This window comes from Mustela lutreola, chromosome 1 (assembly GCF_030435805.1).
Source record: "Mustela lutreola isolate mMusLut2 chromosome 1, mMusLut2.pri, whole genome shotgun sequence".
Taxonomy (NCBI): Eukaryota; Metazoa; Chordata; class Mammalia; order Carnivora; family Mustelidae; genus Mustela; species Mustela lutreola.
Window position 1 is genome coordinate 262712085 of NC_081290.1, and position 288358 is coordinate 263000442.

General features: G+C 45.2%; 3 protein-coding genes and 1 non-coding gene across 9 annotated transcripts in view; 2 read left to right on the forward strand and 2 right to left on the reverse strand.

The window, feature by feature from the left end:
- Positions 1 to 9524: 9524 nt before the first annotated feature.
- PAMR1 (peptidase domain containing associated with muscle regeneration 1) lies at positions 9525 to 160036 on the reverse strand. Of its 5 annotated transcripts, XM_059139837.1 has the most exons (13): positions 158157 to 158262; positions 155126 to 155259; positions 124552 to 124611; positions 62477 to 62653; positions 57099 to 57227; positions 44454 to 44568; positions 39931 to 40148; positions 37396 to 37503; positions 19080 to 19292; positions 17277 to 17343; positions 13066 to 13298; positions 11825 to 12117; positions 9525 to 10363 (listed from the first exon to the last, which is right to left on the reverse strand). In XM_059139837.1, the coding sequence occupies exons 4-13, from the start codon at positions 62604 to 62606 to the stop codon at positions 9827 to 9829; spliced, it is 2043 nt and encodes a 680-aa protein (XP_058995820.1). In that variant the 5' UTR covers positions 62607 to 62653; positions 124552 to 124611; positions 155126 to 155259; positions 158157 to 158262; the 3' UTR covers positions 9525 to 9826. The 5 variants fall into 5 exon arrangements, with proteins under 5 accessions (XP_058995820.1, XP_058995842.1, XP_058995809.1 ...); XM_059139859.1 differs by lacking the exons at positions 124552 to 124611; positions 155126 to 155259 and adding an exon at positions 159935 to 160036 and having other exon boundaries at positions 158157 to 158260; XM_059139826.1 differs by lacking the exon at positions 155126 to 155259 and having other exon boundaries at positions 158157 to 158260.
- Positions 159398 to 161912, forward strand: FJX1 (four-jointed box kinase 1). The gene has a single exon (XM_059139874.1). The coding sequence runs from the start codon at positions 159693 to 159695 to the stop codon at positions 160992 to 160994; it is 1302 nt and encodes a 433-aa protein (XP_058995857.1). The 5' UTR covers positions 159398 to 159692; the 3' UTR covers positions 160995 to 161912.
- A 40865-nt stretch (positions 161913 to 202777) lies between these two features.
- The window catches only part of TRIM44 (tripartite motif containing 44), a 104679-nt gene continuing 19098 nt past the window's right edge, over positions 202778 to 288358 (forward strand). The window contains exons 1-5 of one of the 2 annotated variants that reach the window (XM_059139883.1): positions 202778 to 203933; positions 224120 to 224197; positions 226205 to 226270; positions 246570 to 246809; positions 259852 to 259871. In XM_059139883.1, coding sequence (XP_058995866.1) covers positions 203265 to 203933; positions 224120 to 224197; positions 226205 to 226270; positions 246570 to 246809; positions 259852 to 259871 — 1073 coding nt within the window. In that variant the 5' untranslated portion in view covers positions 202778 to 203264. The remainder of the gene's footprint in view (positions 203934 to 224119; positions 224198 to 226204; positions 226271 to 246569; positions 246810 to 259851; positions 259872 to 288358) is intronic. The other variant, XM_059139892.1, reaches the window with a different exon arrangement.
- TRNAG-GCC (transfer RNA glycine (anticodon GCC)) lies at positions 225357 to 225427 on the reverse strand. The gene has a single exon. It is a non-coding gene; the product is annotated as a tRNA-Gly (tRNA).

Sequence of the window (288358 nt, forward strand, 5' to 3'; positions counted from 1 at the left end):
TCCCGTCTTGGTTCTCTTTCATATTGCTTGAGATTGGTTACTGCATCTCAGTGTAGGGTGAGGGGTAGGGGATGCTCTTAATAGAGAAAAAAAAGAAAAAAAAGTCCTACACCATTTTCCCATAAAAGGCTCTAAATAAGCCCATTCCCTCTCATGATGACAACAGAGGAGAAATGTTCCAATGTTCAAAGTTTATCAGAAGAAAGTGACCTAGAGAGAAAAATAGCAGCCAAGTAACCCAGGGGGGGTTGCCCCCTCCAAAAGGGATGGCCATTTAGTAATGCCTGAGAAATCTAAATTCGACTTTTGTTCCCTGAATGCAATGACCATTTCATCAGACATGCTCTTAAAGATTATTGATGTTCCCTAGAACTCAGGAATGAAAAAACCACCCATCACCATCTCCTTAGCTGAGCCGTCCACTGCTAGGGCTCTTTGCAACGTCACAACCACCCAGCGAACCAATTTGCCTTCTTGGGTACTACGCAGTTGTTCTGGTAAAGCACGTGTGGGTGCTGCGTTGAGCAGGCCCGGGTTAAAGCCCAGCTCCTCCCCACATGGCACCAAGTGGGCCACCTCAGCCTTTGGAGACTGAACTCCCTCATCTGTAGAATAGAAGCCATTTTTGCAGCAGCAATGACTGTATCTATAAAGCAGATGTCACACACTGAAGGAACACACTGTCTGCCCCATGCTTTCCTCAATTTCCTAAGCTGCACATCTGGATCTGTCCTTTAAAACTCTGGCCTAATAATTGGGGCGGCTGGATGGCAGTCAGTTAAGCCTCTGACGTCAGCTCAGGTCATGATCTCAGGGTGCTGGGGTGGAGCTCCGTGTCATGTAGGACTCTGGGCTCCGGGCTCTGTGGGAAGTTTGCTTGTCCCGCTCCCTCTCCTTCTGCCCCTCCCCTGCCCCCCACTCTCTCTCAAATAAATCTTTTTCAAAAATAAATAAAAAATAAAGCTTTGGCCTGTTAATTAAGACTACAAGACTAGACACCTTTAGGTTAAGGACTGTTTTTTTTTTTTTAAGATTTTATTTATTTATTTTAAAGAGAGAGAGAATGTAGCAGAGAAGGGGCAGAGGGAACGGGTGAGAATCCTAAGCAGGCTTTATGTTCAGGACAGAGCCCAACACCAGGCTTAGTCTCATGACCCCGAGACCACAACTTGAGCCGAAACCAAGACTCAGAAAATCAAGAATCAGACTGAGCCACCCAGGTGCCCCAAAGGTTAGGTTAAGTTTAAAAAAAAAAATATAATATATATATATACACACATATATATATGTATATATATATATATATAATATACATAACACAGAGGGTATACCAGGGGCCCTTTCATCCAGATAATTAATGTGGGTATGCTGACTTTTCAAATTTGTGAGCTATTTTTAGGATGAATGAAAATTATCATATAATATTCCTATTTTAGAGGAATGATAGTATTCTCAACAGCATTAGAGAGACTAGAGAAGCCTGACATGAAATTGAACATGAAAAGATGTTGGAAAGAGAAGGGGGCTTAGAGAGGTAACCAACGGGTTAGGAGGAGAACTTTCCCTTGGCAGAGAATGCCCTAGATCCGTGTATTAAGAATGCTGAGGAGGGGGCACCTGAGTGGCTCAGTCCGTTACGTGTTTCAGTCTTCATGGGTCGGTGTAGGCCACCATCTCAGGGTCATGAAATTGAGCCCGGTGTCAGGCTTTGCACTGAACTTGGAACCTGTTTAAGATACTTACTCTCCTCCTTCTGCCCCTCCCCCACTTGCTGTCTCTCTCTCTCTCTCTCTCTCTCTCTCTAAAAGAAAATGCTGAGAAGGTCACAGCAGAAGCTAGAGTGTAGCCTTCAGAATTAGATTGACCTGGAAACCACTTGTCTGTGTTTGGAGCAGTGAGCTTGAAGTTGAATTCATCATTTCTCTTGCTATCTTGAATGACGTTGAGTAAATCACTTGATCCTCCAGAAATGGGGTGGAGATGAACCCTCCCCCCACCACCCGGCTTGGAGGAGAACCCAGGGAGGTAACTTTCCAGAAAGCACCCCGCACTGTTCCTGGCACACGGCAATAGGTACTGTCCGCTGCTCTCCTCACTCAAAGGTGGTTGATAGCGGCGACCCTATCCAGGGACACAGCACAGAGACAGATGAGCCTGCCTGTGGCTATGTTTGTCCCACTGTGGTCATTGAGGAGAGAAGAAAGGAAATCACTCATCTCCCCGGTGTTGGAGCAGTACGAACACACGTTGAGTTCATTCACTCTTTTCTCATTAACACACATTAGCCCAAGAGGAGGGAGTTCTATTTTTACTCGCTCTTTACGCTGATGAGAAAGAGATGTTACTTCATAGAAATCTCAATTCAGACTGAGAATTTGGTCTAAATATAATCCATTCTTGAGGCAGAAACCATCTCATTAAGTAGAGAGCTCGGGAAGACGGAAACGATTGTTAGCTACACTTATTTCCTGATGGATTCTCATGGGAGGAGCGTGACTTCATTCTGTGTTCACGGTAGGGATGAAAGGGGAAAGGAGACAATGGAGAGGAATGAACTGTGAGTTCTTGGTATATCATTGCGGTACTTCAGCATCTCCTGTACAACATGGCTGGAGGTTAAATGTCAGTGTTGGCGCAAATTCTTTACGCCCACCGTGAAAACCATAAAAATCTAAATTAGAGTGCCTGTCTCATTTTTAGTAGCTTTCTCCTATATACAGTGGAAGTACCTTCTGAGCATGATTCCTGTGTTTTCATTTCCACCCCCCAGTTGCTTCTAATCATGGCTAAGAATGCCAGTTACGCATCTTTCCTTTTGTTCCTTGCTGGGATATTTTACAGTATTCCGTAGTGACATCTTTCTGCTGCGCAAAGGGTGGAGAGAAAACTGCTTATTTTCGGGTGATTTCTCCGCTTGACACCAGCTCACCGTGGTGAAATGCACAATGGTTTGGCTAAAGGGCTCAATCAAGGACCCAAGTCCGGCTCCCGTGACCTCAGAAAATCCAGTGATGGGATTCGTTCTATTTTCTCTATTCACATCTATATGAAATTGCATGATTATTCTGAGAGAGGCTTTGTAACAAATCCCAAAAGTATCTTTCTTATAAAGCTATTTTCCTTACTAATAGAATGAGAGACAGCAACTAGGAAATTACTTCTAAATTGAGATTATAGATTCAGAGATCTTTTTTTTTAAATCGAAGTCTGAATTATGCCTTTGCATAAGATGGGTACATTAGAAGCCGCCCAATTCACTTGGAGGTTTCATTTCTTAGCACGTGGAGTTGTTTTCTGCGTAACACACACTGTTCTTTGCAAACGCGGAGTAATGATGTCCTTTCTTTCTTTTTGATCTGGAATTACCTTTTCCTAGAAACCATAAATTCAGGAACAGAACACTGTGGGGTTTTTTTCCTCTGAGATTTCAATTTCTAATATTATTCTTCACCTAAGAAAGTCATTCCCTAATTTTATCTACTACTTTTTTTTTCTTTGTTGACAACACTCTCCCTCAGACCCAGTCCACAAGCATCTGCATAAACACTCAGCGAATCGGAATACAAATGGGAAGTGAGCCCTAAAAAACTCAGCCATTGAGACCGTCTTCTTAAAATGTGGGGCCTCCTCGCCACATCCGGGCAGAGCCTGCCAGGGAGAGCAAGCTCTCCTGCCAAGAAAAGCAAAGAGAAACCACAAATTGCTACCAAACCACTCCAAAATGTTCTCGTCTTTCCAACAGCCCTGAAAAGATAAACTTCCCCAAGCCCTAGGGATCCAAACTATTTCACTCAAAATTTTCACAGGATGCTAAAGAAGGAGAAAAATACAAGGCAGGCGGGAGAGAAATCCCAAATCGAAGTGTCTCCCTTCTTTGTGTCCTGCATCGGCCGTCAGCCGTCTGTGATCTCCCCTCCATTTACGATCATTCTCTATTAGAACAATATGTGATTGTGTCAGAGCAGTGACACTCAAGGTCTTCCTGTCCAGGTTAGAAGTGCAGTGGAAAAACCCCAAGTCAAAGCCAAAGGCTACACTTGACGGGTTGATGACCTCACTAATAATTGCTAGTGCACATGTAGGAATTCACAGGGTTTGACACACATGGGGCATCCTGGCCGTGCCCACTCGCCTCGTCCCCCAAGTCCTCCAGGTGGCCAGGGACCAGGGGACTCCACCTCCAGCTTCACACTGTACCATCCCCCTCCTCAGGCTTTCTGATCTGCAGCCTTCCTGGTTTCTAGAATTGCCTCAAACCTGCCAGGAAGCCTGCTTCACAACACCTCTGCACATGCTCTTCTCCCTATCTGAAATGCTCTTCTCTATGCCCGCCCCCAACTGGTAGTTAACCCAGGGAGGCAAGTTTTGACCCCACCCTCCAGATTAGATCAGCACTCCCCTTGCCGTATGGTCTTACGACACCCCGTATTCTCCTTCCTAGTCCTTACCATGATTTCTCATTTCTGGGGTCACACGACTGAGGGCAAACACTGAGCCTGTTTTGTCTGCCTTTAGCATCTCAGTCCTTCACCCATAGTAAGGGCTCTACTAATTTTTGCGTTTGAACGAATGACAGGCAGGTGGAAAATCAATGAACTCCCAATTTTTTATTGAATTCAGGTTGGAAGAGATTTTATCGACTAAAATTCTGAGATAGGATGTAAATGGGGAAGGCCCATGAAGTTTAGAGTAGGTGATGAATTTGACAACCTGAAAATTCTGAAATCCCAAAGAACCTTAAAGATTCCTACCCATCCAGTGGAGCCCGCTCCCTTTTAATAAATCCAGCCCCCTCTGTCCCACTCTGTCCCAACACACACACATACTCACATGCAGATGGGAAAAGTAAAAAAAAAAAAACAAAAAACACCATAAGCTCCAGCATTTTGTCTCGGAAATGTATCCAGATACCTCCCACTTACACAGTCCCATCCGCCCTTGTTCTCAATCTTTTCGGTTCCTCTAACCCACGACCCGGTTTATCTTTGCCTACCCTTTCCTGTGATCAACCCCACTCCAAAGATTATCCAACTTATCTCCACATGCTGGGATTCTAAGACTTCTCTTCTCCTCTCGAACCCTTGTACTTTTTTTTTTTTTTTTTTTTTCCGGACGGGTTCCTAGATCTCCAATCTCCTGCTCGTGAAGAACACCATAACGACGACCGTAACATCGGCCAAGGTCGACAGAGTGCAATGGGTCGGACACTATCTTACATGCTGCATTCACGGACGCATCATCCTCACATCTTGTCGCTCCCCTTTACAGACGAGGCAACTGCAGGAGACAGATGGAGCATCACGCTCAAGGTCATAGCGTGCAACTTGTCAGAACTGGAATTAGACCTCAGGCTGCGTCTTCTAACTGCTGCCTCTGTCCGTACATCCAGCCAGATGGGACTTTCTAGGATTCCACTTCTACCCTTTCCCTCCTGGAGATAGGACCGTGAGCTTGATATTTGCCAATGGGCAATAAGAAGCCCAATTATTAAACATTAGCATTTGAGATCCACAACCAATGGACTTCACCTTGACTGCCCTTGCCTTGGCTGGCCAACCTCACCCTTCTTTGTAATAAAGGGCTCGTGTTGGGAAATAATTGGCCCTTCTCCAGGCCATCCCTCTCCATGCTTAAACTTATGTACTTGCCAAGTTCTTTCTGTACTTAGAACATCCTACTTCCTTCCCATCCACCACTCCAAAGACTCAGCTGAGGGACTGAGAACCCTGTGAAAGACAGGGTAACTGGAAATGCTGGCCAGCGTGGATTGCCCCTTGGTCTCAGTCCCCGTGGGAGTTTATGTGAGAGGATACAGTGTGCACCGACCAGTCATTTCACTTGATGTGTAAGCCTGGCTGCTCCTAAGGAAGGTAAGAGTCTTGCCCAAGTCATACAGGCTTTACTTCCATTTGATGTATCATATAAATGTCATCATATGATATACAAAATTTAAGATCTATAGGATTTAGGCAAGACTCCTTCTTTTATACGTAGAAGTATATATGTGAGTATATACCTTTTTTTTTTTTCAACGATCTCCAGCAGAAGATCGCCAGCAGCACACCAACAGTTAGCAAGTCAGACTTAACTACTTTTTGACATATAAGAGAATGTAGATATCACGGGGATCTCTGGGGTGTATCACCAGAATAGTGTCAGAAGGAATGTGTAGGATTTGAGCTTCTCTTAGGTGATTTGGGGAATGTTTCAAGGAAGTAGGGTTTTGTTCTCAATTGGGTCCTATCAGTAAGCGGACACAATTCTGGAATGGCTACAACAATAAACCTTATCCAAAAGGAAGGAAGACCAGATCAAGGCTAAAACTGTAATTGGCAGAAGCAGTGGTCATACATATTAACTGAAGGGAATACTTGGTATTTCGGGAGTTGGTATGGTGACCTTCCTTTTGTCTGTCCGTAGACAAGATGATGTGGTCTTGTTGGTGTCTTGATCATCACAATCACAGATGATCTTGACGGCTATTAACATTTTGTGAAATCAGTGACCTTCAACAGAAGAGCACCACAGCCTAGCTGCAAGTACCAGGCCAGCTCCTCAAGGCCTTGCCAATAGAACATTCCATGTTGGAGGCTGCGTGTGCGTAAAAGACAATAGAACAACTGTAAAAGGAATTAGAACCAAACTATTCTGGATGAATCAGGAGTCCTTTCAGGCTCCCCCCAGATGCATTCTGAGTTGACAGACATTTGCCTGGCAGGCATATTCCACGACTTGCGATGGCTTTTGTTCTAGGTCAACTTAGGGGAAGCTGGAACTCTGCAGAATTCCCTTCCTTGTGTGATTGCAGCGAGGGCTGGAACCAGAGAAACTTACGTGATATTTGAAGAGGGGAGTGGAGCAGCTACCTCCCACGCTCTGAAAGGTGGTAGCATTGGAGTAACTGGGACAGTTTGTATACATTGTCACTGATCCCCCAGCTTGCCTTGCTGGGGAGGGACAGCACCCAGGCCCGCAGCTCCTCTAGCACGTGCTGGAAATCCTCTTCCGTCTTCTCCAAGTGTCCTGAAGCAGGTGTGTGTACAGCTACGTGCAAGGGGTGCCAGCTTCTCTTGAAGGTCGTTGAGATGGGGGACAGCAAGGGGACACATGGTCTCAGCTTGTCCTTGCTTTGTCAACTTCCCATCCATAGCTTTCTGGCACTATTGACTTAGTTTCAACACCACATGCAAAGGCAACAGCCTCCCACAGACTTGCTCACCACCGCCCACAGCTGTATATGGTTGGGAATTGATGGTCCAGGTAGGGGATCCAGGAATCATAGGCACCAGCTCTAAGCCACATGCCCTGCTCAGCGCTTTATGTGACACCTCACTGGATCATCCCAGTTATCACAAAAAACAGGTTTTATTATGTCAGCCTAACAGTTGGTGAAAATGAGGTAGTGATGTTAGGTCACTCACCCAAGGTCATTCAGAAAGGGAATTGAAAAGCAGAAATTTAGGAGCGCCTGGGTGGCTCAGTGGGTTAAGCATCTGCCTTTGGCTCAGGTCATTATCTGAGATTCCTAGGATCGAGTCCTGCATAGGGCTCCCAGCTCAGCAGGGAGTCTGCTTCTCCCTCTGCCTCTGCCCATCCCCCTGCTTGTTAGGACTCCCAGCTCAGCAGGGAGTCTGCTTCTCCCTCTGCCTCTGCCCATCCCCCTGCTTGTTCTCTCTCTCTCTCTTTCTCAAAATAAATAAAATCCTTAAAAAAAAATAAAAAATCTTAATTCAGATCTTTTTGCTCCAACTTCTGCTATGCTTCTCAAGATCCAAGTTTTCTAGGCTTAGAGAAAAGAAGGAAAAAACCTTTGAGCAATCTAGTCAAACCCAGTATTTGTTGAACCCAATACTCCAGCCCCAGTTAGGGTCTCAGATGACTAAAACCCCATACCAACCTCAGCTCCCTAATTCCTGGTCCACTGAATCTGGGAGAAAATAAATACTGCCTGTTCTAACCCACGAGCATTAGATGTTTGTTACTCAGAAGTCAGTAACTAGTACATTGCTCTAAGATTAAGCCATGAGACAGGAGGTGGGTACAGACTATGGAAAGCCCCAAGAAAGCCTGATAGAAACATAAAGTACCAGAAACTGTCTCCTGCCTCTGGGGACTAAGTAAAGACACAGAGATGGCAAGGCAGGTTGGAAGACAAATGTGTCCTAACCTCCTGTGTTGGGGTTAAAGACCAAGATGTCAAAATGTTTTCTAAGATGCTGAGAAGCAGTAGCATTCCTGCTTGGCCGTATAGGAGGTGAATGTCTTCCAGGGTTCCTTGTCCCAGCCCTGGGCTCTCAGCCCTCATGAAGGGCAGATAAGACCGAGATGTTCCCGCAAAGCCCCAGAGGAAGGACAGGGAGGTCACCGAGAGTCTGGCTGGGTGGCTGCCAGAGAAGGCTCTCACTGGGGCAGTGAGATGCAAACCAGGGTCCAAGGGAGTCACCCCCACTTCTCAGGAGTGCCAGTGTCAGCCAGGGGTGAGGAGGAGCCACACCAGAGGGAGGACTGCTGGGCTCCAGGGAAGCGGAGAAAACACAGTGCAAGTGTCAGTGGTTGCAGCCACAGTGCCCATGGTCAGTGTCAGCAGAATGGCCAGGAATCGGAAAGACCCACCACACACGCCCAAGAAGCCAGCAGGCCCTTGGGAATCCTATTGTGTTCCCGTGCTTGAAGTCCCCCAGCCTCCCCAGCACCATCTGGGGGGCAGGAGACCGGCCAAGAGAGCAGAGAAGAAAGGATAAAAGAGTGAGTTTCCCCCCCTGCCCCCCTGACCCCCAAAGTGAATGTTCCTGAACAGATCGCTTCGGGGTCTGGATTTGAATTCATTTTTTTCCCTCCACCATCCAGGGGGAGCCAGATGGGGCTGGAAAGGAAAATCCCATCAGTTACAGAAACCAGGGAAGCTTCCATTTCTTGGCATATCTCAATCTAGTGTGAGTAAGGAGGAGATGACGATTCAGAGGCCGTGAAGACATGTCATCAAGATAGAGGTTCAAAGCTGAGTTTTGTGCTAGATTGAGAACATGAGAACCGGAGGGGACACTGGCAATCATCGAATCCTTGGTATTTTCCTCTGTTTGTGCCTCATCTGATGGTCTCCCTTGTCATTCCTCCTCCAGCCCATAACCCAGCACAATCAGGGGCTGGTATTAAAAAGACGACATCAGTTTTGCCATACTCACTGTTTGGAAACGACAACTTGATCTATTCTAAAGGGCTGTCACCAAGCCACTGCCCTGAGAAGCAGCATGTACGAATCAGAACAACAGCCCGTTTGTTCTGTAGGTCAGAAGCCAACCCTCATTTTATTAAAATATATACAGGGGATTAACAGAACGACCACGCTTTACTGCAGCAATGTACACAGAAGCCAAGGCCGCACCCGAGCTCTGGTGTCCTGGGCGGTCCCACAGGCGGCTCCTTGGAATGTGATCAGTCTTGGAAGAGACCTCCTGAATCTCAGACTTCTTGGCCACGCCTCTCGACCAGAGCTGGCCATGACCTTGACACCACGGAAGGGAAGGCGGGCAAGGCCACGGGGCTGGTGGAGTGGGGACCACTGCTTTGCTATTTGCATAGTCTCTTTGGAGGAAACTCAGTGCTTGCTAGCAGCCCTGCTGTCTTCCGAATGGTCTCAGCAACCAAGGTCGCAGTGGTCTCCCAGAAGGTGAGCTCTGCTCCCTCTCCACTGAGTTTCAATCCTGAAGTCAGAAGCCCTGGCTCAGCCAAGTTCACGGGCAGAGTCAAGCTTCAGGCCCACATGGCCTCGTGCCACACACGTCTGGATGGGACAGACGCTCGAACAGTGTCTCCCCGGGCCCGAGGCTCACTTCATGTTTCTCTCGATCCAGTCTTTAAAAGGCAGGACCTTGCTGAAGGCCGTGTACAGGCTGTGGCCGCAGTCCCTGTCATAGCTCCAGCTGACTAGCCCCACCAGATGCCAGCGTGGCTCGGGGGACACCCGTCCGGGGAAGGCCACGGCGGCGATGCCTCCCGTCTCTGCTGTGCAGATATCAGAGGGGGCGGCGGGATCCCGGGTGGCACAGAACATGTTGTCCGTGACACTCACAGGGATGCCGTGTTCCTCGTGCTGCTCCTCACACAGCAGAGGGTCCACGACCCTGACGCCCCCTGAGCGCAGCGTGTCGTTCTTGAATCCGGGGCTTCTTGCGTCGGCTAGCACATTCCAGCCGGCCACGGTGATGCGGGTCTCCTGGAAGGAGGCACTTAGGTCCCGTGGTGCCGCCAGGCAAATGGGCTGGACGCGGGTGCTGACACGAGCCTTGTCCAGGAGCTTCAGGATGGCGATGTCCGTATCCAGCAAGATGGGGTCGTAGTTGGGATGCAGAATGACTGCGGAAATCTACAAATGCAAGAGATGGACGACAGTGGTGAGCCCTCCACCACACAGGGAATAAGAGGCAAGCCCCGGGGCTAAATTACCAGGACAAAGTGTCTTGGAGACAGCTACAAAGATTTGGAGAGACTTTGCTTCAGGCTTTATTTGGGGGGTTGTGGAGTGAAATGCCCACTGCCGCCTGGCAGGTGGTGTTAACTAAGTGGGGTGACAGACAGGGCTGCCGAGAACAGGGGTGCCTACCCCATCCGAAGTGGGTAGTGGCCACTGGGCTCCACTGGCCACTGCCAAGCCAAGAAGTGGCCAACTTTCTGACTTTCTCAAAAAAGAGATTCCAGGGGCGCCTGGGTGGCTCAGTGGGTTAAGCCGCTGCCTTCGGCTCAGGTCATGATCTCAGAGTCCTAGGATCGAGTCCCACATCAGGCTCTCTGCTCAGCAGGAAGCCTGCTTCCCTCTCTCTCTCTCTGCCAGCCTCTCTACCTACCTGTGATCTCTCTCTGTCAAATAAATAAATAAAATCTTTAAAAAAAAAAAAAAAGAGAGAGATTCCAGATCTTCATCTGAACCTTCTGATTTTTAAATGTTGGCAAATAACTGGATAAAAAAAAAAAAATGTGTGCTAGCATTATGCAAACACAAGCCCCCAAAAGACTACCAGATTGCAACCTCTGGCTCCAGGTAAACAAAGCTACACCCAGAATGTTCCACAAGACTTTTCCACAGTCTTTGCTGATTGTCCCAACCCTTGCTGATCATTGTCTTTGATGGGGGCCTCTAGGAGCTCACATGTATGATATAGTCTAACATTTTTATGTGCAGGTTCTATTACTTCAAGTATATTTGGGTACATTTCCTCGGGGCTTCTTTTGTGTCAAACTAATCACAATATGCTGGTCTGTCTCTTCACTGGCCTGTGGACTCTTCAGGGCAAAGACCGTGCCTTTTTCCATGCCTTACTCAGTTTTGTATCCATTCCTGTGATTGGCATTCTGTGGGAGCTCAACAATGAGCAGAGAGATGGACAGATGGGTGGACAGAGAGAGAGCAGGGTGGGTAGGTGGACGGAAGAGAGAGGTGGAGGGAGATAGGCAGAGAAGACAGAGTAATATTAAAGATTACTTAGCAGTATCTTGGGTAAAGCCTTTCTAAGTCCTCGAAGCCTACCTTGTACAATGCCCTAAACAGAATAGGAGATTAACTTTTGATGACCACAGTGATATATGATAAAATCTTATTTTGAAAACGAAAAGAAAAAAAGACTCTGTAGTCTTTCTAGATGTGCCTTTCTAGTATGTATGTGAAATACTGGGTGCCTGCTCCCTGCCAGGCTCTGGGCTGGGTGCTAATGTGCTAAGGCGTCAGGATGGATGCAGCCACTGCCCCCACCCCCACCACTGATACCCCTACCCCTACCCCCCGGAGTTTGCTGAGCCAACACCTGGTTTCCAGGTTATAGCCCTCTCTTACCCGTAAGTTCTGGATGGTCTTCTCATCTCGGTCATCATCCCGGTAGAATTTCCCTAGGACAACTTTGAGGTCTGCTGTCTTGATCATGGAGACCTTCCCCAGGTCGGTTACGCAGTGGGCAGCCACCACCACGGTGCGCTCATTCACCAGGGCGCCGCTGCAGACCAGGAACCACGTGTCCTTGTGCAGGCTGCCACCGTGTACCCCGCTGGCCCTCCTGTAGATGGCCGCCTGCCACGGCCAGCGCAGTCCTGGGCTCTTGGAAGCAGTGACGTTCTCTGTTTTCCCACAGACTGTGAAGAAACACCAGCTCAGTAAGATAAACTCAGACCTTTCCATGCAAAGGGGAATGTGTTGCGCAACCCAGAGAACACAGATCTGGAAAGGTGGGTCCATGGGTGTCGTGACCACTGTGTAGTCATCAGCCACCTTGACATGGTTGGCTATAAAGTCTGAAGTTAAGATGGAAGGCTTGGGATCCTAGGCTCTTCCTATCAATAGGACCTTGGGCAAATTGCCAGATCTCTTAAAGCCTCAGTCTTCTTGCCTGCAAAATGGATCTAATCACCGCATATGTCTCATAGGGTTTTTGTGGAGACTGGATGAGGATCTATGCAAACAGACTCAAAATATGATGCCTATCATGATAAACTTGACCACAAAGAATTAAGCCATACTGCTGTCTTTTGACAAAGCGGGTAGGGAAGGTAGAACTTGGTATGTGCAAGACCCTTTTCCAGAGTCCTCCACGTATTACTTTAGTCATTATCACCATAATCATATGGATACTCAACACCGCATCGCCTAATCAATAACTGCCTACTGAGTACCATGGGATGCTAAGCATGAACACAGGCTCGGACAGGGTATCCAAGACCGTCTAAGTAGAAGTCTTCTGATGTCATTCACCCTTCCCCCACTTGGGGCTTCATTATGGTTCTCTCTCTCTGCCACTCCCCTGCATGGGGGCTCTCTCTCTCTCTCAAATAAATACCTAAAATCTTTTAAAAAAATAAATAAAAAATAACGATCCACAAGGAAGTATGGCCCCTCCAAAAAAATTCATCAAAGACCTAAAGAGTCAGTTTCTCCACAATTAGAAGTCTGTGCCAAGGGAAGGAAGGTCCAGCTGTGGACTATCAGACATAACCAAGCTACGGAATTAGCTGGAGGCCCACTGGCCGAGGAAGCTTAGGACAGACAGCGCCCCGGCCCCTGTCCCGGGAGGAGCCCTGACTCACTGGGGACACAGGATGGGGCTCGCCCACTCCACTTCCCGGTCTTCAGGCACGTCCTGCGGCTGCTGCCCAGGCGGCGGTAGAAAGGCGAGATGCACTCGTACTGGAGCTGGGTGTGCAGATGCTGGAACCCGGGTGGCAGGTCTCCAAAGGGAAGGGCGGGCTTCTTGGTGGGGGCACCCTGCAGTTTCTGCTTGCTGAAGGATGCTGAGTAGAGCTGGTGTAAGGGCGTCTGCCTACATGGGGACCCAGGGCCCAGAGAGAGGGCAAGAGTCAGTCACCATGGCCCTGTTGTGTACGTGCCAAGCCCTGGCAGACATCTAATCATGGCAGAAAAAAATATGGCTATCTCTCCTCTGTGGATCTCTGTACCTCCTGCCCCTACCCCCCACTCCCCGTCCTGGTCATCTCTCTCTCTCTCTCTCTCGCTCTCTCTTAGGCGCATGCGCACACACACTTCCCCTCTACCACCGAGTAAATTCTCTCGCACCCCTCCACCTTCATTCCGTGCCTCTATTTCCATTTCTGGCACGCCTCCAGCTGTCTAGGATTTTAACCAGGGAATACTATCCGGCATAAGGGCTGCTGTTCCAGGGTAGGCGATACAGGCGTACAGAGAAAAATTAACTGTGATTTAAACAGGAAAGGAAATTCATCTGAAGCCGGGAGTCTTTTTTTCTCCAGACATTATCATAATGGAGCAATATCACGAATTGACTTGAACTAAACTGTGTGGATACAGTAGCTTGATTTAGCAATCAGTGTCTGTAATTAGTACACCTCGGAGAGTAGGGCTTTCTCAGAGCATGCTGATTGGCAGAAATTCAGAGCATTGTGTGTAAATGTGAAAAGGCCTTTCAAATGAGCCCTGAAAGCTGAAGCCCCCAGAGACCCCTCCGGGATTCTTGGGGGAGACATACACCCCTTGGACAGCCTGCGTTCATTTTATATCAGCGCCTAACGACTACTAACTGAGAAGTTAGAATTCCTCTAGGAAACAGTGTGTTGATCTCTGTGTAATGAATGGGGAAAGGAAGCCCGGAGGGGGAAGCGGGACTAGAGATGGGCAACAGGAAGCTAAGATGGTCCTCAAGGCAGCACTTAACAATTAGGATTCACAACCTGGTGTCTCTACTGTGCCGTCTGATGCCATCGTAAGAAATCTATTTGATGAGTCTGTTCAGTGCTTCCCTCAGAACAAACGTTCCATCCACTTTGATTTCATTCAATGAATCTTTAGCTTGTTTATAACAAGGTCTGCGGTTCAAGGAGCTTCCGAACTGGCAAACCAGCTAGCTCATCTTTTGGTCCATCTGTTGAAAGATGACACGGCCTTTTGTGGTGCTTGGGTGACCAGGCTGCTAGAGATAGGTATATCCATATTCCAGCAGCCTGTCTTCCAGAAAGATCCTTAAAACCAAGTTATAGGCTTGCTTTTTCATCCACGTGAGCCACCTGGCATCTTATCACCTAGCCTCCCATTACAATTGCTTTAAAAATGCCCCTTTGGAGAATAGTGTGGAGATTCCTCAAGAAATTAAAAATAGAGCTTCCCTATGACCCTGCAATTGCACTACTGGGTATCTACCCCAAAGATACAGATGTAGTGAAAAGAAGGGCCATCTGTGCCCCAATGTTTATAGCAGCAATGGCCATGGTCGCCAAACTGTGGAAAGAACCAAGATGCCCTTCAACGGACGAATGGATAAGGAAGATGTAGTCCATATACACTATGGAGTATTATGCCTCCATCGGAAAGGATGAATACCCAACTTTTGTATCAACATGGATGGGACTGGAAGAGATTATGCTGAGTGAAATCAGTCAAGCAGAGAGAGTCAATTATCATATGGTTTCACTTATTTGTGGAGCATAACAAATAGCCTGGAGGACAAGGGGAAATGGAGAGGAAAAGGGAGTTGAGGGAAATTGGAAGGGGAGGTGAACCATGAGAGACTATGGACTCTGAAAAACAGTCTGAGGGTTTTGAAGGGGCGGGGGGTGGGAGGCTGGGGGAACCAGATGGTGGGTATTAGAGAGGGCACGGATTGCATGGAGCACTGGGTGTGGTGCAAAAAACAATGAATACTGTTACTGTTACTAAATTTATTTTTTAAATAAATTTAAAAAAATTTTTTTTAATGCAAAGTGCAGTAATCTTTTAGTAGTTCAGGGGCTCCTCTACAAGATGTGTTGTTGGAAAGAACAGGTTCATCCCACTTAGTGAGGAGTCCAGCTCCAGGTAAATTATAAAGATCAGGAAAAGATGGAATTTGTATTCCACTGTCACTGTTCCCAAGGAAATGCCCTGCCTGAAATGGGAAGAACAGAGATAGAAGGAAATATCCAAGGGAAAGGTAAGAGATTGATGAATATCCTGCTTTAGGAGTATTTCAGGTCACTTGGCTGGGGTCGGTTCTAATCACTGGGATTCATTGTGACCATTCCTGAAAGCAAAAGCTGCTACTCACAGCTGTTCACTTGTGCGAGTGTTCTGCTGAAGCCTTTCCATTGGGTTGGGCAGCAGCTTAGTGCCTAAGACCCTGAACACTATGAAGATCCGGATTCGCATCCTGGATCTACAGTCCGCAATGTGATTTGGGTGAGTTAATGAATTTCTCCAAGCCTCACTTTACCCATCTGTACTAAAATTGGTAAGAAACCCTACCAGGAAATGGCAATAATAGTAATACCTACCTCAGAGGTTGCAGGAAAGATTAAACGAACAAACAGTTACAAAGCACTCAGAGGAGGAACGGGGCATGTAGCGAACACGCGGTAAGTGTTAGCTCGCTCCGCCTGCCGCATCTAATCCCTACAGCAATCCCCAGAGATGGGCGTTATCGGGATTGCCCTGAGTTTTCAAAAGAGGAGACTAAAGGCTTAGCAAGATCAGGAACTTGCCAAAGAATACAAAATACAGAGAGCCCAAACCTGGTCTCGAGCCATTATTTGTCAAATCCATTCATTCGTTCATTCATTCATTCACTGTTTGGGGTGGTTGTGTTTAGGCGGGGGGGGGGGGGGGGGTGACTCCACTGCAGCAAGCATTGCTCTTGGCCCCAGAACTTAAACATGAACAAAACAGAAAAATGAACAAAACAGAAAACGTTCCTGCACTTATAACTTTTACACATTTATTTTGGTGAGGTTAGGTAGAGATAGAAATTGAACAACAACAAAAACCCGTAGGTAAGAAGACAGGTAGGGCTGAGAGCGAATCTGAGACCTAAGGCTCACCAAATACGAGAGCCCAGAAGACAGCTCTGCAGTCAGCATCAGGTAGGATTACTTTCCTTCCTTTTATTGATCAGTTCTCTGAGGTTGATGATGACTTTGTTTTTTATATGAAGTGTAAAAGGAGAAAACATTAACCGGTACTACAACATTTGGGGGTGGTTCTTGTTTTCCAAAGGACGGTCAGAAAAGGTCTCTCTGCCAGGTAGACACCAAGCAGGGAGCAGACAGAGCGAGGCTTTAAACCTCCTGGACATGCAGCAGAAGTGGGGTCTGGACAGAAGAGCCAAGGCTCTGAAGCAGCGTTGTTGGGGGAAGGGGAGGGACAAGTTGGGCTGCCTGCGGGGACAGAGTAGAGGGTGAGGAAGAGAGTAGTAGGAGATGAGGTGAGAATAGTTTCTTCTACAAAATGAGGAGAGAAGACATAGAACTGGGCCAATTCTCTGCCCCCACAGTGGTCCCCACCTCTGTCTTCCCAGGAGGAAGTCTGGGCAGGCATATCTGAGGGCTCTCCTCCCTCATCAGGGGTGGTCATTTGTCTCTGGTTCCTGGGGACCAGCGACCTGCCTCATCTGGTTGATTACCACCAACATCTTCCTGAGCCATAGCTGATTGCACGGGGCAGGAAGGCCATCTCCCTAGAAGCTGCCCTAGTCAACACAGAGCAATTTCGGGAAGACTCAAGTGTTAAAACCCAGTTCCTCAAGGATCATCAAGTCTCAAGTCCCACCAGCCACCTACTTTCCCACGATCCTATGAACCGTGTCCATGTTCCAGCAGTTGCTACCTCTTGGCCAAAGGCAGCTGGCTCATCAGCCTCCCTCTAACAGGCCCTATTCTTTCATGAGCAGGCAGCACTGAGTGTCCCTAAGAAACCCCGGACTGTCTTTGGCCAAACACAAGTGGGGGAAGAGGGGTGGGAGGCGACACACTCGAGGCGTTTGCCTGGAGCCAGAGCCCAGGTGTTTCGACCTCACCTTGATTGAACCTGCATGGGAAGAACTCTGCGTCTCACCAGGTCTGAGATCTTTGGTTCTCGGCAGGCTAGAATGAAGGAGACAAGAGGGCATCAGCTTTTGCCATATTAACTGCTCACGTTTATTCGGTTCAGATTCATCCCTGACCGCCCTTTCTGGACACCCCCAGAGGTCTCAGAGGGGAGGTATGCCAGTGGGTGTGGAAAGCTCCCTAGCAAAAGAGCTCACTGCCTTTCATCGAAATGGACAACCCCCTCTGAACAACGCCCATGGGGGACGCACTTCTGAAAAGCCACTCCACCCGGGTGAGGTGAAACCTTGGCTGTCATTAGATTGGGACTATCTGTTCCCACAAATGGCATCGGTGAACTTGATGGAAGGTGGAGTCACGATCGAAAATGAAGGTTCTAAAATAGAGCCCAACACAGGGAACTACAAGGCTCTCATTGAAGACCAGATGGCAGCGTCATCTTGGGTAGTCTTGGGTAGCTGATTCCTCTAGTTCCTTCCTCTGAAATCGAGGCTCCTAATGATCACTTGAGGGCACCTCAAAGCCCAGGCTTAATTTTGCTGAAGTGTCTCTTTCTTCACTTTCCCAATCAAGCGGCCAACATTCATCTAATTAGCAAACTAGAGAACTTTGGTTGTTATTAATTTGTAAGAGAAGAGTTGACAAAAATCTCCAAGGACATATGAAACACCGTTTCCATACTTAATGAAATCAAGAATCGGAGTCTGTGTTGGTGAGGAGGAAGGTCGCTTCTGGCTAAAGTCTAAAGTGATTTATTCCTTTCACAAACCTTCCTCTTTCATTTCTTTTCCCATGACTTGGGTTGTTGACAAACACCCAGAAGGGGAAAGTGGAGGATTAAGGCAATTATCTGGGTAATCTAGGCCAAGGACATGCTTTTCTTCCTAGGAAACAGCCAGATAATTGTGACCTGCCCCCAAAATACAGGGGCTGTTGACCCAGTTCAGAAAGAAACTATGCATCCCCACCACCAAAGGGGTAAGTTTGAAGGTTCTCTATACAACGTTCCATGTTTTCTGGTCCCAAACCAACCTTTTCAATCTACTTCCCAGAATCTCTGTTGGCCCTACTTTGAGTTTACCATGGTCCTTTCACTTCTGCCTCTACCTTTTGTTTTCCTTTGTCTTCTGTGACAGGAACATAGTCCCAGCTGCTCTGCACCTCTTGTGAACGCTTCCCCGCCTCCCAGATTGGCTTGGCCCCCACAGGCCGCATACAACTGTCGCTATTTCAAGCAACAGTGATCGTCCCTTTCTCTCAACACACACTGCTCATTCATTTCCTCTAACTCTGCCTTGAATGCTGGAGGTCTTGCCATCTTAGTAAGATGTTTTTCTTTATGTTAACATCTTAAACCTCCCGCCACACAGGCTAGCAGGGATATTGTGCCTGTTTTGTTCTTTTATTTCCTGTGCCAACTTCCTATTTCATAGAGAGTAGATAAATGTAGCTATATTGGACCCCACTGATGGCCTCGATTTTGACCTTGGGTTTACATAGATAAAACCCAGCCCTGTCATCTTTTCTAAACTGCTCTGATAATTTTCTAACTCTTCTTGATCACAGCGAGAAGCTGTGACTAGGAGAAGTAGGTCTTCCGGAGGTCCAAAAGAGAAGCATATGTTTTCAGGGATGGCTTTCCACCTAGAGTCATAGACGGTGCCAGTGAGAACCTAAGAGGGAATGGTATCTTTTTCAGGGGCTCACACACAGGTAGGGAGCTTCCAAGAGGTCCAACAACTCCATCTATGTCACACATACTCATTCATTACCTTTTATGCAGATGGGCTGTTTCCCCGACCACTCTCCATCCTGCTGGCAAGTTCTCTTCTCATTGCCGCTAAGAACGTATGAGTTATTACAAAAGAAGGACACAACTGTGCCAACTTTGGCATAGCGCCCGTTGATAAGCCCAGGGCCTCCTGTTACCTTCTGGTACCCATTAACTGGACCCCCGGGGTCTGAGCAGTTACTTTCTTCAAGGACTAAAAGAAAAAATAAAAGGGAGAGAAATAAAGAACTATTAAAAGTGTGAAGCATTCCATTTTAGAACCGGATCTTTTCATGTTTCACTGAATTAAAAATGCAGCAATGTGGAGCCTGCCAGCGATGGTGCCCAGAGGAATCAGCAAGAAAAAACTCGTAACAGAAAATGTATGTGTTAGACATGTCCTCCCCTTGTTTTAACGATCTATTCTTAAATCAAGAAGTATTTCATTCCCCATATAAATAAATTCGACACAACTAGCTCTCCTGTGGTCTTGTTCATTTCTTTCTGGAGCTGTGGGAGCTGGGCAGGCCTGGACAGCAGAAACATCGCACCTAGATTTCACAATCAGTACACAGGGATGATTATTTTCCAGTGTCATTGTATTATCTCCTTCATTCCCTAAAGCTAGGACAATTAAACTAGAGTCCTCAGTTTCCTATTTGTGTTGTACCCAGAAAACAGAATTTACTAGAGACAAGCCTGCATAGATGAAATGAATTTAGATTTTATGTTTCATCTTCAGGGACACAAGTGTGCTGTAAGGTATAGTTCTAAAATACCAGATGATAGAGGGGCGCCCGTGTGGCTCAGTCGTTAGGTGTCTGCCTTCGGCTCAGGTCATGATCCCAGGTCCTGGGATCGGGCCCTGCCATCACGCTCCCTGATCTGCAGGAAGCCTGATTCTCCCCCTCCCTCTGCCACTCCCCTGCTTGTGTTCCCTCTCTCACTGTGTCTCTCTGTCAAATAAATAAGTAAAATCTTAAAAAAAAAAAAAACCCAGATGATAGAAATTCAGAGATATGAAGAAGTTCCCCTGATCTCCAAGTACACACACTTTCCCTCTAAATGTTTAACAATATTCATTACAAAGACATTTATTTTTTTAAAAGAAAAAAAGACTTATTTGAGAGAGAGAGACATTAGAGTGCAGGGATGGGCAGGAGAGGGAGAAGTTCAAGCAGATGCTGTGCTGAGCAGGGAGCCTGATCCGGGGCTCAATCCCATCACCCTGAGATCATGACCTGAGCTGAAATCAAGATTCAGACGCTTAACCAACTGAGCCACCCAGGTGCCCCCCAAAGGCATTTCTATTCTCTAACTCAGGTTGGACAGTCACACAAAGTAGAAGAGGCAACACCTGCTATTCTGAGCACTGAACAGGATACTAGACAAATCCTGGAAAGATTCCCTCAGATAGGGTGCCTGGGTGGCTCAGTGGGTTAAGCCTCTGCCTTCAGCTCAGGTCAGATCCCAGGGTCCTGGGATCGAGCCTCACAACCAGCTCTCTGCTCAGTAGGGAGCCTGCTTCCCCCCGGCCCCTCTGCTTGCCTCACTACCTACTTGTGATCTCTCTCTCTCTGTCAAATAAATAAAATCTTTATAAAAAAGATTCCATCGGATAACATATTTTTCTCAAATGGATTATGGCACAATGGTGACTATTACACTCTAAGGACACAGAGTAGGACCCCTGAGGAATTCAGTCATTAATTACTGCATTTGGGTACCACTTGCTGTCAGTCTCCCTGGTCTCTTTTTAATCATTTCTTCTAAGATACAGTCTCATCCCTGTGAAACAGTCCCCAGGCAATGTGATTGTGCTTCTGACATGCTTTTCTTCCCATAAATGCCCGGTTACCTTTTAAGCAACGTGTGTGCTTGCCTCCAGGCAAGAAAAGAATTTCCATCCATATAACATTTCTAAAATATCTGAGAACTAAAAATTAGTAAATTTCCCCATGGGCAACTTGGCAAGGCTGCTGATATTAACCAAATTACTGGTTTGTCTACTCTATGATTGCCCACAGACCATGTGGCCCATGATTTCAATGATATCCTATGTGCTTTGGGGCTACTTAATATGAGCAGTTTCCATGCTGGGAGAAAACTCCAGAATCCCATTTTAATTGTAAAAAATGGACTTCACTGAGGGAGTCTTCCAAAATACCAACATGGCCGAGGGAGGGCACTGCACTTTTTGAAATTTCAAGTGTACTGAGAAAGCCCAGTGCTTGTATTTCCAGAAACACTCCTATGATGTGGGGGTGGGGGGAGAGGCAGAGAAAGGAGAAAGCATTCCATACTAGATTTTACAAACAGTGATGGGACTACCTTCTTTTTTGAAAACAGGTTTTATTTATTCATTTTAGAGAGAGAGAACAAGCGTAGGAGTGGGAAGAGGAGCAGAGGGACAGAGAGAATCTCAAGCAGACTTCGTGCTAAGCATGGAGCCCTACACATCAGGCTCAATCTCACGACCCTGAGATCACGGCCTGTGGCAAAACCAAGAATCAGTCGCTTAACCGACAGAGCCACCCAGGAGCCCCTGGACTACCTTCTTAGGCAGAGGCTCACTGAATACTAAACACGGAGCCCAGAAACAAGCAGCAGGAGCCCACAGCTGCAACCACCTCAGAAGCATGTTGTGTCATACCTGCAAGTTTTAGAAAATGGAATTCACTGCCAACATCAAAACCAGGAGATGGCTCATAAAAATCTGTATTACTGGCTTCTGAAAAAATTCAGATCTGGCAACCCTGGGTCTGTATGGCCACATGGCAATAATCAGCCGCCATTGAGAAGTGGCTGTCTGCTGGCCCAGGGGCTGCTGGCTTCCCTTGGCCACAGCCCCTGCCTGCTGCCTGGCCCAGGCAGTGCTAGACTCTGTGGTCAGTTAACCTCACAAAGAGCTATACTCTGTGCAATGCCAGCGAGTTCCTCCTCCATTTTGAGTTTTATTTGCCAGAGCTCATGGCTAAGAAAAATTCTGGTGATACTCAAGGCCAGTCCTGAAATACTGAAAGAGAATGAACTACACTCCAGCCACACTGGCCTCAGCAGAAGGTAAGCAATCCCTTCTATTGTGAGCCTGAGAGGTGGGCTTTCCTTCTTTTGGAAGTAAGGACTCTGTGGTCCTCTAGGCTCCTGCCCCATGTTTCCTAAGTGCAGAATTCCTGAGGATCCTGTTGCTAACTGCGTTTAATATGGGTTTAGCCAGCAGGAACACTGGAGAGTTTGCAAGCCTTTTGGAGGTAACAAAGCCTTAGGATAATTCAGGTTATCTTGTCTTTCTCCCTGATGAGGTTTTAAAAGGAAACTTAAAGAGAAACTGAGTCAGGATGTGTAAAAAAGTCTGCCTAAGGCTGGGGAATTCTGCCCTGTTTCTAGAATTCTTAGATGCCTACTCTTTTTTAATGAGACATGTCTGAAATCAGGTCACGTGTACATTTCACGCAGCACGTCTTTACTTCCAACTCTCAGAGAAGCTATGATTAAACCAACAGTGCACCCTAAACTTAATGAGATCTTAGAATGGAGAACTCTTATTTCATTTTGAGTTATTGCTTCCTAGTGCCAAATGATGCTTCCGAGTTGGGGTCCAATGGAACATAAGGCTATGTGGCTGGGGCACCTGGCCGGCTCAGTCACAGGGGCATGGGATTCTGAGCTCAGGATTCTAAATTCTAGCCTCACATTAAGTGTAGAGATTACTTCGAAACAAAATATTAAAAAAAAAAAAACCCTATATGGCTAAAATTTAAGAGAAACACAGAAAGACATTTAGAAAGGATTCAGATGCTATCGTTGTCAGGCACTACTTGAAAATAAATATGCTGAGCATGCTCAAGGAAATAAAACAAAAAACTGAGAACTTCAGAACACTGGAAACCTTAGAAACTAACCAAAGGAGCAATCTAGAATTGCAATGTGACAATGGCAGAAATGTAAAGCTCCGTGGGTAAGTAGAACAGCACATCAGATACAGCTCATGCATATTAATAGATGGAAACATAACTTACAAGAAAAAATTCAGAATGAAGCCCAAGAGTTAAAAAAATGGAAAATGTACAGGAAAATGTAAAGAAACAGTGAGAAAGTTAATAAAAGCATGTACCTGACATTCCAGGAAAAAGGAATGGGGTAAAACCAGCAGAAAAAGTCTCTCCAACTGATAAAAGACATCTGTCTACAGATCCCAAGACAGGGAAATGTGAAGAAAACCACACAGAGACCTATTGCCCAAAACTGCTAAAAGCCAAAATCAGAGAAAAAAATTTTAAGCTGCCAAAGCTGGGAGAAAAATGGACGGCGAGAAACATACTTTGAGATAATTATAGTCATTATCTCTGGCTTGTAACATCAAAATGATTTTTGCCTCTTTATACTTTTTTCCCCCTGTTTGATAATCAGAACATGTAACCATAAAATTTTGTTGTTTATTGTTTTTGTGGTTGTTCATTATTTTCATTTTTTAAAGTAGCAGTCAAAATGGTTTGGGTTCCCCTGCTCAGCCCATAAACCTAGCCTTCAGTCTGCTATGCACGGTTTTTGACATTCCCATGCCCTCCACACTGTGGGCATCTCATTATCATCATCATAGAGTAATCCAACTTCTCTCCAGCTCTGATGGGAATGAGCTCTTTCACTAGACTCTGGGGGACAAAGAAGGGCTGCCAGAATCAGAAGACACAGGTTCAAATAATTATCTGGTTCCCAGTGTCCAGAGTAAGCACACAGTAGGTCATGGAAGGGGTAAAGGGTAAAATGCATTCATTCTTCCACTTAATGAACCAGAGCGTGGGAAACTTACATAATTCTCCAAACCTTGTTTTTCTGGTCTGTAAAACAGGATAATAACACTTAGCAGGCTGGGCTGGTTTTGAGGAATAATTTGCATAACACGGAGTCTCCTTTTCCCCTGTTTGCCTTTCTTTACAAAGCACCCAACTTCTTTTAAAAATCAATTCCTCGGGGCACCTGGGTGGCTCAGAGGGCTGAGCCTCTCCCTTTGGCTGGGGTCGTGATCTCAGGGATCTGGGATGGAGCCCCAAGTAGGGCTCTCTGCTCAGTGGGGAGCCTGCTTCCCTCTCTCTCTGCCTGCCTCTCTGCCTACTTGTGCTCCCTCTCTCTGCCAAATAAATAAAATCTTTAAAAAAAAAAAAATCGATTCCTTGGGGTGCCTGGGTGGCTCAGTGTTAGGTGTCTGACTCTTTATTTCAGCTCAGGTCATGATCTCCAGGTCCTGGGATCGAGCCCTGTGCCAGGTTCCTCACTGAGCCGACTTGAGGATCCTTTCTTTCTCCCTCTGCCCGCCTCCCTACCCCAGCTCATGTGCTCTCTCTCTCTAAAATAAAAATAAATAAACCTTTAAAAAAAATCAATTCCCCAAATTCATACACCTTAAAGAAAAACCCACAAGGAAATCTAAAGTCCTATTATTGAGTCTATTTGGATATAAAACAAATAATGAATTCTGGAACACTGAAAAGATATTAAAAAAAGAAAAGAAGAAGAAGAAGAAGGGAGTTCTCACCAGAAACTAACCACGCTGGCACCCTGATCTCAGACTTTCAGCCTCCAGAACTGTGAGAAAATAAATTTCTATAGTTTAGAAATTAATCAATCAATTAATTAAATAAATCAAATATTCCACTCTATTTTCTGGCCTCTTGGTAATATCTATGCATGATGGGCTTCCAGACCTGGACTCAGGGTGTTGACTTAGACTTCTGAGTTTCAGCCACAGTCTCTGAACACTCATCTCTCTTAATCCTGCAAAATGAAGCCTTAAAATTGTATTCTTGTATCAAACCTCCACCAGGCATCATTTCTCTTCCCTCTCATTTATTTCTCGTACTTGCCAAAGCTGTGCACTCTCCGAGGATGTTTTTAAACAGTATTCTAAGACTTCCTCTGCACATCTCTTCCTCTCCCATTTATTTTATTTTATTTTATTTGACAGAGATCACAGTCAGGCAGAGAGAGAATGGGGGAAGCAGGCGCCCCACCAAGCAGAGAGCCCAATGTGGGGCTCCATCCCAGGACCCTGAGATCATGACCTGAGCCAAAGACAGAGGCTTAACCCACTGAGTCACCCAGGCGCCGCATCTCTCCCAGTTTAGATGCTGACCTGCTGGGTCCTCAGACCACCTGCATCTCATCAAAGCCTGCTCCCCAGGGTTAGATTTCAAAAACTCTCTATTCCCCCTGTGGGTTCTCTTTTTAGAATCCTTTGTGTCTCCCCATTAAACAGATCCTTGATTCCTTTCTATCTGATTTTTCAAGGGCTTCATACTTCCTTTCTCCCCAGCAGGATAGACGTTTTCACACAAAGCCAAGTGGGTATGTTAAGGAGCTACACCCCTGGCCTGAAGGAGAACCCAGCTGCTGCTTTGCTAAGTAAAATATTCCAGGGTTAATAATAATAGCACATTGCCCTGGTCCTTTCAGGACCCAGCCCGGGGATATCGGGGCTTCGCACGCCTTTACACGCCCTCTCATGAACAGAAACAGTACTTGGGGGGTGCATTCTTGTTTCCAATAAACACTTAAAAACACGACTCTCTAGCTGTCTTTTTTTCTCAAGGTGACGAGATGAGGTGATTCGCTGTGATGCCACTTTACTGAAAGATATCTGGGAGCTTCGAGACGGCCCTGTAGTGAAAGCTATTGGTGTCCCATCCATATCCTTTCCCCAGGTCAGCTTCTACACATGAACCTGGCACCTGCCACCTTCGAAGACTGCCCTTGGGCATGGGCACCACCTTGCCTATATGAAGAGCTGAAAGATGCCAAGATGTCCATCCCCTCAGACCCACCCCAGGGTTGCCCATAGATGACAACAGAAAGGTGTATAAATAGCTCAACTCCTGCTCCTCAAGGCATCATTTACCCTCCCCAGCACCCTGCCCCGGATTGGACTGAGTCTGGGAGTTGAGTCGAAATCACTCTTGCTTGGTTTCCTCCTCTTTCCCATCTTGCTTCCCCAACTCCCTCACTGGTTGATCTTGAACCTCCTTTCAGAAACCATCTGGGCCCAAAATCTTGGCTCAGTGACTGGCCTGGGGAACAAACTAAGCAAGGACAGTGCTATTTTCTTAGCCCTGGGCTTCAGGGGCCCTTGGGCCTCCCCATGGTGGCACTCCTGGTGGGGGTGGGGCAGGGTGACAAGACACCAGAGGAGCGGTCTTCTCAGTCCCGGGCATGAAGCTCTGCATGCCTTTTGGCTCCTGGCAGATCCTGACAAGGATGATTGCTGGGGCATCTAAAGAGATCCGATCTCATCAAAAGAGCCTGCAGCCTCCACAGTGCTCTGGCTGCTGGCCAGCCCCACCCCAACCCACCCCAGCAGGGATCAGGCGCTCTGTGACACCAAGCTTCTCCAGGCTAACCAGCGTGTACCCAGAATCCACCAGGTGAAGATTTGGTGCTGTCTGGGTAAAACCAGCAACGGTTTTACAACCCGAAGGTACAAAGGAGGCCCCAACAACAACAGACCGTACTTCTCACAAGTCCGAATTATGGATCTTAGACTTGGATTGAAACTGACATAAAGCAAGAAAAGTTACATCTTTCTCTCCCCTGACAGGTACACTAAGATGCCTACTGGATAGAAGGTATGCGAGCTGAGCAGGTCCAGAAGGTCTATAGGGAATGGGTATGATGATGATGGAGACATCTGAGAGTATGTCAAGATAATGTGGAGATATTTCTAGGAAATGCGGTTCTTCGGTACACACAAATAACTCCACTATTTTGTGCTCTCTGATCAGTCAATTATACCGGCTATGACAAAGGAAGTCCACGCTCTTTATCCTAATTTAGGAAGTGGACCACCTTCCCATCCACTTCATTATCGCAGTTGATCAAGGGCATGACTACGAAAGAAGAGACCATTAGTGAAGGCCCAAAAATATTTCCACAGGTTGGGACCACACACTTTCTAATCCGTGTCTGAAAAATGCTAGGCGACAGAGTTTGCTCAACTCCTTCAGAAGATTCCAAGTCTTTCAGGAAATATTATGGGCTGGCTTCACAAACACCACTGGAGTCTCCACTCACTTCTGCCACTCCATCCAATAAAGAGCTGGGCTGGTTCTTATGCACACACACTTGTGTGTGTGTGTGTGTGTGTGTGTGTGTGTGTGTGTGTATGAGAGACAGAGAAAGAGAGAGAGAGAGAGAGACTGAGAGAGAGAGAGCACGCGCGCTCGTTAAAGAAAGAGCAAGATTTCGATTCTCAGGTCTAACACTGGATCTTCTAAAATCAACAATACAATCCTATTTTGAGTGTCCTTCAGACAATGCAGTCCAAATATATGTTATTCAGCCCTGATCCAAGGCTTACCTAATACTGTAAAGAAACAACCAAATGCTGATCTAGCTGACCTGAGTACTAGCCCTCTATGAAGTCAGCCCCTCAAAGAGATATTTCCGGGAGGTACTTCAAGCTGAGTTCCCCCCAGAAGCAGGCTGTGAGACAGAGAATGCAAGTAGCTTGTTTAGGTGGGAATCCCAGGAAGAATAAATAGTAGTGAGACAGGGAAGTTCACATTATCAAGAAAGTTACCACGGGGGGCCACGGAGGGTCAATGCCATTGGGAGACATAGTGGAATCTGCCTCTGACTTATCCTACCCAAGGATCAAGGGGTAGGAGCTATTACCTACCAAATGTGATCAATCATTTGTGGAAGGATGATGGGATTGACATTAGTTCCTCAGCACCTCCTGTCTGCCCACATACATGAGCCAGTGGGCTTTGGGAGCCCAAGAAAACCCTGAAGCAGAGTATAGGAGTATGGGGTTGGAAGCCAGCAGGGCAGCATACATGTTAATGGTACAAGTGTAATAAAGCCCAGCTACCTTCATTTTTTCAGGAGCAGCAGAAGGTAGAAGGATCTAGCCTTTAGAAATATTTAGTATAAAAAGAAGTCACATTTGTTATTTACAAGACAGAAGTGGAAAACATTTCCCCAGCACCCATGCGTCTTCAGATAAGGAGAGAGGAAGGACTAGGGGTTGTAATAAAATGGGTCATATTTGCATCTCCTGCTGAACTTGGGTTCACTTTCACTTAATATACAATGAGAGCCATACCACCTAAGGCATTTCTCTGTTTGCCTTTGCTGCCAGAAAATTCAGAATCAGAGACAGCCAAGGCCGATCATTTCACTGGATGAAAACGTGGAAGCGCCATTTCACACCCTTGTGTGAATATTCTTTTTCTCGTTCTTGCCCTGCTTCTAAATCGTTTTGATTCCTTGTAATTACTATTACTCATACTCTGCTTGTCTTCAGAAATGGTTTAATGTCATTTACAGAACTGCACATCAAAAAGTGTACATTTCTTTTCTGGATATGCATAGGAATGAAATACTTGTGAAAGCCAGACAGCCCCCTGATTAAAAAAAAAAAAAAAAAACTAAACCAGGGTGCTCCTTTTTCTTTTTAATAAGAACTGAAAGATTATCTGAGAATTCTGGCAAAGGAAACAGATCCAAAGTCAACACAATTTGTGACCCCTTACCTAGCTGGTCTTGGGGGCTGGGTGATGGGGACATGTTGGTCTCAATTCTTAGCACACTCTTGGTACACACCCGATCTCACAGGTCTCCAAAATCGAGGAAACAGTTTGTGACAGAATTTTCATTTTATTTGGAAAAGGCATTAACTTTCTGACTGGGCTTTGTTCATTCTAGAAACCTGAATGAACATGAGAGCAACACCCAGAGACAAGCCCTGGATGGGCCCCCTCTCTTCCTCACTTTTCCTGTTCAGCTTATATTTGAGTGTAGTGCCTTTGGGCTAAACCCATTATCTTTCACCTCCACAAAGGTTCCCCCCCCCCCCCACCAGGCATAAAGACACCAACAGGAGTCCCCACCACAAACCCTTTTTATCTCTTTCCAGCCAATGGAACGCTGTCCCCCGATGCTACCCAGCCCCCTGTGGGTGCGAATGAGACCGTATCCATGCGAAATTAGCTTGGATGGCACACACTGCTCTTTCTTCATCCAGCAGCAGTTTGGAGGCTAAGGCTCATAATTAGCTATTTGATCTTAATCAGTATTGTCCTTGGCCCCTGGTACACTGTGTCTTTCGGATACCACTTTTCCGGTGTTTGGATGGCCTACTTACTAAGACAGCAGACACTGCCTGTGTCTAAGAGACAGGTCAACTTTGAAAAATGTTCAGAAAGTACTGGCCATTTTACTTGGGTTCAAAATCAACCTGACATCCTCGTCTCGTGGAGTAAGTGAGTAACCTATGTATTCGGGTAGAAACTTAGCTACCCTCCCCCTAGAGGACCTAGAGCACCAGGCGGTGACAGTCTTCCCCTAATCTCGGTTTTCTGAGTCAGCTATTGGGGATGGGGTGGGAGGTGGATAATAATGCTAAACTACTGGGGGAAACATCCCCCTGCAGCGTTTATAGTCAGCTTTTCAAAATAGAAGAACTACGCAGCATGGAAATCATGGAAATCGCTTGAACGAGGCAATCGTGTTCTGTTTAGCCTTGTGGATGGAGACAATGGGCTGCTGAGCCCATCTGAGTCCCAAGAGACTTTGCCCTCTTAGTCATGCTCAGCGCCACCATCACCACCACCAAGGCTTTCCTAGAGGAAGGTGTGGCCAAGAACCACGTGGTACGGGACCTCTCCCCAGCCCTTGAGAAAGGCTGATATTGGAGTTGTTTTATGTTTCTGCCAAATAGAAGGAAGAAAATATGCTGCATAGCCCTGCCTTATTTCCCCAGGGCCTCGTGCCTACCAGACACTCCACACTGTTGGGCTAGATGGATCTGTCAAGTGGCGAGGGTCACAGTACCTACCCCGCGGGGACGCTGAAACGATGAAATGAGACAAGGTCACAGAAAGCACACAGCCTGGCCTACACTGGGAACAGAGACAGTAGAAACTACTGTTGTTTTCAGTACCTGGATGCCAGCGGACGTGTCTTCTGTTTTGTAGAGAGGAAGGTTTCCTCTTCTGAAGCAGGGTGACAGAAGGAGGTGGACACCCCAGGAGGCAGAAGCTTTTAGAGAAAAGTGGGGGGCCTTCTAGCTTCGATCAAGGGGCTAGTGTCCGTCTCACGGTCCGTGAAGGCAGGGATGTTTGTCCCCAGCAGAAGTTCGTTCTGCTTTGCTGTCATGTTCTCCCACTCTCTGCACCCTCCAGCCTCTTCCCTCGGTGGCAGCCAGCCCACCCTTGCTCTAATGGATTACCTCTTCACCTAGAACCAAAATAAAATCTGCCTCAGGCGTTAGGTCCTGCCTCGGTGACCTCAGCTGCCAAAGCAAAAGCCAAGAGGGCCCTGTCAGGGGCAGGCGCGTGGAAGGAAATTCTTAGTAAAACGATGTGGGTCCGGTCCTTGCCAGTCTGAGGGCTGCTCCGTCCCGAGCTCGTGGAGAAGTCAGGCTGGAAAGTTCACAGTGCAGCATCCCAGGTCCTCTTATTATCTGCTGGGGTGGTGTCCATAATGAAAAGGATTGCTGACTCATCCAATGCACCCGTCCTATACCAAGCACCAAGCATCCCAGAATGGGGTATAGCAATGCTTTGTTAAGAGGATTGAGGCCCGTGGAGCCCATCAGGGTTAATGCTAAAATGTGACACCATCGAGGCAGACTCAGACTCACCCAGCAAGGAATGGCCCAAACCACAAGGCAACGCGTCCTCTGAATTATAAAACAAACAAATGCCTTGATAACTGTATAAAGGCAGCCTCTGCTATATTCAGTAATAGCTCTTGCTTTTCAGATCTTAACCTAAATGAGATGGCATCCCTCTAAATACACCACAAAGGATGTCAGAGATTCATTTCCGTGCTAGGGAGGGAAGTAGAGGGGAGGCTTAGGTGTAAGGAGGTGTATGAGAAGGTAGCTGTCCATTAGCTCATGGTCTTCTTGGGGCTCCTCCAATTTCTGAAGCCTCCGGCCTATCAAGTACTTGATAACAGCTATGGATTCTCCAGGACTCTTCTATGGGATTATCTCTCTACCTCTCATGCTTTCCCATGCCCGTCTGCTCATTCTCTTTGGTGCCATGTCCCTCTAATCAAACATCTCAGCGATAGTCTGGAGCACCAGTTTCCTACACGACCACCAGGAGACAGACATATAGCCCATCCCATGTTAAATGAGGGACTTCTGAAAAACCCCGTGAGAAAAAGGGAGGCTGACCAGATAACATGATGCTTGGGCAACCCACCACGGAGTGTCCAAATCCAGTCCCTCGCGGGCATTACTCCCTCATCATTTCTTAACGCCCCGTCTCTGGGCTGCCCTGGTTACAAAGACTCCCCTAACATCATGCCCAGTGGGGGTGTCTTCTCCTGGGATCTACGATTCCTCATGATAATGACATTGGCAGTGTCTACTTGCCTGTTAAAACCAGATCCTTCCTGCCTGTACCCAAGTGCCATGATAAGCAAGACTTTGTATCTAGCCATGACCTGCAAAATGCGTTCACGGAGGAAACTGAGAAAGTTGAGGGGAGAATTTTCCTAAACCCTGGAACCCCAAGAAAAGTGTGTCATAATCATCTAGTCTGTAGAAACTGGTGTTGTTCCCCAACCCCTTATCTGGAGAATCCCCTACTTCCTTCCAAACTTTCAATGGCCATAATAGGGGAGGCGAAAGAGGATAGTATGCGAAGTGAAATACGACCAAGAAAGACCAATACCACAAAGTTTCATTCAGATGTGGAATCTGAAAAGCAAGACAAATGACTAACAAAAAACAAAGGGCACCTGTGTGGTTCAGTGGGTTAAAGCCTCTGCCTTCCACTCAGGTCATGACCCCAGAGTCCTGGGATTGAGCCCCACATCGGGCTCTCTGCTCAGCAGGGAGCCTGCTTCCCCCTCTCTGCCTGCCTCTCTGCCTACTTGTGATCTCTGTCTGTCAAATAAATAAAATCTTAAAAAAAAAAAAAAAAAAGGCAGAAATGGACCTATAAACATAGAGAACAAAGGGGTGGTGGCCAGAAGGAAGGAGGTGGGGGATGGGCTAAAGGACGAAGGAGCTTGGGAGACCCAGGCTCCCAGGTAGGAAATGGGTAAATCACAGGAATGAAAGGCACAGAATACAGCCAGTGATACCGGCACAGAGGGCAGAGAGTGGCACACAGTGGCAGGGAGCCTAGCATAACCTAGAGAGAAACTGAGTCACTACGTCCTACACCTGAACTGAAACTAATGAAACATTGTGCGTCAACTATACTCCAAAAAGAAAAATAATGGCTCCCGGGACTCAACTCAGTGCCTTACATGTAAGGATTATTTCATTCCGTTCCCCACACACGCTCTGAGAAATATGTGGTATTATCTTTCTGAACTTTATAAGTGGGGAAACTGAGGCCCGCGGGAGGGAAACGGGCTGCTCAGGTCATCTGGCTGGTAAATGTAGGCTGAGAGTCAAACCCAGGTCTCTCTGCCCAGAGAGCCCTAGCTCTTCACCCCAGGATGTACTATCCCACTACGGACAAAGAGGCTCCTGTCTTCCGTAAATTAAGGCTGAGACTAGACCTTGGAACGATGTGAAAGCCAGGTCACAGTTCATGTTTACAACGCCGCTCCTGAGAGCTCTTAGGACAATCCGCACGCATCCCGCCGCAGCCCGTCATCTCCCGTCTGCAACAGGAAAGGTGATCTTGACCCACTGGCGGCCTCGGCACATTCCCACTGCGCCAGGGTTACGGTTCCCATGAAAACCCCGAAGTTCCTAATCACTTATTCTGATGAGAAATGCGGTTGCCCCTTTGAAGCTAAAGTATAAAGTGAACCCCTCATCTGGGGCTCTTTCTTCCCAGTCCTTGGGACAGGCTAGTGGGAAACCTGACGCTCCAAACCCCAAACGAATCCGGATTCCCCAGTGTTCTTTAATTGGTGGAAGCCGATTTGTTTTGTTCAAGGCGCGTCAGAGCCTGCAGTGTGAGCTTTGTGCCCCAAGATTTAGCCCGTTTCATCGTCCTTCATTAGGATGCAAGGGAAAGCCCAGGCATTGATAACTGGGCCAGGGGAACAAAGGCAACATGGAAACTGGAGCGGGGCAATGAATCCCTCGCTTTCCACTGGTACAAAACAAGATTCCCACCATTTACTCAAGAACTTATTTTGTCCTTGTGTTCTATACAAAGAAACAGGAAACTTCAGAGAGGAGGAGAAAAAAAAAAAACTTGGGGGGGAACCCGTGGTTCCTTACACGGTGGCCCAGGGAGGTTGGGGTCACCGAGGGTGCTGGCAGGAGGCTAGCTTGGTCCCAGAGCTGAGGAGGGGCCAACTCCCTGTTTTTTGCTCTCAGAGGAGGTCACCTGAGAGCAGAGGAAGTTTGCTCCCCCTTGGGAAACACCAAGAGGAGAGATCTGGGGTGGCAGCAATATGGACCGCACTGGGAACAGTCAGCCTCTTGATGACCAAGTGAACCAGACCTGTGCAGGTCGCTTCTTCTTCCTCCTTTACTACTCTAGGGAGTCCGGGCACCAGACCTTCCCTCAGACCCATTCACCTTCCTTTGAAAATAAGTCCATTCTCAACTTGACAAGAAGAGACCCTCGTCTCTCAAATGTGAGCTCTGATTCTTATTTTGAGGACCAGTGATTGTAACGGCTCATCTTGTAAACTAGTGAAGCCTTTTGGGGGACCATTTCAGCTGTTCTTCTTCAGAGTTTAAATCTATGGACCCTTTGAACTAACAGTTCAACATCCAGGAATTTCTTTTACAAAAATACCTCTAACACATGAATCAAGAAATCAGTGTTAAGATACTCATTGCTCCTTTCTTTAGAGTAATAAATTAAGTATAGGACCAAGTCCATCTTAAGGGATTAGATGAGTGTATATGATGGTATACACATCCCTACAAGGGAATACTCAGAAAATCACTTGTTTTTAATGAAGTAGGCCAACATGGACTGGCCTGGGGAAAATGTCCATGAGGCGGGGACCGAAAACAACAAGTTGAAAAATTGCCTGTATACTTTAATCCACTTTTGTCTGAAACTTGGTTTCTCAAATTGGGCATGGCTGACACTTGGGCCAGATCACTCTCTGGTCTGGGTCTGCATGGGGGGTCTCCACCCTCTCGATGCCAGAGGTAGCCTCCCCTCCCTGCAATGAGGACAATCAACAATGTTTCTAGATGTTGCCAAAGGCCCCTGAAGGCCAGAATAGGAGCTAAAATCCCAACAGAGAATCAGTGATTTAAGATACTGATTTATCAACAACTTGGATTTGCACATCATAGAAAAAAGTCCAACAGGACCACAATAACAGTGATTCCATTGGGAACCAGGATGGGTCAGGGGAAATAATGTGGTTTTTTAATTTGATACACTGCTGGACTGTTTGATTATTTTTACACAAATATCTTTCTTCTGTAAGTAAGCAGAAAATCGATTTCTATTCCAGTCCCACTCACATTCTTAAATATATACCAAGAAAATAGTGAGAATAGCTTACATCAAGAGACAGAGAATTGCGATTCTCTCTGGAAATGAGTGACAGGCAGAGCTTACCTGGTGAGGAAAAGTCCTTTAAGAGGACTAGATAATGGGACACACTGACATGCCCAGAGCTTGTCAATTGTTCAGCTGGTGAGAACCGTGTCTGGGAAGCAGTGAACAGTATGGGAACTATGAAATTCTAGCCTTGAGTTTTGAAGCGGATGGGGACCAGTGACTTGTGTTCTCTGTTTTATCTGCTAAATCCTTTATCTGCTAAAAGGAACATCCATCCACCTTCCCGCAAGACTTCGGAAGGGCAGACCGTTAAGGCAGCATCTATGAAGCGGTTCCCCGCATCAGATCTCCTACCGCTTCAATAAAAGATGGAATTCTCATTCATATTTGATTTGGTGCTTTTAAAGCGATTTTGTAAAACAAATGCCGGGTTCAATTTGGGCTTTTCAAAGTTTAGAGAATCCCAGAATACTCGAGTTTCTTGTTCATTTTGAAGCAATTTCCTCCAGGGATCTTCTTCCAGTTCAGTGGTATACTCATAAAGAAAACAACAAAGTAAATATCACCCCCCCTTTTGTTTTTCTAGCTAATAGGTTACTCTAGAAAACTACTAAGGTTTTGGTTTACAGTTTACAAGGTAAACTGCCACAGCCAATTTTCGTGATGCTTCTTCCCTCATTGAGTTAGCTGGAACTCATTCTGAATTTCCTAAAAGGAAAAACAAATCTAAATCTTACAAAAAATAATAAAACATTTGGTCTCCCACATGAATGCCAGCAAATGATCAGATATCCACCACCAATACCCTCACCTAGTTACAACTACAAAATACTAAGGGAATTTTGTTTTTTGAGTGACAGTTTAAAAAGTGGCTAGAGGGAATTCTCTTGTCCATCTAGGCTGGTGTTCTGAGACCAAAAGTGATTTGAGACAGTTCATAACTCAGGTTATGATTCAGTTCATAATGACACATTTTACAGTCTTTTTCATTACATGTGTTTGCTTTGTTTTCCTTTGTTCTCTGGATGGAATAACAATGCTAAGAAGTCAGTTTGACTTGTAAGCAACTCCTTAATATTTTAAATTGATCAAACTTTTGATCAATTTCTCTCCCCGCCACCACCAATGTTTGACTTGTAAGCAACTCCTTAATATTTTAAATTGATCAAACTTTTGATCAATTTCTCTCCCTGCCACCACCACCCCCCATTCCTTACCCCTGCCCTGATCTGACCCAACTCCTTAAAGCATTTTGGCTTATTTGGTAATATTTCACTTGTCTCCAATTTCACCTTGTTTTTCAAAGCTCTAGTTATTGTGCAATCAGTTAGTTCATCAAGAAATTAAGCCTCTCCCTTCTCCCCTTTTTTTCTGCCTCTGAATTTTAAAGGGTAAAGCCCAGGATTTGCCATTGTCAAGATTCCAGATTTGCTCTATACACACATTTTTAAAACAAAGAGAAAGCAGCATTTCTCTTCTCTGCCTTGCATACAACACCGCAGATTCAAACAAGGCAGGAACCATGAAGCAGAACATCTTTTTCTAAGCACCGCGCATAGCCACACCAGGTCAGCTGCACCAAGCTGAAGCAAGGGATGCTTTCGGAAGAATGCAGTGACACACCCGGGGACACACTGGTGACACCATGGCTTCCGTCTGCCTTGTTTACAAGGAAAACTCATGAAATTGACTGAAAAATAAGCGAGACGTATAGAATGCTACCAGACCAGGGTCTCTTACAGGATGACCCTGAAGTACCTACGTATGATAGTTATGATAGTAGCAGACCCTGCTGGTGATCTGCCCTCAGATGCCGCTTGCCTTCCCCATCCTCCAGTCCACACTGTTTTGCTTCCAGTGGCCTTCACCTGAGATCTCTTTGATTATTCAAGGATTTACTGGAACCACTCTGCCCACATGCATAGAAAGTCAGGCATGTTCTCCTACGCACCCAGGGCAGCTCTTGGCCAATGGCTGGTCTCAGGGGGGCTATGAAAGCCCAGCTGCCTTGCTATAAAGCCAGGACCCACTCGGAGATGTAATTTACAAGCCAGATTCCACTGAGGCTGGATTTTGCCTGAAATAACACCTTTGCTTGGCTTCCCTCCCTTCCCAGCCCAGCTTCCCCACTCCCTTGCCAGCTTCTCTGGAACCGAGTCCTAATATACCACCTGTACCTACACTCATCACCCAGGATCTGCTGGGGGAAAACCCTACCTAGGCTCTTATCTGTCCTCTTTTGCCTTGCCCCCAAATTTTCAACCTTCTCATTCTTCTGCCCATCTCCCTCTGCACTGAGAGCTGTAGTTCATGACATCTGTGTGAGGTCTCAAATCTCTGTTAGAACATGTGTCACATCCAAGGCTTGGTTACCAGAGACCCCTGAGAAATGACTTCCGGTTAGTGCTGAGGTCCTCTATGCCAATGGTTTCAGACCACGCAACAACATCTCAGAGTCTATGAATGCTACCCTGGGGCAGACCTCCAAATTTCAGATCTTACCATGGACAGGGAGTTCAGATGAGAGCCCCAGGAGCCTCTGTGATGGTGGCTTTCTCCTGTTGGCCCTTCGTCCATGTTTTTGAGCTCTGAATATGATCTGAGGCCATCAAAGTCATATCTTTTTGAGGGGTATAAGCAGCAGGGGAGGTCTGGAAATGTCAATGGGAAGACCTGGGTGGTTGCAGACACCCTGAGTCGAAAGGCTGCCCAACCCTGAGAAACCCTCGATGGGATTGTCCACATTATGTGCCACTCTGGACAGACCAACCTAATCACCAACAACAGGCTTCGCAAGTTCCCAGAGCCCTCTCCACACCAGCCCCACGAACACCCTAACTCTCACTCCGGAAGCATACTCACGATTTTCACAGCGCTGCCCGGTGTAGCCTGCCAGGCAGGCACACTTGTAAGATCCGGTTTTGTCAAGGAGGCAAGTGCCATCGTGGAAACAGGGAGAAGAGGAACATGCTGTAAGAGAAAAGGCAATTTCCCTCAGGGTCACTGAGCGGTGAGGTCAACGTCTTCAAGCCCGGAGCCTTGACCAGAGTCTTTCGCTTGTCTATTCAAGTCTTCCTCTTACAATACTTTTTTTTTTACTGGATTCCTGTTAGCATTGTTTAAGAATGCCTGAAACAGGTACGTATCTCGTTATTTGATATTTTTGAAGGCCCCAGAAGTATGGTCCTATAGTCCAAAAAGCCTAACACCAACACAAATAGGTACACCATGTGATTAGGGCAGAGGTACGCCTTGAACCCTCCCATAAGGACTCCAAGAGAGGGAGGCAGCCTCGGGGAATTTTCGATCATCTTTTTTCAAGAAAGCATCCTGGGCAAGGAGGGAAAGGAACTGGAAGAGCTTCAAGACACTGTTGAAAACGTACCTGAGAATTTCCTAGCATGCATTCTGTACACATTAGTCCTGCAAAATGTTGATGTGTTCAGCTGAGAAAGGGCTGTGGACTCAACTATGGTGGGGAAGCACTACTGGCATTAAATTATAATTAACCGGATTTCTTTACTGCAGAACTTCTCAGACTGTTCCAAGTCCTAATGTGCACTGCACATAACGCCTGACCTTTCCCAAACTCATCTGACTGCGTCTTTACAGAAGACTATTTTTCTACAGAGAACACTTTGGGAAACAGAGGTCTGTGTGCTAACCCACTCTAACCCTACATTCACTTATCCTGACATGGAAATACACTGCCGGGCCCAGTTCCACAAGCCCGTACAGAGGGCGCCCCCCACCCCTCCCCGTGTGAGGCACCAGAGTCGGACATTCTGTTTACCAAACTAGAGCTTTCTGACAAAAAATACACAATGACCATCACCTGATGCATAATAGATTTAGTGTCAGGAAAGAGGAAAAAGTGTTCTAAGATGCTCCAGCTGGGACAAAATCAAAACCCACTGGAACAAGAGAAAAGGGTTAGCAGAGGAAAACGCATGGGACACACACCCTGAGGGCTGGGATTGGCTGGCAAGTGTGGAGGAGTTCACCTTAGCCTGAGGTAAAAACCCAAGTATAAGCACACGAACAGGGTGTCTGAGGAACCGGAAGTGCTACCTTCTACTTGACAACACAGACCAGCATTTCCCAAAGTTCTCCAGTGGAGGCTGAGGAATCCCCTTCCAAGGAGGAAGAGACCCTCCTGACCCTCCCCCAGTCCCAGGGTCACAGGCTGGTGAGCCACTGCTGCTTCTCCTGGCTTCCCTGACAGCCAGCCTTGCTGACTGCCACCAGGATCCCCATGCCTCAAGTGTGCCCTTACCCAGCTGTGGCTGGCCCTGTATTCCCAAGGGCAAAGACCAGCCACAGGCTGACCCAACTCCCCATACCACAGCATCACAGCCACCAGAACCCCCAGGCTGGCACAGCTCCACAGGGGACATCCTCGGAAGACAGTGGGCCCACAGATGAGCAGCAATGGCTGAGTGCTCACGGGAGACAGTCTAAGGGAAGGGCAGGTGGGGCAGGGTTGGGGGGAGCATCTGCTGAAAGGACAAGGCTGCGGAAGGCTGACCCCAACCACACCCACCATCCCAGGGCTGCCACCAACTTTCCTGAGGCTTTGGTACCCTACCTTCCCTAGGGAGCCATAGTGATCAAAATGCCACTACAATGGCTAACCAGGTATTTTTAGAAAAAACAGAACTTGAAGCCCAAGCTCAGTCTGGAAAGCCAGATCCAGTCCGATCTCAGAACAGGGAGAGCTGAGGGTCCTTCCCTAGGACTGCACATTTTGCTAATTTGGGTCCGATCCTACTTCCTGATATGAACAGGGCAGGAGTTCAAGTCAGGCCTAGAGCTACTCACAAAGTGAGTGCCATTTACCACCGAGAGAAACACTTTTAATGCCTGTTTTGCAAATAATGGGGAGGTCCAGGGCACCCCAGTGGTTGGGCAGCTACGGAGCGTGTCCTATATATCAGACATTGTGCCAAGCTCTTCATCTCCTTCGTCTCCCAGAAACTCCTTACTGGATCAGGGTCTATGCTTTCTGCCTTACTCACCAATTGGGAAACCAAGGCCTGGAGAAGTTGAAGAATTACCCCAGGTCACACAGCTTCATCTGCCAGAGCTCCAAAGCTAATGCCCTTAACCATGAAAGGCCCCCGAGGCTGAGCCAACTTCTTGGTGACCTTGGACACACGGCCTGGCCTCCCTCTGCTCCAGCATGTGTACATCCATAGTAACTAGCTAAGCCTCTGGCTGAACATTTCTAAAATACACCTGCCTCTCCTTCTTCCTTTTCAACATGTCGGTTGCTTCCAAGAACCCAGCACAAAGGGCTTTAATCAGGCTGAGCAGGGAGGAGGCGTGGAACACAGAAAGGAAACATCTGCCGGGAGCACAGCCTTACAATGCTGCATCTGTCTCCATGGCCCCTACCTGTGATCTCCTCAAAGATGGCATGGAAGCCATCAAAATTCTTGGAGCCATCTGAATGGAAGAGGATGTGGAGTGAGGAGTCCGTGCTGCGGATGGGCGCTGGCCGCTCATTGCCACAGAAGCGCTTGATGATCTGGCTGCTGCTGCTGTCGCCGTCGCGGACCTCCACGTAGTCATACTGGCACATGTAGTCAAACTCCAAGCTCAGCATGACGAACCTGTGGGCAGAGAGGGAACAACAGGAAACAGGTGTGCTCCAGCCCCGCCTGCGGTCCCTGAGCAAGCCCAAGGTCAGATGATGAACAGGTCTTAGAGGAGCGGTGCCACTGGCCTCATTGGACAGAATAAGGGGCCTGGACAATGTGAGGTCAGGTGAATTCCTTTTAGCAGAGGGACATTGGTGTGTGTGTGTGCTTGTCTGGGCCAAGGGAGTCCCTATTCCATCCAGAACATCTCTCTCTGCACATGCTGGCCTCTCTTCCAGGGTCACTTTTCTCCCAGGGTTCAAGGCTGGTTCCTTCCTATCCTCAGGCCTCCCCTGAAATAGTCTCTCCTCAAAGAGGTTTCCTTGACAACACTTTCTAAAGGAGATCCCCTGTTTTCTTCATAATGGGTATATAAATTTTAATTTACTTTATGTGCTCGATTTTGTCTGTGTGTGTGTGTGTGTCCTCAGGCACACACAGACATGCCTATCTCTTCCACTAGGCTGTAAATTTCGTGAGTGTAGGGGAAAACAGCTGGCTTCTTCCACCATTGTTTGCACACTGCCCAACACAGTGTCTGGCATATAGAAATGCCAACCAAATATTGGTGAATAGTTGGTTGGATGGATACAGTGGTCTAATTTTACAACTGGAGGATGGAAAAAGGACATATTGTCTTGCAAAACTCAAAAGAAGGACAGAGGTGCCTGGGTGGCTCAGTGGGTTGGGCCTCTGCCTTTGGCTCGGATCATGATCCCGGGATCCTGGGATTGAGTCCCACATTGGGCTCTCTGCTCAGCAAGGAGCCTGCTTCCCCCTCTCTCTCTGCCTGGCTCTCTGCCTACTTGTGATCTCTCTCTGTCAAATAAATAAATAAAATCTTTAAAAAAAAAAAAAAAGAAGAAGAAGAAGAACAAAATCTCTACACATTCCTCTATTTGATGGAAGGATGAGAAGGCAGTGATCTTCTGGGTAACAATAATTCTTGCCCCAAAAGTAAAAAAGGTGGCACTATATCAGAATTTCAGAACTGGGGGAGATCTGGGTAAATCTATAATTGCCTTAGAGGGTCTTGGGTTTGGAAATACTTAAATACATCAGATCCAAAGAACAGAGGATGACCCCAAGCATACAATTCCAAGAGACAGGATAGGAGGCAGCCACATCCCAGACAATGAGAGGAAAAGCCACTTTTCAGATTATTCCAAAGGGAATGCTTTGGTGTCAAGGTCACAGAATGTACATCTATATATTCTCCCTCATGTTTTGAAGAAGAATTAAGAATAGACAGAAGAGCTCAGAACGCTGCCTGAGATGCTGGGACAAGGACCTATTTCTACAACTTTGGGTAAAAAGTTCAAGTGCCAGGATTAAAGAACACTGGACCACAGTGACAATCAATATATTTTGAATACATTTAAAGGTCTTCCTAAAAAGACACCCTTTAACTAGTATTTATTTTACAAAACTTTTATCACAAAACCTTTTGTAAGGGACGATGTGGCCCATTAATCATGCCTCGTGCAAAGTAGTCTAATATCTACGGACCTGACTTCTCACCCAGCTGCCATGACTAGCTTGCGGTGGGCCTTGGCAGATCCACCCTTTCTCTGGACGTTGGTGTCTGTCTGAAAAGGGAAGGCACAGGGACAAGGCCACCACACAACAGAGATCACAGCTTATGTTCGAAACCAAACCATGGGATATTGCAAGTTGTATCTGTACATTCATTTGTCCAAGTACTTAATATCCATCTGTGGTGGGCGCTGTTCTAGGTGCTGAAAGCACAGCAGGGACCCAAGGAGACCCACCCAACTAGTGCCAGCCCCAACAGAGAGTAGTTCTGATCTGCGGGACGAACAATAAGCAAGGAAACCGGAAAACAAGGTAATTTCATAGAGTAGTAAGTGCTGTGAAGAAAAGGAGCCAGGTAAGAGCATAAAATGTGACTAGGGAGGGTAAGCTTTTCATACAATGTAGTCAAGGCAATACCTCTCTGTGAACTTGATATCTGGGCAGACACTTACATGATGAAATAGACCCAGCCATATGAAAGTCATGAGGAAGAGAGGTCCAGGCAGGGGACTTTGTAAGTGCAAAGGCCCTGAGGCAGTAATGAGTTTGACATATTTGAGGACCTGAAAGAAGGTCAGGAATGCTGCAAAATAGAGTGTAAAGGGGAGAGTGGTATGAACTGAGGTCAGCAAGGCAAGCAGGAGCCAGATCCTGCATGGGGAGGGCTTTAGATTTTATTCCAAGCCTGATAGGAATGAGTAGGGGGGTTTCGACAACAGAATCATGATTGGATTTAGGATTTTATAGGATCATTCTTGTCAAGGAGAAGACAGCAGAGCTGGCAAGTATGGAAGCATGGAAGCCAGTCAGGAAGATATGAGAGAATCAAGGTGAGAGAGGATGGTGGTAAAAGGAGGATAGCGGCATCAGAGTCCAAAGTAGATGGATGTGAGATGATTTTACATGTAAGAAGATAGATTTTGTGATAGATAGAAAGATAGAAGTGGGGGGCACCAGGAAGAACCTCTCAGCTTTTGCTCTGACCATTGTAAATGTGCATGTGTTTCTGTTATTATTATTATTACCATTGGCCAAAAGGTCCAGGTTTGATGAAGGAGAAGAAATCTGTATATTGCCAAGCCTCCCTAGGGGCCTCTCCTAGGCATGTGACGTGCTTGTCCAATCCCACCACCAGTTTGGATTTTTGTTTGGGAGAGATTTCCTTTGCACTTTGGATCTTGGAGGGGCTCCTCAGAGACCCCCTAAGGGGACCAGCGGCCTGGTTCCTAAGGTGCTAAACTAATATGTGGCATTTAACACCTGCTCTTATCATCCTTGGCAGAGCCCACCTGAAGCCTCTTAACACAACGGTGTGACCCCTCGGGTGTTCCTTATGCCAACCTCGTTCTAGAAAAGTTCAATTACTGAGCCTCACTCCCAACTCCAGATCCTCAAGAAATGGGGTGGTCAACCACTGAGGGCCAGCTCTGGTGAGGGGAATTGAGAAGGGGACCTGTTCCAAGGCAGAGTGCCATGCGCTGCCCCTCCTGGAGGACAGAGAGCCATTGGAGGAGCCAGCTGGAATGTGGAAAACTCCATTGATCCATCCAGAAAATACTTATTGAAAACATGTGCCCTTGGATTTTAGGGATTTCCATCACTGCCAATTTCATTACTGGGTAGAAAGGAAAGAAGTAAGTGGACAATGTCCCTAGAAATCCCAGAGGGGAATGGGCCACTCTGTTACCCTGGAGAGGAAAAGGAGAGATATTTTTCAGGAAAGAGGAGATACACTGGCGGCAGGGAGAAGTTCTTTCAACATATATTCACACAACAAGTATGTCTCAGGCTCCTGGGGCGTGTATAGCCCCATCAAACATGGCTGTTCCTGGCCCTAGGAGGCAGCAGTGAACAGTTCTCATAGAAGAAGCCTCTCTTGTGTTGTTTATCTTATGTTATAATGAAACTGGGTCTGTTCTTTGTACTATGGCATAAATTAAATATTTGTGAGGACGCCAAAGCTCCATAAGAAGAAATGGCTTATCTCTTACACAAACATGAAAATTGGGTTTATTCGTTAGGAGGTGGTGGTTGTTTCCTGAGACTACCAGTGAAAGGAGCTGATGAATGTAAACCTCAATCTGGAGTATAAATTCCTTGAAGATTAGATCTGTGCCTTTTATTTCTTCCCTTTCTGCCAGTACTGGGTGACTAGAAAGACTTGGTAGAGATTTGTGGGTTGGGTAGATAGCTATTAGTATTTTTGCTTTGTTGGTATTATGCTTGGGTCAAAATTCCCTAAATCCACAATCCGCCCCCCCCCCCCACGCCACCACCATGGTAGGGCAGTGAATGACAAACATATAACTGGCTATGGTTTTGACCAGACCTCATCCCATGGAATTGCCAAGAGGTTAAAAAAAAAGAAAAAAAAAATGGCTCTAGTGTACATTTCCAGCTTTTTTTTTTTTTAAGATATATCCATTTATTTGAGAGAGACAGAGCAAGTGAGTGCAAGTAGGGAAGGTACACAGAGAAAGGGAGAGAGAGAAACTAAGCAGACTCTGTGCCAAGTGGGGAGCCCAACTTAGGGCTCAATCTCACGGTCCCAATTTCAGACCTGAGCCAAAACCAAGAGTCAGACACTTTAACCAACTGTGCCACCCAGGTACCCAACATTACTTGCTTTTAAGAATAAAATACAGATGGTTAACCTGTGGTCCCTGGGATCTAGGGTGCTCAGTCCTCTTACCGTGTTTCCTTATAACCCCAAACTCCCTAATTCTGACTGCAGCCCCTTACCTGAGCTGGATGATGAACCCAGGCTTGGCATGGATGGTCCATTCACAATGAGCATTTAGGGGGTAGCTCTCCAACAAAATCTGACCCTTTGAGGCTCGCAGAACCTGGCCACATCCTGGGAAGAGAAGATTGGGGCATGGAAATTGGATTCAACAGAAAAGAGAGGGTAGAAGATCTCAAAGATCCTTTGAGCTCCCTCCCACACACACCTGAGAACAGAGTGGAGAAGGAAATTACTTTCTCAAGCACCTGGCAATGCATTAGGCAATTTGCCTAGGTTAATTCATTTGATCCACCCAAGTGCTTGAAAAAGGAAGTAATATTATTCCAGTTTTCCAGCTGGGAAAATGCATAACAAGAGAGTTAAAGAAATAGCTTGTCTCGCCAATAAAGACAGGAGAGCAGAGATTCAAACCTGTGTCTGACTGTAAAGTCCAAGCCACTCTACCATCCTGCTTCTCCAAGAGTGCCGGAGACCTACCTGTGGGCTCTGCCCTAAGACGCTTTGAAAGTAGCTACTGTGGTCTTTGTCTGAAGCCTCAAACTACGTAAGAGCCTTGGCCTGTGTCCCCTCAACATCCTCTACCCCACAGATATGACCCCAAAGCAACTCCTTCCTGATCCTTTCCATCCAGTTAGAAAAAGTATGTGTCAGTCTGTTCTATAGGCAATTATGTAAATAATGTGTCCCTAACTCATGAGACCAGAAGAGAAACGTGATCTTCAACCATTTGAATTGGATTACTGGTTTTATTTGTTTGTTTGCTTGCTTTCTAGCTCACATTCTTTTGAAAGCTGCCAATTAAAAAAAAAAAAAATGCATCCAAGGAGTTCTCCTGCTTGAGCTGTGGGGGTCCAAAGCCCTCTACCCTCACTATCACCTTGGTTTCCCTGAGTTACCTCCAAAGAATCATCAAGAAATCCCTGGGCTGCTGAGTCATCATTAACTTACATCATATCCTCCAGTGTTAAGCACAGGTGCGTGATATGCACCCTAGTTTTACAGAAGAATTTGGGGGAAATGTCTCAAATTGGTTTTATAGAAAAAAAAATTATCTGGGCCATATAAATAGATGATATCTCTTACCAGAAACATCAAACTATAATCCATGGGCTGAATGTGGCTCACTGCCTATTTTTGTACATAAAGTTTTATTGGCACAGAACCATACCCATTTTTAATGCCTTGTCTATGGTTGGTCTACAGCTATGGAGAGTGGCACAGTTGAATGGTTCTGGCCATTCACGGAAAAAGTTTGCCTAACCCTGCTCTGTACCGAAATCCAGTTTGACCTCATAAAGTTAAGCTATGCAGTGAGAGTCCATAACCCCCCCCCAAAATATAAATTCTCATTGTTTAAAAGAAAAATACTAACATCAGGGGCCACTGCTCTATAGCAGGATGACAGTGGTGATCTTCATACAATGTTAGGAAAAGAGCTCAAACTCCTCTTTTGGCAATCTTTGAGATCTGATGCTTGTTACTTTTGTGGAAATTACTGCTGGGTTGGTTGTACAAGTCCTGTCTTCATTCGGATTTTTATTGGGAGCCGTCCTGGTCCGCCAATGGGAAGCACCGTCTACCACTATCCCCTGGGACTGCTTGTCTCGCCTGGCCTCCACCATCTCTTTCTGCAATCCATGTCCCCAGTATTTGATTCTCCACACAGAAGCCAAAGACACCTCTTAAATAAACAAACGAGAAAGCATTACTCTCTCGATTCAACCCTCCAAAGGCTTCCCACTATGCAAATACCTTCCTATGATGCTCATGGCCTGGCCTCTGCCCAGCTAAACTGGCCTCCTTTCTGTTCCCAACTCTGGGCCTTGTCCTTGAGATTCCCTTGGCCTGGAAGGTTTGTCTTCTTCCACATGTCCTTTCTTTGGGAATTAAGTTCAACTACACCTTCTTCAAAGAGGCCTCCCTTGACCACCCAGCTACAGTGGACCTTCATGTCTCTACAGTAGCTGTCCTTACTCTATTTTTCTTTTTCTCCGTAACACATATGACTAACTGAAATTATCTAGCTCATTTGCTTACTCTCAGTAGTGGAGCTGGGACCTCTTCTAGATTGTGCACCTAGAATGGACCCTGGCTTGTAGCATGTGCTCAATAAAGAGCTATCGAATGAATGACAGTGTTATCACAGGCCAGGCACTGGCTGAAAGATTTACCAACATCCTCTCATTTAATGCTCATAAGAAACCTAGGAGAACAATGTTCATCTCCCCCATTTCCCAGACATGCAACACTAAGGATGTAAGAAGTTAGTGACTTCCTCAAGTGGAAGGAAGTGGCTGGAAGGTCGAGAGACTGTAAGTGACTGTTTCAGCTGTAAAGCGCTGGGTGAGAACAGAGACTGCAGAGCCCCACAGCCGGTGGTTTGAGACTCAGCTTTATCTTCACTGGCTGCGTCGCTTTAGGCAAGTTACTTCCTCTCTGGGAACCACAGGAAACCCGAGTCAAATGGGAATAAAGCTGGCACCTACTTCATATGATTTTGTGAGGCTTGAATCAGATCACGGGTGGAAAGCTCTCAGAAGAGACATTAGTAAATGTTAAACTCTTGGTGGTTGGTGGCAGAGCAGGGATTTGAACCTGGATCTTTCTAGTACCAATGCTGGGTCATGGCTGGTACACTCAGCTGTCTTGGGGGCTTCCTGACCCAGCCCCGTCCCATAGCACTTTGAAGCAGCAGGATTCTTCCACCCCACCGGAAAAATACATTGTCTCTCCCCCTGTACCCCACTCCCGGTCCCAGTTTCTGAAGTGCACGTTCCTTCTTCCTGCATACCTCACACGCCATCGCCCCCATCCGCCCATCTGCTGGCTACGGAAGTGATCTTTGGGTGTGAGAGACAAAAAAAGAAATCTTCCTGCTCAGCCTCCACCCTTTGGGGACTGGCAGCTTCCCAGCCTGCAAGGTGTTAAATCCCAGCTCCCACTGCCAACCTCCTGCAGAGACCCCAAGTTAGAACCAGCAGGAAATGCTGTCAGTCCGCTTTCCAGCAAATGGAAACTGGTTTCAGACAGGGGAAGCTGGGCCTCTCCTCGTGTCCGGGGGGAGCTTCTGCCCACCCCTGTCAGGTCTTTCTGGCAGGAGCATCGGGCTTTAGCCAGACCCAGGATCTCATGCAGCTTCTGGAGAGGTGACGGCCACCATTCCTATCCAGGCACTGGCTCCTGGCCATGTGAGATGCTAGACCATTGTTCCTGCAGGCCCTGGACTGTCCTTCAGAAGTAGTCAGGGTTCCAAAGCACATGCCACAGCTCCGTTTTTCATGATGTTTTCCTTCTCACTCCAGGGGGAAGGGAGGAACTGGCCCCAAGATGGTGGACAAGTTCCAACCAACCGGACACAAAGAGGCCACTTCTCAGAAATGTGCTTGGGGGAAGGGTGTGAGGCACCGGGAAGAAGAGGAAGGAGCCCTACTCCCTTCCCACATCAAGGGGCTCCTTCAGCTCCCTGTCCACTCTCGCCTCTTCTCGGGGAGTTGGCGGGTCGGGGTGCAGGGCAGACTAAGTGCACCTCTCTGTCTAGGGCAGAACAGTGAACACAGCTGAGTGTCCCCGCCAAGGAAGTACTGGTGGCCAACCAAGCAGGTGGTCCCGAGTCTGAAAGACCAGAGCAGGCAATGGGCCCAGAAACGTGCTCAGATTCCCTGACAATGTCTTGCTGCAGGGGAAGTGGGGTGTGTGTGTATATGTGTGTGGGGGGGTGGGTTGCCAGCAAGGCCAGACTCTCCCCTGGGCTCTCAGATCCTGGACTCCTCTCCAGCCCCACCACCCCCCAACCCTTCTCTGGTGTTATAAGCCAACACAGAAAAGACAGCTAGACAGACCCTGCATCTGCAGAACTGAAGGGAAATCTCCATTAATTTCTAAACTGGCAAGAGAGCTGGAAGGTTCTCAACAAAAATGAACACCCAGGCATTCAGACAAAAGTCTCGGTATCTCCAGAGTGGGGTTGGGGAGGGAGAAGCAAGAGACACAGTGCACTTTGGAGACATGGTTGGAGTTTGGTTTGGTTTTAATCTTTCGTCTTGGGGGTGTCAGTGGGGAGAAGGAGAAAGAAAGCAAGCATTCAGACACAGAGAGACATCTGCATTTCCCTTCCTCCTTCAGAGATGACTCAGAGGCAGGACTCACAATGATTAAGGGGCATTTCCTGAAGCCAGGCTGGGTCAGCACTGCTGGTCAGTCTTTTACTAGCTGTGTGACCCCAGGCAAGTTCTCCAGATTCTCTAGACCCAGGCTTCCTGGTTGGAAATGAGAATAGAGAATAATACTAGTACCTTCTACCATGTTGTTGTTTTCTTATTTTTGTAAGGATTAAATGAGATAGATATTTATGTAATGCCATTAGCACAGTACCAGATACATAAAATGCTCAATAAATGGCACTACATGTAAACTAATAGTGTTATTTCTCTTGAGTTTTGTCTGGATCTGAGGCACTATTTTGGCACAAGACTCACGGGGGACATCCCACGTCCTGACCAGGGCTCCAGGGCTCCTAGGAGTCTCTTCACAGCCCTGGCTACATCCCTAAACAGGAGCCTGCACATGGATGGCAAAACAAAGGCCTGGATGAAGACACGGGGATGACCCACGTCCCAGGCCGGGAGCTGGAAGGGAGCTTACACCTTCCACGTGACTTGGTTCATTCCACCATGCAGGGACTCAAGTGAGGACCTCAAGTGCCTCCCACATGGAGACACAATTTAAGACAGAGGATGAGAGACGGGGCTCTGGGGCCCGGCTTCTGAAGTGCCATCTGACTTCCTCTGCTACGTACAAGCTGTATGACAACAGGGAAGTTACTTAACCCTTCTGTGCCTCAGTGTCCTCACCTATAAAACGATTCTGATGAGGATCAATGACTTAATACATGAAGGCACTTAGAATGCCTGTTTCATAGTAAGCGCTAAGAGATGGCTTTTATCAGGGGCTCAGGTCTTAACCTGTGACAGTCCGATGTCCATGAATAATTCCATGGCTCACCCTATGATATGGCTTATAATCCCAATTAACTGGGTACTTCACAGTGATGGTTTAGTTCATTGTTTGCCTCCCCCATGATGTGAGAGCAGGGACCCTATCTGTCTTGTTCGGACCTTTATGGGACAGAGCAGGTGTTTAGATAATTGTTAACGGAATGACTATGCCAGATAAAATCACCTATCTCCCTGCCCAATCAAACAAACCATTCTTCAAGCCCCATCCTCTTTGCCTCAAGTGGTCTGTCCACTCAGCTGTCATCGGAATCTTCACAAAAAATAGCAGAGAGATAATGGAGCTAATCCAACTCAAAAGAGAGGATCTGGGTTGGGGTAGCACAGAAAATTCTGATTTCTGCATAAAGAAAGGATTTCAGTCCTTTTTTTCTGAGCTTCAGTTTGGTTGATTCTATTAAATCTGTGTTTAAGGCCCTTGATCCTTTCTTCCATTGTAACTAGTAGGCTGTGAATCTTCTCCAATGAATATTTTATGATTTCAGATTGCATAGTTTTCAGTTCTGGAATTTCCATTTGGTTCTTTTTAACACTTCCCAAATCTACCCTGAAATGTCTCATCTATCTTCCTCTCTACCTTTTCCTATAGAACATATAGTATATTTATTTTAAAGTTATTTTATTTTTTATTTTATTTTTTAAGGTAAGCTCTGTGGGGCTCAAACTCATGATCCGAAGATCAAGAGACATATGCTTTACCAACTGAGCCAGCCAGGTGTCCCTATTTTTTTTTAATTCCTTGTAGAAGAATTCCAATATTTGATCATGCATGGTCTCTTTTTTGACTGATTCTTTTTCTCTTGACTGAAGGTTATATTCTCTACTTCTTCACAACAGAAAATGTATTTTTTTCTTTTGATTGGTAATATCCTTTCCCGTATTTGGCAGGGATGATGATCATTTTAGATCCAATCAGAAATTAAGCTAGTATGAAATTAGACCAAAGCTGATTCTTCTAGAGGGGTCTCGAAATTCAAGCACCAGAAACCCAACAAAATCCATCTTTGAGTTTCAACATTCTCCGCAATCCACACCCCACTTCCTACACCTCCATAATGGTAAGACTGGGAAATTGTGAGTATTGGAGGCTTTGAAATCACCAAGTTTTTGAACCTGCAAAATGACATCATCCCAAGATCTGCTTTACCCTTGTCTCTGCTTGCTCAGCACGACTTCACTGAAGAGAATACTTGGCAGAGAGGACTGTCTTTACTCTTGGGTCTCCTTTAGATGGAAGTTCAGCCAACCACCCACAGGTTCATCGCACGTCTGACTGACCCCTCCTCTTTCTCTAGCTGGCCCCGCCTCCTTCCTGGCTGATCCCGCCCTTCACCTGCCCTGCCCTCAGCTTCACAGCTGGCCCCACCGCTGTGAAGCATCCAGGGTCACCTGCTTACACAAGGAGACCCTGTGTACTCCTCTGGAGTTTAGATTTTTCTAGACCTCGTGTTCACAGATACTTGCTGGTTTAAAGAAGACTGAATTTTCTTTGGTTTACCAAGTGATTTCTTGCTGTTTGAGCAGCAAGGAAGGTCTTTTTCCTGTTCTCCCACGCCTCAGCCAGAAACTGAGCAATGATTGAGATCTTTGACAACATAAAATCTTCTATAAAGGCTAAGACATGAATTCCCTGCAGTCAGAGCGTCAGCTATATGTTTCCTATATATATATATATATATATATATATATATATATATATATAAAATATAACAAATATTATATATATAGTATGTAGATATACATAATATACATAATTTTCATATAATTTTATATTAAATGTAAAGTGTTATTTACCATATAATCCTTGTTTTGGGAAGATTACCTCCCCATGGCCAACATATATTGTCTTTTCCCTAGGGAATTCTACTTTGTTATTTTTCCTCTCTGGCCCTGCAGTGGTTTTCTTCTCCGACAAGAAAAAGAAGAGCTCACTTCATGGCTCTGGGTTAGTAGTAATAAGAACAGCAGCCACCATTTAGTGAGCATTTACTATGAACCAGGCTCCATATTAAGGGATTTACAGACAGTACTTCATTGAGACCTCACAAACGTCCACAGAGGACCACCATTATTATCCCATTTTGTAAATGAGGAAACCGAGATTTACAAAGATTGAGTAACTTTGCTCACCGTTACAGAGGGAGTAAGAGAGTCAAATCCAGATCCTACTGGTTCCAAACCCCATGGTTAACCACCACATAGTACAGTTCCCAATTTGGATCCAAACGGGCCTTGTTCCTTTCCTGGAAGTGTGAGGATACATAAGTCCAGGACAAGATAAACCAGTTTTCAGTGACTCCTCCCCAATGATTCTATGGTTCCGTAGGAAGGCAGCTCCATATATCAGTAATACACAGCTTTGTGGGCTTTTCACTCACTCGCTCTCTTTAAAATTTGCTCTTGATCATTCCCCATTATGGCTCAAGGACCAGCCTACACAAATCATCTCCCTCTCTGATATTCTAGCCCCACATCTTTAGGCATGCCTCATGGCCAGCCCCTCTGCTCTATCCAAACTATGGCTAAGAACATAAAATGCATTAAGGGTCTATAATCTTTCCTCATAAATATTCTGTCATCTGGGTTAACAGGCTAACCTTCCGTCCCTTAAATTCTCCATATCCTGAAACTCTGGGTCACTGCAGTGTGAGCTAGAAGTGAGTTATCCTGGGTAGCTCTTAGGCCCTCTCATTGCTCGTCTCATTCAGAGGCTGAAACACTCGGCCCGAGGCCCACACTGAATAAGCTCCACTCTGAAGCTCAATGGACTGGTTCCCCTTAAGACGTTAATTTTCCATTTATGAAGCTTTGGGAAGAAGCCTTGATTTTGACTTTAAATATCAGTGCCTTTCATAACCAGCGTCTAGATCTCACTTCTTAAATACCATTCTGCATAAAAGGAACCAGGATTCATAGTGAAATGGCAGGTTCTATGACCCAGACATAAACCATCAACGTGAACTTGAAACATCTGTGGGGAGAGGCGAGCAGAGGGAAAGCAAGCAATTGCCTAAAGAACAACGCTGTGGAGCTGGCTTGAAGGATCTTCACTGGCCAATTCTGGGACCATTCGAGCATCAAAAAGAAAAATGATGATCACATTACAAAATGTGGGAAAAAATGTAAATTCATGAGTTCATAACGCCATAAAAGAGAGAAAAAGTCAGATGTGAGAAAGTGATTATTGGTGGATCCAGGTGAAGGGTATATGAATGTGCTACTTTTTCAACTCTTTGTAAATATAAAATTTGTCAAAATAAAAAGTTGGGGGAAGGAAGAAAGAATCAGCTCCTTTCTGTAGCCAGAATATTCTGAGTTTACTAAACCAATCTTTCCTGGGCAAGAGGACATTAGTAAAGTCCTCTCCTGGGCTCAGGGACCTCAGGCCCTTCTCCTCTTCTCTTTGTTAATAGGACCTGTCAACAGTTATAAGTGACTCTCTCACATAAATGGGTTCTAAGACTGTCATAAGTTAGGCTAATGCTAATTATCACAAAGATTATCAAGGACAGCAAGCAGATAAAGGTGCTCTAACACTGGCTCAGTACTACATGTTCTATAATTAAATATAAAATAGTCTGATCCTGGGGTGCCTGGGTGGCTCAGTGGGTTAAAGCCTCTGCCTTCAGCTCAGGTCATGATCTCAGAGTCTTGGGATTGAGCACCACATCGGGCTCCCTGATCAGCGGGGAGCCTGCTTCCCCCTCTCTCTCTGCCTGCCTCTCTGCCTACTTGTGATCTCTCTCTGTCAAATAAATAAATAAATAAAATCTTAAAAAAAAAATAGTCTGATCCTTTCTGGTGTTTGCTTGTCACTTCTTCCCAGGGTCTATATGGCACTTCAGAAAAGATGCCAGGGCTCTACAGAGGCTGTAGAGGCTGCTCAGCAGGAAGCTGTCCTTCAGGATTAAAGAGCCTGAAAGGATTACTTGGGTGCCATCTACTGGGTAAATGCTTGCACTGCGCCAGCCAGCAACAAGCCTCCCCAGGTTCAGCTCCCTCCTAGTAGAAGCCGGCAGTACATGCCCAGCCCCAGGCAGGCATTCAGCAATTGGTTGAAATGAATTACTTCCTCCTTTGAATTCCCATCACATTTATTTAATGCCAATATGAGGTGCTGGTGATAAGAACCTAATACCATCATATTGATGTCTTCGAACGGTCAAGCCCTGTTTCCATAAAGGACTGTGAACTCGGTGAGGGCTCACGGTTCTCTCTGGTGGCCAGCCCATAAGAAACGCATCATAAATGCTTATGGCTGGGATCAAATAACACCCAGTGTGTGCAAAGAGGCTTTCAGAACAAGCATAATGAAATTTAACAAGCGTACTGGAACCGTTGCAGAATGAGACAGGAATCTGACCATTATCCCGTTTGTCTCATAGCACTGACCACATTCCAGTTCTTATTTATTTTTATTTATTTTTTATTTTTTGGTCTCTCCTCTCTAAATCACAAGCTCCAGAGCAGCAGGAACCATGTCCGCCTTGCCCTTCACTGTACACCCAGCACCTAGGAGCATCCGTTCAGGCAATGTGCTTTGAATGGATGGATAGAAAAAGGAATCATGCTCTCTCTCCTCTTTCCTAGTTGCCTGAGCCAGTTTTGCTAGCCTCAAGAAAGCCCTGAATTTACATAGGGACACCATCACTATCCAACCAGTCAGACTCCATATGCAGCCAACTTTTACACGGAGGCCAAACCCAAGACTCAACCAATGGGTGTTATTGGGACAGGCTCCTGCTATCCTCCGTCTTGTTACTGCTTGCTTTAGCAGTCTTCTATAGGCAAATCTCCTTCCCCTTCTCTGCCATGTCCCCTAAACAAACTCATTTATTTATACAGAGCAACTGGAGTACTGTTTAGAAAATATTTGTACCCCTCTTCCTTGGGATGGTGTCTACTTCTCTACCTGACTGATCTGGGGCTTGGCCATGTGACTTCTTTCTGGAAAGTTCATGGGTATGATGCAAGTAGAGGCCCTGAATGTACCTGTGTGTTTGGCTTGGTCCCTAGAGTTTTGGCAACCCACCCTGAGAAGAACATGTCCCAAGTAGCTGCTGCTCTTTTGGGCTGAGCCCAGAAGCTGGAGTGTAACCCAGGCCCACCCAGCAGAAATCGGCTGGACCCCAGCCAAGCCACGGACCCGTAAAAAAGGAAAATAAACATTTGTCCTTTTGAGATGGGTTTGTTACACGGAAGAAAAGCGACTAATATAAATGAACACATTATCACCACTACTCCCAAAAGCTTCCACTTGGAAATTCTGTTCTATGACCTCAACACCCCTCCTGCCTCCGTGTTCGACTCCTTTATTACCACTGTGCCTGCTTTTCCAACCCACTGACACCACTCATCCTATCCCTTCTCTAGGCTCTTTCTGGTTTCATGTCTGTCCCAATCGGGACAACCACGTTTCAGCCAACTCCCAGAGGCACTGCATGACTGGTTTTGTTCACCTCTGCTCCCATGCTGCTAGAAAGCCTTGTCTGGACGGCATTACCTCTGCGGAAATCCAGCCTCCACGGGGGGGGGGGGGGGGGGGGGGGGTCCTCAGTCTTGCTTGGACAAGCTTTAATTTATCATGAGCCGGTGCCTCTCCTGAGTCCTCCTGTGGCTGTCCCAAACCTGTGATACTCTCAAGCTGCAGCCATATATCCGCTTCACCCTCAGCGAAGATTTTGCTTCCCACTTTTCGATGAAAACAGAGCTGTGGGAGGGCCCCCGCCAGTGGAGGCAGGATGCTATTGTGGTTAAGAACAAGGGGTCTCGAATCACACAGACTTCGGCATCTTCCTGTCTTACCCACTGATGAGCAAAGGCATAGCTCCACCATCAGCCCCTTCTGAATCCTCTCCTGTCCCTGACTCCCTGGGATTAGCTGTTTCTTACCTATGTTCTCAGAGCCCTCGGCCATACCCTAGTCCACAGGTTTCCTTGGCTTCCCAGTGTACTTAGAATAACATCTCAGCTCTTTACCGACTCGCCCTTCCTCTAAGGTCATGGTTGAGCTGAAGTGAGCAGATGGCTCCTCCCATCACATACCCCCCCCCCCATTTACTCATACCAGAAAAGAGCGACTTCTCACATCCAAAGGGGAGAAAACCCCGAAATTCTCCGATACCGCAAAGGTCAGTGTGAAATCTAAAACCGCGCATTGTATCTCTAATTATGTCTTTCTTAAACTTCCATTGAAAGTAGTTTTATTTCTGGACCACCCACCAGCTTGGCAATTAAGGAGCATACAGAACAATAATGACATATTTACTGCATTTGTTGAGGCTTTATGATGTGTCAGACAAAGCATTAAGCACTTCCCATGAATTATGTCACCAAATTCTTGAAACAACCCTAGGAGGTAGCATTACACCCACTGTCAAGAAAAGGAAACGAAGCTGAGCAAGGTTAAATGACTTGGCCAAGGCCACAACGCTAGTGACTGGCAAAATCAGTAAACCAGGTCTGCATCATTCTGGACTCTAGATCGTTATGTTAGGCCACCTTCCGAGAACAGCTGCCAAAGGAAGACCAGGGTTACATGCGGAAGCTAACCTATGTATAAGATCACCTACCAACTATTAAATTAAGTTTCCCAGAACCCACTGAAAATGATATGGAAGTTTTAGGCCTGCCACCCAGACCAGCACTTCCGAAAATTATCTGTACTCGATAATGTGGCTCCCCGGTTCATCCGAAAATAACCTTTATGCCCCTTCTCCTCCAGGTAGAGCTCAGGTCCTTGGTTGCCGACCACACAGCTCAACCTTCGCCTGAGACACTCGATGCTCATGGTATTTTGCTGCAGGTTGGATCAGGCAAAGAATACCAGTAGCATTCCATCCTCCATCTCCACCAACTGGGAATATCATGCATAAGAGGAAAATTGCTCAGGCTGTCAGCTCACCCCGGCTGCTTTGATTCAAATAGGGAGCATGTAACATAGGCTTTAACAAAACAACAGTTTGTACGTTGTTGCTCCAGCCCTAGACTCTCAAAGGGATAGTCACCTGCCCAGCACTGCGGAGGGGAGTTTGAAACTGAGAGGTTAGATTTCCACTCCATTTTCAAAGGATTATTGAAACTCAGTGGGGAACCCTAATAAAGATTAAGTAATTCTTAGAGACGAAGTCGAACCCAGAAAGAATCCCTTTCCTGGGATAAGTGGCACGCTGACAATTTGATGTGGGTTCCGGGATTTGAAGTCAGGAGTCCAGAAATTCACCAAGAGAAAAGCATATTGAAAACACACCACAGGACTTAGCATATTTGAAGCCTTATTCACTGCTTGCTGACCACTGCTAACACAGAGCTGCTTCTGGAATGGACACGAGGCCTGCTGTGTGCCGAATGTCTTGGCTGCATTTAGGAGAAAGGAGAAGATTTAAGAGCAGACATAAACCTCCTGCCGCCAATTCCGAACAGATGTCCGCAATCCACACCCAGCAGATGGAAACACATCTTTGTTTTTTATAGTCTTACCTAGAAAGCCCTCTGGCCACAGCTTTTCAGAACTCAGATTGCAACCAGCTAAACCTCAGTCTGTTGCAAGCTGAGCCTTGAAAGCAGCCTGCACCAGGGCGGGATGGCGGTGGCGGTGTGGGGGGGGGGGCTGCCTCGGGGTCTACTCACGCATGCAGTCTCCTCCGTACCAGCCCGCACGGCACTCGGCACAGTAGATCCCCTTCACGTAGAAGTCGTCCAGCGTGCCGCCCCATGAGCCGTTCCGGCAGGTCTTGCAGTTTTCAAAGATGGTGCAACCTGGAACATGTGTGAGCACAGGGGGTCGGATTACGCACTGGCAGGTTCTGATGGGCGGCGTGCGAGAGCAGCTGGACTTTCTCAGGGCCTCGCCTGGAAAGGCGCCAGAGCCCTTGGGGGGGAAAAATGCTCATTCCTAGGAAAATGCCAGAGTCACCAGAATTTGCAGCGAGAAGTCTAGGAGGGTGGTCCTAACCGTGTTCCAAGTCGGTGGTGGACACGCCACATGCTTCTCGTGGACTATTGAGAAAATTCAGGCAAGCAAATAGAATGAAATTAAGAACACCTAAAGGGCCATCGCCTGGGAACAACTTCTAGTAACACACTCTCTCTGTGTATATAGAAAAGCAATTAAAAAAAAAAAGAAACTAGGCTTACACTATATACCATGCATTCTGTTTTCATTGCTCATTTTTTCAGGTCTTAATAGAGAGTATCTCCCTGTTCCATTAAATATTCTTCTATGTCCTATCCTTCTATAACCAAAGTATGCCACTGGGAACAACTCTGACATCTAATAATGGGCTCTCCCTGGAAGGTGCCGAGCTGTCCCCAAGCAGGTCACACCAGACAGGGTTGAGAGGTTCCCCGGTAAGGGTCATTTTTATAACATGGTCTCTTAGAGAGGGGGAGGGGCAACTGTGATGACAGAGATAATCCAATCCCACTTATCAAAATGGAGAGCTACGTTCAGGGTCTGCCATGGTCCAGCTGTGTTTCCTTGAGCAAACTGCTTAAGTCTCTGTGCCCCAATGTCATCATCTGTAAAACAAGGGTTAAAAACTGTAGCTGCCTCTTAAGGTTGATTTAAAAATTAAATTAACACATATAAAGGGCCTGGCACATAGTACATACACCCCAGATGTGAACTGTGATCATCGCCTGCACTCCCATACCTCCACTCGTTTTATCCCCACCGTTGCATACGTCGTGCGCAATCTTAACTGCCTGTTATCTGTTTTCCTATGACAGTCCGAAGTCAGGAACTGCATCTCGTTCAATAGCATATCCCCAGCATTTAACATAATATCTGCAACATAGCCAGTGTTCAGTAAATACAGTTTGAGTGAATGAATGAGACAGACATGTGGCTGGATGGATGAGCTGCGAATCCGGGCTCCTCAGCTGTTCGAGATAACCGGTGTTTCCCCGAGCTGAGAGCACATGTCTTTGATTTGGTCTGAAATGAGGTTTTCCTTGACCCGTAGTGCAGACATGCAGCGTATGTCTGTGTGGTTTCTGGAGGACAGAGGCTCATGGTCCTCGCCTTGCACACCACCCAACGTGGCTTCCCCATCCCAGGGCTTCTTCCCCACCAAAGAGCTGCTAATATGATTCACCCAGTTCTAGTAGCTCATGTGGCCCACAGCTGGGTCCCAGCGGAGTCACTACTCTTCCCAAGGCCATCTTCCCCCATGTGTCCCTTGCCCCTCTTGGGTTCCCTACCCGCTGCACCATTGAGGAGGCAAACAGACTCAGAGTCTGCCCCCACTGGCCCTGCCAACCTTCACTCTCAGCACGGTAACTTCAAGGCTTTTAGAGACCTCAAGCCAGAAAAACCAGCCCGGTGATGAAGGTGAGCAAGGCTATCACAAAAAGACACTCGGGAGCTCACAACTTTGCCACAAAAGCCAGAGGCTCGAGCTCAGAGCTACATAGTCTGGAACCACATGAACATATACAGCAGACTTGGTCCAGAGAGGGCCCCAGGTCTGCTGGAGACCATTGGACATCACTACAGACATCCCTGTGACTGTGAGCATGGATGCTGATCTGCCTGTAACCACCGCCACCAGAAAAGAAACAGTTGTCTACCATGATGAGATAAACAACAGAAATTCTAAAACCATGCCGCAATCCCATTTCTCACCCTTGACGTTGGCGAAAATTCACGATTTCCGTTGCAAGGCTTTGGGAAAACAGTACCCTCACATGTGGCTGCTGTGAATGCCAAGTGCAAGGCGGACAAGGCAAAGGTTGACAATACGACATACGTCCCTCTCTCTGACTCAGCAGTCTCTCTCCCAGGGACCTACCCCAAAGAACACTGCAAAAATACTAAATGATATATGCATGAGACTACTCACTGTAGTGTTATTTATAATAGCAAAAGCTTGGAAACAACCCAAATACTCATAAACTACACCAACATACACAATGCAGTTATAGGCAACTGTAAAAATAAAAGAAAAAAATGGCTTTATACTGTCAGTGAGTGATATCCAGCAGATACTGTCAAGAGAAAAAAGCAAGGTAGTTAGCAGCATTTCTCGTAGGCTATCTTTTGTGCAAGAAGGGGAAAGATATATATATATGTATACACAAACATATATTTGCTTATGTTGTCAAATATAGAAAACAGATGGAAATAATAAACCTTTCTATGTATCAAGTAGGTGGTATAACACCACAGACAAAAGGACAATATCAGTTGGCTTCAAAACATAGAATTTTGACTATACATATTGAGTGGGATATATTCTAAGGTCAATAAAAGCCAAAACCATCAGTGGTCTTATTAGTATTAATGGTGCTACTGCAAACAAAATCAGTGCCATTGCTATTTTGTGCAGTTATATTATGCTATAAAACCAAGCAACAAGTGATTAGGTTAATATTATTAGGAAACAGGCTGTCCACATGACAGAAAAGATATACAAAGTCAACAAAGTTAATTAAACAACCTTGGAATATTACATTTGAACTCAAGTATCAGCATTGACTCATTTTTTTCTTTTTTAAAAAATGCCATTTCTTAGCCCCACCCACTGGAAATAAGTAAATAATAGTCCTAGTGAAACAGTGACAGTCCAGTAACAAGGAACACGTTAGGAGCCTAGAGTGTGGCCTCAGACCAGAATTCCTTGGAGAAATGGCCAATTCCAGATCTGGGGTAGAAAAGACATGAGAAGATTCTGAAACATCTTGTCATGTAGGAAATCAGGTAAGTTTTCAAACTCTGGGGTGGTCTTATCTGAAGAACTCAGGACGCAAGAGGCTCCCCAGGGTCCTGACGTGGGGGGGATGCACGCATGAAAATGAATCATGATTGCAGTGGATTAAACCACATCAGTAAAAGTACCTGAGTTCATAATCACCCACACATACACTTTCTGATCGCCAATAGGGACTGCTAGGATCTCAACTCACTGTTTTGAAAATCAGAAAAAGAAAAGAAGCTTCTAGGTAGCCTTCCCTTTCAGGGTAACTAGCTCTCCTCTACTTAGATCCAAAGATGGTTCCCAGCACTGCTCAAGGGCGTGACGTCAGGCGCCTCCGGAATGACATAACAGGAAGCTGTCGTGTGCGGTTGAGGCAGGTAGTGACTGCTGTCTGTACAATACAGTAAGAAGGACAAACACCACCTCTGGAGCTCTCTCTCCAGTGAGAGAGTGAGCCCACTCTCACCTCAAAGGTGACTTCTAGACTCCTGAAAATATTGAAAATTATTCAAAGACTTCCACACACCTGCCAAGACAAGGACCCCTAGTTGGGAGATCCTGGTTGAGCTCTCAAAACAACCTTAGAAAATTTGGAGGGATTCCTCCACTATGTCCCTACAAAGCACACTCACCGTCATCAGGGAACTCGGGCAGTGGATTTCTTTTCTAAATCAAAATGTACAAAGGCTATACTGAGGTCACTCCCAATTTTCAAATTCAGCATTGCTCTCATCTAAGAAGGAAGATGGTTTAAAAGTATTATTAGTTTACTTGAGTCCCATTTGCTTTCTACTTCTATAGCTTCCCACAGAAGAAAGTTCCTGGCAGTTATGTGCGTCATGCTGTGTGTTTGCAAAAGAAGGGGAAAGGGAGAAATGAGAGAAATTCCCACAAATACACTTTTGACAGCCTTTCAGTCTTCAGCCTAAGGAAAGTATGTTGGAAACTCTCTCTGTCCTCCTTTTGATCTGCCTAAAAGGTAAATGTAAGACTCCCCTGAGAAAAGTCAGATATGTCAAGCAGCATATAGGAAAGCACCTAGAAATTGTTCCATGACTTGCTAATCATGCTGGAAACACCTTTAGTCTGAGGCTCAGTGTCCACACGAGCCTCCATGCAGACAGGTGGAAAGAACAGTTGCTGTCCCCTGGTTGGTGGAGATATGGTGGCTTGGAAGAAGGCAAGAGAACGCAGGCTGTGACCTGGGAAGGTCCCGTCTCACCTTCAGATGCTCTCCTATTACTGGGACCACCTCCTAAATGTCCAGCTCAGAGCCCGAGCCTCATGCTTGACTTCTGCTCTTCCCTTCCCCGAGCAGCCAATCTCAAATTGTCAATTCCACTCTTTTGCGTATCTCTGAAATCCTTCCACCGCTCTCCATGCACAGGGCTTCTACATTCATTAAGGTCCCTGTTATTCCACCCCAGCTCCTGCCCTGGCCTTCCTCCAATCCTTTCTCTATACTGCAGCCACAGAGAAAATCAGCTTTCATGTCTTCACTCAAAGATCTCTGATGTAGCTAAAATAGCTTCAGGATATAACCTGAAGTCATAGCGCAACATGCAAACCTTTCAGGGTCTAGCCCTGTTCTCTTCTTGAGATTGTTCTCTTATAATGTTTTCTCTTTGTCTATCACTCTTCATATTTTTCATCACACACACACACACACACACACACACACACACACACACACACACACACTCATACACATACCTTCAGCCAGACCAAGGAACTTGCAATTCCCAAAACCCCAAGCTTTGTCTCACCACAGGGCCTTAGCACATGCTCTCCTCTATGGCTTGATCTCTCTATCAGATCCCCTCCACCCTCTTCAGTTTGTTGTTTCCATCCTCAGCACACATATCACCTCCTCCAGGAAGTCTCCGACACCCCCAATATTCCCATAGTACCTTGTGCTTCTCTCTCACAGCTCACCACACTGTACCACAGATGCCTGCTTACTTCTCCATCTCCCCCACCAGGCTGCAAGCTCCGGGAATGCAGGGAATGTGTCTTTTTTTTTTTTAATCATTGTATTCCCAGCATCTGATATGGTCCACAGGAGCTGCTGAGTCTTTTGTCAAATGAATGAATGAGTGGATGAATTCACAGATTTATTATGTTAACAGTAAAAAGGGTCCTAATTCTTCTACTCCCTTTGCCTGAACAGTCAGGATTATGCCACTTTTAGTATCATGGCATCACAGCCTCTGATATCTGCCTGCCCAAAGTTAAGTGATCGGCCTCTTCTCATTCACAACCCTCAGAAAACACAAAGGCAGCCTGAGGCCTCCACTCCACACTCACCTGGGTGAATGAGGCAGGAGTCACATTCATTCTCCTCATTCCGGCAGCAAGGGATGGTGTAACCCACTACTTCCTTCTTTCCGGGGCAGACACACTCGATCTGATCGTATTCACAACACTCCCGACACATGATATTCCACTCGGCTCCAGGGCAGGCTTCATTAATGACTGTGTACTCTGAAATGAGAAGCAGCAGTTGAGGACAGGGATTCTGGTAGGAAGGGGTTAGACCAGTAAGTACTCTGCAGCCACAAATTGGCATACAAATGCATCGCCCTGCCCAAATGATAAAGACCGTGTGAATTCTTCCTAGGCTGGTGTCTCCAAACTAGGGTGGCCTACCCTGAAGGGTGTCCAAAACCATCCCCTGGGGCATAGGTGAAATTCTGTTTAAAATAGTATTCATTTTTATTTTTTAAGTTAAAAAGAAAAAACAAGGAAAAGAGCTCATGTTTTATCTATATATAATCTAAGTGGATATGCACAAAAATAATTTATAAACAAGCATACATTTCTTGATGTCTATGCTCATTTCTATTTTTGCTAGGGTATATCAGGCTACTGCTTACAGCTGCATAGGTTGTGCACTGCACAATTCCAGGAGGAACCATTCAGCTGAACGATTGTCCAGCACAGCCCAGGTGCTGGGACCATCAAACAAGTTTGGAGAACCTTCGCTAGACTAGGTCATTCAAGTTCAAGACTAACTGCCAAATAGAGACCATGTCATTTCCTCCAAACTTGGCTCCTCAATTTCACAGTATGCCATTTTTATCGTATCTTCAAAGCTAAAACCAACAGAAAAGACAAAAAGTATCTTAATTAGTATGTTTGGGAGAATTTCAGTGCTTTACCAGGGTGAAGTCATTGGCAGAACTTCATTCAGTCCCCAAATACAACTGAGTGTTCTTTCCCATGAGAAAAAAAAAAAAAAAAGTATTCCTTTCTGGGTAGGACTTCTGTCTTTCTTTCTTTTTTAAAACATACCTTAAGTAAATGAAAAAGAAAAACCATCTGGTAAAATCTATAAGGGGAATCAGTCGGCGGCTGCCCAGGGGAACCCAATCCAAGAAACAGACTGAGCTTTGATTTGCTATTCTTTCTTCCCTACTCTCCATGTCTCAAAGTTTTGCACAAAGACGACGATTGAGGAAGAAATAGGTCAGATATTTGAGGGAGAAAGTGAATCTGGCTCCTCTGTGAAGGCTTCCCTTAAAACCCTGGGCAGGGATCCCCCAACATGATTTGCAGGCCCACATAAACCCACGCTAGCATCTGCGGTGACTTCTAACCTCTCGAATTTCTCAGTTTAGTCTTCTATTTTCCTCCCCTAAATTTGGAAGTCTGACACTGAGTTGATCATCCTTAATCTGCCAGGTAGAAACATCTAAAGAAACCATCACCATCTCCTGTCAGCCTCAGGTCATAAGAACATTCTAGCTTCATAGAAAGGAATGACTTGTGGGGCACCTGAGTGGCTCAGTGGGTTAAAAGCCGCTGCCTTTAGCTCCATTGGTGATCCCGGGGTCCTGGGATCAGGCTCTCTGCTCAGCAGGGAGCCTGCTTCCCCCACCTTCTCTCTAACTGCCTCTCTGCCTACTTGTGATCTGTCTGTCAAATAAATAAATAAAATCTTTAAAAAAGAAAGAAAGGAACCACTTGCATAATAAGGGACAGTACCTTAAATGGAAAAAATTTAGCTATATTAAAAATGCTCTCATTTCTTTTCCCACAAACTTCGGCAGACCAGCAAAGATCCTTACACTGGCATTTGGGAATGACTGGGAGTGATTACTGTGATCGTGTCACTAGCAAAGTTTTGCTTCCCCACTACTCTGTGGGCCTATCTAGGACAGACACCAAGACAGACTTAGCTGAGCTTCCCGGTTTCTGATGTTGGCCCAGTGACGCAAATGGCTTCTGAAATGTACATGAGAACTTACTGGTTAAAAGTGAAAAAGAGGAGAAAACCCAAGAGTACATCTCCATCGTATTTGGCCATCAACCCTTAGAAATGACACTTAAACATGAACAACAAAAGAAAAACAGATAAGCTGGACTGTATCACATTTTTAAAATGTTGTGCAGCAAAGGACATTGTCCAGGAAGTAAAAAGCCTAGAAAATGGGAGCAAAGTTTTGCAAATTAAATATTTGATATGGGTTTAATATCAAAAATACATAGAGAACTCCTACAACTCAACCACAAAAGGACAACCCAAGTGTTTTAAGGAGGCAAGTAGCACGAACAGATATTTCTCCAAAGAAGCTTAACAAATGGCCAATAACTCATAAGAAGATGGTTGACGTCACAAGTCACTGGGGAAATGCAGATCAAAACCATGAAAAGGTACCACCTCACAGAAGTTAGATGTCTATAGGAAAGGAAAGTAACAAGAGTTGGCCAAGATGTGGAGCCACTGGAACCCTCGTGTATTGCTGGTGAATCAGAGGTAGGCCCCCTCCATCCTTAGAGAAGGACCTGGAACAGCTGGTCCAGGTTGCCTGCCTTCGGTCCAAACCCCTCCTTTCCAGTCCCCCAGGTTGTCCAGCCCTGTGTGTTCTCCCCTCCCAAAACATGTGTGACTCATGTCTTACCCCCTCCCTCTGTCCATCTTAGGGCAAGCACTACATCCTTCTAGGTATTCTAAGAATTTAGAAACGCTAATAACTCCCAGGAGGACAATGGCAGGATAAAAATAATTTGCAACTTTTATAAGACTTCATACTTAAACATGCAAGGCCAAGTAAGGTCTGCTCTACTCCAACAGAGAGTGGAGCCCATTTCCCCCTAAGCAGCAGGCTTGTTCACTTCTGGCCTAGCTGTGGAATATTCTGGGCCTCCTTTTGACCCAGGAATGAATTCCCTAAAATGCCTTCATTGGCATTTCTTTTAACTTCAGTGAGCAAGCTCCCCTCTGCCCTCCCAAGCCCATTATATTAATTGCACAGGTAAGGTCTGGGGCATTGTCATCTTATGCAAAGAGAATGATCGCGGGAAGCCTGCTCTGTCTAGCAGTTCGGTCAACTGACTCCTTTCCAAGGATTCTGTGTGTGGCATACGGAATAATAGTCCTCCCAGAGATGCCCACATCTTAGCGCCCCGAACTATGAAAATATTGCTTAACATGGCAAAAGGGATTTGCAGACACAACCAGTTTAAGGATCTTGAGATGAGAAGAGGAGGCTGGATCGTCTAGGTGGGCCCAACATCATCGCAAGGATCCCTTGCAAGAGGGAGGCAGGATGGCCAGAATCAGAAAGGGAGATGTGACAGCAGAAGCAGAGACTGGACTGATGTGCTCTGAAGACAGAGTGAGGGACCATGAGCCAAAGAAAGCCGGCAGTTTCTAGAAGCTAGACAAGAAACAGATTCCCCCCTGGAGCCTCAGGAAGGAATGCAGGCCCACTGGCACCTTTGGGTTTTTTTAGCCTCAAAAGCCTCATTTAAAACTTCTGACTTCCAGCACGGTAGGAAATAAAGGTGTGCTGTTTTAAGTTACTAATAAGTCTGTGATAATTTGTTACAGCATCCACTGGGAACTTGTGTCTTCTCAAACAAACAAACAAAAAAATCTGACCCACAGCAAGTCATTTAACCCCTGAGTTTCCCCACTGAACACAGTCCCAAGAATACAGGTGAACTGATGAATCCATTCTTTCATCATACAAGTATTTCCCAAGAGTCCACATGGGCCAGTAGAGGCTGGGTGCTGGAATCCGATGGAGAGAAAATCAGACACCATTTCCAGACTTGTGGAAGTCACGGTTTCACAGAGGAGGCAGCTTTGGGCAAACAGACGCTGCAAACACACCATCACCAACCGTGATTAGGAAAATGTAGGATGGACGTTAGCACCAAATCTAGAGGACTCACACGGTCAGGGCGGTTAAATCAGATCACGGGTAGTTATCTGTGGAAGAGCCAGAAGAGACAATGGTTTGTTTGTTTGTTTGTTTAAGATTTCATTTATCTATTTGATAGACAGAGATCAGTAGACAGAGAGAACCAGAGAGAGAGAGAGAGGAAGGGAAGCAGGCTCCCTGCTGAGCAGAAACCCCAATGCAGGGCTAGATCCCAGGACCCTGAGATCATGACCTGAGCCGAAGGCAGAGACTGAGACAATGGTTTTAATGTTTTGGTGATTCGAGCCCGTCCCGTCTGGTCTGGCAAGCCCATCACCCTTCTTCCTCCCCAGCTTTAACAAAGAAAAGAACGTGCTCCCAAAATATATGTGTAAGAAATAAATAGATGAGTGAAATGTTCTATAAGAAATACCTAAAGTTGGCCAGCTGAAGAGATTTCAAAAGGCAGTACGCAGAGAAAAGCAACCTCCTGGACTGCTTTTTCTCCATTTATTAGAATTATCTTTGCAGAAAGAGCATACTGGTCATTTGGCTTTAGCTGTCCAGATTTCAGTGAATTTCAATATGGGGCAAAAGGCCAGTTCCAGAAACTAGCCCTGAGAGAAGCCCTAAGGACAGAAGTTACTGGATGTTGTCATGTGTGTATACTAAAGCTGTTCAGCATCTGTGTAAGAAAATGCTTTTACGTTGTTCATGCAATTCAACCTTCAACAGGACCCAGTGAGACCAGTAATATATTTTCTTTTAAGTTTAAAGGATGTAGCCCTATTACTTCACTTCACCAGTGAAGAAAACAAGGAAAAGCACTAAGGAGGAGAAGAAGTAAAGAGAAATGTCAAAACCTTTCCAGAGAATTAATTCTGGGAAGAAGAGAGGCCAGTAGGATCACCTAGGGAGGTGAACAAGGCTGTAGCTCAGGGGGAAACAGACCAGGACGAGCCCCGGCTTGACCAGCTAGAGGTGTGCACGTCCCCCCTTGCCTAGTTAGGAACAAAGCCCTGTACAAGCAACTGAGGTGTTCTGTCCCATCAGTGATTCCCAGGAAAGAAGCACATAGAAAGTGACCGTGACAAAATCGAGCTCCGAGAGCTCCGGCACCAAGCACATTTATTCACCCCCAAGCTCTTCCGTTAGATAAAATATTATTTTTTCTTTAATCAAACATGACACGTTTTAATATAAATAATTTCTTATGAAAGCTTCCAAAATAAAATCATAAATAAAGGAATACAAACTATTTGGGAATAATGTTAATATTTTGCTGTCTGTCCTTCAAACTGTCTTATTTCAATGGACATACATACCCACATGCAGATACTGACACATGTGGACAGTCTTCTTCCCCAAACTGATCACAAATCATGTTCTGTGTTAGAAACTGCTTTTTGGGGGCCCCTGGGTGGTTCAGTGGTTAAGCATCTGCCTCTGGCCCAGGTCATGATTCTAGGGTCCTGGAACTGAGCCCTGCATTGGGCTCCCTGCTCAGAGAAAGGCCTGCTTCTCCCTCTCCCACTCTTCCTGATTGTGTTCCCTCTCTGGCTGCTTCTGTCAAATAAATAAATAAAATCTTAAAAAAAAAAAAAAAAAAAAAAAAAAGAGAAAAGAAAAGAAAGAAAGAAACTGCCTTTTTTTCTCTCAGATTAGAGATGTCTTCTCTTGGCACTGAGTAGTCTTCAAAAGTGGTTTTAAGTTACTGCATAATTACCCTGTGTGTGCAGGTATCCCCTTTCCCTCTTTCTTAAATCGGGGCAAATGAAAGCAAGAGAGTTGCAAAGTTGCTTTGCAACTGGGGCGTCCTGAGCTTTGCTCTGGGGGCCCTCTCAGCGGCCATGCCGATGGGGCAGAGGCCGCCCCGGTGTCTCCTCACCAGGGGGGAGTCCATTTCCATGGGTCCACTTGCCTTCTTCCAGAACTTGCTTTGGAAAATGGAAGCCACTTCCCCCGGTCCTGCTTTGACAATGGGAATCCTGAGGCCATGACGGCCACGCTGAGGAGCTGGGGCAGGCGTGGCTTCACAGAGCGGCCATCGAATAAATGAAGGGCTGGAAGAAAGCCGCTGGCGTCATCTTCACCCATAATGTTGCGGGTTTCCTCCGCAGCCTGAGAGTCTGCCAGGAGGCCCGCCAGCCCTGATCTGTCTCTCTCCAGCTGACGGACAGGGGATCCCTCCAACAGGCGGGGAGCAACTGCGTCCCCCAGAGCGTGGTCTCCGAGGGCCAGGTGCTCAACACCAGATTTTAAGGAAATATGTTGACCCTGATGGCCATTAAGGTCCATCTGAAAAACCTCAGAGGATTCTTCTGGAAAACAAGGTCCGCCTGTTCCTCGCATGATTGAGACCTCAGTTGTTAGATTAAAGGCCCAGACAAGACCACCCCAGAAGGTGGCAAAGAAAGGTGCTTTCATTCTGTGCCCTTCCTCCTTTCTGTCCATCCAAACCTCCGGGTACCCCCAGCTAACCACATGTAAGTAACACCTCTACCGAGTCTTTACCATCCTGCATTCTAGAAACCTTCTGAGACCAGAGGGAGGAAGAAAGATGTCTGCCTCAGCGGGAGATCCGACTGGACAGCTTGGGCCCCCCACTCCCAGCCCCCCTCCTCCGGTAGGATCTGCGCTCCCCAGACTGAGGACGGTTCCACAGCCCACAACTTTCCTGACGCCCCCAGGGTCAGGCCAGCTGCTCACAGGATCAGGACCGATGACAAGCCAAGCCCAGGCAGGCAGCACTGGGAGTCACGGGACAGGGAAAGCTTGCAGACTCCGTGTGTTCTCCAGAACCTTCCTGTCGGCCAGCCTGGCTGGATTCCCCACCTCCGTGACCTTGGCTGCCCCCTCCCACAGCTCCTCTTGTTAATGAGATAATGGCAGCTGTGGAGTCAAGGTTTTCATCACCCCAGGAGTGATAAAACTTTTAATGGAGTCCATAGGAGTCTGGTTTGGGGGCATGCGTACCGTGGTGGGGGACAGGGAGGCCAAAATCAGTTTGTCACCTGATTTCCCTGCTCACCTTTATAAAGCAGGCTGCTCTCCACTGTGAACCTGCCTTCATCCCTCTAGGCACCCCGGGTCCCAGCACCTCCAGGGAATGCTTCCAAGCCCTGGGCCTATACCTGCTCGTTGAATCCTCCTGACCAGCCTTCAAAGCAAGTCTGACTTTCTTCACTTAACAGATGAGGAAACTGAGGAAGAAATAGGGTAAGTACACGGCCCCAGGTGGCGCCGTTTTCAGCTGAAAGAAAGACCAGAACCCACCTCTTTCTAGGGCCAGAGTCTCATTCCTTCCCACACGCTACCTGGATTCTAGAGGGTTCCCACCTCTGACCTCGCAGTGTCACGAATGCAGCACTGATGAGATGGACATATTTGGGAATCAGACCCCCCAGATGTTAATCCTGAGTCTGTCCCTCTTGTATGCCGGTGGACTGTCGTGGTAGACAAGGCGCCTTAGCCCGAAGCCGCAAGTGGGTAGATGTACAGTTGATGGGGCTGTTGATGTCCCTGTGACCGAAGAAGGCAATGAGCAGAAAGGGCTTTGAAAGAACAACTGCAGATTTATCAAGACATTTACCATTCTGCTCTGCAGGATACAAAGCCATCCCGTCTCAGGCTAAGGCACAGATGGCAACGGGAGCGAAGGGGGTGAGTAATAATGTCTTCTCCTGAGGCATTTTTAGGCTCATATTAAAATCATGGCATTCTGAGCTCCTCCCCTTGCTTCTAGATCTCTAACACCCCTCTTCAGACACCTATTTAAATAGGAAATGGTTTACCTCCTGCTGCTTCTCTTCTAGAAATAGAAATTCTACATCCATAGTCCAAGGGAACAAAACCTAAACTCTGGCATTTGGCAGAATCCCCAGTTGCCATTATCCTCAGCAACTGTGGTGCTGGAAATCCTTGAAGGACAGCTGCTTCTGGGTTATTTCAATTGTTGGAATATGAGCTGCCTGGATCTTATTTTTTTAGTAGAATTGGCTACTACGAAAAACATTTAATAATGCATCTAAAAGTACTTGGCAATAGAATTCAGCAAATATGACATCAACTGAAGCATTAGAATGGCTAAGTTGAAAACAATAACATTTAAGCTAGCCCCTAAAAATCCAGTGTGGATTTCCCTGGGCCCAAGAATTCTACAAACTATCCCCCCAGCCCCCGCCCCTGCCAGCCCCTCTTCCACACTTCCAAACCCTTCCTTCTGAATCAGAGCATGTCAAGGCCACACAGGAGTCTGGGTCGGCCACATCTACCTCCTTGCCAATAGCTTCCAGAGTTAGTGTACTGACTTCATATCCACGGTCACTGTGCCAGGCAGAAGGCAGATTTTCCTTCTACCAAAGCCAGCTGGCCAGCAGCACAGGTCAAGTGTGGACGGATGCTGAGTGAGGATGATGCATTTTTGATGGTATGTCCGGTTCATTAAGCCCTAAGCTGGCAGGAGCGCAGGGCAGGCTAGCCCTCCTCAGAGCTACTTGCCCCAGCTCTGCAGGCTAGAACCCGATGAGGTTGCGGCAACTTCCTGCCTGAGGATTCCACTCTGGAATCACGACAGGCGGTCAGGGGCAACATCTCCTGTTAGGGACACAAGACCTCGAAACTCCCATCCTAGTACAGACAGAACACCCAGTATTTCCTTTCAATTCCCTGTGAAACGTGAGCTGGTGTGAAGAACAGTGGAAGGCAGGGGTGGCTCTCGTTTCTGGAGCGCTCCCTGTTTGCAAGATGCTCCTCTAAGCCTTTTAAGTCTTATCTCATTTAACCCCAGCACTAAACTCGAAAGACACTATTATCCTCAGTCTACAGGGTGGAAGGGGGGAAGGTCACATGAAAGGAGTTAAGGAACTTGCTCGAGAAAAGCAGCCATAAGCGACAGAGTCAAACCCTGGCCCATACTTGAAACCCCAATCCTGTACACCCCACATATATACACAGTCACACCCATCCACATCTCTCCTCTTCTGCATGCCTGTGTATTCAAACACGGGCACATCCGTACCAAAGGTGCATTTCACAACTATGAAACGTGAGGGCTGAGTCTTCACTGAGGTCACGGCGACTCGAGTCCACTTCCGCAGGATAGCCCTTGAAGGAACAACCGGTTTTATGCCTCACCCGTTGCCCCTGTGGCTATCCAGTCTGAAACAAGTCAGGGCAGAGAGAGGAGGCAGGCTGTGCTAGGACCGAGGGAGAAGCCACGTTGCATGACAACGGGAACAATATTTAGCAAAGGCAGGGATAAAGAAGTTCCCAGAAACAGCAAACAACAGGTCGATGAGCAGCTCAAAACTAACTCCAAGTCACGTGCTGTCGCTGTGGGATACGGCCCCAGCGCGAAGAGCCCAGGCCGCTTCAGGGTGTGCAAATCAGGGTCCCAGCGACTGGGTTATACCAGAGCCGGCAAACACCAGAGTAGATAATGGGGGAACTGGGGACAAGCCTCCGGGTGTGCAGTGAGGCAGGTGGAGTGGAGAAGAGACGGTGAGGAAGGGTGGTGGGTCTCAGTGCCCCTGGGGGTGAGAAGGATGCTCAGACAGTGCCCTCTTTTGGGAAGGGGAGACCGTGTGACTGGCACCAAGGATCCCATTGAGCCGGGAAGTCAGGCCACAGCCCTGGGACTCCCCGGTTGTACTCGAATTCATCAGATTCCATTTGCCCAGTGATCCCAGACTGACCGTGTTACTGGGGCATCTCCACGGCTCTTCCGCCCTCCCAGAAGGCGGTAAGCGATGAGGGCATCAGATTTCCAGCCAGGCCCGCAGTAGAAGTCTGAAGAGAAGCCCGCGTTGCACAGATACGCATTCCTTCTTTCCCCTTCTCCTCCGTCACGGTGAGGTATTCTGCAATGTCGCATTCATTACAGGCAAGAGAGCAGAGTTTTCCAAACTACATTCCAGGGAGCCCTCATTCCCCCAGATCGTATAAGGTAGGATGTGAAAAGAGGTTCTGGGCTTAACCTTGTAAAATGCTAATCACAGCTTGCTTTATTACATGGCTTTGCAACATCTACAAATGCCTTGAGCATGGCCACTTGCCACCTCCCCCAGACTCTGTTCATCCTAACATCCTAGGTTTGGGCTCTTTATTTTTGCTCAAGATCTTCCAACATTAGAATTCCATGAAACCCACTTTGGAAAACGCCAGACTGGACCATCAGCTCCTTGAGCGGACTGCAGGTGCCTGCAGGAAACGGGCTTTGCCTTATCCACCATGGCAGCAGCCAGCACCAAGTATCAGGTCTGGGGCACAAGCAAGTCTGCTGAGTAAATGCGTGAATGTGGGCACAGGAAACGCATGCGATTTCCCAGGAAAGGTGAGTGCTGACAAAGCGTGATGTTAGAAACATCTCTTGCTGGGACACTGTGGGAGTCTCAATTTTGTGGTATGAGGAATCCATTGGGTCCATTCCTGGTGAATGTTTTGGTTTCTTGCCGTTTGTCGCTTGTTTCCACAAAGACTTGGGATGCTCATGTGTTCTCTTCCACCAATGGGCTGGACCAGGGGAGCTGGGCTTGCCTAGAAGGGAGGCTGAGCACCGTTGAAAAGCAGGCAGTCAACCACCCACTAGGAGGCAGAAAGCCAGACCAAGAAGTCCTGCAACAAAGATTCTTTACTGGCAGCCAAGCCCCCCCTTCCACTCATACCCAGGTGAGCCAAGGGCGTGTGGGAAGAGGGGAGCAGACGTGACCAGCTAGAGGTTAAGTTCAGGCTCCTTGTCCCAGGACATCTCTGGTGTGCCCCACCATCGCTGTTGATTCTGAGTTAAGATCCCAGCATCAGGGGATTCGTTGTCACCTGTAAAGGGAATCTATGAAATAAGTGGAGGGGAGACTCTGAAAAACACAGACGCTTTAGTTCCCCAGAGTCTTCAAATGATTCATTTGATCTGACGCAAACTGGGCCAACATCCCCTCCATTTAGTGGTTTTCCATTGAACCGGCTGGAAATCTTTTTTTAACCAAGCATGAATTCAGCTTATGAAGACAATTGCTGTGTCTCCCCATGAGCTAACGATGCCTGAATGTGTTCCTCACTCCTTTCTGGCGACAGCCCCGGTTTTCCAATCACCAAACCAACTGACCAGACTTCTGCTCACAGGGAAACTTGCTGCCAGACCACCAGCTCCGCCCTCTGAAGCAGCCAGGACCTCAGAGAGGATGGGGCTGAAGACGCCCGCCCTGCGGGAATTAGGACATTGGCCCAACTGCAGAGGCGGAAGAAGAGTGACAGAAATACGCATCCTCATGTGCTGCCCAGCTGACGGGGACACTTCTCTTACCTGCTTGACATTAGTGTCAAGCAGACAGTAGTTCCTCATGCAAGGTTGAAATCAATTGGTTAAAACCCATCTTTAATTTTACTGGAAGGGGACTGTGTCTCTGTCCCCTGCTAGATCCATCAACTGCGTTATGCCAAAAAAGAAGGGAAAAAAAAAAAAAGAAATGCTTTCCTTTATTCATTCCGGGCCTGCTTCTCCCATTCCACAGCCTGAGTTTACACATAGATGATCTTGACAGAACAAACCCATAAAGGAACTAAGCTACAAAGTGTCAGGGCTGGACGTGAAACATGGCTCACCCTTCATTCTGTTGTTCTGCAAACAGACACATGAGTCTAATTATCAAGGCTGACCAGGAGAAAGAGAAATTCTCACTTGCTACGCTAAATCAGAGTAAGACACGTAATCCTGGGGACAGCTATCCCAGAAAATGGTTAGAGTTTTGATCTGCCCGGTGCCTCAGTTTCCCTCAGGACATCTAGAGTGTCCAAGAGACAGCCAGACTTCCCTACTAACACCATGCTCCTTTATGACTCAGCCAGAATACAGCCAGCAGATCGACCTGAGCTGAACCTATTGCTTACCGTGGTGGTGTTACGGAGTGTTTCAAGGAGTGGATTACGGAGTCAGACTCTCTGGGTTCAAGACACGGATGTCCAGCCATGGGACCTAGGCAAGCTTACCCTCTGCCTAAGTTTTTCCACGTGCGATTAAATAAATTAAATGTAAAGCCTATAAGACAGTGCCTGCTACTTACCACAAACACCATAAATTATTTGGGTGGCGAACCTTACGGTTAGGTCCCTTATCTAGGATAGGATGGAAGGCCGTTTGGCCACCCTTCATTAAGGGTGAAGGATTTGAGGTACAAACCCTACCCACTCTGCTTCAACTCACGTATAATTGCACCCAAGAAAAAAAATGAGAGGAGAGCAGCTGAGTGGGGAGTTCTGGGAGACCCTGTGATGAAGAGGGTAGGCTATCTCCAGCCAACTCTAATTCTCTGTCTTCCTTGAGTGGTTTTGTTTACAGGTATGAGGCTTGCTTTTTCTTACGTTTTCTCTCTACCATAAACCTAATGCTTCGGCCCAGATCTTAGGATGGCTGACAAACCGAATTCCTTAAACGCAGACCAGGCTTGGAATCTGAGAGACTTTCTGCCACTGATCTGGTAGCTTTCGAAGCTACAGCTGGCCTCTGGGTCCTCTACCCCGGACAGGAACTGGAAAATGTAAACACTGCATTTCTCTCCCTTTTAAAATAAAAAGAGAGAGAAGCGGGGGGCAGGGAGCTGGGTTCTTGTGACTTTCACATATCCCACAGTGAGGGTGACAGGTCCTCCCCCACGTGGCGGAAGGGGGGCACAGGCATCCCTCATTTATCACTGAAATGACACCTCCCCCAGCCTGCACATGCCTCAAATTGAGCACAGCTTCTAGAGCTGGTCTCAGGAGAGACAGGTAGGGAATTTCTCGTGCTTGGGGATTGGCTGCCCCTAGTGAGGCAGGTGGAAATCATTTCTGACTTAAGGCCAATCATTAGATTACCCAATACCATTCTCTCGGCCATTTCTGTCTAGCCAGCATATCCCAGATGTAGGGGACTTGAAATCAAACTTCCAGCCCATGCTAGTGGTATTGCCTAAGACTTCGGGATATTTCCGAGACACTCCCATGTCCAAAGATGTTTTGTCCCTAACTTATTGACCCAGACACAATACCCAACCTCATCCTCTCTTTCCACCAAAAGCTCACGCTCAAGGACACTTGTGGGAATAAACCCCTTTACCGAAAGAGTGGGTGGTCACGGAGGTTCCACGTGTTCTACAAAACCCACACGTTAAAATATATTTACGTTCCCTCTTTTAAAAGTCCTGTCAAGCTACTCATCCTTTCTCCCGTTTCTCCCCATTCAGTGCTCAGCCCCCCACCTTCTCGCTTTCACTGGCCATTTTTACTCCACCCTCTCAAGAACGGCAGTCAAAATCTCAAATGCCAATAGGGAGTGGCTGGTAAGTGTGGGCTGAAGAGGTGGGGCATCTTGCCACAGAGAGGACCAGCCCACCTCAAAGCTTTCAGGTTCCAAACATTTTAAGCATGATGTCCCAATAAATACTTTTTCAGGCATTTTTGACCCAAAGACTGCCAGACCTTCAGCTCTATAAGTCTCCCTCTTTGCCACTGCCACCCAAGACCAAGCAATGGTGCCCCCGAAACTGGGGTTAGCCAGGACTGTCCCCTACCATGCAGTGTTGTGAAGCTGTGCCAAGTGGACCTATGCATTGGTATGATCGATCCCTCCATGAGATGCGTGAGCTTAAGTCAACCTGTTTCCAGGTGAGCTTGAGCTCAGGAACTGGACGGTCTGGGCTTACCCAGGCTCATCTGCCTGTGTATTCTTTTTTTTTTTTTCTTTTCTTTTTTTAAATCATTATTGCAGCATAATAGAAGTATGTATAATTTACCATTTTAATCACTTTCCATTCGGTAGCCCTTGTAACCAACACCAATATTCATCTCCAGAACTTTGTCATCACCTCATAGTGCAACTCTACCCCCGCTAAGCACTCAGTCCCCCAGCCCGCCTCCCCCCACCCCTGCTGGCCACAGTCTACTTTCTTGATGAATCTGACTGCTCTCAGTACCTTATATAAAATCATATAGTATTTATTTGTCCTTTGTGTCTGGCTTCTTTCACTTAGCAGAATGTCTTCAAAGTTCATCCCTGTTGTAGCCTGAACTTTTTCTTTTTACATTTTTTTAAAGATTTTATTTATCTATTTGACAGACAGAGATCACAAGGAGGAAGAGAGGCAGGCAGAGAGAGAGAGAGGAGGAAGCAGGCTCCTGGCTCAGTCCCAGGACCCTGGGATCATGACCTGAGCAGAAGGCAGAGGCTTTAACCCACTGAGCCACCCAGGCGTCCCTGTAGCCTGAACTTTATTCTTTTTTAAGGCAGATTAAGATTTCTGTATACATATATACATTTTGTTCATCCGCTGATGGACATTTTTGGGTTGTTTCCCCTTTTCGGCTATTGGGAATAATGCTGCAAAGGACACTGGTGTACGAAATACCTGTTTGAGTTCCTGCTTTCAGTTCTTTGGTGTATATACCCAGAAGTAGAATTGCTAGGTCAAATGTTTAATTTTTTGAGAAACCGTGCCTGTGTATCCTTGAATAGGTCACAGAACCACTCTAAACCCCATTTCTAAAATGAAGATAATAACAGCTCTACCTTATTCGTGTGGTCTGAGAATTCATGAATGTCTACGTACAGCATTTGGCTCAGACTGGGCCAGATATGTTCCAGCTCAGAGTCCTCTGAAATTAAGGTACTCCCATTAAATGATCTCCAAAGTCACTCCCAGCTCCAAAAATCCACGATGCCACCATCAAATTATTTTCCTGGTAGAGAAGCCAGAGCTTTCAGTGTATACATCAGGGGAACACGGTCTTCATGGTTCCCACAAAAATCCACCCTAGCCAAGATGGCCCAGTTTTCATAACTCTCTCCTTGGAATTTGCTAACACATGCCATTATCAACCAACCTCGAATTTTTTTCTTGCCACTCCACTCCTCCACCCCCCCCCTTTCTTTCCACACCCCCTTTCTCAGCTGGCTGCTCCTGCCCACTGAATATCTGGGCTTCAAATTATCTTCCCTGGTTGCCTTTAGGTTCTTTCGCCGCAAGCTAATGTCTGTTGGAAGCAACACTTGCAAAATTATCCATATTACGGTTTCATTCCCCAGAGCCACATATTTTAAATGAGTTTTTCCTCTTCAGCAGGATCCTGCTGGCAGAGCTCCTGCTATTGGTGAAGTCAGTGGAGTCGGGTTTCTCCCCCACATGCTGTTTATGCCGGGTTATCACTTGGCCTCGAGTTTGCATTCTCACCCTCCACCAGGAGTCCGGTGTCTGTGAGCAACAACCTCCCGTGCCATCCCAGCGGATGTTTACGGATGTTTACGTCTCAGCGAACCCTCTCGAGAAAAGTAAGGAGACGAAATCTGCTTTCGGGCTTTTTTAGAGCCGGCCAGATTTGGCATTCCAGCCGGGAGTGGACTCACTCACTATTTGAGGAATTGTTTTCCTTCTCCACTTCTATTCCTCCGTCTCCCCCTCCAAGGGTGAACTTACAACAACCGACCTCTCCTCACTAGATACGTGAAGTTGGGGCACCTGGGTGGCTCAGTGGGTTAAGCCTCAGCCTTGGGCTCAGGTCATGATCTCAGGGTCCTGGGATCGAGCCCCACATCAGGCTCTCTGCTCATCAGGGAGCCTGCTTCCCCCTCTCTCTCTGCCTGCCTCTCTGCCTACTTGTGATCTGTCAACTAAATAAATAAAATCTTAAAAAAAAAAAAAATAGACACGTGAATTTGCTGGAAGTTGCTCCCCAGTTCGGTCAGCAGCCTGACTGCCAAGAAACCAGTCACCCTTCCTGAAGCTTTTCCATAGCAAAAGGTACAAGAGATTCTGGGGTTAGGAGTAAAGGGTTTTTTTCCAGATCCTGGGCAGGTGAGCTTTTTTCTTTAACTTATATGGATCTGAGTCATCTCACCTGCCACCTTACAAAAAAAACAAAACTAAACTAGAAAAAAAAAAAAAAAAAAAAGGCGGGAGGGGGAAGCAGGGAAGCGTTGTTGTAGCCAGGAGAAAACTAGTCCTCAGAGCTCTGGTGCTCTGGGAAGGAACCAGCCTCCCCTGGACTTGGGCTCGGGCCACCATGCCCGGGAGGCTTGGCTCCAGAAGGTAGAGATGGGAACAGGAAGAACTTCCCTAATGCAAAGTCCTCAACCTACCCCGAGGTGAGCATCTAGGTTTATGGATTATCAAGCCCCTCATGGGCTCCTTCTTCCTTCATTATTTATTGTCTGTGGGCTGCTCTAGACACTGTGCAGGCAAAATTCAAACGCAACCCCTCCAGCTGGCGAGGGAGAAGATTCCACCTGGGGCCGGCGGGCTATAGGTACATGGAAAGTATTGACCGAAATGGGTCAATGTGTGTGTTTTGCACACACACACCCCCATTTATCTTGGCTTAAATTTAGTTCATCATGAAGGGCTGTGCCTATGGCTGAGGCCCCCATCCATAGAGCAGTCTACTGATTTTAGGTCCTTGCCACCCCCTTTGACCCGGTTTCATTCTGGGACGTGCACCAGCTACTTGCAGCCACACAGCACGTCCCTCTCTAGAACACAGGTGAACCGGCCAGAAGTCGAATAGCAAATGCTCACAGGCTCCCTGCTCCTACCAAAGCTGCTCTGTTTTGTCACACCTGCACGTGTCAGCCTGTCCTTCCCTGATGAGGTCCTACCCACCTCCTGACCCCTTGCCCCGAGGCAACCCCACAAGGACAGATGCTCTTAAGAAGTCCCTGCTTTCTTGCCTGCCAGCGAGCCTTGACAAGACCAGCCTCCCATCCCCTCCTTGAGCCAAGAGGCCCCCAAAAGCCCTGGTTGCATTTCAGCCTCACTCGCCCAGGGAGCCCATCCGACATGGGGTTTGCGGCTCAGAAAATGATAGTGAAAAACACACAAGCCAGAGCTCTTTCTAAACAAACTCTGTGTGTCCCCAGAAACGACTTGCACTTTTAACCTCAGCTTTCTCTTCTTTCTCATTCTTATGGGAAGGAAGTGCATATGTGCTAAGCCGGTCAATCTCCCATGCTGGGCTCTGTCCTGAAGGGCGTGACAAGCAGCGTTTCACCAAGCAACCTTTACCGGGAGGGACCCCCTTGCTGCCAGCCTTGTTTTTGATTGGTTTCTCTCCTCCCCGCTTCACCTCTGGGGGGGCTCCTTCCAGGGGGAAACTTCTCCCTTTTGTCAGCCAGAGTGGGTGAGTCAGACGGGATAGATTCCCAGAGGTCCGTCTGCGCTTTCTGAAGATAAAACGAAAACCAGCAAAGTAAGCTGGAGCCGGTACCCCTTCTTGAGGCAGTTCTGTCCCCCAAGTTGAGATGATAGAACGGTGTCACATTCTCTGGGAGGTCAGAGGCTCCAGCACCCTCAGCCAAGCCCCCAAGATTAGACTGGACTAGAAGAAGAGCTGGAGGTCCCCCCAACCCCCGCCCCCCGCCCAGCGCCATCCCTTGGGGCGCCCCAGGCATGCTCCCCACCGGACCCAGGAGAGAAATACCCCTGGGAGGGGGGCCCTAAACGCTACTCACGGTACCTCTAGGCAAGGATGAGATGAGAAGGAGCTGCAGAAAAGTGAGCCCCAACTGCGTCCAGCAGCCCAGCTCCATCGTTCCAGAGCCGGTGCCCCGATGAGCGACTGCTGCGGAGGGACCGGAGACCCGGAGGGACCGCGGGAGGCCGGGGGCAGGCGGCTCTTACACGGAGCTCCCCAAGCCCCAGCTGAGCGGGAGCTCGGGTTTCAGCTCGCCAGGCTCTCCCATCCTCTTCGGAGGGGAACCACCTTCAGCCAGAGCGACGTCAGCCCAAAACCTCTCCTCTCTGCCGCCTTAACCCTTGCGGGGCCCGGGAGGTGTGGCCACGCGGGGAGGCCCCCCGGGCTGCGGCTGGAAGGGACGCCCGGGGCAGGAGGCCAGCCCGCTGGGACGGGGGAGCGGACAGCACCTTGGCTGGGGGCAGAGGTAGGCGGGGCTGTGGCGCCGCTCAGGTGAGGCCGGAAACCCAGCCCCACCCCCACCCAGAGGAGTCCTGCCTGGGATGGCACTCTGAGGCTCTTAAGGTCTTGCTTGGGTGGGCGGGGCTGGAGTGGGGAGGAGGAGGGAACTAACCCTCCACTCCTTCCACCTCAAGCATCTAATCCAGGTGAGCACAATTTGGAAACCCTCCTCTTTGCATCTGTAGGCATCTTCCCTCGATGCCCATCATGGTGTGGTCAGCAGCATAAATAGATCCTGTGCACATGCCAAGCAGAGTATTAGGGATAAAAGAACACATAAGCCACTGCCTCTGTTGTGACCATCTAGGCATAGGGACAGCAAATGGAATCTTGAATAACAAGAAAGGATGCTTTACAAGATAATAGCCAATTTTTTAAAATCAGTTTCTCTGTGCCAGGCATTTAGGTATCTTACATGCATCAACTCATTTAGTCCTCATAATAAACCGCTATCATCTCCATTTTACAGATAGGGAAACGGAGTCACTGAGCTTTCAATAGTTCATCCACGGTCTCCGTGTAAGTAAGTAGTAGAGCCAGGGTTTGAATCCAGATCTAAGTTCTATCATCCTAGCCATCAGTCTCTACCACATCTTAGGATGCTGTGACTATGGCATTTAATCACAGGTACACGTTCAGTGATGGTATTTTCCACACTGAAACAGACTCAGAGATGAAGTGACTTGCTCAAGGTCCCTCAGCAGGAAGTGCCAGAGCAGAGTTCACAGCCAGGTCTAACTCAGGGAAGTGCCAGGGTTTCAGGCCATGCTTGGTCCCAGTTTGTACTGTCCAATGAAGAACAAAAGTTGGGAGAAGTGGATGATATTCAGGCCTGGGGCAGTGGGAAATTTACCTATACTGGGGAAGCTTCACCTGGAGCCTGAGAGAGGGGATCTCAATCCAGGGAAGGGTGTGAGGAGGCCTTTCTAGGAGGAAGGACTGAATTGGGCCAGTGCCACTGGGAAATGATGAGTATTTACCTGTGTATATTACAATTTTATGTGTATTCTTGTTCCCAAAGGATCCATGGCAGCGTGTACCATTAAAACGCATTTTAAACAGCTTTGAGAAGAATGTAAGTATCAGAACAAAAGCCAACGCAAGAGGATAGATAATATGTACAGTTTGGATGTGGCAGAGGGCAGGAAAAGAGGAAACAAGTGGTTACACTGGGTTTTACTCTGTCTTGGAATGAGGGGCTCTGGTAGTCTAGGAGCAGCGTGTTCTGGGCCCAAAGCAAAGATCTAGGAAGAAAAGTCACGTTGGCATCCAGACCGGGGGATGGAGGAGGCCAAGGCTGGCACCAAGAGCACCCCTGAGACCGTTGACAGCAGCCTGAGCAGTAAGCAATGGAGTGGAAGGGGAAAACAGTGGGAGAGACTTAGGGAAGGTAGAACCGCCAGGGCTCAGGACAGACTGGATAGGCAGGGGCCTGGCACAGGTGCTCCTCTCAGAAAGAAATTCCTGAATCTCAACCGTCTCAGCGAAGTGACTGTGAGCTAGAACTCGGCCATCAAGGACCGGTATTCAAAGCTGCGATTCACCACTTTCTGACTCTATGACTGTGAGATCAGAGAAGATATATGCTGGTCTCTGCCTCCAGTTCCTGGCACTGAGCTCCTGACACCCTTCTACTTCCCGGGTGATACAAGTGTCTTTGTCCTAATGAGGTGACTCCAGGTGGGCTCCTGGTTGGGGCTGGTCAATAGAAAGTCCAAGTCATTAGAAGCTTGGAATTTTTAGCCCTACCCCCGCCCCCATTCTCTTGAGAAGGGAGCAAGGCTAAAAATGGAATTAATGGTGAGTAATGTCTCCAGTGAGGAAGCCTCCCTAAAAATCCCAATAGTATAAGGTTTGGAGAGCTTCCACGTTCCATGTATCAGTGGGATGATGTAGCCCAACTCCATGGGGGTAGAAGCGTGGGACTGTCAGACCTCCCCTATGTATCTCTTCATCTGGCTCTTTATTTGTATCCTTCATCACCTCCTTTAATGAACTGGCAAGTGTAAGAGATTCCCTGAGCTCTGTGAGCCCTTCAAGCAAGTCACTGAATCCAAGGGGGAGGATGTCACGGGACCCTCTGCATTGTAACCAAGTGGGTAACTTGAGGACCTCGTACTTGAAGTTGGTATCTGAAGTGGGACAGTCTTGTAGGACGGAGCCCTTGACCTGTGGGATGTGACATCCTCTCCAGGAACTGTCAGAATTGAGTACAACTGTAGGACACCCAGCTGGCGTTAAAGACTTGCTTGGTGGTGGTGGTGGGGGGGGGTCACACATATCAGAAGTGTCCGAAGTGAGTGGGGTAGAAATAGGAGAGTATGGGATACGCCAGGAGAAAGAAGGACAGGGGCTTGGGGAGGTTTTTTGGTCTGTTTTTTGTTTTTTGTTTTGTTTTTTCCCAATACAGTGACCTAAACCAAGCTAACTAACGCTCTCAATCTCAGTTTTCTCATCTGTAAAATGGAAATAATCATCAAACTTTGAGACAGGAGAATTTAAGGAGACTATGTACCTAACAGGGCCCTCAGCACACTGCCTAACTCATACTAAATGCTCAATAAATATTATTATATGTACTATGGGCCTGAGTCTGACGCTATGGCCTGACACGGGCCTTCTTCCTCACCCTCAACTTCCCTATCCAGGTGAAAACCGATTAAAATTAGCACAAAGAATAGCCTCTAAAAGGCAGGAAAATACCAAAGGGCAACATATCTGCGGGGTGGAGGTCAGAGGTGAGAAGAGGGGAGGTTCATTTTATTGCTGGCCAAACAGCCCTAGTCCTTTGGTGATGGGCCTGGGGATGTGGTGACTTAGTTTCCAAATACTGAGGCCTTAGAGCCTCTCAGGAGTCTGTTCCTCCCATCAGCTGACATTACCACTTCCTTCTTCCCTCATCTCCATCCCCCCACCCCCCACCCCCGACCCCACCCCCCACACACACATACTCAGCCACTTATCAAAACAGATCACCCAGCAGCCTCATTCCTACAGCAACTATACCCCACCAGGCTGGGACTCTAGGTGATAAACGTAAAGAAGTCCCCAGCGCCAGGTCTTTGTTCCTCCAGGCTCAGGAACCTGGAAACAGCCTCTCACTCCTCTTTCTGGAATGCCCACAGTAGTATAATTGTTCCCTGCTCATTTGCTGTCTAATTTGGGTTTACGAATTTCCTAGGGCTACAGAGTCTCGAAAGGAATTCTCAAAAAGAAGCAGAACATATTTCTCTGGGGAACACAAAGCCCTGATCCAATATTACCTTGTTGAACTTCACAATAAACCCAGGCTCACAGAGGGAGAGGGAGGTCATGACTACAACACAGGAAAGTCGGGAGTTTGCCCGAGGCCAAACGGCCCTACACAAACTTCGATTTTCCTACACAAGTTTAGTCTCCTCTCTTCCCATTATAATCAACTCAATTTCTCATATCGATAGAGTTGAGTATTGTTCTAAATCAGAGGTTCTTAACCTGGATAGCATGGGGTCTCTCGGGAGGGAGTTTTTGGAGGGTTTTTAAACCTCCGCAAATTATACACAAAATCCTGCATGCATTGTTTTTGGAGTAAGAGGGAGCCATAGCCTTCTTCAAAGTCTCAAAAGGATCTGCAAACTCCCAACTTATTTTCAATCACTGGTGTTCATAAGTTGACATTGAGAAGTTGACAAAATATTCATTGGATTTGGGGAAAGTGGCTTTGTATGCACAGAGGTTATGTTTAGGCTACAAACTGCACAGTGGATATTTGAAGGACTGGCCCTCCCCCTGACGTTCCCCCACCATTTCTGCCTTAAACGCACTTGCTTTGGACCGCACAGGCTCCTGATGAATGGAGCTGGAGCACTTACTAACCGTGTACACCTGGGCAGGTAATCTCACCCATGATGGCCTCAGTTTCCTCATCTGTTAAGTGGGAAGAATAATGGAGCCTGCCCCCAGAGAGTTGGAGTCAAGCACTCAGAGCAGTGCCTATAACACACCAAGTACTCAGTAAATGTTGGCCATTTTTATTACCCTTTGCCCCCCCCTGCCCTTCTCTTGGACCCCCACCTCTGGCAGAAATAAATCACCAGAAAGCTGTGGGTGAAAAGGGCCAAGTGCCGTGCTGAGAAGTAGGGGATGATACCTGGAATTAAGAATTCTCTGCTTACCATCAGCACTCAGAAATCAACAGCTGGCTGTAGTAGATGAAGTCACCCATTTCACGACAAGTCACAATACCCACTCATTTTCACTCAAAAGGATGAGGCACTCCAGCAAAACCTGTCCCTTCTTCTGTCCCACCCGGGAGGCTGCTCGCCTGTGAGCACACAGGAGGAAACAGCAGGGAAGGCTGTCTTGTGCACCAACAGCGCCCCAGTCTGCCATTGGGGCAGACGGGTCGGCAAACCTGATAGAAACATCTCAGCCTAATGGGTAATTAAGTTTAGTTTTCATCAGCTGTGCAAAACACAAAAATTCAAGTCAACCAGGACCTGAAACGGAGAGGGGTAGGTCTGCAGGAAAGACAAAGGGCCCATCCCCCGGAGCCTGCTAGAACTTGTCCACCATGGAAGTCTCCAGCGCTAATGAATCCCGGCTATTCACCTACACGAGGAGCAATGACGCTCTGTCTCCAGGTCTGGCCCGGCTCCACTGTTTCCCAGAGAGAGCCAGGCTCCCTAGGGGGTCGGTTCATCTGCAGTTCTCTCTCTGGCCACATTCTTCCTGCTCTAGGTCATTCTTCATGCTCCTTGCAGAAAGCTGGGGAGCTTCCCTCCTTCAGAATCAAAGTGCTCCTGAATCACTTGGGGAAACCTCTTCTTGACTTCCATATGTGTGTTTATAAAGCAATTAAAAAAAAAAAAAAAAAACAGTTGTTGCCTATGCAACTGAACGGCAAAGCTTTATAAAGAAAACTGGCACAAATTCTGACCACAGGGGCGCTGGAGTGGCTTAGTCGGTTAAGAGGTGGACTCCTCGTTTCGGCTCAGGTCATGATCTCTGGGGTCCTGGGATCAAGCCCCGGGCATCTGGCTCTGCGCTCAGAGGGGAGTCAGCTTCCGGATTGTCTCCCCCTGCCCCTCCCACCATGTGCACTCTCTGTCTCTAAAAATAAGTAAATAAATCTTTAAAAAAAAAAAAATGCACTCTGACCACAGTCCAAGTGGCTGGCTCAAAAATTATGTAAAGTTGAGCCATTCTGAGTGAAGAAGGGAACAAAAGTAGAATAACTCTAAGGGAAGGCCACAGGGCAGGGTACCGTGACACAAAAAAGGCAGTGTAGTCACCAGACCCCGGTATGCATCAAGACTCTACTACTATTGGCTAGGGGAACTTGGGCAAGTTCTCCGGCCCCTCAGAGCCGTAGTTTTCTCTCATCTGTGAAAAAGGAGGTAATAGCTACCTTATCATTTTGGTGAGAAGATTAAAAGAGGCTGGCATACATAATGGTAGTTCGATCACTGTGGACTACTTTAACTATGTATGGACACCAAATCTTAAGAGCCTTCAAAAAATCCTCCCTTCAGATGTTCAACTGAAATTAAACAGCTACCATTTCCTTTAGGTCTCGTCAGGTTATGGTCCTAAATTAATTTGAAACAAATTCATGTCTGAAAAATAGATTGCCTTGTATTTATGCTGCTCGTTGGAGGTCCAGGGACAGCGTGTGCTCTTGTTTGAAGACAAGTTGAGAGGCCTGTCCTGAATGGACCTGGGGCAAGCGTTAAAGGAAAATTTATCCTGACAGTTGTTTAAAGACAGCGAGGAAGACTTTACTCAAGAGACCAGTGCAATGGAGCCTTGAAGTAGGGAGAGATCAGGGTTAACAACAAGGAAAAGTCTGGAAATAGAGCTACGGAACAGGGTAGGGATCCGCTGAGGGAGAATTACCAAAAGGAAACTGAGGAGGAAGAGGAAGATTCTGACAAAACGATTTGACAGGATTCTTGCTGAAAGCAGGCCAGGCTGATCAGATACTGATGATGGGAGATTCTCACTAAATTGGGATTCTTGCTCTTGAGGATAAGACTCAAGATGGGGTCTAATGGGGAAAAAAAAGGAGGGGGAGCTTAGAGAAGCCTGACTCAAGTTTGGTTAAGGAGACAGTCTTTGTCAAGGGACCCAGAGAAACCCAGGAAGGAGGGTCCCTTGCATTGAGTGTCTGGTTCAGTCTTGCTACATTTTTCACTGGGATTAGTAGAATTTGCATGTAAAGCAACTTGACTTCTTCCACCGAAGGAAGCCAAGAAGGAAGCACAAATGCTTAACCAGATAAAAATCATTTGCTCACTTACTCGGTTCAATTTACTGCACGTCTGCTACGTATCCATCCTCACTTCAGGTCCTTGAAATACAGTTCTGAATAAAACTTGTGTGGGGCCTCACCTTGTGGATGTATAGACCAGAAAGCAATGGGACACTGAGCAAATGTGAAGAGCAACATGTGTGAGGAAGGAACATTCTAGAAGCATGTAACTGGCGGGGTAGAGGGTCAGAAATGTTTCCCTAAGGGCATGACATGGAGCTTCAGACCTAAAGAAAAATGGAGGGTAGGAAGAGGAGAGGACAAGGGCTGAAGAGGAGCCCATAATACAGAGGCTAGAGATGTAGGCTGGCCTTGAAAACCATGAACTTTATTCTCAGGGTGATGGGAACCAGTTCGAGGATCAGTGACTGTGTCAGATTTGCACATCAGACTCAGCTCTCTCTGCCTACATCCTGCACCAGTGGCAGACATGAGAGGCGCTGTGGAAGTCGACCAGATAGGATCCGTGATTCTCATGTATGTGGGAATAACGGTGAGAGAGCTGTCAGAGGTGACTTCCAGCTCATGACCACGTGGATATGGGGGTGTGCTGGAGGAGCACCCCCGGTTCTTGCTCCCCAATCACTTGCTCTGGGAGAAGCCAGCTGTCGTGTTGTGCGAGCAGCCCTCCAGAGAGTCTCACGTGCGAAGGAACCGAAACTCTCAGGCAACAGTGGTGTGAATGAGCTTGGAAGCAGACTGTTCAGCCCTCCCAATGGCCGCAGCCCCAGCGGGCAACCCGATGGCAACCTCAAGACAGCCCTCCTTGCCAGAACACCCTCCCCCCAAGCTGGGCAGCTCCCAGACTCATGAGCCTCAGACACCGGAGGAGATCATAAATCGTGGAGTCTTACGCTGCTGAATTTGTTACACAGCAGTCAGTTACAAATACAAGAGGTTTCAGAATTGGGCAATCCATCTGTATCCCGGTACACCTGCTAGCCAGCGCGAGTGAGCTCCAGTGAAACATGTCCCCAGAATGAGATGATCACAGAGGTGTTTAGCTGCACAGAACAACAAACCCAATGCACACAGCTTAAACAATAGGACATTTTATGACCTTGTCTAGCAATAAGTCCCACAAGTGTGGTGGCTTCAGTGTTATTTAATTCTGTGACGCAACAACAATGTTTAATACCCAGGGCTGAATCACCAGGCGATGCATCTGGCAGGCAAGCACTTATGTAAAATCTCAGAACACATAAAAATAGCATATATTGTTTAGGAATGCAAATGCCTATCATTAACCTGTTAGAACATACAAGAGTAGTGACATACGCTACCTTCAAAAAAAGTTGAAAACGAAGGGCGTCACAAAATATTTTTTAGCAATTTTAGCTAAAAAATAAAGGAAGCCAAGGAAAAATATGAAGAAATTAAAGCACAATGTTAAAATCGGTTTATCTTTAAGGAGAATCCACAGATACCTTTTATCTTCTGAAAGTTTTTCGTATGTCTGAATTGTTGATAAGGGTATCTCTATCTTATGGTCTATGAAGGAGTAATAGGGAGATGTATGAGAGGAATCCAGGATAATATTTTCTGATGGGTAGAGAAGACAAACAATTATTCTTCAATCTAGAAAAATCTGTTGAGTGTCTCCTATGTGTTGAGCACATTCTAGGAAACAGGAATAACTTGGTGAGCAAGACTGAATGCTTCCTCTTTTCATGGGGTTTCCATACCACTGGGCAAAGACATAACCAACAAAGAGGGAAAATCAGAGGGCCAGAGTGCCATGCTAGAGATGAAATGGAGAAGTGCGGCAGAGTGACTATGGAAGGAAGTGTAGTTTGTGGAGTGCAAGCCTCCTTGAGAAGGTGACCTGTCCACTGAGCTCGACGTAAAGCGCCATGGGAGCATCTGAAGAAAGCGGGGGAAACAGCTAAGGCAAAGGCTCTGAGTGGGAATGAGCTTAGCACGCTTGAGGAGCTCAAAGAAAGCCAGGGTGGCTGGTGCACAAGGACACAACCCATACTTAGAAAGGGGGCATAGGAAAGGGGCCAGGAGAGATATTGGTGTGATCAAGTGAAGCTTGATTAACAATAGTCACATCAGCTTCTGGGCATTAAAAATCCTTTGAGAACTTAGGGAAAAGCTACGGTCCTAGGAAAATACACACATATTGATTCTTGTTTAATTTGGGGATATGAGCGGACCCTCTGAAGCCTACCCCAAAATGACCTGATTCTGGCATCTGAATTGAAGCCATGGTCTTCCCAGCCAGCCTTCGGCCCATGAGGGTATGGGATCTAGCCATTTCTACCCAATGTAGGGTTTCTCTGTAGGCAGTATTTGCCCTACCTAATGCTCCCTACCAGGCTGGCCAAAAGATCCTGAGCACTGTGCCAGGCTGAGGCTCTCATCCAGGCCCCAACCAGGTCAGTCACAGTCGCATCCTACTCAATCTTTGTTTCCCCTTGCCTTTCAGTGCCAGACCTGCAGTGTAGCCCCAAGGCTCTCCCTGCCTACTCTGAACCCCCTCCCCCATTCACAGGCCTTACCACCAACCATTTGTTTTACACTTCTAACTCTGCTTGCTTTCTGCCTCTTAGAGAACTGACCCACACAACTGGTACCAGGACTGATCAACAAGAAGAGGTGGTGAGGCAGGGTGTGGGCTCTGCATGGCTCACCACACTGGCCGGCAAGGAACGCTCCACTCCAAATGGTATTTGGGGCACGGATGATTCCTGGCATAAGGCGGCAATCCAATTGCTGAAAAGTCCACAGGGGCTTACTTCAAGGAACATCCTGGTGGGGGAGAATGCCTGGCTGGGGTGATGATTCAGGCCTTGGAACACTGTGGGGGAGTAACACATTTAAGGACAACGGAAAGAGCTGGTTACTGAGCTGAACTGAATCCCTACAGAGGGAGAAGGAGAAACAAAGAACAATTAACAGACAAAAACTACATATGAAAGACAGTGGTCCCCTTTGGTAGCTCCTGCAGGAGAGTGGACACACTCGGGTTCTAATATTTATAATCACCAAGCTTCAAAGAGTGTCGAATGCTTCGTCCATGTTGATCTACTGTGCTTTGGCAGGAAAGACATGAACTCTTAAACCTAAGACAGAGTCATCTGGAAGGATGCCCCAAAGGTGCCCCTGACTCCTCCAAGCCTACGGACATGGCTCACCTGTCCCTAATAAAAGCCAGAACTCCTTCCTGGGAGAAGATGGACCATAGGCCTCCCTACTGCAAGAGAACAGGTGTCTTCCTCAACACTTTGCCTCTAGACCTGTCCCGACTGCCAGATCAATAACTAGATTTAATTCTCAGTTTAGGAAGTGATGCGTCTGATAAAGAAAGAGAAAGGCAAACCCCAGTGGAGCTGTAAGAATGAGTTAGCATGTAGCCACAGGAGTTAGGGCGGGACCCATGGGATTGGATTTTGGGGGTGCTTGATGGAGGAGTACAGAACATATGAAAAGATATGCAAAAGTTCATTTACTTGGGGGTACTCTTCAGGGTCATGGGATTTAACGCCCTGGCGAGAACCCCTGGCTATGGGCAAACCTGCTGCTAGGTAAGTCTTAGAAAGCTGGAGAAAATATTAGCCCATGATGACCAAAGTGGTAATGCCTGACATGCCACAGGAGAATAGTGGAATTAAACAGCTCAGGGTGTGAGGCGTGTTGGGTAGGATATACTGGACGAAGAGAAAAGACACATTAGAGATTCTGGCCAATGGAAGGACTAAGGGAACACACCATTCACCAAGGCCATTAGAAATGTCCTGACAGGATGGGGGCTGGCATCACTAGACATGTAGCGGTGGCTTTCTGCCACAGTCTAGGGTTGACTCTAGGAAACAGGTCACAGAACCAGGCTTACTGAGGGCAATGGGAATGAGGATACCCCAAAGCAACAGATTCCAGGTGATGGTGTTGAATCACTGGAAAGGAGGCAGCCCCCAATTTATCATCACAGCTAACTAAACGGAAGGGGCAACCAAGGGGCTTGACCCACAAGAAGTTGTGGAGTTGCAGAATGTGGTATCCCTAGGGACAAAGCAGACAAGCAGACAAGGGTGCTACTTAATATACACAATCGGAAAAGCAAGAATGGAGGTGTGCCTGGGTGGCTCAGCGGGTTAAGCCTCTGCCTTCGGCTCAGGTCACAATCTCAGGGTCCTGGGACCGAGCCCTGCATCCGGCTTTCTGCTCAGCAGGGAGCCTGCTCCCCCACCCTCTCGCCTACCTCTCTCCCTACTTGTGATCTCTCTCTCTCTCTATCAGATAAATAAAATCTTTTAAAAAAAATTTTTTTAATCTTAAAAACAAAAAAAAGCAAGAATGGAGGGGCACCTGGGTGGCTCAGTTGGTTAAGCATTTGCCTCTTCATTACAGCTCAGGTCATGATCTCAGGGTTGTGGGATCGACCCCTGCATCAGGCTCCATGCTCGGGGTGGGGTGGGGAGGGATTCTCTCTTTCCCTCTACCTCTGCCCCTCCCTCTGTGCATTTTCTCTCCCCCACCCCTCTAATAAATAAATCTTAAAAAAAAGAAAGAAAGAAAGAAAGAAAGGAAAAGTGGATGAGCAAGAAGCTGAGGGTAGTTGCTCCAGAAGGAAGTCATGACCCTTGCTCAAGTCCTGGATCTGAGACAGTTTTCATGCCCAGAACCTATTCTGGATGGTTCCCTAAAAGGAAGTACATCAGGGGTGCTAGGTGGCTCCATTGGTTAAGCGTCTGCCTTCAGCTCAGGTGGTGATCTCAGGGTCCTGGAATGGAGCCTTGAGTCAGGCTCCCTGCTCAGTGGGGAGCCAACTTCTCCCTCTCCCTCGGCTCCTCTCTCTTGCTGTCTCTCACTACTCTCGCCCTCAAGTAAATAAATATATAAATGTTTTTTTTTAAGTGACGTACATCAGCGATACCATGGCAAGTAGATACTATAATGATCCCCTCGATCTTTCCCCAAAAAGTCATACAGTCGTTCACTCAGATGACCGTGGGCCGAGTAAAGGGAAAGACTGGTACATTTCGAGGATTACTGGACACAGTCCGAGAGGCAGCAATTCTGGGAGACCTGAAATTTCATCACTGCCCCCTGTCTGGGGCACAGGGAAGCAAGTCAGTGAAGTGAATCCTGACCAAAAGCCAGCCTACAGCGGGTCCAGTAGGTCCATGGACCCAGCCCGTGGTCCTGTTCCTGGCCTCCAAACACATCTTTGGGATTGCCATACTCAGCTATTAAACACCTACGTGGGATCACTGGCCCACCATAATAGAAAAGCCGCGTAAAAGCCTCTGAAACTGCGTTCCGCTCCCTAAGATGGTGAATCAAAACCAGTATCACATTCTGGGGGGGTGGCAGAGATTAGCGCCAGCCTTAAAGATCTTAATGACTGCAGGAGTGGCCCTCTTTCTCATATCTCCCGATCTCAATTTAATTCGCCAGTCAGGTCCCTGCAGAAGCCAGATGGATGCTGTAGAAGGACTACAGACGATCACAAACTCAGCCAAGAAGTAGTTCCAACAATGGCGGCCTTGTTAGGCTATCTTTACTAGAGCCAGTGAACACAGGCAGCCAACGAGTCCTTTTCTATCTTGATCAGAGCAGAGACATCAGCAACAATTTACATTTGCGTAAAATGGCCAATAATACGCATTTACAGTCCTGTCCTGGGCTTATGTTAATTTCCTGCTGTCACAACAGAGTCAGAAGTCTGGACCATCTGGACATCCCGTAGAACTATCACACTGATCCACTACATTAATGACAGAGCACAGAGAGGACGAGATGGCTAGTGCAATGTAAGTCACCTCGGAGGGTGAGAGAGAAGACCTATGAAGACACAGGGGTACAGCACATGGATCATGTTTTCAGCGGTCCAGAGATCAGGGACATGCTGAGAAATACTGTCCAAAGTACAAGGCAAATTGCTGCAATTTTCATCCCTTACCACCCAGAATGAGGCACGGGGGTCTGCCGGGCTTCTTTGGGTCATGTTCTGGGGGCAGCACCTTCCACATCCGACAATAGTCCTCCAGTCTGTCTACCAGGAAATCTGAAAGGTGGCCAGCTTTGCCTGGGGCCTGGAGCAAGAAGGGGAACTGAAGGCCAAGATGTAGGTAGCTCTGTCACTTGGAGTGTGTGATAGGCCAGGCCATCTGGTGTTGGAGGGTCGCCGGTGGGGGTGGGGGGTGCAGGAGGGATCTCACATCAAGCCCCAGTGGGAGAAGCACAACATAGGCCCCCGGGGGTTCTGGACCGAGGCTATTTCACCTACAGCATTTGTGTTTTGAGGCACAGATCCCAGAGTGTTGCTGAACGCTGGTGGAGAGGGGATGTTTGATTCTGGGGATCAAGTAACCGGGAGTATGGAACTGCCCGTCATAAGCTGAGTTCTGTCGGACCCTCCATGCCATCAACGTACCCAGGCCCATAGCAGCCATTTGGAGATGGAAACAGTACCTCCAGAATGGGTCCCAAGCAGGGCCAGGGACATCAGTTCATGACCAGGAATTCCAGACTGCTGGGCCACCCCCACGGTTGCCCTAGGACCAGATGGTGAGGGGCGGGGCTCCCAACTCCCAATGTCCAAGCTGGGTTTACAGATGGGACGTCTTGGGATGTGAGCACTAGCTGAAACGAAATGGTGGGTATGTCACAGCCGGCACGGAGTGGACTTGAACCACAGGCCTGAGGGAAAATCTTTCCAACAGGAGGAGCTTTGAGAGGTGCACCCACTGTCTGAGGAAGTGGCCAGACATGAGAACACATGCAGACTCGAGGACAGTGGCAAATGGCTTTGTGGGCTAATAGGGAGCCTGCCATCAAAGGACTGAGTGAGTGGACCCCAGCAGGTGTGGGACAGAGGCATCTGGGTGGGCACACGGGGACAGGCGCCAAGCCTGACCAGAAAATGTGATCACAGTGGACGAGAAAGCAGCCGCCGTGGAGAAGGCACTGAATGAATAGCCAAGTAGGCTCAAATGACTCAGCCAGCTCACATTAACCGTTCTTGTCACCTGAGTGTGACGGGCATGTGACCAGAATGACCAGGGTAGTAGAGACAGAGGTCACACGGCAGAAAGCCGGCCCGACCACTGCCGCCTCCTGGTGTCCAGCCTCTTAGCTCACAAGCCCGGTGCTGCGCACCTGCTATGGGGCTGTTCTGATCCAGCAGGCGTGGCACGGGGACCTGAGATCCTGTACGTCTGACAAGGACCCAAATCGTGCCAGCGAGCCCAAGGACGCCGGTCTGCGTACCAAGTCTGAGGAGTGGGGACCCAAAGAAGTTCCTTCCACTAAGGTTAGAGAGTAGGCTAGACCGCCAATAGAGGGACAAGCTCTGGTCAACAGACTGGCAAGGAGAGTCACAAGGTACCCCCGGGACAGCCGTTCCCCTGAGGCAGCCGCCGGGCACTGCCCACTCTCGAGAGCTGACACCATCAGCTCCGCCTGACTTGACTGAGCGGGATTTCGAACCACGCTTCCTACGAACGAAGGGGCTGTTCTTTGCCAAGCAGCTTGGAGGTGGGCAGCACAGATCCTGCTGCATCTCGAGGAGTGTAGGACTGGTAACGATGTCTTCTCTTCCCTCTGCGCTGCTGAGCCCCGAACTTTCAATCCTGGGTGTCCAGCGGCTGTAACAGAATTATAATTGGAGGAAGTATGCCACTCTCCAAGGGGGTTAGAAGCAGGGAGGGACCTGGTGGGGGCTCACCATAAACCCAAGTCCACGCGTGCCTGCCAGGGGCTCGGCACACCTGCCGTACCCGTTCTCCTTCGCAGTGGGCCTCCCGGAGCCTCAGGATAGTCAGGCTGGGCAGGGGCTGCACGGACGCCGAGCTCCTCAAGGATGTCTCCCTGCTTGGACTGGGCCCAGTTACCTGTGATTTGGCTCCAGGTCCCCCCAACAGCCCCCACCCCGCCACCCCCTATTTTTTTTTTCTTATCATATTTCATTGGACAATCTGATCTCATTTAAGGTTTGTGTTTCCAATTGCGTGTCTGGGCAGGTGACCAGTGGAATGCAGCCAGGGAAATGTAAACGGTTAATGAAATCGAACAGGGTCCACACTTTCTGTGACATGTCATGCTTCCGACAGGTCTGTCTCTCCTGGTTCCTCCACTGGGCTCTTCCTCCTGGCTATGGCCTGGGTCTGGTCTTCCCTGCCTCAGGGAAACACAGGTGTCTGCAGTCATTAGAGATTCATATCCACCTGCTGGGCCACGTGCAACAAGAAGGGGTCAGCCAGGACACGATGGGTGAGGGGCGGCTGTCTCGCTGCGAGCCCAGAGGGACCCATAAATCATGCTGGTTTCCAGAGGCCAGAAGCGGTAATGGGAATCAGGTGAGAGGCCCACCTGCTGTGGGCGGCTGGATGCTGTTGAACGATGGCCCCCCCAAGGTCTTGGAAGTGGGCGTCTGTGGTTCCTTACACCCGGGAAGAAATTTATGGCTCATGTCTGCCCTTTCTGTGTGTCCCCTTATACATGTCCCCTTGTCTGCTCCCCTCTCCCCCTTACTCTCCACCTCTCCTCTCCCTTTCTTCCCTCTGGTTGCCCCCTCTCCTCTCCTCCCCTCTCCCTCTGGATGCGTAGCAGAGGAAGGCTCGGGAATGTAAGCCTGAGGCTGCACTGGGAGGTCACTTCTCTAGGTACATGGGATTTTTCAGCACGTGGCTGATGCCTGTTAGGCCCTCTGAGACTCAGGGCATCCAGCCTCGAGGGGCATGGGAAATGGCCCGCTTTGTCACCGCCCTCCACTGGGTTCATCACTGTTTTAGCACCTGCTCACCTTTCTCCATGGACCTCCATACCTGGCCTCCCCCAGGCCTGCCATCTCGGTCCCTGCTGAAGACTTTCGCCTCCCTTCTCCGACCCCTCTCCCGTGCTGCCTCCCAGGGCCCCTTTCCTCTAAGTCAGCACAGGTCTGGAGACCACAGGAATGACCTTGAGGGAGGCCTGCGCGTGCCGTCAGGGGAGACGTCATGGGCGTGCTGCTTTCTTCTGTCCCGCCAGTCACGTGACACGGAGCCCCCAGCCCAGAGGCCTCTTGGCCTCCCGGCATCCGCCCAGCCCTCCCAGTGTCAGTGGTCTTGAGGCAGTAACAGTGGTAAACAGAAGCTCCCCACACTTCCTCAGGCAGCGAGAGACAATGAAGCTCGAACGCAGATCTCCATCGCGGCCGTCTGCCCTCGGACAACACGCCTATCTCCCAGGCTCCGCTTCCTCAGTGGTTAGCGAGGCGTGGGCAGGGATGACCTCTAGGTGTCTTTCAGCCTCTCGCTTTAGGGTTTTATTCTACCCAAATCTGAGTTTCTCAAGTCTCCCTGCTCTGGGGCTAGAAACAGGTCACCTATTCTAGCTGTTGCCCCATATCCCCAGCTCTTTGCTCCACAGGACCCTAGAAGAAGACATCAGCCCATGAGATCACAGCCTCATGCCCCAGGGTGCCCCTGGACGCAGCTCCCAGGGGTTCCCACACCAAGCGTAAGCCCAGACACACAAGGCCTCCGGTCACAGCAGCTGGGATTTTCCTTCCTCCCCCCGGCACTCCCCTATGCTGCCCACATCCAAAGCCCCCTGAGAGCACACAAGGTGGCCTCTGAGCTGCTGTTGATACTAGTTCAATGCCAAGGTCCGCACAAGGGGGCAACATGCCACTACTCCCCCAGCTGCCAGCCCTCCAAGTGCCAACTCCCTCCTGAAGGGAGTTCATGGGCCCCTCCCCCACTCAAGAGTTACACAGGGTCCCCCGGACCTCCAAAAGGCCCTGCTGGCACCCCTGAGGGTCACAGAGTCTTGATCAAACAGTTCCTCATTCTTTGCCTTGGAAGCTTCCTTTTTCCGGGACCCAGACCCATGGCGTCCTCCCATTCATCCCTTTCCCCCAGCGAGGGGTGGGAGAGCCTTGCTGCAGACACCCCCCGAGAGTCTCCCCTCCACACCCACAGACGTGTTTGAAACCTGCGTTAGGCTCCGCCGAGACATCCCCATTGCCCGCCCCCCGAGAAATGCACACGTACACGTTATCTCTGATTCTGTGATTTCCATTCACACCATCCTAGCAAATAAACCAAAGGAGTGTGAAGGTGTGTGTGTGTGAGTGTATGTGTGAGTCAGTGTGTGAGAAGGTGAGTGTGTATATGTGAACAAAAGACCGTGTTTGGGTGGGCAAGTGTGGGTGTGGGTGTGAATGAAGTGTGTGAGTGCGGGGAGAGTGTGAGTAAAAGTGAGTGTGTGGGTAGGTGTGGTTGTGTCTGTGTAATGAGTGTGAGAATAAACGTGTATCTGGGTAGAAGTGTGAGTGTAAGAGCGTGTGAGTGTGTGAGCATAAATGAGTGAGTATATTTGGGTGCGTACATGGGCATGGGTTAGGGTTAGGGTTATGTGAGTGTGTGAGTGATCAGAGTGTATATGACTGGTTGAGTGTGTGTGAGTAAAAGTGAGTGTGTGGGTATGTATGTGCGGGTGTGCGTGTGGGTATGGGTGAGTCCGTGAGGGTATATGAGCATGTCTGGGTGAGACTGAGTTTGTGAGTTTAAGTGGTCAGTGAGTGTGATTGAGTGTGTGTGGGAGTGTGCACGTTCTAAGTTAGAGAGGAAAGGACTAAAAGCTCCGCTCCAAGTGGCTCGCCCAGTGGGCCGAACCATAAGATGGGCTAAAAACAGAATTTTCCTCTCCAACCCTCCCCTGAATGTGTTCTAGAAGCAGGACTTGATCTCCAAAGAAAACCTGTGATAAAGAGTAGCACGGGGGACTTCTAAAACTCTGTACTTACTGACAAGAATCAAATTGGTGAGGGAATAAAATAGTATCCTGTAAAGAAAGGGCTGTCTTGTGGTCCACACAGGGGGCCGGGAAGCAGAAATATAGGTTAAATGCTCAGTCTGGAAAATCAGCAAGATTCTATTTTTAGAACTAATGAAAAGAGCCTTGTATGAGGACATGGTACAAAACGGCTCTTTTTCTCCTGCTAGGAAGAGGGATTAAAAAGTGGCTCTGAAGACTATGGACCCAGGATTCTGAGTGAAGAAACCTGGAATGTTGGCCTGACTCTGTACCCTGTGGTCCCTGCTGGCCACCCAGGGAGGGCCCGGCAGACCATCCGCTCCAGTAACTATCAATTAATGAATGACTTCGATTTAGGACTTAATTATTACCAGTATTATTACCAGTATAGGGCACATGACCAGAAGATCAGACCTAGTCTGGGGCATCTGGGAGGGCTTCCTGGAGGTGTGCTGGCTGAGCTGTAAAGGAGGGAGAGAAACCGCGGAAACAGAGTGGCACAGCAGGGTTCTAAGTGGAAAGGACAACGCTGGCCGGGGCAGGCTGGGCAGGGACATGGGATGTGTGAGGAGCGAGGCCACGGGGAGCTGGAGCCCAGAAAGCAAGAGGCAGTGAGGCCGGGGAGGTACACGGCTCCCTGCGGACCAAGAGAAGGACTTTGGTCCTTGTTATAGATAGTAGTCAGTGGGAGGTGGTAGCCAGGTTCCAACGTGGTGTCCACGGATCCCACCCCCCTGCAGTTGTGCCTGTGCACACACAGTCCCCTCCTTACCATGCACTTGTCTTGGGCTGTGTGGCCAACAACACACAAGAGTACTGATGTTCTATCAAGTCTGAGGTCAGATTACAAAAGACGCTGCCATCTACCTTCTCTCTTGGGTCACTCGTTCTGGGGGACACCAAGAGCCACCCTCTGGGGAACCTCACTGGGCAAGGAACTCAGAGGCCTCTGGCCAGCAGCCACTTAAGTGAGGGAGGTAGATTCCACAGGCCGGCCAAGCGTTTGGTTGATAGTAGGCCTGGTCTACACCACCACTGTGACCTCCTGGGAGGTCCTGAGCCAGAACCATACGCCCCAGCTGCTCCCAGATCCCTAATCCTCAGAAAATGTGTCATGCACAATCAACATGCTTGTTGCTTTAAGAAGCTATGTTTTGGGATCATTTGTTACACAGATAACTAATAACGATAAAATAGCAACAGATTAACTAATATGTAAGCATAGCAGTAGGGTTCGATTTACTAACTGCATGACTTTGATCGAGTCTCACTCAACCTCTCTGGGCCTAAGTTTCTTTCTCCACCTGTACGACGGGGGGAATGGCCTTGAGCAATAGAGTATTAGCACAGGGGGAAGGTGGAGGTGATCCGAGTAGGCCACAGCCCTTGTATGGGGGCAGACCAGTGGGGACGCAGAGTGATTCCGCTCAGAAGCAGGTGGGAGGGGGAAACGGTAAGAGCCCGCCATTCCCTGGGTGCCCACGCTATGCATGCATTGTTACGTCGTGCAATCCTCCTATCTAGCCTGAGCAGGGGGCTTAATTACCCCCACTTTACAGAAAAGAGAGTGAGGCACAGAGACATTAAGTCAATGGCAATTCCCATCCTTTCGTGCTTCTGAAAGGCGTGCAAAGTAGTCCGGGCCTGGAAATCGCTGCTGTAAAAGGCTGTCAAGTTTCCAATCCCACCTGCGCTAGGAGTCTCAGGGTGGAGGCCTGAGAATGCCCGTGAGATTTGGGGTCAGTGGGACAGACCAACCAGCAGCCCTGCAGCCACTCCCCACATCGTTCACTCCCCTAGAAATACAGCTGCTGAAAGTTTCCCCAGACTCCGCGGAATTCAGGGGTCTTTGTTCCCATGTCTAGAAGCACACTGACCTGCCAATTCTGGTAACGGACACGATGAAGACGCTCTTGGCTTCCACCATGGTTTTTGGCACAAGGACTACTGAAGCCTTCTCTATTTTTTAGTTTTTAAGTATCCTTTTTCAGAGGAGATAAATCAACTGTAAAAGTATGTTATGAAAACCAACTTGGCAAGCAAGGGCGGCTGGAGAGGGGCAGGGCTTGCTTTATTTTCCATTATCTCAGTGTAAAACAAATAGATTTATCCTTTTAAGATGTTCTTGTAAGGTCATCAGGATCACAGTGATTGAAACCACGGCCCTTGGCTGACTTGAGTCCAGAGCATGATCTAATCAGGCTTGGAATTCCCAAAGAAGAAAGGAAACAAAAAAGAAAAGAAAAAATAGAAGGAAAGAAAAGGAGAAAAAAAAAAAAACTGGCCTAGAAATGAAGGTTTCAAAGTTATCTCAGTACAAGGAAGTTTTCCCTTTCCGCAGAAGTCTCCTGGGACTCTTGTAAAGGCAAGCCTGGTTCTCCACATCTTCTAAAGGTTCTTTTGCTCTGCTAAGAGGGGGTGAGGTTAGGTCTGGGCAGACCTGCCCCTTTCCTTCATACCGCTCCCAATGGGCTCAGACCTTTCTCGCTCAGCGGCTTTGCTCTGGAATGCAAGCAGCTGAGTGACCCTGCACAAGGCACGAAACCCGCCCGAGCCCCTGCTTCCTTGCCAGTAGTACTGTACTCACAACTCATACAGAGACATCAGGATTATTTCTGCGAAAACTGAAGAAGTGATTGATATCATTAAGGCGATCAGCACGTTGCCGGGCACTTCCATCTGAGTCTTTCCATAGCAAAGCCATGTCGGGATCGAAGGTGTGACGCCAGAGTTGGAGAGGCCGCACTTGCTGGCATCACTGGCTAGCTATGGGTAAACTGCTAAGACCTCAAGCCAGCATCCTTGTCTGCAAAAAGGGGTGAAAATGGTGTCTATCTGCTACTTCCTACGGTTGTCATGAGGGCATAATGGGATACTACTTAGAATAGTGCCCAGGACACAGTACTTAGTAAGTAAATGGTGGGTATTGCTGCTATGACTACTATGAAAATGATCACAGCGACAATCAGAGCTCCGTTCCCTAATATTACTTCCCAACCAGTATGCAGAGTTCTTTGATCACTAAGCAAAGCAAATCACGTCTGGGGAGAAAGAACAGGAAACATAACGGTTAGCTCTGAGATAGTAGACTGAATGAAAGAACAAGGAGAACGATCAAGCTTTTAGAAGGAAGCAGGAAGCAGGACTCAGGAGAGCCCCCATGAAAGCGCTAGGAACTTATGATGGTATCCTCAAAGTGCTGCTGCCAGGGTGAGCCCCATCGTCTTAGAGTCACCCACCAAAGGAGGGATTACATTCTCACATCCCATCCAAGACCAAATCCAGCAGGGAGGGACAGCTATCTGAAGGAAAACAATGTTACCAAAAGCATGAGTGAGGTGGGGATCCCGGGCAAGTAAAAATAAATGATGCCAACTACCCCTGTGACCACTATTGCTACCAATATTAATATCTATAATAATAGTTGTAGTCGCTGCTAAAGTTATTGGTCACTCGGGTCATGGCAAAACCAATCAAAATGATGATACCAGTGCATATCCGACCCGAACTCATGCATACTGTGAATCTTGGATGAACAGACTAGGCGTTAGATTAGTACCATTTTTATTCCTTTTTGGGGTTTTGTTTGTTTGTTTGTTTGTTTTTAAAGATTTTATTTATTTATTTTAGAGAGAAAGAGAGAGAGGGCGAGCACAAGCGGGAGGATCAAACAGAGAGACAGTCTCAAGCAGACTCCATGCCGGGCGCAAAGCCCGATGCAGGGCTTGATTCCAGCACCCTGAGATCATGACCTGAGCCAAAATCAAGAGTCAAGACACTTCACTGACTGCACCACCCAGGCGCTCCTGTTCCTTTTTTGGAAAAGCTTTTTCCAAAAATATTTTTTTTATCTTTTGGAAAAATAATGATTTTCCCATGATAAAGTGAAAACGAACATTTCTTGTTTATGTGTTTACTCATTTATTTTTGAAAGTTGATAATGATGATTTATTATTACTTTAGTAATCTCTACACCCAACATGGGGCTGGAACCCACAACCCCAAGACCAAGAGCCACAAACCCTTTTGCCTAAGCTAGTCAGGTGCCCCTCCCTTCTACATATTTAAATGTCTGACACTGTGCACTTGACCTCTTTTATTCCACTAACTGTATTGCCAGGTTAGCTCAGCAGAAATAATTAACCATTGTTAAATAAAGTTTAATGGAAACAATAAAAATTAATGTTGAAGGCATAATAATTTTTTTATAATTGCTAATGATTAATACCAAGCCATGAGGGTTTTTAATTTTGCATTAAAGCTTCTTTATGTAGTGAAGTGATCATTCAGTTCTCCAGGACACACCATTAAATCCACACCTGCAATCTGGAAGGCCTGCCCCTGTGAGGCATTTGTGGTTAAATAAAAGACACAGACACTCACTGGGACGACTCCTGTTTGCTGAATTCTGTGATTTGATGCATAGGACATCCAGAGGTGGTCACGGCATTTAAAAATTCTTCGGGATAACGTACTGCTTCGTAAAATAGCTTCACTTTCAGAAGCTGAGCTGCTGTTCAAATCCATTTAGGGCTCGTATTTGAGAGCACTGTTGTTTTCTGTTCATGGAGAGCCCAGTACGCTCTGGGTTAGAGTTCCGTCACAACTGCCCCGATGTGTGGGCTTCTCCCATCAGTTGTCACTTGCCTCTCTGAGCCAGTCTCTGGGGCTCCGTTTCAGCAGCTTCAGAACACCACTGCCTATCCCCGAGGCTCAAATACTTGGATAGCAACCTATTGTTCTTCTCATTAAGAAAAGTGTGTTGTGAGCTCTTTTTCCTGGAGGGGTGAGTTTTCCTGACCTTTTTCTCCACCGCTGACATTTCTACTGTGCCCACACAGCGTACCTGTGATGCCAGAGGAAAGGGACAGGGTTCTCTGCAGAGCTATCTTGCTTGGGAGGGCTCCCTCCTCCCCTCACCCTGCTAGATGGTATGGGCCCCCTTGGTCACACCCAAAGGAAGATGGAAGTTGTGGGGGGGCGGTGCTGAGTGGCCACCCATAGGAAAAGAACACACAGGCCACCAGAAGGGACATGATCAGTGGCAGGAAAGCTATGGAAACCCTTATTTTATGAGGCATTGAAACCACGGAGAAGGAGAAGTTCCCAGAATTCTCTGTCTTCCTTGGGGATACATGCTTGGTCCTTCGGTACTGAAGTTCTTCATACTTGGTACTTGGACTTCCACTGGCCTCAAATCCTGTCTAAAACCTGAACGCACAGGGAGAGGAAAGGGGAGTTGGGGCCCCGGAGATAAACTATTCTATTTTGTCATTTTCAAGAATTTTAACCTTGCATTTTCCTCCTTCCCTTAGTACATCTCCTCTAACGAATGAGTGTCAGACATCTGATCACCTAACTCACACGGCAGTGGCTGAGGACAGAGAAAGACCTAGGGGGCAAGAACAGTGCAAAACGAGAAGGCATAATGACAAGAAAAACTACCAGTCAGTGCTCACCGTTGGGCACTAACTCTGGGCCCAGCATCGTAAATGCTTGACTTGGGCAGATTCATAACCATCTTCAGGGTAGTTTCTATTAACTTCCTTGTACAGAGGAAGAAATCGAGAAAGCTCAGAGAGGCTGTGATTTGTCCAAGGTAAGCCCAGCAAAACAGCTGCCAGAGCTGACATTCTGCCCTAGTAACTCTGAGACGTGAGGCTAAGAGAACTGTCTTCTCTGCTATTCACCTGGGCAATTTTAAAACTCCAGATGTCTGAATTCTTCCCATGATAATACAGGCAGGATCTCAGAGGTGGGAAACCAGGCCTTTTTAAAAAACAAAACAAGGGGCGCCTGGGTGGCTCAGTGGGTTAAAGCCTCTGCCTTCGGCTCAGGTCATGATCCTGGGGTCCTGGGATCGAGCCCCACATCGGGCTCTCTGCTCCGTGGGGAGCCTGCTTCTTCCTCTCTCTCTCTGCCTGCCTCTCTGCCTACTTGTGATCTCTGTCTGTCAAATAAATAAATAAAATCTTTAGGAAATAAATAAATAACAAAACAAAACAAAAGACCCCAGAAGGTCATTCTGTCTTTCAGCCACAGTTGAGAACCCCTGAGACACGGGAGGAGACCGAATCAGGTCCTCTCCCTTTCTTCAAAGTCTACTGCAAGACCTTCCAGCAGCCAGAGCTCCTTCGCTGCCCCTCCGCTGGGTCCCAGACCAGAGAAGAGGCTGCCTTGGTCCTGCTGAGCTAAGGGAAAGTGCCAGGTCAGCGCTGGAAAGGGCCTGGGCTCCCCTGCCAAGAAGCCAACAGCTTTATCTCAGTGTCAGCCCAGGAGGTCAAGGAAGATCAGAGGAGAGTCAGAAGGGAAAGGAAAGGGAGTAGGAAGAAATATGTAGGACGGGTCTGGAGGCCACAGGATGTGGGGAGGAGAGATGAGCTGCAAGGGGCAGGCCCTGGTTCCTGGAAGGGAAGGAGCCAGGAGCACCAGGAGAACGGTGATTCTCAGAGATTCAGAGGCAACGCCCTGGGGTGGAAGGCCTCTCTCTTCATGGGCAGTGAGACTTGTGCGTCTAGGTCTCCTTAAGTAATTCCACACCTGGACAGCCTTCTACAGCCCTCCCTGCACAAGGCCTCTGCTCCACCCCCATACCCTTCTCAAGAGGTCTTTCTCAACTTCAGAGCAGGTTAATCCTTATTGAAATTCCTTACAGGCCCCCTGTTGCCCCAGAAGAAATGCAAATGCGTGAATGTAGCTAAAAACAAAACAAAAACCAGAAACAAAAAACCCTCCCAGGAGTCTCTTTCCCAACCTTCCCTTCTGTCCCTCAAACACTGGCTTTGACTTGATCTGGGCCTTTGCACAGACTCTATCTTCTCCCTGCCGCCCTCTCTCCCCATTCCACCTTTTACTCATCCTTCAGGGCTCAGGTTAGATACTGCTTCCTCCAGGAAGCCCTCTCTGATTCTCCCAGTAATGTGCCTCTTTTAGCTCTTATGCTGGCTTATAAATGCTTGTTTATTAATCTGCCTCCCTTTAGCTGTAAACTCCATCAAAGCGGGAAATATTACTATAATATTCCCAGCACCTGGCGCAGGGAAAAATGTCCCCAGCGTTAGGGGGAAGGAACACCTACAAAGAATAACTTGAGAATGCAGCCACCCACCCCCCAAATAGTCATCTCCTTCACTGACAGAAAAATCCTTCTGTCCTTTAAAACAATCTTAGTCCGCCCTGCCCAGCCTTACTGAGGAATGACTGGCACATAAAATTGCGCGGTACCTAAAGTGTACAACACAATGATTGGCTACACACAGTCCCTGCCAAAGGCCTCCCCCAGAGTTCATTAACACATCTGTCACCTCACATTTTATCTTCGTGTCTGTGAGAGAGAGAACACTGAAGTTCTACTCCCTTAGCAAAGTTCAGTTACATCACACAGCCTTATTAACGACGGTTACCAGATTGTACCTCAGACCCTTGGACCTTATTCATCTCGTAACTCAAAGTTTGTCCCCTCGACCAGCTCCTCCCTAGTTCTCCCATCCTCTGGCCCCTTTCTGTGAGTTTGACAATTTTGTTTTTAAGATTCCACATACCAATGATACCATGCATTATCTGTCTTTCTGGCTTATTTTACTCTGTAAATGCCTTCCAGGTTCACCCACATTGTGGAAAATGACAGAATTTCCTTCCTTTTTAGGGTTGCATAACAAATGTTCTATTATATATCACACATCTTCTTTATCCATTCATCTGTCAGCAGACACTCAGGCTGGTTCTCAACCTTGGCCACGGTGAACGACGCTCCTACAGATATCAGAGTGCAGGCGTCTCCTTGAGGGAGTGATTTTGTAGAGCATTCTAAAGTTAGAGGTCCTGATTTGACTTGGGGACATTGAAGTACCTTCTTAGATCGTAAACGCAGTCTTCAAAGGACTAGAAAAATCACAGAAGGACAAGGAAGATGAAGAGACCTCTGGTTTCCTTGGGGGCCAGCCTCCTGATCCCAACCCCCAACAGCCTGTCTTGCTCCACTCAGCCCTGGAAGGATCTCTCCAGCCTTCTGAGCATGTACCACTCTGCAAATGCAGGAACGTTTACTACTCTGCATGCAGAAGAAGCAGTGTGCGCTGAAGCCTGAGGCCCCTTCTAACGCCCTCCAGGCACTCACAGTCCACAGCCGCCAGCCTGCTGGTGATCATGCACCAGAGGGCTTCGGGCCACTGGGAACCTTGCTTCCCCCAGGCTTCCGAATAGGGGACCGTATCCCAGCACTCATCAGAGAGGCAGCCACGGCAAAGCACAAGGGTCCCCCGAGCACCAGGGGTCAAACCTGGCAGGTTCTGCCCAGGGATTCCTGTGCTTCTTTTCCCTTCCTACAGTGGGACCCTCCTGGATCGCTCTGCTTTACATGTCATCCATCTCTGGATTTGACTCTGATTTGGACATGGGATCTGCACCTTGAGACCACACGGCCTTGGAAACGCCCCAACTCCGAAGCTCGCTCTCTCCGTCTGTCCAGGGAAACTGCACTTGCCCCACAGGACTGGCGTGAGGGAGCAGGTTCAGTGTCATGGCAAGTGCCCCGGGACACAGCGGACACTTGGGCAGTGTGCATACTGCACACAGGTGAGGGGACGGGCAGTGGCCAGAATCCAGCCCCGCTTCTACTGACCACACCAGGAACCCACAGCTCTACCTGCCCAGAGGGAGCATCTTTCAACAATTTACATGAATGGATCCAAAAATGGTCTCGGCCGGGCCTGGCACACATTAGGTCTCGGTAAACACTGGCAGAATCTTAAATTAACAGAACCTTAAACTCTCTGTGGCTATGCACACAGGGAGGAAATGAAAGCTGTTGTTACTAAAATAGTAATAATCTAAGCACACACAATACAGCAGAGTGCTAAAAATAAAAGCTTTGGAGCTCGACGACGGTTTGAGCCCCAGAGCTGGGCTAACAACGCTGAGTGACCCGCAAGCGAGAGGCATAACCTCTCTGAGCTTCAGTTTTCTCATCTGTAAAAGGGGAATCATTTGGGAAGATTAATGAGAACTACCCTAATTTCTACCTCCTGAATAACTCATGTTTCAAGTGTTCTGGGACCTGATTTTATGAGGAAGGAGACCCCTGATCACCCGAGGTAATTAAACATTCATTATTGTAATTGGTGTTATTAAAGTCCTAATGTGTTCTAGGCTCGGAGGGCTTGTAACATCTATCGAGAATTTTCTGCTTGCCAGATAATGTGCTAAACACCTCATACACATGGCTTCATCCATACCTACAACCACCCTAAAAGATGGATGCTATGATTATCTGATCAAGGGAAATTTACATACTAGTTTAGCAAGCAATGAATTAATGTCTGAGACTATCTGAGTAAACACAAAACAGGATAGATTGCGTTTCAGAAGAAAATAAGTACAAGGATATACTTTGAACGAGGTGGTGGCTAGGAATTGGGAGTTCGTTGCTGAAGGCAACCGACACCTATCTCTGTTTAGGGAATTTGGTATAAAGAGATAATGAAGTACTATATACTGGCCAAATAATTCATAGTTTACAGATAGGAATAGGGCTAGGTCTCAAAAACCACGGTAAATGAAAAAAGTAAGAAAAAGGGTGGGATTTAGAACACAGCAGCATCAGATAGTAGGTGCCAAGCTGTGGGACAGTCACTGTGGGGCTTTACTCCTCAAAGAAGGCACCTGGCCCCAGGAGCATCCACCACAGATACTGGGGGAAGCCCTGGGTTCCAGATGTGGCCACCCAGCATGCAGTGGAAGCAACAGGGGCTAAGACATGGGCCCTGCCCTCAAGGAACCCACAGCCCAGGCTGGTTTCCACGAATGAGAAAATTCTCTCGGCTGCACAGAAGCTTCTCTCCCACAACTCTCTCTGGGTTGGTAGATTGGTTTTCCTCTCCCAGATGTGCCCTCATAAAGCAGAGGCAATACAGACCTGCTCGAGTGGAGAGTGGTATCAGCCGGTGCTTAGCTAGCCATCCTGAAGAAGCTCATTAGCCAGTAGAACACCTATCTCAGTCACTCCCCTCCGGTCCTGATTGCTGAATTAGGAGGAACTGCTGGCACAAGGAAGCAGAGGCTCCAGATTCTGTATCGTCATCTTCACTACCCCCACCTGCTATATAAGGCCCTGAACAGAGAATCTTTTTTTTTTTTTTTTTGGTAATGATAAGAATATCCTAGGGCCACTGGGTGGCTCAGTGGGTTAAGCCTCTGCCCTCACCTCAGGTCATGATCCCAGGGTCCTGGGATCGAGTCCTGCATTGGGCTCTCTGCTCAAAAGGGAGCCTGTTTCCTACCCGCCACCCCCCACCACCGTCTGCCTCTCTGCCTACTTGTGATCTCTGTCAAATAAATAAATAATAATTTTTAAAAATCTTAAAATGGCCCAATTTCCAAATAAAGTCATTAAAAAAAAAATTAAAAAGAATATCCTAGATTGGCAAACATTGGGAGAACTTGAAGGGAAAATAGCCCAAGCCTGGACCAGAACACCAGCCATGACCTCCACCAGCCCTTGTCCAGCTCCAAGACCCTGTTGGCTGCTAACAGTGCCTATCCGATTGCCAGACTCCTCACATCTTAGTAAAACCTGTGGCAGAAGAATTCTCGCAGATGGCCCAGGACCGCTAGTAAACCCCAGCCACTGGGATGCCACTCCTCGTGAGACCTCAGGGAATTCTCAGCCCCTCGGAGCGAAGTCATTTGACCATCATCTGCCACCCTCCAAAGTTTGGTCGAACACAGCAAAACAAAGTACTCTGCTGTGGCAATAACTGTCCAATGTCCCTTCCCAGGGGACGTCTGGGACTCTGAGCCTGTGCCAGGCCAGTTAGGACGTATACCCGTGAGCTTAGTGTGTGGTTTCAGAAAGAATGGGGGGGGGGGGTTCCATGACACAGAGCAAAGCCAAATGTTAAGGCTAAGGGATCAGCATGGATTTATTTGAGAGGGTGAAGCAAACAGGGAGTGGCCACCAAAGAGAAATCAGACATGTGCTAGGATTGGCATATGGATGGGTTCCAGGCAGAGAAGCTGCCCCCCCCCCCGGACATTCTTATCTTCCCATGGGAGGGACAAGGGAGATGTTAAAGTTCTTGGAGCAACAGATGGCAGCATAAAGACTACCCGATTATCCCTGAACTCAGTGTCACCCTGATTGCACAGCAACAGAACCCCTCTTATCCTGCAAACTCGGGTTTTCCAGTATTGTATTTGTCACAGAAAGTCAGAGCGGGAAGAGAAAAATCACCCTCCACAGACTCCACCCATTTTTCAGATGGGAAAACAGTCCCAGGGAGAAAAAGCAACTTGCTCCAGGTCAGAGACATCATGGAAGCCTGAGGAATTTGGGGAGAAGTTGTTGTCTTCCTTTGCTTATTCCCAGGATTGCTTACCCACCCCACCCCCTCCCCCGGCAAAATAACAGATCATGGCTCTCACTGGCCTCAACATTCTCATCTAATGGAATATGAACATTGGCTGATGTCCAAGGTCATTCAGATCAGTACCTTGATTTCATGAATGGGAAGACAGAGGCTGTTCACCTCACCATCATTCTAGTTATGAGCATCTATTCATCATTTCTCCCACTAGCCAAATCCTTCCTGGGCCCCAGCACCACATGGCAGCCCCAGGACAACTCCTGTAGGTGGGTGACCATCCAGATGGCGAAGCACGACTTCCTAATGACAAAGAGGCATGGGCTTCAAGAGCATCGTGATGGCCAATGTGTGAAAGTGCTACCCTAAGATCAAGGCTGCTGAGGATAACACAAAATTCTACTTGTCTGGAAATTCTCATGTCACTTTTGGGGAGCAATTCCATCACCAGCCTTGGCTTTTGGCATCTCCCTCCCATTTTGGACATGGTTCAGAAATCCAAGCTCCCATATGTTATGTCCTTGTCTTTCTCCTCCCTCTGCACCTAATCTGTTATTAAGGTCACCCTTGACCAGAAGGTCATACCCCCACAACCTCCCATAGTGATTCCCCAACTCTGAAACCTGTTTATTTGAACTCTGCTTCAACTCTACCCTGGCCCGTGGGCTGTCAGCCAACCACCCACCAACCTGTATTGCTCCTAGCTCCAACCCTCACAGGGGCTGCCTGCACCCAATCACCCCCCGCACCCCAAATCACCACACTCAAAACCTCTGAGCCTCAGAAGGGCAGGAAAACCTCCAGAAATGTTTTAGAATTGAGACATCATCTTTTCCTCTTGTAAGAGAATTCAGAAGAAGCCCTTGTCTCTTTGAAGGAGACTTTAAATCTTGTTCTACAAGGAAAAGATATATTCAAGACTTCAACCCAAAGGAACCATGATTCTTGGCATTTAAACAGCCCTCTGCGATTTGAACATTCTTTGGCAAGGATCATACTATGCATTCTATCCAAGAGCCACTAGACTCCCTTCAATAACACAATGTGATCTGAAGACCTATATGTGCAGAGATGTCTGTCTGCTCCACCTGCTAGTGCAGAGAGTCCAACAGGCTCAGAGCTACACCTCATTTCTGGTGTCCCTTGCCATTTGATCATGCTCTGGCCAAGAGACTAGCGGGACACGTGATGTAGGTCACTCCCAAGCCTGGCATATGAAACACCCTATGAAATGTTCTGCTCTCTCTTTCCTCAGCTACCTGCTAAATGACAGACTTCGAGAATCCAGAGGAGAGCAGAGCCACAAGATAGAAGGATCCTGGGTCCATGAGTCACCTTGGAAAAGAATGGACCAGAGACCCCCCATGTCAGACTGTGCAAAAGCAAAAAATAACTTTTTGCTGAATTAAACTATAGAAACTTGGGGATAATCCATTACAGCAGCTAGACTCCTTTGACTAATTCATTACTCTGTTCTCCACAGACACCAACCTAAGTCAATTCGAGACAGAATGATTCTTTATCCTCAAGAATCTATTTATGATAAAAGCATCTTGAGAATAACAGACAGGGGAAAATATTTACAACATATTTTATACTCATCTAAATTTTAAAAAAGAAATTATCAAAGGAAATGAACATAAGTCACAGAATTACAAACGACTAGAAAATGTATGAGAAGATGTTGAACCTCATTAGTGATCTGAGAAATGCAAATGAAGGTAACAATGAGATATAATCTTTCACCGATTAGATGAGTCTGGCAATATTCAGTGCAGGGAAGGGTTTTGGGGGAAAAGGCACTCCCATATTGGCCCCCACCTATTAAAATACAGAATGGGGGGCACCTTGGTGGCTCAGTGGGTTAAAGCCTCTGTCTTCAGTTCAGGTCATGATCCCAGGGTCCTGGGGTTGAGCCCTGCATTGGGCTTTCTTCTCACCAGGGAGCCTGCTTCCGCCTTTCACTCTGCCTGCCTCTCTGCCTACTTATGATCTGTCTGTCAAATAAATAAATAAAATCTTTGGGGCACCTGGGTGGCTCGGTGGGTTGGGCCACTGCTTTCGGCTCAGGTCGTGATCTCCCGGTCCTGGGATCGAGCCCCGCGTCGGGCTCTCTGCTCGGCGGGGAGCCTGCTTCCTCCTCTCTCTCTCTCTGCCTGCCTCTCTGCCTACTTGTGACCTCTCTCTGTCAAATAAATAAATAAAATCTTTAAAAAAAAAAATAAATAAATAAATAAATAAATAAATAAAATCTTTTAAAAAAAAAAAAAGTAAAATACAGAATGGGCTTCCCGTTAAAATGTAAAATGTGTGGGCCTTCTGGATCAGCAATCACACTTCCAGGAATACTTACTTAAGGACACAAGGATATATGCCAAAGGATTATTCATTTCAACATCACTTATGATACCAAAAACCCACCTAAATAACCATCTATAGAAGAATGGTTACACAAATTATGGCAAGGTCCCACATAATAAATGTAATGTTATGTAGGTATTGAAGAAACATATAAGCTGTCATGCTAAGGAAAAAGCCCAGTTTAGGACAATAAATGAGGAGATGTGTATTTGTAACAGATTACCAGCTGGGACTTTCCGATTGTCTTTGGATTCCACTAAGGCCTAAATCTGAAAATAACTAAAGGAAAAGTCCCCACATGTTTGAAAGAGAAGTTCTAGACACATCCACTCAGGTCTTATCATGAGGTAGCCAAAGAGATCTTCCCTTTCACTCCCACTCACCCACCTCCAGGTCATACAGGAAGAGGCTGAGATGCCAGAAAGAAAATCTCTTGGAGGGAATTCACAGGAGTAGAGGACAGTCCCATTTCTCCTCCCTTCAGACTGAGGGTAGGATACAAAAGGGTGGGGTGCGAGGCTGGTATCCTTTTTACCCAAATCTGGGGGCAGCACTGCGCCAAAAGAACCCTCTGGAAGGGAATGGGGCGAGGAAGCACGTAGGCAGCACACCCCAGGGGTAGGGCCCAAGTCTGGGGAGCCATAAACTCATCAAATGGTATGAAGGAGGTTGGATTCCCTAAGGAGTGAGGGTCACGGGGTCTCCGGAGACCTAGCATTTGGGCATTTGCCCAACAGACTACAACAGTGCCCGTCAAATAAGATGGTGCCTCTCTAATTCCCTCCTCCCCACGCTGGGGGTGCCCGAAGCCACAGAGCGCAGCAGGATGTAAGAAGTGTGAAAGAACAGATCACATCAGCGCCATCCCTCCGTCCCCATCAGGTCAGCACCACGCTGGGGTCAGGTGTCATGGCAAGCGTGGTGGGGACAGAAACCAAATGAGAGGAGAGTCAAGTTTTCATTTCTACCGGCCTGGACTTTTTAACACCTGCCGGCAGCCCGAGAGCTCGAAGGTCATCTGAGAGGCCTTCAAGGGATTGAGAAGGGATCTCATTAGAGTCCACCTGAAGTAAGACATGGGGGCGGGGGGATCCTACCACCTACTGGCTGCAGCTCACCAAGCCCTACCTGCTCAGCAAGAATCCCACCCCAAAGCCCCACCTGTTAGCGACACAGAGTAGAGGTTACCCCAAGAGTGGAGGGATGATACAGAGGAGGGGAAACTTTGTCTTTCCAATTCCAACATTCTGAGTCACTCTTGTTTAAAACAGTTTCTAGAAAGGCGTACGAGGTTTTGAATGACATATAATTGCCTCCATTTGCCCAGTAAGGCACTCAGCGAATCTCTTGGACCGGGGCGCTAAAATTCGGGCGAAACACGAGCTCTACCTTGGATATTACTTATTTCCCTTCCTGATGTTGCCACAAGGCCCGGCTCCATGATTGTCCTCGCGGGGGAAAGATGTTGTTTATTATTCCAGCTGTTGCCATGGCAGGCAGTGTTTCCATGTCACCGCCTTGTGCTCCCCAGACGTGACACCACTAATACATGTTCCAGACCAGCAATCCCAGGCACTGGGGTCAGAAGGAAACAGGCTTGCGGTGCTGCAAAATCCACTGAGGAGGCCAGCCCTGCTTAGGAGTCTGCATCCCCAGGTTTTCAACCACAGCATCCACGAGCAGAGCGGGGGAGGGCAGAGCCTGTCTCTGGACCAGCAGGACGGAATCCTGCGGAATTTTAGCTGATCTCACAATCTCCCATCGTCCCCCACCCACTCCTTTGGCCCCAGACAGCAGAACAGACCCCATTTCATAAAAGCCACAGAAAAAAGAAACCAGCAACTGCAGACCAGTTCTTTGAGAGCCTGCCCCTAGCGAGACGGACCTGGGCAGCAGGACATGAAGAATCGGGACAATCCTTCAATCCTCACCAAAGACCTCTGCTGTGTGGATACCGCCAAGCCTCCCCGTCTTGGTAGAAGGTGGCTCTCTCATTTATTGTTCAAAAAGAATAATAAATAAACAGGCAGGGACGCCTGGATGGCTCAGTTAGTTAAGCAGCTGCCTTTGGCTCAGGTCATGATCCCAGCGTCCTGGGATCGAGTCCCACATCAGGCTCCTTGCTCAGCAGGGAGCCTGCTTCTCCCTCTGCCTCTGCTTGCCATTCTGTCTGCCTGTGCTCACTCTCTCCCCCTCTCTCTCTGATAAATAAATAAAATCTTAAAATAAAATAAAATAAAATAAAAAAATAAACAAGCAGCCCACATGCATACCAGGAATTCTTTGGGGCTCTATGTGTCTTCTGGCCCTTACCATGATTTTGTTTTTGTTGATTTATTTCTTTCCAGTCCATGATTCATCTCTTTTGATTCTCTTCTCCGCTCTGTCCCACTTATCACACACTGAAGACCCCATTCCTCAGCCCCTCCAAGTAGTCCTAACATTGTGTAGAAGACTTTTAGTAAAGGTTGTAAGCAACAGAATTACAGCAGAGCAAAATCCAAGAATTGGGTTGTTTTCATCTCATACACTTGTATGTACATAGAACACCCCTGGAAAGGTATGTTGCAGAGGAGACTAGAGTCAGGGGTGGTAGGGAGACTCCTGCTTATCTAACAATTTCTTATTGAGCACCTAATATGTGCCAAGCATTGTTCTAGGTACTTGGAATACATCAGTGAACGAAAAGATGGAAATCACTGTCCTTGTGGATTTTTTATTTGGTCAAGGAAGACAAAGAAAACACACACACACACCCCTTAATAATTTAGTAAAATAAAAATGATGTGTTGGGGTGCCTGGGTGGCTCAGTCAGTTAAAATGACTGTACGACTCTTGATTTTGGCTCAGGTCATGATCTCGGGGTCGTGGGATCAGGTGCCACATTGGGCTCTGCACTGAGCATGGAGCCTGCTTGGGATTCCCTCTTCCTCTCTCTCTATCCTCCCTCCCACTGGGAAAAAAAAAAAGTGTGCTGTGAAAAACAGAGCAAATGGAGCAGGTAAAGGAATTCAGAGTGCAGGGCAGGAGAGCTAGAGTTTTTATTTATTTATTTTTTTAAGATTTTACTTATATATTTGACAGAGATCACAAGTAGGCAGAGAGGCAGACAGAGAGTGGGGGGGAGCAGGCTTCCTGCCGAGCAGGAGCCCAATGTGGGGCTCGATCCCAGGACCCTGGGATCATGACCTGAACCAAAGGCAGAGGCTTTAACTCACTGAGCCACCCAGGCGTCCCTGGGAGAGCTAGAGTTTTAAACTGGTGGACAAGAAGGCCTCAGTGAGAAGGTGGCATTTAAGCAAAGGCTTGCAGGAGGTGAGAGAGTCATGAGGATCTGCAGAAGAGTGTTCCAGGCACAGGGTACAGCCACCGCAAAGGCCCTGAGGCAGGAGCGCGCCTGGTGTGTTAGAGAAATAACAAGGCCAGTGTGGCTGGAGCAGAGTGAACAAGGGGAAAAAAGGAAGGACAAGGGTCAGAAAGAAGTGCCTAAAAGGCCATGATCAGGATTTTGGGTTTTCTTTAAAGGGGGGCCTGGGAGGGGCACAGACTACAGAGAGACAAGCCACAGTGTAAAGCCCAGTTAGAAGGCAATCATGGTCAATGCTAGGTCCCACTAAGCTGGGAGCAGATTCTGGATTTTTTTTTCAGACATCCTTTATTTTTTGGAGCAGTTTTAGGTTCACAGCAAAACTGAGTGGAAAGTACAGAGAGTGTCCATCAAACCTCTGCCCCCACACACGTACAACCCACTTCCCTGTCAACATCCTGCACCCCACGGGTATGCTTGTTATAACCAATAGGCCTGCGCTTACCCATCGCCATCACTCAAAGCCCAGAGTCTGCATTAGGGGGTCCATTCTTGGTCTTGTACATTCTGTGGTGTACATTTTTCACAAATAAATAACGACACATATCCACAACTGTAGCGTCAGGCACCATAGTTTCACTGCTGTAAAAACCTTCTGTGCTCTGCCTATCCATCCCTCCTTTTACCCAGACCCCTGGCAATCAGTGATCTTTTTATTGTCTCCAGAGTTTCAAATTTGCAGGATGATGTAGAGTTGGAATCATACAGTAAGTAGCCTTTCGAGGTTGGCTTCTCTCACTCCGTAATACCCGTTATGTTTCCTCCACGTCTTTTCGTGATTTGATAGCTCATTTATTTTTAATGCTGAATAATGTTCCATTGTCTGATGTACCGCAGTTTATGTATCCATTCACTGACTGAAGGACATCTCGGTTGCTTCCACATTTTGGCCATTATGAGTAAAGCAGCTGTAAGCATCCACATGCTCATTTGTAATATGAACACAAGATTTTAAAAATCCATTTGGGTAAATACTGAGGAGCATTCTGGATTTATTTTGTTATCAGAATTTCCTAAAGGATTAGGGTGTGTAAGAAAAATAGAGAAGGGGAAAGACCTTGGATAAAGCAGTCTGGGGGAAGAATCCAAAAGTTCAATCTTGAACATGTTCATGGAGGAGGATCATTAAATACCAAAGTGGAAAAAAAACAAGTAAGCAGTTACTATCCTCGCCTGGAGTCTGCAAGAGACTTTTGGTTGGGACATAAAGTGGGGAGTCATCGGTACAGAGATTAACTTAAAGCTAACGTAAAGCCAGAATATCAGATGATATCACCAAGGGAGTGAGTTCAGAGAAGACTATCAAGGACTGAGCCCTGCAGCCCTCTATCCCCTATCCAGAGAAAGATAAGAAGAGAGGAATCACAAGGAACTGAGAAAGAACAACCAGGAAAGAGGAGAAAAACCAAGAGAACGGGATGCTTCAGAAGCCCACTTAAGAAACTATATCAAGGGGGAGCGAGGGATCAGCTGGACAGATGCCAGCGACCGGTCAATTAAGATGGAAACTGAGGGCAGACCATGGATTCTGCAACATGGAAGTCAGCAATCTGACCTTGAACATGCATTGTTTTGTAGCGGAGGCAAAGGAAGGAATGGGGCAGATTAAAGACAAGCATTTTCAGTGGGGTGATATCATTCCCCAGAGAGGGAAAATCGATTCTTGGGAGATGGAAAAAGCCTTGTTCTTGTTATGTCCAGAGCACAGATAAACACATAGTACATAAACAACCTCACAGAATGTCTGTGGTGTAGGTCATGGGTGAGAGGAGGCAGTTTAAAACAGGTCCAAAAAGACTCACTGGTGGGGGGCAGGGGGGAGGAACAATAATGAAAAAAAAATCAAGTGTGAGAAACACTGGTTCAGGAGAAAATGGGAGGAAAAGCCTCAGAGGCAGAGAAGATAAATAATACTCCAATAGTTTTGCCAGGAAAGGGGTCACAGAAATGCAAGAGCATGGATGGCCTATGTGCGGTTAAGGGAAGTGTCTCTGAGATATTTAATTATGATAACATTCATGTGGTGCTTATAATGAGCCTATTAGAGGCCAAATACTGTTCCTGAGCTGATGAAAATCAGATATTCCCCTCAAGAGCCTAGGAGTGGGTTATCATTGTTCTGGGTGTGTAGCTGGGGAAATGGAAACATGGGAATGTTAGGGAACTCACCTGCCCAGGATCTTGCAGCCAGGAAGGCTCGGACCTGAGATTTATACAGAGGCAGTCTGGTTCGTGAATCAATGTTTTAAATTTATCATAGGTTATTTTATCAGCAAAAAATGGGTTTGTTCATGGGGTGCCTGGGTGGCTCAATGGGTTAAAGCTCTGCCTTCAGCTCAGGTCATGGTCTCGGGGTCCGGGGATTGAGCCCCGTATCGGGCTTTCTGCTCGGTGGGGAGTCTTCTTCCTCCCTCTCTCTCTGCCTGCCTCTCTGCCTCCTTGTGATCTCTCTGTCAAATAAATAAATAAAATCTTTATTTTTTTTTTAAAGATTTTATTTATTTATTTGACAGAGAGAAATCACAAGTGGGCAGAGAGGCAGAGAGAGAGAGGAGGAAGCAGGCTCCCTGCTGAGCAGAGAGAGCCCGATGCGGGACTCGATCCCAGGACCCCGAGATCATGACCTGAGCCGAAGGCAGCGGCTTAACCCACTGAGCCACCCAGGCGCCCCAAATAAAATCTTTAAAAAAAAAAAAAAAAAAAGATGGGTTTGTTCAGGATAACAAAAATTGCAGTCCCAGACAAGTTATGGGCACTTCTGCAGAACAAAGCTCAGAAAGTTCTTTATTTATAGAGGAAAGAGGGAGGTGGAGGGGCTGTTGTGAACAAAATAATCCTTTGGAGTAAACTGGGAATTGGAAGTATAGTGGCTTCTCATTGGCTGAGTTGTGACTGTCTCTCATTGGTTGGGCTGTTGCCAGGGGAAGAGGAGAGACTTTCTTCCTGGAAAGAAGTGCTGGGTAGTAAAGTAATACCCAGGGCAAAGTCCCTAACTTCCTGCTGGGTCTATAGTCCATAAGGAATGGTAGGGCATGGGCAAGTATCCTGCGGGCCTCCCAACTCCACTGAGTGAGATCTCCCGTTACTAATTTTCACAAAGACTACATTATTTGCACAATTGTCTTAATTCTTCACTTAACAGGTTTATACCAAGTCAGAGGCAAAATGATTTAATTCTGGTAGATGAGTCCTAACCAGCAGTAAGGATATATCTGTCCATGACAAATTATTTTAATTACGGCCCACAAAAATATTCCAGAATAGAGAGATACTTCAAATTTCTCCTTATTGTCCAACTCTGAACCACTGAAATCAAACACATCCACTGAGTTTTCCAAAGACAAACATCAACTTGAGAGACAGTATAGTCATCCTATAAGGAAAAGGAGAAATGTTTTATTTTTCCCTACAATTCCCTATTTATGAGTCCTTTCTGTTACTATGCAGAATGTCATTTCTTCTTCCCTTTACTCCCAACCCTCACCCTTTCAAATTCTGTCCCTCTGGTAGCAAAGTGCCCTTGCGTTCCTTCCCCCCTTGGCTCCAGCCTGAGCTTGGAGTAACCACATGTAAAGAGAATGTTCAATTCCTGGCCCAGGGCCTTTCTCAACCTGAAGGATGGCTAAAGGTGTTATTTTTATCTGGATTAGGGAATGTCATATGCTCTGACTGCGCCTTTTCTCCCTTGTCCCTGCTCAAGAGTCAGAGATGAATAGGAATGTGTAAGAATGACATTACTTTACAGATGGTCCTGAACCCACTCTCATGTCTCAACTTAAATCATTATTTGCTCATAACCACATTTATGGTCGATGGCAAATTACCCCGGAACCTACGTGGCCACTTAACGCAGGTACGCAGCAGTTCTTTGGTTGAGATCTACTGAAACATACTAGAAGGAAAGAAGAGGAGTACAAAGACCAGAGCAAGAGGTTCAGTGAGTCCAAGTGAGGGAAAATAGGCACAAGACAGGAAGTAGCATGGCTAAGAGTCTGAGAAACACAACCAAACAGAGGAGGTCTAAAACCTGTCCTTGAGGAACTTACGACTTTAAAGAACACAAAAAACCTTTTTTGATCCTGGGTGCCCTTTTTGAGAAAGGGATAATGATCATATGGACCTCACAGCATTGCTCTGAAAAACTGCAATTTATAATACCAGTAAAAGAGTAAACAAAAGGCAAGGCCACATGGTCCTGGCTCTATCCAGTGATGCACAACCCAACGGAGTCACAATCCTATGGGAGGGAAAGAGGAGGCTGCGTTGAAAGTTTTGCAAAATAGTTTCCGTATTATTGATAAAGAAAACATTTCAGCCCATTTGCACATTGCACAGATGTTTTAATTTTTCAAAATGTAGCTTATTTTGCAACAATGTGAAGCTATTGCTTAGGCTTTATTTATATGATGGGAAACCAATGTTTTGAGACAATAAAACGGTCCATATATCGTTGCGTGTTATCTAGACCAGCCATTTGAAAGTATCCAGCTTTGAAATCTGTCCCAGATCCAAGCTATTTTGACTAAATGTTTTGAAGTTAAATAGTGTGAAACTTACCCAGAAGTCTTAGTACTGAGACAGATAGGTTTCTAAAGAGTTTTAAGTTGTTTGGATTAAAAACACTTTAATTTTTAGATAGTATAAAAATGTTACAAAAATATTTTGCCTAAGTGGTCTGGTTTTAAAAAACAAGTCTGAAACCAAACAGCCCTGTCCTGTCTTAAAAAACCACTTATATATTATGAAAACCACATGAAATGGATCCCAAATCAAATAACTCTAGGAAACCATTCCAAAACCAGTATTTTGACAAACTTTCTGAATTTAACTGTTGATGGCGATGACTCTCAAAAATTCCAGAGAAACCAGATGTAACTCTCATGTTTTCAAACTTTACAAAATGTCTTACTCTTTTCCACTCTTAGTTTATTTTAGCTGTTGGCCTAGAATACTCAAAACAGTGAATGTGAGTATGGTTTAGCAACTAAAAACATGCAGAGAAGAAAGGTATCATAGCGGGAAGAATAAAGGACCGTTTTTGAGTGAAACCCAGATTTGGATTCCTTTTCTACCATCTATTATCTGTGGTATCTTGGCACTATCCTTACCCAGTTTTGTTTTGTTTTGTTTTGTTTTTTTAAGATTTTATTTATTTATTTACTTGACAGAGAGAAATCACAAGTAGATGGAGAGGCAGGCAGAGAGAGACAGAGGGAAGCAGGCTCCCCACTGAGCAGAGAGCCGGACACAGGACTCGATCCCAGCACCCTGAGATCATGACCCACTGAGCCACCCAGGCGCCCCATCCTTACCCAGTTTTGAACTGCAATTTCTGTCTTAGATTGGGTTTTGCCGCAAAGGAGAGCATGGGCAAGGGCTTACTATTCAAGCATGCAGGTATTCTGGAAAATAACCAAGGAAAAGGATTGGAAACTGGAAGAAGTACAGCAAGAAAAGAGGGACACCCATCACCTGGAATATTCTAGAGTTAGTCACCATTCTGGTCAGCTGTGTCCCCTCATACCTTCTCAGAGCCATGTTGAAAGCCTAAAGGACAAAAGAGGGGATGGTTCTCAACAGGCTTCACTGTCCATCTCTCTACCATCCTCTCACAGGTCATGCATGTGTGAGTGCCAGATGGGTTCCAGCAGGCTTCCCAAGCAGCTGTTTCAGAGAAGTTCTGAGGTGGTGAAGGGGATTCCAATATGCCACCTTAAAATAGGCTATTTGACATGAGCATTATTTTAAGCTGAAAGCAATTGAGAATCAAAAGAGGCAGAAAGAAGCCTTGTCAGGATTTCCCTTATCTGACTAAAAGCAGCAACTTCTGGGAAATGAGGTTGCCCTGAGTTCCCTCTCAGGGGAGCGTCATGGCCATGAAGAAAACAAAGACCACTTGAACCTGCATAAACAAACATTATCGCAAACTTTCCTATCTCCTGCTCATTCTCCTAAAAACGTATTTGTCTTTTCTAAAGAAATCTATTTGTTCTTCCCATTGAAGAACTCTTCTCCCCACTACCCTTTCCCTTACTAAGTTAGGTGTTAATCCTCTAACTTTAACCATTTAATGAGCTAGCTACTTCTTCTGTTGACTTCCACATGGGAATAACATTTTTTCTTCTGTTAATCTTTCTCTGTCAGTTTAACTCGCAGACCTGCAGAAGAAGAACCTAAGAGGGCAGAGGAAAACTTCTTGCTCCCCATCAGCAGAAAGCAAGAGAAGTGAGGTACGTTCTGGACAAGATGAAAAGGGTCCAATGCAATTGCCTCATCTAAATAATGGGGGTTAAAAAACAATATTACAGGGATTTTACTGGCAAAGCCTATGCTTCAGCATCTTCTACTGCTTGAACTAAAACCCCCTCTTCCCTTACCTGCCTGGTGAGCAATTCCTCATCTTTGAATTTCTTAGCTCTGCACGTTTTCCACATCTGAAGTAAAGGAGGCTCCCTTCTCCTATCCTTGCCTCCTTCTAGGTTCCTGAAAGCCACTTATGTCCTTCTTTCCTTCCCTTACCCCATCACCAGCACCACCGCCAACTTGTACACTCTTCTAGTGTGAAGGTGTAGGTCACCCAAATGTCAAGATTAGGAAAGGCACGGGGCGCCTGGATGGCTGAGTGGGTTAAAGCCTCTGGGTCATGGTCCCGGGGTCCTGGGATCGAGCCCCCTGTCGGGCTCTCTGCTCAGCAGGGAGCCTGCTTCCTCCTCTCTCTCTGCCTGCCTCTCTGCCTACCTGTGATCTCTGTCTGTCAAATAAATAAATAAAATCTTAAAAAAAAAAATAAAAAGATTAGGAAAGGCTCTCTCTTTCAGGCTAGCCCGACCCCTCCTCCTTCCCTGAGGTCAGCACGTCTAAGTCAGGGCCCAGGGCCTCCCTTCTTAAGATCAGTCCTGAGACTGGGCAAGATGAGGCCACCTTTGTCTCCCCTGAAGACTGTGGGAGGGAAGGAAGAGCAAGTGACCCCAGCCACAAATCCAAACCACAGTCTCTCATACCATGTCACCCACACATAAATCCGATGTGCTGGTCCTTAGATGAGGCCTCAGTGTATTAGGTCCCCCCCTTCCAATACAAGCTCTGCCACAGCAGGAATTTTTCTCTTGTTCACTGATGTATCCCAAATGCCTGGTTCAGAGCTTGGTACATGAGAGGGGCTCCATGTTTGTTGAATGAATTCATGAATCCACAGAGGAAAGGAGTATGATGAGCATCCATAAACCCTCAGTCATCCCCTCCAGACAGCAATGGGCTCTCTTTTGTGCTCCCTTCACACCTCCCAGTATAGCACTTAACACATTATAATGACGTGATATGAAGTCCAACCCTCATGTTTGACTTGGAGCTTCCCAAGGGCAGAGATTTTATCTTCCATTTATCTTTGTCTCTCAAAGGCCCAACACCACAGGGACTGACCCCTAGAAGGTGCTCAAAAATAACAGCTGGATGAATGACAAAGATAAGGAAAGTAAAAACATTACATTTTAATTATCTTCTATTGCTAATGCCAAAGATTCTTTCGCTTGAAAGTTAGAACATATGACTAATGAATCACTCCCAAGGCTTGTTTGAGAACTCTGAATAGAAATGGAAAAAAACAAAACAAGTCAAAAGGGAAAGCCTAGTGGGTAAATGTAGACAGTGACTCTTGGCTCCTCAGCATCTGTTTTTGAAATCCAAGGAGCATGAGTGAGTCAAGGGGAAGGGTGTAAAGTTTTCTGAGGATTTGCTAACATTGTTATCAGTATGGCAATGCCAAGAAGGAAAAAGGGACTCGAGGAAATAAGGACACGGCTGTTAAAACTGTAAAGAAATAGAGGTGCCCGGGTGGCCCAGTCGGTTGAGTGTCCCACTTCTGATTTCAGATCATCAAGAGCTCAGGGTCATGAGATTGAGCCCCGCGATGGGCTCTGTGCTGCATGTGGATCCCGTTCTTAAGAGTCTCTTTCTCCATGATCCCAGGGTCCTAGGATCAAGTCTGGCATCGGGCTCCTTGCTCAGCATAGAGACTGCTTCTCCCTCTGCCTGCCTCCCCCACCTCCGCTTGTGCTCTCTGTCTCTTTCTCTGAGAAATAAATGAAATCTTTAGAAATATTTTTAAAAATTTTTTAAATTTTTAAAATTTTAAATGAATTTTTTAAATTTTAATTTGTTTTATTTATTATTTATTTAATTTATTTTAAATTAAATTTTAAATTAAAAATTTTAAAATTTTAAATTAAAAAAATTTAAAAACAGCAACACCAAAACCTGTAAAGAAACATAGGAATAGCAAATACTGGCATTTGTGGTAAATAATTGCCCCCCACCCCTCTCCTGCAGTCTGCCATCCTTGATAAACATCACTGGTGAATTAGATAGAGTATATGCCTCCATAAGGAAAAGTCCTTCCCAACCAAAATAGCAGAAGAACTCTAATTAATGGTTATTCCTGGCTGAGATCAAGAGTTCTCAAACCTAGATGAACCTCTTCATCACCTTAAGGTGCTATAACAAAATGCCACAAACTGGAGGGCTTAAACAGTGCACATTTATCTCTCACAATTCTGGATAGTGGGAAGTCTCAGATCGAGGTGCTGTCAAGGGACATTTCCTTTTTTTTTTTTTTTAAGATTTTATTCATGTATTTGACAGACAAAGATCACAAGTAGGAGGAGAGGCAGGCAGAGAGAGAGGAGGAAGCAGGTTCCCTGCTGAGCAGAGAACCCAATGCGGGGCTCAATCCCAGGACCCTGGGATCATGACCTGAGTCCAAGGCAGAGGCTTTAACCTACTTAGCCACCCAGGCGCCCCCAAGGCACATTTCGTTTGGAGATGTCTTCTCTTGGCTTATAGCTGGCAAGCTCTCTGGTGTCCCTTCTTTAAAGGGCACAAATCCCATCATGAGGGCTTCACCCTCATAACCTCAACTAAACCCAAACATCTCCCAAAGGCTCCATCTCTAGATCCCATCACACTGGGGGTTACAGCTTCAACATATGAATGTAGGGGGAGCCTAATTCAGTCCATAGCATCTGGGTACCTCCCTAGACATTCAGAATCCTGAGCCACTCCTTGGGGATTTAGTGGGCTAGAGGGGAAGTACAAGAATCCACGGGCTTACAAGGGCTTAAAACACTTCCAGTGAGAAGTATTTTATCACTGGTGTGTTCTACAATTGCAGGCACATGGTGTTACTACGCAGCAGACTAAGACTTTAAATTTTTAAATTTTATGCCTCAAAAGACACTGTCAACAGAGTAAAAAGGCAACCGATGGAAGGGAAGAAAATATTTGCAAATACAGAATATATAGACAACTCCTAAAACTCTATGACGAAAACAAGAGCAACCCGAATCAAAAATGGGCAAAGGACTTGAATGGACATTTCTCTGAGAAAGATGTCCAGATGGCCAACAAGTGTTTGAAGAGATGCCCAACATCACCCATCATTAGGAAAGAGAAAAACAAACTGCAGTGAGACACTACCATTAGGATTGCTACAATGAATGGGGCACCTGGGTGGCTCAGTGGGTTAAAGCCTCTGCCTTCGGCTCAGGTCATGATCCCAGGGTCCTGGGATCGAGCCCCGCATCGGGCTGTCCACTCCGCGGAGAGCCTGCTTCCTCCTCTCTCTCTTTCTGCCTGCCTCTCTGCCTACTTGTGATCTCTGTCTGTCAAATAAATAAATAAAATCTTTAAAAAAAAATTAATTAAAAAAAAAAAAGGATTGCTACAATGAAGGGGGGGGAAAACCCCAGAAAACAATAAGCGTTGGCGCTCATGAGGAGTAACTGGAACCCTCGGGCACTCCTGGTGGGAACGGGAAATGGTGCAGCCACTGTGGAAAATAATATGGCAGATCCTCCCAAAATTAAAAATATAATTACTATATGATACGGCAATTCCACTGCTGGGTATTTACCTCAAGAGAATGGAAACTAGAGCCTCAAAGAGTTGTTTGTACACCTCTGTTCATACCAACACCATGCACTGTAGCCATCGTATGGAAGCAATCCCAAACATCCAGATGAATGGAGAGGCCAAATGTGGTAAATATGTACAATGGAGTATTATTCAGCCTTCAAAAGGAAGAAAATTCTAACACAGGCTGCAACCAGGATGAACTTGGAGGACATGATAGTAAGTGAAATAAGCCAGGCACAAAAAGACTGATACTTAACACGATGTCTTTAGGGTAGTCAAACCATAGAGACAGAAAGTAGAATGGTGGTCGCCAGGGCCTGAAGGAGGAGGAAAAGGGGAGTTACTGTTTAGTGGGTACAGGGTTTTACAAGATGGAAAGAATTCTGGAGATGATTGGTGGGGATGCTTGCACAACATTGTGAATGTATTTAATACTACGGAACTGTACCCTTCAAAATGGCTGAGATGGTAAATTTTATGTTATGTGTATTTTACAATACAAAACTTAGTTTGAGAATTCCAGTTTTCTTTAAATCAAATATAGCTTAGGCAAGGATATCACCTTGTGATCTCTAATACGATTTTCTCACTTACATATCAATATCCTTTCTTTTTTCCTTTATTATATAAACTTCTGACTTTAGAATAGCTTTAGATTTATGAAGAATTGCTAAGACACTGTAGAGAGTGACATATATCCCCACCGTATGGTATACTGGTTACAGTTCATGACCTAATATTGATATATTATTAACTAAAGTCTACACTAAAGTATGGATCCAGATTTCCTTAGTTTTCCCTAATACTTCCCCTAATATCCTTTTTTTTTTAAAAATTCCAGAATCCTATCCAAGATACCGTATCACTTTTCGTCAAATCTCCGTAGGCTCCTCTTGACTGTGAAAGTGTCTCAGACTTTCTGTGTTTTTGACGACTATCTTTATTATTCAGTTATAATTTCCAATACAGTAAAGGTAGGTGGATAAAAACCCATACAAACAAAAGCTCTTCAGAAATCTCAGTAAATGTTAACGCCCCAAAGAGGTCTTAAGACCAAAATGTCTTGAGAGCCACTGATTTAGCCAAGAGGTAATTTTTGAACATATACTATAACTATATGCCAAATGGTGGAAACCTCATACCCACAGCTGGTGTATAAAGCAGAAAAGTCAGTCTTTGTCCATAAGCACCTCACCTGGAGAGGAAGAAGTGTTGAATTACATTAGATAGTCACTGTAGATTTACTTATCTGAACACTGAAATGAGGGTGACTCTGGGAACACAGGGCAGGTGCAGCCCTTAACTCAGATGATGGTCACTGTCCCTTCGAGACCTCCCCTGACCCCCCAAGTGGTATATAAAAGGGAAGGCAAAATCACACACAGGGCTACAAAGCATGAAGAGACATCCCAGGCTGAGAGCATTAGATAGTCACAGAACCGGAGGCCAGAGAGAGCGGCTATACTCCAGGGGTGTTTAACGTGGCTCGTGTGCGGACCACACAGAACTAGTGAACAGGGAGGCTGGGTGCCTAAAATAACAGAGAATAAAAACATGTTGCAAAATCTCTCCATGTTTTCCTATTAGCAGATGATAGTATAGTTAGCTTCTCCTTGTGACGGAGGAAACAGGCAACAACGACTCAGCAGAGGTGACTCATCGAAAGAGAAGGGATGCCACCAAATCTTTGTCAGGCCCTTCAAATGAAATCCACATGAGGCCTCACCTTGCAAAATCAGTTTTGCTCCATGGTGAGTAGTTTTTGTATTTTTATATTCAAACAAACACATATATTATGGCCTAGAACACACAACGCCCGCGAACTCCTGTGACACAGCATAAAACGTGAGGACACTTTCTGTTTGCAACAGACTGCTTTGGGACCCATGGCACATTTATAAGATTCGGCTATTATTAGGAATTGGGTGGAGAAGTTTATCTAGCACAATTTGAATGCCAGCCAGTCACTGGTCCTCTAGCAAATCAAGCCCATCAAGCCCTATAAAGGATGATACCCTTGGAAGGGTCCCTGTAGCTTCTCACCCTTCCATGTCCTTCTCCCATTAGTCTCTCAAGCCAAGATTGGGTTTTTTTTTTCCCCAATTTTTTTATAGGTTTTATTCTCCAGTAATCTCTATGCCCAGTGTGGGGCTCAAACCCACAGCCCCAAGATCAAGAGTCTCACGCTCCACTGACTGAGCCAGCCAGACATCCCGAGCCAAGTTCATTTTTATTTAGGCATCAGCTGTGTTTGGGTGGTAGGCAGCCTGTGAGGTGGCTCCTGGTAATCCCTTCTTCCTCGTATTCACAACCTGGTGGAATCCCCTCACCTTGAGTGTGGGCTGCGCCTCATAACTTGCTTCTAAAAAATAGAACATGACCAAAAAGATGGATGTTACCTTGAACATGCAGTCACGAAGGCTCTTACCTCTCCCCTACCCTTATCCTCTCTAGCCCTTGCACCTGTTCTCTCTGGTGAACCCCAGAGCCACGCCTTGTGAGCTTCCCCAGGGAAGCCTCACCTGGCAAGGAACTCAGGGCAACCTTCAGCCCATAATCACTGTGAAAAGGAGGCCCTCAGTGCAGCAGCCCACAAAAAACCCTGAAGATCGCCAACCACCATGTGGAAACACCCTTTCCCAGCCGAGTTTTGAAATGGCAGCAGCCCAGATGATCCCTTGATGATGGTCACTGACAGACCTTGAGCCAGAGGATCAATTAAGTGGCACCGGATTCCTGACCAACAGTAACTAGAAGATAAAAACTGTGGCTTTTAAGTCACTATATTTTGGGGTTGCTTGTTACATGGCAGTAGATAGCCAATACATTTTCTTTCGTTATATTATAAATTGATAAAATTTGATAAGAGACAGAAAAATTCTGTGTCTTGCCGGGCTGAGAGTGTTCCAGAGAATGCAGAGATTGGAACTGGGAAGCCCATTTGTCGGAAAAAATGTCCACGTCCATTGTCTTCCTCCCAGGATGCTATGAAATTTCATTTTTGACAAGTGCTGTCCAATTACCTCCTGCTTCTATAATTACACAAAGCCAATGAAGCTCTATGTTTAAGTGCCTCCAATCCAAGGGCTGCTACTATCCACTTGAACTCTCCCTTCTTTTGCCTTCAAAAATTTAATAAACATGCTACCATTTATGAAAGCCGACTTCCCCCATGGCAAGAAAGGCTCTGCCCTCAAAGGCACTTTGTACGTCTTTGTTTTTCCTGTTCAACTTCCTAATCCTCTTCTGATGTTTACTCTTCTGTCAGTACCCCATATCTAGAGTATGAACTAATAAATAGTGTTTGCCTTATATCTCTGCTTTCCCATTATGGCTTCCAAATTTAGGCTGGATCTGGGTATAACAGGCAAGCAGGAGGATAGGTCTGTGACAGCACACATTAGACTCAAAATTCAAGGGTGCTTGGGATTATCCAGTAAGCCTTCCTGCCAACCAACACAGGCCCCAGGACAGTCCTTAAGGGCTGGTTAGCCCAAGTCCTTTGAGAAACAGACTCTAATAGGAGATTAAATATCTGAGGATTTGGTAGGGAGAGAAAACAGGGCAGGAGGCAGAAGAATATGATGTGGGGCTGGTCCTGAGTGAAGAGGAGAGGGAGAGAAGGTTGGGTGGAAGTGTCTGAGACCACCCCACAGTCCAAGGAAGATTCTCCAAAGCTGTCAGGGAGTCTTGAGGCCAAGTCATCTATTAGAGGAAATGCTGGGTCTCCCAAGACCAGGTCTGACTCAGTCTCCCCACCATGCCCATCACTGGTTGGGAGCAGGAAGTGTGGCATCCGCATAGTCATAGCAGAAGATTCTCCAAAGCTGTCAGGGAGTCTTGAGGCCAAGTCATCTATTAGAGGAAATGCTAGGTCTCCCAAGACCAGGTCTGACTCAGTCTCCCCACCATGCCCATCACTGGTTGGGAGCAGGAAGTGTGGCATCCGCATAGTCATAGCAGATTTCAGGAGGCCGGGCCCTTGGTCACTTTCACCCATATGGTTAGGGGTCTCCAAGGAGCACTCTTGTGGCCCACACAGGAACATGTGACAATGAAAATTCTGGAAGTGGTGGGGAGGGGTGTTGCTCTGGAATGGTAGCACCTCTCTAACAGGGAACCCTCGGAGCCTTTCTTCTTTGTCTTCATTGACAAAATATGGTCTTTACACTGTCATCAAAGGGGCAGAACCTTGGCAAGTTTCATGACTTGGGTAGCTCATTTTCTGTGTCGGCACACTTCCAACTCGTTCATTCATTCATTCCTTGTTTTATTCGTTCAGCAGTACTTTTGAGAGTCTGTTCAGGTCACGAGAGAATCAATGCTAAGCAAGTCTTCTGTGGAAATATCTTGTTTTGGGGAAGAGGGATGACAAAAGTGTGAACCAAAAAACGGAGACAGAAATCTCAATTATAATAACACTTCAGGGAAAATAAAACAGGATGACGTGAAAAAGAATGACTTTTGGGCGAGCGGGAGAAAAACCAATTATGTTCCATCGGGCCTTCTGCCCCTTTCTTTTCTTGTCCCTTGGACTCTATTTTGGAACACTGAGGTGGGGCATCGAAACCGCCTCCAGTTTGTTTTCCTCCCCAGTACAAACACGGGACTGGACTATTCACTCCAACTTCTGCCTTCCCCTAACATTGTTATTGCTGGCCAGTCATATTCCTAAAATACTGTGAGTTTCCCCAGGCATCCCTCTATCCACAGGGGATCGGGTTGGTCCTGCAGTGATGAGTACACATTTCTTCTGGGTTAGTAACTCCTCTTAATTTGTCTTGGACTATCCCGATTTTTCCCTTCACAAAATAAAATCCTAAACAAACAAAGGTCAGACAAGCCACGTGAGGGAAAAGCCCACCAGGCCACACTCGTTCTGGAAACAGCAGGCTCTCCCCTAATTAATCCCATGGCTGAGCATCAGACACCCGACTAGCTGAGCAGGAAGCATGTGGGGGCCAGAGTGCTGGGATGGATGTCAGAAGACCTGCATTTTGCCCCAGATCTACCACTAATGCAATCTCAGTAAGGCCCTCCCTTTCCAGCTCTGGGCACATAGAGACCCCAAAATATAGCGCCATACACGATTGAAGAGTTATGTCTCTTAGGTACAGCAGAAGAGAAGGAAGAAGGGGAAAACAGCACCTCTTTTCTATGGGGTTATCCTGGGACCCAGATTCCCTCTACTTTCTTCCTCTGGACCCTCTCAGGGTGCCGCAGCAGTAGCACATCTAGATAACCTGCCAGAGGGAAGGAGAGTAGAAAGACACCATCTCCTCTTCGAGGAGTGACATGGAAGTCACATGCTTCTGTTCCCACGCCATCAGCAAGACTCTGACCACGTGGCCACGATGAACTTCCAGGGAGGCTGGGAATTGTGACCTGCTGACCTGAGAGCACCTGGGGCGTGGGGGCGCCGGGTCGGGGGCGGGGAGTCTCTTACTAAATGGGGGGAAGAAAAAGACAGACAAGCTTGGACATTCAGCAGTCTCTGTCATGCCCGTCACAAGATCTCATACTCGTGTTATGAGTCTGCTAAGGAATGAGTGTTATTGGCATGCTAGCTCTTAATCTCAGTTTGGTTTTCTTCCCCCAGAATTTTTCACTGGCCTAAACCTAATAACTTCGAACATTCGTGTTATAATACGGAGTTGACTGCTCCCATAGACCCCAGGAGAGTCTTAAAAATTTTTATGAGAATTTTTTGATCGTGGTCTTAAAATTGAATGTTACCATCTTGTACATCAGTCTAATGTCTCCGTATAATCAAATCATGCCGTGGGATGGCAACGGCCTGTTTGTCCCAGTGGCACAGATGTAGACAGATGTAGCACAGCAATGCTGGGTTTGCCCCAAATAAATTAATAGTATACTCCACGAAGGGAGTTTCCGGAGCAGTCCAAATAGAAATGATGGAAAAAAGAAACATCACATGACACCCAGTAGGACACGCATGCCGGAAGAACTAACGAGGCAGTGGTCAGGATCGTGTTCTCACTTAGAGGTAATTTGGTTTCAGCAAATTAACGTCGTTCTTCCTGTTAAATAAATTGATGTTGTTAAATAGACCCACATTGGCTTTTTTGTTTTGTCTGAATTTAACTTGTATTGAACTGGATTACAGTTGACCCCTGAACGACATGGGTTTGAACTGTGTGGGTCTACTTATATGTGGTTTTATAAATATATATTATATATATATATATATTTATATTTATGTATTTATATACATATATAGTACAGTACTATAAATGTATTTTCTCTTTTTTGTGATTTTCTTAGTAACATTCTTTTCTCTAGCTTACTTTATTATAAGATTACAGTATATAATGCATACAACATACAAAATGTGTGTTAATCGACTGTTATCAGTAAGGCTTCTGATTAATAGCAGACCATTAGTAGTTAAGTTTTGGGGAGTCAAAAGTTATACATGGATTTTCCACAGCGTGGGAGGTCAGTGCGCCTAACCCCCACATTGTTCAATGTGTACTGAGCCCAATTTAATTTGCTTGAATTTAACCTGGCTTTGGTTTTATACAGGTACCAGAGCTATAGTGGCAAGGTTGAATGGACCATTATAATCAAACAATTGTAGTGTACACTGGGAGGGAAGGGAAAATTGTTTTCTTCTTTCGAAGGGACCCACGCATTACAAAAGTCTGAAGAACAGAGGGGCATCTGGGAGGCTCAGTCAAATCAACTCTTGATCTCGACTCGGGTCATGATCTCAGGGTGATGAGTCTGAACACCCCCTGGCAGGCTCCCCGCTCAGCAGGGACTCTTCTTCTCTCTCTCTCTCTCTCCCTCTGCTCCCCAACTCGCACAGCAGGCACACTTGCACACTCTAATAAATAAATGAATCTTTAAACAAATAAATAAAATAAAGAGCAAAGTTATCATGAATAGTTCTAAAGGATCATGGCAAGTGATCCCTCATTTGAGTGCTTCCCTCCCCTAGACTACGATTCTAGCAGATCCTAAAACATTTCTGCCCTGGTGACACTGACTTTAGATCTTGTCCTAGCTCACCGCTCAGTTTCGACGGCTGCCCTGCTGTCACCCCTTCGGAAGAACAAACGTGGAATTTTCTAGCATTTACAGCATTTCCTAAACCGAAGAAATTTGGCCCAAGAGGGCGGGTAGGTTACCCTCTGACTGCTGCTGGGTTCCTGCCGAGGTAGTTGATTTCTGCTCCCTGAAAGGGCGAGGAAGTGAAAAGCTCCTCTCTTTGCCTCCTGCCTTCCAGGGTAACTATATGACAAGTGCAATAAACATTCCCCCTCCCCCAAGGCAATGGAGTGGAAAGTGACATCTATAGGGCCTGGGTAGTGGCGCAGGCATCAGTCTGTCTGGTGCTTGGAGATCCTTTGGGATGAGAGGTGCTATGTAACTGTAAGTTATGGAGACGCTTAATCAACTATTCTCCCACTGACTTGTGTTCTGCCCGTGATTTACCGGCACCTCTGTTTACCTACAGGATAATGGTCCTGGTGGAAGAGAGTATGAGGAAATAAATGACTCAGCGGGTGATTAATTGTCCTGGCGTGGTACTCAGTCCAGCACCAAGATCATTATTTCTGTTGTATGACAAGAAAGAAAGAAGGAACAGTGAAGCAGTGTGCATAAATAACAGGAGAAAGATTTCCTCGTTGCTCAGGAAAGTTCTGCGATCCCATTCTTTTCAGACTGCTGCCCGAAGGGGCTTATTCCACCGTCTGAATTCTCACCTCCTTCCCAAGACTTCTTGGCTTGAAGTGGCTTCTTGGCTTGGAAGTGATCTTCACTAATGCCGTGAGTAGGGAGCTGGGAAGTCTGGGCCGACGGTCTCCATCCCGTTCACTGCCAAGCACAAGGTGAGCACAGCCCTGCAACTTTGCCCTTTCTGGAGCCTGACAACACAGACTGTCTCTCAGGAGGCAGCTCTGCGCTTGGAGACTAAAAGGCAGCGGGGAGGATGATGAACTTGGATTAAATGAACTCCAAGAGGAAAGCCGGTGCAATAGGCAGGAACACTCAGGGCACACCGGGGCATTGGCTTTTGGCATCTTAATTAGTGAAACTGAGCATTCAACCCCACTGCCCAAAAGCTCGCTACCAATTGGAAACATTTCACTTAGAAGCCTTAAAAGAATGCCAGTGCTAGGTCTTACCCTTGACCTGTGAAAGCAGAAACTCCAGAAGGGAAGCCTGGCACCGAACCTTTATAAACCACTGATCTAATGGAAACAGGATTCTTGAGCCTTCGAGGTAAATCTTTGGGAGCCTTGGGGCATTGCTTTCATTAGGGAGTCCCTCATTAGCTTAAAGAGAACGTCGGGGAAGAGCTGTGCGCAAGCTGCTGGAGGGCTGGTCCAGCTCCAACATTACTGCTCCCAACTGGGGAAAATAAATCACGGAAGAAGGACAGCGCCTCATTTTAACTAGTCTGGGTTTTAATGGCCCAGTATCTCTGGTTTAAATGCTTTTTGATAGCACTGCACAATTGACCTTAAGCAAAGCACTTAGAGTCAACCTTGACATTTCCCGTAATTAAACAAAGAAGATTTTTCTCATTAAATATTATTTTTGTTTCTTGGACCATGCACTGAATTGTGAATGAGATCGTTTTTCAGTCGATGCGATGGCATGACCCTCCGTCCCACACAGCGCTTAGCAGCCACGAGCCCCCGTGCACCCTCAGCTGAAGGCACAAGGGAGGCTGGCAGTCCCCGTGGGCTCTCTTGGCTTCTGTCAGCTCCTGACAAATGTCCCAGAGGCCAGCATCCTCCAAAGGGAGGATGATGAGGGTGGCAGGGAGAGGGAGACAGCCCCCACCCCAATTCATAGCTATAATCCTTGCCTTCCTGGAATCCTCACTCACAGAAACAGGAAAGTGGGTCATTTCTGGCAATACCAGCCAGGTTCGTGATGAAACCCTCTGCTCCCTCCTCATCCTCGGCAAGAGAGTCTGATGCTTATTTTGTAAAGTATTATCTTAATTCCCTGCCATGCGTGATTGGACCAGAAGTGGGTAGCACAAGTTGGGCCCATCCCAAGTTGGGTCCACCAAAGTCCCCCCCACCCCCAGGAACTGGGACCAGAATCAAGAAAAGGAGAGTATGATTCTGTTCAGATAACTGGGCTTGTGTGATGGACATGTTCCAGGTGCCACATGAGTCAAGAAACAGACAAAGCAAGACTCTAGTGAGTAAGAATTGAACAGAGGAGATCAGAAGCAAGAGAACCAAGAAGAGTCTGGCTTGTGCTCTGGTCCCTGATCCTAGACCTTTCCCAAGGCCCCGTTTTGTTCCTGTCTTTGGCTTCAAAAGACACTCCTGTGTCTTGATAATAAAGCCGGTGGGGAAATATCCCTACCCCCTTCCTTAACCTCATTTACCTTCCTTCTTTTCTTAATGCGATGTCCGGGGGTCAAGTCAGCCACTTAAAACTGAAATATGATATAATCCCTAATTCTCTGGAAACTTCACCTACTGAGAAGGGATTTGGGTAACATTTTCCCAGCTCAGGACAAAACCCATAGACTCCCTTGTGATGGTTCATTCAACTTGGCTTGTGTCCAAATATTTGGTTAAACATTATTCTGGATGTTCCTGTGAAGGGGTTTTTTGGGTGACATTAACATTTAAATCGGTAGACTCTGAGCATAGCAGTTAACCTTCACAATGCGGGTGATCCTCATCCAACTGTTTGAAGGTCTTACTAGATCAAAGACTGACTGCCCCAAGCAAAAAGGAATTCAGCCAGAAAACTACCTTTGGACTCAAACTGCAACTCTTCTCTGGGCCTCCAGATTGCTGGGCTACCCACCAGATTTTGAACTCACCAAGGCTCCATATTCACATGAGCTAATCATTTAAAATCAATCAGTCTTCTGTCTCTCCCCTCCATTCATTCATTCATTCATTTAGTCAGTCAGTCAGTCAGTCAGTTATCCACACACCCTGTTTCCTGTTGTTTCTGTATCTTCAGGAAAACCCTGACAAACACATCCCTCCTCACCCATAGAAGTGGGCCTCTGGCTATGAATATTACTACGTTCTCCCATATTTATTTGCAATGTCTTAGCTTTGATGTTAACTGGTTGATCGGACCTGGTGTGGCAAAGGAGGACTGGCTCTAATTCAACAAACCAGTGTTTTGGGGGCTTCTCCTAGGTCATAACAGAAGATCCCTGAGGGTCTAATAAGTTTCAAAATCCACAAAAGGTACCATAACATCTCCATAAAGCGTGAGTCCCTACCTATTCATGGGACCTATTAGAGTCAGAACCTAATCTTGGGACATACAATTTTAGGTGGCAATCTTGCTTTTTGTCTGCACTTCCCCTTGTTGGGAATCTTGTTTCTTTCCCTGTAGTCCTTCTGCCATTTTGGACCTGGAGAGGGAGAGAAAAAGCCAGACAAAAGGGAGGAAGAATGCCTGGAGATGGCTCCAGGCAGATGGGAGGGGAGACTAGAAGGTACTACCAGAGGAGGGAAGAGCTGAGAAGAGAGGTAAAGAGAGAGGGACAGGTGAGGGAGATGTGGAACCCTGACTACCCCCGCCAACCCCATCCAGGTCTAAAGCTCCAGGCTGACAAGGGTATGAGTGCTCCCTGGGACATCTAGGGGGGTTTGGAAAAATCGAGAAAGGGGATGGCTGGTGCTCTGCTTCCCCAAGTACCGCCTGGGAGTCACAAGCCTACAAGGGAAAGGGGTGTTGTGCCTTTCCTGGGGCAGGTACAGGTCAGTGCCTGTGTAGACAGGCCTGGGACAGCCCTACTTCCACCCCGACCCCAAGTCTCCGTTGGCTTCAGCAGCACACAGAGAAGATCTGGAGAGTTCTCAAGAGCCTGTGAAAGGGTTAGTAAAGATAGCTAACAGTTAAGATCTGAGAAGCCTGCCTACAAGAACTTATTGAGACGCAGAACGGAAAAGCTGCAGCAGAGGCTACTGGGAGGTCTGACCACGACTAGGGGCCCTAAGGAACACATGACAGAGGCTCAGAGAACCAGCAGAGCCAGCAAACTCCCGGGTACGCTGCAGACAGCAGGGGAAGCTGGCTCAGCTTGCCCTCCCAGGACTGCAAGACTATCCTCCAAGTCCACCAGCTTTGCTCTCCTGCAGGGACGCTGGGAGACCTGAAGCCGAGGCCTGGAGCTCAGTGGCTCAGGGGACCACACACAGACCGGGGCCTCCCCCACTCTCCCCAGCCCTCCACTTCAGACGCCATCTTGGAAAAGAGCAGAGACTCAACTTCCTGGAAAGTGAAAACTAGACCTGATGGGAAACAGAACTTCAGAATATTTGTACCCAATAGGGACTATTTTTGAACTGGAAGAGCCTGAGAGGTCTTTCACGGATGTGTTTGTGTGTTTGTTTTCATTTGTGGTTTTTTTATCCCCTTGCTTATAATGGCTTCAGAGCAGAAGGAGTTCAGTTCCTAAAACAAAGGACGTTTCTTCCTGGTTTTGCACCCCTGAGCTGTCGTGCAGAAAGCCTGACCCCGCTACAGACGTGACAGAGGACGGGGAGGAGACCAGTCTCTCTTGCCTCCATGTCTTGGAAGGAGAAGTACCCACCTCCCACCACCGCCACCACCACACCGGGAGAGAGAAAGTAAGGAAGGGTCCCAAGGACACCAGTCACTTTAGCATGTGACTCACGGTCCCTAAGGAGCCATCGTTACGATAACACGGCAGCCAGAAGCATGAGGGCTGATATTTAAAAAGACGGTTTGAGTCTCTCCCTCTATCTATAGTTGATACTACAGCAGGTTGCAGAAACTCTGAGAGATGCCCCAGGAACGCAGTTTGTGGGTGAAGGAGCTGAGCTAGGACGTGGTCTTTGCTAGCTGTTGAAAGACTGGCTGAGGGGCTCAACCGGGAGAGCGTGCCCTTCCTCCTGTTCCTGTCAGCTCCCTCACCTGTCACACTAGAACATTCCAAGGACTGCTCAAGCTGAGGTTTTCAGAAGAGAAACCAGCCTTGCCAAGACAAGGAGAAAAAAGACCAGAGAGTTGCCAGTGGGAACTCATGCTGTGTCTCTGTGACGGGTATAGCAGAGCTTGAGAGCAACCCAGAGGGCTCACTGTCCACATGTGGCTCAGCACTGCTCACTCCGTGGTCAGCTTATCCTACACCAACCTCTCATCCCCTCAGTTGGGTTGAGGCTTTTCAGACCAGGCCCATTCATTCCTTGAGAATTCTCTCCAAGTGATATGTTAGTTGTAACACTGCCTCTGGCTATGTACTTGCTAAAAATGCTGTCCTTAAAACCTGAAGGCTTTTCACCCACATCACCACCACCCTAGCTATTTCCGTTCTTCCTAGCTACTGTGCAGATCCATGCCACAGCTTAAATCCCAACTCTGGCCATCAGTTCTGCAAATCTGGTTTTCATATGGCAACCCTACTGCACACCTGCAACGTATGAGGCACAGCAGTAGACATTTTAAATGTGTTTCATTTCATTCTTAGAACGGTTATGTGACTTGAGTATTATGAGTCCCATTTTACAGAAGAAACAGAAGTGGAGAAAGGTAAAATTACCTTCCCAAGGTGGCAAAGCGAGTAATTTGCAAGCCCCTGATTTTAAAAAACCCAGGTCTATCTTTAATCAGAGCCTGTGCTCCTTCCCCTGTGGTGCACGGCTTCCAGACGTCTGCTCAAGCCACAGAGTTGCCTGTGGCCCCTCACAAGCGCCTTTCCTCCCTCCTGCTGCAGCTGCTAGAGGGGGAGAGCCTCCCTATTGTTCAGACTTGCTGCCACTATTGTTGTGCGAAGAGAATGACTTCCAGATTCAGGGCTAACTGGATAAATCTCACCCGCCCTTGGAGACTCTTCATTTCTTGCATCCTGTTACCAGTCGCATCAAAACAATAGCGTTTGTGTGTCGGTGGCTATTCGATATACCCTCCTTTGGGTTGTCAATGAAAGAGATCAACTAGATACCAAACATGTATATGCTAGCACGTGTTAAACTCCACCGCTGTCCCAGGAGACCTGTCCAAATATCAGCTATAATGCAAAGATGACTTAACCAGACTGTGAACGCGAAACCAGCAAAGGCTCTACAGATTCTGTCCGTGTTTTTAAACATTGGAATTGTCGGACATTTTGTTGTTGATTCACAAGGATGATGAAAGCCTTTTGTCTTGTGCATGCCACCTCCTCGTTTATACTGGTAGTCCGAACCTTCTCTTTAGAACAGGGGCCTGGGTTTGTCCTTACTGCACGTTCCCCTGCTTGCCAGGGGTTATGACTCTAGCTCCTAGGTGGTCACTGCTAAGTTCTTGAGGCACGCATGAATCATGCCTTTGCCCTCTCCAGGTCCTGAAGAAATGGAGAAATACACGAGGGCATCAGAAAGAGGTCCTGAGAACACGCATACGGCTGGCTACCTGGGTTGGTGTGTGGGGACCGACCCTGGGGCTGGAGGAGTTTTGCACTCCTTCTCTCTGACTCACACCAAGACCTCTCTTCAACTGTCTCAACAGGTGGATAACCCAGGCCTCTCCCTTCCAGGGCAGAGCCAGCCACGGCGGGCTCACCACTTGGAAGAGGCAGGAGCAAGAGGAGGATGTACGCCAGCTTCGGGCTATCGAGCCGGAGAAACACAACCACAGAGAGTGTGGGAGTCTGAAAAATATGGCTGCCAGTTCCTCCCATCCCTGTGTGCACATGCCCTTGTAATAGGAGGTCAGCCTGCGCCTCTCAAAAAATAGACCTATTTCTCAACTCTCTGTTGAATCTGGGCTGCCCTTATGACTCACTTTGGCCAATGGAAAGTAGTGGAATGACATTATGCATCTTCTGAGCCCAGACCGAAGGAGATGTCTGCATTCTCTCTCTTGGAACCCAACTGCCAAGAGAGGAAGCCTCAACTAGCTTTCACCAAGGACGAAAACCAGTGTGCCCCAACTGTAACCTGTGAGCAACATCATCCAGGAGCAGCCAACACCCAACCAACATGCCAAATGACCACAGGCACACGAGCGAACTCAGTAACACCACGGAGAACAGAGATAACAATTTCGACCGAGTCCTGCTCCCATTGCCAGCCCACCAAATCTTGACCAAATAAACTAATGCAGGAAGAGAGACCACCCTCAGTAATTACTAATTCAGCCCCACCAATCAGATAAGGCTCTCTGGTGTAAGAGTAGTGTGGCTCTTCCAGTCCTGTCCATGTTGATACAAAAGTTGGGTGTTCATGCTTTCTGATGGAGGTATAATACTCCATTGTATATACAGACCACATCTTCCTTATCCATTCATCCGTTGAAGGGCATCTTGGTTCTTTCCACAGCTTGGCGACTGTGGCCATTGCTGCTATGAACAATGGGGTACAGATGGCCCTTCTTTTTACTGGAAGAGATTATGCTGAGTGAAATAAGCCAAGCAGAGAAAGCCAATTATCATATGGTTTCACTTGTTTGTGGAGCATAAGGAATAACACGGAGGACATGGGGAGATGGAGAGGAGAAGGGAATCAGGGGAAATTGGAGGGGGAGATGAACCCTTAGAGACTGTGGACTCTAAGAAACAATCTGAGGGTTTTAGAGGGGAGGGGATGGGGAGGTTGGATGAGCCTGGTGGTAGGTATTAAGGAGGGCACATATTGCATGGAGCACGGGGTGTGGTGCATAAACAATGTGTTCTGGAACAATGAAAAGAAATCTAAAAAATAAATAAAAATTAAAAAAAAAAAAGAGTAGTGTGGCTCTACAACGGTTTTCTGAGGAAACATGCTGGGTGGGGTAATTTTCCCACTGCAGTGATGAACCCTGTTCCTTCCACGTGTGGGGAAGACCTCCAGAAACACAAAAAGGGGACTCTCTAGGAACTGACCTTTACTCAAGGGGCTAATGAAAAGTAGTGTATTCATTTCCTATTGCTGCTGTAATAGAGGAACACTAACTTGGTGGCTTAGAATGGCACAGAGGTATTAGTCTACATTTCTAGAGGTCAGGAGTCTGAAATAGGTCTCACTTGGCTATAATCAAGGTACCAGCTTGATTTTAGGGGCTGTGTTCCTTCTGGATACTCAGGGAAGATTCTTCTGCTTGTGTTTTCCAGCTACTAGAGGATGCCCACATCTCTCGGCTTGTGATCCCCTTGCAACTTCCAAGTCAACAGTGGCTGGTTGACTTTCTCCCAATGACTGACTCTTTGGCCTCCCTGTATCACGCTGAAGGATCCTTTTGGGTCCTTCAGGGCGCACCAGGATGGCCCAGGAGACTCTCCCTATTTTAAAATCACATGAGGAACAACCTTGAGTCCCCTCTACCATGTAACAAACCCATTCTCAGTTCCAGGAACTTGGACTTGGACATCCTTACGGTGTGGGGGGAGGAGTAGCAGGAGTCTGTCTAACACAAATAACAATCACAGAGCAGCATTGCGCTCCTCAGAAGCATTAACCCTCAGTTCTCCACTTGCACCTCTCCTAACAGTCTCAAAGTACATTAAAAATAGGGTAAGTAAGACACCATGTTGTTTTGACATCTCGGAGTTGATCATGTAAGACACAAATGGAACCTTGTTGAAAGTAAAATACATTTTCTCTCTTGTTTCAATCCGATAGTCCTGTGAAGGCCAAGTTGACAAATGGCCCAGCTCCCCTCTCAATCATGTTGCCAATAACAACACTGAAATGGTGCTTGGGGCCTTCAGGCTGGACCCCATCAACAAGACGGGCCTCACAGAGTAAGAGGCAATCTGTCTTGGTCTGGCAGATGCTACAAGATTTCTGATGGCAATGACGGGGAGAGCATACTACTCCCCCTGTTTCCGGCAGTCTACGAGTGGTGGGAGAGAAGTGACACAGAAGGCTTCCCTGCCAAAAGCCAGGAAAGGAGATGGGTGCAGTGAAAGTACAGAACTCTTCTGCCTGCTGGGTCATTTCCTTCCTTAACAGAATGCTAGAAGGATGATCATAAAGAGGACATCTGTAGATGAGGACGCATCTCATCCCCTGAATGGTGCAAGATACTAAAGGTCATCTCTACCACGGTGATGGGCATGTATCCACCCAGGCGCCATAAAAAAAAAGTGAGAGGGGAAGTACCACGTTGGGCCTTTAGAAGACATGTAAGGGAGACTATGGGCCAATCATGCTAGCACCGCTCTTGCGTGTGTGTGTTTGGGAGGTTGGCTGAGCGCAGACACACAGGAGACCAGCAGCAGACCTGAGAATAGGTGTCTCAACGTGTCAATCAGGATAATTGAACAATGGACTTTGGGAAAGAAGTCAATGCCAAGACCGGGTGCCAAAGGGAGTCAGAGAAAAGAGTGTGTGATCCAGCTACCCCCCCACCCTTGCCAGACATGAGGCAAGCTATTTAACTTGGTTTTCTCATCTATAAAGTGAGGATGACAATAAATATCCTGTGGGAGACTGTTACACCGCAGCGCCCAATGAGTCCCCTCTCCCTGTATCCATGCCCTGGCCTATCTCCCTCCCCACCGATGCTAGACTTCGCCATGTGATTTGCTTTTGACCAATGGGGCACCATTGAACGGGACACCTACAGGGGCTGACAACGTATTTGCGCACTTCTTTCAGAAGACTGCCACCACCATCTAAGAAACCTAGGCTATCTGGCTGGGAAGGCCCCATGGAGGAGAACCCAGATTCCGCCCCCGCTGCAGCCCCAGCTAATCACCAGATAGGATGTGACCATCAGAGAGTCACCATCTGGGACCATTTTACCCTAGTGAACCTCGTGGGCAGATGACTGCAATGCCACAAGTGACCCCAAGCAAAACCAAAGCATAACCACCCCCCACCAATTTGCCAGAAACCCATAACATTTGTAGAGATGATCCCTTGTCTGTTGCACCATCCAGCCGATGAGATGAGCCTGTGTCACTGCCTCGTACACATGCCCTCTTTCTAATCACCCCTTTAGGGTTCGATTACATGGAGAAAGTCGCTGAGCAGATGGAAAAGTTCTGTGGATGGATCTTTAAGCCATCTGTCTCCTTTTCCGGCTTCTGGCAAGACAGCCTGCTGCATTACTGCATTCACTGCAGAATAAACTTATTGCATTAAACCACTAAGTTCTGGGATGGTTTTCTGTGTAGCAACAGCTCACTGATACCGGCTCTTATTGGGATTAAATCAGATATTGCAAAACACACAACACAGCTCCCGACACAGAAAGTCCTCCATGCGCAGTGATGATCCCCGAGCCTCAAGTTCAAGTCTATCTAATCCCACCTTTTACCTGTTACCCACCCCACTGCACTCACCTTATTCCTTTCTCTAGACCCACTCCAACAAATAAAATAATCTCAGGTCATGAAAAATCATAGGCTTGAATCTTGGTTTCTTTCTTTTTTTTTTTTTTTTTTTTTTTTTTTTTTTTTTTAGTGTCCTATAAAATTATTTTCATGTACTAAAGCAAAATAATTAAAAACTAGATAGTGGTAAGAATCTTCAAATGAAAATCAGTAGTCCCTTGTCTTATGCTCCTACCCCCCCCCCCATCCGACCTCCCATTTTAGGAGGCCTGCATTCCACGCATACCAAAATCAAGTGAATACTGTACATGATAAAAGTGAAAACTGTGGACACAAATGCAAAAATCCTTAACAAAACACTAGTACACTGAATCCACACTATACAAAAAAATATATAATACATCATAGCCGAGAGGGTTTTATACCAGGAAGGAAAGGTTAGTTTGACCCTTGGAGATCAGTTCATGGAGTTCATCATGGCAGAAACAAGCGCACCCTCAACGGCCTACACACCAGTCTCCAAGTCCACTTCTGAGAAATTCAACCTGAGAAAATATGCTAAGTACTGATGGCTTCAGCAAGGATGTGGCACCATTTGATCGAGGTTTAGAAGGGGTTTGGGCCTATCAATAGAGGGAAGACCGTCAGGGTACAAAGACCAGTGAGGAGGCTGGGGCAGATAAGGGGTCTGAGAAACGGCTGCAGAGTAGGGCCAGGGAGGACACGGAGCAGGAGGAGGAGGGCAAGAGGCCGAGCGGGAGGTAGAACTGACACGATCTGGACGCTCCGCAAACAAGGACAAGAGGGAGGACGGGAGGGAGGAACCCAGGCCATGCTGAGGTGCTGAGCCTAGAGAACTCTGCAAATGGTGATGTTTGTCCCAGGAAGGAAAATCCAATGGAGAAATTGGGTTTGTGGGAGGGGGAAGAAAGCCCTATGAAGTTTGTTTGCGCTCCTTGACTTCTCTGCACCTTTGACTCTTCTTCTGAGAGTGATTTCCCCCAGGGCACACACCTGTGCAGAGCTTCATATCCTCCATCATCGGGCCTCTGCTCCTCCCTCCCCACTCTTCCTGCCCCCTCCTCCCCTGCCCATCCACACTAAGCCTCTTTCTGGCCTCAAACCCAGCTGATGCTCCCATCTCAAGGCTTTTGCCCTTAAGAAAGCTTCCCTCCGAGTTCTTCACATGACTGCCTATTTCTCCTCACCAAGGCTTCACCTCTTTGTCACTGGCCATGGAGGCCTTCTCTGACCTTCCTAGGCTAACACAGCCCCTCCCGCTGGCAGTCAACCCACATCAGAGTACCTGATTCATCTTCCTGGTGGTGCTTAGATGCACCTTCAATGACCTGATTCGCTTCTGCTGGTTCTGTCTGCTGCTAATTGGAGGGAACCCCTGGAACCCCAGGAATCAGCTTTGCTTGCCACTGTTCTCTCAACAAGGGAATGCTGCCTGGCATCCAATCGGCCCTCGAGAAGTCCAGACTGCCTGACTAACTAGCAGACGGCAAAACAGACGCTCAGACCGGGGCAGCCACCTGCCGCACAGATGCCGAGGAGTTTTCTGGCATCCAGGACCTCCAGGGCTCAAACTGGGGAAATCCCGGGCAAACCTGGGAACTCACACCCACACCTGCTAACTTGCTGGTGCAGTCAGAGACTTCCCATCTCGCATCAGTGTCTGACGCAAAGGAGACCAACAAGAAGTATGTGTTGAGTGAATGAATGAATGAATGAATCAATCAATCAATCATATAAATGAGTGGCTTGGGTCCACTAAGTAGAAGACACACCGAATCACCCTGTGTTAGTTCCTTGGTTTGAACCCTTCCAACATCACACGATGGGTCAGCCCATGCATCTTGGCATCCCACACCTTGAGTGAGAATGAAGTCCCCAGGCAGTCGGCTGTTGGTGCCTCCAGTCCCTCCCCCGGCGAGCTGCAAGGTCTTAGCCATAAAGCAGAGGCGAGCTTTGCAGGAGCTCAGATGGGCTCACAACGTGGGGCCGGGGAAGACCCAGACCCAAACCCAAACCGAGAGTCTGGACAAGTGGCTCCCATACTCTGGAAAGTATTTGCTCCTTGGGGAATTTTGTTCCTTCTCATTTGAGTCTGAACACAAACACTACAGTCCTGCACGAGAGAGATGGAAATGGGCGAGAGGCGCGAAGAGAGGTCGGGACGCCTCCTCTCCCCTCGGGCCTGGTGAGATGCTGAGAGAACGGAGGAGGCAGGTGTGTGTGCCCGGGTGGCACAAGTCTGGGGCTTCACTGGAGAAAAAGGGAGGAGCAGGGGAAACAGACAGCTCTGGTAGTCAGGTCCTGAGCCAAGAGGCCATGGACAGCACCTTCCCATGTGGGACATGTTATAGAGTTCTCTATAACAAGAGACGGGGAGTGTTTGAGCCCAAATAACCGTGTCTGAATCCCACCTCTGCCAGGTAACACATGTGCAACCTTGAGCCGACTCTCTAACCCCTCTGGACCTCAGTTTCCGCATCTGGAAGCTGGGCTCTCTCGGACGACAGAGAGCGTGGACACTCAGCATGGACCAGGCATATGTAAGTGGGGGCTGTGGTTATGGTCACTATGTTATAGGTTTACATCCAAGGGAAAGCTTCTCGGGCTAAGGATGATAGGTGGTTCTGTCCCTGAAGAAGGAGCAATTACTAATCCAGCCGTGCTTGACGAGCGGGCTGCGGCATCCTGGCGGCGGGCGGGGAGAAATGAGGCCGGTGGTTGGGGATGCTTCAACACAGACTGCCTGAGCCCTCCCCCAGCCTCCCGTAGGAATCCCTGACTCCCATTTAGACTTAATAGGCCTGGATTTAACAAGATAGCTATTATACTTTAAATACACACCAAACGGCCAGAAACGCGACGCTCACTGCGAATGAGGAACGAGAGAGGCCACCTCTGCGGCTGCGCTGGTGAATCTCGAGCCCAGCTTTGAATAATTAATTTGCCATTTTGATAATACACAATGACCGGCCTATTAAGCCAAGAGTCCTGCATTTATTAAATGCTAACTTAGTGGCAAGCAAACAAAACCTGAGTCAATAGTTGCCTTTGCCAGTTATTAAAAGCTCCTGTCCCTGAGGACTTGTGCGGGAGGCAGAGCACGTGATGGGCTGAGGCAGTGAGGAGGAGGGGCCGTGGGGGCGCGGGAGGAGGCAGGTGGGGACTCAGAGGCTCACCCCACTCAGCAGGCAGTGGCGGGGGGACACTACTACTTGGACCAGCCCGAAATTCTCCACCAGCGAGGAACCACCCTTGTGGCAGCCAGCCGGAATATCTACTTTTCCTTTGGGCTTTCTGGAAGCTAGTTACTGCCCAAAGATGGGGCTTAGAGGCAGGAAAGGTGTGTAGAACATGATGAAGGTCCCAATCTGAGGCCCTCTCATGCCACAAGCAAGGGAGAACTAAAGAACACAGCCCTGCATTCTCTCTGGCAGCCTAAGATAAATGGGAACAGTATGGGTTTTGAAGAGAGACCAATTAGGATGTATCAACAGCGCGTAAAAACAAGGCCAATGAGAAAAAGTTTAGATATTGAGGAATGTCATTCTTGCCCAATAGGAAATTCAGAAATAGACAGGTTTCTCAGTTGGGATTAGACTCAGCTGCATACAAAATGCAAATACCAGCGCCTTATACACAATAGAGGTTTATATTTCTCTCAAAGGAAAGAAGTCTGGAGATAAACAGCCAAAAGCTGGTTTGGCAGCTCCACAGTCAGCAAGGACCCACACTCTCCACACAGCCATCTTTCACACGTGGCTTCCATCCTCAAGTTAGCCTCATGGACACAGAATGGCTGTCACGGCTCCAACCATCATGTCCACATTCCAGGAAGTAGGAAAGTAAAGAGGGGCAGAGCAGAGGCCCCTTACCACTTTCATTAGCTACCTGCCTTGAGTCTGGAGCTACCTCTAGGAGTCTGGAAAATGTGATTTTGTATCTGTGTACGTTGCTACATCCATCAGTACAGATTCTCTGTTGCTAAGGAGGAAGAGTAGAGTGGGTACTGGCAAGGCAATTAGCAGTTCCAGCTGCTGGAGGTTTCTAGGATGGGCCATTTTGTGATTCACCCACCGCCAAGGACCCGGGCTCTCTCTTGGCTCTGCCATCTTGGCCTTTGTCCTCAGACTGATAGAAAGGGCTACGCAGCCATTCCAAATGTCCCATGCAGATGGGATAACGTGGTGAGGCCAGGGGAGCCGGGGGTGGGGCCAGCATGTGGAAGCTGGGCTCAGAGACCAGCCGGAGCATATTCAAGCTCCGGACCTCAGGCAGTGGACTGAAAAACTCCAAGCTGAGCTGCTGCTTCTCTGTCGTGCCTGCCTTGTAGGGGGTAGTGAGGGTGCAGCGAGGCTGGAATGAGATCACATTGAGATCAAGCACGCGTGGGTGTAATTCTACAGTTCTGGAGCTACCCTCTGCTCCACGCCTGTGAGACACAAGTAATGCCACAGGTCTTCGCTGCTCAAATAAACTGAATCCTGCCCAAGCTCCCACTCACCAGATTGGAAGGAATCGCAGTCATCACAGTCTTGAGGCCTCCCCTCCCCAGGGTTACCAGGTCCAGGAGGGACGTTCACAAAACCGTCCCTCCCAAGCATGAAGGAGTCCCGAGTGGCTCGGGCTCCTGCTTCCTTTGCTGCTATGCCTCTCACTGCCACAAATGACTGAAAACTAAGACCACTTCTGACAGGGACGGGGCAGGCACGCCGCGCCGGACCCTCCACTGCTCTACGTCAGTGAACTTGTTCCGTGTCACAGAGCTTCTCTGGGTCCCCGGCCCTACACACACGGTGCAGTGACACCACTCCACGCTGCTTGGGGCTCCGCTCACCCGGTCCCTGCTTGAGCCAACAGAGCCGCTGAAAGAGGCAGTTCCCTGGCTGACTCGTTCCCTCAGAGCCCAGCAGAGCCCTGGAGGCCCCTAGCCTAGCCCCCGTGACCTTGGTGCTTCATGCACTGTCTTCCCAGCACCTTGTTAAGCAGCCTCCTCCACAGCCTCCTCCCCCTAGCCATCGCCGCAGAGGAGCCGCTCTAGAGGAAACCCACCCACCCACCCTGAGCAGAGCTCACAGTTACTGTCCTGCTTCTCAATTTGGGAAACCTGCCACACACACACCCCCTTTGCCATTTTCCTCTTTTGACACCATCCACCACGAACGTGGACCCCTCCTGCTCCGGCGTCCCAAACTTGAACCTGACGGCTCTGTAAGGTCCCTTCCACCCCGCCCCCATCGTGCAGCAGCCCTAAGGGTGGGAGAAAAGAGGGGTTGACACCGCCACTGCCCTTAGAACCGTGACGGACTCAGACAGCCTAAGCCAATCAGCATTCTCTAGCCTACCAAGCCAAAGGAAACTCGCCCACCCACGTCGGTGAGGGGCATCTTCCTAGTCCGTGGATTCAAATGTTAGTCTCTTCTAGAAACACCCTCACAGACACACCCAAAAATAAGGTCTCACCAGCTCTCTGGGCACCCCTCATTAGCCCACCCCCAGGCTCCTGGCTTTTCCTGATGCACAAGCCCCTCCCCCCTTCCTTTCCATCTCTACGGCACCAGCCAAGCTCACGCCCTTCCCATCTGCATTCTTGGCCCACCAGAGCGACTTCTGAACGGTCGCGCGTGTCATCTGCCTTTTGACAGTCTAGTACCACGAAGCATGAATCATTCCCTCTCAAGCGCCCCCTTGGTCATTCCAGTCGCCTCCAAAATGCGTGCTGCGTAGAATGAATTTAAGCACACCACGAATATCTAAAAACATTTTAAAAAGAAAAAGAGGAAAGTTCTCTTTCTCTTCCAAATTCCCTTTCCCCCAAGGTTCCCGCCGGTGGGAGTTAGATATGTATTCCCCCGCACTGTCTCCTAGGTGTACATATGTGTTAGATTCCCCCCACCCCCAACCAAGCACAGTAGAGCTTTACTAACCTGACTACACTGCAAGAGGGACATGCCCTGACATCACACGAAAAAAAACCATCCCTATGTGATTCCTTAGGGCCATGTTCACGCGAAGTAATGGAAATTTAAATTCAACGGCCCTGCTGGGGAAGTGTTCTCAAGCCCACAACTCCCATTTCTGTTGCTGTTTGTATTTTGGTGGCATCGTTCTCTGCTGGTTTAATTAGCGCACGGTAGCATCTGAAGCAATGTCATTTCTATTCCAGTTATGGCCGGAGGCAGTGAGCGCAAAACTCACAATATTTTTAATTCCAATAAAACTACTCAGTCTAATGGTCCTGTTCCAGAAACCTTAGAGGTTAGAACACCCAGCATCTGAGGCTGCAGACGGTGGTGGGGAGGGGTCTTAGAAGGAGGGCTCTCACAGCCGGGTAGGAGCCCCTGCTGGTTCATTGAGCCTTGGTCTCCCAACCGTCCCCCAAAAAAGTAGCCTCTGAGGCTTGGCTTAAACATATGTTATGATGGTGGTGGCTTGGGGAGAAAAGATTGTATCAGAATTCCCATTTTGTTGTAGTTAAGGCGTCTCAGCAGTCTCATGCTGTCGACTAGCCAGGGATGGGTGGCTGGGCTATTGGTTTTCCAACATAAGGAAGGGGGGAGGTCCCAGTGACCTGGTGACATGCAGGTCCAGGCTTCAATCTGGCTTTACTGCTTAAGAACTGGGCCCACTCGAGGGACATACTGAAGCTCTCTGAACCCTGGTTTCCTTGTTTATCAACAGGGGTTTAAAAAAAACCACCAAAAAAAGATTGTGGGGATATGGGAGCTGCCTGGCTCATAACCAGATGCGGTCAGTGGGACCCATTCTTAGTCCACCCGTGGTTTTCAGAGATGAGGCTCCTGCCTTCACATGAGTAGTTTCTGATGATCTCCCCCCAACAATGCCCACCCTTCGAAAAAACAAAAAGGCACCAGGAACAGGTGGGTGGCTGGGGAGGGGATTTGCAGACACTGGGAAGGATGCTCAGGGGGCTCACAGGAGGCAGCCAAGCCGAGGCTCTGGTGCTGCTGTTGCCAGGAGGCATTGCAAGGACACAAAGCATCCCTCCGGCCCCTCCTGGACTGGCTGCCCTCCCTGCTTCTCACTTTTCCCTAAAGCTCTCAGGCTCTGGCTGGCCGCCGCTTTTCCCGGGAAACACAGATGGTCAGCATCGAAAATGCAGGCTGGATCTGAGCTCGCCTTATATGACACAGGCTAAACCATCCCTCCCTAGGACGACGAAACGGTCTCTCTCTTCCTCTCTCCGTCTCGCTGTCTCTCTCGCTCTCTCTCCCACACACGGAATGTACCCTGCATACCCCCCATGAGCTTCATCGTCCCGCCTTCCAACCACCGTAAAATAACAGCTATTGGGAGAATCACAGATGTCCTATTCCCTTTCTTTACCCTGACAATAAAGGTCTCCAAGTCCCGTCCGAATCGGAGAGGCATCACTGCACAGACGCATGGAAATGGTGGCTCTGCGGACTGTGGGAGTCAAAAAGGCGAGGACAGTTGTTGCGTGGGTGTGTTTGCCACCACAGTCAACGCTGACTCGGACCCAAGGCAGACGGCACCTGAGATGTGTCACTGGGCACATGAATGACAAATCACTCTGCTTTGTTTTGACTTTTATTGGCTCCAGATAAGAGATGCCTAAAATACGCGCTGGTGAGACTGTGCAGCCAAACTCTGCTTCGTTCATTGTTGGAGTTTTCTCATTATTATTTGAAGAGTAAGCGAACCTGGGTGGCTCAGTCAGTCGAGCCCCCAACTCTTGGTTTCAACTCAGGTCGTGGTCTCAGGACCCTGGGATGGAGCCCCTGCTCCGGCTCCACGCTCAGGACTGAGTCTGTTTGCCCCTCTCCCTCTGCTCCTCCCCCTCTCTCAAATAAATAAAAAATCTTTAAAAAAAAAAAAAAAGTCATGGGCGCCTGGGTGGCTCAGTGGGTTAAGCCGCTGCCTTCGGCTCAGGTCATGATCTCAGGGTCCTGGGATCAAGTCCCGCATCGGGCTCTCTGCTCAGCGGGGAGCCTGCTTCCCTCTCTCTCTCTCTCTTTCTGCCTGCCTCTCTGTCTACTGTGATCTCTCTCTGTCAAATAAATTAATAAAATCTTAAAAAAAAAAAAAAGGTCATGTAAGGTGATAATTTGTCAAAAGTCGAACAACACGGAAGTGTGAAGGGGATGATGGTCCAGCCCAGAAGGGCTCCCTTGGAGACCACCTGCCCTGTCACGTGGTAGAAGCTGGTTGAGCCAGTGCGGAGATGCTGGTTCTGAACCAGACCCAACAGGTTCACTGTCTCTGGACTGTGTGGGCTCGAAAGGGCAGCGCTCGGGCCTGAGACGTCTTACACCTGCAGTCCAGGAGAAGGCCCTCCTGCCTACCTTACCTCCTGCCTACCTTACCTCCTGCCTACCTTACCTAGCCAGGGATCCTTAGCTCCTGTCTTTCCCAATCTCCAGTTTCCGGTTCTTCCGTCGGTGACCTATTCCAAGCTCCTTCCACCGGATCCCACTTTTGCTTCTTGACTTAGCCCATTTCCGTTGCTTGCCACCCAAGGACCCCAAACGGATTCAAGTGTAGCAGGTATACATTTTACAATCACCCAAAGATGGGGAGTACCAAGATGTCCCATTCTGTATTCTTCTCTATCTGATCCTAACTTCCAACTCGACCCTCCGTGCACACCCATCCTTACTTAGGTGACATGCTTCCTCCAAGTACTCTAGGACACATAAATTAAAAATGTATACAGGAAAAAGTCAATGTGCCTCTTCTCTCCACACCCCACCCCCAATACACACACACACCATGAGGAGTAATGCTACGGACGGTTTATACATACCCTCCCACACGTCTCTTTAAGGCTGGGTGTGTGTCCCGTAATACTAACTGAATGCCTACGATGTGCCAGAAACCATATCAGGACTTTTCAACTACTGATTTACCTCATCTCATTTAATTCTCACAGGACCCCTGTGAGCGAAGCATTAACACCCCATTTTACAAATAAGAAAGCCCAGGCAGAAGGACTTCCAGGTAGACCAGCGCCCTCACTGATTCTAAGGGGCATGCAGAGCTGTCAGCACCCCTAACTAAATGACCCTCTCGGTGGGAAAACATGGCAAGGTCAAGGACGCTCTTTTAGCCCGTTAGCTTGGTTTTGCCCTGGGTGAGCAAGGGTACCATGTGGGGGCAGAGAACCGAGAGAAAGCTTTTTGTTTTATACTATTGCTTCTTTGCCAGTTCTAGGTTGTTCTATGATTTCCCTCCCTACCTCAAAGAAGTCACTTAGGAAAAAACCCAGTGATTGGGGATTACCCCCACTTTCACTCTTGACGCCCTTTGGTTAAAGCCCCTATTTATCCTCTAGTTATTTAACCAACAGAAAGAGACAAGCAAAGAAAAAGATTTCAAAGCACTCTGTCTCTTTTCCCTCAACCCCTCTGATTGTTCCTTCCCTCCTCCTTTCTGTCACACATGCCAGCAGGACAAATGGAAAGCATCGCTTAAGGGGAGAGGAGCTTTTAAATATTCTAGCTCTTTAGGAATCATCTCTGGGTTCTTCTTTCTGCCCTCCTTCCTGGAGTTTCAGTAGACATTGTAACATACATGTAACATGAACAGGTAACCACGTGGAAAACCAGGATAGAGACAGAGTCTGCAGATGTGAACAGAACCGAGCAAAGACAGACCGCCATGGGAAAGCTCTGATGTGGAAGTCAGGTAAAGTGTGCTCAAGTTCCACATTTGCCAGGAACTAGTTGTTCACGTTGTGTTCATCCCACAACCCTCTGTAGTTCAACTTTCTCTTCCATCAAAGAATAGTCACCCACGCCTGTTCCCTACTCCTCCCTCGCAGGCTGTCGTAAAAATCCACCAGACTGGCATGGGAGAGCACTCAGCAAAGCGACAAGGAGCCATATAAATATATCACCATCATTAATCCTCAGCCTTTCTCCTGCTACTCCTTGGGCCCATATTGTACCTAAAATGCAGCCACTCTTTAAACTCAGGCAGGCAAGAAATGGCCTCTGAGGTGCTTGCTTCCTTCTTCCCTCAGTCAAAATGAATAGGAACCAGAGATATTCAAGAGCATGTTTCGGTGTCTGGTGTTTCTGGTCTGCGGCAGTCTCAGAGTTGGCTCCTGGGAGAGGAGAAATTACAGTGGGCAATTCTCGCGTGCGGCACTCAGGCGATGCTGGTTCTGAGACAGCAATGGTACAGTCCGCGGGACCATTATGAGAGCCAGCTTCTCTTCTAACCATTCTTGGCAGGCCGGGGTTGGAATTCGTCAACTGTCACTCAGCAGAAGTCTCCTGAGCCAAGGGTTACTTGTTACAATGCTCCGGTTTTCTCGTCAGTGAAATGGGGGAATAACAACTCCAGGACAGGGGTGGGTCTTAAAGCTTAAGTGCACAGAAAGGGCTCAGCACCCTTCCTTATGCGTAGGAAGTACCCTGGAGAGGTTATGTCCACCAGAATCCCTTTCCCAGTTTGATCGCGAGAGGAAACCTTGATAGTCTGGAACCTGAGGTCCTGAGAAAACCTGAACGGTGAGAGTGGCCCTGGGTTACATGAAACTTGGGGCAAATCTGCCCGTTTCTCCACAAAGACCCAGGAAAAAAGGCAGGAGGGGAAGGACAACTTGATGTGACACCTTCTACCCCCAGTTTGGGGAGCCCTGCAGATCTTCAGCAAAGTCACTAAAACTCATATGTTTGGTCCAAGTGCATTTGATGGACGAAAGGTGATTAGGACACTGAACTCCGCAGCCATGTCCACGTGCACCGGGGCCAAGGCCACAAATAGGGAAGCAGGAAGCAGATGCAGAAGGACAAGCTTGAGGACCAAAGCTCAAGGGATCCTCAGAAATAGAGGGAGAGTTTCTTCACCCTCCCAAACCCTCCCAAAACACCGGATAGAGATGAACTGAATGTTGGAAAAGAAGGGAAGGTTCAACCAACAAGAGAGTCACACCACGGCCATCATCCTCATCATCTCGATCGCTGCCACCACCACCGGACGTTATCATTCATCTGCTTATGGGATGCAGGGAACTGATTAGGCAATACCAGCTGGGGCCCAGGAAGCTGGCACGTTCCTAACCAGGGCTGCGCTGCTGAAGCAACCCCATGTCCTTGTTGAAACGTGAAGCTATGTCTCCGTTCTCTGGTCCCCACCAGCCACCAGCAAGCATCTGTTAGTTACCTCTTCTGGCCCTTTTTCAGTCCCCCAGCGATGACTTTTCCCCTTTTCCTAGGGCTGCAAGTCCCTCGCTCTCCTGCCCAGGCTGCTCCCCATTCTGACGACATGCCTGTCTGCAATGCAGCAAGCCCCCCATTATGAATGACTCACCTGCTGGCCATCATTTCAATGGAAATGAATTTTAAAAAGCGGTGAAGGAATATATTTTCATTTGGAGTTAAAGCATCCATTTTTTATTGGAGTTTGAGGCTGGTCTCGAAGAGATGGCAGAGGAATGGCTCTGAGGCTAATAGAGCTAATGATTATGATGGAGATCCCAGGAGCGGGTGAGACCTCACTGGCGGCCACCTCCATCCGGGCTTTGCTGCCTGAGCTACGTTTTTCTTCCTTTTTTTTTTTTCCCCCACAGCCCCTTCCATTAACACCCGCCGCCTATGATGAAACCATTATGATAACATCGCCCCTCTCGGAAGCCTCAATTGGTCTTGACACATTATCAGCCTAAGAGCTCAGCCGCTGCGCACGAAGCCCTATTTATAATAACCTTTGGCAGAAGCCACCAAAATAAAACCTGGTGCTTATGGGCCACCTTTCATCTGAGGAAATCAGAAAGCTTTACAAGCTTAATTAAGCTTCAGCCTCTGTCTGACGGAGGAGATATGCTGGGGCCCAAGGAAGCAGAGCCCGAGCCACACGGCTAATCATGCGCTAGGTAAGGCTCTGGGTGGTGAGGAACAAAGAAATCCACAAAGCCAGCCAGCCACACCTCCCTCCGTGGGAAGTGTTTGTTGAGTGAATGTGTTCAGACGGGGCGGGGGGTGGGGGGAAAGCCATAGGTGAGTGAGGAAGGGGACCATGCGGCATCTCTGACCTGGGGGTTCTTAGTCAAGGGAGGGGGCCAGGGAATTGTGTCTTGTATCAAAAGCAGATTAAGCTAATCCCACATACTCAAGTGCTTTTAAGGATGAGGAAATTGAGCTGCAGAAAGATAAGGTAATCTGTCCATGGGCTTGTGGCTGCAGAGCTCCCCTGGGGATTCCCTTCTCCCCCAAAGCCTGACCTGCAAACCTCCCCCACCCCGTTTGCCCTTCAAGACTTAGCTTCACCTCTGTGTCCTTGGGGCAGCCTTCCTGGCTTTCCCCGGGGAATTCACCGCTCCATCCTCTGTGCTCTCACGTAGTTCATATTTCCGTAATAGCTGGTGACCGCCTCCCCTTTTCAGATGAATGAACAGGCCCAGAGAGGTTAAGTGACTTCCCGAAGACGGAGCAGTTAGTCAGTGCCAGCCTTGGCCGGGCTGCACGGCACACATCCCTCGAGGCGTCACCATGCCGCCGGCCCAGGAGCACCCCTGTGATGGGAGACATCTGCGTATGTGTTTGCCCCGCTCTGGTGTATAAGCTTCTCTGTGAGAGGGGTAGCTTTTAGGAATCTTTTGGCTGCAGAAGAAACCCCCAGCTCAGAGTACGTTCAACCACGTGGCAAGTGAGAGTTGACTACTTTGAGGGCTTGGTGCCATTACCAAGGACCATGTTCCTTCCATCTTTCTGCTCTGCCATTGTCCACGCGTCCGCGTAGATCCCCTCACACCCCCCTATGCCGTGACCATCCCAAGCCCAAGCCCTCGAACCTGGATCTGAACCATGAAGCAAAGGGGCCATATCTTGTCTGTGTCTTCTGGCCAGAGTATGGATATCTTTTCCAGAAACCTCCCTGGGGACTCCAGGTCTCACTGGCCAGAATGGTTTTGTAAGTCTATGCCTAAGCCTAGCACGGGCAAAGGAACTAAAGGCCCCATGACTGGCTTAGCCTGATCCGGGTCCAGCCTGGCTTCCAGCACAAGGCAGAGGAGGCAGGACGAAGAACTGGCACAAAGAAGGAAGGGAAGAGGAGGCTGAAGAGAAGAGAATTGACCAAAACTCCCGACGCGGCGTTAAGGACATGAGCAAAGCCAATGACCCGCTTACTGTCTAGTTCTTGGCCTTCCGCATATGAACAAAAAATGGCAGTTGAGTTAGATTACCAGCAGAGAAAGAAAACTTTCATCCCTAAATGCCCAGCCCAGAATTTTTACCCCCACACCCTGTAACTCGAGTGCGACGCTATGGGACTGAGATGTGTGTCGGCATCAGCCTTCAAATTCACTAAATTAATTCACCAATGCTCTGACCTTTAGATTCTTGCTTCTAACACCAGTGGCTACAGGAACCTTTTCCAAAAGCAGGTCAGAAAGAGAGCTACGTGGAATAAAGAGGTTCATAAAAATGTTGGTCTCACCGTAAATTACACGTCTGTCAACCCTGACTTTCTTTCCAGAAACACAGAGAAACACAGTGTGGTCTTAAAAATGGGACTCATTCAGGCTGGCAGATGAGTTGCAAAGGCTATCACACTTCCTGGTCTCCTTCTAACTATCCAGTAGGATTTACCTGAAACAAGGTGTGCAGGTACCCGCCTTTGACAGCCAGGAACGTAAGGATGGGCTCATTTAAGCATTCCTTGAACTCGTGATCTAACAGAGACATACCAAGGAAAACGATCTTCAAGCAGGAAAATAATGTACCTGAGGGGGACAAAGAGTGGAGAGGAGAGAGACCCAAATAATAAAACTTTGGACCAGAGATGTTAAAAAAGCTGCCTGGGGTCACAGAGCGAGTCATTTCACGCATAGAATTACACAAATACTGTAAGTGTGACCTCTTTGTCCTTCAAGCACTGCCAATAAGGGGACTAATTACACCCTCAAATAAGCTACAAGATTTGTTACTATTAATTAGTATCAATCGTTAGGTGTTACATAAATGTAACTAACAGTATTAGTAACACCAATAAGATTATTATAATGGCATTTTCCAAATGAGTATACCGAGGCACAGAGAGGCTGTGTGACTTACTCAAGGTTATACACCTGGGAAGTTTTAAACCCAGACAATTTGGTATGAGGGTCTGTTCTCTTAACCGTTTCACTTAGCAGCAACCCCAGAGAACATTTCAAAGCAAAATTTAATCTGAATTGAGTCTACTTTGATTAAATGCAATAATTTTTTATATCTGACATTCTCCCAGTATTTTTTTTTCTTGCAAAGGGTTTGTCCTCCATCATTCTGGAATCTCAGCCCTGTTGTTTACATGCTGTATGACTTGGGGCCAGTCGCTGACTAAGCTTCAGTGTTCCCATCTGTAAAGTGGGGACATTCATATTTGTTGAAAACGTGTGTGTGCCAGATGAAGCAGATAAGGCCCTGTGCTAAGCCCATCCTAAGCTCTCGGTTGGTGTTTGCCACCAGCATCGTAGTGATTATAAATGCCTCACTAGCCCTTCCTAACAATCATGTTAGGTAGGCAGGATTTATTAGCCTCGTTTCTCAGATGTGGTAAACCTAAACTCATAGAAGGGAAACAACCGGCCAGAAAGGAAACAGCCAGAACACAGACAAGCCAGACTTCGGAAACGTTCCAACTCCGAGCCTCCTACCCAGCTCCCAACCCTCAACGTCACCCCCACACTCTTTCCCAGGAGGCACTGGGAATTAAATGAGCCAAACCATTCTTCCAACAGGACTACAGAAAAATTTGAAGCAATTAGAAGTCAAGGCATAGGGAGAAGCTCTGAGGAATATGAAGAAAGTTTTCAAGGTGAAAATAGGTTTCTAGGTAGGGACAGATGAGCAGCACCTTCCCTCCTTGCAAAGCAACTGCCAGAGGCACCGAAGGGCCAGTAGTTGGTTGCACATGAACAGTGCTATCCCAAGGAGCCCCAGCGGCTTGGCCATGAGTGGGGGAGGGGAGTGTCCCCAGGCTGGGAGGTTAAGGCAGGTGGGAGCATTGTCATCTTATAAGAAAAAGAGAGGAGTGTGTTTAAAATGGCATTCCACTTGGGGTTTGCTTTCTGGTTTTGGTTTGGTTTTAGTCCTTTGGTGCCTTTCTTGATTTCTATGCACTTGCTCACGATCCTATTAGTGCATCCATTGTGGTACACAGTGCCTGGGATCTGCAGGCAAAGAGCTCTGATAAGGTCAGTCATTTTCCAAGAGATAAGATCTTAGCCGACTTCTATAAGACTCAGTTTCTTCATCAACACCAGGAACATGATGGAAAGATTCTGGGATTTGGAGATCTGGGTGGGAGGCCAGCCCTCTTAGAATGAAAGTCACACGTTTCCTCTTCCTACCTTATGGGGCAACTTCACCGATATTTTTTCCTTTTAAAATGAAAGTTCTTTTAAAGATTTTTATTTATTTGCCCGAGAGAGAGAAAGCACAAGTGAGGGGCAGCAGGCAGAGGGAGAAGCAGGCTCCCCACTGAGCAAGGAGCCCAATGTGGGTCTCAATCCCAAGACTCTGGGATCATGATCCAAGCTGAAGGCAGATACTTAACTGACCAAGCCACCCAGGCGTCCCTAAAATGAAAGTTCTTATTTTGTATCTTTTAGTAGTAAGATGGTTCTTTTAAATCAATACATGCCACTTGCAGAAAATCTCGTTAGCATTCCAATGATTTATTCAGCAAACTGTTATTGAACACCCACTAAGTGCCAGGCACTGTGCCAGGCAGGGCTGAAAAAACAGACAGGAGGGACTCCTCCGACAATGACAATGAACCATCCCTTGTAGTTCTTTACAGCTTTTGTTGACAGCTAAAGAGACAGAGACACCAACTACTCTGGATTCCCCCACAGCACCTAGGACAGGCCACGGGCTGTGGAAGCTACATCATCTGCTCAGAATCTAGCTGAAATAATGAATCATCCTCTTAAACACGTGTACAAATTTCTCTAATTAGACAATATTCTATTATGCCCACAAGGTGGCGATCTTGCTTACAGTTTACCCAAGTTAAAGCACTGCATTCAAAAAAAAAAGATTCTCAGAAGTTAACCCAAAAGATAAAAAAAATCAAATTCAATTTATTGAGCACCTATTTAGTGTAATATACTATGTTAAGTGATAAGAGAAATAAAAGGTTAAGAAATAGTAGCCCCTGTCCTCTAGGTTAACATAGAGGGTGAGGAGCTTATACAGAGCAGGAACAGTATCTTTTAATGAATTACTGTGTTTTGATGCCTACATATGGGAGCCATAGTGACCACAGCATCAGATAAGATCTATAAAAGGCATGATATAGCTGTGCCGTGTGAAACAGATTCAACAAAAGACTCCACACTTCAGCCAATGTGGAAACACTTGAGGGTATATGGGGTCACCACTAGAAGGCTCCAGATGTGGTCTTTTGATGCCTCCATTCAGCCACAAACATTAGGGTGTCTGCCCTATAGCTCTAAACATTCACTCTTTGGAGAATAAAATATAATCAGTGCCAGCTGATGAGCTAATAAAGTTGGAAACCCCCATGTGCACCTGATGGGGGATAAAGAGAAAAGAAACACATGTAAGAAAGCAGACTTCTAACTCCTGCTTCCAGGAGGTGGAGTCCATCTCCGCCCCCAATCTTGCGTCTTACCTGGCAGTCTTGGTTTGGATCGGGGACACAGTCCTGCAGAGAGGGAAGGGGGGAAGCCAATTCTTATCCAAGAGCCTTCTTGGTGGCTTTGAACGGAGAGGTGGCTGGAAGACAGTGTGGTTTGTTCTGTCATTGTTTTTGTTTTTTTCTCCTCCACCCTCCCTACCTCCTCCAACCCCCACCCATTTATTTTTCCCCGAAACCATTAAACCAGCAAGTCAAATGTAACAATCGGGACTTGCCCCGCCCCCCCCCGCCTTTGAATTGAAAATCACTTTTGGAGAATAAAGTGACTAGCTAAATGACAGTGAATTTTTTTAAAAAATGAAAATGCTGGCAACTTGATAAAAAATAATGAGCTTTCCTGATGGAGGGAAAATCAGGTGGCGTGTTGCCAGAAGGTCCGAGTTTGAATTTTATTTAGTTTGTGCACTTGCTAAGTCCAGCGTATTGAGCAAGCCTTTTCCGCCTCAGTTTCTTCCTGGGCAAAAATTATGTCATTTCTTTGGAGAGAGAGTCGCCGACACCCCTCCCTCCTGCACTAGGTCGGATCCCGGGTTACAATGTTCTCATAGCAACCTGAACCTCTCCCTGGAACGTAAGCTCCAGGAGCACGGGGAGAGTCTGCGGGTTTTATCGCCCAGAGACCACGCTTCGTTGAATGGATGAACGAATGGCTGGGAGCTGGTCTAGGTGTTCTATTACTTGCACAGCGAGGTTTAATTCCCCGTGGAGTCCCTCGGGAAAGACGCAGCGACCAACCTCAGAGCGCACACGCCCCCAGTGACCCGCGGTGGCAGGCGCGCTCGAAAAGGGGGTGTCGGTCCAAAGTTGTCGGCTACAGACGTTTCCCCTAACCGGGCTGGAGTCACATTCCCTGTGGCTCGGAGAGCTTCCCGCGGATTTACATAAGGCAGGGTGAATCACACCGTCAAGCGAGGAGGCGAAGGGACCCGCCCCAACCCTCGCCAGGCGGCGCCCAGAGCGCGGCTGGGGTCACTCCGAACTTCGCAGGAGGCCAGGCGCTGCCCGGGCTCGGGGAACCCGGCGACCACTCCGACCCCCGCCGAGGTCAGAGACGCGTCCCCACCCCCTCCGCGCGCCACTCCAGCTCGGCGCCGCCCCCTCCGACGCCCCCGCGCGGGCGCCGCCAGCCCCGAAGTCCCCGACCGAAGTGGGGCCGCCTCTCCCGCTCGGAAGGAGCCATCGCCGCTTTAAGGCGAAGAGGAGGGGAAGGGGGCGGGGAGCGGCGGCCGCGGAGGGGGAGGCGGATCCCCCTCGCTCCCACGTGGTCCGGGCGCCTGTGAATCGCGCCCGCCCGAGGGTCTCACAGCGAAATACAAAAGCAGCTGGGAAGCGGCGGCGAGGCGAGTTCCCAGCGCGGGGCAGAGCGCCGGGCAGAGCCCCGCGGCCGCGATGGGGCTGAGGCGCCCGGAGCCCCGGAGCCAGCACGCTGCGGGGTCCGGCTCGCCGCCGGGACCCGGGCGCCCGGGCTCGGCTTGAAGCGGCGGAGGTGCCCGGCACGGCCGGGGGAGCATGGGCAGGAGGATGCGGGACGCTGCCGCCGCCGCCGCGGGTCTCTGGCTGCTGGCGCTGGGCTCGCTGCTGGCGCTGTGGGGCGGGCTCCTGCCGCCGCGCGCCCAGCCGCCCGAAGACCGACTCCCCCGGCGCCCGGCCCGGAGCGGCGGACCGGGGCCGGCGCCTCGCTTCCCCCTGCCCCCGCCCCTGGCGCGGGACGCCCGCGGCGGCTCCCTGAAAACTTTCCGGGCGCTGCTCACCTTGGCGGCCGGCGCAGACGGCCCGCCCCGGCGGCCCCCGGGCGAGCGCGGGCGGCACGTGCCAGCCGGGCGGCCCGGGCCCGAGGGGCGCGCCGCGGTGCACGGGGGCGTCTTCTGGAGCCGCGGCCTGGAGGAGCAGGTGCCCCGCGGCTTCTCCGAGTCGCAGGCGTTGGCTTGGCTGGAGGCGGTGCGCGGCGCCCGGGTGGTGGCCCTGGAGCGCGGCGGCTGCGGGCGCAGCTCCAACCGGCTGGCCCGCTTCTCCGACGGCACCCGCGCCTGTGTGCGCTACGGCATCAACCCGGAGCAGATCCAGGGCGAGGCCCTGTCCTACTACCTAGCGCGCCTGCTGGGCCTCCAGCGCCACGTGCCGCCCCTGGCACTGGCCCGGGTGGAGGCTCGCAGCGCTCAGTGGGCGCAGGTGCAGGAGGAGCTTCGCGCCGCGCACTGGACCGAGGGCAGCGTGGTGAGCCTGACGCGCTGGCTGCCCAACCTCACGGATGTGGTGGTGCCCGCGCCCTGGCGCTCCGAGGACGGCCGGCTGCGGCCCCTGCGCGCCGCCGGGGGCGAGCTAGCCAACCGCAGCCAGGCGGAGCTGGTGGACCTGGTACAGTGGACCGACTTGATCCTTTTCGACTATCTGACGGCCAACTTCGACCGGCTCGTCAGCAACCTCTTCAGCCTGCAGTGGGACCCGCGCGTCATGCAGCGCGCCACCAGCAACCTGCACCGCGGCCCCGGCGGGGCGCTGGTCTTTCTGGACAACGAGGCGGGCTTGGTGCACGGCTACCGGGTGGCGGGCATGTGGGACAAGTATAACGAGCCGCTGCTGCAGTCGGTGTGCGTGTTCCGCGAGCGGACAGCGCGGCGCGTCCTGGAGCTGCACCGCGGCCAGGACGCGGCGGCCCGGCTGCTGCGCCTCTACCGGCACCACGAGCCTCGCTTCCCGGAGCTGGCCGCGCTCGCCGACCCCCACGCTCAGCTGCTGCAGCGCCGCCTCGACTTCCTCGCCAAGCACATTTTGCACTGTAAAGCCAAGTACGGCCGCCGACCCGGGACTTAGCGTCCCCCGGAGAAAAGAGGGAGATCCCCCGGCCTGGGGAATGGATGATGGGGGAAGGGCCGTCGCCTGGGCCACCGCCTGGGACCGACCAACGCCCAGCCAGTGGCCTGAGCGCCATGGAGGCTAAAACTTCACGGCTTCGCCCACCTGCCCCTTTCTCTCGGTCTCCTGCTGTTTCCTTTCGAAGTTCCGGGAGGACGAACTCACCGGGGCGAGAAGCTTAACAGCCCCTCCGCCCCGCCTATAAAAGGATTCTGCCCTGGGCCAGCACGGAGTTTGGATCCGAAGAAACTGGAGGCCGGAGTTTGGCCCCCGGGTGGCCATCTCAGTGGGAGATGCATCCCGTTTCCCGGCCCCCTCATACCCTTTCCGAAAAAGGAAAACTTCTATTTGAGCCGTTGAGCTAATTGTGCATTTCCTATCAAACGCAGCGCTGGTGGCCCGGGAGCAGGGCTGTGACATAGGCTGGTGGAGCCCCCTTCCTGTGTTCTGCCTTTGTTCCAGCACCGTGATGGTGAGATCACTGTTAGGAGCTGGGGGAAGGCTCCCGCTAGGACAAAGAGTGCAGGACCTTCAGAACCCGGGGGGGCCCTACAAACCCTGACAATTTGTCAGCCTTGCTTACCACATGTCTTTTTGCCCTAAAGGCTACAAATACAGGACAGGCAGTATGCACTGAATCAAGTAATGAATTTCTTCCTCCTCCCCTCTCCCCTCCCACCAAAATTTTGACAGTGATGATGTCCACCAGAAGAAAATGAGTTTCATGCACTTTACTTTGTTTTTATTTTAGTTTTTTATTAAGAAAAACTTTTTTATTTTACAGAATTTGCCTTCTGTGTATATATGTGCATAAAGTGTGTTGTAAATATACTAAACAAACTTATATTTCAATAAAAGGGAATTTAAAATTTAGAATTTAATTTCTGTGGTTTTAACTGTGGGAGATTTCTGATGCCCTACCTGCTTTTAAAATGAGCTTTGGGGTTTCTCCCTTGTGGATGTGCTTTTTAAAACAAAGGATGCATATGTATCCCAGTTGTGATTACCGGAACTCACAGAACTGAACAAAGACAAGAGCAGTTTCTCTGTCCTGTTCACTCAAATGAACCCCTAGTGCAGGGAATTTCAGAGTTCAGTAGAGAATGTGGGGGAGGGAGAGGGAAGGAAAGTATTCTATTTCCGGGCAAATAAAACTGTGATATAAAAGGATTTCACTGTAATATATTTCTATATTAATCATTTGGCAAATATGATAGAACCAGATGTGCAGACTAAAATATGACAAATGCCCCCTTTTTAAACCTAACTGCAAAGGGCACGTGTTGCACATTTTTTTCAGCATGGTAATTACCGTGCATCCCGATATGTACATAATAAGCTGAGCACATATTGCAAACAGGTAGAGAAAGTCATAAATTAATTGTTCTCTTTATCTCCTGGCATTAAAAAAAAAAAAAATCTCCTGGCATAAATTCCATTGCATCCAGGAGATCATAATCTCCAACATCTGGACTCCTGCAGCCCTCTTAAGAGACTGTGTTGGGTTTTTCCCCTGGCGTGAATTGCATGATCCCCTCAGAACAGTCACGGTGAGACCAAGAAAGTGAGCAGTACTTTGTATGGGACCCTTGAATCCTCACAGTGTGGGGATTGCAAACTTAGAAAATACTTTTGGATTGTCTTAAAGCTCCTGTTCGACCCATGGGGGAAGAGGAGAAGGGCTTGGTTTGTGTTTTACAACCCACTGGTGTTTTATCTTGACGCTTTATTTGATATCTGGGTCCAAGGGCTCTTGCCTATTATCTTATTTTTATTTAATGACTTCTAACTCAACTTTTGGTTACTATAACCGTTATTTATTTGATGTGCATTTGTAAGCCTAGGGTTTTATAGACTCCTGAAGATAACTGAATCTCTGTGGGTTCCCCTTCCCAAAATCCCCTGTAATTTTTCACATTACAATATAGCCTGTATGATTTCAGCATTTAATACCATTCCTACGCTTTCAGTGCCTGATGCTAAGCCAAATCTTATTTCAACTGAAAAAAAAAAAATGTCCATAAACTTTGTGGGATAAGCCAAATTTTTTCATTAGCACAGCCACAGAATGTATTGATAGGGGCAGTATCTTTTTTTTCAAGGCATAATTCATGTGAGACCTTTGATAATTACACCTTTCAAAAAGAAAAGTTTTCCATTTCTGATGATTAATAACTATATGAGAATTGCTGCCTGAGTCACCCCAAGCTGCTCCCAGAAAAGGATAAATATTTAGCAACCTGCATTTTTGCCCAGCATGTTCATCGAGGAAAACAATGAGCAAGAATAAGTTTCACAGACTGCACAGGAAATACATGCCGACTCCTGAGTAGAATCAACACTGGTACATTCTGGGCCAGCAACATTCCCTACATTCCTCTTAAACTTCAGTTCCAAGCCCAGACTTGGCCATTAACCCAAAGCAAGAAACTAAGCATAATTTAAATGGCTCTTCTCGGATTCTTTAGTGAACCATAGCTGCCTGTTCGAGAAATAAGTTTAATTACATGGTGGAGTTGGTAAGGGAACCAAGACTTAATTACAGAGAATAGGCTTTAACTGTTGCTATTCCTCTTGGAGACTCAGTAGGCTATGGCATGGAAAGATCAATTAAAGATTTGCCATGTCAGTGAATACTGCTAGGGCTAAATCATTTTTCAGATGAAAAAAAAAAAAAAATCCACCCAAAACTTTCAGGCTGCTGCATGATGTGAAGAGTAATGGATTCTGCAGGCAAACTATATTCTGAATTCTGTCCCTTACCTATTTACTCTCAGCGAATCATTTAACCTAGTTCCCTCATCTATGAAATGGAAATTCGATCAGAGTATTGTGGGATTTAATGTTAACGTATAAACCATAAGGGGCATGTAATGGGTCCTTCAAAAAAAAAAAAAAAAACCCACTTCCTCTTCATCTTTCAAAAACCTCTTGCCCTTCTTATACTCAGTAAACCTCAACTAATTTTCATCATCAAAGCCAAACCTAGCAGTTTCCAAGGTCAGGTTCAGTGTTTGAAGTGTGGTAATAAATGAATTCAACAAAGTACGGAGGAATGTCTCCCGCCACTATGCAAAGCACTGGATGAGGCCAAGGGTGCAGGGTTGATCTCTACATGGGCCTGAGACTGTGGTTTCTTGCACCCAAGCAGATGCAACTATCCTACAGATACAGGAGGGTAATATTTTTTAAGTAAATGACTTGTTACAGATTCATCACCCCTTCTAGAAAGCATCAAAAAGTGATAACTCTTTGCAAGAAAAATCCTCCTCCCAATTCCTCCAGCCAAGAGAAAGTAGGCAGTTGACCTTTTCTCCCTAGATTTGACTATTGATTAATTCCCTCCATCAGTGACATAGTTTTACACTATTAAGAGTATTTGGGGTGCCTGGGTGGCTCAGTTGATTGAACAACTGCCTTCAGCTCAGGTCATGATCCTGGAGTCCCAGGATAGAGTCCTGCATCGGGCTCCCTGCTCAGCAGGGGGTCTGCTTCTCCCTCTGAACTTCCCCCTCTAATGCTTTCTCATTTCCCCTCCTTCCCCCCCAAAAAAGAGTATTCGCCCTCCCATCTTCGTATCAGGAAGAAAAACCCATTACTGTAACACATCTCAACTCTTAACCTTCTGCCTAGGGCTGTAGCTAGGAGAGTCCTCAAAGACCTAAAGGTTGATTACGTGTATTAAATGTAATATTCTCAAAACCATGCCTGGCTCATAGTAAATGCAATGTTAGAGTTTGTTTCTTGGTGAGGGAGATAGTTTTCTCCTCTAAGTCAAAATCAGAGGCGTCTGAGTCCCAGGCAGGATCCTCTTTCATAATCCTGCTTTAGCTTTGCAGTCATAGAACACTTTCTGCAGGCTTCTATTTTGGCTCAGGAAGACCAGACAGAGAGCATGAGTCTGGCAGGAATTACCTAAAGCCCACAGTTGTCAGCTGGTTGTCTCCTTTCCGAGAATGTCTTCTATGTGAGCGGTCACAGGCACCCCCTCTTTTTTCACAGGGAGGCTGTGATTCTGTTTCTCATGTGGCTCTTCAACTCCAGGCTGCAGTGAGCTGGGGGAATTTTGCACCTTCTGAGCCATCCAGTATGTGGATCGTCCAAGCCCAGGCGTGGATTATGTGTCCCTCCACACACCTGCTCCATCTCACAGACCCACTGATGCCAGATGGTGTAAAGTTGGCAGAATTAGGAGTGAAGGAGAAAGGGGAGTCCGGTCTACTTTTCACTCACATGTCACTTGAGAAAGTCAATTCCCCGCTCTGGTTCCAGGTGTCTTACCTAGGACAGAAAGTGTTGGATTACATCGGTGACTTTCCCATTTTTTTCTGACCAGAACTCACAGCAAGGCACACACTTTACATTGTGAACCAACATGTACACACACAGACACAGACACACACACACACACAGGCATACAACTGAAACAAAAGTTTTCTCACAACAGTATATACAAAATGCTTTTGATATTCAATTCAATATTTTCTAACCCTCCTCTCGCTTTACTTCCCCGTGTTAGCTGTGACCCTCTAAACAGATTTCGTAACTCATGAGTGGGGCATAGACTACCCACTGGAAAACACTGGATTAGATGAGGATGGGTAAGCTCCCTTCCAGCTCGAAGATTCCAGAGAAATTCCATTTATAACCGATTTATCAATGACTACAATTTTTCCCCAAAGGGAATACAGACTTCAATTTTGCATGCTCTTTAAAAACAGAAGACTGAAGCGCTTTCTTTCAAAATATAATTGGAAGGACTTCACAAAATCTTCCCTAAGTTCTGCTTATAAACACCTTTGAGATTCCTTTAATGTGGGAAGTAACTTGCAGTCTGTTCCAACCACACATGAGCAAATAGTGCTGTTATAGGGCTTTGGAGGGGGGAAAAATCTTCGCATCTCTGCGAAGGCCCAAGGACAACTCAAGAGGACAGTTTCTTTTCTGTGTATTCATAAAGATCAGATGTAGGAGTCATAATTTTTTAATGTGACTGTTTTACCAATTTCTCTTTCTATGTCCTGCTGTGGGGGAAAACTACATTAATAAACTATGTCTCGATGCTGCCTAGCCGGAAGATTTTTTCTCTGCGGGACTCCACCAAATATAGCTAACAGAATGCTCATTTTATTTATCTTTTCAACTTTCTTTCCATTTAGGATATGTCTTCTTGACACTTCTGAAATTTTTCTCTTAATAGCACCTTAATGTGCTTGGGAGAATAGAGAACTAATTGTTCATTGAGTAATAACAACAACAAGAAAGAACTCTTTCCCCCCTCCCCTTTCTTTGGCGCCATATGGTACCTTTTATGGTTTTCGCAGTTATTTTACACCCTATCCAGAAAAATTAAATAGCTTATGGACCTGGCATTTTTCCAGTGCCAGCTTAGAGCTTTTCTTTTGCTGAGAAATTGTGGGTTAATAATAGAGAAATGTCACTTTTAATTTGATGGTCCTACATCATGCATTATCTCCGCCTGTTTACACCCACCCCTCAATGATTTTTTTTAAATGCTCATTAAAGAATGTGTCCCCAGTCTACAAATGACCTGGAGAAGCAAGGCAAGCGGGTTATTACCATAGCCGTGATCTTTTTTTTTTCTTTTTTATTTAGTTGTGATAAAATATACATAACATAAAGTTTGCCATTTTAACCACTTGTAAGTGTGCAAGTCAGTGATATTCCATTATCGACGTCGTACAGCCAAACTGCAATCTATTTCCAAAACATGTTCATCAGGCCAAAAAAACTCTGTCATCATTAATCAATAACTCCTCAATCCTCCTTTCCCAACCTCTGGTAACTTCTCATCTACTTCCTGTATTTATGTAGTTACCTCATCTAGATATTTCATGTGAGTGGAATTGGGCATCATTTGTCTTCCTGTGCCTGGCTTCTTTCACTTACGCAGCCCTGATCTTGGTCATGAAGGCAACAGGATAGAACATAAGCAGTACCATTGGGGAACAGGCAAAGCTGGATTTGAGTCTGATTTCCACCATTTCATAAATAGCCCTAGACTTTCAGACAAACTGATGAACTCCTCATTTTTCCCATCTGGAAAAGCCATGGGAAGACCGGATGTTCTCTAGAATCCCTTTCAACTCTAGAAAAATACCATCTGTTTATGTACCGCAACTCTGTAAATGAGTTCCATCCCTAAATCCCAATTTCTTTTCTATTGACATTGCAATAACTTGTTAAGTGTCTCCTAAAAAGTTCCAAGTCATGGACTAAGGATTTGGCGGTGAGCAAGATAGGTAAGGGGCTTGCCTTCAAGCTGCTTGGAGTCTACTGAGGAAGCTGGAGCATAATGGAGCAGAGACAATATGTGAGCAGAGACAATATGGGACAAAGGAAAGTACTATAGACCTTGTAACACGCCTTTGTAAGCTGCTCTGGAGGGAGGTCAAGGAAGGCTTACAAGCTGGTCTTGGGTTTCTCTTTGAATTTAGGAGAGTCTCGAAGACAAGGAAAGCTACAAAAGGAGAGATTTTTACAGTAATTCTGAAGATGTCCTGCTGACAAGATTGCAGGGAGGTTCGATCTCTAAAGCTTATCTTGGAAGGTTGAGGGAGTCCCATGATGGTGGTTTAAGCTTAGGGTTTTGGGGGAGGGGTGGTTTTATTTGTTTGCTTTGTTTTGTTTTGGTGTTTTTACAGCAAAGATGACACCTGTTCTCTGTAATATGACATACGTTTAAGTATTCTTCATCCTGAGATTGGGTTCATGGGCAGGGTTATGCTGTAGGAATTTCTATCATGGGGAAATGACTTCTGTCAATAATAACTCCTTTTTGCTGAACACATACGAACAAAGGAGTCTTTGTGTTGGGCATTTTACAGAGAATTAGCAATGATAAATTTGGATGGAATATTTATTTTATAGATGTGGAAAGTAAGGCTCAAAGAGGTTAAGGTCAAAGAGATGCGGCCACTGCTCAAAAATAGATCTAGCACCAAAGAGTAGGTTGTACATTTCAGCTTTTCCCTTTTGTCTTCCTTTCTTTTTCCATTCCCCCTTTTCTTGTAATATTGGCCTTTTGTAATTGGTTTCTTTGAAGATCTTCTCTTTGGCTTTGGTGTCCTCTAATCTCATTATGATGTATTTAGACACAGATTTATTTTTGTTTTTCTCTCACAGGAACATGATATGTTTCTTAAATCTAATGAGGTGGGTTTTTTTTTTTTTTTTTCAGTCTAGCAAGAATTTCAGTCATTATCTCTGCAAGTATTTTATCTCTCTTATTCTTTCTATTTTCTCCTTCTAGAAATATTATTGGACATAAATGAGGTCATCTTTTTCTACCCCCCACAGCCCAAGTTCCAGTATATATTTTCTATCTCTTAATCTTTCTACCCTGCCCTCCAGGTAATTTCCTCAGATCTGTCTATGAGTTCACCTATTCTCTCTCCAACGGTGTATAAGCAACAATTTTATCCATCCCTGAAGTTTTGTTTTGTCTTTTTTAATTCAATGACTTTATTTTCATTTCCAAAGGTCCTTTTTAGTTCTTTTTTTTTTTTTAAGATTTTATTTTTAAGCAAACTCTACAATCAATGTGGGGCTCAAACCTACAACCCTGAGATCAAGAGTCACATGCTCCACAGACTGAGCCAGCCAGGTGCCCCATTTTTAGTTCGTTTTTTTAAAAAATTAGAACAATCTTGGGTTCATAGCAAAATTAAGCCAAGGTACAGAGATTTCCCATAGTCCCTGTCCCTGACACATTCATAGCATCCTCATTACCACCACTTCCATTTCCCAGCAGACATTTCCTACCAGAGTTTTCATGTGTTAACAAATGCTGGACCTATGTTAATATATCATCATCACCCAAAGTACATGTTTACATAAAGGTTCACTCTTGGTGTTATACATTCTATGGACTTAAACAAATGTATAATGGCAGGTATCCACCATTATAGTAACATACAAATACATAGTTTCACTGCCCTAAAAGTCCTCTGTTTGCTTATTACTTCTCCTTCTTCTTTTTTTTTAAAGATTTTATTTATTTATTTGACAGAGAGAGATCACTTTCTTCTTCTCCTTCCCCTTCTCCTTCTTCTATTGCTTCTTCTATCCTCTCTAACCCCATTTTCTTGTCTCCATAATTTTGCCTTTTCCAGAATATCATATAGTTGGAATCATACATATGTGATCTTTTCAGATTGAATCCTTCTACTTAATAAAATGCAATTAACATTCTTCCACGTCTTTCTATGGCTCTATAGCTCATTTTTTTTAAAAGAGTCTTTTTATTTATTTGACAGAGAGATAGAGAGAGAGAGGGCACAAGTAGGCAGAGCAGCAGGCAAAGGGAGATGGAGAAGCAGGCTCTCCCCTGAGCAGGAAACCCAATGCCGGGCTCGATCCCAGGAACCTGAAATCATGACCTGAGCCAAAGGCAGACATTTAACCAACTGAGCCATCCAGGCACCCCAGCTCATTTCTTTTTAGTGCCGAGTAATATTCCATTCTCTGGATGTTCTCCAGCCTATTAATCCATTCACCCACTCAAGAAGGTCTTGGTTGCTTCCAAGTTTTTGGCAATCTTAAATAAAGCTGGTATGAACACCCACGTGGAGGTTTTTGTGTGGACACAAGTCCTTTTTTTTTTTTTTTTAAAGATTTTTATTTATTTATTTGAGAGAGAGTAAGAAACAGAACAGGAGCAGGGAGGAGGGGTAGAGAAAGAAGCAGACTTTCCACTGAGCATGGATCCCCCCTGGGGATCCCAGGACCCCAAGATCATGGCCCCAGCTGAAGGCAGACACCCAACCAACTGAACCACCCAGGGACCCTGGACACAAGTTTTTATCTCCTTTGGATAAACACCAAGGAATGCAATTACTAAGTCACACGATAAGATCCTGTTTACTTTTATTAAAAAAAACTGCCAACCTGTCTACCAAAGTGGTATCCAGTTCTTTTTTAAACCTCCCCACTTTTAAAATTCTTTCTTCTTTTCTCATGTTTTTAAGATGTAGTAAATCCTTGAGTGTATTCAATCATTCGAAAGTGTAGCTCTGATTACTCGAGCATCTGGGGTTCTGGGGTGGTCTGTTCCTGCTATCTGTGTGTCTCTTGACTTTTGAACAGATAGGCCATGTAAAATTTAAACTTAACCTTAAATTTTAGAGAAATAACTTTTTAGTATAAGTATGTTGCATGCAATATTTGAGATATTCTTGTAGAGAAAATTATTTTTTGTTTCTCTAAAATTCAGTTACCTGGGGATCTTGTTCTGTTTTATTTCCTAAATCTGACAACCTGATTCACAGAAGCTTTGTATTTTGTAATTTTGGAGGGTGAGCTCATGCTCATCCAGGCTTTTACCTGGGGTCTCCCATTTTGTTTGGATTGAACATACGTCCTTCCTAAGACATTTCATTTCCTTGGGTCAGGCAACCCTCGATAAAAGGCAAAACTAGCTCACCTTTCTATTAATTATTTTGCCTCAAAGTTGAGGTCCTGGATGACAGTGTGAATTTAAATACCAAACACATATGACAATAGGAGGAGTCTTCACAGAGACTTTTATTCTCCCCAACCAGAGTTCAGAGTTCAGGCTAAGACAAGCAATCTTTTCTCATATTGTCCTTTGCTGGAAAGATAGATTTTCTTTTTTTTTTTTTTTTTTTTTTTTTTTTTGAGGGTCTTAGCTTTATGCAGGGTGTTGGAAAGATCCAAATTTCCCACCCCCAGCTGGAGCACATTAAACCCAGATCACCTGACTACAAAGATCACACACACACACACAAAACACACACACAATCATGACAGCCCCAGTTTCAGTTCACACCTATCATTCTGATTTTGATTCTTTCTTTGTTTTGGACCCCTGGGGATTTTCCCTACATTTTTATGAGCTCAGCAATGCATTTAAAAAGATGTTTGTTATATTTTATAAAACATTTATAAGAGTTTTATAGAGGGAAGATTTTTAGGTCATGTAGTTCGACATTATTGTTGGAAACAAAGCCCACCTGTGCTCTTTCTAGATCCTGCTATCAAATGCTGCTTGCGATAAGCTAACCCTTACTTGAGGAGTAAATGCCTTATTTGGTTATTGAGAGAGATTTCCCCACAGTGGAGACATTTACTTTAATAGAATTTGACCTGAAATAATCCATGAAACAAGTGACCCAGGAGTCAATAACAAATTCGGTTCTGTTTGCCACGGGCAAGTGTGAGATATAAGCCAGGAAAAATGATTAAAAAGGAAGACGAAAGGCAAGGATTGGGAACAAGAAGACAGGGGGATGGGGAGGATTGTTAAAAAGAATCCCACGTTGTAGAATGACCAGGGGGCAGACTTTGCCTCTGGAACACCCTGCCCTCCAATTGACCTTCAATCAGCATCAGAGCAGGAAAAGCAATGCCACATTGAGGCAAAGGAGCTAGGGCCTCAGCCGGTTACATTCAGGATTAAAGGAAGGTCAAGCAACTTCAGGGAAAATGACTTTCCATCTGTAGTCAGCCGTCTGCCTCCACCATAGCTCCCAACCAGGCCAAGTCCAGCCCTTACCACTTGACCTCTGGCTGCTTGACCCTGAAGACCAAGCTCTGCCGTCACCGTGGCCGTCACACGTGCATCTTGACCTTGTCCTTCCAGGGGCAGCTCGTACAGTTTCATCATTTAGTGAGACCATCTCCAGGGACACATTAGCAACATCAAAATGCTAATGAAGAAGAGGTTGAGCATCTCTGACTTCTCAAGGCATCAAGCTAATAAAAGATGTCCTCCAAAAAGTTGCTGAATGGCTCTGTTTTCCTCCCTGTGTTTGGAGTTGAGACCTATCTAAGGTTTCCCTTTAATCTATATTCATGACCCAACTCCACAGAAAGTGTGTACCCTTTCTGATGCTATGATCCTAGGTGCATGACTCATACTGTACGAATTATCGTAATGCCTTTAAAACTTAGCAACTCAGAAGTCAGAGCTCCACGTGAAATCCTTGTTGGGTTATTTTCAAATGATTACTCATGGCTCGAGGATGTGCTCTGTATCTGTCAGTACCCTTATGTTGGTTATCAGACTAATGAAATACTTCCGGGTCCGTTGACAAATGCCTACAGACCTGAATCTCCAGAGAGCCTCTCCCACTTTCCCAAACACCCCAGCCCTTCTCCTGAACAATGCCCTACACCCATGATCCAGCCACTAACAGGTGAACACCAAGAGCAGCAGGAAGTCTCTTGGACCAGTGTCCCAGGACTAAGGCCAACAGAAAGTTCTGATTGCTTCTTACACAATTTGAATAACACCCCCTGGGTATAAAGTATAATGAAACAATGGAGTCGTCATCCTAAGCCCTATCTTTGGTTGCCCTGTCTCATTCAAAGCCTTCATTTCTTTGACAAGCCAACACTAACCATATATTCATTCCACAAATATTTCCTAGCTGCTTACTTTGGGTCAAGAATTGTGTTAGGGGGCGGGACAGGTCAGCAAATGAGAGACATAGTTTCTGGTCTTCTGGAGTGTCAAACCTGGTAGAGGAGACAGACATTAAGCAAATCATTACTGTAATAAATGGGATGACAGGAAAATACATGGCCCTACGAGAGTGTTAATAGGGACAATCTCACATTGGAGGTTGAGGGATGTGGCATTTAAATAGAGACCAGAGCAATGAGTGGAAGTCAGCCAGCATAGAGGGGAAAAGAGGGAGTGGAGAGCATTTCAATCAGAAGGAATTGCATGTTGGAGGCTCTCGGAGAGAAGGAGCTTGCTGTTCAGAAATGAAAGGTCAGTGTGATTGGAGAGTGTGATCACAGAAGGAGAATTGCGGGATTTGAGGCTAGTAAAGTAAGCAGGTACCCTGTGCGCAGGCACGGAGGGCAGGAAGTGTATCACATGACCCCTGCCCCTTAGGGAGACACTTAAAAGCAAAGGGTTGGGATCCAGAGAGACTCTAGGTTCTGACCCTGGTTCCTCCATTTTGTTGACTCTGTGACTTTGGGCACTTACGTATGCTCTTTAACCTTCAGTTTTCTCATCTGAAAATAAGGATAATAAGAAAACCTACCTTTTGGGTGCCTGGGTGACTCAGTTGGTTAAGCAACTGCCTTTGGTTCAGGTCATGATCCTGGAGTCCCGGTATTGAGTCCCGCATGAGGCTCCCAGCTCCACGGGGAGTCTACTTCTCCCTCTGACTTTCTTTCCTCACTGTTCTCTCTCAAATGTTCTCTCTCACTGTCTCTCTCTCAAATAAATTTTTTAAAAAATCTTAAAAAAAAAAAAGACCTACCTTTTATAAGTTAACACACAAAAAGCACTTAGAAAAATACCTAGCATGTAGTAAGGAAACAGGAAGTATTAGGAATTAGGAATTAGGACACAAGACACCGGCAGATTAAATGGCTTCTTCTCTACCCATTTCCACCCACTCATATAGTAAAATATTCGGTGTTTTATAATCGAGTTTGACACATAACATTGGAGAGCCTTGGTGGCTTGGGTCGGTAGAGTTTCTGACTCTTGCTTTGGGCTTGGGTCACGATCTCGGAGTGGAGAGAGTGAGCCCCGCTGCTGAGTCTGAGCTCAGTGCAGAATCTGTGATTCCCTCTCCCTCTGCCTCTGCCCCTCCCTCCGCTCACGTGCACTCTCTCTCTCTCAAATAAATAAATAGATAAATAAAATCTTAAAAAAAAAAAAAGACATCTAACTTGTTTGTGTTACTGTCACATCAGTAGTCCACAAGAAGCATGCTTGTCGGCCCCTCCCTTCCCATGAGTCATCCTACGAAAAGCCAGTTTCCCGTGTCTTGGGGGGTTCACTAGTGATTCTCCCCTGAACCAATGTCTTAGCACATACCTCCAAAGACAAGCCACAGAAACCTGCTGATAAAGGGAGATCATCCAGACAGTGTGAAAGGAACAAAGCCGTCATCCACAGACCTGCCAAACAACAAAACAACCAAAAAAGCACAAGCCAGAGAGGATAAAACCACCTTTGTGAAATCGATCACAATGAGGAAAAGAAGGAAAAGGAATTTCAAACTAGAAATGGCACACCGAGGCTCCAAAGTACTTCTGACAGGTTTACAAAAGACGTTCCCAGGGGCTTTAGCTGGAGCCCATAGAAATGGTCAGGGTTCTGGGAGGAAACAAATAGCCTTAGGTTGCCATCCCAAGATTAGAGGTCCCTGGGGATTCTGTGGAGCTGTCATGAAAGCCATCATGGTATTAGTCACCCTGGGCAGGAACGGGAGAAATTGGAGGTGGAAAGGGCGACTGAGTTCTTGAGTCCTTCCCCAGAGAATGCCGGAATGGAGATCACTGTGTGAAATGCGCTTTTGAGAACTCAACGAAGGAACGTTGGGATTATTCATGCTAGGGGCAGGCAGCTCTTCCCTTGAGGTAGTGTTCTACAGTCTGGTGGGCCTCAGGGGTTTTTACCGCTGATCTATGCTGCCAGCACCTTCTATGAAAGACCACGCATGTTAAGGTCAGTTGGCATGACCCTCCTTTTTGCAGAGAGGGACCACAAAACGTTCCCCACTGCCCTCCTGCCTCATCCCCCAAGGACTGGATAGGTAGGATCATTTGTCGTGGTTGTGGCCACCCGGCATCCATTGCTTCAAGTGCATCTGGTTTACTTTGGGAAACTACCATGTTGTGGGTGGTTTGATGGAGTCCTAAATCTAGACACCCTCATAGCCAATAAGTGGGCACATGGTCTCGGCTCAGTTAGTTGGATTCTCCTTCCTGAGACTTTGCTTCTTAAGCAAGAACCAAATAAAAGCTTAAAGCCTATTTACTCTGGCTGGTGACAGAGTGGAGGGGTTCCCTTCCAGAACTCTCTGCAGCTGCCTGGGACCTGTCTGTGCGAAACCATCTACTTCAAGCCCCCTTTGAAGCTTGTGAAGCTATGCATCATTTGAAGCTTGTGAAGCTACGTATCATTTGCTACCATTTGGATATTTTTATAAAGATTTTATTTATTTACTTGACAGAGAGACAGAGACAGAGAACGGGCACGAGCAGTGGGTCGGGAGAGAGAGGAGCAGACTCCCTGCTGAGCAGAGAGCCCCATGCAGGACTCCATCCCAGGAGTCCAGGATCACGGCCTGAGCTGAAGGTGGACGCTTAACCGACTGAGCCACCCAGGTGCCCCTAACTTCTCTTTTTCTTATGTCTGTCAGAATTTGTTTCTGTGGCTTACAATTAAAGATCCCTGACTAAACAGAATATTCAAAAAGTAGGAGGGGTAGAAGGATGTCTGGAAAGATAACCTCTGACAACCTGCACCTGTCACATTGCCACAAAGATAGGTAGGGACGAAGACTAGAGAGTCAGGGGAGACAGAGTATCTGCTTCTCCCCACCAGCTTGATTGGACAGCAGCCTTTGACCTGTCTTCTCCTGGCCCAGGACCTGTGCAAAGGCAGGCTGAGTAACTCCAGGAGCTCCAGGACCTGTGCAAAGGCAGGCTGAGTAACTCCAGGAGCTCCCTCGTGCCCAGTAGTGTGTTGGTAAACACCTAATGAGCCGCTTTGGGGATGAAGAAGGGAGAGAGGCTGATCTGCAGTGTTCACCAATTTTCATGGTGGGAAAACTCCCACCGCAGCCAATTTCAGGCTAGCAGTGTGCTGTCACTGAAAGGAAAGTCAGGGAAGAGTCAGGAAGAGATACGAAGCATCTACCATCTACGCTCGGGCACTATCTATACCTCTCCCCTCGGGCTACAGCGGTTGCATAGAAAAGCTTCCGGGTAATGATCATGACTAATTTTTATTCAACATTTTCCATTGTTCCCTTCTGGGTACCATCCTAAGCCCTTCACAAGTATTAACTCTTCTTTCAATTTAATCATGACCTCTGAAGCCCGTACAATTCTTGTCCTGTTTTACAGATCAGGAGACTGACAAAACAAGAAAATAAGAAATTATTCAAAATCGGGAATGGAAGCTGAGGTGCCATGCATGATCTGATCCCTGATTATTGGCTCCAGGGGCATCTCACTTAACCATAACACAGGGCTGTTAGAATCAGATTATGAAAGGCATCTGCCTTCTAGTGTGGGAGGTGGCCTCAGACCCAAACATCATGGCAGAAATGGCAGTGATAGCATCCTCAGGTAAACTCAACACAGATATTTTTTTTCTTTTTGAGTCCAAATTTTATTTTCTATATACACATTCTGATTATTTATGCCCCATCCACCATCAAAAGGATGAAGGGTAGCTCAAAACAGTCCCATCTAATAATTATTGAGTACCTAGGTGAACCACTGACTTGTCTTAAAATTTGCCTCATCTCACAACAATTCTTTAGAAACAGGAGTTAGTCTACCCATTAGCTCATTGAGAGTTGATCTACCCAAGCCCATATAGTTCATAAATGGCCAATCAAGGTAGATTTTTTTTTCATTCTTTTTATTTCATTGATGTGGAACCAAGCACAGAGAAGTAATTTACCCGTGTGACATAATTACACAATCCCCAGTCTTTCTTCTGCCAGAACCCATGAAGGTCATACAATCCTGGTGATATTTCCCTCTGAGCAGACCCCGATAATGTCGCCAGAAGTAATTTTCCTGGAAAGCCATGTCTGGGTGGCTTAGGAAGTTGACTTTGCCAAGTGCCCATTGAAGGACCAACTGTACTTCCATGACTCAGAGAGCCGGCTCCCTCCTAACCCTTTCTTTAGATCTACTAACCTCCTGCCATTTGCTCAGACCCTAAGTCAACACTTCTTCCTCTGAAAAGCTCTTCTCTCTGCTAAGATCAGCAACAGGTTAAAGGAATGTAAAAAAGCGTACTGAGCTTGGTTTCTGAAGAGCGGTGACTTCTGATCTCCCATAGCTTTCCCATGGGTTACGGGGCTGGATGGGTGAGCAGCATCATCAGAATGCAGGATTCTCCTCATGTGTGATGTTACAGCTGCCTTTTTGGGTACACACATGACCCAACCTGACGGCCTTGACAGGTGTGATATGGATGGGGTTCTCCCGTGATTGGTGATAATGAGACTTTTTCAGCGACTGTCAATTACAGAACAATTGATGTCATCAAGTAACTGGCAGCTTCTCAGCTAACTCATGGCTCAGAGTCAGGGCTGCTGATACATTGTATGCTTTGAGGAAGTCGCAGATGCTGGTTCAGGAAGGGTTACCACATCCTAGTGTGCCTGGCTTAGCTCTTCCAGCAGAGAGAGGAGGGGATGGGTGTGGGTGGGCTAGGTGTCACATTCAGACACGTATCTACAGCAAAACAGTCAAGAAACAGTTTTAAACCATACTGTTCCCTGTTCTGGTTTGCATACCATTATCTTTGCAATTGCCTTCCCTGCTCTGGCAATCCATTACCTGTAACTGCGGAGGAAAGGCAGGCAACAGAGAGCCCCGGCCACGGAGCAGCATGCCCCCTGCTTTTATGGAGCTGCCTTGTAGGTCCTTGAACTAGTCTGGGACTGATGGTGGGGCAGTCCTTTGGGAACATCCGGGAACTGCCCAGGGTACCTCTCAACACCCCTCCTACCCCAAATAAGGTATAAAAAAGACACCCACACTCAAAAAATTAAACATGGAGTTGCCATATGACCTTGAAATCCCACGTCTGGGTATATACCCCACCAAAGAATTGAAAGCAGGAAATTTGTACCTCTATGTTTATAGCAGCGTTATTCACCATAGCCCAAAGGTGGAAACAGCCCAAATGTCTATTGCTAGATGGATAGATAAGCCAACTACCGTCTGTGCTCGTAATGCAATATTTATTCAGTCTTCTAGAGGGATGGATGGAGTTCTGATTCATGCTACAACATGGATAAAGATGGTATGCAAAGCGAAGGAAGCCAGACACAAAGAGACAAGCACAGTGTGATTTCACTTCTCCGAGGTCCCGAAAAGAGTCAAATTGTTGGAGACAGGAAGTGGGACTGTGGCTGTCAGGGGCTGGAAGGAGGGAAAAGTGGGGAGTTCATGTTCAGTGGGACAGAGTTAGGGAGGGAAGGTGAAAAAGTTCTGAAGATGGACGGTGGTGCGGGTCACATAACCTTGTGAATGTACTTCATGCCGCTGAACCATACACTTCAAAATGGTTAAAGCGGTCAATTTTATGTTATATATGTTTTACCACAAATTTAAAAAGGGAGACACGCAGGATAGCGCATGTAGTGTACTTACAAAGCATGAGCCAAGTGAAAGCAAGCATGGGCATTCATTGCTGTAATGTCTAAAGTATCCTAAAGCGTTAGCTATATGTGCGCACCTTTCTTACCCTACTTAATCTTCAGGGAGGTATCGTCAGCTTCTTTTGACAGAGCAGGAAATCAAAGCTCAAAGAGGTGTACTAAGTTGCCCAAGTTCCGCTACGGTGAGAAAGGAGAGAGTTTAACCTTGATCTGCCTATCATCAAATGCAGCAAGAATTACATACTCCTGAAATGCCTGAAAAAAAGCCCCATTCTTTCAGGGCATTCATATGCCAGACAGTCAGAGGAAGCCAGATTCACCTGCCCTCTGAAACACAGGGCACCCCAATTCAGAAATACTTCTGAATCCGTCAGTAGAAGTCAACTTATCATTCGCAGAACTTTAAACTATACAAATGCTCTGACAAAAGCTAAGTGGAAGGAGACCTGGAGAATTTCCCTAATAAGGATGCAGCTATCTGTCATGTGTGGCTTTGGTTGGCTTGTAGAAATGAAATCACAAGACTCAAAGCACTCCGCTGTAATCAAGGGGACCATGCCTGATCTGCATCGGTAATAACCACAAACCACCGGTTATTTTTCTAACCCCAGTTGGAATAACTTACTTATTATACCTTGCCAGGTCTCTCCCTTGGTTTGAAATGATGTGTCCTCTGTGGTATGTTTTTCTTATCAGTTTGAATATTTTGGGGATGGGTGCTTTTCCCAGGTACTGATGAAGCCACACCCACTATTTCTGTTAGGCTGTACATTACAATGTAACCATCCTAACTGTGGTTGAGACCACAGGCTCTAGGGTCTTAACTGTCTGGGCACAGATCCTGGCTCTACTTCTTACTGGTTTTATGACCTTGGGCAAGTCACTTCTCTGTGCCTCGGTTTCTTTATCTGTGATATGGGGGTAATAATAACATGTACATCACTGGACGATTGTGACATTTAAATTCTTTGAATAAGTCAATGCATTTCAGTTCCCAAATGCCAGGGATACAGAAAAGGTCCAAGATCATTTATCATTAGAAGTGCACCCATTACTATTTCAGGAGAGGGAGAGGCAGGGAGCGGGAGATGAAGAAAGGTAGCTTTGAACCAGGCGTAAGCATCACACATTCTCCTCTGGTACCAATTACTGTGATAAATTGAAGGTGACAAGTTATTTTATGACATAAATGCAAATCAGTATCCACTTCCCTGTTATTTTCCAATGCCCTGGCACTTTAATGGTCCCCATAAGTTTGCTCCACTTGCCGCAAGTATCGGTATGTTCACAGTCAGCCAGAGAATTTATTTTTAGGTGGGGAGTGCAATGAACTGAGCCCACCGGCTGACTTAGAAAAATGATCACATTCCCATCCACAAATTATTCACAGAGCTAGTTAGCATTTGAGCTTTTGTTGGTGGAATAACACAATAAATAGAGATTTGTCAACAGGGCTCATTTCCACCTGCCAGATTTGACTCTAAATATTAAGCACTCACGCATTTGTGGGTGCGTGTGTGTTTATGAGTGTTTATTACAAAAACGAAAACCTGTCTCAGAATGTAACATTCCCCACAAATGCCAAGGCGCTGAGATCTTCGACCCCTAAACCCAGGGCCAGGGAGAAGAGAGGAGGGCTTCCTGTCCATGAGGCCAGTGGCTCTTTTCCTGTGTCTGAAACTCTATGGGGGGGATTTCAACATGAAAGGAGACAAGAAGGAGAGAATCATTATGATTTGTTTGCTTTTCACCATTGAGGCTGATTTCCTATCCTGCCAGTTCCACCAGCCTGTCACGTCATCCCTTCTCTTTTGATCTTGGGTGGGTGAGATCAAAAAGTAAAGAAAGAAAACAAAACCCAAGAGATAGGCAAGCTTGTCACTATCAAAAACACTGTACTGCCCCACCTGCTGCTGTCAAGCGTGTTGGCATTAACAGACAGTGGAGGCTCTTAAATACGCTGCTTAATTAATCTAAAATACAACTTCAGAGAGCCAGCCCCTAATTGTTAAAAGCCCTTTTAATAGGACATAAAGATAATCACAGAATTAAGTCATTAAGAGTCATAATAAGGAAACTGGTGTACAAAATGAAAGGCGGGTTCCAATGTCACCTGACTGCTGGAGAGCTGGTGGCTGCGTTCATTCATTTACCTCTTAACCAAGTATTTAGTGAGCACCTACTACCCAACTCTGGCCAGTAAGCCACCAGAATGTCCCATGTTCTGAAGATCGGTAGCTTTTTCTTTTTTCTTTTTTTCTTCTTCAAGATTTTATTTATTTGAGAGAGAGAGATAGCAAGGGAGAGAGCAGGAGCAGAGGGGAGGGGGAGAGGGAGCAGCAGACTCCCTGCTGAGCGGGGAACCAACTCCATCCCAGGACCCTGGGATCCTGACCTGAGCCAAAGGCAGACACTTAACCCACTGAGCCACCCAGGCACCCCGGTAGCTTTTTCTCTTTAATTTTTCTGCTTCATCTTGAAAATTGCTACTTGACTGTGCATGAGTGTGTGTGTGTGTGTGTGTGTGTGTGTGTGTGTGTGTGTGTAGGTGTGCAGTTTACGTTCTGGGATGCAATCAGCAAGCAAAAGCAGGGCAAGCTGAGGGAAGCAGGCAGTGAGACACATTTTTCTTGCATGCCACAGAGAAAGGAGGCTTTGTATCAACAGCTTTCCTTAAGTGCATTGCATTGGGCATTCCGTCTGACAAGTTGCCACTCAGAGACACAGTCTTAGCCCCTCCCCCATCCCCTCACCTGAAATCTGCCATTGCTTCATACCAAGTGTTTAATTTCCCATTGTTTGAAAGAAAAACGGTATGTAAAGCATGCGTTGCCATGGATGCAAAATCCAGCAATGCATAGAGAAGCTCCGGAAGCCTGTTAACTTTGCATCCGCCCAGGTAACAAGGTGCTGAGTCAGGCAGAGGTGCGACCAACCCTCCCCAAAGACACTTTCAGAAGGAAGTTCTTTACCGGCAGCCGTGCCCTGGTATATTCACCGCCTCAAACTCTTCCTCCTGCCCAGAGACAATGTGCCTCTTCTGGGCTTTCCCTGTCTGCGGTCAAGAAAGGCATTTTCTTCTCCATGGAATGCTTCCAGGGTTCAAGTCCTTGGCTAGAGAGAGCTTGTCTGGAAAAGTTCTGGAGCAGAGCTGTTGTCACTCCCGAGAAATGAAAGCAAGGAAGTGTAGTCTGCACAGAACTCTTAAGAGCGGGTCGTATCCACTAATGCCCAACAGAATCTTGATAGCGGCACTAAGCTCATCAGCCCCAATTGCGAAATGGCCCCATTAGGGAAATGGCCCCAATACCCATCAAGACAATGGAAGGCTCATCCTTGGACCACCCAACAGCAACGCACACAACAGGATGAAACTCACAAATGACAACAGGGGAGAGAGGCCAGACCCAAGGAGGACCTGCTGTGTGATTCTATTTATACACAACTTTAAAGCAGGCAAAACTGCTGGGGGGAGGGGCGGTGCATGGGCGGTGCATGGGTGGCTCAGTGGGTTAAAGCCTCTGCCTTCAGCTTGGATGCAATCCGTGATCCAAGGGTCCTGGGATCAAGCCCCGAATTAGGCTCTCTGCTCAGCAGGGAGCCTACTTCCTTCTCTCTCTGCCTGCCTCTCTGCCTATCTCTGGCTGTGAAATAAATAAATAAAATCTTCAAAAGAAACCAAAACAGCTCTGGGGGGATGGCAGGCAGGGTAGTGACTAGTAATTGCCCTCAAGAGAGAAGGAAGGAGAGGCTCCAACAAGGGCTCTTTTGGGGGTGCCAGTGATGTTCCATTTCTTGACTGGGTGTAGGTTTTGTGCACTTTTTGTGTGTGTGTAATAGATTTCACAAAAAATAAAAAGTTAAGAAGGAGAAAATCCTTAAGGTTGGCTTCGAAGCAAGCAAGGGCAATTAGCTTTCTCAGCTCCGCGGGAATGTGCAGTTTCCTTGCGGCCACTTCGGGGAAGGCCGAGAGGCCCATCAGGACAGCCTGCTCAGGGCCGGAGGGAGGCAGGACTTTCTGCTACCACTGGAAGACTCAGGGGTCCTGACAGTGATGCGGGCTGGATCACGGCCTCAGTTTCCCAAAGGTGCACATTCTTTTGGAGATAGGAATTCACAACAGCCCATGGTTTTTCCCTTTTTCTTCTGTTTAAAATCAGTTATCAGAGGTACTTCCCTGTGGCACACACATGCACACGCATGTTCATATCTTTGAAATGGGCATGTGCTTCAGAGGAAGGAAAAGCCTTGTGTTGGTGTGACGGGCCCCATTTTTCCTGCTGCAGTGGTGCATGAAATAATAGTGTGTCTTAGATTTCCCACAGCAGAGAAGTACTCTGCTTCTGCCCTCTTTGCTTCTCTAGACGTGAGCCTTAGATCTCTCGCCCCCTTTCCTTGCCTGGCTTCAGCTTCAGAACGGCCACTCAGAAGCCCCTAAGGAGATATTTGGAAGGCAGGAGAGGAGAAGCCATTTTGCTCCTGAGGTAGTTGCTGGCAGACTCATGGTGGGATCTGAGATCTGCTGTGGCTTCTGGGCAGACCTTTGAGGGTCCCTTGCCCTGGGACAGCCAGACCAGATGGTCAGAGGCTGTGTAGGGGAGGAAAAAGTTTTACTGGACCTCTTATGGTGACTGGCTGGGTCTGAAAATTCAACGGACAGAGATTAACAAAAGTAAAGTATACAAATTCTATTGAAGGTTTACATGTACCTGGACACCTTCAAAGAGAAGGAGGACTCCAAGAAACAAGACATCTGTGAAGAACTGACAAAACAGAGGGGTCTGGGCTAGCGGAAGTCCAAGGTAAAGAAGTCTCTAGAAGATGAGGGTAAGTTTAACAAGGTTTATCTGGAGAGATTTCTCACCCCCCACTTCCCCATCTCTGGGGATCAGAAGGTCTCCCTTCCTGCCTGGACAGGGACAGCCCTTTTCATTCTGAAGTTTCACAATCCATTTGAGGAAAGAGATGGGGGGTACTGCGTGATGTTCCTGCTTTGCTGGTTTCTCAGATTCCTTCAGCTTAGTCTGCCAATGTGCCCTATCGGGGTAGTGTGTCCTAATCCCATCAGTCGCCTCTCTGACCTTTGTTCTACCATCCCCCTCTCGCCTCCCCTCAGTTTTATAAAACATTAATTCCCTGGACCATAACCTTCAGTCATGGAGTATATTGAGTGGCCTTTGTTTTCCTCACATTCACCCTTTCTAGAATAATGGAAAGATAAACACACACACACACACACACACACACACACACACACACACACACAGAGGATTCTGCCATTCTGGGGCCTAATGTCTAGACTTTGAACAGTGCCTGATCTCTGCGGCTCGCCTGAGGAGCTGGCTTCCACAACTGAGCTGTAAAACCTCCATAATCCCACCTCCGGCTCTTCCTGTGACCTCACTCACCTAACACCCATCCTCCCTTGCTCTCTGAGCTCCGGCCAAATGGGTTCGCTTTTGGTTTTCAGTTCTTTGACTTGCCTCCTCCCGCACTGACTCTGAGACGCCACTCTCTCTTCTTATGTGGAGCCTCTTACCTCAGGGCCCTCCCGCTCGGCCATCTAACATCTAACAATCACCCTTAAGCATTAATTAGTCACTTCCTCAGGGAAGCTTACAGTCTGAAGGGAGTTAGGCATTGCAAATAATAAGAAGGAGGCAGTATAGGGTATCCTCTGAATATGGAGTGGGAAGCCTAATATAGTCTCAGACTCACAAAATGCCTCTTGGTTTTTTAGTAAAAACCCAGTCCCAAAGAGAGCATTCCCTTATCTCTGGCATCCAACACCTTCCCTGGGACATGGAGGATACTCAGTAAATATTTGTTGGTGTTTAGACCCCCTCTTCAAGTGTAAATAATGTATTTACACAGATGGGACTCCATGTTACAGCAGGTGGGATTGATGGCAGAGCAGAAAAAATTCACATATTCATATATTGGGCCCTTCCCGTGCACTCTGCATGGTGCCAAGCACTTTGCCTACATTACCATCAGTTAAGCCTTCTGAGAACCCTAAGAAGTGGATGCTATTAACATCTCCATTTTACAAATGAGGGAACTGAGGCTTACAGAGACTAAGTAACTTGGCCAAGGTCAGGAAGCTCTGCCCCAAGTCTCCATCCCTCCTCCCCTAGTTCATAAGTAATTGTTTATGATGTCATATGTCCCTCACGTGGCTGGCAAAAATGTCTCAGAAATAGCAACAGTTAATTTCCATTATAATTGTGTGAGGTTGTTTTGAATGTGTCCTGATATTCTATTTTGTCACTTTAGCAATGACAGGCTTGCATTTCTACATCGCTTAGCTACGGCGGCTTAGTCTTGACCTCTCACCTCCCCCGGCTCTTTGAAATTATTTCATTTCTCCCCCCTTCAAAGGGAACCAGCCCTGCCTGGGTTAAGAGGCCACAACAATTTCCCTCCAAATCCCTCTTTTCTCAGGCTGACTTGAGGTTACTGGTTCTCTGAGAGGCTGCCCCACCCCCATTCCTCAGTGCCCTCCGGGGAGCATGGTCCTCTGGCAGAAGCGGGTGGGGAATTAGCAGTGTAGTGTCCTGGCCAAGTGCAGGTATAGGCTCTGAAGTCGAATTACTGGTTCGAATCCTGGCTCCGCCACTTACTGCGTGAACCTGTGTGAAGTTACTCTGGGCCTCGATTTCTTCTCCTGTAAAATGCAAATGAGACTGGTATCTACCTGATGGGGCTGTTGAGGGGATTACAGGATGAAACCAAATGCTGGGGGAATTAAACAGTGTAACAAAATGCACAAGGTGCTTAGAGCGATGCCTGACCCACAGCAAATGCTCCACAAATGTGAGCATTTCTCAGTGTGTGCGTCTCATACCTGAGAACTTGAAACAGAACATCAGCACCTTTACCTGTGTTCCACCTGCAACCCCAGACCTCGTCTCTGCTTTGTGTTGTTCTCTTTCTCCCAATGATCCAGAAGCCAATACCCCCTGGGCTGTTTCACGGTGAATTCAGGGAAGCTTGGCTCCCAGGAAAACGGATCCCTCACCCCCCATAAGCCCCTGGCACCCACCCTTTCTGGGTAGAAGTTTGTCTTCCACACACAGCAGAGCTAGCCTCTTCTCTCACTTCTCACCAGGGCTCCTGTGGCAGAGAAATTCATTCCCCCTTCTAACCGAATCACAGCTTTAATAAAGCTATTGTATTTGACCACAGGCTTAGGAAACAGTAATATAACATAATAAGAGAAGATCATTAAAGTTCTATAAAGCGAGTTTTCAGCTCCTTCATTTCCAGTGTCCCGGAGCCTTAGATAAGGGATAAACATTTTTTAATCAAAATCTAAATAACAGTAAACCTCACTTTTCATTTCAAGTGTTTTTCCAGTTAAGTATGGGGGGTTTTCTAATTTCCTGTGTAGATCAGATGAACTATAAAAGTTGGTTGTTGGTTTTTTTTTTTTTTTTTTTTTACGTTTTTGGGGCACTACAATTTCAGCACATGTCTTTGGTAAGGTTGTCAGAGAAATGAGCCGAGAATGATTACAATTCTGGAGACTGATCTGTAGGAGAATAAGAACAAATCAGCGCTGGGAGGAAAAATACTTATTGGAAAAATAACTGGGTACGTAGCTCAGGAAGACTGAGGAGAAGCAGACATTTTATGGTTGCAGAATTTTTTTTTAAAGATTTTATTTATTTATTTGACAGAGAGAGATCACAAGTAAACAGAGAGGGAGGCAGAGAGAGAGAGGGAAGCAGGCTCCCTGACGAGCAGAGAGCCCGATGCAGGACTCAATCCCAGGACCCTGAGATCACGACCTGAGCCAAAGGTAGCGGCTTAACCCACCTGAGTCACCCAGGCACCCGCAGAATTTTTTATAAAGGAAAATAGATGCGCCCAGCTCTACCACAATCTTGCTTATATGAAAAACAGTGGTTACAGGCACAAGTCCAGAAATGCTAGGCAGAGACTCAAGCCTTGTCTCTGCCAATTGCTTGCTGGGGGGCCTTGGACAAAGAACTCGGGTTCTGTGAGCCTCAACCGTCTATGTGAAAATGGCAGTAATAAAAGCCTAATCATTCATAAGATGATCTTGAGAAGTCAAGATGGACAGTGTTTTTATGTGCTTGACACAGTGTCCAGCACACCAGAAACCGTGTATTTCATTATCAGTGTTTGTAGAGATAATTCTTCATTTCTCCCCCTTGTTCAATAGTACCGTATATTTTGAACAATGAAAATTTTCCAGCAGAGTTGTTCAAAGGGAACTTACATGAGACATTTTTTTTTTTTAAGATTTTATTTATTTATTTATTTGACAGACAGAGATCACAAGTAGGTAGAGAGGCAGGCAGAGAGAGAGAGAGAGAGGAGGAAGCAGGCTTTCTGCAGAGCAGACAGCCCGATGTGGGGCTTGATCCCAGGACACTGGGATTTTGACCTGAGCCGAAGGCAGAGGCTTTAACCCACTGAGCCACACAGGCACCCCTACTTGAGCCATTTTTAAACAATCTGGGTTTAAAAAAAAGACTGTATTATTTCATTCATATGTGAAATTTAAGAAACAAATTGAACGAAGGAAAAAAGACACAAACAAATTGGACTCTTCATTACAGAGAACAAACTCGTGGTTGCCAGAGGGGAGGTGGGTAGGGGATGGGTGAAGCCGGCGGAAGGAACTGAGATTACACACACCGTGATCAGCACCGAGTAGTGTATAGAACTGTTGAATGATTATATTTTACGCCTGAAACTAATGCAACACCATGTATGAATTATATTTCCATTAAAAAAAAAAAAACAGCTTGAGTCAAAACATAAGAAACCTAAATCATGGGTAAGCCCAGGAGTAGACTAGCAAAAGGGAATTTGACACTTCATCAACAATATCATTTTAAAAAAAAATTTCTTTTACTGTATTTTATGGACTCCAAGATGCATATTTTTCCATGTTTGGCACCTCTCAAATTGAAAAGTCTTACAATCCTGACCATGGTTTCTCTCCTAGTACCATGTAGAACGAGTAGGGCATATTCCAAAGATGGTAACTAAGAACTGCTGAGATAGGGTTTTAAGTATTACACTTCCTGCAGTACTGTTCCAAGTAAATAAACCCAGACAGTCTGGCCCCCTAAATAATTTACAAGGTGAGATGGACAGTGTCTAAAGAGCACTGAAACAACTAAGTCAACATTCCAAGGAAACAGGGAGAATTTGCAGTTCTTTCTTAGCAAAGGAAAAAAAAAAGAATTAATTTCTTAAAATTTTCCATTTTGCCATTTACTTATTGTATACATATGATGAAGCTACTTGATTTCTATGAACTTGATTTTATCCGCTAGGAAAAGGGCCTAATCACATCCCTTGAAAGGTCGTGGTGAGGGACACATAGAAAGTATGTTTCTCATGCCACCTGCCCCCTTCTCACAGCACCCTGGTGTCCAACCTGTCTCTCTCCTCCCTGATCCCCGACACAGAGGAGCCAGACCAATGTGACCTCAAGACTTCCATCTTAGATGGAGCCCCCAATGTCTACTGCCTCACCTCTTGTTTCAGGTAACAACTCATAGTCCCCCACTCCTTTCCCCCTTTATGGGTTTCTGCCCCACATCTCTGCCCTCTCAATGCCTGGACTTACACCTCTCATTCTCATTGGCAATTCCCATACTTCTTGCCCAACTGGATTTCCTGAGACCCTGCGTGCTACACAATACATACCTAATAAGCTCCATGAGGGGAGGGCCATGACTTTCTCATTCATCGCTGAGTCTGTGGTAGCAGTTATAGAAAGATGTGGAGGAGGGGCTCCGTAGTAGGTCCCCCGGGGCTACAGTCCAGTTGTTGACACAGCTGCATTCTTTTCTGCAGGCTCTAGGGGAGAATTTGCTTCTCTGTCTTTTGCAGCTGCTGGAGGCTGCCCACATTCCTTGGCCTGTGGTCTCTTTTCTCATCTTCAAAGCTAGAAACAGGCTCCGTCCTTCTTGCGACATAACATTCCAGTTCCCTCCTCTGCCTCTGTCGTCCATTTTTAAGGACCCCTGGGATCACCTTACACCCAGCTGGATAATCCAGGATTACCTTCCCATTGTAAGGCCAGCGGACTGCCAACCTTCATTCCATCTGCGATCTTAATGCCCCTTTGCAGTGAAACATAATGTAGTCACAGGTTCTGAGGATTGAGACATGGACATCTCTGTGGGGGGTCATTACTCTGCCTATCACCTTAGGTTAGGTTTTCATTTAAAAGACCAAACATTTGGGGCATCTGGGTGGTTCAGTGGGTTAAAGCCACCTTCGGCTCAGGTTATGATCTCAGGGTTCTGGGATCGAGTCCAGCATCAGGCTCTCTGCTCAGCAGGGAGCCTGCTTCCCTCTCTCTCTCTCTGCCTGCCTCTCTGCCTACTTGTGATCTCTCTCTGTGTGTCAAATAAATAAAGAAAGAAAGAACAAACATTTGGGAGAGCCTCATGGGTCATATATAATGATGGCTAAGTGCTTTGCCTCCATTCCCTGCTTTTAACCTCACAATCACCCTAGGAGGCAGGAACCATTATTATTCTAATTTTAAATACATCAGAGCTAAAGATCACAGGGATTTAAAAGATCTGCCCAAGATAACAGAGCTAATCAGCAATAGAGCTGGGATTTGAACCAAGGGCCAAGCCTAGTACCAAGGCCTTACTCTCACTTAATGGCTAGACCATGTAATTACAGGTGGTGGCAAGAACATATATAGCAGTAGATGATTTGGATGAGGAACAGAAGTTCAAGATTTAAATTCCAGAGGCTACCCTAATATCAAAGTGGTAGTCTGGTGGGTGTCTTCACAATGAGCAGCCATATGTCATCGTTGGGAGCCTTTCTCTTTTGACAGAAAGTCCCAGCAGGAAAGCTTATTCTAAAAACAGAGGTAAAAAAAAAAAAAAAAAAAAAAAAAAGCAAGATAGGGGGTTCAGGCATGGCTGGATCCAGAACTTGAGGCAGCTTATCAAGACTCGGTTTTCTTGGGGCACATGGGTGGCTCAATCATTGGCGTCTACCTTCGGCTTGGGTCATGGTCCCAGAGTCTTGGGATTAAGCACCACATTGGGCTCCTTGCTCTGTGGGAAACCTGCTTCTCCTTCTCCCACTCCCCCTGCCTATATTCTCATATTCCCCCTCTCTATCTTTCTCTGTCAAATAAATAAATAAAATCTTCAAAAAAACCCACAAAGAATCAGTTTTCTCAGGGTGTCAGGGTGGCTCAGTCAGTCTTGGTTTTGCCTCAGGTCATAATCTCAGGGTGGTGAGAATGAGCACTCCATCGTGCTCCAAGCTCAGCACAGAATCTGCTTGGGATTCTCTCCCTTTTCTTCTCCCTCCCCGCCACCCCTCCCCCTGCTCAGGCTCTCTCTAAAATAAATAAATAAAATCTTACATTAAAAAAAAGAGTCATTTTTCTTTTCTTCTTTTTTCTTGAGTCTGCCTTCTTCAGCATTGACTCTTCAAGTTCATGAGATAGTAGAAAAACAAGTCAGTGTGGCCCTAGCTGTTATATCCTACCAGCTTTTAGGAACAGTAGGAAGGAAAAGTGAATGTCTTTTTCCAAAAGTCCCAAGATAGATTGCCTTGCCCCTCACTGGCTCTGCCAGAGTCCCTGGTCCATCTTTGAAGTAACTACTGCAGTCAGGTGAATGCACGTGCTAATTGCTTAGTTACGTCACTTCTTGGAGTGATGGGTGGAGTCAGCATCACTAGAACCATATACACTAGGAGGTGTGCGGAAGGGATAGTTCTGATTGTAGATAACAGACTCACTTATTTATTATCTCACAGAACAAGAAGTCCAATGGCGGGTAGTTGCAAATAGGATAAATCCAAAGCTTAAGTATGGCAGGGGTCTGGGCACCTCTCTGCGATCCTTTAGGTTTACACTCATGATTGCAAGGAGCCTTGATGTCTCACTGGCCAGCTCTGGGTCACTTGTTTAGCTTTGGTCATGCCCCATATCTGGGGACGATAATGTCTAAGTATCTGGGAATATCAGGGCTCTGTTAGGCAGAACGGTGGGGTGATGGTGGTATTTTGGGTAACCAGCTGCATCTGCACCAGGTCCCTGGAGGGAAATTGGGGATTTTGGTCACCAGGAGGAGGCTGAGAGGATACTGGTTGACAAAAACAATCAATTTCTACTTGGGCTAAAGTGAGAGCAGAGAAGGTTTCAAACCCCAGAACCCCCTAGGTGCTCACTGGGGAATTTACAGAGTTCATAAACCAAATCAAGAAGTGGCATTGCCTCGGGGCACCTGACTGGCTCAGTGGGTTAAGCCTCTGCCTTCGGCTTGGGTCATGATCTCAGGGTCCTGGGATCGAGCCCCGCATCAGGCTCTCTGTTCAGTGTGGAGCCTGCTTTCCTCCTCTCTCTGTCTCTGCCTCTCTGCCTACTTGTGATCTCTCTCTCTGTCAGATAAGTGGATGAAATCTTTAAAAAAAAAAAAAAAAAAAAGAGAGAGAGTCTGTTTCTTGGTTGGCCTTTAAAAAAAGAAGTGGCATTGCCCCAAAACTTTAGGTTTATATATGGGCTGTCAGAACCAGCATGCACCATAGGGATTTCGGGGATTGTTTGGAAAAGGAGTCCCAGTGGTCTGCGCCACCTTGCACACTCTATTGTATCGTGGCTTTGAGCGTCTTCAGGAGATGGAGTCTCTTCCTTCCCCACTGGGAGTTTTGGCTGGCCTTCCAGTTGCTTTGACAAATATTCTACAAAGTAGCACCGTGTGACATCTGGCTTTGAAGCTTCCATTTTTGCCTTCTTGGAAGCCAGGTGTTATGTCATGAGTCCGTTATCCAGCTGGAGGGCCCTGCGGAAAGAGAAGGTCCCAAGAGGATGACAGCTCATGATGAGAACCGGAACTGACCCATACAGTTGGCAACCAGGTGAGGGACACCATTCTGGATGTTCTAGAATGGTGCCTGAGCGTTCTGCCTGAGCAGCTGCCCGAGCGACCCCTGCCAACACCTTACATAGCAGAAGAACTGCCCAGCCGAGCCCAGACAATTCACAAGATCCTGAGACATATCAGATCATTACTGGCTTAAGCCACTGAGTTTTGAGGTGGTGGGTGGCATAGCAATGGGAAACGGAAACGAGAATTGCTTCCATTTCACCCATTTCGCAGAGGAGGCTAAAAAACAAAACAAAACAAAACAAAACAAAAAAACAAAGAAAGGGAATAACTTGGTAAGAGCCACACAGCTCCGTGGTGGCAGGGGCACGGCCAGCATCCGGGATATCTGCTTTCTCAGTTCACTGCTCTGATCATTAAACCCGGTGTAACTATTTTCGTACAGACGAAACGAGCGCATTTGCAAGCCTTGCTGATGTGCATATACTGTAGTAGCTCACACCGAGCTGGTGTTTATTATGGGCTGGCAGAGTGCTAACGGCATTATCTCATTTAATTGGCACAACGAGCCTGCAGAGTAGGTCTGTTGGGGCGCCTGGGTGGCTCAGTGGGTTAACCCTCTGCCTTCGGCTCAAGTCATGATCTCAGGGTCTTGGGATTGAGTCCTGTATCTGGCTCTCTGCTTGGCAGGGAGCCTGCTTCCTCCTCTTTCTCTCTGCCTGCCTCTTTGCCTGCTTGTGATCTCTCTACCAAATAAATAAATACTTTTAAAAAATAAAAAATAAGAGAACTAAGGTTAAAGAAGATTAAAAAAAAAAAAAAAAAAAACTTCTCACAGTTGCTTGGCTAAGTAGGTGGCGGAATGAGGATTCAGATCTAGATCTAGCAAGTTCTGAAGTGCTTCCTGCTATAACCATCCTGGAACTCAGCTTCCACTGACCCACACAGGCATTTTTCTCAACCAACCCAGTTTTTTTTCTTGCATGATGCCCGACTCTGCATTTCACGTCTTAAATGTTCTTCCAGGTCATGCTGGATTTCAGGACAAAAACAGAGTATGTATGTTTGCATCATTCTAAGAGTTTCTACTTACTGGGCATTCCTGTCGCTAAGATTCCTGTTAAGGTAACAAACAAAAAAAGTCTTGAGTTTTGATCTTTGCCAAGAGCTATAATCACGGCACTTGCCACCCTACCCCCAAGCACCATCCACTCTGCATCAAGATTCAATGGGCTCTTCTCGCCCTTAAATTACCTTGTGAAGTGAAGGATGGAAATGGTAGTATTGTGGTTTAGCAAGTTTGTATGAGTCTTGCTGTGCAGGCAGAGAGAAAATAAGAAAGGGAAGAGGGGTGAAAAAGAGGGGATATGCATGAAAGAACTTGGACAGGTGAAAGGTAAGATATTGGTCTGTTATTTGGGGCTGAGAAACCTATGGCTTCCTTCCCTCATCACCTTATTAGGATGACTGCATTACCCAGTGCACCCGGGACAGTTTTGGTCCATGCCTAGTGTCCGGCTCTGACTGTCCATAGTGCTTACTACACTCTCAAGGTATTCCAGCTTGGATGATAAATCATATGGTGGCCCTTTCAAACATGTTCTATTCTCAGCCCAATCAGGTTTCATGGAAGAGAACTAGATACAAGATACTATGAAGGATGCCAAGGTCAACAGGGTCAAAAGAAACAGCCTCCTGACCTCAAGGAGCCCATTGCACAGTAGGGGGGTCATGTTAACAGCTTTTCAATGTGTGAAGCCCAGTAACAATGTCGAAATTTGGCACACGGGTAGGAGGCAGCTGGGGGAAGAGCTGGAGCAGTGCATTATGGGCAAAGGGAGTACTTGGCAAAGACGTGGGCGCTTGGAAATGTGTGGTATGGTTTAGGGAACCATAGAAAGCAATCACTCCTAATGGCCAACAGTGAGGCAATATTCTTCTCCTAAGTATTTTTCGGGAAAAGGTCTTCTTATATTTGATTTCTTCCCAAGTCTCTCATTTTATGAGGTCATCTCCTGGTTACTTTATATTATTTTATTTTATATTTATATTTTTTAATTTTTTTAAAGATTTTATTTACTTATTCGACAGACAAAAATCACAAGTAGGCAGAGACACAGGCAGAGAGAGAGAGGAGGAAGCAGGCTCCCTGCTGAGCAGAGTCCAATGTAGGGCTCGATCCCAGAACCCCGGGATCATAACCTGAGCTGAAGGCAGAGGTTTTAACCCACTGGGCCACCCAGGCGACCTTGGTTACTTTATTTCAGATAAAATAAGTTACAGTTTGGGGAAGAAGAGGAAACTGGTTGAAAGAGAGAGAGAGATGTAAAGATGTAATGTGTATGTAGTGTTATTCCTTGCCTGGGCTATGTCCTCAAAATTGTGAGTGTTATATGTCATTATAAAGTGGCCTTTTAAAAGACCACCAATGAAAATAGCACATGGCCACATCATGGAGAATATGCATGTATACATCTGTAGGAGACCTTTAAAAAATGCTATATAGTTAAATAAAAAGGCACAGGTACATGAGGCTTATGATAAAAATTCCAAAAAAAAAATTTTTTTTTCAGGGGCAGCATCATTCATAGTTTCAAAAAAGTTCTGTGTTAGAAACAACATCCAAAGCCTGTGAAGATAATATGCTTTGAAAAGCTGCATTCTGTGACTCAAAAAATGGCTCCAGTGATCACAGAAACACACCGTTGTCAGAGCTGCCGATGGAGTTAGTACATGATTATTTCATGAAATTGGGGAGATGAAAGCAATAGATCTCTAAATGAATATTTCATGTAATATTCAACTTAAAACATTTTTAAGTTAATATGCTAAATATTACTAGTAGATGTTTAACATTTTCAGCTATATCGCCAAACACTGATGCATTCAAGTTGGCTGTTGGAGCTTTTAGGGATGGTCCTCATGAGAAGATGGGGGGATTGCCTTACATTGGGGTCAGCCTGTAGAGTAACAAGGGATGAAGTTGGGGAGGTGGGCCAGTGGTCAGATCAGGGATGATCTTGTGTGGCATGCTGCGTCTGCAGTAGGCAATGGAACTCTGATGAAATGTCAAAAGATCAGTGTGTCTTAATCAAATTTGCATTTTGGAAGAATTATGTTGGTGGTAATGTAGAAGGTAAGAATATCAACTTCTGGTGGAAATACAAGCGCACTGTCAGCGGCAGTCCCGCGCGTCTTTTGTGGTGGCTTCCTCAGGGCCTGGAAGAGTGCCTGATGGCTCATGGAAAGCCATCAAACCTTGGGAAGTGAAGAAACGAGTGAATGAACCAATGACACATTCTGAAGTTCCTGTTCTTACCACTCATCTCACCCTCATCAGTAGAAGTGGGCTCAAGAGTTTTCAGGATGGTTTTCCTACTTTTGACTTTGATGTCTCCCCTGGTTTAATGTCTTTCTCAAGTGTAGCCCCTTCTTCTAACCAATTCCACTCTTCTGATGTCTCATCAGTATAGTCTGAATGACTACTCTGTCAATCTACCACCTTAAAACTCTTGTGCTGGGACACCTGGGTGGCTCAGTTGGCTGAACGTCGGACTCTTGGTTTCAGCTCAGGTCATGATCTTAGGATCGTGAGATTGAGTCCCATGTCAGGCTCTGTGCTAAGCATGGAGCCTCTTAAGATTGTCTCTCTCCATCTCCCTTTGCCCCCTCCTCATTCACACTCTCTTGAGGTGAAAAAAAAAAGTAAAAATTTTAAAGAAATTAAAAAGAACTTTTTTGTAGTTTTTTGGTATAGTATAGTATAGTAGAAATACAAAAAAAAAATTTTGTAGAATTTGTAGGGAGCATATTTAGGGAGAATAATTCAGCCGCTACCTGCCCAGAACCCTCTACTCTTAGTCACTTCATTGTGGCATCTCTCATAATACAAATTCCTTCATTCCTGTTTGGGGTTAGAAACTGGATCAGGATATTGAGAAAACTGTCTCACTCTAAGGACTAAAATAATGTTGGATCATTATCCCAAACTGTATACAAAGGTGCCCTCCAGGTGGGCCTCGCTGTGGAAAGTGAAAACATGGAAAGATAAAAGAAGAAGTTGTATGATCTTGAGGCAGAACAGGACTTCTTAAACAAGACGGATCTGACTCCATCAAAACATCAGATTTCCACTCAGAAAGGACACTGCTATAGATAATGTTAATAGACGGGTGACAGATCAGAAGATACTTATAATGTCTAAACTGACTGGAGTTAATATTTGGACGGTACAAGAACATCCCGCAACAATAAGAAAACGGCAGATTAAAAAAAAAAGACAAAAGCTAAACCTAGATTATTTATTGTAGAAGTAAGTTTTTAGGCCCCACATGGGGCCACTCTGCCCCCAGCCAATCTGCGAACACCACTCCAACTGTGGGTTCTCTACTGATCTCCTTGTTCCTTGATTTTTCTAAGTAAGGCCAGACATGTAAGGCAAGCCAGTCATGCCGTGTTTCTGCATATTGCTTCTAACACTCTGTCTAACTTCCTGTTGCCCAAAATCCCTTGGGAAGAGGGTTCCACTGCCTATGAGGCAATGTACTCACCCAATCCATGGACTGTTTTCCCTGGAATAAAGTTTTTGTTTTGTCATTTGACATCACTAACAAGAGTATGAAGAGCTATTCATCTTGACTAGCGACCCCCCCCAAATGCACATATAATACCACTGTGAGTTATCACTTTATTCCCAGTAGGTAGCAAAACATCAGAAATTCAGGTAATATGAAATGTCAAAGACTGGATAGCCAAGGTTTTTAGCAGTCATAGCATTTGGAGAAGAAAGGAAGGAAAGAAGGAAGGAAAGAAGAGGGAAGGGAGGGAGAAAGAAGGAAAGAAAGAAAGAAAAAGAAAGAGGGAGAGAGAAAGAAAAAGAGAGGGAGAGAAGAAGAGAGAAAGAGGAAGAGAGAAAGAACAAAGAAAAGAAAGAAAGAAGGAAAGAAAGAGAGAAAGGAAGAAAGAATTCTTGAGTGTCCTATTTATGTAAAGTTTAACACATATATAAAACAATGGGCTACTTTTTTTTTTTTTAAGATTTTATTTATTTATTTGACAGAGAGAGATCACAAGTAGGCAGAGAGAGAGGAGGAAGCAGGCTCCCTGCCGAGCAGAGAGCCCGATGCGGGACTCTATCCCAAGACCCTGAGATCATGACCTGAGCCGAAGGCAGAGGCTCAACCCACTGAGCCACCCAGGCGCCCCCAATGGACTACTTTTTAAAGATATCTACATCTTCAGGGATGTTAACCGAACATGTCAGAGAGAATTTCTGTTAGAAGAAGTTGAGGGTCGGGGCGCCTGGGTGGCTCAGTGGTTTAGGCCTCTGCCTTCAGCTCAGGTCATGATCTCAGGGTCCTGGGATCGAGCCCCACATTGGGCTCTCTGTTCAGAAGAAGTTGAGGGAATGGAAGAGGGAAAATAAAATAAAGTTAAAACAAAGTGAAATGAAGTAAGAAAGCTCTCTTGCACAGACTGAAGGTCCTACACAGGCCGCGCACCTGTGTAGCGTGATTAACTAGTCGCTCTGCACCTGAGTTCCAAAATAAATATATAAATGGAGAGAACAAGCCTCGGGGAGATTTCCCCTCATAATCCCTGATTTACAAGGGTATTGCACTAACTGCTGAAACACAAAGCCCTTCATTAGTTCCTGTCCATAGGTGACTGCTTTTCCAACTGGAGTAAATGCAAGGCCAATTTCAGGACTTTTCTCATTCCCAAAGAGTACTGCTCTTACAGATCATGAAGTGTTTGCCCTCCCTCCCTGAAGCCCACTCATGTAAAAGCCAAGACCACCCCTACGAAAACATTTCCAAGGAGAGAAGTTAGAAAACATGATTTTGCCAAGAAAAGAATTAGCCATCACCCGGGGATTACGGAGCTGGCTTGAAGACCCGGGAGGAAGTCAGAGATTAACTCACTGACTGGATGTTCTGTTTTTGTTTTGTTTTGGTTTGGTTTTTAGTTTTCACTTGTTATTGCTTTAAGCAGCATACTTCCTATGTACACCTTTAAAAAAATTGTTTTGTTTTGTTTCTTATAACTGGGCATTCTTTCAAGTAACTCTCTCTTCCCACGTTAGAATGGGGCGTCCACTATCAAAGACTTTGTAGGAAGTATCTAAAGAAAATTGAAACAAATACCGGACGGAATCTTGAATTCTGGGGCTGAATGAAATGGTGATTATGAAAATGAGGTATTTTTGTTATTTGTTGTGGCTATAGGAGTTGTTTAACGCTATTAAGCAAGTAAAATACTAAATGTGTTCTATGTATTAAGCAAGTAAAATACTAATACTAATACTATTTTAAATAGCTCCATCAGATATAATCTGGGATTGCCCTTACACATACTTTTTTTTTTTTTTTTTTTGAGGGGTGGAATGTTGAGGGCATTATAATATTAACAAGAAGTGAACCATTCGGGGTGCCTGGGTGGCTCAGTGGGTTAAAGCCTCTGCCTTCGGCTCAGCTAATGATCCCAGGGTCCTAGGATCGAGGTCCACACTAGGCTCTCTGCTCAGCAGGGAGCCTGCTTCCTCCTCTCTCTCTGCCTGTGTCTCTGCCTACTTGTGATCTCTGTCTGTCAAATAAATAAATAAAATCTTAATAAAAAAAAAAAAAAGAAGTTCTGACATTCACTTGTCAGAACTGGATGAAATGAAAGTCTCCAGAAGAGTGTTGGACCAAGGCATCATTTCAACATTCAGCTTCAGTGGGCTTTTGAGGAACAGAAAGAGGCCCAGCTTTAGAAGCTTTCTTGTTTATGTTTCAGCCGGGCTGGGATTGGCTAGGGGATATGATATTTCAATGCACTGACGTTAATAGGATAAGATGTTGGCTAATATGATCAGCATGAGATGAGATTGAAGTGATCTCAGGGCTTGGGGTGGGGGTTGGGGTGGAATTAAAACCAGTCACTAAAGTGACAGTCTAATTATGTAAGAATGGGACCAGTTGAGGGACTGCAAATGCCTTCCCTGAAGCAGTGAACTTGGAAATTCCACACTGTTCTCTTTCAACTTCTAGATTTTTTTTCTGAAATTTAATGTACTATGTTATGAATCTTCTAAACCCAGCTCATCTCTTTGGAACAGATAGAAGGATCTGAGTTTGAGTCCCAACGAGGCCATCTTTGGGCTGGGTAACATTTAACAAGTTTCTTTGCCTCTCTGCACATAGGTTTCTTCATCTGTATAGAGTTTAAATGTTTAATAATTGAAGAGCTATTACCCACATAAATTAACAGACTCTCTCTCTCTCTCTCTCTTTCTTTTTAAGGAATACAACATTTATATCTAAAAGTTTCACACATACTCACTGGCCAGTGTCAAACGCAAGCTGCCTTGTTCTCTACAGGAGTAGTGAGGAGTATCTTTGAGATGCCTTCCAGCTCTTGCTAACCATAATGAGAAGAAAGCACCAATGTCAGTAAGACAGCCCCCAAGATGATTCAAAATTCTGGGGTAACTTATTATATACAAGTTTACAACGAATATATATTTTATTATGAAGAGTGAGGTGCTTCTGTAATGGAAACTTAAAATGTTGGAGTGGTTTTGGAACTGGGTAGGGAGAGAGGCTGGAAGGACTTGGGGGATAGTGTTAGCAAAAGCCTGAAGAGTCTTGAAGAAATTGTGAGCACAACCTGATGGCTTTTGAGAAAGCTATAGATGAAGGAGTAGGGAAAATAAGGGAAATATTGAAAACAGGAGGAAAATGGTCTCTATAATGTCATGGCAGGAAGTTTAGCAACACTGTCACCTGTAGGAATGTGTAAGGTAGAAAAATGTGTCGAATGAATTGCATGTTCTAACTAAGTGGATTTCCAGGTAGAGTGTTGAAGGTGCTGACCAATGTCTTCTTCCCTATTACAGAAAAATCTGAGAAGAAAGAAAAAAAAATCCCGAGAAGAAAAATCCAGAACTTGCTAGACTTGAAAATTCTCATTTTCTCTAGATGAGAAATAACGCTAAAATGAAGAAATGGTTTCCAGTCAAAAATAAACTCTAGGATCCTTCAGGGAGCACACTGTCAAATGACGAAGCTGAGGGTGTAGCTATAAAACCCTTTGTTCGGACCTCAAAAAGATCTACAGCAGTAATTCAGAGAATCAGTCAAACAACAGGGATTCAAAGAAGCTGATGGGTGTAGTGTCTAAGCAGCTTCTGCAGAGGGACTTTTAAAAGTAGAGAAGGGCTTATCCAGAGAGACCTGTGGGTATGGCTTCTGAAGAATGGAGTGGTGCCTCAATTACCTTCATAGAAGACTCACAATATTTGAAAAGATATACTGAGAGAAGCACTGCCAGTGTGGACTGAAGGGGACAGAGTCAGTACGAAACCTAAAGGGACCTTTTAACCTCCTAAATTCTACTGGTAGGAAGTAGACTAATAAACTACATAGCTGCAAACATGGAAGACAGAAAAAGGGAGGATGATTCAGAGAGTGGAATCAAGAGCCCAAAGAGTAAAGTCAAAAGCCGTGGAGAACCGTTCCCTGGCATGGGTAGGACTGAGCCCTAATCAAGGAATTTCTAACCTGTTTCCAAATGGATCTCAGGCTTGCTACAGACCAATGACTCTTTTGTGTCTCCTATCTTTTCTCCTTTTTGAACAGGAGTGTCTGTACTAGTTAACCTAAGCCTGCCCCACATTGTAAGTTGGATGCAGGAACTTAATTATTCAGATGAAGAGGACCTATACTTTAGGAACTGCATTTAAGACAGCTACACAAGAAGCTTCATCCCCAGCTGTAACTGATTTAAATAATAAAATTTTGGACTTTGAGCTGATGATGTAATGGGTTGAGATTTTAGGGGCTCTTGGGAGGAAGTAGACATAGATTGCCTATAAGAGAGATGTGAATCATTAGAGGCCAAAGGGCAGACTATGGTAGTCAGCATCAAAGATGGCTCCAAAGATTCCCACTCTTGACATTCATGCCCTTGTGTGGTATCCTCCCATGATGAATAGGGCTGATCTCTGTAACAGATAGACTGTCAGAACTGATGATGTGTGACTTCTGAGCTTAGAGCATAAAAGACATTGCATCTTCTATCTTGCCCTCTCTTGGATCATCACTAGCTTTGCAAGAATTCAGCTGCCATGTCATGAGGATGCTCAAGCAGCCCAGTAGAAAGGGGTCGGCCTTCCCGCCAATAGCCATGTAAGCCATCTTGAAAGCAAATCTTACTTTTCTAGTTGAGTTTTTAAATGACTATAGCCCCAGGTAACGTCTTCACTAAAATCTCTTAAAAGATTAGGAGTTAGACCACCTAGCTAAGCCACTCCCATATTCCTGGCTCACAGAAATGATGCGAGATAATTAATATTTATTGTTTCAAGCTGTTACTTTTTGAGGTAATTTTCTATGCAATTATAGGTTATATAACAAAGTTTCTATCTCTGAATGCTACCAAAGATTCATGGGGGAAATCAACCCATTCTGATTTCTGTGCAGAGCAGTACAGAAGGTCTGTCTCCCTGAGTCTGCTACACCTCATTGCCAGAATTTTATGAAGTCCCTTTTTAACAGTTCCATCAACTTCTAAGACCCTCTTACCATAGACGGTTCAAAAAAAAAGACTGTGAAGTGTTTGATACTGAACAGCATAGTAGAGTCTTTTCACTTTCTGTCAGATAAAATTAAGAACAAACAACAACAACAACAATATGACCAAAAAAAAGATATCCGTCCCTCCCTACCAAACAGCCTGGACACAAATATGTTCTTGTAAGACATTAAAAATGTTTTCATTGAAAAAATATTTTCTAAATGTGATAACATTATGTTTACATAGGCTGTCATTTCCTTTTAAGCTCAGGGTGGTGGAAATAACCAAGCAAGAAACACTATTCACTAGGTATATTAATGTTGATATTTGAGTTGACATTTGTTGAATTTTTTTTTTTCCAAATGGTACATCAGTCCCTGTTTCAAATGCAGACATAGAATTAATTTCCAAAGAAATGAACTGGAGAAAATAGAAATGTATATGGAATCAGAACAAAACAAACCTTCTGATTCCGCCCCCCACCCCAACAGCCCAATATTCTATAGAATTGTTCTGAGGTTTAAAAAAACAAAAGATTTCAAAAATATAAATCTTTGACAAAAGCTGCACATGGATTAAGCATACATTTTACATGTGGAGACGTTGAAAATTATTTTAAATGATTTCTACCCCACCCCACGCCCTGGCATTTTTGCGAAAATCATATGGAAATTCTAGCTCAAAATTACCTAAAGGAAGTCAATGGAAAGCAAACACTACTTCCCCTCCATTCTGCTCAACCACACCTCAGCCTCAACCTAGACTAGTTCAAAATGCCCTTTTCCTCTCCTAAATACAAAACAAAAGCTCCTTAAAAAAGAAAAAAAAAAAAAGATATGGGGTGGGTGTAGGGTTTGTTTGTACTACCAGCAGCCAGCGAAAAATGCCAGCCTAACAAAAATGTGTTAAAAATATGTTATGGGTCACCTGGCTGACTCAAAGATGAAGCCTGCAACTCTTATCTCAGGGTGGTGAGTCTGAGCCCAACTCCCAGTGTAGAGATTACTTGGGGCTGTGTGGGTGGCTCAGTGGGTTAAGCCTCTGCCTTCAGCTCAGGTCATGATCTCTGGGTCCTGGGATCCAGTCCTGTCTTGGGCTCTCTGCTGGCCACGGAGCCTACTTCCCCCCACCCCCCGCCCTTTCTCTCTCTGCTTGCTTCTCTGCCTACTTGTGGTCTCTCTCTGTCAAATAAATAAAAATCTTAAAAAAAAATATGAACACATCTTTTAAAAAGTGTTTAAAAATTCTTTCAAAGGGTCATTATATGCACTACATATAATTTGTGCTCATAACAGTAGTTAAAATCTAGTGAATACTTCCAGAAGACAGGCACCTTTACATTTCATTCACAAAGGAGCCCCATCAGGTAGATATTACCATTATTTCCATTTTACCTATTTTTTTTTAAGAAGTGGAGAACAGAATGATCAATTAATGTCTCCATGGTCACAAAGCCAATTAAATTGTGGCACCAGGATTTGGGAGCCTTCAAGAGAGGATCTTCCAAAACCAGCTTTTAAAACGCCACAAAAAGATCTGGCCTGATTCTTGGCGCTTCAGTGGTTGGTTAATAAATAACAGTGCTTTTCATTTCTCTTGGAACCCAGTCTGGATCTAGGTGGTCTCCTTACATAAAGGAAAATGAATGCACGTTGGAAGTCTCACTGGACAAATCCTCTCTCGCCACCTACTTCCCCTGACATCTCAGAGGAACCCAAGGCAAGCTCTCAGAAAAAGGCATAGAGGTTGCCACCCTCGAGATTCCAAGCCCCTAAGAAGCAGGAACGCAAATAGACTTCGCAAACAGACAAAGTGTAGTATTGCTTTGGATCGAAAACGTCTGTTTGCAGAGCCTGACTCTGAAATTCCCTGAGCCTGGGAGAACAAACACAACCCTTCCCGGGGCCGTCTGAAAATCCCAGGGATCGGGTACAGTCGGGTGAAAACAAAACAAAACAAAACACAACAGCCAGTCCCGGCACCTTGCAGAAGACCTGGCGGTGGGGGCTGGGACGGGCGGCGACGGACTGTCGGGACAGAGACTGACATGCACGCGTACACCTGCCTAGCAGCCTTGAGCAGTCAGGTGGACACCTCCGGGGCCCTGGGAGGCGGAGCTCGACTCCCGCCTCGGGAGCGAGCGGGAGACCTTCCTCCACCTCCCCCTCCTTCCGCGGCGGCCGAGCGTCCCCTTCCCCGCCACCCCCTCCCCCGGCCGGGGAACGCGGAAAAGGACCCTTGCCACTTTAAGTGACTCAGGAAGTGAAAGGAGGCCGCCGGCAGGGAAAGGGAAAGCGGAACCGGGGCGGCGGGGCCAGCGGCGCGGCGATCTCGCCGGGGCCAGCGCGAAGCAAGGCGGCGCGCGGCGCGGGGGCCGACGGGGGCGCGGGGCCGCCGCGCCGGAAGTGCCCGCGCCGGCGGAGGAAGCGCAGCGGGCGCTGAGCGGCCGAGCCGGCGGGAAGGCCTCTCGCTCCTCGGCCCGGCGGGGTCTGGCGGGAGCGCCGGCGGCAGCGGCGCCGCGGCCCCAAGCCTGCCCCGAGACCCGGCGCGGCCAGTGCCCGGGACGGGACCCGGGCGGCGCGGAGGTCGGGAGGAAGCCGCGCGGAGCCCCGGCGCCGAGCTCCGAGGCCCAGCGGCCTGGGCCGCGTCACCGCAGCCACATGGCCTCGGGAGGGGGCGCGGCCTTCGAGGAGCTGCCGCACGACGGCACGTGTGACGAGTGCGAACCCGACGAGGCCCCGGGGGCCGAGCAAGTGTGCCGAGAGTGCGCCTTCTGCTACTGCCGCCGCCACGCCGAGGCGCACGGGCAGAAGTTCCCCAGCCACCACCTGACCCCGTACGTCCACGGCGCTGCCCAGGCCTGGACCGCCGGGGCCCCGGGGCAGGGCGACGCGAAGGAAGAAGCCGGGGCCAAGGTGGAGAATGAGCGGGATCTAGAGAGCGAGGTGGGGGAGGAGAGCGAGTCCGAGGAAGACAGTGAATCGGAAGAAGAGAGCGAGACGGAGGAGGAGAGTGAGGAGGAGAGCGAGGAGGAGAGTGAAGAGGACAGTGAGGAGGAGATGGAGGACGAGCAAGAGAGCGAAGCAGAGGAAGACAACCAGGAAGGAGAATCCGAGGCGGAGGGAGAAACGGAGGCAGAAAGTGAGTTTGACCCAGAAATAGAGATGGAAGCGGAGAGAGTGGCCAAGAGGAAGTGTCCGGACCATGGGCTCGATTTGAGCACCTATTGCCAGGAAGATAAGCAGCTCATCTGTGTCCTGTGCCCCGTCATTGGGACTCACCAGGGCCACCAGCTCTCCACCCTCGACGAAGCCTTCGAAGAACTAAGAGTAAGTATTGGGCATTCAGAGCATGGACCTAGAGGTCAGGACACCTGGGTTTCAGCTCACGTGGCCTCCTCGTGGCCACATTTGCCTTCACCATGACCTTAAAAAGCGAGTTTAGTCAACGTAATTGAGGCAGGGCTTACTTACCCTCTTTCGGGTTGAACTCCTTTGAGAATCAGTTGCAAGTTCTGCACTCGAGGCTTCGTGTGACTTGAGGGAAATATATGTACACACGAAGCCTCGTGTACCATTTCTGGAAAATTGCCAGCCTCTGGTCCCTGGATCCCAGTTAAAGCATTCTTTGGGAGTGTTGACCCCATAAGCCAATTCCCACAGCATCACCGTTGTTGAGACTAGTGCTTGGACCCCATAAGGCAGTCTCTTTGCCTCCTTGAGAATATGGGAAACTGGGCTTCAGCCAGATGAAACCAAGCAGACGGTTCCTTTGAAGTGAAGAGGTGGTGGTTTCCATATTAAGGTCATATGTGTCCCCGGTTTCTTTTAGGTTCTCCATGTGTGATGACTGTTTGGAAAGGAGGATGAGAGGTTGGAGACAAACTCAGAGTGGGAATGGGTGTTCCTGTTTCCTCCATTTTTGGCGGGAGGGCAGGACCTTTGTCTCTCTTGGACCTTGCTGATCTCCTAGAACAGTGTTTGGAAAGTCGTAGACATTAATAAATATTAATTTGGGCGAACAAATTTGCAAATGATTTGCCTTTTGTTTATGGTATGGATGTTTGTAGTCAGTGAGAGAAATTGCTGGAGTTAACCAGGGAGGAAAGTTGGAGCAGAGTGACCAGTTTATTGGTGAATGTTGTCATAGTATGAGAACTTTTGTTTCCCTAAGCAACCTTGCAATTACTGGCACTGGGATAATAAATAGTTTGTTAACAATCCCAACACAGGAGATTGCATTTTTTTTAGTGGTAAAATACACAGAGCGTATAAAATCATATGCACAGTCTAACAAAAAATTATAAAGCAAATTCTGATGTACTCTCTACCCAGATTAAGACATAAAATATTAGTGTCAATATTAAAGACCTCTGCCCTTTCCAATCATAACTATTTCCCTTCCCCATAGGAAACCATTTTCTGGGCTTCTGTGGTGATATTTCCTTACTTAGCTTTATACTTTCATCGCATGTGTATGCATTCCTAAACTTCCTTGAGCTTGACACAGTTGATGTCATATTGTGCGTTCTTGTGGGCTTTGCTTCATTTTTTTCAGCATTGTGTTTGTGAGATTCATCCAGTGAGTAGCTGTGGTTTGTTCATTTTCAGTTTTGTATAGAGTTCCATTTTATGATTATGCCACAAGTGACCTATTCTGTCAGTGATGAGTATTCCATTTCCAGATTCTGAGGTTCCTCCCTATTATAAACAATATTGGTATAGGCATTCTTGTTCTTTTCTCCTGGTGAACATCTTCATACATTTAAATGAAATGTAAACCTAGGAGTGAGATTGTTGGGTCACAGACTGTGCATATATTAAATAGCACCAGATTTTGCCAACTGTTTTCCAAAGTGGTTGTACCAGTTTGCATTGCCATGAAGAGTGTATGAGAGTTCCTGTTATTCTGTTTCATCACCACCACTTGCTATTGGAGAATTGAAAAAAAAATTTTTTTAAACATTTTTTTAAAGAGTTTATTTATTTGACAGATAGAGATCCCAAGTAGGCAGAGAGGCAGGCAGAGAGAGGGGGAAGCAGGCTCCCTGCCGAGCAGAGAGCCCGATGTGGGCTCAATCCTAGGACCCTGGGATCATGACCTGAGCTGAAGGCAGAGGCTTTAACCCACTGAGCCACCCAGGTGCCCTGAGAATTAAAATTTTTTGTCAATTTTTTGTATATGTATATCTTCTTCTGGTTTAAATTTACATCCCTCTGGTTACTCAGGACTTTGTGTATCTTTTGAATCTCACCTTTTGTGAAGTGCTTCATTCAGGGTGTTATTTTTTTTTTTCCCATTCAGGGTTTTTTGTTCATTTTTCTCTTAGATGGTTTGTCTTTCTCATTGACTTATTGAAGTATATTCTGACTTCTTTGTTGTTTCTGTGAGTTGCAAATATCTTCTAGTGTGTGTGTGTGTGTGTGTGTGTGTGTGTTTAATTGTGCCTTGACTAGAAGCTCTTCATGTTAATGTAGTAGAATTTATCAATAATTGTCTTTATTGTTGGTGATTTTTCTGTCTTGTTCCACTTCGTATTGATTTTCCCATATTGGAAATAGGGGCTCAATTTCATTTTTTCCCCTTACAGGTAGCCAATTGCCCTAGCAGCATTTATTGAAAAGCTTGTCTTTTTTACATGGATCTGCTGTGCACATGTCCATATGCCTGCGAATGTGTTTCTTGGGTCTTCTGTTCTGTACCACTGATCTGTTAGGGTATCTCTGTGTGAAAAACATGTTTCTTGGTTACCATAGCTTTGTAACATGTCTTAATATCTGGTAGAGCAAGTCCTTCTATTTTGTTCTTTTAGAAGAGTGTCTCAGCCAGTCTTGGCCTTTTACATTTCTTAGGAGCATACTATAAATTTGTATTAAGAAAGCCTACAGAATGTTTTTTGTATTGCCTTGAGTTTATAAACCAATATGTAGAGAATTAATACCATTCCAAGATAAAGTCTTCTCATATATTTAGGTCTAAATTGCCTCTTTTTTCTGTAGGAACTTGTACATCATTTTGAAATTTATTCCTGGATACTTAAAATTTTATAGTATTGTAAAAGAAATTAAAAACTTTTGTTTTCTAATATAGGAAAACTTTTATTTTCTGTATATAGGAAAATGATTAACTTTTATGTATTGATTTTTGTGTTAAGATGTCTGCTAAATTCTCATAAATATTCTAATGTGTAGATTCATTCTATATACATGATCATATTATCTGCAGAGAGGGACAGTTTCTGTTCTTTCCAATCCTTATATATGTTTTTTTCTTGCCCTACTTTAGATAGGACCTCTAGTATAATGTTGAATAGAAGAAGTGAGTGGGTATTCTGACTTTGTTTTAATTAATGAATAATTTACAACATTTCACACTTAAGTGTGATAGTGGTTTGCTTTTTTTCACAGATATATTTTATCGGGTTAGGAAAATTCCCTTTAATCTTAGCTTCGGAGTTTTTCTTAATTTTGAGTGGCTACTGAATTTTGTCAGGTGATTTTCCTGCATTTATTGGGGGTGTTCATTTGATTTTACTCTTTTACTAGGTTAATGTGGTGAATTATGTTGATTTTTTTTTTTCAGTATGTTCCCATGTCTCAGAAGTCTGTAGTTCACCTTTGTCTTTTGTACCTGGTTTTGTCCCCAACAACTATTAGTAACCACTTTTATTACTTTTTTGCTCATCTTTCAAATGTTTCTTCTTGTTTTTGTATACAAGAACATGGGGTGGGTATGTGAAGGGTCTTATTTCCGTCCCTTTACATTACTGTATTTTATAATTAAAGCAGTTTTCATTTCTGGGATAAATGCAACTTGGTCATGGTGAAGTATCTTCATTTTTTAAAATTTGGTTTATTAATAATTTAGGATTTTTTTCATTTTTATTTATGGGAGAAATTAGCTTGTAACTTTTTTTTTCTGTACTGCCTGTATGAGATTTTGCTATCAGGGTTATGTTGGCTTTGTAGTATGAGGCACAGTGTATTGCTTCTCACATAGTTTCTCTCTTTTAATGCTCTGGAAGTGTTTGTATAAGATTGATTGGTATGTTGTCTGGATTTGAAAAGAGAGAGATAATTTTGTTACTTTGTTTCCTATGGTATTTTTGATGATGAATTCCGTTTCTTTAATGGTTGTAGGTCTATCCAAGTTGTCTGTTTTTCCTTAGGTCAGTTTTGATAAGTTACATTTTCCCAGAAGTTTGTCCATTTTTAACTTTTCATGTTTAACTTTTTAAATGTATTAGTATGATACATAATACAACCGTCTTGTCTTACTGTCTTTCTTTTTCGTACTGTAGCTATCCTCTTTATTCTCGTAAGAACAGTAAGCCTGTTGGTCATAATCTGTCTTTGATAATTCCAGTATATGAAGACTTTGTAGGTCTCCTCTGCTGTTTGTTTGTTTGTTTTTTTTAAAGATTTTATTTACTTGACAGAGAGAGAGAGATCATAAGTAGGCAGAGAGGCAGGCAGAGAGAGAGAGAGGGAGAAGCAGACTCCCTGCTGAGCAGAGAGCCCGATGCGGGGCTTGATCCCAGGATGCATCCCAGGACCCTGAGATCACGACCTGAGCCCAAGGCAGAGACTTAACCCACTGAGCTACCCAGGCGCCCCTCTGCTGTTTTTTTTTTTGTTTTGTTTTGTTTTTTTTAAGATTTTATTTATTTATCAGAGAGAGAGGGGGAGAGAGCGAGCACAGGCAGACAGAATGGCAGGCAGAGGCAGAGGGAGAAGCAGGCTCCCTGCTGAGCAAGGAGCCCGATGTGGGACTCGATCCCAGGATGCTGGGATCATGACCTGAGCCGAAGGCAGCTGCTTAACCAACTGAGCCACCCAGGCATCCCATCTGCTGTTGTTTTTGATAGTATTTTTCATGTTTCTTCATTTCCTTTTGTGTTATGTTTGCACAGCTCTTCATTACCTTTTAAAAATTATTTGTGGGGATTTCCCAAGCCTTGGCATGAAGCTGTATTCTTCAAAAGAGGATTGAGTTTGCTTATGCTAAGGCCTAAGAGTACAAATTGTTTGGAACCCCCTTTAAACTAAATGAATTGTTTGAGATTTCACGGATCAGATTTTCAGGAGGTACCTGCCCAAGTTTACAACTTCTTAAAGATTTCATTTTCAGGGTGTTTGGGTGCTCATTCGCTCAGGTCATGATCCCAGGGTCCTGGGATCCAGCCCCGCATCAGGCTCCCTGCTCCACCGGATACCTGCTTCTCCCTCTTCCACTCCCCCTGCTTGTGTTCCCTCTCCCGCTGTGTCTCTCTCTGTCAAATAAATAAATAAAACCTTAAAAAAAAAAAAAGATTTCATTTTCATCCAACCTTGCAGCTCCCCACCTCCTACTGTTCAGCTCTAAGGCAACACTCCCACAGTTCCCTTCAGAGGGTGAGATAGCGGCAAGTTTCGTTTGTCTTTACTCTAGGATTTTACCCTGGTAGGGGTGAGAGCATCCTAAGTCTCTGTGGAAAGGGTCTCTTTTAAATGTCTTATTCTGAGGGCCCCTGGTCAGCTCAGTTGGTGGAGTATCTGACTCTTGATCTTAAGGTTGTGAGTTTGAGTCCTACATTGGGTGTAGACATTATTTAAAAAACAAATGAAAAAAAAAGTCTCATTCTGAGCATGCCATCTGCTTTGCTTTCTCTGACTTTCTCCCCTTCCACCTCACTGTGCACTCCCTGTGAAATGCACAGCACAGTTTAATGCAGATCAGTAATGTCCTCAGATCAAGAGCTGCTTCATGTACTTGTCTTCTTTTTTAAAATATTTATCTATATCGAGAGAGAGGGAGAAGCCATCTCCCCACTGAACAATCGCCCCATGTGGCACTCGATCTCAGGACCCTGAGATCATGACCTGAGCTGAGGGTAGCTGCTCAGCCAACTGAGCCACCCAGTTGGGATCGTGACCTGAGCCGGAGGCAGACACCTAACCATCTGAGCCACCCAGGCACCCCAGAATGACTTTTAAAGTCCTGCCTCTCCTCCTGTGCTGTATTTATTTATTCTTTGCTCGAGAGGATTCTGTCTCCAAGGATTTTGTGGATCCAGATTTGAACTAACATGTGTTCCAGCTTTATCATAGAAATAGAGTTATACAGCCCAAATTATGACCTCTCTTTGAGTTATATAACCTCCCATTCAGATATGCAGGTTTCTCTTACCATAATTTCTGGCTCTGAAAATGGGTCATTGGGTCTGACAAAGGAACTTGATCTGGCTTATGGATTTATTCATAAAAAAATTCTTATATTGTCAAGGGGGTTTGCAGTCATAGCTACTTAATGAGTTATTTTTGTTGAACAATAAAAGTGCAATTAGATGTTCTCAGAACTCTAGTAGTTTTAAAAAAATTGAACTTAATCTACAATGAAAGAGGTATATTTTACATTGTAGCTTTGTTTATACACACACACACTTTTAAAGAACTCAAATGGAACACTGTCTTACGAGATATGTTTTCTGTTTTTGTTCTATTCTGTTAAAAACTTCTAGATTCTCTCACTAAACTGATTATATTGCACATTAATGGGTATGTCCTGTGATTTGAAAAGTATTTGTCTCGTGCACTATAGAATCACGGAAGGAAAGGCAGAGTTATAAAATGGCTAAGGGACAAGTGGTCGGCAGAGTTCCCAGCAAATGCTTGTGAGCATCTGTGGAGCTCTTAACATGGCTCTATTATGGATAGGTCTGAAGGGTTTGAAGCCACACCCTTTGGCCTCGAGTGTGCCTTTAAGATGGTTATTTGGGGAGAAGAATGTTTGGTTAAGGGCATAGGGAACAACTGCAGAGAAGAGCTAGTGAGGGAGCACTAGTAGCAGGGTGGTTAGAAGGATCCAGGCATATGCTCCGAACAGCTGTGGCTCTAGGTATGTCAGTGCCGCATCCTGTAATGGTCCATGACTGGCTGTTTAGTCCGCTTGTAAGAAGCAACTCTGGTAGGGGGGCAGAAGGTTGAAGGTCTGCCAAAATGTGGTTATTTATATTATTTTTAATTGTCTGAAGGGTTGGGTTATCTTCTAATAAAACCATGAAGCACTGGCCACAGAATGTTTCTGTGTCTTATTTATTTGTTTAGAATAAGACAAACTAAGACTAAGGTAAAGGGAATGGCTTCCTGTCAGTTGGAGCAGCCCCGTATGGTTCTGTGAAAGATTTATGAGAGAGGCCTGGGATTGCTCATGTGAGTCCACCCTTCAAAAGGTACTTCCTTAAGCTTGATAAGTCTTGAAGTTAATACAGTGAAGAGGACAGAGAGGGCCTTAACTTTCACGGAATTCACCCTCTAGCTGGGGAAAAAGAGAGGTAATTTGGGATGGTAGTGTGTCCTATGAAATCAGCAAGTCATAGTAGTGAGGAGGGAGTGAGTGGCAGGGCAGTGGCATAGCAGACTACATTTTGATGAGGTAGTCATGGAAAGCATCTCTGAGCATATGATTTTGGGCAGAGACCTGAATTCATGAGATCTAGCAAAGATCTAGGAAAACTTCTTTTGCTTTGCTGTTGAGTACTGCTTACGCAAAGTTCAGTGTTTCGTAGCAGAGACGATTGCTTTGGTTCTTGCAACTTTTCATAAAAAGATAGTTAGCTCTTAAAGTGAGAAGAATAACACAATTCTAGGAATTGTAATGTTCTGTTAGCACAGGTGACAATACTACCCTGTGGAGGGAGTATGAGCTTGGGGGGAGGGCCTGGAGGGCTTCTGCAAGATTAAACACAGGAGAAAAGCTGTCTCATTGTGCCCTGTTCAAGTATAGACTCTGTACAATCTTCATTATTAAAGTTATACCTTGTAATCTAAAACTTAACAAAAATTGTGGGAGAGACACTTGGGTGGCTCAGTCAGTTAAGCAGCTGCCTTTGGCTTAGGCCATGATCCCAGGGTCCTGGGATCAAGTCCCTCATTGGGCTCCTTGCTCAGCGTGGAGCCTGCTTCTCCCTCTCCCTCTGCCCCGGCTCATGTGCACTCTTTCCCCCGTCACTCTCTCTCTCTCTCTGTCAAATATATACATAAATAAAAAATAAATAAATAAATTTAAAAAATAAAAAATTAAATAAATTAAATTAATAAATTAATTAAAATAAAAGTAAAAATAAAAAAAATTCTGAGAGAAGAGTGGTTAAGGCAGAAAGAATAGTGAAAGAGAAGTTTTTTTTGTTTGTTTTTTTTTTTTTTTTTAAAGATTGTATTTATTTATTTGACAGACAGAGATCACAAGTAGGCAGAGAGGCATGTGGGGAGGGTGTGGAAGCAGGCTCCCCATTGAGCAGAGAGCCCAATGCGGGGCTTGATCCAGGACCCTGAGATCATGACCTGAGCCGAAGGCAGAGGCTTAACCCACTGAGCCACCCAGGCGCCCCGTGAATGCAAAGGTTCTAAGGTGGAGGTGAACTCTGGGTATTGGAGGGGCAACAAAAAGGTCATTATGAAGTAGGGGGGAGTGAAAGAGAAGTAGGAGGTGAGGTCAGCAAAGTAAACGGTGTGTTTCTCACCTTGGTATCACATTTCTGAATAATCTGTGAGGGGTAATTCTGCAGAAAATACCTGTGACTGGCCCCATCCCTGCCCGTTAAATCAAAATCTCTGGGATTTATCAGGTATTTTGTAGAAGGTCCTTTTATTGAGATTTGTCTTGTGTTCATCTCATGATTAGACTAGAGCTAGTGGTTTGTGGGAGGAAGACCACAGAGTTAAGGGTGCAGGCTATCAAGATCACTATCACGGTTGGTGTCTGGGAGCCGGAACAGATTAATAGCTCGCACTTATTATATATTACCTATGGGTAGGCACTGTTCTAAGCTCTTTATCGTAGTATTAATTTGATCCTCTTAACAATCCTAGAGACCCATTATTTATTTTTATTTAAAGATTTATTTATGTGACAAAGAGAAAGCACGCATGTGAGCACGAGCTGGAGGGGCAAGAGGGAGAGGGAGAGAGAATGTCAAGCAGATTCCGCACTGAGTACAGAGCCAATGCAGGGCTTAGTTTTGCCATCATGACTTGAGCTGAAACCAAGAGTCAGACACTTAACCAGCTGTGCACCAAGGTGCCCTGAGGTACATTTTATTATTATTTCTATTTTAAGGAGGAAGGAAACTGAGGCATAGGGAGATCACATAACTTTCCCAGGGTCATAGTTGGAAAGTGGCAGAGCTTAGCCAGGAGTCTTAACAGCTGACTCCTGAGAAAAGGTCCAAGCTTTTCCTTCTCTCTCCCCCAAGAATCCAGTGCCACCTTTTTCTCTTCCCGACCTCTTGATCAAAACAGAATGGGTTAATGGGGATTATATATTACTAGATTATTGCCTTTCAGGGTAAGGTTGCTGATGAGTAGTCTTACTATTCTTAAACCCCTCTGCAAATAAAGGACCGTGTGCCTGTGGCACCAGCTTTTCTTGACTACAGCCCACAATACAGAAGTTGCCCTGTCTATTCATTGGTGTATCTTTTCTCCTCCCTTGCATCTGACCCAAGATTGGGAAGCCAGAGGTGAATCTGTTTCAGTGCTCAGTGTGTCTTCTGCTTGAACTTACAGTTCAGTCTGAGATGACCAGCTCAGTTTCATATTCCTGTCCCAGTTGGTTCTTTTACTATCCAGAGCCACAGTCTGCTCTTGTGTGGCAGGTAGGAGCACAGGTGCTCATGCACTCTCTGAAGAGAGGACAGAAGATATACAAGGAATGGGTGGAACAAAAGCTTTGGTCCTGATATGTGGGGTAGAGAGGAGAATGCGATAGGAAACACAGAACTCTGGCCCCGGGGGACTTAAATCCTTTGTATGTGTATTTTATTTTTGGTTTTGGTTGTATGTGTATCACTGTCATAGGGATCAAGCCAACATGGCATCAAAAAAAATATTAATATTGATGTCCTTTACAGATGTCCCAAAATGAATGAAGAATTAAAAAAAAATCCTTCAAATATGCTAAAGCCTCAATCCATACCCTAGGCCAGATAACCATATTCTTGTTGAACATTAATTATATATTAAACTCACTTTGGATGTGTTTAGTTAGTTTTTGATCAGGTAGCAGTGTAATCTGCTTTTAATTTCAATAGAGTGTTAGAGAAAATATTCATTTTAATGTTACAAGCTATGTGGTTAACGTTCAAGACTGGTAGTTTAAGTTAATCTTATTTATCTGAATAATTTTTGAGCATTTGTCATGAGCTGTGTGATGAATATGGAGAATAAAGAAAAGCTTTTGACATCAGGAAGCTTATAGTCTAATAGGAAAGATAGTCTTTTCAAGCACTTATTTGTATGTAAATAGAGGAGCAGTAAAAACATCAAGCTATGCGGGGCTCAAAGAAAAGAGAAATTAATTTCGGGTGAAAACATGGAATCAGGAAAGATTTTGTGGCAGGAATGGTATTCAAGGTGGACCAGATGGGTAGGATTTTACTAGGTAAATAGAAACTAGACTGTTAGATAGCCCTCCTGTGTTCCCATAGCAACAGCCTATACACATTCACTGTAGCATTAGTTACAGTATACTCTATCGATGTTACTTCTTTCCATGTCCAACATGGGTTATAAACTCTTCTGGGGTCACTACTGTAATTTATGTTCCCAGTACCTAGCACAGTGCCTGTTGAGTAGTAGATGTACATGGAATATTTGGTGAATATATGAAATGAAATATGTCATCTAGTCCCAGGGTGTTGATGAACTGAAAGAGACAGTATTGCATAATCATTTAGTGTTTCAATATTTACATTAGTTCACCTGCATCTAATACAAGGAATTAATTTGGAAAAATCCAAAATAATAGCAACTCAAACAAAATATTCATTTCTCTCTGTAAATGAAGTCTGTATATAAGCAGTTTAAGGCTGGTGTGGAGAAAATGTGACGTTATTAGGAATCTAGGCTCTTTCTAGATCCACTCTGCTACCCTTAAGGTGTAGCGCTTGACATGGACCAAGTTGACTGCTGGAGTTGAGCCAGCACGTCCAAGTTCCAGGATAGTAGGCATAGGAAAGTGGAGAAGGGCACACCCTTCTGTTTTAAGGAAACCCCCCAGAAGTTGCATATGTTGCTGCTTATGTTTCATTGGCTAGAGTCAGTCCTGTGGCCTTATTTAGTTGAAAGGGAGACTAGGAAACAGTCTTTTCTCCAGGCTACACTACGTCCAGCTAAAAGCTGGTGTCTGTTGCTAAGGGAAAATGGGAGAATGAATATAAAGGACCAAGCAGTCTTGAATTAGTTGGCTTTGCAAACTATGAATTTGAGTACTTATTAGCTGTGTCATGTTGGGTAATTCACTCAGAGTCTTGGTTTCTTCACCCGTAACATTGGCATAATGATTGCTTCTCCTTGTCGGGTTATAGTGAGGAACAAAGATCATACATGTAAGGAGCTTAGCATAGTGCCTGGAAGATAATAAGCCCTCAGCTGTTGGTGGCTCATTCTTAGTACCATTATAAAGCCATCTAAGGTTCTATTCTGAGTTCATTTCCAAACCAGTTAGTCTGGCAGCAGTAGAAGTTCTGGACACCAAGTTTCTTTGGGTGAAAAGTGTTCAGCCCCCTCTCCTTCTGCTCCTTCTGCCTGCTTTATTCTGGTGGGTAGATAGGCTGGTGAAAAAGTTGTCTTTGAGAAGAGGCTCCTGTATGTTTCAGTGTCCTGCTGGTGCCTTATGCACTAGCTAACCAAAACACAGCTGGTAGGTCTAATTTTAGGTTCACAAGTCTTGCCGGTTGTCCTCTTTAAATTCTGTTTTACATTCTGAACTGTGGGAAATTTTTATAGAAGCAGAGGGGAGGCAGGGGCAATACGCTCTTTATTTTCTGGTTAGGAAATAGCCTCCATTTTCTTTCCAGTAGGTAGTCATGGGGAGAGAGATTATAGACACCCCTCTGTTGTTCTCTCTGTCCTTTGGGTCAGTATGAATGCTGGTGTAACCTGTATTGAGTGGTAAACTCTGACTTCACGTGCATGAAGTATGAAAATACTGGTCTTCAGCTGAGGTTATAAAACTAAGACAATCTAGAAACTCTGTCTGCTGTTGGATTTTGAGGCTCTTTACAGTGATGAGAGTATAGTAAAAATAGTTATTGAGTGGTTTTAGTTCAGGTGCTTTTCACTCATTGTTTCCATTGACCTCAGTACAACTCCCATAATACACTTTGTTACTATGATTCTCATTTTACGGATGAGGAAACTGATGCTCAAAGAGGTTGAGTTTTTTGGTAGGTCACCTAGCTAGTAAGTAGGAGGACTAGAGTTTAATCCCAGGTCGATGCCAAAGTACATGTTCTTTCCACCCCCATGTTGACTCTACTCCCCCATTTAAATTATTCCCACTTTTATCTAAACTTTAAAGTTGTACTAACAGTCTTCTGATGTTTACCTTCCATATGAAAGTATGTATGTATGTATGTATTTATTTATTTATTAAAGATTTTATTTATTTATTTGACAGAGAGAAATCACAAGTAGACGGGGAAGCAGGCTCCCCATCAAGCAGAGAGCCCGATGCGGGACTCGATCCCAGGACCCTGAGATCATGACCTGAGCCGAAGGCAGTGGCTTAACCCACTGAGCCACCCAGGCGCCCCATATGAAAGTATTTAATAGATACTTTCTGAATATTCTAAAACTGTTTCTTTTCTACCTGAAATTTTCTTCCTAGATATTTTACAAAGTATTTTGATTAATAACAGACTGTTTAGTCATTTTTCTCTGTTCATTCCTTCTCTCGCTCAGTACTTGGTACTTAGTAGTGCCCCAATATGTTGTTATTCAATTAATAATAACAACAACAATGATAACTAAAACTTACTGAGAACTTAGTATGTGCCAGGTTCTGTACTATAAGCTTCCTACATGTTACCTCATCCAATTTTTACCATAGTTCTTTGAGGTAGAGTATTACGATATTTTTATATAGTATTCGAAGTTAGTAGCATGATGATTTTTTTTTTGATTCAGTCATCCAATCAGGTAGAGTATTTGGAGCAGTAGGGAATTTACCAATGAGTAATTCTAAATTCCTGTTTTCTTAGAGCTTATATCGTATAAGCAAAACAGACATAAGGAAGTTCAACAGTAAATTATAGTTCAAATGATGATAAGATAAATACTAGGAATAACAAACTAGGGGAAGGAGGAGGATGACTGGGATGGGGGAAGGAGTGGGGAGCTATTTAAGGCTGTGAGGAGGAGTTGTTTGAGTGACGTGGGTAGAGTTAAAGCCAGTGATGGGAAGCTCTGGGGGCATAGTGGCCCAAATGGAAGGAATGACCTGTGAAGAGGGTCTGAGATGAAGTGAGCTGCTGGGAGATAAAAAGGATGGCTGGAGGATAACTTAGTAAGGGTGGAGATGAGGCATTAGTAGTTGAGGTCAGATTACCTAGTAGGTTGTGATGAGGACTTTGGATTTTATTCTCAGTAGCCACAGACTATTTAAGCAAGGGAGGGAGGGATGTGACTTACATTCTTAGAATTTCACCAGACAAGAACGAGAATAGTGCTGTTGCTTGGCCTGGGGAGTAGTACCGGTGATGAATGATGAAGAGTAGTTGGAGGTGGCATGTGTTTTTGAATTAGCTTGAGAAAGACTTGGTGATGGGTTTCTCAGAACCAAAAAGGATTTCGGATCTGAGCAACTGTATAAAGGTAGTTGCCTGACATAGGAATGGACTTGGAGCTGGAAAAACAAGTACCAAAAAAAAATATTGGTAAAGAATTTTTATATGACATGGTGATAAAGAAATTCAGTTTCGTTTTCTTTTGACAAGGCCTTAGCTTTCTGATTTGATTCCTTAGGAGGACTTGTATATTCTATCTTTTGGGCCTTTTCCACTGTTTCCCCCCAAAAAACCTGTTTTGTAAAGAAGTTGTGTTGTTTTTTTTAAAAGCATGTTGTCAACACAAGGCCAGTGGAATATGAAAAACACCAAAACAGCCAGCCAGTATTCTTTCTGAATGCAGCATCTTCTGATTTTTTATAATACAGAATTCAATATTTAGGAGCCAGTTTAGGATGTTTAAGTGATTAACATTTACAGTTCTATGGACAAATTACTGTTCTTTTGGTGCCCAGCTGGTTATTGGCATTAGATTAGACTAACTCCCATAAACCTACAGAGATACTTCTTGTCAGGAGACAAAAGTCAAGAGACACTTCCTGTTCGGATGCCGCTTTCATCTACCATATTCCACCTTTGTTTCCATTCCTCACACATTTTCAAAGGACGTTTACATTAAAATGAACTGTACTACTTTTTTGTTTTGGGGGTAAATGGATGGACATATGTTTATGAGGTGGACTCAACCCCTTTGAAGAGAGACATCCCAGGTTTTTGGAGTTCAAATACAAGAAACCTTAAAGGTATAAAACCTTCAGAGTGTTACTTCCAGGGATAGCAACTTCAGATGCCTGCAGGGAGTGAAAGGTAGTGGAAATGCAAGAAGCAAACCCGGTAACCCTGGCAAACTGGAGAGAGCGCGCCTGCTGTAAAGTAGGTAGCTGCCATTGGGAATGGGAGCCCAGTATAGTCCGATCTTTCAGATTTTCAAAAGAAGCTGGAAATCTTTTCTGTTAGGTCATATCTCCTGATTTTTAAATGCTGGCAACTTATTTAAAATTCCCAGTATGCTGTGTGGGATAACACTCTATAAGTCCAGGGGGAAAAAAAAGTTCTGTAGGCTTCAGGCTACAAATCTGTAGATTCTGATTTGGTCCATTTTCTTTCTTCACAGATTGAGAAATAGAAATCCAAAGATACAAAATGACTTTTTCCAGGCTCACATAGATAGAGGCGGAAGTAGGAGTAGAGCCTGGGTGTTTTTTCTCTGGATGCAGTTGTCTTAACATAGAAAGTTAAACTGTTTTGGTACTCAGAGGAAAAGTAATGTCTCTTTCCTAAGAAAAGTACATGTACATTCTAAATTTTGTATACAGTTTTAGGGGTTTTAAACTCCCTGAAATCTGTACATAAACACCAGGTAAAGAACTCTCTCTTGTACCTGCTGGTTCATATGTTTGCAGTGTAAAGGGAACAGTGCCCCAGTATTTATTTAAGCAAACTCACGTAGAGAGGCACTGTAGAAGTTGTAGGTCTGTCCTCCCTTGCTCACTCCCACCTTTGTGTGTTCTAAATCTTAGACAGTAGGACCACCTTTAGCCAAGTCCAAGACCCTTCCTATTACTCTGCAATACCAGTCCCTCCAATCATTTCTTTTTCTCTTTTTTTCCCCAAAGACTTTATTTATTTATTTGACGGAGAGAGAGATCGCAAGTAGGCAGAGAGGCAGGCAGAGAGGGGGAAGCAGGCTCCCTGCTGAGCAGAGAGCCTGATGTGGGGCTCTATACCAGGACCCTGAGATCATGACCTGAGCTGAAGGCAGAGGCTTAACCCACTGAGTCACCCAGGTGTGCCCCTCCAATCATTTCTTTCAGGTCTTTTACATACGTATATAGCATCCATGGAGAGTAACAGTTCTGCTTTTTTTTTTTTTTCTAATTATATTTGTAGTAGGTATCCTTTTGCAAGTTTTAAAAAAATCATTATGTCTTGCCTTGTATACAGGCACAAAACAGATCTGCTTCATTCTTTTTATTTGCTAGATTATATTCCACACTTTGCTAATTCCAGAGTTTACTTAGCCATCCACTGTTAATGGATGTTTAGAATGTTTCCAGTTTTTTCAGTACTGCAGACAGTGCTACCATGAATATTTCTGTGCGTGCCTCCTTGACACAGGAGCTGGGTTTTCTTTAGGGGATAAAGAGAGAAATGGACTGGCCAGGCATGTGATTTCAAAAGTAGCTCCATCATTTTGTATCAGCAACATATGGAGGTCCCTAGTTTCTCCAAAGCCTTTCATCAGTTGATATCCGATCAGAACTTTTTTTCAAGATGATTAAGAAATATCTTAATTGTTAGTAAGTTTGAGCATTTTTTTTACATCTTTTAATATGTATCTTAGCCATTCTGCATTTCTGTTATGTTCGGATTTCTTTTGGGCTTACTTGACTTTTTCTTTTTCTTTTTTTTTTTTTTAAAGATTATTTATTTATTTATTTTGACAGAGAGAGATCCACAAGTAGGCAGAGAGGCAGTCAGAGAGAGGAGGAAGCAGGCTCCCTGCTGAGCAGAGAGCCCGAGGCGGGACTTGATCCCAGGACCTTGAGATCATGACCTGAGGCAAAGGCAGCGCTTAACCCACTGAGCCACCCAGGCGCCCCTTATTTGACTTTTTCTTATTTATAAGAATTCCTTTCTGTATTTCCTTATGTGTTGTTGACACCAGCCTCTTCTGTTGTATGTATTGTAAATCTTTTTCATTTGGATAGTTCTGATCCTGGTTTTGATCCTGACTGACTTGCTTTGTGATTTGGCCGGGAATCATTTGACTTCCACAGAGCCATTGTTGACCAGTGTAAAGTGAGAACACACCTCCTCTTACTTACTGTGTAATTGCGAATTGCTAGTGTGTATGAGTCCTGTGATTTGTAGGTTCCTCATTTGATTTCCATGAGCCATTTTCTCAGCTGTAAAGTGTGAATACCCTAAGTTTTTAGGTTTATCCTGAAATGCCAGTGAAAGAGCATATAAAAGTGCTTTGGAGAATAAAGAATAAAATCAAGTGTAAGGCATTTTGTCCTTTCTTTGGCTTTGTTAACAACTCATCCCTAGGAGTTGGCTTTTGTAAAGCATGCTACATCTTCACAGATTAATCAGACTCTGAGAGGTGGGTGTCACAACATAACACTTGTTTCTTTTTATTCTACACTCTTTCAGGGCAGGAAAGAGGTGTGTAAACAAGATATGTTTACATTGAACTCCTGTGTTCTTGGAAGGTATGGGGTGGGATGGAGGTGGAGAAGAGCGCTATCAGGAGACTCTCGGAGTTCACTACCCATAGTGCTGGCGGCGAGGGCTGGCACAGTAGAACCTGAACATTTATGGAACCAAATGTCTATAAGGTTAGAATTAGCCGCCCTTTGTTACTGTCATGGTCCACCTCTCAACTAGAACACAGGTTTCAGAGGCAATTGTTCTCTTCCACCACAGTAGGGAAGTATGAGAGTGTAATTTCTGACCCTGGTTATTACCTTTTGGCCGATGACTGCCTTTTCAGACAGATAATTCACTAAAACATAATAACCACCCTTTGCTCTGGGGACACTCAAACTCAGAGACCACCTTAGACCTAGATAACCCTGCGCCCCTGCCCTATGCTGCATGCTTTAGAGGGCCCTTCCTGTAGAGGGCCGTGCCCGTCCCCTTCTGGACTACTCTCCAAGTACCCAGGACCCAGGAATTACCAGACAAAATGTCTTGAACCTGCTTTCGAGGCCTGCAGAGCCTTTTTCTGAGTCTGTCTTCCCAAAGATGGATCAAGCCATTAGCCTCTCCCCCGGATGTGTGCATTACTAGGTCCTGGGTGTGGCCAAGGGTGACTACTTAGTACACCCACAGCTGAGGTGTACTAGCGTGACATCTGTATACAAGGCTTCTTGAGGTGCAGAAAGTGTGTGGGGGAAAGAAAGGAGGTGAATCTTCTGGGGCCAGGGTCTTCCACTTACTACTTTTTCTCCAGCCCTGCAGCTATTGGAGGCAGGTCTGCCCAGGGAAGCCTCTCTTTTCTGACCATGTACTTATTTGACGAGTAAAACAAAAACAAAAACAAAACAAAAAACACTGAGAATGTTTTCTTCACCACCCATTTTAGACACTGAGTATAGCTGACTCACCAGAGTTAATCTCTGAGAATAATTCTCAAAGCAGGGGTATGGGTTGGAATGGGTGAATTTCCTGAAGGGAGAATATCAGTGCATCATCTTCTGTCTCTCCCCTGGGTAGGCAGTGCTGCTGATGCTTGGTGAAAAGGAGGGAGGATTCTGCTGACACACTGTATTTTTATAAAAGAAGGCTAAGGTTTCCCTTATCTCTCCACACAAGGCACATCTGCCTGCAAACGTGCTGTCTGCTTCTGAGGGATGCCTTCGTCGTTCTGTTTCTTTTCTGAATGTTTTAAGGCACAGTTTTGGTGCATTCCTTTCTGTTCTCTAGAGCCAGGGGGGAAGTCATAATATATCAGGGCTCTTGCTGAAGAGCTTAAAATGGGCGCTGGCAGCTGGGGTGTGGGGGAAGAGAGCTTTCCAGAGACAAGTGACCTGCTTGTTCAGCCAATGAGAAGCAGGTTACAGAAATGATATCACCAGACAGGCTTTATTGTCTGATCATCTCATAAAAGCAGGATTGTGTCTGGCAACTTAACCCTTTTTTAGGTACATCAGGTCTCACCCACTCTCTGGTATGTGACCTCCAGATTCTTTTTCCCAGCTGTCTGCTTTGAGATCACAGAGATTAAAGATTTAAATTGGTGATGAAATTTGGAGAGTTGTAAACCACTATTTTAAAACTACAAACTATTAAAATTTAGAACCCCAGCTAGAATGGGAATGTCAGCTATGCTGTGTTTGGAGAGCATATCTAAAGCAGATACCCATCTAGTCATGTTACACCAGGCTTTTGCTGGATAGATTTGGGAGAGAAAGGGAGTTAGAGGGAAAACAAGACTGAGCCTTGAGTCTGTTTTAATCTACATAAAGGATCTTAGTAAGAATTTCCTATTTTAGAGGAATTGGAATTGGTTCTGCAAATTTGGAAAATCGTACTGATTCTGAGACCAATTTTGAGTAACACATATTTGTAGTGTTTGTTTATATTGTACCTGTTGATTATCCTTTCCCCCATAAAAATGTCAGTCATTTTACTTCTTCATGCTTCCTTATCATCATTGCTAAGATGCAGATGATGATTCTACCAGATCCTACACAAGAGTAGAGATAAGAAAATAAACTAATTTATATGATTTTGGAATGTGCTACACATATGTATCCTAATTAGGTCATTCATGTCTTAAGATTGTGTATTCATTCACTCATTTGTTCGGCAGGCTGTTTTAAAACCTTCTTGATGCTGGGCACAGACACAGAGATAGAAGCTGTAGTTCTTACTCTTAAGGAGTTTAAAACATTTTGAGGCAGATAGAAAGTAATAAAAATGTCTCAGGAATCTGTTGCATATACCGTGTTCCAGGTCCTTTTCTGAGCACCTTAAGGTGTATTAGTTCATTTAATCTTACCATAACACTGTGAAGTAAGTACTGTTATTAGCTTTGTATTACAGATAAAGAAATAGAAGCATAGAGAGGCGAAGTGACTAGCCTAAGATCACGTAACCAGTGGTAGAGTTGGGACTTGAATCCAGGCTGTGTGGCTCTAGAGTGTGTTCTCTGAATCTCTCTTTACCAGTGCAGTAGTTACTAGCTGTATATAGCTTTGGAGGACTTGAAATGTGGTTTGTCTAAACTGAATAGTGTATATGTGAAATACACACTGGATTTCAAAGACTTAGTATGCAAAATGTATCTAATGTCTCATGTTGAAATAACATGTTGCAGAGATAATATTTTAGATATACTGAGTTAAGTAAAAATCTATTAGAATTAGTTTCACTTTATTTTTGTGGCTACTAGAAAACTTAAAATTACCTTTGTGGCTTGGATTTGTGGCTTACATTTCTCTTGGACTGTTCTACTCTAAATTGTTATAATACAGGGGTACCTGGGTGGCTCGGTCAGTTAAGGATCTGCCTTCTTTGGCTCAGGTCATGATCCCAGGATCCTGGGATTGACCCTGCATCAGGCTCCCTGCTTGGTGGGGAGTCTGTTTCTCCCTCTCTCTCTGTTGCTTTTCCTGCTTGTGCGCACACATGCTCTCTCTGTCTGTTTCAAATAAATAAATAAAATCTTTAAAAAAAATCATTGTAATGCAATAATTATAAGAGGAGACATTTGTTGAGCACTTCCTATGTGCTACATACTGGGCAATACCTTGACACTGTTCCACTTAAGCCTCAAAATAACCCTGTTTATTATTCACATTTTATAGAAGGGACAGGAGGTTTTGAGAAAGTCTATAATTTACCTAAGGTTAATCCACTAGTTAATGACAGATCTTAAATTTGAAACCTTATATGTCTGACTCAAAAACCTGTACTCAACCAGTACACTGTAATACTATTTCCAATTAAATCTTTCATTTTCTTTGTTTTTATTTCTGTAAGAATGTTTAATACTGCATACTTCTGTATTTGGTATGTAGAAGTTTAAGTTAAAAATTACTAGGTCGTAAAATGGACATCCTAGATAAAAATCTCTTTTCAGAGGCTCGGCCCTCACTCAGTGAACAGTCAACAGTGAACAGTTGAACTCTGAGATGAAGCAGTGAGTCAGCCTATGCAAATGGCATTTAATTTTCATTCTAGTAGTTCTGTCAGGTCACTGGGCAATTTATGCCCCGACCCTCTTTGTCTAGTAGAGAGAGGAAGATGGGCAGTGCAGCTTTCCTTAGTCATTTAGTTCTTTTGGCTAATAAGAAGAAAAAATTGCTTTCCATTTCATTGTCCCATGAAATGCTGTTTGTGTTTGAGAGAGCATCAAAATTCTGTCTAATGATCCCTGTCTTTTCTTTCTTTCAGAGCAAAGACTCAGGCGGATTAAAGGCAGCTATGATAGAGTTGGTGGAAAGGTTGAAGTTCAAGAGCTCAGATCCTAAGGTAAGTATTGTTTTGGAATTGATTGGTATTGTGTTTCGTTCTCCTTGAGCTAGGTTTGAGGGATATTAGTGATCATCTATCTGAACATCGCATCGAGATCTAATTAAGCCTACCTATCAGAAGCCATGTTTTAATAAAAACAGATAAGTCATCTGTTTTTTCCCTTCTCTATGACTTATAACATATAATCATTGTTTTCCCTGAACTGCGGACAAGTGCATTTTTAATCCTCCTGTAACGGGCCTTTGAGACTCCTGTCTTCTGTGTCCATTAAACTCAGTCAAAGGCATCCAAGGTACTGATCATCTTAATGGGGACTGGAACAAGCTCCAGACCCATCCGGTTGGTGTTCAGCACTAGTGTCTTGTCTCTCTCCTACTTACAGGAACCAGTGGCCACTGTGAATGCTTTTGTCTTCATGACCTGGAGTGTGGTCTGGGAAATGGTTTCAGCTTCCTGGCTTTCTTCGAAATATGTTGGGAGCTATAAGACTGATATTCTGGGAGACTCTCTACCAGGGTGGGGGTGGACTGGGATCTGAACATAACACAGCTTCCCTTTTCCTACCCGGAGACCTCCTGTAGCACTACTGGTTATTGGTCCCAGCTGGCTCTGCCTGAGAGTCAAAGCCTTTCACAATCAGATAGGGAAGGGAGCACAAATTTGTTTGACCTTTTGTATTCCCAAACCCCTTTTTTAAATTTAAAGTCCTTTATATTGGGAAAAGACGAGCATTTCTTGAGTACTCACTAAGAGAGCCAGACACTGTTCTAGGAGCCTTACATATCTTTTTTAAAAATTGTGGTAAAATATACATAATGAAATTTACCACTTTAACCATTTCTATGTATTTATTTATTTATTTATTTAAGATTTTATTTATTTATTTGACAGACAGAGATCACAAGTAGGCAGAGAGGCAGGCAGAGGGAGAGGAGGAAGCAGGCTCCCCACTGAGCAGAGAGCCCGATGTGGGGCTTGATCCCAGGACCCTGGGATCATGACCTGAGCTGAAGGCAGAGGCTTTAACCCACTGAGCCACCCAGGCGCCCCTTATTTTTATTTTTTTAAAGATTTTATTTATTTATTTGACACAGAGAGATAGATCACAAGTAGGCAGAGAGGCAGGCAGGGGTAGGGGGGTGGGGAATCTGCTGTTTGCATTGGCCGGGAATTTAACCCCAGCCTCCCGTGTGGCAGACGAGAATTCTACCACTGAACCACCAATGCTAACCATTTTTAAATGTGTAGTTTAGTGGCATTAAGTATTCCTATTGTGTCCTGCCTTCATCATCACCTCCATCCATCTCCAGAACTTCTTCAGTCATTCCAAACTGAAACTATCTATCCACTTACTTCTTTTCCCCCCTCTGTTCTTACATACTTGTGATTTTTTGTAACAACCTGGTAGAGTAGCTTATTATTCCCATTTTATTGATAAGGACACAGAGGTTTAGAGAGGTTGGGCCATTTGCCCTGACTGTAGTATAATTTAGAGCTGGGATTCAAATTGACTTCACTGCCTATACTCTTTCTTTTATGTCACATTGCACACCAAGCACTGGTGTTCATCTCCTTTCTACCATCTAATCACCCTGTGCCCCATTTTTCTAATCTGAAGCACTATCGAGGCAGACCCACGATGACAGCCTTTACAAAAGGTAGCTTCAGTCTTCATTCTACAAAATAACTTTCTCTTCATACAGCATTGAAAGCATTGGGACATTGGTCATATTTCTTGTCTTCTGGTGTAGTTAGAACTCCAGAGATAGAGAGTATCTTGATAGAATAAAATTGGTGTAACCTTTATCAATTTTCTTAGCTCAAAGTAAAGATTCCTGGTATAAGTAGTTTTCCTTTAGTGAAGATGAACTAGTTAATTATTAAGGATTACTGAAAGCTTTTTTTTTTTTTTTTAAACTGAGTTTTTCTGGTTTCTGGGGCAAAACAGCTATCCTGAAGGAGACAACCGTATTTTCTGTTTTTGCCCCATCCATATGCTTGTAGGCAGTGAAGAGCAAGAGGATGTATACAGATTACACTGAGTGGCTTCTGTGCATGATGATAATACAGGTAAAGTGCTTTGGGGTCCTTTATGAATGCATAGAGTGCTTCTAATAGGAAACTTGCCAGAGGTGAAAAAAATTGAATGATCCCATGAGAACAGCTTGTAGAAACCTGAGGATTTTCCCATGGTACATCATGAGCTAAAGAATATTTCTTAGGACCAGACTTGATCTTGGATATGTGCATACACTCACCTCTTTTCTCTTCTCTCTATCTTGTTCTGGAGTATTGCTACCAGTCTCCTTTATTTTCAGACCCTGTTCTGGTCTGCCATATGCATATACTGTATACCTGGAGCCAGGTTGAGGAAGGACTAAGGTAATTGCAGAATGACTGCGAGATCATAAACAGGGCTGGGGAGTGGGGTGGTGGAAAATGGGACGCTATATACATAATTTTTGCAACAAATAATTGTCTTCCAAGGGAAGTTTTTAATCTGTTCTGCTTTCCCTCAGAACTCCACCATCCCTTTGTTAAGTTGGCCTATTTAAGAAGGGCAGAATCTCTCAGGCTTTATGACCTGTCATTTCCAGACACAGGAGCTTTTCATAGAAACACTGATTTGAGCCATGAAGCACTGAGCACTATCTCTGCCTCACTTCCTCTAGAATTCCCTAAAGCATCACAAAACTTCATTAGTCCAGACACTGAAATCTGTTAGGGACTGAGTTAATGTTTACCTCTGAGTTTTGTCAGAGAGGAGTGGAAGATGACTACATTAACCATTTTTTAAAATTAGGAAATAATATATGCTTATAGATTAGAAAATACAGAAATCCATGAAGGAAAAGTCAAATGGCTTTTCCCCAAGCTAACCACTATTATTAACAATTTGGTGTGTAACCTTCTAGACATTTTTCCATGTGGAAATATACTTCTAAGATATTTTATAAGAATTATACTGCACTTATGGTTTCAGTACATGGAATATTTTGGACATTCTTCTATGTCATTGATTATCAATTTTTCTTAATGAGAAGCCTCATTTTGTCCAAAATATTTGTCAGGTGCCCTTTTTTCTTCCAGAACAGTTGTTCTTAACCTTTAGTGTTCATAAAAATCACCTGGAGGACCTCTAAACTGCAGAGTGCTGGGCCCACCTCCGCAGTTGCTGATTCAGTGGGTCTGGCGTGACTAGAGGTTGTGCTGACCCTGGTGATCTGGTGATGTTCCTTCTCTTTTGTTTTGATTTTTTTTTCATTCCTTTCAGTAAATAATCAGAAGAGCCCTTGTAAATAAGTCTAGAAGGAGCAGGGGAGAGGAAAGGTATTCTGAGGCTGCCTGAGAGGGCAGGGTTCCTGCAAGGCCCAAGAGAGTGAGAGGAGTTCTAGTCGGGATTTTCGAGGGCGATCAAGGCTCATGCCATGGGACAGGAATGGGTTGAGTTATAAAACCGGAGGGCTGGGAAATAAGGCACAGGTTAAGTTGTGTACATGCATGTTGCTATGGTGAGCCCTGTTTTAAAGGATACATATCTCCAGGGATTAGAACTTTCTATATAACAGAGAGAGTATTTTTTTAAAGATTATTTATTTATTTATTTGACAGAGAAAGAGAGAGAGAGATCACAAGTAGGCAGAGAGGCAGGCAGAGAGACGGGGTGGGGGTGGGGGTGGGGGAAGCAGGCTCCCTGCTGAGCAGAGAGCCTGGTGTGGGGCTCCATCCTAGGACCCTGAGATCATGACCTGAGCTGAAGGCAGAAGCTTAACCCACCAAGCCACCCAGGCGCTCCTGGAGAGAGTATTTTTAATATCAATCTTTAGTTTATTTAATTGAAAGTAGTCTTTTAAATAGTAAGGCATCCCAATGTGTGTGATATGGTCCAGTTTATAAACACTTTTTTTTTCGGTCATACTTTTCAGAAACATTTATTGTACCAAGTAGGGTTTTTGTTTGTAGATTTCTTATATATATGCTAGACTTTAGGAAAATTAAAAGATGTCATTAATCAGGTATGTGTGTATGCACGTCTGTGTCCATTCCCAGGATTTTTTAAGAAATTGAAGGTATTCTGGGTTACTTACAACTCTCCTGTGAAGTGACTGTGCTGTTATCTTTCTTAGTATACCCAGAGGATACAAGCTCAGAAAGCACATTGATTTCTTTCCCTTCCTTCCCGCTGCCCAGCCTCTCAGAAAGCATTGAACCAAAAACATAACATGCTAAACTCAATCCAACTAATGTCTCATTATGCAGTTAATAACAGCCACTCTCTCTATTAGTATTGATTCCATCTAACATGTGCTGTTCCTTGTTTCCTATGGCTTATGTGCTCGAAACGAACAGAAACGCAGCTGTGTATCATGAAATCATACTAATGTTACGAGAAGTTAATTCTCAAGAAAAGGGCCTTAAACTCAGGTCAAGTGGCTCATATTATTCTCTCAGATTGGAGTGGGATTAAAGATGGGACTTAGCCATACTAACACTGCCTGAAACATATTGAGTTGTTGTTTTTTTTTTTCCCTGTATTCGGTTTCTAAAGGTGTTCTTACTTAAGTTTAAAACAAGAGAGTTGTCTAACAACATGAAATTAAATAGATCTGAGAATTATTTTATTTTTATTTAGCATTTACATAGCATTACATAGCATTTTATAACTGCAAGAGAACTTTACAGTCCATTTTAGTAGCTGATATCATTGACATGGAACATAGCCCAGTCCTTCACTCTCCTGTGCTAATCAGACTCTTGTTAAAATGATAGGTTTTAGGGTGCCTGGGTGGCTCAGTCAGTTAACTGTGTACCTTTGGCTCAGGTCATGGTCGGGGTCCTGGAATCAAGCCCTGTGTCAGCCTCCCCACTCAGCGGGTAGTCGGCTTCTCCCTTTGCCCCTCTCCCTGCTTGTGTTCTCTCTCTCTCTCTCTCAAAAAAAATGAATAAAATCTTAAAAAAAAGAAAATATTTTAAAAAATAATAAAATTTTTATAAAAAGACTCAAAAAATGATAGGTTTTGCATGTACAAAAAGTAATGGATATAAGCAAAACCTATTTGAATTCTTGTTGTTAGTGTCCTGTTGTTTCCCAGGGAGAAGCCAAGCCTCATGCTCTCCTTGCCTTGCCCCAGGACAGAAGTGTTCTCTAGGACAGTGTTTAAGCATCCAACTGAAGCAGAGAATTGAGCTGCTTCAGTTATCAAGTTGATTCATTTAAAAGTGTTCCTTTGGTTAGAAAGTTATTAGAATTATTGACCTATTTGTACACTTTTCCTAAAAAAAGAAGTTGTAAATAGCATTCTTGAAGGGTGTGCATAGTGTTTTGTTTTATCTCTGTGCCCTCAAGCTCTAGTCTGGTGGGTACTAGATGATGTAATAGTAATAGATATGCACGGTAATAGATGCGCATTATCCAGTATAGTAACACTGTGAAAGGAAATATTATTTGTCCTGTTTTATGGAGGAGCAATCCAAGGTTTAGAGGGGTTAAAGAGCTTGCTGGTAAGTGACGGGACTAGGACTTCACATGTGTCATACTTCACGTACTTCCCCTGCCCATGATTGTTGAACCCATGGATGAGTAAATATAAAGATATGTATGTGCTGCCCTCCTTAGCAGTATGACTCTTCACTGACTATTTTTCCCTCACATTCTCCTTCTACCTGCCTTTACTGGATACTGCAGCCTCCAGGGTCCAGGACTGGAGAATGGCCTTTTCCGACAGACAGTATGGGAAGATGGGGAGAGCCGTAACAGCCCAGAGCATTTAGCACTGGCTAAATGGAGAACCGAGGCTGGTGCTTCGGTAGTTTCCCATTAGTGATGGAAGACACCAGATGGGAAAGTACCTGTGGTGTCTCAGGCCCGAGCCATGCTCTGAGGCCTGGTATCCGCCAAGGACCAGATGCAGCCCCTTCTCATCCTCTGTAGACACTTGGGCGGTAGAAAGAAGAGAAATAAGTTCTTTGCCCTCCTTCACCATCCCCCTGCCTTTATGAAAACAAAATGAAACAACTTCCCGTTTTCCCCATCCCCCAATTATAAAAGTAATACATGCCATCTGTAGAAAACTGTGGGACAAACAGACTGTGTATAGAAGAAGAAAAGAAATCTGCTACCTGTAGTCATTTGTAAACTTTGAGTACCTCTTTTTTCAATTTAATTTAATCTTATTTAAATTTAATTAATTAACATATGGTGTGTTGTGAGTTTCAGAGGGAGAGTTCAGTGATCCATTAGTTGTATATAGTACCCAGTGCTCATTCCATCATGTGCCTCGGCAGTGCCCATCACCCAGTTACCCCATCCCCCACCCACCTCCCCTCCAGCAACCATCAGTTGGTTTCCTGTAGTTAAGTCTCTTATAGTTTGTCTCCCTCTCTGATTTTGTCTTACTTTATTTTTCCCTTCTTTCCCCTAAGATACTCTATTTTGTGTCTTAAATTCCACCTATGAGTGAGATCATATGATGATTATCTTTTTCTGACTTACTTCGCTTAGCATAATACCTTCTAGTTCCATCCACATGAATACCTCTTTTTTTAAATGCAGATTCTTGAACCTCACCCAGAACATCTAATTTGGTAGTTCTGAGACTGCTTTTTTAGTATACAGCCTTGATGATTCTAATGCACATGGTCAATGCATCACACTTTAAGATACATCTATGAGAAAACTTGTTAATATCATGGTGCTTTGCCTTTCAAATAGAGAATTAGTATTCTCTCTCTAGATAATTATTGTTCTATGTGTGTGTGTAAGTATATATAATTAGATAACTGTATGTATTTTTGTATGTATAGACATGCATACATAGTTTGTATCCTGCTTTTTTTCACCTGACATCATCCCTTATAAACATTTTTATCATTTGAATTCACTTCAGTCTTTGAACTGCCGCTTGGAAAACTAAAATCCTGAAGGCCAGTCTGCTGTTATTACCAAACGGAGCTTTTACCCAATATGGCATTTCTGTTTTCTTCCTAATTGCATAAGCACACTCTGAAGTTTGTTTTCCTCAGACATGCCAGTCACAGTCTAAGATTATTTGGGTACAGTGGAAATTTAGTTAATGCAGTCAGACACATAGTCATGAAGTCAGCCCCCAGCTGTCCCTTTGACAGCGTTCCCACCGCCCCCCACCCCCAGGGTGTCTCACAGGATGGGGTTAAATGAATATATGGAGGGCTCAGTGGGAAATCTGAGGCTGTCTCCCATCCCCCCGCTTTACAGAAGAGGAAACTGAGGTGCCCGGAGAGAAGCGTTCCTGCCTGAGGTGACGTGACCCAGGCAATAAGGGCAGAGCTGAAGCAGGTTGATGGTTTTTAGGACTACAGTTCTACAGTTCTGTAGTTTTCTCAATAAAGAGAAGTTTTCTGTTTGGCAAGGATGTAGAAAAATTGGAAGTGGTACAGTCACTTTGGCAGTTCCCCAGCAGGTTAAACATAGAGTTGCCATATGACCTAGCAATTCCATTTTTGGGTATATACCCAAGAGACATGAAAACTTGTCCACACAAAAACTGGACCCCAGTGTTCATAGCAGCATGAGGCGTACCACCCAGACTGTGGAAGCAAGCCAGCAGATGACTGGGTAAGTAGGAGCTGGTCTAGCCATACAGCAGGCACCTGTCTGGCAGGAAGGAAGCGCAGTGCGGATACATGCTTCAGGAAGGCTAACCCGCGAAAATGGTGCTCAGTGGAAGAGGCCAGTGAATAGTCTGTCTTTCTCCTTTCTTCCAGGCAGGGATGAGGGGCAGAAACCCGATGTTACCTGTCAGGGAGAGGCAGTGTTCTACAGTTATTACGTGTGGGCTCTGGATTAGATTGCACCTGGTCAGATTACCTCCAGTGTTGACCACCAGTTCTGCCTCAGGCAGATCCAATGCTTAATCTCTTCAGGTCTCAGGTTTTTCATTTCTTTTCGGCTGTGAAAGGGGCGATAATGGTACATGCTTCATAGGGTCGTTAGGAAGATTAAATGAGATAATCCATTTAAAGTGCTTAGTACAGCCTCCTGACCAGGGTGACTGCTGCTAGCTTTCTCCTAGTCCTGAGATCCAGCCCCGCTTCCAGCAGGAGGCCGGGATCCCTGGACACAGCAAACCCACCCCCATAGTTCAGGAGGTCTTTGGATCCTTGCAGAGAAAAAGAAGCCACGAAGTTTACAACTAAGTAGATTCTGGGGGCGCCTGAGTAGCTCAGTCGTTAAGCTTCTGCCTTGGGTTCAGGTCATGATCCCAGGGTCCCGTGGTCCTGGAATGGAGCCCCACATCAGGCTCCCTGCTCAGTGGGAAGCCTGCTTCACCCTGTCCCACTCCCCCTGCTTATGTTCCCTCTATTGCTATCTTTCTCTGTCAAATGAATAAATCAAGGTCTAGAAACTAGATTCCATACTTTGATCAATTAACACTTCCCAGGATTTATGACACTTTAAAGGACCACTGCTTCCTCTTCTGAGTGATAATAGCGTACAGATAAATTGAGTTAAATCTCCAGAGTTGGAGCCCCTTGGTCTTGCTGCTTGGCTGGCTGGCTGACTCAGGGCCTTGCGTAGCTGCCTTGCCTGGGGTTAGTTCATTAGTTCCATTGCCGGTTCAAGTTAAGGCAAATATATCTGCCTTGGGAGTTTGCAGCTGTGTGTCCATATATTCCCAATAGAAACAAGAAATCAATGCATAGAAGCAATTATGTTTATTGTTAGGAGCAAACTCTCTAGTTAGCAAAATGGCCTGGTGCCAGATTAAAAGAAAAATAAATTAAGAGTCACAAAAGAAAGTAAGTGTCACATTTAAGAGACACATTAGGAGATATGTCCTCACTTTAAACACCACTGAGATTCTTGTCCTCTTCCTGCTTCTCCTGCAGCTTTACCCTTTGGCCATCCTCTTTCTATCGGGGCACAAGAGCTCTTAATTGAAGTACTGTACAAATCAGCTCTAGGCAGTTTGATACTAGGGTAGGCATGGTTTCTGAGCTGCCTGGTGTGCTGGAGCATTGTTAGAAAGCAAAGGGATTGAGCTTTAAACAGCTTAATAAAATTAACACATTGTGATGTCCTTCTCCCCCTGCTCCAGCTCCTGTCTGCCCTGACAGGAGCCTTGGTAATACACTCTCTGCCAAAGCTTGAAAGGCTTGTTACATGACCAACATGGACAGGGGAGTGGAGCTGTCAGGGCTCCCCCAAAGCAGCCACACTTCATGTTGCCAGTGCAGGATTGTATTTGACATTTAATTTAGGAGCCTGGGTGCCTACATATAAAACTTAGTGTGATGATAGTGATAAAAACCACCCAGACTTTTATTTAAGGGTCTCCTCCTCTCCTGTCTCCCTTCTTTCCCTTTTCCTGCTTAACCTCTCATTCAGTTCAGAAATAAAACTCAGTCTGCTCAAGGAAAAGGGTGTTTTCTTTGATAACTTAAGGCTGAAGTGACAGAATGCAACTCTCAGTCTACCTCAGGTCTGTATGTAGATGCTTGTTTGTGTATATAAACAGCAAAATTTGAGAATCACATCTCTCCTGACTGCGTTTAGCCAAAGGACAAAATCCATCTGTCTGCGGAGAATGTCCATTCAACCCAGTGATTTAGTTGATGACTATGCTTTGTTGAATGGCTTCTGTTTACTTCTGTGGCCAGTGAAATAGAGTCTTTGATAGCTCCTTACTTCCTAACTCAACCTGATTAGCTAGACATTGTAATCTCCATTTTACAGATCAAGAAACAAAGATTGAAGAGGTTTAATAACTTGTCTAAGGCTAATGATGCCAATAAATTGTCTTTCTATGATTGCTATATAGAATTGTTAGTAGTTGTAGGAGATAACTAACTTTTACCTATGGAAGATGGGTTGGGAATAGTATACCAATAGAGCGTTTGTTCAGACTTTGAGAGAAAAAAAACTATTGAGTATGGCGTGCTTTCTTTTACTTCTATGGTGGAATAGCTCAGATCTTGGAATCAGATGACCTGTCCCTCTTGATTTGTCTGAGCCTTTATTGTCATCCATAAGCTAGGCTAATCATATTACACTTTATTACTAAGTGCCCTGAAAACGGGAACTTTTGAGGAGGAGATAAAAAAAAATAATGGAGGATTGGGCACCTGGATGGCTCAGTTGGTTAAACATCTGCCTTCAGCTTCAGGTCCTGATCCTGGAATGGAACCCCGCATGGGGCTCCCTGCTCAGCAAAGAGGCTGCTTCTCCTTCTGCCCCTAACCCCACTCGTGCTGTCTCTCAAATATGTAAATGAAATCTTGAAGGAAGGAGGGAGGACGGTTAGCATGGCCTTTGGGGGCCCCAAAAATATTTTAGCAACTGTAGTTAGTTAACAAGCCCTGTGGTTCTTAGGTAAGCATTGTTAGCTGCTCCAGTAGCTAACAGTCATAGGGTTTTAGTCTGCAGAAGAGAGACATATAATAGAAGCAGGTTGGGAGTTTGAGGGGCTGACTATACCTATAGACTGCGTGTGGCAGCTGAGGGGCAGAATGTGATCTATCCGTCCTACACTCTGTTCTTTGCCTCTGTGCGGTTGAAGTAGACTGTATCTGATTGTATCAAACTAGAAAAGGCAAACATTGCTCCTTGATAGCCTGTGGCCCTTTACTAAGACTGAAGCAGGGAGCCTCTGGTTGACTTCCTTAGTCTTCATGCATAGGTTCTATGAGAAAGTCTTTCCTGTGTTCCTTTGGGAAATTAAAATCTGCTCTCCCAAGGTTGTAGGCTTGCTTTCTTTAGGAAAACTAATTGGGGAGTCTTTATCTGTGAACGCTCAGTGGGTACCTGTGAAAAGCACAGAATAAATGTCCATGGTTCCAGTTACCTGGACCAGCAGAATAGTTCTGTTGATGCTCCTATGTGCCCAGAGAGTAGTGAGTGCTTTTTATGTATTATTTTGTGTAAACGTCACAAGGTCTGTGAGCATATTACTACCTCTGTTTGCCAAATAAAATTTTCATTTTTCTGAGCTTCAGAAGCATTGAGTTACAGCAGAGTCAGCACTCTGTCTCCACCACAACAGACTCCCTGAGGTGTGCCATTTAGACAGTTGTAGCAAGGAAGACTGACACCGGCACCCCAGCGCCCTTTCCTGAGCGTTCCTGGTGGAGCGCATTGTTTGGTTTCGATAGTATACAAATAGCTGTGGCTTCGCAGGGCAAGTGTTCGCATAGAGAAGTGGAGTGAAGGTGGAGGGGTGAGTCTTGTTCTAAAATTGCTCTAATCTTCAGCAGGTAATATAAGCGTGCTTTGTGTGTTCAAGTCTAAAATGCTTAAAAATAGTATAATTTCTGTTTAGTTGCCCCTGAAACTTTCCATGTCAGTTCCTACCTCCCACTTCCTACAGGATAATTTCTGAAGCACAAGCTGTCTTTCTGGCTTATGCACAGGTTAAGATGGAAGAAGAGCAAGAAAACAAGGTGAAATAGAAGTTCTCACTCATCTTTCTGTACAGGCCCTGGGTGTCTCTGGGGACTGCTTCTGCTTTCACATTTCTATAGGGGAGGTCACCCAGAATTATTTTCCTGTTCATTCAGGAAGAGTGGTGCTCAGAAGTCTGTGATTGCTTTCTTTATTGCCACCCCAGGGTCAGGTAAGAAGACAAGCATCCAGAGCACAAGCAGTTGTATCAATTCAAAGGGAGCCTTGCATTCCTGTTGCACTTTTCTCTGGTGAGTCCAGTTCAGTGCCACGACATGGGGTTCCACATCGAGTTGTCATGGCAATAGAGTCATAGCCGCTGATAGCGCAAATAGGAGGGGATGCTTAGCAGGGATGCCACGACCATAGCATCTCCATCTCTCACAGGAAGGGCTGGTCCACTGTCGGCTGTGACCCTGTCTCATTCAGACCGCTGGGGACCCACAGTCGCTCTCTGCTTCCTAGCTGATTAGCAGCTTCAGTTCAAGTGTTTGTTAGGATCCTTCCAGTACAAAGCCTTTAGGAGGCAGTCCTGAGCCTCCAGTGCTGCGTGTCTGTGTGCACGTGCTTGTTGCGTGTATGTTTGTATTCATATTTGTATTTGGGGATGGAAAACCATGAAAGGGAGGAGATTCAGAAGAAGCATACTACAGGTTCATACACATGAAGCTATTAAAGAAAAGGAGTAGTTAGGCTCAAGGACCAACGTTTATAGTCTTAGGAAGAAGCACTCTGGCAGAAATAGAGGAAGGCTGGAGTATTCTGACTGAAATATGGGGCTCCTACCTGAGTTGAAGGTACAGGCCAAACCAAAGACTATGTAAGATAAAGATAAGGTCTAAACACCAAGGAGGAGATTGGGGGATCACCCAGCATCTCTTTGGGACTTACGGTCTTATTCAGCAAATTAGAGGTATGAGTGACAGTGGGAGTGAGCTGAAAGGCCCTGGGGCAAGGGGGCAGGTGGAGCTAAAATGGAGCATTCGGGTCTAGAGACCAGGTAGAGATATCCAGTGGAGAATAGTGGAAGAGAATGCAGAGAAGGGGGTGTTCACAGACACAAGGGCAGGCTTCTTCAGCCAGTGTGGTGGAGAGGCAGATGTGGCACAGCTCCTGACGGTTTAATGTATTGACCGCCATTTCGTGCAAGAGCTCAAGAAGAGATGGAGACATGTTCCTGGTGGAGAAAGTAAAATTTACCTCCAGAATTTAGAGTCTGGGCGATTTCCTAAACTGTGGTGGTGGGGAAGGCAGGAAATAGGTCAAGGTCTGAAGGGAAGACATGGAAGAAAAATATTGTGGTTAAAAGGAAGCTTGTGTAGTCAGGCTGTGTGGGTGCACATTCCAGCTCTGCCACTAACTCTGTGTATGAATTTGGGCAGGTTTTTCATCCCATCTGAACCTCAGTCTCTTCATTTATAAAATTGATAGAATAATAATTGTTACCGCTGGGTATCGTGACGATTGAGGTAACACATGTGGAATGCTTATGGTAGTACCTGCTATCTGGGCACTCAGTAAAGGCAGCAGTGCTAACAGTGAGGAGGTGGGAGAAGACTCAGTTTGGGCCTTCATGGTTCAAGTAAGAGAAGAATATCCAGGCAGAGACACACATCAGAAGGAATTGTGAGGTTGGAGGCCTGGAGAGAAAAATCCAGGTGTAGGAGCCATCTCTGTGGAGGGAGGAGTTGAATCGTACAAGTGGGATGGAATTACTTAGGGGGAAGGTGTGGAGAGGAAGTGGTTTGGGCCCCAGAGGACATTTGACAAGGTCTGGAGGTGAGGGGTGATGCTGCTGTCACCTTCTGTGTAGAGGCCAGGGGTGCTGCTGCGTATTTCACAAGGCACAGGACATTTTCCCTATACCAAAAGCTATCTGCTCCAAGTATCTGTAGTGCTGAGGTTGAAAAAATCCTGGTTAGAGGAGTTTTTCCTATCATAGTCTGTAAAATTGTAAAGGGATGGAGCTGATAGAAAGTTTGTAAAATTGTAGGGATGGAGCTGATTGACAGAAAGCCAGAGAAGGCCAGGCTCACAGAAACCCTGGAAGGAAATTAAAGACTGAGGGGCATCAGTAGTGCTAAATGCTACAGACAGGTGAGTAGTGAGATTAAATAGAGTTGGCGACCGGTAGACTCTTCACTGGTGTTTATGACAGCAGACTTTATTTGACCTTCCAAATAAACTTGGTGGTTAAAGGTAGGAGAAAGGGTAATTGCTTGATAGAGTAGCATCGTCAAAGGAAAAAGGTTATTTTATTCTCTTTACACTCATTTTGTGTCACCTTTAGAATTTCTAAAGCAGATTTCTCGTCCCCCAAAGCCGCTCTTGTTTTGGCGACAGTTGTGATTAGAGACAAATCCAGACTGGTGAATTAATTGCTCCAAGAATGCAAAATTTATGCAGTTGTATCATTTTAGAGATAAAAGAAAAACTGGCTTTTCATGGTTAGTAGCTCAGGAGCCTGAGGGTCTGAGAGATTCAGTGATTTGCCCCAAGTTACATAGCTGGTTGGTTCCAAAAGACAGGACTGACTAACACTCAGGGCCTCTGACTTCTCATCCTGAGGGTGCTCCTCTGCGGAGTTGCTTTCCGGTGGTCTAACACTGCTTCTCAGGCACTCAGTTTCCTTTTCAGTATCAGGGTGCTCTGTGGAGTGGTTGTCAGCACACTGACCTGGACCAGGGCTGACCTGAGGTGAATCTTTGCTCCATAGCTTACCTGCTGTGTGGCACTGGCCAGGTGACTTCGTCGCTGTGGGCTTCAGTTTCCCTAACATGAAATGAAAATATCATTACCTATCTGAATGTTAGATGAGAAACATATATGTAATAGCCCTGGCATACTGCCCACACATGGTGGCTCTTGATATTTTCATTTCTTTATTCATAAGGCTCTGTCTTTGTCACGGATTAGAGGACAAGAGAATGTCCAGTGACGGAATCAGGCCAAAGTTAGGCATGCCTTCTCTTTTCACACAGCGTTGCCCCTAACTCCATCTCCCACTTGATCACACAAGCTGTATCACTAGGGTTAGCGCCACCATGCTTGTATAACGTCCTGAAGCCAATGTCCCTCTAGTACTGTAAGGATGTCCATTTCTCATTTATGAGCCTGGTAGTTCTCTAAAGTAAGTGGCTTCATACTTTGGTCATTATTGGATGACCGAGTTAGATGTTCTTTAGAGTTTTTCAAGACACTAAAATCTGCTCTTCTGAGGGGCCTCAGGATGACTGAAGCTCCCATGGGAGAACCTTCAGATGACAGCAGCAGTGTGTGCTAAGTGCTTTGCTCTTATGGAAGCCATTATTTTAATGGGCTTAAGTTGAAAAGGGCTTTAAAAAAACCTTGATTTATTATAGAAAAAAGAAATCAGATTAGGAAGGAAGGGTCTAGTATTAACTGGGAAGGCAAAGAATGAAAATGTTGACATGCTTGAGATGAAGGTTCAGGTGGAGGAACCACCTGGCTCTTTGGATGCTCACTCCACCTCCACGTGCCCTGCCCCCCCCTTCTCTAGGCTCCATTTCAGGGGCTATTTCGTTTTCTCTTTTAATTGTATTAACTTTTTTTTTTTTTAAGATTTTATTTATTTATTTATTTGACAGACAGAGATCACAAGTAGGCAGAGAGGCAGGCAGAGAGAGATAGAGGAGGAAGCAGGCTCCTGCTGAGCAGAGAGCCCAATGTGTGGCTCCATCCCAGGACCCTGGGATCATGACCGGAGCCAAAGGCAGAGGCTTACCCCACTGAGCCACCCAGGTGCCCCTATGTAGCCTTTTCATATTAAATTCTTTAATTTAGTAAGAGGCATTTAATGTTCCTTCATGTCTTTTCATGGCTTGGTAGCTCATTTCTTTTTAGTGTTGAATAATATTTCGTTGTGTAAATGTATCACGTTTTATTCATATATTCACCTAACTTCAAGACATCTTGGTTGCTTCCAGGTTTTGGCAATTATGAATAAAGCTGCTGTAATACCCATGTGCAGGTTTTTGTTTCAACACACATTTTCATCTCCTTGGGGTAAATATCAAAGAGCTTAATTGCTGGATCATATGGTAAAAGTATGTTTAGTTTTGTAAGAACTGCCTAACTATCTTCTAAAAGTGGCTATACTATTTGGCATTCTCATCAGCACTGAATGAGAATTCCTCATGCTCTAAATCCTTGTCAGCTTTTGGTGTTGTCAGTGTTTGGAATTTGGCCATATTAGTACATGTGTAGTGGTACTTCATTGTTGTTTTAATTTGCATTTCCCTAATGACAAATGATGTACATCCTTCCTGTGCTTATTTGCCATGTGTATATCTTTGGTGAGATGTCTGTTCTAGTTGTTGGCCCATTTTTTAATTGGATTCTTTACTTTATTATTGTATTTTAAGAGTTCTTTGTATATTTTGGGAACAGTGCTTTATCAGATGTATCTTCTGCAGATATATCTGGGGCTAAGTCTATGGCTTATCTTCTCATTCTTTTAACTGTGTCTTTCACAGAGAAGCTTTTAATTTTAATGAAATCTGGTTTATCAGGTGTTTCTCTCATGGATAGTGCCTTTGAAATTATATTTAAAAAGTCATCACCGTAACCACGGTCATCTAGATTTTTTCCTGTATTATCTTTTAGGAGTTTTATAGTTTTGCATTTTACATTTAGGTCTGTGATCCATTTTGAGTTAATTTTGGTGAATGATGAAAGTTCTATGGCTAGGTAGGTTAAATTTCTTTTGCACATAGATGTCCAGTTGTTGTAGCACTATTTGTTAAAAACTCTTTTTCTATTGTATTGCCTGTGCTCCTGTGTTTAGGATCAATTGACTACATTTAGTGGGTCTATTTCTAGGCTCTGTATTCTGTTCTATTGATATTTTTGTTTGTTCTTTCCTCAGTTCCACACTATCTTGATTACTGTAGCTTTATAGTAAGTCTTAAAGTTAAGTAGTATCCTCCAACTCTGTTCTTTTCCTTTGATATTATGTTGACTATTCTGCATCTTTTGCCTCTCCATGTAAACTTTAGAAACATTTTTATTAATATCCACAAAATAACTTGCTGGGATTTTTATTGGAGTTGTAGTATACCTATGGATCAAGTTGGGAGAACTTCTATCTGACAATATATAGCAGTCCTATCCATGAATATGGAGTATCTTTATATTTATTTAATTCTCCTTTGATTTCTTTCATCAGAATTTTGTAGTTCCCTCATTCATATTTTCTTAGGTTTATACCTAAGTATTTCACTTTGGAGGTATTAATGTAAATGGTATTGTGTTTTTATATTCAAATTCCACTTGTTCATTGCTAGTATATAGGAAAGTGATTGACGTTTATATATGAACTTTGTATCTGGCAACCTTGCTATAATTGCTTATTAGTTCCAGGAGGGGTTTTTTGCCAGTTCTTTCAGATTTTCTACATAAACATCCAAGTTATTTGTGAACAAAGACAGCTTTATTTCTACCTTCCCAGTCTGTAAACACTACCTAGGACTTTTTAGTATGTTGAAAAGGAGTTTTAAAAATGGACATCCTTGCCTTGTTCCTAATCGTAGCAGGAAAACTATAGATTTTCACTACTGTTTGTTGTTGTTTTTTTTTAAGATTTTAATTTTAAGCAATCCCTACACCCACTGTGGAGCTTGAACTCACAACTCCAAGGTCAGGAGTCACATGCCCCATCAACTGGGGCAGCTAGGCATCCCTGTAGTTTTTTATTACAAAGTGTGATGTTAGCTGTTGATTATTTATAGATATTTTTTGTGAAGTTAAGAATATTTCCCTCTAATTCTGGTTTGTTGAGAGGTTTTTTTTTTTATCATAAATGGATCTTAGATTTTATCGAATGATTCTTCTGCATCTGTTGATATAATAATGTGATTTTTCTTCTTTAGCCTGTTGACATGATAGATTATATGAACTGATTTTCAAATGTTGAAGCAGCCTTGCTTACCTGGGATCAATCCTGCTTGGTTATGGTGTATAATTTTTTATATACACTGTTGGATTCAATTAGCTAATATCTTATTCAGGATTTAACTTTTTCTTTGAACTTCATTTCTTTTCAAAAATTACTCTTCAAGAATAAACAAGTGTTATACATTATTACAGAAAATTTGGACTGAAAGTGAAAAAAAAAGTACTCAATCCCATCAGAGGTAATCACTGTCCAACATTCTGGTGTATTTCTTATATCTTTTTAAACAGAAATATTAATAACAGCAACAGTAAAATTATTATTACTTCTTTGGGTAGATACAGAGGTAGAGACCTCATGATGCTGTATTTATATGCGGTGGGGTAATGAAAGGAGGTAAAGATGATCATGTGACAGCTTTTGTCTGCATTTTCTGATGAAGATGAGAAAATCGGTTTAAGGAAGAGATTAAATGCTCACTTCAGTAAACTTTTCTTTTCTCAATACCCCCACTGTAAAAGCCAAGCAACAGAGGCTTCTAACCAGGTTGTCAGGAAAATATTTGACTGTACTCAAGAATGTTAGTAATGGAATGTAGTTCATAGTTTGTGAACTATTTTATTATTGTATTTTAGGTTAAAATACAACAATTTCTTTGCTGGATAATTTTCTAAGCCTTAGGAATGAACACTGGTTTTATTCACAAATAGTGGTTATTCTTCTCATACATGAAAGATACTGAAAAAGGACTTTGTCCTCGTTGATGAAGCTCTTCCCTCACCTGCCCTCACTGGAGTCTGATAGAGATTTGGAAAGCGCTGTCTTGGAGCAAAATGCCAGAATACATATGAGAGGCAGTACAGAAGCCTTAACTTTGAGATTCCCAACCTGAAAGTTTCCATGGACACTGGCATGCTGGGAAGGTACTGTGCTGGTGGGAGTGAAGACAGCTTGTCGCATCTGAAAAAACTGCATTTCCTGCTTTTTTATTTTTCTGTTTTAGAACAGTGGCCATTCAGAAGAGGAAAGGGGGAGTGAAAGTGTACTTCTTGACATTTGGGGAGGTATTTAGAGTCTTCATAAACTATTTCATACAGTTCACACTTTTAAAGATCATTTTTGGAATAGCCTCCTTTAAACTTACTCACAGGGAATTTGGCTAGTAGAACAAGTATTTCTGAACTCTTCAACCAATGTAGACTCAGAGGCTTTTCTTTTGTGTGGCTTCCTGCTCCTGATCCTGTTCCATCTTTCTCGGTTCATGTCAGCAACACTTTTCTGGAACAAATCTTTCTTAAAGTATGATGCTTTCTAGCTAGTATGCCTTTTTCTTTTCTTTTCTTTTCTTTTTTTTTTTTTTTTTTAATAATCTGCCTATAATAGAAAACTAAATAAAACCTTCGTTTCTTATAAGCCAACTAGCTAGGAGTTAATGGCTTATAACCCATGTCAAGCATATCGAATGGTGTTGTTTTTAAGTACAAGTTCTTAATTCAAGGTTTTATGTGTTTAATTATGTATGTGTAAAGTGCCAGTCTGTATGACTCTTGGGTCCATCCTAGCTTGGAAATATTAACTACAAGAGCATATAGAAAGTAGCATGGGATGAAACTTAACTCTTCAGATGCGCATCCTTTATCCCAAGATTCACTTAGGAGGGAATAACATCTCAGTGGGGATAATAACAGAGCTGCCTGTTGACCAAGGAAACGTCTTAATTAAGAAGTAAGTTTGAAGGACCTGAAGCAGGCAGAAAGGGATCATAACAGGCAATATATTGTAGCACAGAGTATGCTGGACTGGATGAAAGGAAAGCTGGTTTCTAAGCTTAACTTTATTACTGCACATGTGTGTGTGTGGCCTGTAAAATGGGAGGTTGAACTCAGCTGTAATGAGAACAGTCAGATCTTCACTAGCTAGTTATGACTATTCACAAATAAGCCACTCAGTTTTTCAAATTATAATGTTGTGTTTAGGTAATTTTAGTAAAGTGCTATCTTTAAGTAGTAATGTAGATTTTCAGCCTAATGCAACGATAACCAAGATATATCAACTGGCTCATACCCTAGGACTTTAAAGTTTCATCAAATTAGGGGCACTGACCAAAGGGAGGCAGCTCCTGTTAGGGTTTCATTTGTGTAGGGGACCCAGGTATTGCAGGGAGATTTTCCTGGAGACCACTACCAGTGCCCAGGAATTCCTTCAAGGAGGCGGGAGAAATTTTTCTTTTAACTAGAGTACTTCTACTTTCAGTTTTGTTGTGTTTTAGGGTTCTACATTAAGATTTTGTTTAGGGTAAGTGAAGCTCTATGGCTCTAAAAAAGCTTAACAGCGCCAGTTTTATTGTTCTGTGATACACCCAGCCTTCCCTTATCTGCATATGTAGAATTTTCTTTTTACCAGCACTGTATGTAGTACAGTCAGGAATATGAGACTGTCACTCTCACCTTTGAGGAGGTGTAGGATAGAGGCCGAAGAAATTCTAAGAAATTCTAAGAAACCTACGCAGAAATGATGTTAGTGGCTTTCAGGTAGCCGGGGCTGATGGAAGGGGTCTGCTGCTCTTGGAGAACTGTGAAGTTTGTAGCAGGATGGAGTTTTGGTGGCAGGGAGGTGAAATGAAGCCTGAAAGGGAGTTTTGAAAGCTCGTTCACTCCTGCCATTGGGAAGAGTCCATTCTCCAGAGTACTGAACCTACTATATGCCAGGTTCCCCAGGGAGTCTGTCCTTTGGCCTCGGGATTTGAATGGAAGCTGTGACCCAAAAATGTGTTCTTACTATTTTGAACTCGGTTGGGGAATATCTTTTTGTTGATTAGTAGAGAACGGGGGTGAAAAGGATACAGGTTTTGGAGAATAAATTATTCTGGCTTCAGTTCTTATTTGTGGCCTGATCTGTATGAGATAAACTGTACAAAATAAAGGTTGAAAAACCTGTGTAAAACAACAAGAAATAGAGAATTTGATTTTTTTTTTTTTTTTTTTTAAAGCCCCATGATTTAGTCACCTACTGCAGTCTGGCCACACCTTTCCTGACTGACGTCAGCTTCTGACCTGAACCACATGTGTGTGTGAGGGCTAGTAAAATAGGTTACGAGTCCGTTTTTATTGTGTTCCCCATTTTCAGTCACTTGCAACTGTTAAAGAGATTTTCTCGGGCATTCAGAAAAGTTCATCTCTTAGCTAAAATTTCCTAGGTTTAGTCTGGAAGAGAAGGTCTCAGGTCTTTATAATACCTAATTTATTTCAAAGTTCGAGATCCAATCATAAAAGGTCATCATAAAGCATAACAGTCTTGAAATTAACACACTAAAAATAAAAAGGAACTACATAAATAAACACAAATCACAGTTCTCAATCTGATACAGATTTGCAGAGACATTAATAACATTTAACACTCCCCCTCCCCTTTTCTTTCACACCAGGAAGAGTACCTGCAGAGAGTATAATGAATTCCTGAGGGCTTATGTCACTTAGTCACTTGATGTGTGAATAGAGACATGTCCTACGGGCCTTATTTTGTATTGGACGTTATTATGGCAGTGTTACAAAAGCTGCTTAAAGTATCAAGGCTCTTTCGGTTTTTAAGAGGCTAATTAAAAATGGCCCATGGTCCCCTCTTCTGTAGACTTTCTCTTCCTCAGTCTCAGTTATAGCTTTTCCCAGTTTGGCTTTCCTTCTCGGAGACTATTCTAGCCTGGACCACCAGCCTGGGAGCAAGAAGATTGGTGGTCCCTGCATCTTCTACAGGTGTCCTGCCGCTGCCACTCTTCCCTTATCTGTCAAAGAAAGGATTCACTTATTGACAGCTGCTGTTTCTCTCAGCTCTAAAATTCTCGCATGGCCTTTCTCCTTTTGTCCACTGTGTCGCCCTTTCCCTGTAGTTACTCACTGTACAGAGTTGTTCAAAAATATTCCTAAAATGCATGTAGTTGGGAAAAAGCATCAGTAAGTGTAGTTACTGGTAGGATACAGAGTTTAGAAGTTCTTATTTTGTTAGTTCTCACTTTGTTTACCTTATGCCCCAGACAGATAGAGCCTATAGTCATATTTTATTTGATATGCTCAGTGGTTGCTACAAAATAAATCAATAATATATTTTTACTTATCAGAGAATAAACATTTTAAGGCTTGACATGATCTAATATTGGTGAATGTATAAAGAAATGCCTGTTGTCACACCTTCTTGAATGTAATTGGTACATCTGTTTTGGAGGGCAGTTTGGCTGTATCAGTCAGTATTTTTAGAGTATGAAATAAATTGACTCAGTGACTCTAGAAGTCTCTAAAAAAGCCTTATGCGAATATTAAGAGATGTATCCAAGGATGTTCATTACAATGTCGTTTGTAATAGCAAAAATCTGAAAATATTCTGTATTTCCATTGAGAAGGAAAATATTTAATGTTTATGCTTTATCTTTTTATTTGTATATATATAAATATTCATATTTGTATATATCCACCTCATGTAGACGTTAAAAATAATATAATGAGTGAAGTTGATCTGTATGTACTAACATACTTTAAATAGAAAAGCAAGACCCAGAACCTAATGTTCACTGTGACCCACTTATATAAAAACCAACATAATTGTCTGTATACATATATATGTATAACTAGAAAGAAAAATGGCTGGAAGGATACATACCAAAATGTTAATAGTAATTACCCTCCAAAGAGAAAAATGGTATCCAGATGAAGAGAAAAGAATTTCATTTTTTATAATCTACACTCACCTATTAAATTGTTAAAAAGTGATTAGGTATTGCCTGGTATAAAAAATGAACAAAAGGAAGAGCAAAAAGGGAAAGATAAGGAATTACTTCCTAATGACTAAAAAGGCAAAAGGATTGCCAGGAAATTAATCAACAGTATTATGGGAACATTGTTTAGAGGATATTCCCAAAACTTCTGGACCACATAGGAACCTGGTTGGGTTATATTTTGGCCAGGACTGCCTAGCACTTACAGTAGCAGTTCTATCTTCCATTTCTTTTTAAGTCCAACTTATTATCTTTACTTGTTTGTGTTCTGCAGGTAACCCGGGACCAGATGAAGGTGTTCATACAGCAGGAATTTAAGAAAGTTCAGAAAGTGATTGCTGATGAGGAGCAGAAGGCCCTTCATCTGGTGGACATCCAGGAAGCAATGGCCACTGCTCATGTGACTGAGATACTGGCAGACATCCAGTCCCACATGGACAGGTTGATGACTCAGATGGCCCAAGCCAAGGAACAACTTGATACCTCTAATGAATCAGCTGAGCCAAAGGCAGAGGTAAAGGAGAATGCCTACAATTTTAGTAGCAGGAGAAACAGTAGGAAACTGACTGTTGTGTTTGTTAGCTCTGGAAACTCTCTTTTGTGGTCCCTAAACATGAATGAATTGAAAGCTCAGGGTGTAGGTGGTTAGACTGGTGTGTAAACCAGTGTGGAAGTATTGGCTGCTAGGGCCTGCACCCAGCAACTGGGTCTGGCAAAATATTTGTCTACCATGACTTAAAGGAGTATAGTTAGTAGGGCAAATACTAATCACAGTTAAGGAAGGAAGCCAGAAATTAGAGCCAGAGAAGAAGGCAATTGACAGATTCCAAGTTGTGAAATGAGCCTATAAATAAAGTCATCATAGGGATGAGAACAGGGTGAATGAGAATGTCAGGAAGTGGCACATAAAGCAGGCCAGAATGAAAGGCTTTGGACCGATTCTGTGAGTAGTGAAAAGGTGCCTCAGCCTGGTTTTTATGTGGAGCCAGCTGCATAAATTGCGGGTATAACTGTTAGATTAAAGAGGCATGTGGCGCTGGAACGATCAAAAAAGGTGTGAATGAAAGACACCAGGTGAATGTTGAATCACTACAAATATATCTGTATTCATTGTTATTTCCTAACAGACAAAAAAAAAGTCTTATGCATTTTACCAAACAACATTTTCAGGCATTTAGAAAGTAATTCTAAAATAAAATTTAAGATAGCCATTTAAAAAAAGTATTATAGAACCTGTATTTCAGCCACTGGGGAAAAGCTTTTTTTCTTAAGATTTCATAGTGTTATGTTGAAAATTCTGGTCAAGCTTATGCCAGAAGGGTAGGCCCTTCTAGAAGAAAACCTAGGGGAGTCCTGCAGACTCTCCAGGACTGCTACTGACTCACGGTACTTACTGTTTAGCTAGCAGTCTTGCCTTGGCCCAGGAGAGCCTGGGTATACAGAATAAATACAGAATAAGTGAGCCAACTGAAGAGCCAAATTATCATTCAGGAGACAGGTATTGTCCAAGCCATCCTGACAGAAAATGTCAGAGACCGTTGGACAGTTATCTGCTTCACTCATACAGAGCTCTTGATTAATCTTCATCAGTGGGTGAAAAGAGTTGAGTAAGTCTTGTTCTTTTCATTTTATCCTCCGCAGAATTAAGAAAGTATGTGCCTAAATAAGTTTCTAGATAATCAAGAGAGTACTTTATATTCATCATTTCATTTAACCCTTATATCAGCATTCATTATCTTTGTTTTACAGATGGGATGTTGAGATGCAGAGAACTGGAGACCCTGAGCTAGTGTCATTTAGTTAGAAAACAGAGCGAGGATTCAGATTGAAGTCTGGGCTATCCCAATGCTTATGTTGCTTTCCCTACTATGTGCAGTATGTCAAGTGTCCATTTGTATACATGGGAAAAATGACGAGAATCAGTGCCCTAGACAGCTTTGCATTCCTGAGACCTTTGATTTTACTTTTTATTTTTTTTTAAGATTTTTTATTTATTTATCTTTCTGGGAAAGATAGCCCGTGTCAGGGGAGGGGACAGAAGGAGAAGCAAACTCCCCACTGAGCAGGGGGTCTGATGTAGTATTTGATCCCAGGACCCTGGGATATGACCCAGGCCAAGGGCAGATGCTTAACTGACTGAGCCGCCCAGGTGCTCTCCTGAGAACTTTTATAGTGTGGAAGTAGTCACTGTGTGTCTTAAACAAAAATTTCAACCAGAGTTAACCCAAGGGATCAGTGGCATAACTCTGTCCCAAATTCCCCCCAAATTGGAACTCCACATTTATTATTACTAGTTTTTTTTCCCAAAAATAAAGATTTATTTTTTGAGAGATAGCCTCCACTCTTTTATTTTCATTTCAAGTAATGAATTTAGTCCCTCCCCAGTATTTAACCATCCTCTAACCAGTTTAGGTGCTCAACTGCACTATGCTTATTAACTCTGATGGAATTACCCTTAGGGATGCAAAACTGACAAGGCCCAAGGACCAGGCTGTGGACAAAATAAGCTATTAAAAACAAAATATAGCATTCGGCTGGCTAGAGCTTTTACAAAGAGCTGTTCTCATCTAACAGCCTCTCGTTCCAGCTAATCTGGTAACTTATTGATCAGAGAAAATCTCCAGTACCTCTCTTTCACTCAGCAGAGGAATTCTTTTTCTTTCTTTTGCACATTATGGATTTTTTTTTTAATCACCTGCATTTCAAACTTGGCCAAAAGATTCTTCCCCCTAACATTTTATTATGAAAATTTTTAAACATATAGCAAAGTTGAGAAGAGTCTACAGATTACACCCATATACTTCCACATAGATTCTACCATTAACATTTTAATATACTTGAATCAAGATTTATACATAGCCATCTTTCCAGCCCTCCACTCTTCAGTGCATCTTATTTTTTGATGCATTTAAAATCAGATTTCAGTTTCTGATTCTGAACAAGATGAGTAAACATATTTTACTTTATTACTTCTACTAATCACAGCAAAAATTCCTGGACAAAATATTTACTTATTTATTTGTAAAAGATTTTATTTATTAGCGAGGGAAAGAGCATGAGTGGGAGACGGGGCAGAAGGAAAGGGAGAAGCAGACTCCCTGGTGACCTGGAAGCCTGCACAGGGTTCAGTCCTGGGACCCTGAGATCATGACCTGAGCCGAAGGCAGATGCTTAACCAACCGAGCCATCCAGGTGCCCCTGGACAGAATATTTAAATCACGTACTAGAAGACTCCCAAAAGTGAGAAAAGATGGTCCTGACCAGGGATCTTGGAATTTGAGGAATTACATAGCAGAGTTCCCTTCAATTTTTCTTGCTTCCTGTATATCCTGGCCTGGGTGCCTTGCAAACTGGAAACTATAATGAACATGGGCAGAAAGAAAATCTCCAAGAAAATCCTGCTCTCTGTAGCCAGAGAACTAGGAAGAGGGCAGTTCAGCTATAGAGAAACCTTTTGACCAATCCTGCCTATTCTGGAGACACACACCGTGAATATAGCTATACCCCTTCCCAGCCCCAGTTGGCTTTGCAGTAGTGGAGCCAATGGGGTGGATACCTATTTTTTTCTTTTTTGAAGACTTTATTTAGTTATTTGACACAGAGTACAAGTAGGCAGAGCGGCAGACAGAGGGAGAGGGAGAAGCAGGCTGTTTGTTGAGCAGCGAGCCCAATTCGGGCCTCAATCCCAGGAACCTGGGATCATAACCTGAGCCAAAGGTAGCTGCTTAACCAACTGAGCCACTCAAGCACCCCAGGAAACGTACTTTTTTGTCTTCTTCTGCAGTAACGAGTTATCATTCCTTTTCCCTGGAGCCTTTAGGTAAATGTCAGATTTCTTTCATCATCCCTGCCCATCTCAGTAGTCAGTGCTGTCTGTCTCCCTTGGAGCCTACAGGTAGAACTCTTACTTCTACCCCTTGCCTGCAGTGTCAGGAAGGAAATAGTATCCCTCCCCTTTGGAGACTGTAGATGGAGCTCTAACTCCTCCCTCCCACCCCTACCTTAACTAGGCACTATACCTCCCCAGCTAGGTCGGTGGGTAGAATTTTATCCTTGCACTCTTTCCTATAGTAATGAGTTGGGCCCCTCCTACTCCCCAGCCAGCACTGTGGAGACGGTAGTGTGGAATTTTGTCATCTTAGGGGGGCAGATCAGAATAGCACTGCAGAATCTTTTAAACTAAATTGACATTTGAACCACAATCCACAAACCTGATCCAGGACATGTGTTCTGCTTTCTCCTCCTCCTCCTCCTCCTCCTTCTTCTTCTTCTGTTTTTTAATTCTCATTTTTATTTTTATTTTCATTTCATTTTGTTTATTTTTTTTAATTGGAGTATAGCTGACACACAGTGTCTCATTAATGTAATAGGATATGTGTTCTGAATTTAAATAGGTTGACTTCTTACTGGAATAAAAGATTTAAATAGGAACTAGCTTCTTAAATACTCAGAATGTTCAGGATACAGTCCCAAATCAGTCACTATGATGCCTGATGCCGTCACCAAGAGGACACAGAGTATAGAATTATCAAACAAGGGTTTTAAAGCTACTATTTTGAAAATGACTTAGCAATAACAAACTCTGGAAACCGATGAAAAATAAAAAATCTCAGCAAAGAAATAGGAGATATAAAGAAGGACCAAATGAAAATTTTAGAATTGGAAAATATAATAACTGACATAAAAGATTCACTAGATTGGCTCAGTGGCAAATTGGGGATAAGAGAGGAAAGAATTGGTGAATTTGAAGATAGAGATCCAATCTGAACAACCAAGAAAAAAGATTGGAAACAATTGAAATTGAGTCTTAAGGACCTGTTGGACAATAAAGAAAGATCTAGCATACATGTCGCCCATGTCCAGTAGGGGAAGAAAAGGATTGCGGTGCTGAAAAAATTGAAGAAATAATGGCTTAAAACTTCTAAAATTTGGTTGAAAGACAAACTTAGAGATTTAAGAAGTTAAGCAAGATAAATTCTAAGAAATCCGTACCTAGACATATCAAAATCAAAGTAGTGAAAAGGAAGGACAAAGAAAAAGTCTTGAAAGCAAAGTAGCCAGAGAGAAATGACACAATTAGCTATGGGGAACAAAAATGTGAATGAATGTAGTATTTATGAGATTTGCTCTGTATCTGTTGAAATGATTACATGGGTTTTTTTCATTATTTGATTGTAATGGCTGATTATATTGGTTAATTTTACAATATTAGATCAGCATGGCATTCTTAAGATAAACTCCCAGTTTGTCATTATGTATAATTTGGGTTCAATTCATTAATTTTTTTAAAAAGATTTTTATTTATTTATTTATTTGACAGACAAAGATCACAAGTAGGCAGAGAGGTAGGCAGAGAGAGAGAGAGGAGGAAGCAGGCTCCCCGTTGAGCAGAGAACCCGATGCAGGGCTTAATCCCAGGACCCTGAGACCATGACCTGAGCTGAGGCAGAGGCTTTAACCCACTGAGCCACCCAGGCGCCCCTCAATTCATTAATAATTTTTTATTTTATTTATTTTTTTAAGACTTTATTTGAGAGAGAGCAAATAGAGTGCAGGTGGGGTGGGAGAGGGGAGAGGGAGAAGCAGACTCCCTGCTAAGCAGGGAGCCCACTCCATTCCAGCACCCTGGGATGGTGACCTGAGTAGAAGGTAGGTGTCTAACCAACTGAGCCATGCAAGTGCCCCTCAATTCACTAATCTTTTAAAAATATTTTTAGGTCTGTGTTCAATGAGGGATAGTCATCTGTAGTTTTTGTTTTGTTTTGTTTTTTGGTTTTTTTTTTTTTTTTTAAAAGATTTTATTTATTTATTTATTTATTTATTTGACACAGAGAGAGGGAGATAACAAATAGGCAGACAGAGAGGCAGGCAAAGATAGAAGGTGAAGCAGGCTCCCTGCTGAGCAGAGAGCCTGAGGCAGGGGCTTAACCCGCTGAGCTACCCAGGCACCCCTGTAGTTTTATATTTTTATAACATCATTGTCTGACTTTGGTATTAGGGTTAGCTGGCTTCAGAAAACAAGCTGGAAGTATTCCTTCCTCACCTATTTTCTGGAAGTTTATGTATAATTTGTGTTATTTCTCCCTTAAATATTTGGGAATATTTGCAGCAAAATCATCTATCCTGGAGTTTATGTGAAAGTTTTTGATAACCAATTTAATTTCTTTAATATAGAGCTATTCAAATTTTGTTTGATCTCACATTTATTTAAATTTTTATTTGTGTTGTATTTAAATTGTGTTATTTGTTCAAATTGTATTGTAATTTTCAAAGAATTTGTTGGTTTCATTTAAGTTGTACTTTTTAGTGTAAAGTTGTTCATACTGTTTTCTTGTGATTTTTTTTTAACTGTAGCATCTACAATTATAACCCATCTTTCGTTTCTGATATTGATAATTTGTGACTTTCTCCTTTTTATCCTTCACAGTCTAATTACCATTTTAATTTTGTTAGTGATAAAGAACTTTTTGATTTGCTAATTTTATTCTTTTCCATTTTGTTTAAATATGCTCTTCCTTTTTCCTGCTTATTTGGAGTTTACTTGTTCTTTTTTCTAGCTTTGTAGATGTTTGCTTTTACTACTTTTTTATGTCAGCTGTCAAAACTATACTTTTCTCTCTAAACACTGCTTTAGTTGAATCTAAACTTTGGCAATGTTTTATTTTCACTCTCATTCAGTTTGAAATATTATTCATTTACTCTGAGATTTTTTTTTTCTCTTTACTCATTGATTATTTGTGAGTGTCTTGTTTAGTTTCCAAGTACTAGGGACTTTCTTACATGTCATACTATTGCTCATTTTTAATTTTTTCCATTGTGGTCAGAGAACATGTTTTGAATGGTTTCAAGCTTTTAACATTTATTGAGATTTGTTTTATGGCCCAGCATATAGTCTATCTTGGTGAACGCATATGTATTTTATAGTTTGGGGTATAGTGTTCTGTTAAATATCAATTAGGTATTCAAATAACTTACATTTTTACTTATTTTTGTGTATAGTTCTGTCAGGTGCTGAGAGGTGTTAAATTTCCAAGGATGTTTAAGGAATTACTTATCTCTCCATTTAATTCTATCAACTTCAGGTGTCTTGAAAGTCTCTTTAAGCAAATACATACTTATGATTGTTATATCTTTCTGATGAACTGACTCTTTAATCATTATGAAAGTCCCTCTTTTTCTCAGATAATACTGTTGGTCTTCATGTCTATTTTATCTAACATTAGTAGAGCCAATCCAGTCTTACGTTTGCTATTCTCATGGTATGTCCCCATCAATTTGTTTTTGATCTATCTATTGTTAAAGTGTGTGTCTCTTAGACAGTGTATGGCTGGGTTCTTATAATTTTTTATCCATTCTGATAATCTCTGCCTTTTAATTGAAGTGTGCAGTTCATTAACATTTAATGTTATTAAAATGGTTAAATTCAGGTAAGCCATTTTATGATTTGTTTTCTGCTTGTCCTCCTATTTCTGTTCCTCTTGTCTTTTCCTGCCTTCTTTTAGACTTTTGAAAGTTATTTGAATTCCATTTTAATATATTTTTGGCCTTTTAGCTCTATTACTTTGTTCTTAATTCGTACAGTTTCTATGTGGATTGTAACATATGTATTATAATATATGTAACATATACAATATACATATAAGTCCTGAAGTTTTCTGCCTACTAAAAATTACTACAGTACCACTTCACATAAAATGTAGATACCTTGAGGGACACCTTGGTGATTCAATTGTTTAAGCATCTGCCTTCAGCTCAGTTCATGATCTGAGAGTCCCAAGGTTGAGTCTCATATCAGGCTCCCTGCTCAGCGGGGAGTCTGCTTTTCCCTTCACCCTGCTTGTGCTCTCTCTCGATTGTTCTCTGCCTCTGAAATAAATAAATAAAATCTTTAAAAAATTTTAGATACCTTGAAACTATATAGGCCAATTAACACTTTTTATTCCCTTTTATGTTATAGTCGTTAAGTAGAAAATCTACATATGCTATAAACACTGTAAGACAGTGATGATTTTAATCAATCATATGCTATTAAGAAAGTTAAGGAAAGTATAATCATAATTTTATATCTGTATATGTATATAGTTTTTACGCAAGTTTGTGATAATAGTTGCATAACTATAAATTTAAAGTCACTGAATATACACTGAAAATAGGTAATTTTATGGTATTATAAATTTTACCTCAGTAAAGCTGTTAAGAACAAAAGTTGTAAATAGTCCACCTGCTGAAGTGCTATTTGCCTTTGATTTATGAAAATCATTTTAAAACCAGTTCATTAACAAATGTTTATTTTAAGAAATCTTTGGTACAGATGAATTTGATTACGCTAAGTAGAATCACAGAGCTTCTAGTGGAAGAAGTCCAGAGATTACAAGGTTTCCTGGTCACATTTCTTTTTTAAAATGTGTTTTTAATAAATCTTTTTGGGTCTTCTTAGAGAATATAGCGTAGAAGAGAAGTTTCAATACCATTCCCACAGGCCTAATGAGATATGGTCTTTTTCCTCTTCAAATAACTAAATAAAGTTATTTCTTTCTTACTTGTTTTGGAATGTTAAAAACTTATAGACAGAGCAGAAAGCAAACACACTAAATTGATTTGGATATTTTTTCTTCTTTTTTCTTTTTAGTCTATGTGTTTTGTTCTTTTTCCAACTTTTTTGAGATAAAATAGGCATATATGTAAGTTCAAGTTATACAGTGTGATGATTTTGATATACACATACACTGCAAAATGATTATCACAGTAAGCTTAGTTAATATCTTCATCCCCTCATGCTATTTTTTCCCTAACATTATATTTTAAATTTTCTTCATATTACCAGAAATTGTCCAGAAACATAATGTATGAATCCCAAATCAGTGGTGCAAACTTAACTTTTATGTTATTTTAAGTTATTTCCAACTTCCTTACTGCCATTTATTACATTATAGTTCATGCCTTTATTTATAAATCATATGTAATTACTAAGTCAAAAGTATGGATGTTTCTTAGTCTCTTGTACATATTTGTAAACTGTCCACAGAATGGTTACATCAGTGTACATTTTATCACCAGTTTTGACAGTCTCTCATTTTTTTTTTTTTTTTTTTTTTTTTTTTTTTTAAATATTTTATTTATTTACTTGAGAGAGAGACAGTGAGAGAGAACATGAACGAGGAGAAGGTCAGAGAGAGAAGCAGACTCCCCATGGAGCTGGGAGTCCGATGCGGGACTCGATCCCGGGACTCCAGGATCATGACCTGAGCCGAAGGCAGTCGTCCAACCAACTGAGCCACCTGAATTTTATAACTTCTTTGCCAAAGTTAGTATTAAAAAATGGTGTCTTTATTTTTATTTGCATGTCATGATACTTCCATCTTTTGTCTAGTTTTGAGAGAAAAGTACTGAACTACATGAGATGATTTTTAGGAAAAGTTCAAATGAGCAAATCATTAAAAATGATACGTATAGGGGTGTCTGGGTGGCTCAGTTGTTAAGTGTCTGCCTTTGACTTAGCTCATGATCCCAGGGTCCTGGGATTGAGCCCTGTATCGGGCTCTTTGCCAGCAGAGAGCCTGCTGCTTCTCCGACTCTCCCTGCTTGTATTCCCTCTCTTGCTGTCTCTCTCCGTCAAAGAAATAAATAGATAAAAGTCTTTAAAGAATGATATGTGCATACCCTAAACATATATTTTAAACTTGGGATACACATCTGTATATTTCTTTGATTTTTGACTCACGGCCTTTGAGAATATGGGTTTGCTGCTTGGAGTGGATTGTTATTTTTCTGGCGTAAACCACATCCCTACTGCACTGTTTATAAGGTCCAGTTTCAGGATAACATTTGAAGCAAGCTGAATGTGGAATCCTAGACTTTCATACTTTATTTTTTCTAATATTATGCATGTGTCTCACCTGCATCAAAGTTGACAGCAGTTTTTAAGTAACTCAGCTTTATTGTATGCTTTGGAAGCATTCAGCGTAGTTTGGATGGAACCAGTGGTTCCCTCTTGCATTCACTTTTTGTTATTTAGTAAAACGTGTTGTAATAATTACAAGCTCAACTGATTTAAACACCCTTAGGAGCAAAATTATTTGGTTGTGGGTGAACAGACATTTCCACAGGTGGGAGTAGAAAAAAGGTGTCAGGGTACTAGAATGTAGCCTGCCAGCCAAGAGCATTGGGGGTAGGTGATGGAGGGATTTGGGAACATTGCTTAACCTGAGAAGTCATTTAAATAGAAGCTGGTGTTCAGCAAATAGAAGCCTGTGTTTAGCAAACTTTCAGTTTTAATATTCTCTGAAACCAAGATCCACTTGTAATGGGGGGGGGGGTGTAGAAATTAATCTTAAGTCCTACTTATATCTTGTCTTCCCTCCTTTTCTTTTTTGAATAATTATTAATTATGGGCCTTGTGCTGTGTAAGGTGCAGTGAATAAAGAGATTAATGTTACACAGTTTCTCTTCTCAAGGGATTGAAATCCTAAGAGGGAGACACTGTATGGTGCCGTCACTTGGTTTTCTGCTCTAAGTACCAACCCAGTGATATGATTGTGGAGGACAGAGTGGGATTACTCCACTCAGTCTGTCAGTGAGAAAAAATTTCCAAGTCAGGCTTGATCTTCAAGAATAGATAGGAATCAAATAAATAAATAAAAATCTTAAAAAAAAAAAAAAAAAGGTGGGGGTTGCCTAGGTGTCTCAGTTGGTTGAGTGGGTGCCTTTAGCTTGGGTCGCGATCCTAGGGTCCTAGGATCAAGTCCCATATTGGGCTCTCTCCTCAGTGGAGAGCGTGTTTCTCCCTCTTTATCTGCCTGCTGCTCTGCCCACTGGTGTTCCCTCTCTCTCTGTCAAATAAATAAACAAAAATTTAAAAAAAAATGGATAGGAGTTAGCGTAGGCTTTCAGAGTAGGAGGGAATAGCATGCACACCTTTTACAAGGAAGAGCAATCTTCTGAGTGTCTGATGACCCATTCAGAATGGCCGTGTGTGTGTGTGTGTGTGTGTGTGTGTGTGTGTTCATTCCTTCACCAGTGAAACTCTCACCTAGTCTTCCCCCATGCTTTGTGATAGTGTTACTGCTTCTGAACAGCCACGTATCTATAAGCTGTAGAAATGGATGCATGTGAAGCAGTCTTGTATCCCATCTTCTCTGTCCTTCCTCACTCTCCCCAGAGATGTTAGTAATAAATTCAGGGAAAGTACAATAATGAGCACCATTTGTCGACCACTTACAGTACACCAGACATTTGCTTAGTGTTTTACATATTTTCTCATTTATTTTAATCTATATTGCCACCCTGTAAGGTAGGAATTAGGATCTCCATGTGGAGATCAAGAAACTGAACCTTCAAAAAGTTAAGGCAAATGTCAAAAGCTTTACCGTTGGAATTGATGAACGTAAATATGAAGCCATGTTTCGGCAGGTCAGAGAGATCATCTCTTAACCACTGTGCCAAGACACACAGTTGTGAGGACTCGCTCTAAAGCACAGGAGAAAGTTTGGGTACTTTTTTCCATAAGATTCTCCTAGACAATTATGTTTGAGTACCCAAAGGTAATTGAAAACTTGTGTTGAGGTGTAATTAAGTCACTGATAGTTATGTAACTCATATTAAATTTAAATTATATGAATTTTTCCTTGTTAGATTATAGTTCCCATAAGATAGCCACTCGATCAAAATGCAAAGAAAACTCCCAGCATCCCTCTACCCTCCTTCCACTACCCACCCCGCTTCTCTCTCATTAGAGTGTAGATGATTAGCACCCTGACCAGTACTGCAAATCCTGATCCGTCTAGTAAACGCCCTCCTGATCCAACGTCCAGTGTATAATCTGACTTAAATTACCTTTCTGGCTATAGCTGTCCTTATAGGCTTGGGGCCTGGCAATCTCCCTTTACCTCAGCCGCACTACCAGCCCTCCAACCCACAGCACTGCCGTCTCTGCCACAACCCCTGTCCGAGACACACAGACACATCCCCATTCTCTAGTATCATCAAACTCAAAATTCCTTTAACATACTTTTTTTTTTTTTTTTTTTCAATTGCTGTGCATTTGCTCTTGCTAGTCCGTTGCCCTTCCCACTCATCTGTTGCCATCCTGGACCTGCTTATCCCTCAGGTTCCAATATAAGTATCACCTTCTCTGTGAATTGCTCTCTTCCTCCTTCTCCTGAAGCAACTGTGTTTATCAATTTCCTTCCGACTTTCAAACATTCTGTTTATGTCTTTGGTAGAGCCCTTAACATTATTCATTTTTTATCTCTTTCTATGTTTCTCCTGCTCCTGAATGGGAGTTCCTAGATTAGGTCACATTAACCTTTACCCTGACTGTTCACCTGTAGTAGTTTATGATACTGAATTGTTACAGATAGTGAAACTAAGCGCTATTAAGTGCATCCTGTGTCTTAGGCACTGTGCTAGATGTTTGTATGTATTAAATCATTTAATCCTCCTTTCATCCTATGATACAGGGGCTGTTATTACCCCCATTTTACAAAGTAGGAAGTTAAAGTTAAATGAGGCAAAAAAAAAAAAAAAAAAAAACCGTGACCAGGATAACACAGCAAGTGAGTTGATGGAGTCAAGATTTGAACCTAGCGTGTCTGACTCTGGAGTTCATTCTTTATCCTGATAAGAACAATCAAATCGATTAAGTGCCCTGGGGAATTATCCACAACTAGGAGTTACGTTCTCTACTGAGACCAACCCTGAAAGGCTAAAAAGAAAGGATGTAAAATACCCCTTCACCAAATGAAGGAGTCAGGTCCCTTGGAAAGGGCTTCAGAATTCCTTGAAAAATCGTGTGTGATCACAAGAAGGGAGTGAAAGGACTCTGGTCTGGTCACTGGTGAAGTTAGGTTTCAGAGCACGCATTACCTGCACAGAATAGCCCGCACACATTGTTTTTGTAGATAGTGAATGAGAAAAAGCGAAAGACCAGTGTTGGGCAGAAGGATGTTGGAGATCATCAAATGTCAGAGCTCTCCTTTTATAAAGGAGAAGACCAAGGTTCAGATTAATTAATTAACTTGCCCAAGGGCACATAGCTAATAAATAATAGAGCTTGGACTAGAATCCCAATTTTCTGAGTCCCAGTTCAGTGCCCTTTTTACCACAGTGTGCCCTATATTTGAGTTGCTGTGTTCATGTTTCGAGAGAAAAATGCTAGACCAAGGCAGAAATGAGTCTTTGAAGGAAACAGCTTGATGCTTTTGGAGCTGGTCAGCTTTTGCCTAAGACCTACAGCTATTTTGGGCTCTCAGTTTGCTCAGAACTAAATGCTGCCAGCCACACAAATAAAAAGGCAAGTCTATTATTTAGGCCTCCTACGTCTGTGCATTCACTTATCTGCTTGCAAGGGCAAATTATCAGTTGATCTCTGCTGGGCATTTTGAGCATAGGATTATATTAGCCCTTGTCTTAGCCTTTGGACATCTGCTGGTTTGTCTCTATTAAAGTAAATGCACAAGCCTTGCTTTCAGGTTGCGAGAGGAGAGGGAAAAGAAAGAAATCTAAAACTGTCTGTACCACCGTTGATTTCTAATTCTGTTTCTTTCTGCTTCTTTCAGGGTGACGAGGAAGGACCCAGGTAAGATCACATTATTGCTGCTTGTCTGTTCTCAGAATTGAAGTAGAGTGACGTTTGTGGCCTTTTAATGCCCCATGAAATATGGACAACCAAAGAACAGCACAGAAAAGGGATCAGCATCTTGAGCCAGGGCTTTGAAAATCTTATTTTCTAAGATTCCCATCTCCCTCCCCATCTGTGCCATATCCTGCCTGTAACCTTCAGATAAAGGTGGACTGTAAAGTGTGTAATGACAGTAACTTCAGAATACCTTGTTAGGAAGAGTAGGCACTGTATTTGAATGGTAATTAGGCTATCAGGTGGACTGCCTAGATAAACTTTTGCATTGTTCTTTCTTGATTGGAATTGGATTGCTTTTTTTTAATGGGCTTTAGATCCAATACTCTTTGTTTCTGAGTATAACAACTTTGTGACTGACTGGAGACACTGATACTGTGAATCCTAGGTCATTGGTATTATGTTTCCTAACTTAGTTTAGGGGGAAAAAAGTTGCTCCTTTCTGCTTCTGTATCACCACATGAAATTTGGAAGTGTTTCATTATTGCCTCAGCCTTCCAGTAAACCTAGAGTTTGGTTTCCTTACCTTTGCTGTCACGCTGCTCAGTGAGAACAGGCTCTAGAACATGCTGCAGCTTTGCCATCCACACAGCCCAGGGGTATTTGTACAAGTACAAAGTAGAATAAAACATCCAGGCGGGTCCTGTGTCACATAGGGTCAAGGACTGTTCTCGTTGGAAGGTGTGGGAGAGTTCATTTAGGCCGCTGCTATGCAAGCTTTAGTTTTAACAGAAGTGCCCTCCCCCCACCTTTTTTTTTTTTTTTTTTTTTGTAAACGAGCTTTAAGTAGAACTCCAATATGCAAAGTTTTTCTCTGGCTATAGTTTGGGGCCAGATACATTGGTGAACCTTCTCCCTTCAATACAGTAAATTTTACTGAATTTATTCAATAAATTCTGCAGAATGGTGTTCTGCAGAAACCTAGGGTTCCAGAGAACTCAGTTTGAAAATCACTCATCTAGTTCAAATTTTTCATTGAAAGAAGGTACAGGAATTGTCCAAAGTTATCTTACTGGAACCAAAATTCAGTCCTCCTTTGGTTTTATTTATAAACCAACAAAGTTTCTTCTTTTTTTCTTCTCCATCCCCACATCCTCTGCCGGTTTCTTAGTGCCAAACATTATCCCACATCTGCATCTCCTGGTGCTTCTCTCCCTTGGGAACTGTGGTTCTCAGCCTAGATTTATCTCCTGTCTACTGTGGCTAAAGCCACAGGCACCCTGCATTAGAACCACAAACCCTCAGGAAATTTCTCCAAATTCACCTTCCAGCCATTCTCAGAACAGGCTCTCTCTGAGTTGCAGTTCATTTCTTTCCTCCCTCTCTCCTTCCTTCCACTCCCTCCCTTTCTTTTCTTATGACCTACTATGCATCAGGCACTGTGTTATTCACTGGGTATATAGTAATAACTAAGACAAACATTGTTCCTGTCCCTGTGGGAGAAACAAGCATATCACCAGGCCCTTATGCTGTGGGACAGGTGCTATGACTCAGGGAAGTTTAGGTTGCTTTAGGAAGGCTCCCAAGTCAGTCTTGGAGAATAAGGGAAGGCTTACCAGAAAGGTCATATATAAACAGGGATCTGAAAGATGAGAAGGCAGGCAAAGGAGGAGCAGGGCTAGTTCTGGGTCAAGAACAACTTGTGCAAAAGCTCTAGACGAGAGTTGAGGAAGAAAACAATCTAGAACCTTTAAGGATTTATAGGCCTTCTAAGGTGTTTAAGCTCTGTCTTGAGGCAATGGGAAAGCATGAAAGCATGGTAAACTGGAATTAACTGGAGTAGATCTGCATTTTAGAAGTCTCCCTTGCCTGCCTTAATTGGAAGTAGATCAACACCAGAGTGTGGGAGACTGGTTAAACTAAAGTAGTGATGATGGGAGTCTAAATCCACATCTTTTCTAGTTCTTGACCAGGTTTTTGTCGTTTTGCACAGATCTTTGGTTTCCAGAGACTCTAAATTATCTCCTTGGCACTCTCCTACTCTCTAAACTAGTTCTAGCTCCTTCAAATCCAGGCTTGGCAGAGCCCTAGACCTTCTTCTTCCCCAGAAAGAGCATTCAGACAAGACCAATGTAATGCAGACATCTTAGCAGATATTATGTGGCTTGGAGGAACCTGACTGGAATGAACACAGCCATTTGTCTTCATGGTTACATGTCAGAGTCACATTGAGTAGAAGAATACAGGGACCTTATGAAGAGATTAGCCTGCTTTAAAGATACTATTTAGAGTAAGATGCTGGTTTTAGAGTTTAATTGCAGATACCTTCATGTCATTTTGACAAGGCAGTTGTGAAGCATAGTTTCTTTACGAGCAACCAAGATGTCAAGCTGTCTCCTTTGAGCTAGGCTATCATGGATGTCAGCAGGGAATCTGTTGGACTGGGCGTTGATAGAACCCTCTTTTGGTACAATGAAAGACCCCTTTTTTGGTATAATGGGCCCTTCGGTACAATAAAGAACATGCTCTAATTTGATAGAAAGAAGAAAACGGAGTCAAATTTTCTTTCTAAACTTTAAATTTATATTTGTTGGTTCCATTCAGTTTGTGTTGAACTGCCATTTGGCTCAGTTAATTCCAATTAACACTTCAGGGCAGATTGCCTTTGATCTGAAATTCTCTCATTTATGTTATACGTTTTACCATTTCAATAAGCCAAACAGAGTTTTGTTCCAGGCTTCTTTATTGCTGACAGTACTGAATGAGAGTTTGATGTGTAAGGGAGATAGAAGGGAAGTGTGGGTGTGCCTGTGCAGAGGATGGAAGAGTGAATCTGGAGACTCTGTGTCCAGGTCTTACAGATTATTACACCCATGTCTCCCTTGCTGGCATTCTTTCCATTCAGCTGCTTGTCCCCCATCTGTCCGGAAGTCCAGGGAGCCTGGGTTCCAGCCACTCCACAAGAAGGAAGAAAAGAACAAAAGGAAATAAATCCCTGTGCTATGGAGGCATATTTCTCCAGAGCAGAACTGGTGTCCTCGCTTCCTGCCAGCCTCCCTGCCTTCTTTCCTCCTCTTGGTTCTGACTCCCCAACCATTTGACTGAAGCATCCCAACATTGTGCTATTCATCATGTCTGTTCCTGTCCCTGAATTTTATTGTGTAGTTGCCCTGCTAATTAATAACAATAATCAGAGCTATCATTTATTGCAGGTTTACTGTGTACAGTGTTTTCTATCTCTTCTCATTTAATCCTCATGTAAAGTTTATGAGATAGTCCTCATCCCACTTGTAAAATGAGGAAATTAATGCTCAGAAAGATGAACTTGCTCTAGATCCCAGAGCCAGTAAGTAGCAGAGCTAGGAGTTGAATTTCCTCTGGCTTCAGGGTTCATGCTCTCCACCACCGTTTGGACTATCTGCCTTTACCTGCCCTCATCTCCGGGCACATTTCTCTCCGCAATCCGGAAGGAAAGCCAGGAGGATTCACACATAACTCCTCAGAGAATCGCTTTGCTTTTATTCCTCTAACCTGCTAGGGCCTCTGTTTTCTGCAAGGGTACAGCTCCTCTCCTTAGCCTCTGTCACTATAAAGGGTTAGTTCTTCATCACACAGTGCTGTTTCAGGGTCAGCAGCAAAAGGAGTACCTTCAGACTCCCTGGGGAGTGGACAGCCAAGCCTTCCTTTGACCCTGCAGAATTCCCTGCCTGTTGCCCCTGTGTTTGGTGGTTTACTCTTCAAATCCATGCTACAGTTAAAATAGACGGTAGGGATTCTTGGAGGGCATGGATAAACAGAAATCCTCATGTGTAGAACATGGATATTAACCACCATGGAGTCATCTTTTAAGAGGCTGTCTTTGAAGCCCAGAGTGATTTTTTTTTTTTTCAAGCAAAAAAAAAAAAAAAAAAAGCAATTTACACTTTTGGCAGCAATTTTCTGTCTTCTCTGTGCTATTATGGGAGATCTTGTGTTCACTCCCTCACAGATTGGCTCCTCAACTCCTGCCGGAGCCTGCTGAGAAATAATACATATTCGAAGAGAGGGGGTGGTGTAGGATCTGCTGCCTCAGAGCTGTTTTGTAGTGGGAGGAAGTCAGAGAGGGAAGGACCCTGAAACTCTTGTGCTCAGAGGAAAAAGGAGCAAGATCAATATGAAATCTTGATTTGCTATTGAGATTTTCTGTGCCTTTTTTTTTTTTTTTTTTTTTTTAACTTAGAGGAAGATGTCTTTTTAATAGTAACAACCATATTTGGGACTTCTGTAGAATTTTTTTTATCTTCAGAGCTGGCTTTTATTCAGGCAGAAAGCTCCTGCTGAGATCAGTGTGAATCTGACCCATGCTGAGTCTGTGATCAAACAGGCCCTGAGTTCTGAAGGAGTAGGAGCTCAAGGAGAGTCAACAGACCTACCATCTATTCCTGGTCTGCCTGAGACTGACTGTGTGACCTTGGGCTAGTCATTCAACCTCATTGCCTCTTTGTAAGCTGTTTTTATTTCTCTGTGAACACTAGGCTTTCTTTCCCCTGCTTCCCACCCAGTTTTTTTGGCTAACATTGTATGAAGGAATAGTCTTAGATCACTTATGGAGTGGAAGGAATCTGCCTGTGATTCTGTAATTTAGTAGATTTTTTAAAAATCTTCCCAATTTTGTTTCTTTAAAAAATTTTCTTGGGGCTGTATACTAGGTACTCTCCTGCCCCCCACCAAATAATAACCATGTGTTCTTAGATACCATGTTTCTCTTCTTGAAAATTTAGTTTGGAAACATAAAAGGAACTAAGCCAATGATACACTTAGGTTTCTTTTGTTTTCTGATTGCATATTCCTGGTTTGGTTTTTGCATTGTCTTCATTTCAGAAGTCCTAGCTAGATGCCAAAGAACATGGCTCTGATACTTGTGGCGTGGAATGGAAATGTCAGGGCTATTTATTATACAGAAGTGAGATTCCAGCATCTAAGTTGGCCTTCAGCATACAGAATCTCCGGATCACATTTCCCTGTTTCCAAACCTGGGCTGACTTTGTTTACCCCTGCTAATGTCAGTTGTTTATCCTCTTCTCATCTAGACAAGGGCTAAGACTATGTTATGCATTTTGTCACCTATCTACAATAAAAGCAAGCATCCTTTGCTAAAGTAATTGCTTTTCAGAAATTTATCTATGATAGTCACTTTATTTTATTTTGTGCATTTTGATGTATAACCAGAGAATCCGTTTACAGCTGGAAAATTCTGCCAAGGTGCCTCTAGTTTGTGTCCACCTGTCTCACACTAGAGATGCTAGCTAGGAGCAGCCTGTTCTCCAACATCTGCCTGCCTTCTCTGGCTTTATAATGCTAAAAAGGAAAGGAGAAGAGAAGGCCCAGTAGAAGGGGCGTGAATATCATTTTGCAAGCCCTAATAGGTGCTCAATATGTTAACTAGAGTTGCAGAGAGGTTATATATGCAGGAGGTGGCACAGCAAATAAGTGGTAGAATGCGTGTTCAAACTCACATCTCTGACTCAGTCATGTGGCCTCTTAGTTGGGAGAGTGCTCTGGAATGAGTACTTCGGAGGTGGAGTAGGGTACAACGTCCTGGTGTGGTGGACCCTGAAGAGCAGGGAGGAGGAGGCTTTTCCGGTTGGAAGCAGTAGGAAGGGCACGCAAGCAGAGGGACCAGCAAGCCTAAATGCTCAGAGGAAGAACACCTGTGCTGTGTGGGGAATGGTGAGCCCCTGCGTGCTTGTGCTATGGCAGGAGAGGAGACTGAAAGATGGTTGAGTCCACCTTGAGGAGGGTCTCACGTGCTATGCTGAGGTGCCAGAAGGTTTGTACTACCCCTTTGTCCTTTGTTCAGAAGAAGCAGACAGAATCCTCAATCTTACTGGTCTATTGCGTAGTTACATCTTGTGATTGTTGTGGGTGAATTGTCTGCTTTCTTTGTGCCTCAGTTTCCCCACCAAAATAGCACATCCTGTTACACTTAACGGACAAATATGCTGTGAAGCATTGAAAGTGTTCTCCTTTGGGGTTCCTTTTTTTATATGGAAAAACAAGCAACTGAGTTAAAGCAGCTGAAGAGGGAAACTGTTTGTTTGATTTGTATCTTATACCCCTATTTTGACAGCTCCTGCCTCCCTCAAATTTAAAATCAGGTTTGGCAAGTAGTTATCTAGTTCCTTCCAAATTAATAGAGAAAAGGAATCCTAAAGCCTCGACATTTTCCAAATAGATTTAAGACCAAAGGTATTTTTTAAAAGCTAGTTTAAGAATTAAATCAATGTTACTTTTGTCCCGGAATTAGATCTGGTGCTGAAGAGTCTGGCTGGAGCTGAGTTCTCTCCTTCCTTGTTTGTCTCCGTAGCCATTCTGGACTGGCTAAAGTCCTAAATTCCTAAACAGAATCAGTTTTAGGTAGTCCTAAAACTCCAGTCTGTGTTTTAAGAATAACTAAATTTGATGTCATTGCTTATGCCGCCTCAACTGTGGCAGCCACAGTGAAATTGTTGTCAGTGGTATCTTTGTCATTTTAGGAGAAACCTGCTGGTCTCTAGCATCTTCGCACTTCCTCCCAGTGAGTGGCAGGCAAGAGGTCAATAATTGCATTTTCCAAACAGCTTCCAAGGGTCCTTGCCTTTTTTTGTAGCTCCATGTGGCTGAACTGCTTTCGCCTCTATACCCAGAAACCCAGAGCAGGCATCTGTAACAGATGCTGGGAGCAGAAACTGGTGTGTTTCTGTATTTTGGCTTGTTTGTTTTCTCTTTTAAAGATGATGTGAAGTTTAGAGTCAACTAGTGTAGGTTTCTTTAAAACTAGAACTCCAGGAAGGTAGCTTCAAAACATTGAGAGATATGACTGAAGGCTGAGATAAAACTTGGGTAGCCTACATGGTGAGATCTTTGCCAAGGACCAGTATTCATGTATGTGCCTGTGCTTGTTTGGACCTAAGACCTAACTATGAGTGGTTGTCCATTCATAAAAGAAATACTTTCTTATCCACAGGCACGGGTTTCAGGAAAGAAAAGCACTTTCTTATATAAATGCCTCATCCTCCACACCCCCAGCACCACTACCAATTGCTCCCCGTAGGTTGCAGTGTGGTTGTAAAACGGAAAAGCATTTTGTATCCTTGGTGAGTACATGTCTCCTTCCCCTCTGGTTCCATCAATTCTATTTAAAGGAAAGTGAGATTGAGCACGAGGAACACAGCCCAGAGAAGGAGGAGCTGTGAGAGTTGTGGTGAAGGTCGGGAGAGAAACATCTGTCAGCTGTCCCTGGCTGCTCAGCACTTCTTGGTCTAGAAGCAATGGGGCCACATGCTGTGGCACCCTGGACCGCAGGGGCTGCCCCTCAGACTGGGACCACTGACAGCTGACCATGCTGCTGGCTTTGCCCTGACCTTACGGTGGCTCAGATGCGGTGGTGCTGCCTGCTTATAGGAACTAGACCTACATGGAGTCCTCAGAGCTTGAAAACCACTACATGAGCTATAGTGATTCTATTCTTTTTACAGATAGGAAATTCACATTACAGGAGGTTATATGATTAAGCCATGGTCACACAGTCAGAAAGTGAGTTCACCAGGATTAGAACTCAGATCTCTCAGGCTTAAAATTCTGTGCTTTCAACCATTGCACTATACTGCTTTTCTCAGGAGATACAAGATTCGTATTTTCCAACATCTTGGCTAGGAGTAAGTGACAAGCCAACAGGGATGTGGCATTTTTATCAGGAATTCTTTTCATTTTCCTTGTTGAATGGCAAAAAAACAGTTTGCTTGAACCAGAAGTTGAGATGGAGCTTGCCAGGAAAATGCCGGAGGTGGAACGAACCAGAACTTCTCTCCCCAGACAGGTAAACATGAGTTTACTCTCTGGCTTTTGTGGAGCCAGTAGCTGCCATCGCCTCTTCTAAAAGAGCCACTGTTCACCCAGTGGCAGGTGCAGGCCAACTGTTGTCATGGCAACGGCAGGAGAGGCAAGCATGTTTAATTCCAGAACTGATAATTAACTAGGGGGTGGGGTGGGGGCAGGGAGAGAAATGGGGGGGATAATTGTTTCAGGAGGAAAAAGTTAGCAATTACTGGCAAGCTGCATAGTTGAAAAGGCCAGGCACAGATGCTCCAGCCCAGCGTGGCCCCTAGAATTCAGCACTCACCCGCTCTGGTTGGGCATTCTTGATAAACTGAAAAGAAGGGTCAAGTCCCCAGCCAACTAAGACTCTTAAAGGAACCAGATGAGGAAAGAAGAATGTTACGCCGAAGTGCAGGAGAGTCAGAGGAATGACTGCCCTAAATGGTGTCACCCAGCCAGGAGCAATCCGGAAGTGCCATCTGAGCTCTGCGGGAAGAGTTCATGCCGGGGAGAAAGCAAGCCTGTTTGGAGCTTCTGCTTCTGTGGATGGAGTGAGGGAGACTGGCTTATTAGAGAGGGAGAAGGACTACTTGTAGAGACGGAGCGCTTGTTGAGGCCCTTGACTGTTGTGGCTGATACTCTGTAAGCCCTCAGACACTCTAATACTGGAAGTAAGCTAGGGACGCCTGGGTGGCTCAGTCAGTTAAGCATCTGCCTTCAGGTCAGGTCATGATCCCAGGGTCCTGGCATCGAGTCCCATGTCGGGCTCCCTGCTCAGCGAGGAGCCTGTTTCTCTCTCTGCCTGCTGTTGCCCTTGCTTGTGCTCTCTCTCCCTCTCCCCTGACAGATAAATAAATAAATCTTTAAAAAAAAAAAGAAAGTAAGCTAAGTGTTCCACATGGATTATCCACCTCATTTAATCCTTACAGCAGCCTAATACGAAGGTATTTATTATTCTCATATCTGACTTTGATATATTAGTACCTTGTTCAAGGTCAAAGAGCTAATGAGTCACTGTACTGAATCCTATTGTCCTATGGATTTCTGTTTATAAAATAAAACCTGTATTACTCTATAGGGAAGTCATGATCCCAATCTAGAATAAAATCAGACTTAAGTAGATATAAACAATTTACAGATTCTATTTATTCATTTGACAGCACAAGCAGAGGGAGCGGCAGGCAGAGGGAGAGGGAGAAGCAGGCTTCCTACTGAACAGAGAGCCCAGCCTGGAGCTCGATCCCAGGACCCTGGGATCATGACCTGAACCCAAAGGCAGATGCTTATCCGACTGAGCCACCCAGGTGTACCGGAAATAGTTTTCAACAAAGTCCTCAAAGAGGTTATATCCTAGAGTCTCAAGTAAGGACTGAGAAATGTTAAGTTGGTGTGTAATCTAAAAACACATTTTAAAGAAACTTACTGTTTTCCCTCTTAAAACCAATTATAGGAAATAAAACTTGCCTGGTCCTTCTGGCTGGAAGGAAAATATGCATAAGGTAGAATAAAAGAGAAGTATAGGCTGATAATCACTACTTAAAACTATGAGTTTCCCCTCAATTTTCCAGAGGTTTAACAAACTCTAGTAAGCTGATGTTGCCTTTGCAAGTGAAACAATTAATATCAAAATTTGGGAGTTCGATTGACACAATAATTATGCTGGAAAATGTAATTTTGTCTGCATAATAGAGGTGGGATTATTTCAAGGAGATCTCATTAATGTGCTGTTCATCAACAAAGAGCAGTGTAACCTTTCTCTTATTAGATTAATACAGGGTCATGATGCAAAAGGCTGTTGGAATAATTCTCAGTCTTTTGTTCTAAGAAAATAAATTAAGCACTGTCTAGAAGTCTGGATATGGAAATTGAAATCATTGAAGATAGAAAAACAGTATGGCCAGTCTTACTGAAATCAACATAACCTTCTTTCCTTTCTGGAAGTTTCATCCCTTTATCCATTTATTTAACAGATTTTACCAAGTAACCAGGCGGTTCTAGCTATTGGAGCTATAGTGGAAGTCAAAACCAAAAACAGTCCTTGTTTACATATAGCGATTGGTTTCTCTTCCACATGTCAGGGGCATACATCTGTTCTGTCTACTCAACTCTCTGCAAGCTTGAAGAATCAGCAACCTGCTTTAAAAAAATGCATGTCCCGTGTGGTTATAAATGGAAATCCCCCATTGTGAGGCTTCCCACACTGTAGTAGACTGAACACTAATTATTTGAATTGTTGAGTTAGCCTTCTAAACTAGGGTTCCATTGTCTAGTAAGTGTGGTACATGCTGTTGGCTGACCCACCTCTTGGACTTTCACAAGTACCGTGGTATAATGGAGAGTTTGAGAAGGCTTCTGATAATGAGACCTGTCTCTTTGTTTAGCCCAGCATTCCCAAAATTATTGCTTATAAGACTCTTTAAACCCCTATCACATAAGTATACTCTAGTAGCAGTGTTCCTCAACTGGAGGAATGTACTCATTCTCCACTATATGTGGAGACCTGCTGCTAAAAATTTGCCACCCAGAAAGAGGGTCTAAGATGTGTAAGACAATATATTAGGAGTCCACACCTTTCAGGCTGAAATCTCCCGCTCATTGTACTTCAAATAACTGGGACTTTTGAACTATTATTATTGATATAATTTATTTCCAGTATAGTTGGAAGTGGAGTTACCAGGTGTACAAACAATTGAAGCTGATAAATGTTCCTGAGAAAAGCCTAGAAAGGGTCACTGGGATATATTTTTTCATTGACATGGGGAAAAAAGAACAACTTGGATGTCCATAATTTCATTAAAAGTAAGATATCCATCATAAATAAGTTTTTTGTTTTCATCTTAATGTAACTCCTTTCACTTTTTAACAGAATGTTGTGGTTCCAATGTATACCAAGCACCCAGCACATTGCCTAGTATGAACAGACCCTTAAATATTGATTGAATGGAGGAAGGAATGAATGAATCAGCCAATGACAAGGAGCATTACTAAATACAAAACAATGCAGAGCAAGGTCATTTTTGGTTTATTTGTACACTGACATGGACAGTGTATAAAGTAGGTCTATCCTTTTGTCACATGATACTGCCTCTCACATCCAGTAGCAATCATGTGCTCATCACAGGTTTGAAGGAACTAAGAAAATACATGAGTATTTTGCCAACTGTTAAGTGCTGTATCCAAGGGTAGTGCAATTTGTTTCACTAATGATTATGGAAGTGCTCAGCATTCTATTTCAGAAATTTTCTTGATATGACCAAGCAATAATGCCAAATGGATTACACACCAGGATCACAGTATTTTTTATTTAAAGGCTGAGAGGAGCACCTGGGTGGCTCAGTTGTTTAAGCGTCTGACTCAGGTCATGATCTCAGGGTTGTGAGATTGAACCCTGTGTCAGGCTCCATGCTCAGGATAGAGTCTGCTTGGGATTCTCTCTCCCTCTACCCCGCTCATGTTCTCTCTCACTGTCTCTCAAAATAAATAAATAAATCCTTAAAGAAAAATAAAGGCCAAGAGAGGAAGGCAGTGAAACCAAGATGTCAGGCCTTCAGTAGAACTCTCTGTCCCTCAATTTCCTCATCAGTCATCCAGGGGCAGTGGTGCCCACTCTGTCTGTATTAAGGACCAAGTGAGATAATATATGTGAATGGTAGTATGTGAGAAATGCAAATAAGAAATGGAAATGATGCTCTGTGCCCTTCAGAAGTTTAAAGCACCAAACAAGTGAAACAGGATTGAATGATATGAAGTCTTTTTATAATGGTATTTGTTAAAAACATAATTGTATTCCATCTTGAGGTTCATTTATTCATTTAAATAAGTAAAAAAAAAAAGTTTTAAGATGAATGAATGAACGTTTACCAGCAGTAATGAAGGAAACAAGAAGATTGACCTTGATTTAGCACTTTAGAACTTACCAGGTGCACACAGAAATCTCATTTCCTTATTCTCATGACTGAGAGATGGTTTTGCTATCCTCCTATTACGTAATTAGCAGATTGGATGAGAGTCAGTGACTTGTCTGTGGTCTCTCAGCTAGAGCTGGAAGCGGTGAGAGTTCGCCCCATTTGAAGTAAGGCCTTCTTGTTTACGTTCTCCACATTTGTTCTCACAGCTTCTTTGGTTCAGAACATAACTCTTGTTCTCTCCTCCCTTCTCCCTTTCTAGTGTGCTTCTGCACTTGACTTCACCTTCTCAGTAAATGGTTTCATCATGTCTCAATATCAGTATTCAATATCTTTCTCTTCACATTCCATGTCCAATTAATCAGCAAATCCTGTCAGATCTGCCCCCAAATATACATCAAATCCAAGGACTTTTCAGCACCACTCCCCCACCATCCTGGTCCAATCATATACTTACTCCCCTAGAATCTTCCTGCTTTCCCCCATCGCTGCCCTTTTTCACTCTCCATCCTCCCCACATTGCATTCTTCACATAGATCTGAGAGACCTTTTAGGATACAAAGATCATAGAACTTACACATTCAGATTGCTCCAGTATGAGTGCTGTCATGTCTGGAATTTCCTTCAGAGTAACCCGAGGGAAAGGGAGCTTGTAAAGTACAAGATATGGCCTCTCCCTTCCCACACACCTGCCGCTCACCCTGTTGTCACTTTAGCCGCACTGCATTCTTACTCTTCCTTAAACAGGTGTGCTGTTCCTTCTGACTCAGGGCCTCCATGCTTGTGTTCCCTTCTGCCCACATGTTCATCCCCAGATCATCAGACATAGCCTGCTCTCTCACCTTATGTAGGCCTTTGCCGAAACACTACCTTTTTAGATCTCTGTTCCTTACCCTGTTTTGATTCTCTGCATACACTTTGATTTTTACTACATGAAAATATATTGTGTGTTTAACATAGTATTTTCTTTCTTCCTCACTGGAAATTAAGTGTCATGAGGGTAAAGGCTTTGCTTTTTTCGCCACTATATTCTCAGTGCCTGGAACATCGTAGGCACACAGTGCATTTCTTGAACGAACAAATAGCTCTGCAAAATCCATTTTCTGAGTTGTGGAGGGAACCCTGGTTTGGAATAGAGTCACTTAAGAGCCTTCTGAGTTTGTCACCTTTTCAGGTCATTTACCTTCAGCTGTTATTTGTGGGTCTGCTTTTGTTATCCACAAAACTGCGCAGAGTGAGGACAAGAAGGTCATAGGATTCAGAGTGGGGGGAGCAGGTGGAGAAGAAAGGAGCAGATGTATATGCACTCTTTGAAAAGACATGGAAGAGAAAGCTTGTGTGTGACTTTGAGAGCCTGAGCTGCTCAAGGGCAGCACCGGTAGGGGACTTACATGAATCCTTTTCTTCAGTGCTGCTCTGGAGCTTTGTACCCATAAGGCTTGCCAGAGACTCTTCTGGCGATGTTAACATCCTTAAGCCTAGGCCCTTTCATTCATCCTCAAAACCTGGCCTAAAGAACACTTTGCCCAAGCTAGAAGGTTCCCAAATGACTATCAAAATAATGCTTTTGCATCATACTTTTTGCTTAGAACCAACTCCTCAAGTATTTAGGGGTGGCTCACTTACACAGGGCTACCCTAATGATGGGAAAATCTTCTCTTGATTATGTTCAGTCTTGTTTTGTTTCTCTGAACACGCCCGTGTTTAAATGAATGAGTAACCCTATCATTTTTCCAACCAGATCTAACCTTAATGCTCTTTGGAATGGGCAAGTTTCCTCCTTTGTAGTTAACAAATTGACTGAAAGGAACTGACTCTCTTGTCTCAAACACTGTTTGTCGACACCGCCAGCAGTTAGGACTCCTTTCAGAGACTCGTTCTCTACTGTCTTTCTGCCCCTGGCCAGTCAGCCTTTATGTGGTCTTAGTAGTTCCAACATCCTTCTCCCATACCTCGCTGAAGGGGCCTTCTTGCTTCCCTTCCGACCCACATAAGCACTCGTCATTCTGAACCGTTTCTTCTCAGTAGAAGCTGACCAGTAAGGCAGTGAAATCTCCAGTTGTTGCAACTTGTGTCGACAGTTGTAGCATGAATCCTGCGGCAATGAAGGTCCTTTCCGAGTAAAATAGTTGTTCACACAAAAGAAGGACGGGGGATGGTTTGCTGGTGAAGAGGAAGGACTGGACTATCCTAGGAGCGTAAGAGCAACCTGTTGCTACTAGCACCTTCAGGTTGAGGGGAAGCAGTATGGCGGGGAGTGGGGGGGCTCGGGGAACCGTACCTCCTTCCAGAGCAGGTTCTGGAGCCAGCGTGATGGCGGAGACCGACAGTAACCCCAAGAGTTGTTTCCTTGAAGGAGGCCGTCTCTCTGAAGTGTGAAGCTGAGAGAATCATGCCTTCCTGCTTCCACTGTAGGTCCTTTCGTTCTTTCTGAACTGAATCAAATTGAAGTCAGGAGCACAGGGAAGAGTCAGCCTCCCTACGGGCCCCGCGGACATACCATCCTTCTGGCTCCAGGGCCGCGCTCCGGCCCAGTGTCCCTGCCGCCCCATTTGCAGCGGCTTCTCTGGCTTCCCTCTAGTGCTCTGGCTGTTTTGGAGACTCAGCTGTTAGTCTGCTTTCTAACCTGTACCATTCCTACCTTTCCTTCAGGGTCCAGCTCTGTTCCCTCTTCTTCCGTGAATCCTTCTTTGAGCCTCTCTTTGGTTTTTATGGTTCATCTGTGGACTTAGCACTTTCTTCCCTGTCTTGTAATGAGGTGCGTGCTCTGTCATGCCAACAGCCTATGAGCTCCGGAATGGCAATGTCTGTGCTTGATTTTTCTTTCTCTCTAACACACATAGCAGACTGTTACACTGCTTGCTAATGACATGCACGAGCAATATTTTGCCATGGTTCCAGACTTGGGAAATGCCTGCTGACCAGGACTCGGGAGCCCTTGACCATTCCTTAGATAATAATGCTCATGACCATCATAGCTGACACGGGTCGAAGGCTTACTGTGTGCCAGGCACTGTCCTAAGGGTGTTATGTGTCATGATTTCATTTAATTCTTACAATAGCCCCTTAAGGGTAGAGACTGTTACCATCCCCGTTTTCCAGATGAGGAAAATTAAATACGGGAAGATTGAATAATGGGTCCAAGGTCACATAGCCAGTAAGTGGCAGAGAGCTAGGGTTTGAACCAGAGCCATCTGGAGAGCCAGCTCTTTCTACTGCCTTCTCAAATCTCCATTGTAGGCTTGTACTGAAATACATACATTAATAAATAAACAAAAATTTTAAATATTTAATAAATAAAATTTAGTAAATGAAATTTCTCCCATGAACATCTGCTCTAATGCAGGGTTTTAACCTAATTGTTGGAGGCTAGTTTCTTGGCTGTTTTCACTTAAAGCTGCACATTTGCCCTGTCTGCTGTGCTTGGGCCTTCTGAGAAGGGCAGGGTTGCAGCATAGAGAGCTTTGGAAAGGAGTAAATTGTGCTCTCGGACTGTGGTAGGAGAGCTGCTGGACAGATTTGGGCAGTGCTCTTTTCTGTCCTTGGCCAGTAATGGGCTGCAGAGGTGCCCTCTGACCATGGCTGCCCATTTGCTTCAGAGCTGTGTGCACGTGCCTGAGGAGACTAGAGAACAGCAGCCCATCTGAGCCACCTCGGTGCAAGCTGCTGTCTGGAAAAGCCAGGGCAAAGTCAGATGTGTCCTCACAAGATATTTCCCAAGATGAACAGACTTTTTATTCTGACTCCTGCTTTTCCAGCTGAGGCCTGGCTGTGTCCTCTTTCTTCTCTTAAAACACTCTTTCTTGAAGGCATTTCTCTTCCTTCCTGCCTTTGAGTGATGGGACTGACATCTGGGAAGAAGGAAGTGATCCCCTTTGTCAAAGGGTCTATCTCCATCAGACCTGCAAGTTGTTTAAAATAAGATGTTGCCGCTGGAGCTCTGAGTCAAGGTGTGGTGTGCGCAAGCCAGACTTCTGGCTCCCAGGGGACTAGAGATAAGAAGGAATCAGGAATCATCAGTCAATAAACAGGTCTTTTCCTGAGTCTCACCCAGGTGACTAGGCTTGTGATAGGATGCCAGTTGCTTACAGCCAAGAGGAAAAGGTGGGCGATAGTCAGGATTATAGTAGATGAGGACGTAAGACAACAGTGAGATAATACATCATTAGAAAGCCGAATGTATGTTGTAAACTCATAATTTTAAGAGTTCTCGGAATCAGTGTGATGCACAGGTTAAAGAACGTGAGCTTTGGGATCAAAGGTTCGGGGTCTGAATTCCAGCTTTATCATCCAGTGGCTCTAGAACTTTAGTCCTACTACTTAAAGGACTTTGGTTTTCTGATCTGCAAGATGAAGATGCTGGTGGTGTCTAAAGTAAGGTTACTGTGAAGATTCATGAGATGATGTATTTACTCTTTAACAAAAATGATCTGTGGAGAGCCTTCTTTGTGCAAGGCAGTGTTGGGAGTGCATGGGGTATGCACTTGCACGCACGACAGGCATTTCCTTTTCTCACTTATCTCATGTCCACCGTGGATTAGCTTTAACTCTGCTCTCTTCTCCTCCATTCTGAGACCAAGGCTAAGGAGCAACTTCTGTGTGAAATGAAACATGCCAGCGAAGGGAAATGAGTAATGGTGAAACCGTCCACCCCCTCCCAGTAGAGCAGGGGATGGCTACTGGAGCAGTGTGTGAAGTGATTTCAGATGCAGAGGAGAATCTTGGCCCAAACAGCATTGCAGTGATTCAGGTGAAAGATCTTGAAGTTCTAGGCCTGGGTAAGAGCAGGAGCACTGGGGAGAAGAGAATAGTTGGGGACTGCATGGCCTAGGCCAGGGAGATGGAGAGAAGGGAGTGAATGGGTGTATTGGAGGAATAAAGGAGAAAGCTGGAGCTAAATCAGGAGTCCTGGCTTCCATGCCCAGTGTGGCCACTGCTTCCGTACGTGCACTTGGACAAGTCACTGAGCCTTGCTGGGCTTCAATTTGAACATTTCTAAAACGAGAGGCCTGAGTCTGATGTGGCCCCTTAGGTTCCTCTCAGCCCTATTCCTCTATGGCTCTACGACTCCAGGGTCTTTGTCTCAGGAGACCACAGTCTGTGGGGAGCTGTGCTGTTGGGACAAAAGGTTGGTTTGGAGAGGAAGATGTGATAACTCCGTTTTACATTAATCTCAGCTCACTGGATTATGTGCCTTTCCACTGTGCCTCTGCTCATAGCCTTCCCTTCTCCCGTGCTTTGTTATGAATCCAAAACAGGAGATAGAATTTATTTTTCATGTCCAAAGTGGGATCCGTGGACACACAGGGCCTTGAGGTCATGGGACTTACGGAGCCTTGTGCACAGTGTTTCTCCAGCATCTGTGGTATGCTGGCATCTTTATATGCTTCTTCCAGCATATCTCACGTTATGATAACCTCTTCACAGTGTCAGCCTGGGAGTCTCCTCAAGGAGAAGACTTATTTTCTCCTACCCCCATATGTCCTCAGAAAAAGAAACTTCTGACAACTCTTCCTCTCAAGGGCACACTTCTGCCTCTCGTAGCCTTTACTTGCCCCCTCCCTTGGGAAGAGGGAAACTTGTCTGATTGGTGAGTCTGGCAGCCATTTGGCTTTTCTCTGTTGTGCAGGGATAACATGTTAACGATCACTACATTGCAAAGACAACACGGGCATATCTTTCTCTCTTCTTTTTGCTTTCTTGTGTCACTTGGTTCATGCAGGATGGCCTGTCCTTGCTCTTCTGCTCTCCTTTGCAGTAAGCAGATTAGGAAGGAATTGCCTCGGATGGACCCAGATAGGTCTTTGTTCCAACTTCTCCAGTAGTGACAAGATGAGTAAGTTAAGTCACTCCTCCCCTGGGATTCCGAAAACATTGACAGAGTGGCTGGAGTAGCCAGAGGCACCCCGTGTAGCCTCAGGCACCATCCTTCTCAGTCAGCACGGCATTTAATTGAGTCTCCATTAACAGAAGTAGCACCATGATGGCCATTTAGCTCCTTAAGTCTTTGCTCTGCTTGTTTGAAATGAGAATAAGGTGATAACTGACACCATGGCCTTCAACAGAACACTTCTGGCATTGCATCCCAGTTGTTGATGACTTTCCAGCCCCCGTCCTCAGCTTTTCCAGGGGCCAAGTGCAGCCGTGAAAGAGGATACTGTTCTTCACTGTGCATCATAGGAAGTAGTTTATTTACAAAGCTGAGTTCCCATCAGCCAGTGTCTGCTTGACCTGGAAGCTGTGTTTCTAGGAAATGTAGTCTAGCTCTGGGTCTGGCATTTTAACCACTTCACCCAGAATGCTGGGTCAGGTGCCTTTTTCATGTGGTCATTTCAGTTAAATGGCTCCTTTGACTTTTCAGTTTTGACTTTATTGTGCAGTCTAAGCTCACCAAAGATGAGAGTGGTACCAAATGAGTTTGAGGTTGTTGTTGTTGTTTTAAAGATTTTTATTTATTTATTTATTTGACAGACAGAGATCACAAGTAGGCAGAGAGGCAGGCAGAGAGAGAGGAAGCAGGCTCCCCGCTGAGCAGAGAGCCCGATGCGAGCTCGATCCCAGGACCCTGGGATCATGACGTGAGCCGAAGGCAGAGGCTTTAACCCACTGAGCCACCCAGGCACCCCATGAGTTTGAGGTTTTTAACCGCCTCAAAAACACCAGGCAGTGTTTTGAAATATACTTTTTTTAACTGGCAGATATTTAAATCCTGATGTGATATTGGCACTTTGGTTTTAACTGTAGGCTTTGTTTAAAGTTATAGGCTCACTGACTTGAAATGGTTAAACCAATTTGTATGCGTAGTTGTGACTTTAGTTGATTTGTTACAGAAAAAGTTTAAATCCTGATCGTTGTCTGCAGGAATCCTCCCATGAAGCACAGCTAGTGGGCCTTGGTTCCTCCACCCGCATGTGTACCAGACATGGTGCGAGGCACCGTGAAATAAAGGACCAGCCACGGTCCTCCTCGCAAGGCACTTGCTTGTCCAGTTGAGATATGGAACTCGTGAGCACAGAATAACACTGTACGAGTATGAGAACCATGTGAGAAAATGGGATAAGTGCTATGGGAGTAAAAAGAGTAAAAAGTAACTAGTTCTTCCTAACAAGTTGGGAAAGTGTCACAGATGGTAACCCATTCCAACCAGCTACCTGCTCAGAGCTCCGCAGCTGGAAATAGATTGGGGAAGGTGGAGAATGGACATCACAATAGTAAGCTCTGTTCATTACAAGGGGATTTGGAGCTACGGTTCATTCACAAGGGGAAACTGTATGCTCTATCACTGGTTAAGTCCTTGGTCGGCATTGTGCTTTACTCAGTATGAAGAGAGGTTTGCCAGCATTCATTCTTCTGGTTTTAAAAAGAGCGTGAACATAATAGAAATACGTTTGGCCTATATTGAGGCCTTACTTGGGGGTCTGTTCAACTTGGAAATTTCATTTGTTCATTCGTTTGTTCATTTATTTATTCTCTCCCTCTCTGCAATCTAAAAGAGAGAGAGTTAGTTTCTCTTTAACAACCTCCTAGTCTTTCAACTGTTCTGTGTTGTAATTTCATCTTCCTATTAGAGACTGTTGGTGAGGAGCAGAAACCCACCTACACTAGTTCAGACCTCCAGTGGGCCATGGAAAGGGCAGTTCACAGAACCCAATTCAAGGAGGTGTTTCTGTGCCTGCTGGAGACAGGCTGGGAACTGGTTAAGACTCTTGGGCTCCATTCTTTGTCTTTCTGTCCTTCCTGCTTCTCTTTCCTCGTGACAGAGCAGCCTGCTGTGTTTACTTCTGTCCCTCATCTTCCCTTGTAATTCTGGCATGCCCTGGCACCACTCCGGGTCCAGCTGTATAGCAGTTTTCTGATGCAGGATTCAATATTGCCTCGTTACAGTCTCAGGAGAAAACCCAGCTAATTCTCATAGTAATTAGCTGCCTTTGAGTTACATGGTCATACCTCATGCAGACCACACCAGTAAGGAAGGGTACGTTGTGGTGGACGAGGAGATGTGTGGTTTGTAGGGCTTCTTCCCAAGGAGGGGGCAGGGCAGCAGAGTAAATTGGGAAAGGGAAGCAAAGTTGTATGAAATTCTGCTCTGCTACCCTAGAGGCAAACTATACATAATCTAAGATGACAATTTAGTCTTTCTTAACACAGTTTTTGATAATTGGACAAAGTAATACCCCTAAGTGCCTACATCTAGTGTCCATCACAGACAAGTTCTGTTTCTCATACAGTTAGCATTTCACAGATAAACAGAATAGTGATCACTCAACCAACATGTGGCTCCTCATAGCCCTCTTGTTTCTCATTTGCTGCGACCAGGCCAGGGTGTATGAGAAAAACTGAATTTGAAATCTCAGGAGCTACTTCCTTCCTTATCTTGCTAATTTGGTGACTATGAACAGTTCCAACCTCTTAGATGCCGTTCGTTGATTCACAGGATGGGGTTAACTTGTTCCTTACCAGTCTCCCTTGGTACTTTCTGAGGAGCATGTGATAAATGTGCGTTGAATAATTTTACAAATAGTAGAGCACTATACAGATGAGCTCAGTTATTAATAAATTATGTTAGCGATGGTAACAAAGATACAGTTGTTTTATTTGGCATTTAACATGAGGTGCTAAGGAATAGACCCTCTGGCATCTGCTTACCCAAAGCAGGTCACGGCTTTCGGCAAGATCCATAAACACCCAAGTTTCTGGCTCTCCACCTTTACATCTCAGGGCTGTCATCAAGCATTTGGAGTTCCTTGGATGAAAGGTGGAATGAAAGGTACTAGGTTCCCGTGCCTCCATCGGTGTGCATATGCCAGCATGGCTCCTGGCCGCAATACAGGGCCTTTTGGTTCGTTCATTTTGGAGATGGTAATGTTTTAAACATTATAGTGGTGTGACATGGGCTGTTATCTGCGGTGCTTCTTTTAATTAGATAGTGATGGTGAGGAAGAAACGTGGATCACAGATTATTTCCATTTTGCAAACAAGTAAAAAAAAAAAAAACTAAACTAAATATTCTGTTGAAGGTCACTCAACTAGTAAGTTCAAGAGCTAGGATTCAGTCCAGTTCTGCCTGACTCAAATTCCCAGTTTTCACTTTGTATCACTTGCCACCAGATCTGAGAGTTCAGTTTAGTCCAGTGATTTCTAATGGGGGTTGTCAGATCTCCAGAGAAGCTATGAAGATAAAAATAAAAGTCTGTGGACTGTATTTCCACAGTATTTCAAAAGTTGTAATGGGAAATCTTCCATTTAACTATGACAGGGCAGAGTTATATTAGCTGTTTCCCCTCCTTCTGACCTAATTTGTCAGTTATTGATTATTTAATTCATACAAGAAAACTAATTAAATATTCAGAAATGCTATTTGTTAGACAAAGAGTTTCCAATTCTGAAGCCCCCAGAGGCTATATAGGGGTCATTAGTGGTTAAAAGATTGTGAAATATAGTCTGATCCAAAGACTGTAAACTGATGGGTCATTAGCCAAATGTAGCCTAAGGAAGTGTTTTGTTTAGCTCATGAAGTATTTTTTTAATCTATGAGTTACTGACCAGCATTTAAAAATTGGACAGTTCCACATCAAGAAATAGAAATTTTTAGCTTCTTTTGAAAATTCAAAACGTTCTGACAATACTAGATCCATATTTTCCCATGACATTGGCCAACCTTAGGACATGCTCTTTCCAATTTACCAGTCTTCACCTGGCCCAGTTTATTCATTTCATTTGTTCACGTTATCTACCAGATCCCTAGAAACATTTGAGTCTGTGATGTCTGGGCTAGTCCAATTCCCTCGGTTTTTTGCTTGGTTTTAAAGTTAAACCCATTCCCTAATTGTGATCACTCACATCTTTTGTACTCTGTACAGTTTTGTGTCTTGGTCTTTTTATGTTGCTGTTTTAAGGTCTTTCATGCCAGCTGTCTATTTGGCTCTACTGTATCTTTGAGAACAGGAACCACGTGCTCATCATCAGTTCAGCAAACACTATTGGCATAATTTGGGGGGGGTCAGGAATGCAAAGAAGAGTAAGATAGAAATCCTCCCCTGAGGAAGATCACAGCCCAGCCTTATTTCTTTTTAATGCATGAAAGTGGCTGTCACCTTGATAAGTACCAAGTACATGTTCAAGGCCTATTTACTAGAATATTGTGATTAACAGAGTGGGGTTTGATGTCAGAAAGACTTAGGTCAGAGCAGTGACCCACCTTTTATTGCCCACTTAAGCAATTTATCTAAACTCTCCAGCTTTAGTTTTCTGGTATTAAATGGGGATAATCTTGATGCCTTTGGGGTGAAATTCGGCTTTATTAACCTGATGTTCATAAGAGGTTAGGCATGGTGTTTAACATTTAATAACTGCCAGTGTGTGCTGACTGATTACTAGGGCTAGGCATCCAGTTGGCACTCAATTAATGCTTGTTGAATTAACAAATGAATGGGCAGAATAAATTCAGCGTGAAGAATTAAATGTGTTTAAATAGGCAAATAGCTGTCAAGGATGATTTCACCAAAAGTGTCTCTGGCAGGCCTGGAAGACAACATATTTTTGATGGCTTTGAATGTTCTGGATTTAATGAGCCTAGAGGAAGCACATGTTGTGGCAAAATCAGCACCCAGAGTTCTTTAACAGATTCATAAGCTTACCTCTGTGGAATAACATCAACCCCCACATTAATGTAAGTTGATACAGAGTTGAGAAGAGAGGAATAAATCTCTACTAATCTTGCAAAGTACACTTGTGAGTAGTGTCAGGATTGGAGAATTGGTCTGTAGGCTAAGACTCCCTGATGCAGCAGGTAGACGTTATCTCTGTGAACAACCAACAGGGTTGCTAATGTGACTGCCCAAATGGGAAAAAGCATTAGACCACCTTCCCAGAGCTACTGGGCTGCTTCCTCTTTGTTAACAGCCTTAAGGGACAGGCTGAGGGGAATTGACTTATTTACTGTGTGCTGTCACTGTCTCATTTAACTGTTACACTGATCCTGTGACACACTTTACTATGCAGATGATAAAACTGAAGCTCAGAGAGATTAAGGGACACGATTCAGTTCTCCTACAGCTTATAAGTGGCAGGACAGGACTATGGTTCTTTCTGTAATTGCACAGAGCCTCTCAGAGCCAACCTCACTATCTCAGAATGTTCCCTGTGGCCACCAAACCCACCCTCCTTCCTACTCCCAAAAGGAAGCTCAAGTAAAGGCCAGCAAAGTAGATTGACAAAACTGCTCATTTTCTTCTTATCCCTACTGAGCACATGTTTAGTAAGCATCACATTATGCCCCACACGGCTCCTGTTGCTAAGGATACAGGGCGAACAAGACAGAGGAGATGAGGTCCCTTCTCTAGGAGAATTTAACTCTAGTGGAAAGAGATGAAAAACAAACAAACAAAAGCACTAGTAAACCACCACATACACAAAATAATTTCCGATACTGTTAGGAAATGGAATAAGGTGATTTGATTAAAAGGGACTGGGTAGAAGAAACTACTGTAGACAAGGTATTCAGAGAAGAGCTGAGGAGGCCACTTCGGAGCTGAAACCTGACTGAACAAAGGCACCAGCCAAGTAGCAGTGGGCACGGGGAGCACTGCAGGCAAAGGGAACAGGAAGTTCAGACTAGATGCTGACTAGAGGCTGGCCTCTGGTGAAGACCAGTCGGAATGATGATATTATTTTGCTTGATAGGATTATTTTTCTGAGTATTTTGGCAAAGGGGCTGGTAATCTTTAAGTAGGCTATGATCTGTATGAGTCGTGGACCTAAGTTGGCTTTATAGGAAGAGGGTAGACACAGGGGTTTACATCTGCTTCTTGGCAGAGAACCACATACCCTAGGCTCCGCCTGGGCAGTGGCACACTGCATTTGAGACTGGTAAGGGCACGGATAAGGCAGGATCAGCAGGAAGCCTCCAGAAGCCCTGGTCACACAGACAGATCTCAGACACCTAGGAAGGGAGCTGCTGGATGATGTCAACATTTGTTTTGGTGCCAAATGAGATTATTCCCAGGATGGTTTTGGTTATCAGAAGGGATAAATTCTAAAACAACAAAGAAGGAAATAAATTATTATTATTATTATTTTATAGAAAAGTATAGATTAAATACACAGCCTAAAATAATTTGGGGAGTAGAAGAAGAGGGAGTGCCACGAACTCAAACAAGGTTCGAGTGGAATAACTTTTAAAACATTAAAAATCACTGCCTAGACTAATGCTTCCCTAACCTAGACACCCTTCACATAGTAATAGGAATTAGAAAGCTATTTGCCGTGTTTCAAAAATGTGAATGGATAATAAAGCTAGACATGCTGTCATTTACTCTGTACCTTTCAAGTCATTCTCTCATTGGTTTATTCAGTATTGCAGTAAACCCTTAATGAGTTATCCACTTGGTGCCAGGTACAATGTAAAGTGCTAGGAAATTTTTTAAATTACTGAAATAAGAATCCTTGCTGTTGAGACATTTTAACCATCTGGAGAGCAAAGAGACAAGTAAATGGATCATTACAGAGCAGTGTAACGTACCCATATAGGTGTTTATGAAGTGTTTTGAGAAGTTCACACAGTGGGACAAATCCTAGGGATAGGGTTTTGGAAAGCTTCCTAGAGGAGATCTTACTAAATCTAAGTTTAAAGGACATATATAAATTAGCCAGATGGGTCCAAGGGAATGAAATTCTTGGCAGAGGAGTGATCACACACTTATAACACGTAAGGCTTTGAATTCTCCAGAGTACTTATGCATTGTATCAGAATTATGTTCAACTTCGAGGAAAACTCTGGTGTAAGTAGCTTAAGCAAATAGAGGTTTATTTGTTTCACATACTAAGTTTGGAAGGAGGTGACTGCTGGCTTTGGTTCAGTGCCTCATGATGTCAGTACCGCCACGTGTCTCTGAGACTCCCTGGGCTTGTTGCCTCATGACTGAAAAGGAGCTGCAGCTTTGGGTATCATATCTGTGCTCAAGCATGAAGCAGGGGTCAGGAAAAGGGCCATGTCTATTAATCACAAAAGTAAACATATCCCCCAGGAGCACTCCACCCAAACCAGAAGACTTATCCTTCCATGTCATGGGCTTGGACCAGGCACGTGCCCCCTGCCCCGCACTGCAGTACGGGCTTTGTGTGTCCATACTTAACCGTTCCACCCTCCAGAGTAGAAACCAGCAAGGGAATGCAAGTGAGCAGTCACTAAATCAACCCAATGGTGGTATCGGCCGCACCGTTTCATTTTACTTGCTCCTCATGATAACCTTGTCGGTAGGAAGAGCAGGTGTTACTGGCTTCACTTTACAAAAGAAACTGGGATGGTGCGTCACAGAGCAGTACCTTTATGTAGCAATAACAACACAAAAAATTAAAGCTAGTGTTGATTGTGTGCTTAGTACAACCCAGACTGTGCTAAGCACTTCACGTTGTTCTCTTCCTTCCTCCCGGACTCCCTCGCAGTCCCGGGAGGGAGGCTGTCCTTGTTTGATAGGTGAGCAGTCTGAGGTGCGAGGAGATGTTGCCGTAACTCGCACGGGATCGCAAAGCCGGCATAGCTCAGAGCCGGGACTCCAACCTCAGTTCTCCAAAATGCCAGCCCGGCGCTCTTCTTGCCTCTTCTACCTTTACACTCTCATAACTTCCTCTCTGTAGATCGAGTAAGTCTCATTGTCATGGCCCCAGACATGAAGCCACTGCATGCCCCTATTACTCTTGTTAATTTATTTGACCCACTTCTGTTTCTTCATTATTGCTTTTATGAACAGAGAATCCACAACACATTATTTCAAATGTCTTGCCATTATGAATGCATTTCCTTTCATTGTAATAGCACCGACCATAATGAGTACATTTTGTATCCGTGCAGATGTCACTGGTGTTTTCGATGCTCCATTCTAATTTATGTTGGAAAATGAATGCTTAAAGTATTGCCCAGGCTCCCATTACTCCAGAGGAAATGAGGGACACCCTGTGTGTATGCATATGTTTTTGCATTCATGTGGCAGATAGAATGTTTTGGTCAGAATGAATTGTGTGCCTGAAATGAGTCTGGCCCTTTCCTGGAAGGACACACTGGAGGTAATTTGCCAAGCATGTCAGCAAACCTGTGCAAGCAGGTTTCTTTATGACTATGTCTCTGGGCCTGCTGAAGGGGCGCAAATTATAGTCCAGTTATTTTAGAAAGGGAGGATGGAAAGCTTAGCTGATTGAGGGATCCAGGTTCTGGAGTACCCCAAGATCTTCTTGCCTTCATGTGCACAGCCTACAAGGTTGCTGTTGTGCTTGGTGCCAACAGATCACCCCATCAGTCAGCCACACACTTTGATGGCTTTTTGACATTGAGGGTAAATAGTGAGACAGGAACAGAAGGTGCTAGGTTTGGGGCTAGTTGCATGAACTAATCTTTATGTTGGGAGTCTGTGAGGTAGAGGGATGATTGTAGGCAGAGAATTTGAAATGCCAGCTTGTGGTAGAATATGCCTCCTTTGTGGAAAGAGGCTGAGGTACGCAGCTGTCCAAGAAACGGTTTTCCCTATGTTTGAAACAATATTTGGGCCGTAAGTCTCTAGAACCTGAGCCTGGCTGTCAGGGATACTTGGGGTATCTATTCCAAACATATCATTTCCAAGGCCCAGGATTGCAGTGGTAAGGGGACCTGGAAGGTAGTCAGTGAGCCGTTCTTAGGAATCTTCATTCATAGGTTCTGGGAACTAAAAAGGAGGTAACCTGGTGGTTTACAGAATAGAAGAGGAGTCTAAATATCTATAAAATCCTACATTTTTATGTCATGTATTCCAGCTAAATCTTTTAAATATCCAGGAGTTGCCCCTTAATAAAAATGGTCCACTCGGTTTAGGACTACTTAGTATACACACAGATATGCACTATGCACAGAGATGAGGGCATCTAGAAATGTTTTTCTTCTAATAAAATTTTCTGAAATTTGGCTTGGGGGAGAACAAAATTTTTTTTATATCTAAGTGATCTTAAATCTCACCAGCTTCTTATTGCAAAAAAAATCTATCAGAATCTAGACTGGAATTTCAGGATTTGTCCTTTTCTGTTTCACAGGGAGTGCTTTCCCCTCCGAGTCTCTGCAGGCTTAATTTTTGCTCAGGGCATCACCTGGCTCCTCTGTCAATACCCAAAAGACAGACTTGAACAAACCAGTTTTTCCAAATCTACCTAGAAATCTAAGCCCAGATAAGACCAATGCAATAACCTTAAAGAACTTATTGTTCTTTGCTTCCTTGATGCCAAAAATCTGCTAACACTTGTCCTATACTAAAAAAGTCCACTACTTTACAGGAGATTCTGTAGGACCAAATATACTGTTAAAACACTAATGTATCTAGCTCCAGATTGAATTTCCAAGTCCTGTATTCTCCATTATTGCTAACTCAAATGCCAGTAATGCCCGCTGCAGCCTCTGAAAGGAAATAGCAAGAGGCAAACACTTTCTAAGCTCTGCGCACCTGGGCAGCCTGTGCCACTGTTCACCATTTGCTCAGGGGCAGCGATGTGAAGCACATTCTCCTTCGCCTGGGGCAGGGTGAGTCTCTGGAAGGTGTGCAGAAATGAGGGTACAGCTAGAAGCCGCGTCCTGCAGTGGCGGCACCAGGTTTCCATGGACAGATCACAGAAGAAGATGCAGTTTACCACCAGAGCCATTTTGAGTCAGAAATGGAGGAGACCAAAACTCAAGAACCTCTGGGTCTCCACGCCACCATTAGGGTTAGAGTGAGGAGCTGGGGTGAGAACACAGTATCCGCCCGGTGCCCCTTCCAGCCGCTGCTACCTGCGCGGTTCAGCTGGCTGGCCAGCCTGGGAGCCGTCTGCACTGCTCTCCCGAGGAGCTCCCAGCTGAAGAGAGCTCCTCCAGCCAGTGTGCTTTCAGGGGACTGTAGAACCAGAGGCAAAGCCACTTGCATTAATTCATCCAAACAGGCCTTTTGCCTTCTAAAATGTTCAAGGTTCCCACCATATGTATACATAAGTTTCTTGTCTCCAAATAGCTGTGCTTATAGTCTCCTCTGAGACGGCTGAGCAGCAAGGGAGAGGACAGGCCCAGGGAGAATATGGCTCGCTCTTTCCTGAACCAAGTTATCTGTGCTGCCACAGCCACCTTTTAGTTATTGGTGTCCTTAGCCATGAAACAGATGCAGTCTTCATATTTTTCCTCGAGAGGAAATCGCACCAACTAAATGAGAACAAGTTGATGCCATATCTGTGTATTTTCTGAAACCGTTTATCTGAAATCAAGCAGAAATTACTCTAATAGCTATCATTTATGTTGACTTGTGCCAGGTATAGCATTAAGGATTTTAATAAGGTATCTTATTTAGTGTTCAGAACTTCTCTCTGACATAGGGTTAATTGGACCCATTTTTTATGAGGATTTAAAACATAGGAAAGTGACATTCCCAGCATGACAGTATCTACTTGTTTCAGAACCCAGCCCTTCCCTTTCACATGGTCATTGACAACTCTAGAAGACTGAAGAAGGAATCCCTCGAAGAGACTCCACTAGCCCACTTAATGTAGCTGAGTTCTTTCTTCCTTTCATCAAGTGCATAGGACAGGCCACGGTGCTGTCCACACTAGCCGCTAGTGCCTGATGTACCGGGGGGGTTAAGAGCTGCTAATGGGCGGCTCAGTGCCATGCACACCCAGCCAGGGGTCCAGCCTAGCTCAGTGCTATCTTTGGTGGCAAGACATTGGCTTTGCTGTGGGACAAACCTGGGCTTCGGACACGACCTCTCTGAG

What these genes read in the sequence shown, in the direction of transcription:
- PAMR1 (XM_059139815.1), bottom strand. Translation starts at nt 79,870, where the DNA reads ATGGAGCTGGGCTGCTGGACGCAGTTGGGGCTCACTTTTCTGCAGCTC. An exon ending in AGCCCCATCCTGTGTCCCCA is followed by an intron (nt 12,118 to 13,065) that starts GTGAGTCAGGGC and finishes GTTTCTTCACAG; the next exon opens with TCTGTGGGAAAACAGAGAAC. An exon ending in AGACCATCCAGAACTTACGG is followed by an intron (nt 10,364 to 11,824) that starts GTAAGAGAGGGC and finishes TTGCATTTGTAG; the next exon opens with ATTTCCGCAGTCATTCTGCA.
- FJX1 (XM_059139874.1), top strand. Translation starts at nt 159,693, where the DNA reads ATGGGCAGGAGGATGCGGGACGCTGCCGCCGCCGCCGCGGGTCTCTGG.